This window comes from Falco punctatus (genome assembly GCF_963210335.1).
Source record: "Falco punctatus genome assembly, chromosome: 12".
Lineage (NCBI taxonomy): Eukaryota > Metazoa > Chordata > Aves > Falconiformes > Falconidae > Falco > Falco punctatus.
This window is the reverse complement of record NC_137592.1, coordinates 2,643,868-2,907,499: the sequence shown is the minus strand read 5'-3', so window position 1 is coordinate 2,907,499 and position 263,632 is coordinate 2,643,868. Positions and strand designations below refer to the sequence as shown.

Sequence of the window (263,632 nt, the reverse complement as noted above, 5' to 3'; positions counted from 1 at the left end):
AGGAAATAAACACCTAGGATAAATTTTCTCTTTTTTCCCTAATTAGCTATCATAATTATTTATGTACAATATGAAGTAATAACAATGTTACAGGACAATTACTGAATGATGTGTTCCAATGCATATTGCATAGCTGATAGATTTCCTTTTAGTTAATATACTCTGTGGTTTATCTCAACCCAATTCTACTAAATCAGAAAATTTTCAGAAGGAAACCGCACACATTAGTTCAGCTATCATACGCATCCCATCCTCGGCAGGGGAAGGAGGAGAACCGGTTCTACATTGTTACGATCCACAATTTCCTTCTCGGTGTTGTACCCATTCCCTTGAAACGAGAGAATACTTTGCCTTTAGCACGCTCGAACCTTGCAGGGAACTGAGCTATGTTGGCACAGTCAGCGATGCAGAACCCAGGGGGAAGACCCGAGCATTTAGAAAGCAAACAGCTCTGTGAACATCCTGAAGGCAACCAGGGCTGGCTGGCCTACCTCAGAAGATTTAGGGCACCTGAGGTTCAGAACAACTTTGGGAAGCCTCCCTCACCCGTTCTTACCTCCATCCTGTTATTACATCTGCTAACAGGGAAGTCACAACCAACACAAACAGGGGTCTGCCCGAGACATACCTGAATGTACCTGCTGTCTGCAGAAAAATCCATCTGTACGACAAAACTCGCGATGTCTTTGCAGTAGCCGATTCGGTTTAGGGTTGTACCTTGAGTGAGATCATAAAAATCTACAGTATGTTCTTGTGAGCCCACTGCCAAAAACTTGTTATCTGGGCTGATCCTAGACAACAAAACACAGAACGGGGATATAATTTACTGTTCTGTGCAAGCCAGGTTTTCTTTTGCTTCTCAGGTTAACACAAGAGAACAAATTTCTTTCACTGGAAAACAAGAACCACCTTCCTGGCAGCAGCTAGATTGAATCCAAACCAGACCACGATGCTTAACAGATGAGGAGGGTTGAGGACGTTGTATGTCGTTAACTGATGTTAATATCGCACTTGCACAACGCGCACAGCACAATGTGCAGAGTAACACCAATACTCTGTGAGGAAGCAACAGGTATTGCAATTTTAAAATAAACTGTAAGATTAATTCCCATAATCACAGCTCCACAGCGTGCGAATTACCGGCTATAGTCAAGTGGATATAATGGAATTAATCACAGGAAAACCAAAGGTGTGTGGCATATAAGATACATAACTTTAGGTGTACGTAAAGCCACCAGTCAGCCAGTAACTGCATTTCATGATTTCATGCAGGTTTCAACAAATGCAGAGTTACAGGAAAATCTGAAAATCAACTTGAAACCTGATGGACTTATTCTTGCGTAAGGGCTGCATATTTAGGGAACCTGAACTGAAATCTCACCTGATATCCTGAATTGCAGACTTCCTGTCTCGCTTTTTGCCCCAAACCTTAAGGCTGTTCACAAGCAAAATAACGAATTCTCCATTCTTCATGCCAATGGCAACCATTTCACCATCAGGACTGTACGTGGCACATCTTGCTGGGTGACCTAGGTTCACTTTGTTCAGCAGTTTCTGCATTAATAAAAGCAAATGGCTCACACCTCCTCCTGGAGAACGCTACCAAGCAAATGGAAAGCTTCCAAACACAAAGTATAAAAGTGAGTTCTTAAAAACAAATTGTCTAAAGTTTCCTCTAAATATAAATCTGAAATTTCACATTAAAAAAAAAATCACATCCCACTAGGCATATGTCACAAAACAGACTTCAAAATACTGTAATTCAGATGGGAGTTTCATGTTTGCATCTATCTTGTTGCAGGGTGACTTCAAGTTTTACAGCAGGAAGAATACTGTTTAGCAGAAAAGGCTGAAAAATCCATTTCCCATTTTGTTGGAAAGGTGATTTCGATAGCGTCTACACCTGCTGCTCAGGGTGGGGTTTTTTTCCATTTGATTTGCGATGTTAAAACATACTAGAACGAACCTGCATGTTTACTTATCTGATGATATTTATAATATGTTCATACTTATCCATTCCTGTTAGCTCAGGTAACTACCTTTTGAAAAGGTTTACGTAGGTTAGCATAAGCAGAGACCTTTTTGTTATTTTTAAAAAACATTTTATTGATTTGTTACTTTTTAAAATGGTGGTTGATATACAATTTGAGTTGGAAAAAAAAAATCCTGAACCACACACATGCAACTTGATTGGTTCTAAAGGCAGGCTCTGCAGAAGAGGGGGCCACGCTTGCCATACGGCGGGCTCATTGTCAGGGTCCGCCTATTAGTCGGTGACAGGACAGTCTGTGCCACCCAGTCCGACAGCATGGAATTAAAATGCTTCTTAATCCATGCCAGCCTGTACTTTTAGATCAAAATAAGTGGTACGCAAGAAAAGGCATCCCATCAGCATGAATGCTTTTAAATAACTGCATTTCTTTGCAAATTGCTTGCCTCTGGAAAGAGCAGCTATCCCACCAAGGACTCACCTTTTCACACAGCCACATAGCAGGAAGAAAAAGAACCGTACCAAAACAGCAGAAAACCCCTGCTTGCTTTACGTGGCTGCACAAAGGGGTGTACGTAGCTGGCACATCATTTAGTTGGGAAAATGCATGGTTGTATAAAATGATCATTTTTAATCATACACTTTTAGATTTAGTGCACTCACTTTGTCAGACAGGTCCCAGATTCTCGCTGTCCCATCATTACTTGCCGAGATAAATATGTCTTTTGAGGGGTGAGTTGCTAAGCCCCAGATTTCCCCTTCCATGTGACAGTCAATCAACAAGTTTGAAGCAGCATTTTTTTCTCCTACTTCAAGGATTTCTCCATCTTTTGTTCCCACTAAAATTTTCCCCTATTTGTAGCCAAAAAAAAAAGAATGAGAGAAAGTTTGTCAGTGTAACAGACAGGATCAACGGCAGTAAAATACTGATGTGTTGCAGAAATATCTGTGATAACTCATCTTGATTTATACTGCCTGTTCATGCAGCATCTTAAAAACAGGAGAGTAAATCACTGGCACTTGCACATCTCGCGATCTGATATCATCGTCTGGTGTTACTGTTGAGGGACTGTGGTGGGCTTCTGTCTTGCCATTAAGGATTTTAATTCAGATCAAAATGTTTACATACAAGTTGGCAGAGCACGATTCTCATACCTCTGAGGTAATGAAATATATTTGGGCAATAATAAAAGATCAAAACAGGGATTTAGGCTCAGTTAGACTGTTTAAGAACACCTTGTATCTACCCTAGCCGCACTGTCGCTGACCAAACCACAAGAGCTCTCTTGCCAAATACTTGGAAAAAGCACAAACAGGTACAGTTTGGGACTGGTTCACTGCTCTTTGATTTGAAATATAAACCAACATTCCTCAGTGGCGGTGTCATCAAAGAGCATGTCAAATTCCTGAGACTTGATGTATGAAGGTAAAGAGAGACCGTTTTGTGAAGTGTTGGGTTGGACAGATACCTATCACATGAAGAAACACTCCTGCACCATCACATGCTCCTTTCACAACGCTTGCAAGCACTACTGAAACACATGCAAGAGTGACTTTAGCATGTCAAATTACTCAGTTATTTCTAGTCTTCCGCTTTACCAAAACTTAAAGTCCATCACTAATTCTCAGTGGCAACTTGTTTTATTTGACTTAAAAAAAAAAACCACAACAAAAAACGACCTAGGGTCCATTCCACCTCACCGAAGCACCTTGAGCTGTGCCTACATTTCACGAGAAGCAGCAAGCCTTGTAGAGTAGGTACCCAAGTTCCTTTTGTTTCTTGAAAAGAAAGGCAGGAGACAAGGGCCTGCCCTGGTGAAACATGTTCCGACACTTAGCACTGTCCTTAGAGGCCTTAAAGGTCCTCCCCTCTCCCCGCTGACTGCAGAGAAAGGCAGGCACTAAGCATGAGGAATGCAGATTAAAGCCCGTGGCTGAGCTCAGGGAGACAAGTAAGGAAATGTCACTAGGTGGGCAGGCAAAGGCTCCTTCCATAACTTCACATAACTTTTCTCCCCGGTATTTCCCTTCCAGCCTCCACCAATACAGAGCAATGCGTGCCAAAGCGTAACATCTGCCGCGGCAGCTCACTTACTTTCCCCCTGCAGACGGAGCGCACGCACTCGATGAGCTGGCCTGTCTCGAGCTGAAACGCGCGGCACCGTTTCATCTCTTGATCCCACAGCTTTACAGCTCCCCCTTCTTTAGTGCTGCAAAGAAGCGTGTTGTGTTACCCAGATGTCTCCTCCTGCATAGGCTACAACAAATCCCATATGTAAACCCCATCGGTATTTTTCTAATTAAATAATAAAACATACATCGAATCACTTGCTATTGTATATGGAGACGCGTCACTACTGTGCAACAGAAATCAGATAATAACATTTAAATCATTCTTCATGTTTTAAACAGCGTTGTGCCTCATTTCCAAAACCCAAATTGTTCTCTTCCACTTAATCTCAAATCTCTGCCACCAAGATAAGCTTGGCACATACGTTAATTCTAGGAACTCAAAGAACTTGCTCATCACAGAGTCCCCCCTGGGAGAGGTTGTCTGTAGCTTGACAGAATTAAAAAAATTAAGAAAACCCCACCTATGCCAAGCTGGCGGGAGCCCAGGCAACAAGAAGCTTACACAGGGGTTCCTGTTGATGGCTAATTTGCAGCTCAGTGCGGCCTTTGTGTGTAACGTACGTTACTGTGACCCTCGAGTGCCCTACTTATTAGTCCTTTACTTACTAAGACACCTGGGCATGTTAAGTAAAATTCAGATTGAAACAGCTACAGTACAGATACCATCTGTCCCTGGGAAGTATTGTGGAAGTATTGTGTATGTCTAGAGTATTAGATAAATTGGGGGGCGGGGAACCACCCTAATGTGCAAGAGACAAGAGGTGTGCGCTTTAGGAAGATTCTATGCCTTACGGTCTCTCCTTCCCTCCTGTGACAATGAGTCCATCTCGAAGAGTCGTGTACATTGTGAACACTGGCCCTGTGTGAGCTTTTGCCACAAGTCTAATCAGAAAATGATCCTTCCAGACGTAGACATCTCCATTTATGGCACCAGTAAATGTAAGGTTATTCTGCAAAGAACAGCAACAATCTCTGATGTAATACATATACCTTAGCTTTTTCATTCAGCTTGAATGAAAATGCTTTTAGCTACTGAATTTCCCGAGAAAAGTCAACTATGCAATGAAGGTAGGAATTAAACCCATCTGCATCAAGGGAATGAGTTCAATGAGTTTAATAACTGCACCCTAATGCTGTTTCTAATGCCATCAGAATAGAAAGAAATGTTTAGCACTAAGCAATTCCTGACAACAAAGTCATTTGTTTGGGCACAAGGATGAAGATCTGGGAGCCCGATTTTATACGCTCACATTTCACACATTGGTACTGTTGTTCAGGGTGGATAATGAGGAGCAAGGCGTTTCTTTGAATTGGTGATTTGTATAATATACGATTAACCTTTGCAAAGGTAATTTCTGTAGGGTTTGTGAATGAAGCAGAAATTACTTCAGACCTTGGTATCATGGTAACATTGCTTCTGCACTATTGTCACGTATTAATTTCCTTAACTGTGCAGACTAAAGCATGGTGCTGTTTCCTTAGTGATCATACTGGAGAGTGTTCTATGCTGTCACCGTTAGCTGGATCACTAGCACGTGTCATACCAAGTACTGTTAGCAGGAAAAAAGGTTGCAGAGCCTACACACAAAATAACTATGGCATTTTTCTAACTTAACTAGAACTGGCAAAGTAAAAAAGTAAAAGCCATGGCAGCTGATGCTGTAGGTATGCACAGACATTAAAAAAAAAATACATTCATGACCAGAGAAACTCAACCCAGCTTGGAAAACTTACATAAGGATCTAAAGGTGTACAGGTTTTACATTAAAAGTTTAACTACTAAGCAAGAGCTCCAGGGTCTTGCAGGGTCCACGCTGCACTGGATTTTAACAAAGAAAATTTACACTTGCAGTTTTAATAAAAATGTATCATAAAATTCTGTGGCAAGTAATTTGAACTCACTGCTCCGAAGGCAACAGAAAGCATGGTTTGCATTTTGGCATCTTCCATGGAACCAATGACTCCTTTCTTATAAAGCAAAGCACTGCCAGCTAACGTCCAGAACTTCATGTGTTTTACCCCAACAGATACAAACTGTGTGTCTGAATCTGGGCGGAACTCTACAACAAATATCCTCTCCAGGTGTCCTCCTCTGCTAGCAACTTTAGCCCCTGTTTGGATTAGGAAAGGATAAAACCAGTTAAATTTACCCGCAAAATTAAGCTCTGACACGATTTTATAAAAGAAATTCACCCGGTATTGGATTAGAGAACTGTGCCCCAGATGCTGAAAGCTAACATCATTTTTTGCAAATCCCAACACTATTTAGCGTATCAAACATTTTAATTCATGCAACCTGTAAGGGCTCTGGGTATTCCACTGCATCTGACAGCTTTAGGAAATGCAAATTTATGTCTTCACAGCATGACCCATCTCCTTGGTCAGTGAAGTAGCAACAGAGAAACTGAGTTGCCATCGGGTGAAATGCACAAGGACACATCTAATGAGCTGAGCCACTCCTCCTCCCCACCGTTTCAAAAGATGATAATTATTTTCTGGAAATGACCTCCCAAAGGCCTAGCTACAGTGCAGAATTTCAAGTCTGAGTATTTTAGGAAGAAAACCAAAATACTTTCCTTAATTTGATGGAATTTTATATTAAACAACATTCTTAACTTACTTCTACTTACAATAAACTTATTTTCTTATTCATGTTTTTCTAGTACTTTGCTATCTCCTTTAACTGACTTTGTCTTAGGGAGCCATGATACTCAGACTAAGAACACAAATCTATTTCAAAGACTTGAAAGGGAAAGCAAGCAATTGCACCCAGTTCCGTTAGGCTGAAGGAACATGATTTTTCCAGTCTTACCCTCTTGCCACCGCCACACTGTGATAGTGTGTTCTGGATCAACTCCCACTGAAACCAGAAGTTTGCCAGTTGCGCTGAAGTTAACATAGTTGACCCCTTTGGTATGGAAGCAACGTAGCATTGAAATCGTTTGCTTACTCATAGCATCCCATATATGAATTGTGGGAGTTGTACCTATGTACAAAAAGATGTATTGGAAGAGAATTAATTCAGGATCTGGAAAGTGTCAATGCAAAATGGGCATTTTTCAAGAACATTTAACCTAAACAAACACTTACAAGTTGCGGGGCTTTGTTTTCTTTTAACAGTACTCAAAAAATAAAACAAAAAAATCATAAATGCTTGCAAAACACAGGGGAAATCATTGTATTTCATGAAGTAAGACAAATTCTAAAAGAACAGCATAACATTCGTGAAGAGCCTCATGCAAAAGAAATCGTCTGTAGATGTTTCACTTGTATCCGCGATTCACAGATACGAGGTAACATGAAACTTTTACATAACTCTGCTGACTAAAATTCACAAACAAATCAGCCTTACCTGGAAATTCTGTCATATCACCTGCATTGTGAGAGCAATGGCAAATGAGGAAGCACCAAGGGAAAACAATAGGTGAAATAAGTCATGTTTCTAATGCTGAAGTGCCAGCGTCGGCACCAGAAGGAAAAAAAAATTAAAAATCTGAAAATGGATATGGATTAAATCAACAAAACAAATAAGCAGGAATATTGTTGAACTTTTTTGGGTATATTGGTTTTTATACACAAATCTTGCAACAATATTTAGTACTTTGAGTTTTTAAAATGCTATTTAAAAGAAATGCTGAAGACATGCAGTTTTTAAAAATTAATAAATTAATCTGTAGTTCTACAGAAGAGCAACCAAAAGCAGGAAAACCGATTTCATGGGCACTTAGTGGCAGACTGGGAAAAGGGCCTTGAACAGGCACCTTTTCCGTGTCATAGAAATCAATCAGTATTTGGAATCGGAGCTCTGACAACACGTCCAGATCTTTGTGTTTACTCAACGTTCAGATTGAAATGACAGCGCCCCGTCCAGGCGTTCATCTACTACCACTTTTCTGCCTCTTGTTAAGTCATGGACTCCTTCCAGACTGATGTGAATTAGAATGACACCATTCTTTGTCATGAGGTTAATTACTCCAGTATTGAGCTGGTTTAAGTGGAAGGCAACAGGTCCTTCTCCAGCTTTAGGACAAACAAGCCTGCATTTCCCATCCAATGCTTAGTCCTGCGAAAGGAGTAAACATTGTATGGGAGAGTCCCAACAGGACCCTCCGTGTAAATAATAAACACCTAAACACACACGGCTTCACAACTGGCCCCTGCCATGTGTCACAACTTCTGCTGAGCTTTCACTCCGTTTCCTTTCGTTTCTGTATAGCTCTTGTTCTCCTGCACAGAAAATTCTCATTGCTGTGTTTTCACTGCTAAACAGTGTCTTGGCTACACGAAGGAAAGAGGGCATTCTGTAAATCTTATGCCTACACATCAATGAGATGATTTAGCACAGTTTATCTAAGGTTGCTTTCTGAAATAGGATTATACTGCAATTAACTCTAAAAAAACCCCCTCACAATCAGAGATGACATTGAAACTGCAAGAAATCAAAGGAAAAGTTTGAGGACAGTAACACTGGCATGGCCTGCTACAAATTCCTACACAAGAAAGCCCAAAATAAATCAGCGCCCTTGATAACTTTTGAGTAAAACTTTGTTATACGGAGAGTCACCTACCGATCTGGCTGGTAGCCACAATGTTTTTATACTTCGGGTGCTGATTCACGGTGAGGCAGAGAATGTCATCAGTATGCTCCAGGTAGAAACTCTGACTACCTAATGAAATTCAGACATGTTTTTATTCACAACAGGATCGAAGAAAGAGAACTGGCACTGAAGCAAAGCCTATCCGAGCAGCTTGCTCCTGCTGCCAGGCGGTACTCCCCGGGGATGCTGGGGGCAGGGCCGCAACTACGTCAGCACCTGCTCCGCTCTCACTGCCAGGCACCACGACCGAACGCACTGTGAGCACAACTGTTGATGCACACACACACACACACACACATATATATATAAAGCAATATTTGTTAAAGTAGCTATGTCCAGGGAACCAGGAATCAGCTCAAGAATCATCCTGTAGCCACCTGTACCTGCAAGAAAAAGCAAAGCTGGCAAAGGCAGGGCCCAGGCTCCCCAGCACACGGGAGCAGGCAGTGGGAAACAGCCGAGAGCACAGCCCTGCGACGTCTGTGCTTGGCAGTATCCTCCCAAGGGGAAGGGCCCAAAGAGAACAGCTGGGGGCATCTTCCCAGCCTCCCAGGTCAGAGGCTGTGCGAGGACTGGGGTCCCCACAGGTCACCAGATGTGGCAGCTTTTCTGCCTCCCCGCTTCTTGGCCCTCTGGTTCACTGTGGCACGAAGAGGGAATATAATAAAGCCAAAGTTCCTTTAATTTCTATCTTTGTTTCTCTAGATATGTATGTTGGTGCTACATCCTACAGCCAGATACATTTTTGGCAGTTTTCTTCCTTTTCATTACCCAAAAGGCATGGAATATTTCTACCCCTTCCACAGAGCAATTTGCTCACACTATTGCATCAGAATGCACCCTTCCCTGGAGAACAGCTTCGTGAAAACATCCCAAAGTGAAATGACAGACGTTAGCACTCCTCACATGTCTGCGGGTACTAGGCGTTTCAGCACCCAGGCTCTCCCCCTGAGAACGCCACTCCTGTGCCCTCAGCAGGGATTTTAGACCAGCACAGCTGCGGGACTAGAACTGGGTTTTATTTCGCTTCCTCCCAGAATCTTGTACCTCTTGAAACGAACAGGATGGCTCTACAGGATGACCCCAACAGGAGAAACTGCTGATGTGATACAACAGCCACTTAAAACTTTTTTGCATTATTTATCAAGATGCAAAATGTGAGAAAATTACAGGAATGTTAAAAAATTAGGGCTTTCAATCAGAAATACTGCACTCGTAAAGCATTTTTTATCTCAAAGTATTGTTTCAAGTTGAATTACCAGTAGAAAGATTCTGAACTATGCCTGCTGCAGCTGTGTGGAAAATAATATCAGCACCGTCATTTAGGTAATGAAGGTTGTTGCGACAATCAAATCCTCTGTATCCAAAGACATGGTCTAAAGCCAGCTCCTGGTGAAGTAAAACAGAAGAAAGAATAAGAGTGAAATGAAAGACCAAAAAAGGAAACTACAGAGTTCAGATCACATAAGCACAGTTCTAAACTAATTACACAAGCTACTTGTAGAGGCGCTAGAATAATTAAACAATAATTCATCAGTTATCCCTGTTCTTTTGCTAATTATTGAGGCATGACATTCTCACAGGCTATCTACAATGCTTTTATCGGTTAACTAAGGCACTGCATTTATATTATTATTTCTCTAATAATTCAGCTGGCTGTAAATGTTTGGTTTCTGTAAATTTCCATTCAAAATAGATACAACTTACAAACCAGGCCCAACATTATTAATCTGCCCATCACAGTTTAATAGCTGTATAGGGTATCAGATATTTGCAAATATCTTGACTTCTACTTCAAGAGTCTTCAAAAATCATTCTCACAAACTACCAAACTTTAACAGACCAAATTCTGACCGTCAAGTCCTTATATGAAGCAAGGGCAAGCTATAAGTAACTCTATAATTATAAACATTAATCAGAGGTGTAATTGCAGCTTACAATAAGCAATTGCCAAGAAAATTTCTCCCAGAAAACCAGTGATAGTTAATGGATTGCTGTTAAAGTTGCCTCTACAGCCCAGAAGACAGACTTCATTGATCCATCCCAAACACGATTACAGCTTACTTGGAACAACTCAAGCTACACTGACAGACCAAGTGATTGTTGCAAATGCTCCACACAGATCACGGAACAGTCCTTGTTCAGCTTATTATGGGGAAATTCAATCAAGTTTCTTGGGGGGGGGCCTACAGTTTGAGGAAAAGGTGCATTCCAAAGTAAATAAGCAACGTTGTGCAAACTCCTGCACATGAGTGTGAAAGTGTGGTTTCTGACTGCTCATAACCTTGGGGTTACGCAGTGAGTATGGGCTCTGCCTGCCCTTCAAATCAGGAGACAAATTCTGGGTGTGCAGAGATCTGCTGTTAGAGACAAGCTTTACCACCCTGCATCCCAGGTTCTGTCTGACAGAGGCTGCTGTCTACCATCACCTTCTGGTGCTTGCCACCAGAGCTGAAAGCACTGTCTCGGAATGGCGCTCTATTCTATCTACACGTGACTTTAGCTGCCCTCAAAACACGGATGATTATCACCCAGCACCTATTATTTCTAAAGCAAATGAAGAAGTATTAAGCCTACCTCCACCAGTTTCTTTTTTTTATTGATGTTGTTCTTTTGCAGTTTTTCAGGTTGAGGAGCAGCTCTGCTAACTGGTGGCCTGAAACAAACATTTTAAAAAGAATACAATCAATATGTTTGAAGGCAAGATAAAAATCTTCAAAACCATAGCGTATGTGAACAGAAAATGCCCCACTGCAACTACATGAGCTTAATTCCTAGCTTTTTTAGAGTTGTACAATAAACTGACTAAAATCATACGCATTTCGATGGAAAGAGCAGAAATAACATTGATGTAGATTTTGCGGATAAGTGGCAGAACAGAACGCCTTACATCATTTTTAAAAAAAAACCATAATGACTTCAATCCATGGAAAAATCCTTGAATACTGAATGACAGTAAATTGACGCTTTCAGAAATGATCTAAAACATTTCCTACAGCTAGCAGTTGACCTTTCCCCAACTTGCTGCTTCTGAGAAGCCCCATCAACCTTGACATGATTTATTAAAATCTCCTCAAAATCACATTAAAGATGAAGTGATTAATTTTTAAATGTACAAGTCATTCATCCGTGTGAATTTAACAGAGACTAAGGCCAGCAAAGCATTTTTATATAATTACAGTTGTTAAGAGACAAATGTAGAACAGACTGAAACAAAATGTGACTTGTGCAAATGGGCTTTATGGACAGATACCCTTTACTGCTACTATTGACCCTTCTGAGAGAAAAAGAAGGGGCACAACCCTAGGAGGAGTAGAGGGAGCTCAGTCTCTGGAAGTTCATGACCTTGCAAAAATCAAGCGCCTGCTGCACAGGCTCCCTCCGCGTTAGGTGACCATTGTGTTAGTTTAAGCACAATGATTCTCGCTTTCTGTTAAGGGAAATCCATGAGGGCTAATTGTAACCATGTCAGCAGTGGAACAGCGCCATAAAAATGGCACTGGATTACTGGAGAAATTAGCCCATAGAAATCTGGCCTGGATTCTTAATTACGTTTGATCATCTTTCACTTAGAAAACAGGTCTTGCTAGAAGGCTGGGGCAGAAGTGGTGATGGCAGGAGAATAAAACGAGGTATTATGGTTAAACGCTTGCTCCAAAACATCACTCAGTGGCTGCTGTCAATAACACAAACCCACCCCCACTGCATGCCTTTAAACTCCAGTTGCAGGTTCTGGAGACGGGGTTAAACCAGAGTGGGGCTCTGTAAGTAAAATACCAAAATGCCTGTCCTCAATTTACTTAATAAACACTCAGATTTGGAAAGCATTTCCACAGTTTGAGATTTCAAAAAGTTCGAACCTGATGTACATTACATATATGCTGTGAAAATTAGGTTGTTGATCTCCTTATCCTGTAACTACCGTTAATTTTCATTTTGCAAAAATTAACTGCAGAAGAATGAAATGCCTTTCGCTTAGATGGAGCTGCTTTTTCTGGAACTGTGGTTTTTATGGAAGGTATTAACGGCAACAGTTGACAAAACACACAGCTAGAACACTGCTACACAGCTAGAATACTTATTGCAGGAGTAAGTAGAATGAAGATCTGAGCTTTACAAAATACAGAACAAAGCCGGAGGTAAACAAACTATCCCACTTCTCAAGCAAACAAGCAAACTCACTGAGTACTAGCAAAGGACATTAGCAGGTGGATCTTGCGACATTAAAAGAGAAAAGAGTTACCTTGATCCCCTTGTAAGCAGCAAACAAAGCCAAGTAAGAAACTTAATACAGTTTAGGTGTACTTCTGACCACTTTACTCATGCACAAGCATTTTTAGAGTTGATCAGTCATTCCTTTGTGGCACAAAACATGCTATTCGAGCATGCCAGCATGAACTAAAACAGAAATTAAAGAGTGCACCAGTCTACAATTTGGAATCATCATACTCTGGCAGCCCTGGGTATACTCTGAACTAAAGATCCTACAGGACGGAGGGAAAAAAGGGAAGCTACATCCATGCTTCCTGCACGCTTTATACTGAAGGAGAACGTGATTCCGCACGTTTGTTTATTTGCAGGTGCCTGACAGGGATGGAAACTGGTAGGCACGTGACAGCCTCATAAGCACTGCTGAGAACGCACACAATGGATGCTTGTTTTCTATCCCAGCTCAGCCTGCAATTTAGCCTGGTAATTGTTCGCTGGTAGGCCAGCTCACTTGGGGGACAGCCTGTACTTTTTTGTTCGCAAGGAAACAAGTACCTTTATTCTCTCTGAAAGCGGTCGGTCAAGCCACGTTACATAACCGTCAGCGGTAACTGGACCGCACAGCAGTGCAGTCACCAGGAGAGAAGGGCGGAGGAAATGGTTACAAAACTTAATTATCTTATTTCATTTCAGCCCAGATTTACTAGGGCCTTTAAATCAGCACTTATGAAAAGAATAAATAATTTCCTTGCACGCTTCCTGCTCTTTTTTCTGTTTTAGTGTAATTTTAAAATGGATCATTTTTACACTTTTTACCTAGGAATATCAGTTAGAGTTATGACAAGAGCAAGCCAAACTTTTTTACGAAAGCAAGAGAACACTACTGCTATGACGTGATTGATAATCACTAGACTGTAAGCATGAGATTTAATTTGGAAACATACACATACACACATGTACTTTTATATATATCTATCCACAGTACACACAAACACGAACGTTGTGTGCATTCATATATACATATATACATGTATATATACACAGATGTATGCATTCATTGCCTTATCGTCTTAATAAAACAAATGTAAAGCAGCACTAAATTTTTTACATTTTTAGAAGTCATTTCATTTTGAACAAGTCTGTGACTACACCTGATTTATTTTCATACATATGGCGGCAGTGTCAAGACAAGAAATTTGCTCTGCAGCAAATTACATATATTTACCCTTTTTGACCTCGCAATCTGCATCGTACATTCACCACAAGCTGTGCTTTATCTGTGCTCTGTGTTGTTAGTACTTACTTGACAATTCCCTGCCTCCAAAGGAAAGCAAGTTAAAACATAATACAAGCATTAACGGTTTCTTTCCAGTAATTTATAATAAATGTGCTTATATTACGTTACAGGATGGATGAGTTCCAGGAAAGATAAGACACAGTCAGACATTAGAGGGGTTTCAGTTCTTTAGATACTGTGAATACAGCAAATAAAATTCCTGTTATTAACGATTATTTTGAGGATACACTCACACAAGTATGCACGGCTATAAATCAGTGTGCTAACTCCAGATTTAAACTGACAAAAATCTCACCCACTGTCTTCATGCAGAAATGTAAAGAGATGTGAGTGACAGTTCTTTCACTCTCTCACCAGGTGAGAAGGCCATCCGAAATGGCCAAGACCAGGGAGCAGGAAGAGGAGCCTAAATCGGATGGACTTACCAAGAGCTGGGGGGGGGGGGGGGGGGGGGGGGGGGCAGGGAACGGAGTTCTGGAACAGTGGGCACCCTGAGGGAGAAGAGAGAAGGGATGTCCGAGAACAGGGCCAAAGTGCAGGGGTGGGGGTGGGGAGCAGGGGGATGGTGTTAGTTCCACTTATACTGAAAATAACGGAGAAAAAACAGACCAAAAATGATCTTTACAATAAATTCTAAGGGACAGGGATAACAAACTCATGTTTTTAAAGCACATGGCATAATTGCTTCTCTGGTGAGAGATGTTGTCTGCATCAGTAATAAATTGGCAAGAACACAAATATTCTGTTCTGACACCAACAGGAACAGAATTGGATCTTCAAAAACAACGTTGCATGAAAGCAATAAACAATGAGGTTTGGAGCAGGGACAGATGGACAAAAACATTCTGACACTGAGAAGGTGACGGGCTGGGCCCAGCAGGAATGGGTAGAGAAGAAACCGAAGAGAGTCCAAAAGGGAGACTAACACGTGAATTTAGATGGCTGCTTGCTGGAGAGGGAACATACTTGGATGCTACACAAAAACAAAAAGAAGCAGGACTGCTCCCAGGAAGAGAAAGCAAGATTTGAAGAGAGGTAAGACAATCTACTACTGGTGTCTGGACAACAGAACAAAAAACCCAAGCTTTTTTTTTTTTAAAAGAAAATAATACTGTTCGTTTCAGAAAAAAAAAATGCAAAAGCAGCTTTTAAGAGTGTGCTTCTGCTAGTTGACAGGAGGGGAATTCCCAAGCGCCCTAAAACTGCTGCAAAACTCCAAAAGCTGTAAGAAGTGATTAAAAGATTTTGTGAATTCTAAACCTTTGCATTTTCCCATGCCAACATACATAGGAGTTTTACATATAACTTTTCTGCTGTTACTTTTCCTTTACATTTTGTAGATAACACGAGACAACAAAAAGGAATAGTATTCAATAGGAAAAATAGCCGAGACTGACACAGTGACCAAAGTGCAGCTGAAACAAAACTAGAGGGAAACATTAGTTGTAATGTAAATTATTTTTTAAAAGAGTAGCACTGAAAAACCCTTAGCATGGTTACAGTATTTATAATTTCATATGTATGCTGATGCACTCTTTAAAAAAAAACCAAAAAAAACCCAACAAAAAAAAACCCCAAAGGTATTGCAGAACGTATGGCGGTGATAGCCATTTTTGTGCTTTGCAAGGGAAGCTAGTCATTGCATTCACATGTCATTCTGGTTCAGTCTCCAAATGTGAACCAAGGAGAAAAGCAGCTTAGTAAGACGGGTAATCACTTCTGAATGAAATCTGAAGGCCTTTCTTTTTTAACAAGGTCATTGTTCAAAACATCTTGTAAAGCTGTTAGTTTAAACAGCTATTGTAAACGGCTGGCCCTGCTGTGCAGAGATGGGCCATACGTGCAACACACTGGACAGGCAGGGCTGTTGGGAAGATCCTTCAGTCTTGTTTGCCAAAACCGGCTTCAGGGAACACCCTGCAACAATGTGCTTTAGGCAAAACCCACGTTTCTGCCTGGGCTAAAAAGTTTCAAATACCTCAGGTAAGGAGACTTCGGGAGAACTCTCTCCATACACTCCCAAAGCATCAGAATCAACCCGACTTTAGCATGTTCTGGAAGGTCTCTCTCTTTCCTTAGATGTCTCTTGGGGTGTGTGATCATGTTCGAGAGGAAGAGCCTTTTCCATTTTTTTGTTGTTCCTTACATAAACTCTGATTCCCTGTTTGGAAGCTGTGCTTATTGTACAAGTAAAAATATTTAACCAATAGTATATGGAGAACTTTTGGGCTGGAGGTAAAACATACTAGACAGATCCTTCCCCTGCACAACAAAACCTATCGGAAACAACACCTTTTTGATCCGTCCTGGACTACAACCCACACAACAACTCTCAAACAAAGCTGAATGTTTCGCATCAACCTCAGCACAGAGAGCGCTCAGGTTCTGAGAGAGAAACACTGGTAACACGTCATGTGTCGTGACAGCATTGGCATCCCTCAATTCCACACCTACCAAGTGTCACACAAATGCGAAAGACCTTTGGGCCAGCTCTGTGCTGACCTGTGGGAGAAGTGAGATTGGCTCCGACTGCAGTAGGCTGGCAGGGATTGTAAAAATACCAGGCACAATGTGTTCAAGCCTGGGGACAACTGTGATGAAACCGGTGTGCTGCCAAATCCATTTAGGATGCATTAACTTGACATAATGCTGCTGAGGAGGTATAAGTGAATATTCCAAAGGATGCTACTCATTCTCAAAGAGTGGGTTTTTGCTGAAATAAGCCCAAGTTATTTTCTCCACCCCAGAGATGTGTTTTTCCAGATACATTTTGAGTAGCTCCCACCTACACATCAATACAACACAGATTTACATTCAAAGCTCTTACACTGCACCCACAGCAGTGTGCATGTAAAAGTGCGTGAACAAATTTTGTAACCATATGTCTAATAATTCAGTTTATGATACAAAGGCTTGTACTTGCCACGTGTGGGGGCTATTTTGAAAGCTTATATAATTCAGCTCATATAATTTAAAAAAAATAAATAATCAAGAGAATAATATTTGAAGAGAGAAAATCCAACTTAACCTCCCTTAACTTCTCCTCTTTATCAGAACATATGATTACAAATGACGCGTAATAACACAACTGAGAACAGGCTCTGAGACAGATAACCCACGGAAAGGGAGACAAGCATGTTAAGAAAACAGAAAACTAGACAAACATGCTAATGCTGCTTTTTGTTTTCTACACATTCAACCTGCTTTAAAGGGGTTTCCATCACCAGGTGTATTACAAGAGTTTCCAGTTTACGTAGAATCATGCAAATCAAACTAAATGAAAGCTGCAAACAGGATACATGTTAGTGGTTAATAGAATGCAAAATGCAAACAAATCTTTGCCTTTCATATTAGTAACATTAAGTGTAGTCTTCACGCAAGCTGGTTTTAATTTTATAATATAAATTCTTTGCCAGTTATAACCGGTCCCCGTTCAAAAGTCAGCCTTTTTCTGAAATAAAGCACAATGCCTGTGGAACACGCAGTATAGCTTACAATTGTCCTGGATTGTCTGGGATAGTCCCACCAGTGACCAAGTGGTCCCATGGTGTGGGAGCACTGCTCTTGGAGCTCCCACACCGTGAGACTGCTCCTGCAGCACCTCTCATTGGCACCCCGCTTCGGTACCTTACAGGCAGAGCAACGAAGAGGATGCCAATCAGAGGAGCAAAAAAAGGAAGAGGAAAATAAGGGCAGGTGGGGAGGAAAGGACATGGAAAGGGAAAAGAAGAAAAACAAGAAGGTTGGGGAGAGGAGAGAGAAACAACAATCAATTAATTATCTGAACCGAACGCACTGACAAGTACAACAACAAGACATTTTAAAACTGTTCCTAAGCCTCATCTCTTCTGTTCTTTTTCCATCCTAAAGCTGTAACTGCTGACGGAGACAGTAAACCTTGGGTCCCCCTCAATAATACTAGACCATGACTTATTTCAAATCCTGCAAGTAAAATCTATCATGTAACTTCTATGTTCCTTGGAGGTATTAACGGAATCATCATTTTTTTCATTATGTAAATAAATAAGACAGGAAAAGTACATTTGATAAAGCGCTTTCATTTTCTTTTCTAAGGAAAAAAACCTTAATATTATCCCCAAATTTGTCACATACAAGTTTTTTTGCCCTTTATAATAATGAAATTTCTCTGCCCTGTTTGCTCAGGGGCCCAATACCCTGGGGAAGACCAGTGTAATACAGATTTCCTTTTCACCTTGCTGGATCGCGCTAAGCACAGAGCACGTGCTGGGTAGTACTAGAGGATGCAGAGCAGATAACTGCAGATATCTCAAAGGCAGTTATCTGGTATCGAGTATTACTTCCAGTCTGTCCCCCTACTCTCTCCCATGATGGGGGAGAGAAGGGTGAATTAGTGGCTGATCTCTTTTGACAAAAAGACAGCAGAGTAAGTCTTTGTGTTAATTTTGGGGGAGTCATTGTGAATTGTTGATTCCTTTCCAGAAGGGTGGTGTTTGTTGCAAACTCTCCCCTCATAAGCCGGTGCTGCCTGTATCAGTATTCAGCCACATACTTGCAGTCTTCTCAGGAGACACATCTCAGTTCTTGAGATCAAACTCCTCCTGAATTGTACAACGATTCGTTATTTCTAGAGGGATAATGTACTTCCAGTTTTTCAGATTCACCGCTCTTAATATTACAGAAACATAGAGTCCTGCAAGCTTATTCTAGCAAACACAAATGTTAAAAAGATGGAAATGTAGCTATAATGAAGAGGAAAATAAAACAGCCATCTTCTTGAACCAAAACTGTCTACTAGGTGTCACATAGTACCTTCGAAGCATATTTGTATTATGTAAGGAGGGAAACAACTTGTTCACAGCAACAGTTCACCTTCTAAATATTACTATTTAAAGAAAGAAACATCGTTATCTTGAAGTCCTTGCTCCCAAGAAGAAGCTCAGAGCAACAGCCCTAGCTATTCCTGCCTCTTGCTTGAGCTGGATGCTTATTTTTCTGTTTTTCCTTTTCTTAATTTAAATCTACTTTGTTTAACTCTGGGTTTCTACCCACTATACTTCTGAATATCTCACAATTTTTCCCATCTCAGACATGCAATGAAAATACAGGAAGGGGGATACTTCTCAGATCCTTATTGCATTTTGCAGTGAAAGTGGACCAGCAGTTTTTCAGGACTTGGGATTAACTATCTTAAATGGCCTTCCAGCTTGTAACATATTTTTCAAAATTTAGACAGTATGTTAACAATCTCAGAATATTCCCAGTGTGTAAATCCCGTCAAATGCACAGTCTTTGGGGTCTTCATACAGATATACGGCACAATTAGAAAGACGAAAGATTTGGGATTAGAATATCTTCTCCAGACAATCTTCCCCCTGAAAAGACTACCAGGTTTTCACATGTACCTGCCTGAAAGAGAATGGAATACAGCCTCTTGGTTCCCTTCTTCCTATCTGAAGGGACTGGGAGAGGCTACTTCAGCTGTGCCCTTTACAGAAGCTTTAAAGCTTTGTGAACTGGCTTCAGTATCACTCGTTGCCATCTCACTCAGCTCTGTGCACAGAGAGATTTCAAGACTCCATGTCTTGAAGACCTGCTGATTTAGAACTTAGGTTTTCCTTAACACTGACAGTTGAGTACTTGTAAACTTTCAATTTCATCTGGCTTGATCGACTGTCACTTTGGACCCTTGCAGATGCAAAGAAAAGTCAGCCCAGTGCTTTCAGGAAGCTTTTAGAACATGCTCAGACAAACCCTTCATTAGCTGCTGCATGCCTTTGTATTCTCTGAAAAGATGAGCGTGGCACAGCTATGAAGCCTCCCTCCTAATCCCTATGTCTTACGAGGGAAGCGAGCTTCACCCTGAAGCACTCGTAATAGGGAGTGTCAAGATTCTGCATAAATTGTGCACACATCAGTGCAACTGTGGCCAAAAATTGAAGCCTTTGACAACTGCGGTCGCCAACACATTCATCTCCTCTAACTGCATCCAAAACCCAGTACCTTTCACAGCCTCAGGCTCTATCCCAGCACAACACCCTCAGAAACTGCATTTGCCTGCATTTCACCATATAATTCCTGCTTCTGTTTGACTATAAATTCTGCTAATGTACACCAATCCGATGAAGAAAGGGAAGGGAATTTATCTTTGACTAAGAAGCTATATATGAAAAGTATGGGATCTGTTGACAAATGTAACAGAACAGCAAATTCCAAATACAAAAGATGTGATTATATTGAAGTAGCCCTAGAGGTCATATAAAGAACGTGTAGAATAGCTGTGACTCTTCAGCATAAAAGATGGAAAGGTCAGTACAAGGGTTTATTTTTAAGCTATTTTAAAATGAAATACAAAACTGTTGATTACATAGAGACAGTAAGAAGAAAAAAAGATACAGAGAATGTAAACATTTTCCTTTTTGCTCTCTTCAGTCTAGAGCTTGTTACAGGATAGATTATTCTTTCAGATAGGCTACAGTATGCTATTTTCATTTACAGTCATTACGAAGAGACTACTACAGAAATCGGAGGCAACCTCACTACAGAGGAGGTGCCTACCCATGTAATTAGGTGCACCAGCTATAAACAGAGTGGGTAGTGTGGAAATACTAGAGGAGCTTCCAGCCTCAGTGCTGCTTTGTGGTGCTGGATAGCACAAAGCATGTTTTCCCGGCATTAAGGATGATCAGTGTCGTTGTGACAAATGGGAAGCCTGCTTCGTTTCTCTTCTTACATGCTGCTTTGCAGGTACTGCAGGTTTTGTTTAAAAGGTTGAAAAAAAGCAAACGGCCTGTTTATTTCAGGGGGTGCCTTCCCCCACAGCAACACAGCAGGTTCAGCTGAATCAGCTCATCCAGCGCAGGACTAAGAATGTGGACAGACTCGAGTCAGGAAGCCTGACGTGTATGTGGCAGACTGAGATGCTCCTCTGAGAAGCAGAGTAGTGGCTTGCATCAGACAGCAGGCCCGTGGCCAGGTTTCAGAGAAGAAAAGCTTCCTAGGGACCCAAAGGGACTGCAATGATTTTCATTCCTGGACTGAAAACAGCACTGAAAAGCTGCAGAAGAGGCTGATGCTTATGCTCATATTGTTGGCAATTCACTAGTACAAAACAATTGTAAGCCCAGATTAATTGGTCAATTAAACTCACTGGACAGTTACTTTTGCATCATCAAAGCAGAATAAAGCAGCTGCAGGGTACAAGGGTTGCTGGTGTAAAACATCTGGCCATTGTACCACTGGCACTTGTTATTTCATGTGTAATAATGATTTAGCAGTATTTGCCCAATATAAAATAATATTTTTCCTTTTTTAATTCAATCTCAAAACATTCATGTTTACTAGATAATACACTATGCCTTTTTATAGAAAAATGGAGGAGCAAAGACTTTATAGGAGTAAATGAGAAAATGGAAAGAGATATCTATAAAAGAAGGGGAAAAGAAATGGTTATGGTCCAACATTATATTGAAAAAAATCACTAATCCTCCCGCTGCATGTTTTTGTTAAAATGTTGTGATGAAAAAAAAGGGTGTGTGTGCAACATTATTCTTCTCATTTTTCATACTCAACATTTGTTTTCCTATTCAAATACCAAGTGAAAAAATATTATTACTTGCTGTCCATGATGCTCAGCACTGCTTTCTTTGGGAGCTTTAAAAACATAAGCTAATTTATTTTTCAAAGATTAGGAAGTATTCCTAACTCCATTTTGTATCTTGCAAATCAGGACACCAAGGAGATTTAAAGCCAAAAATCTCAGAAGCTGCCACTTAATCTGTTCAGTGTAATTACGTGTTACGTGTTTGTTCAAAAAACCGCTTATATGATCTCCACTTGCAGCTATGAACACGCAGTTTTTCTGCAAATTCAGCCACGCTCCTCTCAGCTGACAGCAGGAAACGAGGTGGTACTCAGAGCCAGAGGCTGCCTGCAAAATATTCTATCTGCCAGCCAGCACAAGAAGCTCTGTGACAGAAGCAGGAACAAGAAGGCAGCTCTCCACAGGCTCCAGCGCGCTCTCTTCTTGCCACCCCAGCCTCTTCCTACACACAGCACTCTTACCTTTCGCAATACCTGCAGGAGGGATCCTACAGCACAGCACTGCTTACTTCCACACCCGCTGTATTCCCCGAGGACTAGGGATCCTGTTCTCTAACTAGGGCAGAATCCCTGTGGGGACAACACTATGCCATCACACTACTGGTATTGTTACTAGCCATGCGTCCTGGGGAAACTGAGGGGAAACAACTAGGCTTAAATTCTTTCTGTGGGCTAACCCTCAGGAGTCCTTTCTGTCAGTGCCCAACATTGGGCAAAAGCAAGAAAACTCATGATAAAAGAACAACCACCTATAAAAAGAAATTTTATCGAAAGAGACTGCATGGATTCACAGCTGAGTCATCAACTGGACTCGCAGGTGTAGATTTACTGTTCCAGATTACAAAGAGGAACGTATTTCACTGGTTATAGAAACTCCTGTTCTGTCCCAGCAGTCCTGTCCCAGTCAGTTTTCACTCACCCACTCCCCTACGTTTGTGTTTCACTGGACCTCACCCTCTGTGCTTAGCTCTTATCCCTTTTCTTTACTGTCCTCTCCAATAGCGTTTTTCCAGCTTTTTTTGCTTTTTATTTTTTTTTCAGAATAATTCAGCCTAAGGTCCATGTGTGCCGTAGGAAGTTTCAGCTTTAACAGTAACAACCTGACACAATTACAAGCCACTGAAAATCTTTCAACCAAAACATCACCAAAAGCCTTAACTGCAAAGTATTTACAAGCTCACCCAACCACGAATGTCCTGCTGTAGACATACGCACAGCTACACAAGCTAATTAGGAAAGAACATAATTGTTTGTGTGAACAGCAGAAGCGAACTAAACACTCACTGGTGTTTTACTTACCTACATGTGTTTTTCTCTATCACATTAACATGTTGTACCCTGTGAATACCATTTTAAATATTATCTTGTGAATTTTAAAATTCCTGCTTCTTTCTAGGGACTAATTTTAGTTGAATGCAAAGAGATTCAAGAGAATGCAACACACATTTGGAAACGAACGCCTTTGTGTGACATACCTCTCTTCTACTGAAACTTCCTTCAGCTGCTGATGTGGTTTTGTCCCTTCCATCTCTCGGATGCTTACTGCATAAATCTTAGTGGTATAGTCAATTGCTTTTTCTCTTGCAACATCACTATCATAACCTTTGAAAAATAAAACATAAAATAAAACAGACTACCCTTGTTTCATAGTGGAAGAGTAGCAAACAAGATCTGCGCCAATAAAAGGAAGGAAACAAATCCTACTGAGCTCTCCCTACACTGAACATTAGCACATGAAAAGTTTCTTGCCCACTTCATGTTAAACACCTGTGTGAGCCCCTGGGGAATAAAGACTAAATTAAAGATGTATTTTTGGTAATCCTTTTTACCTCCATCTTCTTCTGCATCTGTGTCTGATTCTTCACTATCAACCAGCTTACTCTCCTGAATGCCCAAAAATTCTCTGGTCCAGATCATCAAAGCTGTATCAGCACCACCTACAGTCAGCAGCACAGAATCATTGTGCAACCACCGCACGTTGGTTACCTGTGCGCTGTGACCCACATACTTCTTGAATTTTGCATGTTGGCCCTGCAGCACAAAGAATTCCTGTATTAGCAATCTGACATATTGCGAAGTGTCTTCCTTAGTTCTTTTTCTTTTGCAGTTTCTAGTCTCAGAAATAAATACGCTTATTACCTTCACTGGATACGAAAAAAGCTTCACAAACCCAAAATCATCTCCTGTAGCTAATAGGGTTCCATCTTTTGTAAGACTAGCTGCATTTACAACGGTGACATCACTGTGGATGGGCCAAATTCCTTCACAAGTAGGACCAAGAACACATGTCCAGGTGTCCCACTCAATCTTCTCTATCTGCAACCAAAATTTCCCCAAAAGAAGTCATCTTAATACATACCAAATTCACACTGGTTTCACATGTATATTTTCTGTTTGATACCAGGTTTTTTTCAGTGTTTTTAGAAACTACGTACTGTTTCCAGCTTAATATACAAACTGCATATCCTCATCAAAAGGCTTAAAACTAAACATTCCTGCTTTCCCAAGGCAGAGCATGATTTGAATACAAATCTCCTTAAAAGATTTTTCTGAGGTGCTAAATATTGGCAATTCTGTAGAAGAATCAACATTGTTAAAAGCCGTGTCTAAAGATGGTTTATAACCTGTATGCACACCAATTACACAGAAACCAGGCGATTGGTCAGGAAAGGGGATTATGCGAAATGACTGCTATTAAACAAACAACAAATTCAGATACACAAACAGAAACTTGCAGGTTCTACCACACACAAATGCTAGGAAAGACATTATAAAGAATCATTAAATAATTCTAATTCTAACCACTGTAAATATAGTATTTCAAAAGGAAAAATATACCATTTGAAGACAAAACCATGTTCATTTTCAACAGTCCAGAAAAATAACTTTCACAGTTAAAAAAATGCAGTAAGCAGAATTCGTACCTCAGCAATTCTTATAATATGCCTTTTCCCCCTTGGTGCTTCAAAAAATAGTTGTTCTTTGGCACCAGAATTGACTTGCAGTAACTTTCCTAGATACAAAACAAGAGTTTATTATGAATCTTATTCATTAACATGAATATTATCAACTTTATTTTGATTGAGTGAAGAGATTTCTGGGGATAAGCTAAGAAATTATCCTCCAGAGAGTTATTCATAGCAAAAGTAAAACAGATGCTTAGAATCACTCTCATAAGAATCCTATGCTCCTGATTCACTGCCGAAGTAATATTTTAAATACCATCCAACATCCTTAAAAAGTTACTGTCTTGCAGCAAATCACTTTCTTCTGTTAAGAAGTATTTCGCTTGTGTTTTCATCATCATGATAATGGAAGGCAAAAAAAAAAAAAACCCACCAAAGACCCAAAAAACCTTGTCCTACTCATTTTCATAACTATTTTGTAATGATTTTGCAAGACTGTTTTGCTGAAAGCTAAAAACATTGTAAGCACCTGTCTACTTTGCACTGCCTAACTAGCTTACAGTCCAGCTACACACCAAACTGTCCTTGCACAGGGAGTTTACTACACCCGTACAATGTGATATCATGAATATAATCCTGCATGCAACTGATAGTATATTGGCAAGCATTTGTGAATGATGAAGCAAAAAATGCTTTCAAATTCAGTTTTAGAATATTTCTGATATAAGAAAATTAAGGCATTTTCTGATTTTTTTTCAAATTATAACAACTATAACAGTATAAGAAATACTGCAGGGATTTATTATCATAAATGCAGTTCTACAATAGCTAAACTGCATAACTGCCAGGGAAAGCACCTTTTACTGAGAAATGCTCAATTATATTATCAACCGACATGAACTAGTGCAGTTCCAACATTGCTGTACTTTGGCTGGGCATCTTACCCTTTGTTACATGAGATACGTTCAGGCCGTTGGAATCACTGACCACAAGGTGTGCAATATGGGGCTATATTAATATCACGCCCTTCCCATCTGACCTGCATAACACAAGCTTATACAATTTAGTATATTAATCCTTTACAGCTAGAAGCTCAGTTAGAATTAGTGCAATAAATACCATTAAGAACACAAAGACTTTTCAGTTTTCTTTTATCTGTACATGTAACACATCCCAGAACTGGCTACTACAGATATACGGGTAGTATGCGACAAATTGCTGATATCATGTTTGTAACTATCAGCAGTCAGAATATCAGGACTGGAAGCAGGCACACAGTGCCAGCTCAGTTGCAGCATGGCTTACTGGCTCGAGAACCCAGACCTGGACAGATTCTGAAAGGAGTTCTGTCGATGTCAGTGAGCTCGCACCACATCTTGGGACTAGCACAACAGGGGAAGCAGGGCTCAGACACACAGGTGATTCCACACAAAATCATATTAGGTCTAGGAAGGCTTATTTGCATGAGCTCATTATTGATCCTGCTAGACTTAATTAGTTGTGACAATAAGGCGCTCTAACTTCATTGCAGTGATTGCCAGGCAACGCTCAGCAAAGAAGAAAGGAAATTGGACATAAAAGGTGGAAAAGAAGAATGTGCCGCACACTACAAAACTATAAAAAGCACAGGGCAAAGGAAATCAATGCTATGTTCGTAAGTGACATTTAGTCGTACGTTGTCAGCAGTGAAGTAGCACATACTCTGGTACAAATGCTACAAGGGGGGACGAGTTACACCAACAAACGTAATTGCAATGCACCCATATGGTGCTTGATGCTGAAAAATCACTTGCATTAGTTGTTACAGTGTATCTTAGTAACTGGTACAAGAACATTTTTCTGATATTCTGTTTTATAGTCATTTTAAATCCATATCTCTGCTCAAACATTTTACCTCTCGAGTCCCAGTCAATGTGTGTGATATAGCTAGATGCACCTTTACAAATGCCAACTCTTTTGCTGGTAAGTACATTGTAAATATCTACAAAATTATCATGGGAAGCCACAGCCAGGTACTTTCCTGATTCTGTAAAGAAGAGACACTGAGGTTATTAAAGGTGTACATGTTATAATTATTATTGTTACACATTTTTACTACTGTAGTGCATCCAAATGCACCAGTTAGGGGTGGGCCCCGTTACACTAGGCTGCATACAACCACACAGAAGTGAAAGTATTTAAATGCATGGAGTGCATATAAAGCCAGACTACCTTCTGAACATTCTATCTTTTGTCTAGAGGAGAAAAACAAACTCCTGGATAAACACTCCCCTTCCACCTTATCATGTGATTATACCTCGTGAAAACTTTATATCTGAGATCATTTCCTTTCTGTGGTGGAAAGAGACCATGTCCTCAACAGTGTCAGCATTTACCACCAGAAAACTCCCATCATTCAACCCCACAGCCAAGGCTTTCCCATCAGGAGAAAAGGCACAGCATCGTCCACCTACAAAGGAAAACGGAAAAGAGTATCTTAAGGTTTACAAACTTGGGATTGAGAAAACCATCAATAAACTGCAACTGAAAGGTATGCTTCTAAAATTGATTTTTTTATTCATTAAAACAAATATATTATGTGATAGGAGGGCTATGATCAATGTTTTACTAAATGGGAATGTATAGCCTCTGTATAGGCTCTTCTTGAGTTGACGATGGTGATTTGATCAGTCTTGAAATGGGTTTAGGTGCAAATATCACCTTCCAACTATGTTCTAAATGCACCAATGATAGAACTATAATAAAATAAAATGGGAAAAAACCCTAAACCCCCACAACATACAGAAAGGATAGCCAGATGGATAATTCAACGACTCATTATGGGCAGCATAACTACATGTCTTTCAGGGATACTACACTTAAAGCTTCTTTGTTACATGACTGAATAATGGTTCCTTTCAGGTGGAGCACATTTAAAACAGAGATGTACTACACTTCCTCCACTTACTTATTCCCTTAACATTATTTCTGACCATACTGTCTCATACAGATAATCCTTATCCATCCCCGAGTTCACCTCTCCAAAACATTTGACTCTGTTTTCCCTCAGCCACTTAGAGTTCCTGTGCTTTGGATCTGTCACTGAAAATGAAGCATGTTGAATTTACACCATAAAATTTCCTAAGGATATCAATGAGTAAACAAAATAAGAGTATTTTTGAGAAGGCAGCTTTTCAACATAGCTCACCTAATTTTATAGAGGTGAGGGCACGAAACCTGTTCATTTTCAAAGAAGTTTGTATAACATGTAAAGTTCATATGGCCACTGAAGGCTGATTGTGCTCAACATGTAGAAAATTTTACATTTGTCTTTATAAGGAAACTTCTTAATGTCAGCAAAGAGTACACTGGCCTTAAGTATTCTTAGGAAGGAAAATGATTCTGAGCTCAACTCATTCCCCTTGGAATCAGAGGAAAAGAGATTAAAGTTAATTTTATTACTATTCATTACAACAGATTATAATCCTTTTTCTTTCTACCCTTTTCATTGACTTGACACATGCCAAAGACAATCTACCTCCTATGCTTCCAATTTCTAAATGATTGTCCTCTTCCTACCTAATTAATGCCTGTGATGTGCACCAAAAGCAAAGATGGAACTGTTACAGACATAGAATAGTACCATTACCCTCACAGTGTATGGCCAAATGAGAATTACCTTTTTTGAGTTTCCTCACTGCCAGCATACGGTGCTGGGAAGAAAGTTCCCAGATTCGTAGTGTTTTATCATCACTCACTGTTGCACAGACAGGCAAGAGAGGATGAGCTGCCAAGCCCCAGACTTCTCCTTCCATGTGTCCCTAAAGGAAATAATTTAATATAAAACAATGCACTTGTGTTTATGTAGAATGTTCTAACATTTGCCCTGCCTCCTTTTACAAGTCTTGGGCAATAAGGCTTTCACCATCTCCTCTCAAAAATTTTCCACATTCAGAGTGACCTGAATATCCTGTCTGTTTCAACCTCTGATACCCACCTAAAATACACTCTTCCATAGTCTCCTCCACTACTACTAGCTGTAATTCCAACGTTCTTCCAATACTCTCTCTCTTCCAGACTTCAAATGAACAGGAAATATTTATGCCCCAAATAGGACTGTATCCTGAAATCCTAGCATGGGCTAATCTGTCTTCGAGGTTCATGTAATAAATTTAGATCCTGGAGAACATGTTTGCCCAACATACACTTACTTACTTCTTGTAATCTTTCCTCAGAACTTGGTTTTCAAACCTTTTAATCACTCTTACTGCTTTTTCTAGATTTCCTTCAACTTGCATACAGCTTGCTGGCACTGCATTTCAAGGTTAAATCATTTCTGACTATTCTCAGCCTGGATTTCAGTTTTGTAACTGGTGTTTTTGTTGAGATGGAAAAATACCATAAGAAGAAAAAGGGGAGAAACTGTCATGACACCTTGATTACACCTTATATATTTTCTACTTTGGCTCAAGTTGATGCATGTATGCATGTAATGTAAGTTGGATGACAATTGTAACACTTCTCTTTATCACAAAACTGACAGCAATCAGGTAATTTTAAGGTATTTTTACTACCTTGTAACCTTAGTATTCATGTGAAGGCAACTATATTAGGATGATATTGCCCTTCTAAATTAGGGAATGAGCTAAATAATTTATAAAATAAAACTTTGCACGTTTAGGTTAGTAAGGCTATCGTGTAGGCAATATAAATTTGAAAGATTACTTTATGTGATCAGAACTAACTAGAAAGAAAAATAGCAAAGAAACAGTATTTTTGTAAAAAAGTGTTAATTTAGTCAGTTAAAGCAAACAAAAAGTAAAAACTTGATAAATTGTAACTCAGCAAATGATATATACAATTTTCTACATATAGACATGAGGGTTATTCAGGACACCAAGTCAAAGCAACATCAAATACATCAGTGGATGTAAATATGAAATGTTTTAAACCAAATTTTGCAAAATCCTTTGTCTTGCAAAAGAGGTCTCTTTATGCTTTGCAGCACATGCAATGACAACTGTGTGTCACTGTAGTAAACTGTCATAATTCTAAAGCAGTTTTTCACACGTTAAAGTATAGGATCCTTCAGAATATACTGTATTATTTCAGTAAAAGCAAATAAATGGAAGCACACTGTCAAAACAAAATAAATTGCGTTAGCTCTATGCTTCATTTTTATGTTGGGTCCTAAACTAAAATGTCTGACAAAATCCTAAGAAGTCTCATCAACCTTTGAACTTAATGGACTGTTTGTTTTACCTTCAGGATTCTGTAATGCATGGTGAATCTCAAAGTCATTTACATAAGAAAGAATCAACTTCTGCCTGAGCAAAGAAAGGAATGGTGGCCAACAGGATTAACGAAAACAGAAAGAAAATTGCTAGGAAAATCTTACCGTATCTTGTATTTCTACAGGGAATATTTTGATATGGAAGATACAGTACCTGAACAAGCAGAGTCATAGGACCACTTTTATCAATTTCAAGTATCTCTCCATTTTTAGTTCCCACTAGTATATGTCCATGTCCTAGACTGATGGCTCGAATAGAGGGATTGTCTTCTAAAAGTAAACCTGAAGAATAGAAAGATAGTGATTTTAGGTTTTTATTGTGAAATGAAAATAGAAACCTATAGTTTATACAGCTTATATCACTTATAATTAAAATCTGTTTAAAATCATGAAACATGAGATACACTTGCCTGATCAAACTACTAGAGGTAACTAATAGCTCAAAAGAGGGGAGCTTGTGGTAGTCTATACTGTGGTAAGATAAAGATTGATATTTTACTGCTTCAACAGTGACAGTGTATCAGGGGTTCAGATGCTACAGCAACATGGACGTTAATTCTGTGATCCTCTGTGAATATCACCTTGCAGCCTTCCACACGGATGCCTGGGGAATTTAACAGGCCTTTCCAACTCACAAGGAACCTGGTCTCAGCTTGAGACATTTCTTTTAAAAATCACTTCTTCAGTGAAAACAAAGCCAAGTGTCACAGAATAGAGGAGGAAATAGCAGAACAAACTATAAATGGCAAAGACTCTGTGCAATACAGCACAGAGTATTAAGTAGTATATTCCTGCTCCCTTGGTGTTCTGGTGACATTTGACACCTCTTACTGCCATTTTACCAGCCGTCATGCATACAGTCCTTACTAAAACACACTGAAAAATAATACCTTTAGAACTAGCAGATAGTGCTGCTCTTTTAATAGCGTATGTCTTCAGACACCTTTCAAACATATCATCCCAAAGCGCCACAATTCCATCTTTGCCACCAGTTACAAAACCCTGATCACAATATGAAAACATACACACACGTCAGCATACATATGTTAATATTTAAAAAGACATATCCAAAGGCAGTATAAATTCTTCCCTGCATTTTATTCACATGTCAGATTAAAAATACTAGAGCCTGTACCTATGAAGAAAAAAATATAAGGGGATAAGATTTAGAAAGTTGCTTTTCAAGGGTTATAAAGACTTATAACCATGCAGAGTGTGTACCGTTTTACATAGTAATGCTGGACTGTAACATTTTTATGCATGTGGAAATAAGCTATGGAAAAATACATGCTTCATCCTTAGAAGAGGCAGTAAGTTGGTAGTAACAGACTTTTAAGTTATTCCAAATTCAATGGACTTAATAGATTCTTCAAACTGAGTTCTAATAACACATAGGGACCAATTCTTTGATTTATTCCCTTAGTAGATTCTCTTTATCTGTGCCAAGTGAGTGCAAAAGACAGTGTAAACAACTAACCAACAAAAGCATAAGTGAAGAGGATGTTCAGAACATAAAAGTCCCAAAATCAAATAGAAAAACTGATGGAAAAAGGTAGGAACAATCGATTAGGGCCAGGAAGGATTGAGCCACAGGGATCCTAACTGACCTTGACATATAAAAATTGTAATACTCTTCTTCTCGTGCTCTTCTCTACTTTTAAAATTGAAACAATAATCTCAAAAGGATATTCCATTATCAACATCTTCAAATTGCTGGTGGATTTCAAGTGGCAAAACTTTGCCCCAACCTCGTTTATGTCAGGTCAATAACATATTTTGCCATAGTTTCTTTTAAATATTTATTGATGCAACTGAAGGAAAATACTTTTGATATCCGGAATAATTAACCCAGAAAAAACAATACCTTTGGATATCCAAATCCTTGTTTGCTTAAGATACACGGATAATATTATTGAAAAATCACGTTTCACATTTTGGGAACTGATAATGCAGAAATATTTTTGGGATCAAGTTGAAGAGGCAAAGAATGTTACCTGTTACTCTCCTGTGGTTTAAAAATATGAAAATGACACGCATGAGCACATTGAGAAACAAATTCTGCACATTTACAGGTCAGAAGTCTATTGGCCAGGTAACAAGCACATACAACATGGTGCAGACAAATACATATCTAGAATTCATTAATATTGGTTTTGTGATTTTAATCACATTCAGATTCATCCAGTGCAACTTGTTTTCTGTTATGCCTTTGTTTATTAAAACATCTTCAATGTTAGTGCAATGCAGAACAATATATTGCTTGCAAACATGTACAAAACCTGAGTAACTTCATTAGGAGATATGTTAGTTATACACTTCTAAAATCCATTATTGCAACAAAAGTATTAAAGATGAGTGGATCACCTAAGACGATAAATACCTTATCCAATGCATGCATAGCAAATACAGGTCCATCATGGGCTTTCACTGTCTTAAGCAGCAGAGTATCCTTCCAGATGTAAATGTCTCCAGTAGCAGCACCAGAGAAAACCAGATCTTCTATTCGTCCATACGAAACACTCATCATAGTTTCCAATTTTCCAGTAGTTCCAAATGTTCCCCGTTTTGATGTAAAGCCTCCACCTGCAATATAAATGAAAGTAAGTCTTTTTCTATTTCGGTTTGTAGCCATAGTGCTGTAAAGGACAAATATCTTGACCCCATCATCTCTTGTGATTGCCTAAGACATAAGATACTAGAAATACTGAAAACACAGTGCACAAGGGAAAAACATAATAGAAGAAAGTTTATCTAGTAATGACAGTTTTGAAGCAGTACAGGCTCTACTTTTTTCCGATTGTGATTTCCACGCAAATGATAAATTTTGGTGAGAAATTGTGTAAAAAGACTTAATACAATGGCTGGCAGAGTATTTTTTTGCACAGAACAGTCTGCAAACTGCCTACCAAGCTTCTTCTCTTTAGGGGTGACCACAACTATAAATGAGATGCTAGGGGTTTGTTTTAGTTGTCCACTGGCAACCTGACAATTTGACAGCAGCTTTGGAGAATAAATGCCAGGATTTGCTTCTTTTCTGATTGTCAGAAAACCAAATTGCCTTACTCTGGTTCAGACAGCAGAAGTAGCCATATGTGCCCATAAATTGAGTGCTTATAGACAAAAATACACATACAGTTACAGAATAATATAGGCAGTGCTGTCCTTGCATCATGGCATCACATATTTCATTTTTAACACCAGAATGATGGTCACAATTCCACTGACCAAGTCTTAATCCAAAATATACCAAAGAGACTATTCTTGGAGTAAGATACTGCTTCATGCAAATTCTTGAAATAGAATTTTGCAAACAGCAATGCAAGCCTATTTAATTACTACAAAAATAGCCCAAACATAAAAAATGTAAAAAAAAAATATTAATCTGAGAGCACCTGAAACACTTGAACACTGTAAACTACAGTATAAGTATATGAACTTCTTAAAACTATTTAATTTTGAGTTGCCTTGAGTTCTATATTTAGCTGCCCTTATGCTGCCTACCTTTGCTGAACTTTACACAGATGCTCCTTGAAATCTTTTTACTGAGTACTCATGTAGTATGTATAGGATTAAAAGTCATGAAGAACAAAAAACCCAGTCCTGCATAAAAAATATCCTCAATCAGAAACCAGCTTTGCTGTCTTTCTCAGTTTGACAGAACAGTCTAGACTGAGAGCTACTTTCTATTCTGAACATGTTGCTTATTAGTTTGCAGAATCACGTCCTGTTTATCAATAATGAAAAAAGCATTTTCAATTTTCATTGTTTAGAAAAGGAAACAAAACTCCTGTGTCATACAAAAAATACACACCTTGATATCTTGATTCTTATGATAACATATCGTGATTTTTAGCCCAATGGATAAAACATAAATTACTCTAACTGAACTTCTGCAAAATACCTGATTCTTTATTTCTTTTTTGTTTTGCGCAGGCACATATTTTAAGGTCCATCCTGAAACCTATCTTTCCAGCCTGGCACCTTGAAATATGTTTCCATCTCTGTAAATCATCTCTGATGACTGAAAAACAGCTCTGTCATGAAACTGAAGGGTTGCTGACTTGAAGTGCAGACACTACCATTTTTCGCAGCATGCCAAAGGCACCTAAGATTCTTAGCTACCAGCTGGCATTTTCACAAGGGTCATAATCTGCCTAAGTGAATTATAGGACTGCATGTTTTCTGCGAGCCAAGGAGGCCTGTTCAGGAGAAATCCTTAATAGTATGACTAGAGTTAAAGAACAATTAGTTCAAAATGACTTCTAAAGAGAAAGGAATATTGTGACATTTGCCGATTCAGAGGTAGGTTTTCACCCCTTCGGTATTTTGTTAACTAGAAAATTGCTTTACAAATAAATAAAATTCTTAAACCAAGAACATGATGTTCCAGTATTAAAAATACACAGTCTCAAATAAATTAAATAGAAAATATTCAAGACAGTACCTGTTTGCTGCCAAAATTTGATGTGCTTCATCCCAACTGTGACTAGTTTGTCTACATGATGTGGATTACACTTCACTACAAATATTTTATCTTTATGGCCCCTGCGATAAAAATAAAAATTAAAAAACACAGTAAGGAATGACTTTATTTCAAACTAATTTCTTTTGAATAGGCATTTCATTGTGTCTCAATGAATATATTGCGATATATTGTGAAATATGCAAATACATAAGCAAACATAGTCTTTAACAATGAGAATCTTATCACCATGACTGTCACAGTCTGGGTGCAAATACAACAGCATGGTCCATAACACTAGGAGGATTGGCAGACAAGTCCCAGCATCGTCACCCCATCTAACAAGAAGTTGAGTGCCGTATTTCTAACCCACAAGAGTTTAGCCTTGGGAGTCTGACCCCGCAGGGCTGGCAGAATATATTTGAGCATATGCAGTATAGGAATTAGACTACAGAAACATGGTGAATAAAAATTGTCTCCCACTGAATTTCCGTTCATTTAAGTCATAATGAAGAAGCAGGCAACAAAGGTCAATGCAATTAAGAGAAGTTACAAAGAGCAACATAAATATTTAAATGGATAAGAACTCAATTAATAAATATTTAAAATGCTCTGTCAAGGAACATGAGGGAGTCTTTAACCTACTGTGCTTCAAGAGGAAAAAAATTATAAAATTGTAATTTAGGAAACAGTTCATTCAGCAGCATAGACGCCTTCAAATTCAGTTGTCAGGTAATCAAATTTATTATTGGGAGTATGTATTTATGGGAATGTGTAAGTTTAATTTTCACCATGGCAAAAAATATTCCTAGATGTAAAGTAGAAATTATTTCTATTTCAGTGTTTTATAAAACACCAAAAGAAAAAATCATTAGCTTTTCAATTTTCAGGTTTTGTGCTGTGATAATGTCACAGAATCACAGAATGGTTTGGGTTGGAAGGGACCTTAAAGATCAGCTAGTTCCACCCGCCGCCACGGGCAGAGACCCCTCCCACCAGCCCCATCCAGCCTGGCCTTGGGCACTGCCAGGGATGGGGCACCCACAGCTGCTCCGGGCAGCCTGGGACAGTGCCTCGTCACCCCCACAGTAAAGAATTTCTTCCCAATATCTAAATCTCCCCTCTTCCAGTTTAAAACTGTTACCCCTTGTCCTATATGTCCCTGTAAAAAGCTGCTTTCCATCTTTCTTCTAGGCTCCTTTAGGTACCAGAAATTGCTTTAAGGTCTCCCTGGAGCCCTCTCTTCTCCAGGCTGAACAGCCCCATCTCTCGCAGCCTGTCCTCATAGGCTCCAGCCCTCTGAGCATCAAACTTGCTGAGGGTGCACTTTTGTCTGACAGGTTTAGGAGGTCTGGAAAATCACATGGTTCTGATAACCTCCTTGGATTCAGTATTTTCTTTTGGTGAATCAGTCTAGATGAAAACCAGACCTTTACACCTTTGACATTTGAAGTACATCTTCTTGCGACTCCTTTTTCTCCTGTTCCCCTACTTTGCTATAATGATGCCCAGCCTTTCAGTTCAGGCCAGTTGTACTGCTGCTTCTGGAAAGCAAAATGTACTGCCTCGAGTGCAAAATCAAACTAATTGCATCCCAGTGCAGGTGTCCCTATAAAATGACAAGAGCATGCCTGCATCTGTGATAGGATGAATAGTGCTGACATGAGACTTGGACTGCATGGCCTACTTTGCCACCCCAATGTCCTCTGTGTCCTTGTGTTCTGAGGGACTGGTACAGGATACTCACTCTTACAGAGTAAAGAAAGGAGAAGAGCATGATGTTCGCTGATTTAGATTGTAAATAAATTTGACAAGGCCCTCCTTCAGCTCCCCCAGGGATTGCTGTCCACTAACACAAAGCACAAGGATCAAACAGGACCAGCACTGTATCAGCATATAAGACATAAGAAGCTAGCAAGAGAAGCTCAGATAGATTTTGATTCCAACTGCATACGCTTACTCAGTAAGGATTTTAATGAAACTAGACAGAAGATTGTGAAGCCAAGAATGGGAAACAAGCTGTATAATTTATCTAGGAAGCAATTAAAACAAATAAATATACATATATTCTGAACACTGCAACCAGAAAAGAAAACTGAGAAGTCACGCTGAAATAAATAATCCTAATAAGATTAAGCAAAAATAATATTAACAAAAATATATATAAAAGAACTACAGAATCAGATTAGTCCTTCAGATGAATTCTTCTTGTGGATCTATATGATTAAAAGGAGGTGTCCTATTCGTCTTGTCTCCTAAGGCCACAAAGGTCATGTCTAAAATTTAGATGTAAATCGTCCTGTATTGGCCTTTGTCTCTCTCTTTATATGTCTTACTGTGCTCACCAGAATGAGGGACTTGCCTTTAGGCACTGCTAAAATATAATCAATAATTTAAACTGGAACATTTTAGAATTTAGAAAACATTTAGAACATTTTAGAAGACAAACTATTTCTATGTTCTCTGCAAGGACCCTGCATATTTGCAAAACAAAAATATCAGCAATAATAGTAGATACATTGGGTACATATAGTATTATACGCTGAAAAGAACCTGAGAACTTAATCTTACATCTGTCCTGTGAGCAACATGAGACAGGTAGCCATTACAGCCCATCATTATCTTGTTTTTAAAAGCTCAGAAGGTCTCTATGGGAATATATAAGGTATTTCTCCATGTGTGAGTACGAAGCACAATCTGTCTGGAGACAGTAAAACTAGGATTGCAAAGCAAATGAAAACATCACGTTTTACAACACAGATAACACTGTTGATAAACAAGCCCTACATCACAAATTTTAAACGGGAGTTAAAATCTTGCTGCCTAATAAACTATATGTCTGAGATAAAATTATATAGCTAATATAGATTATGGTACATACATACTAGGATCAAAACATTTATTTCTTCAGTAACGGTACACTACTGACAGATCGTGTGGCCACAAGAAAACCTTATTCCTTCTGAAACTAGTCACCATATAGTAATTAAAGTAAATTATCTTTTACAGGCACTTTTTTGCAGTTACAATTTCTACTGACCGATGCTAGATGTTACATGCTTGCAGGCAGCATATGAAATTAACTCCTTGCCTTTCTGGTACAAATGTCCATGCTTACACAAATTCTATACAATTCTAGTATCTTGACCTCAGAGGTATGTTTGATTTGTCCAAATGTAAGACAGAAACCAAGCTTTCAAAAAGTTTGATACTTCTGACTGTACAACTAGTTTAGTATAAAGAAAATGTTGCAGTTCAATATTTTAGAAGAAATAAAGCAAACACTTAAACCATAATCCATTCCTCTTCCCAGCACTGGTCCCTTCAAGCAATTGCAGAAGCTTCTTCACCGTCGGGTTATTAGCTAAGCCTTCAGTTAGTAACTGCATAGAACAAGTATCTCAGAAAAAGCTGACTCAGAAGAAAGTCAAGATCATATTCATCAAAGAAAAATATACTTGTATTAGAGGGAACTCTTTTTTTCTTTTTAGAAAAGTGATCTGGTTATGTATACTGATGAAACCCAGCATATCATCTTAATACATAAAGGAAAATGTGACCTCTCTGATGACTCTGCCCTGAATCAGGAATAAACTTGGAAGAAAATGTTAACTTGAAAATCATTAAATGAACTGCAATATCAAAGTAGCTATCCTAACAGAAAAGCTAGGGAATTTTTGACAGAAACAGTTCACAGGATTTCCAGACACTAAGCTGTAGATCCCAAGGATTTTAGTCTTGATATATTGCTCTGAAACACCATTCTGTTTTCAGAGAGGTATTCAGGTTTTTTCCTATAAGCAAAGTAATACATGTGGATGATGCTAATCAGAAAAACATAATCACAGGAGACACACTGGAATGTATTCTTACCTGGTTGTTGCTAGCTTTTCTCCTTTTTTCCAATCCCAAAACACAATGGCATGATTATCATCTAGTCCAACAGACACCAAACATTTTCCATCAGCTGTGCAGAAACAATACTTGATGTTAAAGGTGCTAAGTCTTTAGCTGAAAATGTAACATGCAATGAACATAACAAATACACTGTAACCTGAATTTCAAATTATGTATATAATATGTATATATATGAAACAAACAAAAAAAAAAAAAAGAAAAAAAAGAACTAATACTTTGAGAGTTCAGATTCACTGATGGCCTTCAATTCCCAAAGCAGACTGCGTACAGAATTAAACAAACTGAGACAGTCAGCATGTCCAAACTCTTAAGATAACTGGTCTATACCTGCTGAAAGTTTTATCCACAAGTGCAATATTTAGCACCAAAATGAGTACCTATTGGGTGATGACACATCAAACTGGAATCCCTAGATTTCACAGAGCACACTACTAATCCATTACCTAACCAAGGTGATTTTAAATATGGCATCACCCTTATCAGAGACAGAATAGGTTTTTCTGCTCAATTTTTAACTGGATGATTACAAGACAGGTTATTCTTTTCTAGAAAAGGTGTTCTTTTGACTTCATTATCTTCCATTATGTTTGTATGTCTGACCTAATTTAGTTTTTTTAAAATTTGTATTCCTTATCAAACCATTGACCTTTCCCAAAGGCAGACAACAAAACGTTCCTGTGTGTAAGTACAAGGAAGGTAGGTAGGATCAAACAAGACAATGAAAGTCAATTTCATAAAATCCTAGTACTCCAAAATAATTTTATTTGAAATATTTCTGACCAGATGATGCTTTCTTTCTTCTGCTTGAAATGGTGACAAGAATTATTAGTGTATAATGAAATGAGTGGTTAAAAGTTAATAGCCAATGTTATGAAACTATAAATATGATAAGAAACTATAAGGCTAAAATTAATTGCTGGCTATCATCTCTTCTACTGCAGGAAATACACAGAACTACTGATAACAAGAGGAAAAAAACCAAGAACAGAGTATCAGACATACAATACGTACATATCACACACATACAATATCATACACCTAGGCATCGTTGCTATGTGTATAAAATAATGATAAACAAGACCATTGTTAACAAACTTTAGAGACAAACTACTATAATGAAATTTTAAAAAATTTAAAAAACTTAACCACAACTGTTGAAGTACATGACAAGACAATTGAACTTTATAGGCTGTAGCAGGAGCTCACTCCCTAATTTTTTTTTTTAACTGAAGAAAAGTTAAAGCTGGAGGAGGTAGAGCACTGGCGAGATGGTCAAAAGAGTGAATGGAAGCAATGATTTGAGGATGTTACTTCTTGTAAGTTAACAGAGATGGTAAAGACTCTCTGCTTAAGCATATTTGACTTCAAGAATAGTAAGAGTGCCACTGGTATAAATTACTGCATTAGGACTACATCAAAGCTCACAAGGCTGACTAAGCCCTCACAGCGAGATTGGGCTCACAGTATTTAGCAACCGAGTTCTATGAGAAGCAAGTCAAGGAGTAGGGGAATCACAGAAAGAGGGAAAGAGTTCACAGTTGAATGAAATAGGCCTAGATGGAAGGAGCGTAAGTAGGCAGAGTGGAATGAAGTTGAAACACAGGACAGGAAACCAAAACCGAGTTTATTAAAAAAAAATAAAAATAAAGACACAAACAAGGAAACACAAAAAGTTAATGAGACAAGAAAGCAAAGGAGGCAGTAAGAACTATTCTATACCTATACTATTCTATATCTCAGTTTTAGTGAGATAAAATGCTATGGTGATAGCTGATAGGAAAGGTAAACGTGCAGTAATATGTAATATTTAGGAGGTATATTTGTATTTTTTGACGACGATAGTTATTTTTAGGGGTAACTCAATCATGTAAACTGAGCATGGCTGACAAAATTATGTTGGTAAGAATACAATTTAAGCTTTATTCACTTGAAACAGGAGGTTTTCTGCACTAATACGGGCTATACAAGCCGACTCACATCCAAAACTATAGAAGTTAAATTAGCCACCAGAGGGCACAACCAAACATTGCATGAATGAGATTCTAATCTTCAAATCGTAACACCATCAGAATGGTCCTACAAAAGTGATCTAGCTCTGTACACTCTTTTCAGTAATGACCAATAGCAGAGGTGTTAGAAAGTGCAGAAAGAACTGGCAGTATAGTCAGCCACCCAACCCAAAAAGGTTGGGAATTTTGGCTTTCTTTAAGCTGCAAGTAGTGTGACCTGAACCTAATTTAGAAATATCTGTTATTAACACAATGAAAACTCCCTACATAAGACCAAAGTAACACTCTGATCCCATAGTGAGGTGCATATTTGCACACCTGTCTGCTCCTCCCTATGCCAAGAATCTTAACTGAAGCCAGTGAGTAATGCAGCATGTGCATTCTCAGGATCAGGTCCTAAAGCAATGCTGTAATGATGCCCGTGGTTGCTACTTTTAAGAAAAGCTTTAATATTTTTTTACAGATTTGTGTCTTCAGAATAATGTGGCCAGCTTATTCTTTAGGCTTTGATAGAGGTACATGGATTCTAGTACACGTAGAACAGGAATCTAATTTGTGTTTAAAATGTAAACCACAAAGTATTTTCTAAATATATGAACATTTTTTCAGCTAGGGATCTTAATGAGAATTTTTTTTAACAGCTATGCACATGATGTCAATTAGATCATCCTTATAAATTTTCCCTTCTTCTGGTACCGCATCTACTTTCAGAGCTATGTTACATGCCACAGTGGATCAGCAATTTCACATTTGAATTCCAGCTCTTGGATGAACACCAAGGCACCTCTTCTCATAATGGAGTATGACTCAGTTCCACAGACCTTGTGGAAGTAAAACTTCTTTCAAATAATCCTGTCTCATAAATGTGATCTACATCCTAATGAATTCTTACCACATTTCTAGAGAGAATATTAAATAAATTATGTTAAATTGAAAAAATTCAGATTAAGAAAAGGATAGTTCAGCTAAAGTAATCTCATTTTTAAAAAAATATAGAAAAAAGGAGAATGAGTTTGTAAGAATTTTTATAAAGATGCAAAAGTATGTAAGTCACCACCATATGGATGATGTTTTTCAATGCTGAAACAGGGAATACCCATTGAGAACTGGGACAACTTAGGTCGTCCATCCCAGAAAGACAGGAGAAACAGAAGACAACTGTTTGTCGTATCTACTACTTCTGTAAACTCACTGAAAAATGTGGGAATTGTTAGCAAATATGAAGAACTGTATGAGCCCAGAGATCACATTTCCACCTCATTTATACACTTCAAGTCATTATCCTGCCTGCTTTTAAATTATTACATCACCATGTAGATAGCCACCAGAGTCCCAGCTGTACACTTGGTATTATGTATTATGCATCACAAAAATCAATTCTTGATCGATTGACAGAAGGCCATTGACTGACTTCACTACACACACTATTTTTACCAAAAATGTCAGCAGACTTTTATGTAAAATTTGTATTGGTTGTAAAAATGGCTAGCTATTCAAATTCAGATTTCATCATAAGGATTGCTTTTCGATTGATTGTTTACATAAATGCAGGTTATGGCTTACCTGAAAAATCCAGTGCACACACTCCTCTCTGATGCTGGCCTTTGAGCAATGATAAACATTTCAGTGTCTGCGTGTCCCAAACATGGATAGCAGCATCTCTTCCAACCTAAATCAGAGAGTCAGAATATCTGTGCATAGAAGTGCAAAGCACACCAGTACCAGTAATTAGCACTATCGTATCTTCAAAACACTCCAGAGGTAACTGCTTTTCCAACTGCTTTATTTTATCTTTTTCAAGATCTATTTTCTCTTTTAGATCAGTAGATAGTCTCTCAAGCATCAGTATTCAGTATCACATTAATGATATAACTTATCATGATCTATGAATATATATGAATACACTGAATATATCACATTCAGTACCAGGTATCAGTAAAGTGCCCAACATAAAATAGCCTTTATCTGAACAAGGCTTTTGAACACTACTACAGTACAAAATTACTGAGACTGACCGATGAAACCCCAGATCCTCCTAGGATGTAGATAAAATACAGCTCCTGTATTTACAGATGAAAACAGAGGTTCAGAGTGAATGTAAGATTTTTTGCCAGGCCACAGCATAAAATTGGCAGATTTTGTTATACAGGAATGATTTAACAATCACCTCAAATAGTTTCCAGTCCAGTACTCCCCAGCAGTTTGGCAGGGATATGGGAAACAACACACAACTCACCTGTATTTAGGAGGAAACACTATACTACTGAAGGACAAAGAGAACCACATTTTTCCTAACTGTATATTGTAAAGGGATTTTATTTCCACATTTTGCCAAAATCATCACTTCTAAATACCCACCTGTCCAGTAGCAACATAGTCTTTCACTGGGTGAATGCTTAGGCTGAGGATGTCATCATCGTGACCAAGATACAGCCTTTGAGTGTGTTGTTGCCTATTATATACAACAGCTACAGCAGCAATATGATACACTACTTCTCCAGTTTGTGTGTAGAACAAGTTATTTCGACAGTCATAGCCTCTGTAACTGAAGTAAATATAAAACAAGTTATATTCTGTTCCAAAACTATTCTGGTAACTCGTGTAACAAATTGTGCAGACAATTTGTGCATTAACTTGAAAAGAGTATAGCTGTGGTGTCAGCTTTATACCAAAAGTCTCACAGCACACAGGCAGGCTCTTCCCACTAACAGCAGACATTCATGAATCTTCTCATGGTTTACGTTGCACCTAACTCCTAAATTAGTACTATTTTCACAAAAAGAATATATAATTCACATAGAATTGTGTCCAGGTAAGTTTTACATGGAATGGATTTTCAAGCAGAAAGCTATTGGGCATTTTTACAAATCACAACAATCATGATCAGCTTAACAGAGAATCTTTGCTCCAGGAAACATAATGTGTAGGAAACAGCTAGTCAGAAATATAATTTTATAAAATGCTGATGCATTATTTATTATATGGCTACAGTATTATTATTATTATTATTGTTCCTTAACAAATACAACTGAAAAAAGAAAATCTATGTCTGATATTCAAAAAATTGCCCACAGTAATAATGACAAATTATTCTTGGTAAACACTGAAAAATGCTTTGCTAAATGCTCTGATACGAATGGATTAACATTGCTAGGAATTTTCAAAAAAGAACCAGAAAAAACAAGTATTATCTAATATTACTCTACCCATGTATAAACTGCAACTTCAAACTGTCCTCAGGTGCTCGCTCTCTTTTAAGGAAGGGCACAGAATGGTTTTTCTCTTTACTTTGCTGTTTCAGCTGAGGTAGGTCTTCTTTGTAAACCTGAAGAATAATTGTTAAAGTTACTTGCACATCTCCTGTTTTTGAAATATTTGTATATATGAAAGTAACTTTAAGTGTTAAATATATGTTAATGTGATGTTCAGTAGTTACAACATGGAGTATGTCACTATTGCTCCATACAGAACTTCAGTTAATAATGATTTTTTTCCAAACAATAAAGTCCCCTGACATGTGAGTGACCCAGAACATTAGTCTGGAGTAGCACAGAGTGTATTTTTTTCTAGAAGATTCCAGCATCACTTAGTGAAAAGGAATTTCAATATTGACTGGAACTCTTTAAATGTCACTTTAACTTCATATGTGCTTGAGTGTACATACTCTAAACTGGACATAATGAATTAATTCTATCTAGGGATTATATTGAAATATACAGTAACCAACAGCACTTAAGTGATTTGCCAAAGTATCCAGAATCCTGAAGTAGAACTACAGCTCCATAAATAGACTAAAGACATAAAATACTATGTGTTTAAATCTTTCACAAATGCTGAAACTCTGCGGAGCTGCAAAAGATGTTCAAAGCATCTTCAAAGCTGTGGTACCAAACAAAATCCATTATAATGCTGAAATACAGCTTTATTGTTTGGTTTCTGGGTCTATGTTTCTTGGATTTTGCAAAAGGACAATGAAATTGCCATTCCCATGGAAATCTTCTGACTGCAAAGATGGAACACTGGATTTGTTACAAGAAATGTGTTCATATAATGGGCTGAGATTTTGAAATGGTAGGCACACAGAGCATAACATATTGTGTCTGTCACTCATACATATTGCACTTTATGCTGAGTTCTCATCCACTTATTCTTGTTCTTCAGTGAATGCTACCAGTGAAACAGAATATAGAATCATCATTTTCTAATGCATCTCAAAAATCAAAAATCCTCTATACTGCTTCATCCATAAGATTAAAAAAAAAAAAAAACAAACAAAACCCAAACAAACTCAATTACCAAAAAAAGATTAATGTTTTTGTTACCATGTGATTTTTGCAAATTATTTCCTTTAAAAAAATGTAAAATGCAGCTTATGCTTGGGGTTGTCTCACACTTTCTAGATAAGATTCTATTTTAAGTTGCTTCTAGCTTTTTTCATGCATTACCTGCCTGGAATATTGCTGTTTAGATGACTACAACTATTTTTTAACTTTTAGTTTTTAAACCCAGATGTCCTTTTTGACACATAGACAGCATGGAGGATGCTGCTGTCTGATTTGGATACAGATGGAAAATCAGGAGGAGAAGAGCAAGAGGATGGGACAAGCACTCCGGTGAGACTTGGGAGTGAGACAGAGAGGAGGTAGAAAATTTGACAAAACCTCTGTTTCTTTTGGCAAACACAATTGATCTCTGTAATAAAGTAGTAAAATAAGCTGCTGTCAGAAGGACCTATGTCATTTATTGCAGAATCTAGAAGGTAAGGTGAAAAGACGAAGGATGGTCCTTGGCTAAAGCATGGAACATTAGAGGTGCTCCTTCCACATTCTAGAAAGCAGCTCTGTATCAGCCATTGCACCACTCAAACCAGCTCAAAGCAGGCTTATTGCATATTTTTAATGTTTAGTACCAGATCCCAGTTCTGGTCTGAGGAAGTTCTGACCTTTCACAAATGCAGCTGATAAGGTAACAGGACATGGCAACAAGTAATATTCTATTCGCAGTAGCTACAGCTGCTGCAGCAGAATTCTACATTAATGTTTCCTTTCCTACAAAACAAGGATAACAGCACCCTTCCACATCAAACTGTTGCAAAGATCAGTGTTTGCAAAGCATTCAGTATCATGAATGGAGTGGAAAGAACCACGAGGAAAATAATTCTGTCTTCAGAGACATGTTCAAGCAACGTGCAATAAAGATGGCCATGGAACAGCCTGATGAATGAAAAAGGACTGAATAGTTTCTTGTTAGGCAAGAGCTAAATATCCCACACTCCAAATGAAGTAGAAGTCTTGCAGAAATGTGTAATCATAATCCATGCACCCAAAAAGAGTAAAACTGTGTTCTATTATGACATTTTCTAAACGTCATGTAACTTTGTGACTTGAATAATAATAGTGTGGGTGCAAACTGTTATGATGCAGGTTGAGAGAAACTTTGCATCAGGGAGCAGCAAAGTAAAACTGCTTTGTAAAAGAAAAGGAGCCAAGAGCTGAGCATGGTAACAAGGGCAGTCAAGAGAATGCCCTTCCAGAGATGGGTGCAGTCCCACAGTGCCCGAGTGACATGAGCTCAGCAGATTTGGTGACTGTAACCAAGTTCAGGCAACAGTCTTGATCACCAGGCGAGCCCATAGTGACAGCATAAATCAACACTGAAAGCTCAGGGTAAAGAGTGGAATTGCATACTACCATTCCTGAAAAAAATCAATTGATTTCTTTTCTTCTTGCATGGAAGCAATCTATCTTAGTTTATCTCAGAATATAGTTGGAGTGTAAATAGAAAAAAAGATTAAGCATATTAAATGATTATTAAAGACCAGTTTTATTTGGTTCCCATAAACTATGGCAATTTTAATTCTTGAGACATGGTCATCCTCGGCAATAAAAAAGAATCTGTCACAAATAAATGTATTATACAGGCTTCATACTAAGAGTATTCTGCTTTGAATATGCAGAAGTCTTAAAAAAACCTCCATGAGCTGCATTCCACAAATCGGGATTCTGAATTTGAGAAGACTGAAAAGTCTTTTCAAGCACCTACCTGGGAATGGGAATAGCAATAGCAATAAGCTCTCACAAATTCTTTTTTAATTTTGTGCTTTTTAAGATATATTCTTTATTCTAACATATAGTAGTATATATACCAATGTTTTTTCTCCAAACCCTTTTAAATTCTCATCTCCAGCTAAAGTAAACTTGTTTTTTGTATACTGGTTGCATAATCAGCTGAATACTATCAAAATAATCTTCTCTGAGTAGTCTGATGATGCAAACTTATTTTACTTTACTGAATAGTTACGATAAATTGACAGTGTGTTAATTTTTACTCACCTGTCGATCATAGTTGATTTGAGCTTCCTGCTCAATGTCAGAATCTAACTCTGGCACATCAGATAAATCTGAATCAGATTCCTCACTGTAGGAATCAACGCCACCCTCTGCACACACACACACACAAAAAAAAAACCAAAAACAACAAACAACCAAGAGACTAAACGATATATTGAATGCATCTCATCACAAGAAAATAGTATGTGATACTTTTATATAATTTGGACTATGTGCGACGCAGCATTCAAGAACTTTGGAAGCTTAAGCATCTTGTAAAAATCAGGGGGATGACTTAATTTGTCAGGTTTCACTTCTGTTTCTCCTGTTTCAATCCCTGGGGCAGGAAGGTGGCAGAGGGAAGCAGAATAACTGCGTAGTTACTTGTACATTTCCAGAGAATACTGCTTTCTTAACAGGCTTTGGAGTTAAAACATACAGAAATGGTAAATAAAAAACTTTCAGTGTGATCACAGCCTGTGTTTAAAAAGATTTGCTGTAACAGATATTTTACCAAGTTGTGTGGGAATGGCATGAAGTTTCGCCCTTTTGCTGAAGGGAATCCAGTTTTTAGCAACTACCACTATGTAGCTCACACGGCTTTTGTAGACTATTGTAAGTATGATGAATATAACAAGTAAAAAGTTCTAAAGTACAATTGCATCAAAAAAATTAAACAATTCAGCATCTGCAGTGAGACTTCTGAATGCAAATTAGATAGCTGATTTTGACAATTCAATCTGATCTAGTAATCTCCCTCTAAATGTCTTTTTCCACATACTTCAATGAATACTACTTGTGTATTCCTAAACAAACGATATTACAGACTGCAGAGGAGTTTTTAATATACCTTGCCTGAAAAAAATGGTTGTCTATGAAAAGTAAAATGTCCCAAACATGCTGAGTAGATGTAATTGCAGGAATTGCAATAAAAATATTTTCTGTCAATTCTGTAAAAGTTTTCCCACCAGTGCTTCATTCTATGTTGGTTTTATTTATAAATACTTCAGAAGAGATCATTTTTACCTTGCGGAGATGTTTCAAGGATGCCATTTGTTATCCCTTCTGGAATAAATCGCCACTGAAAAACAGAGTGATCAGCACCTCCTGTACTTAAAACCCACTGAAAATCATGGGACCAACGGACATTTGTTACATGTGCTGAATGGCCAATGTATTTTCTAAATTTAGCTCCTAAAAAACAAATATAGAGTTGTTGGTATGTAACACTGTAACTATAATGTTAGGCTTTTAATGGAAACACAGTCTAAACACACTTACGAAAACTGAATGCAAAAAAATACTTAAATGTCTCTTGATATTATGATACTAAAATTAATCACAATGTAAAATAAATGGCATAAAATAATATGGATGATATATTCACTTCAGTTTTCAGAAAAGTACTTAAATCCTGAAAGGAAGTACCAGATACACATAGGGTTTGATTTTCACCTTCATAGCCATTCCTGCTAAAGGAATTACACATGTATTATGTATAGTACAATAAACATAAATTAAAATTCACTGTAAGAAAGCATACCAATATGGTACCAAATTAAACACTGAAGATCATGGAAAGCCAAAAGGTTGTTTTATTTAGTTTTGTTGGCTTTATGCATGGTACAGTGCAAATCCTGAGGAAACAACCTATGTTAAAAGCCTACTACAGATACAAAGCAAATAGTTCACACACAGCTACACTGACACGTGCTAACAGACAGTGAAACCCTACTGAAGTTTCTGAAATTGTTACTGGCATAAACATGGACGAATTATAGTAGTGTGTCTGGTGTTGATACAATTTTGATGTGATGTAAAGTCTTACTGAATTAATTTCTGAAAATATAGTATCAGAATAAGCACATGTTAAACCACACATTCTCAACAGTTCTCAAACGAAGCACATATACACTGGCAGGAAATTGCTAGATATATAGAGGGTAAAATGCTCATCTTTATGTCCATTAATACTAATATGAACTGTACACACATCAGTTTGAATTATACACAAGAATCAAAAGCCACCATTAGAAAGCATGATTATCAAGGTATCAAGGTAAATACTGCACTGTTCAGAAATACAAAATACCGCCTTACCTTTCTTTAGGCATGGAAATCTGAATAATTTAATGAGCCCAAAATCATCTCCAGTCACTAGCACTGAGCTGTTGTAATTTCCATCCACAGAGTTGACATCTGTAATATTTGCATATTTCGGCCAAATTCCATTCACTTCAGATCCTATCACACAGGTCCATGAGGCCCAGTGAATTCCTTTTATCTCATCTTTGCTAGTTAGATGCTTCCCAGCTGAAAACACACAAGTGAATAATCCATTTGTTTTTCAGTAAACTCCATTTCTTTTCATCATTTACCTGTGTAATTTTATTGCAAATAGTCTTCTAACCTAAATTAATCAAAAAGATTCACAATTTCCTTTAAATCTGTATAATCTCACATTTGTGATGTTTGAGGTCATCACACATCTTACGAGTTCTAATGCAGCTGCACAGAAACATGCCAAGAACATACAACAATGGAAAAACTTTGTAATTCCACATAACTTATACCAAAGAAATGTCTTCAATCAAAAGTACATCTACATAACATGAGATCCTAGAACACTTTCCAGTGCTATAATAACACAAATTTTAAAACAATGCTACATGTGCTAGAAGGAATTGTTTCGTTCTAATCACATAAAGTCACTCAAATCTGAGTATTTGGTCAGCCAGTCGTACTATGGTACTTTTCATTTACAGAGTCTGCTTTATAGTTGATTGAAGGCTGCCAAACTAGCTCAAATAAGAACAAATCTTATTCCTAAAGCTCTCTTCTGTTCTATGCCAGTTGCTTCTCAATATTAGAAAGCATTCTCAAATAAGAGTAAGAATAAATCAATTATTTATTAAGCTGTTACAGATTAATTAAAAATACTTTTACAGGACAATCATCCTGAAAGGTGATGAGCTGGACTGTGGGCATGTAGTGCAATTGTACTGGGCATAGATCTTAATATATATGGCATATATATAAAGTTGAGGTTGCTACCAACAAATGAAAAATGCACTCTTCCAAATATATAAGGAAAGGTTACACATTTGGTATACATGAATTTGTGGGGTGTTTTTTTAATTTGATGATGTGAATATCAATGTCCCACATTACAAGTGAATGTGATATTTATACTTTCATTCTAAGCCCATTCTATGTTGTTATCACAACCCCATAATTAGAATTCTGAGTTTTGTTGCAATAACAGAAGAGGTACTGAGGTAACATGTATGATGCCATAGAGGCATCTCTAATTTAATTTGAAGTCTTTTGAATTGTCTTCTGCAATTCTGGCTGTGCTACTCGAGTCACAGCCGTTACCAACAGCGTTCTCGATTTCTGCTGCACACTCCCTGCTATGATCCACATATTGGTTGTGGCTTTCAGGGCTTTCACTTGGCCTGTCAAAGTTTAGCACTATCAGTTTGGAATGTTGTTTCTAATAACAAATTTTAACATTAAAACTTCATCAGTTAAATAATTTGACCCAATCATCTCTCCCATTTTAGTTATTATATTCTTAAAAACATTCTAATCACTAATATTGGAATTGTTCATCATTTGAATGAACTACAACAAGGACAGAGGTGCTTTTGGTATTTATCTACAAAGCAAAAATGAGTCAATTTGTTAAAGCTCCTATACAGAAATATGCAATTATGCACAGTAAATGCAGAGGCAGCTTTTACCTAATCAAAGCTGAAGGCGGGTATATTCTGTGAACACTGCTTTTAAAAATGAACAGTAAATATTTATGTAAGTTTCAGCAAAGAAACTCTGCTTGTAAGTGTACTATTTCTATTATACTTTTGTTGTTCTCTGCAACTCCACACTGAAGTTTCCTTGTTCATAACATAAGCCACTTGTAAACTTACACGGCATCTTGTAGAACAGTCTTTCTCCTGCACCATCATTGGTTTGCAAGAATTTACTATCCACAGACCAGTCAATATGAGTAATAAAACTAGAAGATTTGTTGCATTCTCCTATTTTTTTGTATCGCTGAGCAACCGCATAGATATCCACTGGGCCATCATTAGAACCCACAGCAAGGTAAGAGCCATCTGGTGAAAATTTCATTTCATGGATCACTTCTTTTCGGTCTTTAATATGAACTACCTCTGTCATGTCTCTGCAAGAAACAATAGTGAAAACGTGAACTTAAACTTGTGAACACACAATCCACAAATATTTAAGACAATTATGAAAATAGATGCACTGAATTATTTGTACAACAAAAACCAGATTTCACTAAAAACCATTTTTTGCTAAGTTCCTATTGCTTTCTTTGGTTACAAGCACACTTCTAAAGCAAAAGATAGAGATGACTTTAGCTGTCAACGATACTTTTCATTCTATTCACTTAATTCTAGCTGTAATGTTGTTAGCTATCTAATCTAAACCAGACCAGACTTTCTTTGTTACGTTTGTTGGGGGGTTTATTGTTTGTTTTACACAGACAAAGGGAAGAGAGTTCTATCTAAAAAGCAATTACCTTGTCTCTCGCAAGACCATGTTGAAATGGCCTGTGGGAGAGAGATACCTGTTTCTCCACACTGACTCTTGGGGAGACAAGAAAAGTTTAGATTAAAGGCTAACAAGGTGGCTAAAGTTAGATATAACTAATCCCACACACCATGACCAGTCAGCTACAGGTCTTGAGGTTCCAGCACCACCATCATCAAACAGTGGGAAAACAGAGAAGGGATAATACCTTGCATGTGTCTTTGAAAAAAAATTAGAGGCAGCTATATAGTATAGTTTTCAAAAATATATTCAATTCTCCTGTATCAAATTACATTTGATATAACCCCTTTTCCTATCAATCAAGAAACAAAAAACTGCAATGCTAGTGAATGCAGACAAAATTTTTGCAAGTACGTTTCCCAAATTCTTTGGCTATGAGGAAAAAATTAAGACTAAATCAAAAACAAATCTTCTCTTGAGTTGACTGAACAATGAGTCAAGTCTCAGTGCCATTAATTATGTATTTACAAAGACAATCCATACCAGATTATACATTTGTGCTGTAAAGAAATTTTGGGAGGAAGTGTCTTCTGCAGGTGTCATGCTTCTGTTACTATTTTAAGCTTTTTAAGTATTTTTCCTGATCCTTGCTTTAATTAATTATGGCTAGTAGTATCAAATTTATGAAAATACCTAAATTTACTTAAAAAACAATAATTTTTGTTAATATGTCTTAAAAATGCTGATACATAAAACTGTTGCAAGCAGAATCCTGGAAGGAGAATAATCTATAACTGAAGACAAAGATTTCTGGAAAATGCTGATATGATTGGAAAGGTTAATATTGCAGACAATCAGGATCTTAAAAAAGTCTAACAGAATAATTTTGTTAGACACTTCTCTTAAAATGGTGAAACTCCAAAACGTCAATTAACAGGAGAAATTTTGCTGGGAATATTCTTATTTATTCATAGCCATTTTTTCCCTTCAAAATGTATTTTAGAAAAGAAAAATATTCTTAGCTCTGCCTTATTACTGAAAACTAGTAACATAACTATTCCATAGCGGTAAATACTGCTACTGAGAAGAGCAGATAATTCTCCAGATTTTTCCATAGATCCAGATCCTTTATGGCCAAGAAAAATGAGAATAAAGATTCACGTTGCTGAGTGCATGATTGGAAAAAAAATGCCAACAACCAACATTGCCATTGTCCAGTTTTCCTGGATCACAGGCTGTAGATCTGTTACTCTCACAGAAGACCTGTCATGGCCAAGGAACAGGTGGAGAAGCAATTGCATTCAGTGCCTTACACGAGGGTGTTGCCGCTGTCAAGGAATACTGCTGGGCTTATCATTATCAGTCTCCACCAGCTGAATCATGAATAATGTTAGGAATCAGGCCCATTAGCAAAAACAAGATTACTGTGAGACAAAGAAGATTAACTTCTTTAGAAAAACACTGGTCTTTGAAAGGGATTTTAAATTAATATGAACAGACCAGTTTTATTGAAGTCATTAAAGCAGCGCATTACAGGAGATTTCACAGATCTTCTGTTGATGACAGTCTTTTCCCTCCTATCGGCTAGTAGTTCAAAATATTTTAAATATATGCTTACCAAACATATGGAGTAATGTTAAATAAGTGGTAAGCTCTTCCAATTATCAATTAAAATAGCGTATGTGTCTTGAAATCACACTATTTTGTTTGGCTATTTCACTCTATGGCTAATTTTATGTTTTACATGCTTTTGTGTGTCTTCCATAATAGAATTACAGACAGAAAACATCTGCGGTATAAGATGGAGTCATGCAAAAACCCACTTGCCATCTCATATGAAAAGCAGAATTCACGTGTGTCTTGCAAATGCTTGAAAGTCTTTCAATCAGCCATTCTTGTCAATGACAGGAAATGAACCACTTAATCAAGGAGATCCCTCTCAAAACTATGTTGTTATCTCTGTTATGCACATTTCATTTCACAAAATATCTGTATAATTTCTCAATAAAGGAAAAAAGTAAAACTTGAAAATCTTGAATTTTATCTACATTATTACTAAGACATAATATTTGGAATTAAATAAAGCACAGGTTTTCTCCTCATTGCCAAACTACCAACTTTTAAAACACCAAGTGATATTATGGAAACATATGTTCAATTTTTACTCTCTGTTTCTGATAAAATACCCGATGATTTTTTATTTTTATAGGAATAAAAGACTTTATAATATGATCTTGAGTTACTCAGAGAAAAAAACCCCACTAACATGAGAAACTAATGTAAGAATTTTTCGTCTTACCTCACTCGAAGAACAATGAAGGAGCCATCCTTCATTCCAAGCGCTAACTGTGATCCATCAGGACTGAAAGACACACTCCGCACTGCTTCTTCCATGTTACAACGAGCTATCAAGGCATGGTCAGCAAGACTCCACAATCTGCATCAAGGGAAATTGAAAGCAGTAGCAGATTTTTCCTGGCTGTGCAATATTTCAGTATGATCAAGAGAAAAAAAGGAAAAGCCTAACCCAATTGGGAAAGGCCTATTTAAATGCATATCTTAGATTTTATAATGTATTGATTCCTTTCCAACCATGGAACGAAGATAATTTCACTGACTTGAGCTTACAGACTTACACAAAAACTCAAAACTGCTTATTAATCCAGAAGAGAAAGAGGGTGTACAACGACTGCCTGAATCAATACATGAACACAGAATTTCACGACAGTGGCACTGAATGCCTTGGCAAATACTATCAAATGCAGCTTTTGGACACCTTCAAGTGAAGCTCCAGGTTCAAAATTCTTTCAAAAATGAAGGAGTCTCTACTGTCCCCAGTTCTAGCAGGAATGGCACCTCAGGCCTGAACATACATCTGTGATAGCAGAAGAGAAAACAGGGTGAAGCTAAATTACATAATCATTTGGTGTTATCTCCAAACTATATTTGGTATAATAGAACTCCCTTGGATGAATAATAAAAAAATGCAGTTTCTGTAGACAGAAAGGGTCAATGCAGATCAGACTAAAATTTTCACTGAAAGTGAAAGCAATACTCAGAGCATAAACATACCCACTGTGGGGAAAATTTTCTTGTCATAACCCTGAATGAGCTAGTGGACAAAACCACATGCTGATTTGCTCATTTACATAATTTTAAATAAAAAGAATCAGCCAATAAATTATGCCATAAGATAGAGAAATGCAAATAATATACCTATGTCTTTAAGAAGGAATGGAAGGGGTTTCCCAGATCACTACAAACTGGTTAATCAGATCTCATTAGCATGTAAGATTTAGAAAAAAATTTAAAGAAAAGGATAATTAATAAAGTACAGAACAAAATGCATAAAAGACCTCTTGGGTAGAAAAATTAAGTCATCAACACCCAACTATCTTTATTTTGAGGACAGTGTCATAAATTAATGCATTTGTACAAGATTTATAAAATATTCAGTAAAATATTTGAATCGTAGCATATGTGATTATTGGCTAAACTCAAGAAAACGACAATTTGTACAAGAAGTGCAATGTGATACTGAATGAAGTTTTATAGCAAGCTTTACAGAAAGAAACAATTAGGCTGGATGGAAGATACTACTGAGATTTCTAGGTACAAGCTTTGGAATAGTAACATTTAATATTTTCACTAAAGACACTGGCACAAAAGGTGAGAATGCTAATGAGATTTGCTATGGACAGCAAGCTGGGAGGCACTGTGAACCCAGGGATGGATTTATTGTATCAGAAGGAACAGAAGTTTCTTGATGATGAAACAAACAGACATGGAATGAAATTTAACCAAAGCCCTGTTTTCAGAGCCTTATGCCTAGCACTGTGCTGTAAGCTTGAAACACAAGTGGAACCAGCAAAAAGGAGTAAGATCTCACACTACTTTTCAATTATAGAATGACCATCATCCACAAGTGAGCTGCAGACAGGAAAAAGGAAATTTGATCCTAAAATATATCCTGGGTGCTATTCCAGGAGGTACATGAAAACAATAGCACACAACACATAGTGACCTCATCTGGCATGTTCTTTATGAATCACCTCAAGAAATCAGAATAAAAACAGGAACAGATGCAGTGAGGGATTATTAGGATGAATAAGAGAATGAAGATTGTATCACATTAAAGAAGATCAAAAGACTTGAACTTTTATACCTGAGTGAAACAAAGGCTGGGAAGAGATAGCATTGCTTCAAAAAATACATCAGTAGGATAAACGTCAAAGGAGAAAAAGTTATGTTGAAGGAACATGTTGACACTAGAACAAATAGCATAAACAGAACATGAATATCTCCCGAAAAGAAGGAATTTTCTGACACCCCAGCAGTAACATTTAGATACAGTCTTGGAGTAACAGGGGAAAAAAAAAAAAAAGTTTGATGAATTTAGTAAGAGGATTACATTACAGGCTTTGCCTGCCTGCATTGGGAAAGGGTGGTAACCTATGACTTGAGCAATTCTTTTCAAACAGAAACCCTTCAGGCCTTGTGAGGTTAATGTTTATCAGGATCAGTCTAGAATCAACAACCCTGAATGATGCTGATTTCCTCTTAGGCTGAGAGAATTCAGGGATGAGAAAGAACTTGAAAGGCTTTTCTGTGAAAAAAAACTGACAAGTACCATTTCCTCATGAAAAAACAGATGTTTTCAAAGACAAAACAGAAGTAGGATCAGATGCAAGAACCTTAGCAGCCTTGCTAGGAAGAAGCTATGAGCCCAATACAATAAGGAATGAACCAGAAAGAATTTGCAAAGATTTCAAAGGAAACACCAAGATAAAGTATGCCTCCAAAACGTTGCTTCCATGTGAATCACTTTGTCCAACACATTAGAAGCATAATTGCAATAATGGCATTGCAAGTAGAACGATTCAATTTTCTGTAAAAAAAAACAAGCAAAAAAAAACCCCACCAAAAAAGCTTTGCAAATTAATGGAAAGGTAATCCCAAATATTGGCTTTTTAATTTCGAAACAGAAAAAAAAGTATTTTGTACACATTGTCGTGGTTTCAGCTGGGATGGAGATAATTAACTTCTTAGTAGCTAGTACAGAGCTGTGGTTTGGCTCTGATGTGAGAAGAATATTGATAATGCACTGATGTTTTCAGTTGCTGCTAGGTAATGTTTATACTAAGGACTTCTCAGTTCCTCAGGCCTTGCTAGCAAAAAGGCTGGAGGGGCAGAAGGAGCTGGGAGGGGACGCAGCCAGCCCAGGTGACCCAAACATAGCATGGGAGGTCATTCCGGCCCGGGCGGGCAGATCATTGCTTGGGGACTGGCTGGGCGTCGGGGGTGGGCGGCGAGCAGCTGCTTTGTGCACCACGTTGTCTTTCTTCCTCTCCCTCTGGATTTTATTCCTTCCCTCCCGCTTTTCATTATAACTGATATTGTCATAGTTGTTATTATTGTTCTTTCATTTTCTTCTATTTACATTATTAAAGTGTTCTTATCTTAGCCCTTGAGTTTTACACTCCTTTCAAGTCTCCTCCCCACCCCTCTCTGTGAGGGGGCAGTGAGTGAGTGGCTGCGTGGTACTTAATTACCAGCCGGGGTTAAACCACGACACATATACATACAGGCATTTGTTTACACCACTGACAAAATAAAAGCCTGGCTTTGCTTACAAAACCAGAAAAAGTATCTTTTCTGGCAAAATACTTCTGCACACTGTTTTTGGAAAAGCCAGACAAACAAACAATTTCCATATAAAGAGCGTATATATTTCCAAATAAAGCAAAGATGTGTTTCCACCATTCTTTGGCAACTTTCCTATGTGTTTGTTTAAAAAAACACAGATAGGCTCATGCAACATTATTTTATTAGTCAGTATTCTGGTCTTTTCTGTCATATACCTGACAGGTGAGTTTGCTTATTGGAGCACCTACAGATTACAGCCTCCCCAAAGGCTTACTGGTAACCACTTCATTTGCAGGAAAAGCCGTGGCTGATGACAGGAGCTTTACTGCCGCTTTGTTACATTCAGCTGGCACAACAATATTCCACACAAAAATCAGAGATATGAATATTCAAATGTATTCACATAAAACCAGGTTTCTAATCAATCTTCTCATAAATGCAGGAACACAGAAAGAGATCATTCAGGAAGGCAGACAGTGCAGCAGAGATACTCTGCCAGAACAGCAGCTACTTCTGGTCTGGCAGCTAGACTTTCTAGTGTTACATTACAAAAAGACACATGAGGTCCACGGAACAAATGTAATAATTTTGTATGCCTCAGCACTCAGATGAGAACGATGCTTTTTTCCTGTTCCTGTTGTATGAGACAGGAAGCAGGCAGCTTTCCTAGTTGATAGGCTTTTGAAGTTCAAAATGTAGGAAACCTGTATTTGGCTAGAGCCTTCTCTCAGCTGCACTAGGGAAAATCTACAGTAATTCCCCTTAACTCCACAGTGGTCTTTTCATTTAGAATCTCACTTAGACATGAGTATATAACCTGGGCCACTAAATACTTTTATTTGTAAAACAATTTATATAGCCATTCTTTTCAAAATAATGTGATAACCAAATACTAATAAAAATTATACAATGAACAGCAATACAGAAACATTCCTGTCAATGCAGCTTTATTATTTGGAAAAAAAAATTGTAAGAAAACATTTTTGTGTACTTCTTTATTTTAATGAAAATATTTATATATTTCACTGGAATTCCCTGCATGAAGCCATAGTTTAAAAAAAAATACCACTGTCTGAATTAGAATTCAAATCCCACTTTCTCTAGTGCCTAAACACCTAAATGGATGTGTAATGTAGTGCAGTAAAATACCTGCAATGTTAACAAACACACATTTTATAGAACGGCAGTGTTCAAAGGCATCAGTAATATAATAATAACTAAACAATAATAATAATCATAAGAGCACCACTAATTAAGGCTTTATGTGCCCAAAGAGCATGCTTGCAGTGTCTTGCATAGAGGGGCAGGGGCACAAGTTTGTTCACACACACTTTCAGTAGCAGTACGTTATCCAGCACCAAGCCAGAGCTGAATTACCATGCTAACCAAGAGTCCAAGACAATAAATCCAAAGTCTTAGCATGGCTTATTAGCTTGAGGGCAGTACAATGCTAATCCCAGCTTTGCAGCTCTTGTTTCTGAACGGACTTGCACCCTATCAGAAAGCAGGCAGTGTGAATTTGTGCCTGTCTATAAAACTCTGCAGACAAACCCAAGCAGAAGAGGCTATTCATGCATTTTATAAACTGAAAGAAGTAATACTAATATGTAGGAAATGGGGAGATAACATGACTGCAGTGAACTTAGTACAGTGAACAGACTGCAGTGAACACACTCTGGATTTTAATTATGGTTAAAAAGAGATGAGGGATGGCAGGGACAGGAAACCAGTACAAGTAAAAAGATAGAAAGAAAAGCGAAAAAGAAATACCAACTGACCAGCAAGCTTCATGGCAGAGGTGAATCATAATGTGTAATCTGAAGGAGCATAAATTAGAAGCTGTACGTATGGCAGGAGATTGTTTTTTCCTATTGAAATATGGCTGAGTGGTAGAATCCACATGTACGTCTCTGAAATAAGTTGACCAGTAGCCCGTAAAAAAAGAAAAACTGTTTGGTAACTGCCTGGGGTTGATTTGAAATATGAAAAGCAGTCATCATCCATCTAGCACAGGGCTGGAGAAAAACCTGATGGAGGGACTAGAAATTAGGAGAAACCACTAAGGAGGGCATTAGGGGAATCAGAGCTTGGGAAGCCAAGCTGTGATGAACCCCACTGTATGCGCTGTGCTGCAAGGGCTTCAGGACAAGAGCAGAACCACAATTTGATGAAAGACTCCAGAGGCTGCCATAATAAAGCCAGGTCTCCCCAAAATTTCTCCAGTCCCCCTGTGTAGCTTTGGCAGTCAGGAAAATCTCACTCTCTTTAGTCACAGGTAAACAGTAAGTCACAATGGGTAGTGTCCACGCCCAGTTGAGACACCACACAACGGCTGCATGGGTATGGGAGTACTTCCACTACAATGAGAATCTTAGCTTAACTTCTAACCTTTACAGTAAAGCCTTACTAAGCATATTAAAAATGCTGAGGTTTTTTTTCAGAGGCTTATCACTTTGCCAAATTTTAACAGGGACAGGAAAAGGGACATCCTTGACTTTGCAACAATTCCCACAAATGTGTACAAAATTTCAAATCTCTGCTACAAAGCCTTGAGGCAGATCTGTTTCACTGGGGTACACCAGCCCATTTTCATTAATCTCATTTTCTGGCATTTTAACTGAATTGGTTTTAGATCAGATTTTCTAAATACTCGAGGCTGAGGCAGACACCTGCTGTGTAAAACACCGGTCAAAGATATTCAGGTTTTAGCTTTGTTGCATATTATTAACAGAAGAGAAGTATGAGGTGACCATTCTCCATTTAGATACCTACACCTGCTGTTCAGAACAGTAATGAATTGGTACATGAAGCAGAGTACATAAATCCAACTCGTTTTGAACACAAATTCTGAATACTTTTTGCATGATGTGTAGAGCCCAAATATGAGGGCTGACAAGAAAAAGCAAAGCTGCTAAGAATAAGGGGGGTGGGGGTGGGTGCAAGGGGTGGAGTCATAACGTAGGGCCATAGAATGAATAAATTACAAATTAATGTGTACATGAAAGAATAGATAAAAAATAAATAAGATCTAGCCTTACCGTACAGATCGATCATCACTGCCTGTGACTGCTAAAGGCTTCTTTGGATGGACCGCCAGGGCCCAGAGCTCCCCTTCACAATGGCCCTGCATAATCAGCATGGGTTTATCTCTCTCTCTTACTAGCACCTCAAATATTTCACTGTCCTGTGTCCCTGCTAAAAGTCTGTCCGCTTTCCAACAGACACTTCGGATGGATAAACCTGACAGGGGACAGAATAATCTTAGATTAATGGAAATGACAAGACAAAGTGATAGCACAATGAAGATCATTAAGACTTCAAGAGTTAATTTGCAACAACTGTTATGTTTTGACACTGAAGTCCTACGATACATGACAGCTGATTAAAATCTCAAAACAATTCTGTTACATTATCTCCACCTGACAAAGAGAGAAAGCTCAATCCTGCGAAAATGCTGAGTGTCTAATACTGCTGCTGCCAGTTTCTCAATGGATCAAGCTCTTACGCTTTGTGCACACCTTGGGAACTGAATTCAAAAAAACAATTAATTTCACATGATTTTAAAAAAATTTTAGATTAGACAAGTTTCCTGTGACTGAAGTTGGTTTTATTCCTTTTTATCAGTACTTTTCTTATTTGCACATTTAAATAAAATGTTGAATAAAATTTGAATGGTGAACTTAAATGGTTTGTGCCGACGTTACCATGCTTCCCCATTTTAGCCCCAAAAGATTATTGAAAAACACCAACAAACCATGAACAAAAAATCCTCCAAAAACCCCATACCAACAGAATCTTGCTTTGCATAACTTTTAGAGAACTTGACCTTATTCCACAAATCTGATCCTAACTTAGCAGCTGGAATTTTACTACCCACAATCTTAAAAATACCCTCTTAGGTGGCTGAGCAATTTGATAGCATTCTCTAGTGAACTGCCTGCAGCATTTGTATTTTCCGTTCCAGTATATGGAAATCAAAGTTTGAATAATGGGTCTAGATGCTGTGAGATGTGAATGAGTAAAAAAATCCATTTGTCGCATAGTCATTGTCAACCACTTCATCATTTCAACATCTTTTGGCACCAAATACATAATGCAATTAACTACTGGTCACATAAATAAAATACATTGTAGGCGTTTTGTGTCATCTCTTGAGAAGGGCAAATTAATTTTCATTTATTGTCTTGTCCATTCCCTGTACTTTTTACTTTTGATAATGCCGTTTTGTGACTTAGCTAAATTAAAACTGAAGTTATGACTTACATCTTCTTGGTACACACCAAAGGCCACACAATAAATGATGTTCAGATGTTAAGTGGAAAATGGATACTGTTAAGTTTTAGAATACAAAGTACATCTTTTGATGTGGGAAAGGTAATGTTTTCTGTGAGGTACTGCACATAAAGAAAGATTATGTATTAGATTTTTTTGCTAATATACATATATATTTAAATACAAAACCCAAGCCCATGATCAGATTGTTACTGGTGATGCATCTCACTTAACAGGTGTTTAGTACCCTTCAATACAGGATGACTGGTATATAAGAGGGTGGGGAAAAAGTCTTCCTGGCACCCTAGAAAGATGTTTTAAGTTTCAAAGCTGATGCCTTTGCAAACTGCTTTGGGAAAGGTAATTGGAAAGGAGGGACAGAAGGTCATAGGTAAGCAGTTAAGGCTACCACCATTGCCTGAAGTTACATATGTGCTTAAACTAATCAGTGCCATTGACATAACTGAAAACAGAAACAGAATTTCCACAGTCTGTTAGTAGCAAGCAATAAATGGAAGTGATCATCAGTGGGTGACATGTTAGACAGAAACAGCAGAAAAGGACAGACATAACAGAAACATTGCAGGCAAGAGTTCTATCACACTGAAAGAACAGAGAGAGAAGAAACCCTGAAATAGGAAAAAGGTAAAGATTTTAAAAAATTACAGTGACAAGGTGTAAGTGTATGCTTGGCTATTATGACCTGCAGTCATCCTCAAGGCACTAATTTTTTATAGTTGTAGTCTGATCAGCAGTCCCGCCACACTTTTCACAGATACACCATTATGTCATTTTACTTAGTCTCAATGATTATGCTCATGGGAACACCATCTTTGCCTAAGCTTTGATAAATTTTGCTTAAGTCAGTTTCTTGCCATTAAACCAGGCAATGTTTTTATTTTAACAAACAAACGTAAACCTGAATAAATACTTCGAAGACAACATTTGGACAGTGTTCTAGTTTTAGTTTTTAGAAATCAATTAATGTATCAATATTGAACAAACTGTTATCACCTACATACAAGTCTAAATGGCAACTCAATTCACTTTCTGGAAATGAAATTTTCTACTACTTTCCCTGAGTAAGAAGATAGCAAAAACCTCTACTGACTGTCTCTCAGCCATATCGCTGTTGTTACAGTGCCTGGTTCTACTCAGCTGCTCTCATCTATATGTTCTATATCCTGTAGCACTGAAGAGATGGTAGAAATAATGGCATCAAGTTAGAATCACTCCATCGCGTGTCTAATGAGAATTCACCTTCAATAAGCCCTTCCTTGATTTCACTTCCATCAAGACCAAAATTTCTTAGGCAACCTGCAGGATAGCTAGGTGCTTTCTGCAGATAACGTGCAGGAAGAAGATACCTTATGAATACATTACAGCTCTGTAATGTAAGTTATAATTTTGAAGTAATAACTTGCCACAGAAGATAACTACAGTCAATTAAAAGTAACTGAAGTTAGCTAAAGTCTGTTTTGCCTTCAGTGTTGACACATCCCAGGCAGCAGTGAGAGGAAAAAAAAAAAAAAAAAGCTTCTACTCTGGTCTCACAAATGCGTGGGATAAATCTCCCTCCCAGAATCACTTCACAAAGAACCAAGGAAGTTGAAGATGCGTGTTTCACTGGTGAGCACTGCTTTCTCTGTGTCACCCTTCCCATTTACTTTGACTTTTATTAGGAACAGATGGCCTGCAAGACTGGTATCAGCCAGAATGACCTGTCTAACCCAGGTATACAAGCTTATTTCTCCACAGTTTTAGAAAGTATTTCTAAATTTATCAAAACTGCTGTAAATGGTCATAAAGTACTGCTATTGTTTTCTAGAAATGAATGTTAAACATTATGATCCTGGCTGCAAAAAACTACATAAAGACAGAACAGGAGAGCAAAGGGACTCCTGGTTGGGTATCTGACTTTCTTGAGGGCTAAATTCCATGAGTTTACACTACAGTAAGCACTTTGGAGCAGTGTTCATCTAAGGCTGCTGGCAGTTTGCTTGTTGGATGAACCTAGATATTGCAAACCTATGCATTTTACAAGTATTAGAATCATCAGCTCACCTGGTTTAAGATGAAAAATAAACATAACTAGCTCATTACTAGATCACAGGCCAAAATATCCAGAACTGAGAAAGAAATTTTTTTCCTTCTTAGTGGCCTCTTGACTATTTCAATGGCAATTTTAGTATGAAGACTAGGTCTGAAAACATAAGCCAAGAAGCAGGGGAAATTAACGCTAACCATTACAAAGTTGGCTGCCAAAAGCGTATAAAGCTTGCTTCAAACCAGCCAACAGACTGCTATACTCTCAATCCAAATGCAAGAGTAGAATTCCCAGAAGACTAAGGTCTTGATAAAGCATGCATTATGATCTATGGAGGTTATAAGTGCTCTGAGAGTCTAATCATTAAATGAAATGATGACTAAGCTCATAGGAAGCATATGATGGTCAAGAATTTAATAACATTCTCTCTATTAAGTATGCCAGGTGCTACCATTCCAAACGAACCTAATAGAGCGCTAAGATGGTCAGCATCTTTGAATATCAGATTCCAGAAATCTCAATTAGTTAAACAAATTGCAATTAATTAAGTTAAAGGTTGGCCAACTTCATTCTCCTATTGTTTTGTGATTAATTAGTTTTACTTATCTTCTTTTATTTGCATGGTGGGGAGCTGCAACTATAAGCATCCCTCTGTTTATAGTACGAAACATGGAAACCCCTTCTCTTCAGGCTACATCATTGTCAGAGAAAAAAGGGGAATACAGATCTCAAAAGTAAATACAGTCATTAAGTAAGAAAATCAGCAGTATGCAGATACATTAATGCTTCAGATTAAATTGTGTCATAATCCATTATCTAGATGTGTGAAAAACCATTAAAGTAATAGCTCATTACCTTTGTATCCTTGTTCAGTCTCCCTGAGATCAATTTTAGTAATTGGTTTGAATTCAGTGTCCCATAACCGAATGCAACCATCTCTCCCTCCAGTGGCAAAACCTTCCTCACAAGCATACATACTAAAAATTCCAGCCTGTTAACCAACAGTATAACAAGTTTTAAAGTTCTTTACAATTGATTTAAACACACAAACCAAATGTTTTTGAACAGACTCTTGTTAAAGGCTAGAAACTGCTAGGCAGCAAAATGTTGTCCATCCAGAAAGCAAACCAGCAAACACAGGGGGATACTTTTATTTCAAGTGCTCCCACTTCAGTGATTTATGTAGAAATTTTTGTACAAATAGCAGTGATATAGCCTATTTGCAGAACTTTAAATTTAGTTTAGTTAATACTATTATAAGGACTGTTAAATAAATAATGGAACACTTAAAATAAATAGCTACCCAGAATAAACAAAAACAAGCAAACAAGCAATACAAATATTCTTACAGGTGCAGAGACGATTGAGACATTCTTTCATGAATTCAGACATCATTGGAATCTGACAGGAACTGAAAGAGTGTCAATTCATTCTCTTTGTTGAAAGACAAGTTTCTATTACAGTTTGAACTCCTTCTTCATTTTTGAAAACGCCTCATTATGATGAGTATGCTGTACTACACTGGAATAGCTCATGGAATGCCTGCTGATTCAGTATTTTATTAGGAACATTTCTCAGGTACGAGACATGTCGAACTGCATGGAAATTAATACAATGAACAACTGTTTTCAAAATGGCCTTGTTCATTGTCTTAATAAATGAACATTTCTAATAATCAATTACATGGAGATTAGGAATTGGGCAAGCGAATGCACATTAGCTATGCAAACCCCATAATTTCTAATGATGAAACAGAACACATTATATAGAAAGAGATTGTATTTAATCATTCTAATGAATCTAAATAAAATCCTGCAAACAGAATCCTGCAAACATACTACCGGGGTTTACCGTTTGCCAAAGATATTCCCACGTTATTGCAGTTGCACATAACCACAACCTGGCAAGCACACAGTAGTTCTGCAGGTAAGGTGTCCCACTGACTTCAGTCTGACTGCTTTCACAAACTAGGGATTATATCTATAAATAACAATTAGTCTCCTGAACACTTAGATCTAATTTGAAGAGCTACTATGAATCTTGATTCACTATCAACGTAACTAATTTGGGAAGATCAGAAAAAAACCCTGTTGTTTGCAGTGCTATTTCTAGAAAGGTTCTAGAAGAAAACTATAGCAACAACTGTTAGATTTCATATCACTCCTAAGGAAAATACACTTGTTTCCTTTTGTTCAGCCCCCGCCCCCCCTTGCTAGAATGCCATTAGCCACAATCATATTCAAAATTGGAGTAGTTCTCAAATACATTTGAAACTAGTAAAAAAACCCCATCCTACTGTGCCTTTACTGCAGCAACAACAGAGATACACATTTATTAGACTGGTTAGAAATCGATCCAATGCACTCCCCCTTCTCTCTGTCATTGTAAGTGCTCCAAACTGGGAGGGGTGGTGGTGGTGGTGTTACGAAGCCAACTGGAGTAAACTGTCTTTGGAATATATCTGGAGTGCAATTCACAGATTAAACAGGTTTACTCCACATTGAAGCTTTTATGAGGAGTCAGTCTTCTTTGTTGGGAATTTTAGTGATAAAATTCTATTTAAAATAAGATGATTTCATTACCAACTATTTTAAAGTAAACTGATCATAACTGAAGCTACTCAATCTGTGAAACTTTAGATTTAGACAGGTCACTTTAGTCTGCTTGGTTAAATCAATGCTATAAATATCAGCAGTCCTGTCAGTATCAGTTCAGCAGCTAGCATCTGTTGACAACATGTAAACAAATCTAAGATTACATATAAGTTCTTAATTGATAAACAGTCTTAGACATTCTTCTGACCTGAAACAGAAGAACATCTCTGTAGCTAAGCCTTCAAGAAGTTTTTCAATTCAACAAAAAGTTAATTTCAGAAATTGACATTAAAACCATAACTTACACTATGTGCTCCTTGAATTGTGCGGACTAAGTTTAGCCCTTTCCAAACATAGATGTCTCCATTTAAAGCACCAGAGTACGTGATATCTTCTTTTGCACATGCTAAACAAAGTATAGTTTGGAGATCTCCTGTTTTACCAAATATTCCTCTCTTTGCTGTCAGTGCATTTCCACACAATGTCCAAAACTGTGAAATGTAAACGGCATATTAGGAAAAATTTCTGCACAATTTCTGTTTTTTTCATATTAGTATGCAGATCTCACAGATGTACATCTTTACAGAGCAGTATCTGGACACACATGCTCCTGGTAGTCCTACCAGGCTGCCCATTACTCCAAAACTGCCCACTTAACCAAGGAAACCCCGAGGTAAACGCAGTAAGTCTAAGAATAAACCAAAATGAGCAAATTGTTTGAGAAAGTGAGGCACAGTTCTGACTCGCTATTGCTACACTACCCCTTCTCATTATCTCACTATCTTTTATGGTGTTTTCTCAGTGATATCTGTCAGTATGAATGCACACCTTTTAAAGCCAGGAACATCTCAATTTTCTTGCCTGCAAAACTTAAAATACAGGTGTAGTTCTGAAGTAATAAGATACTTTATCTTACAGAATTTATGTGCCTGGAGTAGACATCTCTGCCCTTTTCCAGTGTACTGAGAGATATACATCCCTCAAATATAGTTACATTTACTGAGTAACCATCTACTGGATGGAGACTGCAAATGCTTGTATAAGAAACAACTCTCAAACTATGAGAGTAATAGGTTCTCTAAGTCTACACAGACACAGTAACATTCTGCAAAAAAAGAATGTAAGACTGACTGGGGAAGAGAAAAAAAGTCAAGACAATACAAAGTTTGTCTTGGAAGGCTGCCTGTAGTGGTGGGCTAGAAATACCATACTATTTCTTTTAGAATCAGAGTGCCTTTTTAAAAAATAAACATTAATTCTATCAAGCAGAGAGGATAGTTCATGTACTCAGCTCCCTCTCAAGGACCAGACTTTCCTGGGAAGGCAAAAAGCATTTCAATTAGATTTGTAAGAGAAGTGCTGAAATATTCAGGCCTGCCAGCACTAGGACGTTCTGAACACACGCAGGAACAGAACAGTAAATCTACGTGGTGTAGTACAGTCCTGAATGGACTTGCCAGCTCAGGTCTTTATTAGTCAAGGCATCTATGCCCTGTGGTCTGTTGTGCACTGCAGAGATACTGTCAGAGACTGGACAGGAATTTTGAAATGTCTAACATAGATGCATAATGTCTATCTCATTCCTGCTTTATATGCCTACATCTTTTCATGGCTATAAGCTGAATTCTTAGGTCTTCCTCTCTGTACTCACTCCTATGAAATTCCTATAAAGCTGAATTCCAGCAAATCCTTGGATCAAGACTTTTTATTTCAGATCCTTCTGTACTTCTAATTCAATTAAATTTTCCCTTTGCCTCTTAAGACAGTTTATGAGAAGACAGTGGGAATACTTCCCCAGGGCTTTCATCCTGTGAGTAAAACATATACTCGCCTCACTTCTGGTTAGCTGTAGAAGGGCAAGAGAGCGGGTAGCAGTGTTAGGAAACGGGCGGAGGGAGGATCCTGAGGTCAGTGTGAGATTCCTCAGCTCCTAGGCTTTACCACAGCTTCTAATGTCTGCTCAGCCAAATAAGCCAACAGACCTGTAACACTAAAGGAATAAATGGCACTATTCCCAAGCATTAGTTCCAATTCTCACAGTCATACAATTACTTTTGAGCTGTTCTTTTGCTTTGTTGCAAGTTAATTACCACATGTCCACAGCCTTACAACAAATGGCAAGTATACAGACTGCTGTTTGAGCATCACTGGAGGGGAACTGGAGAGGATTCATTTCCCCTCCTCACTATTTTTTTTTCTTTTCTTTTCTTTTGGCATGCCTCTATATGTATTTACTTTGCCTGGTATTATGCATGTGCAGGGTAATTATGGCCATTTTAAACAGAATACAGGTGCCAAACAATGACAGGTTTGGGAAAACAGCTTGCAGAATACAACAGATGGTATCATTGCTGTCAAAACCACCCACAGTTTGAAAGCAGCGGTGGTTTTAAGGGCACAAGCTTCTCAGTAACCAGAACTAGAGATATTAACGGGTTTCCTAAACTTCTAGTTAAAGCTCTTCCCACCCCAGTCATGTGAAATAATTGCCATCTGTTAGGAATGCTTTTGATGAGACACAAGAAAACTAGAAACCTGCAAGGAATATTGGCAAACAGAAGGATTACTTTCTAAGCTTTTCACAGACATGAGAATGTTGTGTCCTAAACTATAGTATATATTAATTTTCATATTTAAAACAACTCCAGAAAAGGTGACTTAGAAGGAGCAAATAGTGGGGCACTAGAGTTTTCATCTGTTCATCTCTGCAGGTCTTGCATACCTTCTCTTTGGTACTGCTACAAATGCTGGTAGCATGATAGGCCAAATAGCAAGCAGTTCATTTAATTCATTCTTTTAACTTAGTTCCTCCTATACCTGTTCAGTAACTGAGAGAAATCACTAACAGCTGAGACAATTTTGAGACAATTTAGGTGGAATGGAGAAAGCAGAAAACCCCCAAATTACAAGTATATAATGATGAAAACTGTACCAATGATCTTCCTTCCTTGCTTGTTAAGTGGATCTGTGCCTCAGTCACTGCTGAATGTCTAAATAGGCTTCAAACAAAAAGTTTTGCTAAAATGTTTATAGAGTAAAGAAAGAAAAATATATATCATCTTATATTTAAAGCCTACATCATGTAAGAGGACAATTTTATTTCATGATATTTATTTACTTTTTAACAAGTAAGCAATAAAAACTATTTACCTTTATGTGTTTTACTCCACAGCTGACAATTCTATTTGGTTGATAATGGTCCCAGGAAATATCAAATATCTGTTAAGAAATACAACAAGCTGATTTATACATTAATTGCATTTCAGGTCAGTTAGCTTCCACCAATTTTAGGCATCATCTCTGTTGCAAAGTACTACTAAAAAGGAAAGAATGCTATTTAGGTAAATTTGGAACTCTTTGTAAACAAAGATGAAGGTGAATATGCAGGCTTCCTCACACAGTTCTGTCAACACACCTCATTCCTGCCTTCACACTTCCAATCTATCCCAGCTCCAAGGTGTTACTGAATAAATGGTACTTACTGTCTCACATAAAATGGGAATTATAGTGTAATATAACGTTCTTCACATTTAGGGATGAAAGATCAGTATATTTATCTTTACTCATTATTTTAGGTAAAAGGTACAGTGTCTAATTTAACATGATTATGGAAGACCACGGTGACAAAATGAGTGAATATAGTTCATCTGACCTAATCTACAGAGTTAAAATTGAATTTTTCATTTTGATTAATGTTACATTTACATTTTTAATAGTACACATCAAAAAATGAAGTATCAGATCCTGCGTAGCTTACCAGAACAAACTTACAGTCTATTCTATGCCTATGGGATTATGCCAAATGAAGAATATTGTATAAAGATTGGAAACAAAAAAAGTTTGTAATTTGGCCCAGATTTTCAACAATATGTCATTTTTAGACTTTTTACCCCCGGCATTCAGCTTTTCAACACCCAAGCTGAAAAACAGTGAGGTTACCACAACCATAAATTACTTCAGGAAATGTATGTCTGTAGAGAAAGACAATGGGACATTTTGCTTCTGATATACTTAACAGCTAGCTTACCCATCGTTCATTTTATACATGAGGAAGCAACGCCTTCCTGCAAACTACTTGTTTTCTTTATAAAGATATTATCATCAGGATTTACAATAGTTCAAGTATATTTTGTCTAAATCTTGTTAGAACACAGAAGATACTTCAACTCCAGAAATGCTTTATGATGCTTGCATGCTAAATCATCAGAATTTGTGCCCTAATTAGATATGCATTCTTTCCCACTCCCTCTTCAGTGCAAAATCTCCTTTTTCTGGTTGTGAAACTCTACTGGGACTAAGATCTTAGTACTTCTTGCCTGTCCTGGAGTCTTCCGCTAATTCAGAACCTGATCTTGTACCTACTGAGGTCAGTAGCAAAACTTCCACTGATGTAACTTGGAAGTGAATCAGTTCTGAAAGAGAAATTCGAATAAGGACAAAGATTCTGTTCTGTTGTGAACACTGTAAGTAAAAATTAACTACCAGATTGATTGAGATGACACAGAAGATGCAAATAGACTGCATGTACGCACAAACTGTAAAGAAGGGTTTAGTCTGTTGCTTTGCATATATAAATACTCCATCACATGTAGTAAAACATTATGCTATTTCAATATTATAACATTCTAACATGCTATAATATCATAATATGGATAAAAGAAAAATTGTCAGAACATGTCCTTAATTTATTTTAATGTTTGCATCCTAGTGCTTATATATATTGGGGAGGTATTCCACTTGTGCTAAACCTGTTAAACATTTCCTAATCCTGAATAATATTCCAAACTCAAACTTGTTCAGTTCTCCTATTTATTGAGTTTATGATCCTTTACCTGAAGTTAATAGATATAAAAGGAATATTTATCCTAATTGTGTTTCTTCTACAGGTAACTCTCTTAAGCAAAATAAAAGAGAGAATTAAACTTTCCCTCGGGATAAACTGTCTTTTTGACATATTCAGAAGGAACATTATCTGTGTCCATTGATATAGCATTTCACAGCTCATGTAAAGAGCACTAAATCGTCCTAATCAGTGTGCAATTACAAAGTACTTCCTCCCTAGGCTTACTAGTCAGCTCAAAGATCCATCATGCGCCTCAGTTACTAACACAGTGCTGCATGCTATGTCTGGCATAATGAGAATAAATAAATACCTTGTTCAGTATTTTAAAAGCCAGGTAGAATGATCAAAATTATCTTTGCATTAACCTAATGCAAACAAAATATTTTAATAAAACTTTTGCAACTCCCAGAAAAAATTCAGTAAATCCTTGATACAATTACCCTGTCTGAATGGCCTGTGGCTGTTGCCAGTAGTTTTCCTCTCTTCCAGTCCCAAATACACACTGTATTTTTGGCATCCAGTCCCACTGAAGCTAAACGCTAAGGAAAAAAAATAGTAATCCAGTTAACAGAAAACCATCTCCAAAATCACTTTACTGTATTTCAGATTATTAGGTGTACAAACTGATTTTCCCACATGTGACTTGGGTTTGAACTACATCGCAAAGGCACCATCATGATACTCGCGCTTAACATTTACTCCCTGTAGAAAGTACTGAAATGTCTCATCTTTTCTAAAAAATCAGATCATTGATTTCAGGTTACCAATGTTTCAAGTACAATCCTTATAATGAAATACTTGAAGTGTTTGTTTCAGGTACACACCATTCTAGCATTTGATTTATTAATCTCACAATAAAAGTGAAGGGGAAATAGAAGCCCTCTTATTTCCAAATACAATTTTGTTCATTATGCTCATTTTGTTGACCTTTAGAATCAGAACTGGATATACTTTTAATAGTTGCCTTTTACATAGCTTAGTATATCAAACCAATTAAAATAACTTAAATTATTAATTAACCACCAAATTAACTAAAATTATTGAAATTATTAATTAATCATCAATTAAGATAACTAATAATTCTAACACTTATAAATCTCAATAATGCAAGAAAGAAAAAGGATAAAAGAAAATGGAAGGGAAAATCTGCAACATACCCAGATGACCAACGGTTATTATGAAGGTTGTAGACTTTTTCCCTTCCAGTGACTGCACTAATTATGTCCAACTTTATATTATTTTCAGGACTTCTTATTAGGTGAGAAAGCTTTGACTGCAGATCAGAGATGTTACAACTGGGTGTTGTGATCTGTACCAAAGACCAAGCTAGTGCCAAATGTACATAACTGCAAGTGTACATAATGGATGTGATACCAATGCATGTGGATAGGGGTATGTAATGGATATGTCCAACATGCATTAGCTAAAAGGAATATGCCTGAGTAACTTGCACCTTGGGAAGAGGCGAGGCTGTTTTCATGGGAAACAATCTTGCAGCTCAGTAACATGACTTCTTAAAAACAGCCAGATCTGTTGTGTCCATACTGCCTATCCCTTGTTCTCATTGTCCTGTCTAATAACTTCTTATCATAAGGAATTAACAGTCCAACTGAAACTTCTATGCATTTTGCTCTGTTATAGGAAAGCCTGCACTTCAAGAACATGCAATAAATGAAACCTTTCTATTTGCCTCAAAGATCAGCAGATGAACCATCTGGTCCAAAGGGACATACGCTTCAGAGATCAGATTGACCAGATCCTTTCCCTCAAGATTTGCTTCAAGAACATGACTTGCAAAGTGAATCTCTTCAACTGGATTTCCTTGAACTAAATGTCCGCTATTTTTTGGCTCAAATTTTCAATAGGCAAATTGTTTACAGTCTAGAGATGTCTATGATAATCCAAAAGACTGAGCTGGCAAAGAAAACAAGCGTAATTACCAGCGATTCCTCTGAAATGCTATATTAGAAAAAATACTAATTGCAGTAAGGCTATCAACTACTGTACAACTGAGAGAATAAATCATTATTCATAAAGAAACAGAAGGTTCTGGTTTTCATTCTGTAGCAAAATAATTCAGAGACCAGGTACTCCATGCCTTTCCACACCATTTTAAAGTGTAAAAACATAGTGTTCGTCTTCCTTCTTAGGCCAGCCACTACACCAAAAGGCTCTGGTTTAAATGCAGTAGGCCCACATGCATCCTTCACTGCCTTCTTAACAGTTACAGTTCCTTTATTTCAGAGCAATGAAATGTATCTTTTTTGACTGGTTTCATGGGAGTTGACAACATGCGTTATGCCTAATATAATACCTGAACTCTGCCTAGTGAATAATGCATAACCCAACCAATATCTTACCAGCAAATGTACTAAGCAACATGGTATTAATGAAAAGAAAAAAATAAAACCCAAAACCCCACCAAACCAACAAAAAACCCCAAAAACCTAATTACAGATTCATGCCACAGATTTCTCTGAGCCCAGCCTACTTTTATGTTGTCATTCATTGAAATAAAAATACTCAAGGTCTTGTAAAACCAAACTGCGTGAGAATCTACTGCAGGAACTTGCAAGACATCAAATAATTGGAAGATTTGATTATGATACATTAACGCAAAATCTGCCCGAAGACTCACCATATGTGAGTTTTTGAAATGGCAGATAAAGGTAGGTTCAAAATCTGGAGTTCTATCTCAGATGTGTACTGAATATCTACATTTAACCAAAGATAACATGCTTGATTATCAGATGTGTGGTCATGAAGGAAAAAGAAAATCAAATATGGGAAAGAAACCTGCTCCTGCCAGTTACCAACACAGAAACATTTACTTTCAGAAAAGACTGTTGTAGCAGAAGTCTTACTTGTCCTTGAGCAATCTACACCTAGCCAGGGGCTTGGATGTACTGATCAAAACACAGGATATTTTTCATGGAACCTTCACCGATTCCAACTTTTTCTCACCTCTTTTATACTCTCCCTCTTCACCATGGAAACCATGGCAGTACTTACAGTATCTTTTAGATTCATAATGTGAACAACAGCAGATCTGAACTGTAACTACCAGTCAGGAAATTACCATTAGTTGGGTAGATGGACAGTGAAAGTACTAGGGGAAATTAGGAAATATTTTATATTTTCTTTTAACATAGGTCTACTGAGGAAGATCTCCTGCTGGCAGAAAAGTGATAAACGCAGAATTTCCTTTTTGGTTGGAACACCCTTTTAAGTCCTCCTTCTGGAAGAGAAGTTGACAGAATTATGTTTAGAGTATTCACAGAACTACCAGAAGAAAATATCTGCCAAGTAGTTTACGCACATAATTAAACAATTATTTTTAAATCTACACAGATTTAGAAGATTGGCTAAAGAAGCTTACTGCTACCTAATGCCAAATTTGGAAGTGTATGTATGTATTATGGCAGTGCCCTCCTCACTTCATTTTTTTTAAAAAAAGTATTATTTTTAGAAAGCACACAAAAGGGCTCATCTAGAATAACTCAGACCAGAAATTGAACTGTGCAGTATTGGTGAAATACTTCAATATAAAAGACATCAGCCTTGTAGGTAATTCTGTGAAGGGTAGGTATTAGTAATTTAAGGAGAAACTGCAATTAATTCCCGATTCAACAAAAGATGTTTTTAATCATAGGCAAACTGACAGCTATTCGTTAAACATTTGACCAAAGTGCAGCTTGCCTCCCATCAAATGTCACCTCCTGACCATACAAAAAAAGCGCCCCCCCCCAAAAAAAAAGTATTTTCAAATAGCAACAGTTCTGCAAGATATTCAGCTCCCATCAGTACTTTTAAAATACAGTAATAATTACACGTAACGTACAAAATGGAAAATTTACTCAAAATATATCTGTTTCCAAATGTAAAGCCATATTGAAGGTACATAAAATAAAGGAAGCATATAAGCTATCCCTTCATTTAAGCTGCATATTGATCTTCTTCATATAGTATAAAAAAATAACAAACCCTGTTTACTCTCCGCTAGCCAGTTTGTGGTAAATTATGCCAGGCAAGCACCGCAGAAACTACTATGCTGTCTCCAGGCAGGGTCAGCTGAAGTCCAGCAGGGAGTAATATTTCAGAACTAATTCATTTGAATGCCTGAAACAGACACCCTAGAGTTTCTGGTACAAGCATAGCTAATTAACTTGGCTAAAATATAGACGCAGTGTCACTATTTTGAGATCCACACAAAGTCCACATTCTGGAGCTGTGTGGTGCTCAACACAGCAGCTACCCTTGGAACTAGAAGCTGTGCACAGCAGTGGGAGGAAGCCCAGCTGACCATAGGGATCCAGCTCAGGTAGAGAAGCAGAATTATCTGGGCTTTTCCTCAGTCCACTTTTATTTAGAAAGTGGACAGCTGACAGAGGTAGCAGAGAAAAGAATACATTCCTTATTGCATCTATACCTTACATGACTTGAATTTATTTGTGGTTTGGGACTAAAATACCAATCTTTCTTGGATATTAATAGATAATCAATATGAAATAAAGATATGCATTAGAAGGAAAGGTGTAAGCAATGTATGGAGTCTGTTTTGCCCTGTCACAAGATGCCAGCTCTCTTGGGTGTGCTGACTAAATAAACTGGAACTGCTAGCAGCTCTGAATTCCAAATACTCAACGTCTTTCTACCATGCCCTTTGATTTTGGCTCAGCACAGCAGCTTCTTCTGCAAAGCCAGAAAGAGCAGCAAAAAGCCAAGATACATTATCCATATTTATGTTTTCCAGCATTGGTCTTGCTCCAGATATAAAAGCGTCCCATGCAAATTTTTATTTCCCGAACAAACCGCAACTTCTCCAGCATTTCCAGAAACAGAACGTTACTGTTCTGCAAGGTCAACACCACAGAAAGTTCAGTTTTAAATTACAGCACAGCACCCAGCAGGATTTTCAGAAGAGCCTCCACCTTTAATTCATACAGACCAGGCTCTTTTGTGAGGCTTTATTCCCATTAGGTGCTTAAATAAGTTTATCTACCAGTCTTACAAAGTTCAGAATAACCAAAAAATGTAAAAACAGGTATTTCTGAACATGCAATATCTTAAAAAATATAATAGCATTAGAAATTTTGTTCTGTTGATTTGAAAGTTTTCTCATCAGATTTTTTTATTCCACAATTCCCAGAAACACCTTTTTCTTTAATTATAATTGGCACAGGAGATTTCAGAGGAAATGGCTTTACTTTTAAGAAAACTGGAGGAAGATATTTGAAAACTGGGCTTAAAATAGAAAGCTAGTTCCAATTTTTAATGGGGAAATGCCATCCATACTGCTGTTCAGTAATTCAAGTTACCCAATGCTTTTTAAAGGCGTTCAAGGCAATTGCTCATGTTGGTGTCCTTCATTTCAGACTAATCTTTAAACTGAAAATACACAAGATAATGCCCCCCCCCCCCCCCAAGTACTTTTGTTTCCTGTGAGAATACATTTTATGCATTGCACAGCCAGTTCTGTTCTCTGAAAGAGTAAAAAGTGAAAGCACTGTGGGACCAGTGGAAGAGTAGCTAGGCACATGATAATACACTTCTCAATAGACAGCTAACCATCTAGCACGGCTGTTCTGAGAAAACCATCTAAAGGCAGTTCCACCCTATTGGGATGTAAATCTGAGGTACACAAGCAAATACAAAAAACAATCAGGATCTGTGCAAGAATCCAGGTATCAGCTAATCTAAGCATTCCAAAAAATACTTCAGCAACGATCTATAAAGTATGACCACAGCATTACAGCAGAAAGCTCATTTGGATATCAATAACAACAAAATTGCACAGATAAGTATCTATAAAACTATGAATGTGAAATATTTCTCAGGTTTATGTGAATCGTAGCTCTATTGTCCTCCTACTTCACTCACAACTGAATGCTTTAAACAGTTTGCCTCTGTGTGTGTGTATGTGTGTGGAAATCAACGTGCTTAGCTGTGAATAGCCCACCATTTACTTATATTTTCAATTTTGTCTCAAAATATCATATAATCTAATCACATTGTACAAAGGCACACACTCTGTGTCCTAACCCCATTATTCAATTAAATTGACCGCACACCCCAGCCAACGAGCTCTCCTAGCAGTGAGATCGCTGGAGCTCCTCTGCCAAAAAAGCTGCAGGATTGTGAGAACTTTGCCAGGAACTAATCTCTTTGTACAGGTGACAAGTATGTGGTGGAGGTATTACATTTGAGCCAGAGGGCCGTTTCTTCTCTGGATATTTGTCCAGCACCCAATCCCTCTACATCATGATTTTTGCCTCAGAAATATCATCTTTGAAGGAGTTATGTTTACACTCCTTGCATTAAAAAATTAATTGTAATAGGACTTTCAGTGCTACAGCCATACAGCTACCTAAACATAAAATACTTTAATGGGCATATCTTCTAGAATCAGAAATCAAACTAAATTCAAAGAGAAATAAGATTTCACGGAGAAATTTCACAGAGAAATAAGATATACAAACCTGGCCATCTGAATCGAAAGCTAAGCAGGCAACTCCATGTGTATGTGCATCCTTAAGAACAGACACAGTCTGTACACGGTAGGAATCCCAGATGCAAATGTAAGGGTCCTTCCCAACCTGCCCTGTAGCTACTAAAGTTTTATCCGGGTGAACTGCAAGGCTGAAATAGAACACAGTTAGTTATAATACACTTTCTGGATCAGTAAAGTAGTATAAAATGTAAAAATCAGATTAAAAAGTAATATTATTTTTAATTATCAAAAACTATGAGCTCCTTTTGATTTATTGAAATGATCACACCGACTGTCTTCAAAACTCATTTTATCCCATTATTTACCTAATATGTTTTACGTAGACCAACATGACTAGTGCTGAATACAATTTATCACATAATAATATTTTAACTAGAAAACTTAAGGAAAACATAACCAGAATTTTTTTGAATACTTTTGACTGATAAGCTGAATGAACACACAGGCTTTTATCTTAGTCTTTCATAGCTTTATGAAGTCAGTGGATCATTTTGTACAATTTATTCCCCTTTCACACATCAGCTCAAATATTCTGAAATATGGACCAGTGGCTGTTTAATGAATATTTTTCACTATGCAAAACACATGCAAGAAATGCTCTTATCTTTACATGTTTAAAGGTAGTAGCCTCAGAAGAGACAGAGAAATAAATTTTTTCTCCTACATTTGAAGAACAATGATCTGTATTTTAAGATCTACTTGAAGTTACTGCTGTCTACGGAGAGATAAAATTTACTGTAACCATTAGTTTACCTCATTTTCTCTAACAACCAATTAGAAACAGTACTTTGCACAAGAACTTTCACATCAAGCACTATTTCCACTACTTAAATCCAAGAAAAGTGCCAATGTTTCAGAAACTGTTTCCTGGTTTTCAGTGATTAACTCCACTACCATTCAGAAGACTTGTTTTGGCCAACTCTTTCTTATACATTTATTAAACATATTAAACACTCAACTTTTTTATTCTGTGTAGTATTTGTACAGAGATCTGTTACTGCAAGCTGCACTCTAATGCTGGCTCTATTAGCAGAAGCAAACTAGATTTCTGTTCACAATCTCTCATACATGAAAATCTCCACAGGCAGCCCACACTATCCTCTCTCACCCCTGCCTAAGTATGAACACTAGTATTGACTTCCATTTTGTTGTGTTGGGAATATTTCTCTTAGATTACATACATTTTCTGGAACCGAGCAGTAGCATCATTAAAAAAAAAATAAATTCCATTTTGCTCATCACACATACCAGATTTTCACTGTAACACAAAAGACGAAAGGCCACCAATTAGCAAACCTCATTGCACATTAACATGAGGAATGCAGGCTATCAGTAGTGACACAGTACCAGAAGCTGTTGTTTGCAATTATTCTGAGCTATTATGAAGCTACTCTTCAACCCTTGAGGTATTCTCTTTGCCAAAACCCAGGGGATCTAGTTTGAAAAAATCTAACTTGGGGATTTTATTAATAAAAAACCCTCCCTAAAGTAATATGAATACAAAGACAGTTTCACACTATTATCCAGGAAACAAATTTGAACAATGTCTGAGTACGTGAGCTACAGATGGAATAAGGAAAAATATCCTATTAATAAACTGACATTCAACAGATTGCTTAGGGAAGCTGAATACGTCTTCTATCCCAGGAGTAGATAATTCTAATTATTAAGAAGAATTCATCAAAAAAGTTAAGGAAGTGTCACAAACATAGGTACTCAGTTTTTCATGTTAAAGAACAATTCATGCAAAAAGAACAATTTCAGCACAATGCCCAGTGAAATTGTCTTATCTGCTCCTGCACTTGTGCATTCCTCCTTTCCTTTATAGGATTGGATTCTACATTACAACTGCGTGTCAACTAGTTCACCTCAATTCTAAACCTATAAGGGGAATAAAGGATGACTCCACCATACTTAAGCTGTGATACCTACAATTAAGTCAGAATACTTTTCCTCAATGCTAAGAACCAGATGGAAAAGATTAATTGGGCTCATCTATCGCACTGCTAGAACAGAACTGCAGCTTAATTACATCTACCACTGTTTTGCACAGTTCAGTTTTCACATACTAGAACTTCCTATTTTATGTTTTGTATTTCCATTCCAGGATACAATGTTAAAAACAAGAACACATTTCCTACAACGTAAATACACCTGTACTTAATGTATCTGTTATTTCTTTTATCGTTTTTGATGCATGAAGTCAACTAGTGGGGGAACTAAAATTAGGAACTAATATCAATTTTTGGCACCTAAATAAGAAGTCTGATTTTTCAGAACCGCTAAGGACATTCATCTCTTGCTAACAGCCTTTACAATGCACTATAACTGCCTACGTTCAGTCTGGCTGTTAGATAACCAAGCATTTATTTTTGGCAGACAGAACAGTGGGTTACAGAGTAAGGAAAAGGAGTCCAATTTCAAGAACAAATCTTGGTGATGATTTGAAACCCGTATATGATTTAAGTATCTGTTGTGTGTTAAAATATAAAAAGTATATGTACACCTATAAAATATATCCTGCTGCATGGGTCACTTCCTGTCTTCGGACCGTAAGATTTCCTGCTGGCACAGGTTTTGGGACCTTCCCTGCCTTTTAAAATTAATATGAACTTCAATGCTTGTGTTTTGAACTGTTAGGTGCATTTATTCAACCTTTCTAAGCAAACATCCTATCCTGTATCTATACCATTTATAATGATACCACATCACCATTTGTGCCACGGGAAGATACTGAAATACTATGGTATTAGTGCAGTATGAACAGATTATTAGAAAAGATTAAGCATTAAAACAACATAAATTTATGATATAGAAAAATATTATTAGGGAATTACTTCCTGTTCTTCCCAACAGGAAGATCATCTAGAAACAAAAGTATTTATCATGCAACCAGACATTCTTCTGCAAGTCACAGGCAACAGGTCCGCAGATTAGCTGTTCAAGATGCATTATTGTACAACAGAGCTGTTCGACTAAACTGAATGCCTGGACCACTGAAGACTTAACACCTCTGAGTAAGCTATGAATTTCTTCACTCCCACACCCCCTACCACACAATGGTACCTCCCCGTGCCTGTACTCCCTTGCTTGCTCATCCGCTAGCGTCTGCCCAGTCTTCTCAGGGTATGTACATTTGCAGACCTGTTCTCAGCTTAGAGAATACCTAACAGTTCCAATAGCCAATAACAAAAATAAATAAAATGGGAAAATAAAATCAAGACTTACACCTTAAAATCAGCATTTCTCTTAAATGTAATTTGCGTAGTTCTTGTGCTTTTCCCATAAGCAAACCACAAATTACACTAGCAAAGGGTTTACTGTCAATGAGCATTGAGAGAAGGGCTGCTCCAAGGGGAAAGAAGCAGAAAACCAAGGGCAGCCTTGCTGACCAGGATGTAGTCCCACAAGCTCTAAGCAGGAAGGGCAGAAGAAATTTCACAAGAAACTTTGTCCCTGCTTTCCAGGTTTGTGGGAAAAGGAAGCGGATGCTCTCTTGCTAAAGAGTTGGGGTGGAAACAAGAGAGGATAAAAGTAGCAGCAGTTGCTGCTGGCACTGCTGGCTGGTAGTGGCAGCCACTTCCCCATAGACTCGACCCTCTCTCTGTGGCAACAGTTAACAGGAGCAGATGCACATGTAGAATAAGAAGCAGAGATAACTGCTTTGGAAATGTATGTTCCCTTCCTTCCAGGGAAGGTTAAAGCAAGCAAGGGGATTCCTGGCAGTCTGCTCTTCTGGGCAGCTGAATGCTTTTGTGTATGCATAAAGCTAACTGTGAATACCAAAGCCACTCTGATATGTTTGCAAAAAATGTCTTTTAAGTACCTTGATAGGCACTTCTCTTAAGCCAACAATCCATTTAAGATGAACCAATAAACTTTAAGTAATATTTTAACATTACACTTCATTAATAAAAAGCTCTGTTAGGAAGAAGAGATTTCAGGGAACATTTCCTTTTCCTTCCCGTCCAAGATCAACAATCATGAATCCAGCATCCAAGGCTGGAACCCTGTTAATTTAGGATAATTAAAGATGCCAGTCGTGTTCCAGCAGGGTCTGATGAAATGCTTTATAAAAGTCATTAGTGGATCCATCTGGTCTGGGGGCCCTGCCAGATGGTAAACTCTTACTACCTCCGCAATTTCTGTTGCAATAACATTCCGCTCCAAGATTTTCTTTCTCTTTTATAACCACATGAGAACTTCAAGGCACTGAAAGTGTTTGTTTCTTGTCTATAAGTCTTTTTTCTGCAACAGGTTCTATACGCTTATGTATATATAATACAGATTTAAAGTTTAAAACAGACGGAGCTAAGTAGAAAAGTTTAGATATGGAATGCAAGCTACTTCAAATAGTTGAATATTACATTGAATATTAAATTGTAATTTCTGTATTTAATTTGTTCCCAAACTGTGGATAAAACAACTTTTTCTTCATAAAGCACACAGTCAAGGAACCAGAGAATTACAGATGGTAGAAAGAATAGATGACTGGGAAGAACAAAAAAGGGATGAGGGAACAGATGACGGTTGAGGAAGAGAAGTTTCAAGGAGATAAGAGAAGGCTCAGGGTGGATTTAATGACAGTCTTCCAGAACATCAAAAGCAGTTACAGGGAAGGTGGAGTACCCTTTTCACAAGGATGCACGGTGAGATGACAAAAGGTAAGAGACACAAGTTGCTTCATGGGAAATTCTGTCTGGATACAAGAAAAGCATTCTTTGCCACAAGAAGAATTGAAGATTGGAATAGTTTGCCCAGAGAAGTGGCACAATCTCCCCCATTGGAACAGATTCAAGACTTACTTGGCTTGACAGGACCCTGGATAACCTAATCTAAGGCTGTGCTCTCAAGAGAAAGGTGGTCTGGATGATCTCCAGAGGCCCCTTCCAAACTAAACTTTTCTATGATTCCAAATTTTGAGTGTGTAATTTTTCATGGTTTGTTTTGTATTAATGAATGCTGTATTAAATTGAATCTTTTTATAACCATCCTATTAACTATCCTTTGGTGAGCATAAATCAAGCAAATACACTTTTCATACAAACTAAACCTAGGTTTCCAGAATGCCCCACTTGACAAACAAGAACTGCTTTTTGAAAGAGGAAGCAAACCCCTGGAGTTCTGGATCCAGTCAATGCAGACCGTTATTGACAATCACCGCGTTAGATGGACTTGTATCCATCTCTTGACAATGCAAGTCATTCCCAGTGCTAGGGCTGTTGTGCACCCTAAAGCTGCGCGCCAATTTGATGCTGTTCTAAAATAACTCTAGATAGTTAGAAACAGATAAATTATTCCCTACTTCAAATCCATCCTGTTTTAAATTTGGGATAACTTTCATGTTTAGACAAACTTTTACAGAATTATGCCGTTTTATGTAACACAGTGCTATACAATGATAATGAAGACTTGGGGAGAAATGTGAGGTAAATTTAAAATCAAATTCCATAGCAATTTAGATACTGTCTGTATATGTTAATTTTCTTCAGAAATTAATGGAAGAATTAATGCTTTCTTGCTCAAAACCTGCTACAAACCCTACTGTTTTGCAGAACAAACATAGCAGTCTTTCCTCAGAATTTAGGCCAAACTTGTAGCGAAGTACTCGGGGCACTGACTGCACTGTGCTTGAATGACGGACAGATAAATAACACAACTATGATTTACTTTTCTCTGCAGCAAAAAAATATCTCTGAAGAAAGAATATTTCCAAGAAGCTCCAAACTTGCCCCTTAACAGGCCATTACGTGCCAGTAGGTATTTTCTACTTTGCTGCCTCCTTCAGCTCCGCACTTAGTTCTCAGTGCAGAAAGAAGTGACACTTTCAAGATCCTGAGAGACCAGCAGGCACGTCTGAAGACCAGGGAACTTTTCAGCTACATTTCACTGCTCATGCGGTGCTAAGGACAGAGCTGTCTTCACATGTCAGCAAAGAACACAAACGCTCTTTCAGGAATTCCTCATTTCACAGAACAAAATTAATTTCTTTCCTCAGCTGTTGGGGCCAAAGGGAAGACTGTAATGCACTGTACAGACAGAGCGTATTACGAGCAAAGTAAGGCAAGACGCAGCCTGATCCCCATTTCTGAATATAACACAAAACATAACGAAGCCTAATGAAAAGGAGCAATGGAATAAAGATCAGCAGTTAAATGGAAGCAAATGTGGGGGCCTGCAGAAGCAAGGGAACAATAGAAAGGAAAGGGGAGTGAGGAAAAGGGAAGTGGAACAAGGCAAGAACAAAGCAACCTGCACAAACCCCACTAGATCATGCTGTAAAAACAAAAAGGAGTGTTGACAAGAAAACTCCAGGAATTTGACAGGCTTATTCTGAATATCATCTCCTCCCAGATTACTTCTGAAACATAAACACCACAACTATTATTTGAGGAAAATCAGTCTCTTAATAATGAAAGTGATGGCTACTCATGCACATACACAGCTCCCAAATTTTGCTCTTCCAGTGCAAGGCAGTGACCCTGACATGCAGTAAAGAGCTGGCGGGCAGACCACACACCAGGATAACCAATTATATCTGGCACGTTCCATAGTGCAGGTGACAGGCTATGCGAGTGCACTGCAGGTCTCACTGCCAGAACAGACAACAGTGACCTGGTAGCTCTGATGCACACAGAGACTGTGTGTGTATAACAGTTAACGCACACACCCATACAAATGACTGACTTTTTACACATGTGAACATATAGCTGCAATAACACTTTTAAATTTACAAAATATTGCCACACACTTGTTGCAAACAACTCAAGTACAGAACATGTTTGTCCTGAAAAAATAAGAATATAAATATTGATGGAAACACCACTGGGTAAGGGCAATGACAAAATCTTAGTTTACTGGCTTGATTTTCATACGGTAATATCTTGCTTTTATATATATATATATATGTCACAGAACAGCATATGGCTACAGAAATATGTTTTTAAGATCATCTGGCAAGTAAGGCACTTTTTAGGTCTACGTTCTTACTAACTATTCCACTACTTGCTTTTCCCTTCCATCTTCCCTGTGTAGGAAGAAGAGTGATACAGCTAGGGGTTCGAGCACTTATTTGTCATTCTGCACTGGCTTCCTACCTAGAACAAGTCATTACAGGCTAACTTTCTCAGCAGCAATTTCTGAATTTGGTGGCCTGCCTCAGACAGCTACCATCTGTTTGTCAGAGGAAGTAAACACCTACAGTTCTGAATGAAGTCAATGCAGACTGTGATTGAAAATCACTGGTTTAGGCTTGGTGCTCACAACTGGTCTTGGTCACAAACTGAGTCTTAAGTTTAATCATTTATGAGGTGGATGTTCGGCTCAGCTGGGCTTGATGCAGGTCTTTGAAGCACACACAGTAATAGCTGTTGTTATGCTAAAGTATAATAGTTGTTGTTATGCTAAAGTGTACTTACAGTGTCCTGGAAATGCAAGGGGCATTTTGACAAGGATTTTATTTCTGTTTTCCAGAACTCACGTCGGGGGGGAGCAAAATGGTGACAAAAGCATGCAAAGTTATAACCATACCTGCCACTCTAAAATTACTCCTCTTTGTCTTTGGGGAAATTACTGCTGAGCTGCTCCCTGTGCCAGTGTTTCTTATTCAAGCCTACGGAGTTATTCCACCACATTTCAATAACGTTTGTTCAGCTGCTCAGTGCTTATTAGAAGTCTTGACAGATCAGGCCCAAAAGGCTGTGTAAGCAACCTAGCAGAACATGGAATTTGTGATTGCACTGCAGAGCTACAAAGGGTCACAGTGTCAGTCCAGATTTAAAGACTAAATTGCTTTTCATCAAATGATTAAGATTTCCCCAACAACAGAAGGGAAAAGAAGCAAGAGAAAACAAACTCTTTAAAATGTAATGTTTTGAGCAGAACTATTCTGCGCTGTAATTAAGGCCAGCTCCAATTTACACTCATGCACCTGTACACAGAGGAAAATTGGGCAGGTTCAATAAAAGGGAATGGCACTGCAGCACAGTGGTTCCTCATCACACATGGCTGCAGTAACACAAAGGTCACACGGTTCTCTAAGGACATATTTTTCTCATGCATATTTACATCACATATATCTCATGTATGTTCTGCAACTCTAAGCTTCTGCCAGTGAAAAGGAGTCCTAGATTTTATCCAACGCCCATTTAGTGACATTGAAAGCTAAGTATAAACAACAGTTGATGTCTTCATGTGGTTTTTGAGCAACAAGTGATCAGAAAAATAGACAGTATTTCATATTAGCTGCACTGCACCAAACAGAACCCACTGTGCAATTCTGAAATTAAACTACCATATAGCAGTTTTCCCCTTCAGCTTTCACTGAGTGCACAGAGTTTCCATTTGAGTCCAATCATATTTGCATTCACAATGCTGATTGCAGCATGCTGCAACATGTGAAAATAACCCCCAAAATGACACAACTATGACATTCCCAGAACTTTTCATATGTCGCATGGTGTGAGAATTTTTTCAAGACAGACCTAAAGCTATAAAGCTATACTGGAAAGAGAGGGCCTTGGCCCATGCTGAGAGAAGTATGGAGATACTGCTAAACAAACATGAGCTGGAAAAAGTTGCATTGATGTGCGAGGTTTAGCCAGAACAGCTATAGTACTTTTTCTGGTCTGAAATAAAACTTACTGGGGTTTTTGGTTGTTGGTTGTTTTTCGTTTGTTTTTTTTTTTTTTTTGGTGTAGAAACAGAGCAGGAAACTACCAAAGCCATAAATTAGAAAGGAGAGGGAACAGGCTTTTCAGATACCTAAAGAATTTCTGGATAACCTCTTCCTGCATGGCCTCATTCTTTGCTCTGCTTGAAAATTATAGGTATGTAAGTCTGAAAATCATAGCAATCACTAAAAAATGGTGACAAGACTGTAAAGACTTTGGCCAAAGAATGAGTAAATAAATACCCAAGACAGATATATGTGGCACTTCTTGACTTAAGCATTGTGATTTGACAAAATCAGTAAGACAGAGCTGAATCAAATCAATTGTAAAGAAAAACATGCTACAATTGGAGACCAAAAATGGAGGGTCAGGAGAGAGGGAAGACTTTCAGTTCAGCATTTCATTTGCCCCCTACCCTATTTGGTTCAATTTTTATGATAGTTAAATGGACAATGTATAATGTTTTGCAATAAAATGCGTAGTAAAACATCAAGTAGATATTTGGTCTATGATGTTGAGATAAAAACAGTAACATAAATGATATCAGGTTAACTCAATGATTTTTCAATACATGAAAAACTAATTACACACAGCTGTAAATTTAGTATTGCTCAACAGAAACTAGAAAAAGTTTCATGTTCATCTGGTATAAAGAATTTTAAAGCCACTCTGAACACTGTGGTTGAAAATGCAATTTACACATCAGATAAAATTTTTAAGTTAAGAAATCACAGCCACTGTCACATGCTGTAGCCTCCTTTATTTCCTGTGTTCACCCTATTTCAGTCTGACTGTGTTGAAATACCAGATTCAAAGTGCAGTCAAAACAGATGACATGAACTGTGCACTGCTACTAGTAATCAAACTCCTTATTTTTCTGATTTCATCACACTCTAGGGCTGAAACAACTGGACTGAACGGAGCTGTGCCTTTTCTCCCAAATGTGACCATAATTCAGGCAAAAAGATTAAGCCAGCAGCTCTAAAACTGGTGGTCACAATGAACAGCAAATATCTGTGTGATAAATAATTGCCCACAGAATGATGATGTCAATCAAGTTGTACTAGTGCTGCTGCAGATGGGTCCTATTCCTGACAGCACTGCTGAAGGTATTCCTTCCAGAGGCTAATTCAGTAATTAACTGCTTTGGGATTTCCTGGGTCTACTCTGTTTTTTGTATAGCTAACAACCCGCAGTGAATATAGGTGTTAAGTATGCAGATCACCCAAGACACAATCCAAGTCAAAATGTTTGCAGAAACACCTGAGAAAAAGGAGAGAGGAAACAGAAAGAAAATCATGGAAAAAGGACAGATAAATAGATATAGCTAACAAAAGGAGGAATCAAGATGGACTTACAAAATCAATAAAATATAGAAGACTATATAAAAACTAAAAATATAAAATATATTGAAATTAAATATAAATACATAAAATATAAAAATCTGTAACAGACTATAAAAATATAAAAATCTTTTTTAAAGGATATAAAAATAAATACAAAAAGCCCAGAGAACAACAGTCAAGGAGAAATAGGAAATACTGTTGAGACCACAGAAAAAAACAGCCAGTGTCATAACTTTTCTGGATCACTCCCACTTTAATTTTAAGAGATTTCACCTCATCATCCCATCTCACCCTGAGCATTCACATCTATGACAATCTGTATGATCTGACAAAACTCATAGGCTCCTGCTAAAAAAATCACATGGGATAACAATATTGTTTGTATAGGTTTGCCTTTAACTGATAAGCAGAACTGGGAAACTGTTCTTACCTGAAGTACAATGAACGCATGGTGTTACAGATGCATCCTGCTTAGGCATTCTTCTAACAATAACGCTGTCATACAACATTTTGAGTTTAAGCACTTTAATGGAAAGAAGTAGAGAACAGCAAGAGCTTGATTCAATAATATATCAAACGAATGCACGCAGAGCTGCATTCAGTCAGTCAGAAGCAGATGATGATTCTTTTTACACAGAATGTCTACAGATGTCTACAGAAATGATAAATGTGGTGACACTAAACGTGGCTGGAGAAAAAAGATTAATTTTTAGGTGCCCTGAACTATGGGGAGTTTTCAGTGCTACTAAGAATGGATTTTCTTCCTTTCAACACTGCCAGCTGACATTTCTTGGCCTTGCATTTCTGTGAGATGGTAAGACTAGAAATTTTGTTACTTTTCAAAAATATAGCACTGTACTCTGGATCATCAGATCACAGTGAGGGAGATAAAAATTTTTCCTGTGGTGATTAGATTTAAGTTTACTTTTGTACTTTCTGAATGACAACTATCCATATTCTGCAGCCAGTTATCCCTCCATAAGCTAAGCGACCTCTAGGTATAATGAAGAGCAGAATCTTGCACAGTACACAGGAACTGGAAGTATCTACATTAGCCAACTGCTGCAAAAAGCAGCTAATCTTTGTTGATCATGCTGTAGTAGAAACTTCTGTTTTTTCAAGTTCAGCAGGTGAAGTAGAGGTGAAAGACACAGCTGAGAAAAATGTGTGCTTAACTGCTTTAGAAAATCCTCAAGGGCAGAATATAAAGACATTAGAAAAAGCTAAAATTCAAGTCCACATAAATTTGATATCACAGAATTCATTCTACAGTCAAGGTCTTTTCCCCACTGGAATCTCTAGCACCTGAGACACAGACATTACACACTAAGCATAGTTAAGGTGTTCACTTTGCCAAGTGGAGGTTTTCCGATGTCTAGGTAAAGCAAGATAATTTTGAAGTCTTACACTGAAATAAAAACCTTATTAATCAAAAGTAATCAAAGGATACAATTTCAACAGAAATCTGGCTCATAGCACTGCCTGCAGTAATCAAAAATGTTTCCAAAGCTCAGTTGCTCAAACTGAAGCATGGTATGTGTTTTGCTTCACCTGTGAAAATATGCCTACATATGGCCAACTCACATGTCTTAGAAAATCACCATCAAGACATCTATTTGCTAGTGGAATTCTCTGAAGATCTCAGACACAGGCACCAAGATTTCAGCTGTGATTGCTCCATCTCTGACTGTTACACTAGATGCAGGAACTGGGAACAGGGAGACTGGAGGTGAAAATGTCTTAAGACATTAGAGTTCTTGAATCTAGCAACAACAGAAATCTGTGGGACTACCAAGGTCCATTTCTTCTCAGAAACTGGAAGTGAACTCAAAATTTCTCCGGCTCCACATTACAGCTGCCAACTAGATGGAAGTTTACTAGCACAGGGTTTATCTCACCTCCTTCTAGCTGTTCATCACAGAGAGGCACTGTGAAGGTTAAAGGACTGTGAAAGCCTATGTAAAAGATAACAAAACAGATGTACAGTTAGCTTAGTGCCTCCCTCTTCATCACAGTAATAAAGGAAGCAGCCTTTCTTCCTGAAGGCAGTACTTATAAATATATCCACTACAAACAAGGGCAGATACCAAATATATCTGTAAAGTTATTTCTTCACAAACTGAAGGTAAATGGTGATTTTATTTAGGCCATATAACCTGTGGCCTTTGTCAATCTGAGAACCGTAACTCAAAGTATTTCAATAAACTGACATTTTTCCAAATTTACTTAAAAATCAGACTCTGCCAAGTTTTTCTTAGTTATATTTTAGGCTGCTGGCTAACAGAAACAAACCTAACACTGACATATTTCACTGAGACACACATTTCCTATTAAAACAACTAAAAATACCGTAAGAACTAGATAAACATATTGAAAGCCCTTAAAAATCTTGCTTCACTCAACATGTACAAACATTGATTTTATCTTTACAGAAATCACTAAGATAGTATGAAAATATTACCCTTTGCCATAGCAGTATAAAACCCAAAACTATGTGATTTAAACAAATTTATCTCACACCTATATCTGGTGAAAGACAGAAATTCACTTATGTCATTTTTAAAACTGAACTGTATAGAAAAATTATAATCAGGAAGGTAGTTTTCTTTTCATTTTCTTATGTCTTTCCTGATTCATTGATCATTTTTATGTGTTAGAATAATTCTATGATGCTTAATATTCAAATAAACTTTGTATGGTTACTAAAAAAAATGTTAATTATTCCACTTCTAATTTGTTTTTAACCCTTAGTATTTTCTTTTGATAGTATTATTTCCTTTAAGTCATTTACTGCCATGTTATGTAAGTACTTTTCATGCTTTTCTAAAAAAAGAGAGAAACCAAGGAGAAAAAGTAAATGGCTTTACTAGTTACTCAGTACGTCAAGTTCACTGCAGACAGGTGGTCCATACAAAAGCAGACTGCCTGAGGAGCTAGAAAGTCCATTAGAAAGTCAATTATATTATTCCATCAACCCACTGTCTAACCAAGGAAAAGAAAGAAGCAGCTTCAGCTGTAAATGTTTATACTAATTACACAAATCAAAGTAAAATCTTTCTTTGCTATTGCCTTTTGGAATCCCACAGAAGACTGTATAAGCTCTAACAATGTTTTTTGTTTTCCAGGGTAATGTGGGCATGAGCAGTGCTTTCAGATGAAACACTACAGTTCAGCAGATCTAGAAAATCAAATTACTTCTTAGACTTCTATGATATAAAAGTTTATCCTTGAGATTATAATTCCAAAAATCAGGAGTTAATACTAACATAAATATAGTATTTTAACAATATTCAGGAAGAACATGTGATAACTGTTTGAAAGCATATCAGGACTATGTATATGTGCATAATAACATATACAACATAAAGAGTACGCACACGCAAGTCACTATGCAGTCTGTATCTAAGAAAGCCCATTGTATGTAGTCTGGGTACTGTATAAAAGACATCCCTTGTCTCTGCCACCAAGATTCACCAGCTCCTCTGCTACAGATGACAGCAGAATCTACTTCTCCCAAATGTCTCTGACCTAACACAGGGAGGCACCATAAATTAGTATTGCTAAAAGCAATAGAGATGAGGAGTAAGAAAGTTCAAAAAGGCTCAAGCTGTCTACCTTAATGACAATTAAAATTCTCTAAATTCTTATATCATGTGGACAGCCTCATACTTTACCAGAACAAATCAAAGAACTGAATGAGAGTGACTAGTACCTCTTCTCAAGAAACAAAGCAAATCTATTATTTGGCACTGGATTCATAAATGTGGAATTCCATAAAGGAGAAGGATATACCAGGTATAAGTTGTCTTAATACATCCCAAGCTTCATATGCAACACTAGAAAAACTATATACAGATTTCATTCTTCATTAGCTTCAGAACAGAAACGTATGACAGCAAATACAACTTCTACAAATGAAATAAATCGAAAAGCTGTTTTACCAATAACTGTTTATACAATCATAACTTTTTACATGCATATTAAAATCTAATTTAAGATTTTAATACAATAAATCCACCTAATTCAAATTACTGCATCTACAGGGTCTACGGGATATATCATAGATACAGCATACTCAGGGTATAGCTTTCAAAATGTTGTGTGGCAAAACAGCTTCTGAGCTGATTTGGGTATTCATGTGTTGTGTTCTCAGTATAGGCAAATAGATCAAATGGGAAGCAGATGTATTTTAAGCAATGGTACATTGGAGGAATTCCCAGATTCGCCACTGAAAGAATAATAAAACTAAGGATAAGTTTGCCCTTTTTGAGTTCCGTGCTAGTGGTACCTAAGCTAGCTAGTTTAAAATATCTCCAGGAACATTATACTCTGCAGTAGTAATATACTTGCAGTTCAGCCAAAAATACAGCCATGAATATTTTCTGATTACATTTGTATTTTTGAAAGCAAAAGATTAATACATCTGACTGATGTACGACACATTATCCACATTCTTCTCTTTCTGGTAAAAATATCAGACTAGTTGAGAAACAACTAGATTTTTAATATGTTAATTTGTTCAATACATTTTGCATAAACTTGATTTCATTTTTATATTATGCAGGCAGCTGGAATAAGTAAAAAAAGATCTGTAATCAACTCAGAATTTTAAAAAAATTGTAAGCCAAAGTTTTATTTCATATTCATGATTAAAATATTAAAATTATATACTTTGGGTTTTATGATCTCATAGCAAAGTCATAAATAAATCTAGAAACGTTTGCATTTTTACTTTGGAAATGAGCTTCACAACCTGACTGGAACACACCTTTTAAAAAAAAAAAAAGTTTTGTGTCTTTTTTTTCACATAGCATTAGATAAATATATATTTTTTATTTAATTCAAAAATGACTGAAATGATTGTATTTAAGTCTAATAATACTAAAATTATCCTATTTGGCTGAAAATATGGCTCACTGGACCTTTTTTTAAAACAAATTTTAAACTATACATGGTGGCCTAACAACATAAAAACAAGGAGGTGCTCCACATTTAAGATAAAGATTTGAAACTAAAAGCAAAAAACAGACGAGCAATAGCACTATGTATCAAATGCTAATACATGGGATTCTGCTAAGCAAATCCCTGAAAAGGCCCAAGTCTGCTCTCCTGAAATCTGGTTTTGTGATCTTGCTTAATTTCCTCACTGCTGTCTTTCAGGATCCTGAATACCTTGGTGGTTGCTGCAGCCAAGTCTGCTCCTGACCTTGACATCCCTGACCAGTTCTTGTTTGTAAATATGAGGTCCAACAGGATGTCACCCCTTGTTGGCTTCTTGACCACAACAAAATAAATCTGTAATTTGGTTATATTATAAGCATCAAGAACAAACCTAAATAACCCTTCTGGTGCAGTTCAACAATATTAAACAAAAAAACCCAAACCTGAAGATTGCCATACATTTTTCCAACAATTCCTCATTTAAAAACCATCGTCATATCTATATAGTAGTCTTAGAAAGAGGCCCCTTTTAAGTTTTCCTTTAATCTCTTTACAGATAATGCACGCATTTGAGTCACAGTTCCTCCTAGCCAGATGGAAATAGCTTGTTACATACAAAGATAATCTCTTTTAGGTTTCATTTGAGTATTTTGAAAACAATCCTCAAAAGAAACAAGGTCTCTTCTTCAGGAGAAACACTTCTATTGATGAACAAGGTAAACATGTCACTAGTTTCTGGTGCACAACTGAATGTAAGCAACATACACTGAAACTGCAAGAGACTATGGACATGTACAGAAAATAAAAATATTAACAAACAGGGAATATGTGCCATTATTTCTGTGTTTTACACTAGCCTGGATAGCTTGGACAGAACGGTTCAGCCACTGAAGTGTGGGAGAGATTAATACCAAAAGTTTCTGCAACACTCTTCTGGGAAAGCCATCCTTCCTGGAAATCTGCATAACGGTACTGCAGGCAATTTTCAGGGATACATGCAATTCTGTTATGTTCGTATGAGGGCAAAGAAGAGAAAAAGATTACACTTTGATGGGCTTTATTTTACTTACTTCTACAAATGCGAAAATATCTAGATGTGTAGCACAATCCTGAGAGCTTCTACAAGTGACCAAGTTTTAATTGTCAGTTCTGTACCCAACTTGGCTTGTTGTACCTCCAGGACCTCTAGTACTGCAGCCTGATGGAAGTCTGCTACCACCCTAGCATTCCACCAAGAAAGGGTCTTCAATAGGAATTTCCTGATTTACTTTTATTATTCAGAGCTGGATATTTAATCGCCAAGCCCTCAGCGTAAACCGTGTTAATAGCTATGTCTATACTAGCAAATAAACCACTGCCAGAACATGGATTCAGCACTGACCTGCTGTGATCTGTGTCACTGAAACTGCAGCAGTTTTGGCCCATGGCATTTAGTGCTTTCCCATACAATGCCTGAACAAGGTTTGGAAGAAAAAACGTGGCACGGACATTTCCTGTGATCTGGTTGCTGTCACCTCTTTCGAGGAAGCAAACCAGGCTAGTGTGTGGATGCAAGCTGTACCATGCTATTTGTTCTCAAGGCTGGAGAACCAAACGCCTCATCTCTTTTTTACAAGCGGTCAGCTGCCCCTTGACCCAACAGCACTCTCTTGTGTTAGGAAAATTACAAACAACGGACCCTCATCTTAGAGAAAGAAATAGATCCTGATTTACACAGCTAAGAGTTAACTCTCACAGATCTGGTGAAACAATGCAGATTTGTAACAAATTATTGTTTACCCAAGGGGTATCATCTTATGTTGACTAGAAGGAACTATAACGTAAATATTTAGATTAACACAGAAGAGTGAAAATAGATATTTATTTTTTTTTTTAAAAAAAAGGATGTAATCTTGCAAGCTGAACAGAACTAAAAGAAAACACAGCAAGGAAACTTTCCACATACTTGTCAAAGAATGTCTCTGAGTTAGTGTAGAGAAGAGAGACCTTTAGCCAGCCTTTAGGGAGGTGACTTCGGTCATCAGTCAAAGCAGATTGTTGCAGCTGTGTGGGAGTTTAATTGATAACTATGAAGTCATCTCCCTAAAGGCTAGCCAGAAGCGCTCATTTTTATTCACTGTCACAAAGTTTTATTCACAAAGTTAAGCTTTCTTTTTACAACAATGTAAGAAGTATAATAAATTTGAGAAAAAAAGGGAAAAAATATTAAATCAAGGGAAGCATACTTTAAAATATAAATGAAGACTAATCAAGAAAAATAAAGATTACATATCTAACAAGAAAATTATGTTCAAAACTTATGATATGCTGCCAAGTTTTTCTATGAACTAAATATGTCAGGGCTTTTTTACTGGTTTCTAAAACAGCTGATCAAAGACACATGCTAAAATTTTCAAAATAAGATTGGTAAAATATGTTGGCATATTGTATGAACAATTGAGTCTGGGAAGTCCCACACCCGTGAGCAATCCAAGAACAAAATAGGAGAGAGATAAATGTACTTCAGTTACAGTTCCATCGACGCTATTCTACATGGGGTGGTGGATGCCAAGGGAAACAGGAAACTTGTTCTACCTAACTGACTCAATGGAGACAGAAGAAACACTGAAGTACAACATGTTAGAATGAGTATGCTAACATTCCCACAGGAATAATTAGTACAGAAGATAACTGGAAATGGCACGTGAAACACCATGATCTGTCTTCAGAAAGAAATGAAGAGCTAAAAATCCCCATGATCTTCTGAGCAGAATGTAATCGCTTAGGCTCTTGCCTTAAAATTATGTTGAAATAGAGTGAAGCTCTTCTATCTGTGATTTAGAGAGTATGTATGCTATTACCAATAAACTAGATTTGGACACGTCATTATAAAAGCCAGTAGATCAATCCACAAAGAACTAATATGGTTGTGACTATCACTTTTTTTGGTGCCTATCACTTTTTTTTTTTTTTTAAATTTCTATCACATACCACAACCAAAAAAACCCCCTGTCACACTGCAGGAGCTTATTTTTCACTGGTAACGTTTCCTAGGAGCCTAAAATTCTGTCACAACTCAGAAAAGTCTCAGATTTGCCAGGATTGAACATCTCTATTTAGTTCCAACTGCTTAAAAATTCCAGGTTGAAGTCCAGTACATTCCTGAATTGAATGAAGGGACAGCATCACTACTACCACAAGGACAGAAGTGTCTAGAAGTTAAAGGAGTAATCTGGGGCAGCCACAATCACTATGATTTCATTGTCAAGAGTTCTAACACTATTGATCTGAAATGACGGTGAAATGGACTTTTTGGAAAGCTGAAGGGAAGCTCATTCCCTAATTTGTTGCTGTATGAACACACATCTTTCTGGGAGAGACATATTCCTGTTTACCCAGGGGTAACTCATAATTGCATAGACTGTGGCCATGATCAGCTCAGTTGTCCATAAATCCAAAGCACAGATGATGCTGTAACATGGAAGAAAGGTGTGGGGCTTTTTGTAATATTGAACATTTATGTAAAACATTTAGTCAGCAATTCATTTGAAAAGCAAATATGTATATTTTACATATTTATGTATTATATAAATCTACATAATTATATAATCATTCCACATATATATATACACACACACACACTCTACAGATATTTGTGTGTGCATATACGTATTAAAAATACTTAAAAACCAGAACGCAATCCTGACAAAAGATTGAGGGGGATCGGTACACAGAAACTATAGTGCAAGTGATGGTAATCTGTGACAGCTGCAGAAAATGCTCCATTTCAAGGGGGTGAGGCTGATTAAATAGTTGTATCTGTTAGGGAGGAAGAAGGCAAAAAAAAAAAATCTGTGCAGAGCACTTAACTGTCACCATGTATAAAGTAATTCATAACAAACTAAATGATGAGGTAAAAGAACATTTAGCTCTAGGCAGTAGGGCATCTCATAGATTCAAAATGAAAAATAATGGATACCACGGGGAAAGCGTGAAATGCAATACACTATGAACAGAGCACATTCAGAATACTTCCATCAAATAACTATTTAATACAGCAAGAAACACAGCACTTTCTAAAGAGCTGTCTTATTTAACAGCAGTGTACTCATATTTGATTTCATCTGTCCTCTATTGAAAAACAAAATACCATGGTTAGTCCTAATTTAAATTATTTTATGACCCATCACCAGGTCTAACAGTTAACTGAAATATAATTGTAAAATTATACTGATGTAGACACAAGTGTCAAAACGTTCCTTGCTCAGATAAATGGACACTGTTTTCTCAGCTCTCTTACAGAAAAATTGTATCTCACATGATGCCAACTTGCAGAGAAAAATAGTATCTGTTCAGGTTGAAAATATTCTTAGATAGGCATTTACAAAAATAAACAGCTGTCACTCATCTTCTAGGTAGATCTAAGATCTCCTTACATGACTAGTCACACTCATGTATTCACCAGATTTTGTAAAGTAAATCTCCTCTTACCCAAAATCTAGTATGCTGATTTCACTTGTTTTGAACTTGGTTTAACCAGTGTACTCTAAGAACAGCAGAGATCACATGCAGATAGAGTCAGCGCTATCATTGCTAGCAAACAGAGGAAGAGCTATATAACATATAGACAGCTAAACAGAAGTATTTACACACACCAGGACTTCCACCATCTCTCGCAGTTGTTATGTTTATCACTGTCACACTCTAATTTGAATGACATTTCAGGCTGATGATTTAAAAGAGAAGAGCTTCACCATCAATATTAAAATCATGCAATTAAGAGCTAAGTTCAATGTCAATTGAACTACAGAAATTTTTATTGAAAGTTTCAGCAGAGTTACATTAGTAAACCATAAAGATTTTTGGTTTGAAAAAGGGTAAAGATTTTTAGATTACTTGTGTTGGTATTTTACAGTTAAAGATCTACATCCTAGTTTCCATCATAGCATACAAATAACTCCTGGAAATTCAAGTATTTTCTAGGAATTGAAGACTAATTTACTTCCAAACTTTTAAAATGATCCATCTGTGTTAACAGAGCAATTCATATGTTGGCACATAGGGTGGTGCCCACAGAGCCATCACAATAGCTGAAAAGCAAACTACATCTGTGGCAACTCTACAGAATGGTAAGAGAAGTAGCCAAAAAATGAAGAGGGAGTTTGGAAATTTAGCATGTTCTTTGAATCAGGTAACTTCTCTTCTGTGCTGGCTACAAAATGGATAGTTGGGAAAAAAAGTATGAAGGGAAATTACTCAGTACCTCTATTTAAGGTTATTTTAGGCAACAAACTTGGTAGAGGTTTGAATTGCCTGACTGGAAACAGTCCTCCTTTGACAACCAAATAAACTTGGGCTCCTGACTCAAGTAGCACCTAAGCTAAATAACTGAAAGAAACTACGTAAATACTTGACACGCTCTTCAAAGCCCTCAGGCTACACGCACAATCTGACGTGATACTGACTTATCTTGAGTTAAGCAATGTTGGCAGGATTGCTATGATTTGTTATAAAATGCAAATACAGTAAGTTTCAAATAAAAAGTAATGCCATGTAGTTAATTTAGGCTTTACATACGTAGATAAAATTTTCAATATTAAATATCTGAGGAACCAGGGTATCACTGGAAGTGTTCACTAACCTCCATGTTCTGGTGAATGACTGATCATACATTTTGAAGATATACACAAACCACTTCAGCTTATTTTTTCTTCAGTAGGAGCGGCTACACTAGGGACCCTCATAATACAAGACACCCTATTATTCAGAACACATGCATCTTTTTATACAATATACAGTTACTAATTATCCATATAGTTATTAATTTTATCTGTGTCTTATTGGATGTGCAGCCAGCCACAGATACAAATATGAAAGAGCAGGTATTGTAAAGTTATTACACTACCAAAATCCATTAAGTTCTGTATTTGACAGAGATTACAGTTATCCAAATATTTTAAATTATTATTATTCTTTTTCGAGTCTGGTACTAGGAGTTAAAAAGTCATAATATTTGTTTGGCTTTTTTTTTTACATAAGCACTATGACTCATTCTCTTGCCTATTATTGTTTCTCTTGACTTCTTAGCAAACTATTCAAAGCAGAGATTCTGAATCTGGAGTTCTGCTTTCTGTGAAATCTCAGAGAGCAGACCTCATCAGAGACCTTTTTGCTGTATTTTTGGTTCAGGGCTGCAGGGGAGACTAAATAGTTTCATGCAATTATGTAGCTGCCTGGCAGCATGTAGTTTCAGGCAGTTATAATCCGGTTTACTGCTTGTCATTTTCTAATACTCTGTTTTTTCTCTAGCTTATGGCATCATGGATGTTACAGCGTTTTTTGCCTTCTACATTACAGTAGGAGAGAAAGCAGGCTTCATGCCACAACTGTCAGGCTCATCTGAAGAACTAAATTCATCTTCCTCTTCATATCCTATTTTCTATTTACTTCTGCCTCTGTAGACAAAGCATTACACTCTCCCCTTACACGGAGAAAGTGGGTTTTGCTAATAACTCATATGATACTCAGAAGCTAAAACTGAACAGACTATTTGAGCATGAACCCAATTTAAGATTAAAGGAATGCAGTTTCAATGAAACAAGCTAATCAACTGCATTCAGTTTGGCTTAGCAGACATCCAGATTTAACCATATGATGGCAGACCGCCAGGTGTGTGAAATAACAATGGACTTAATTGTGGGCAGACAAAGAAACAGGTCTTCATTACTGATTTAAGATACTAGTTAGAGCTAGTTCAGAGCTTTGAAAAATACAAGCTCTTAAAGATTTCATGTGTCCTTCTATACAGTTCAGATATCTACTTACTCTTCTGTCCTCTTACAGGTTTCCTGAGCAAAACAACTTCTCTTAATCAAGGAATTTTGAGAATTAAACTGCATTCATGCTAGTTACCTATTGCAAAAAGATATATCATACCTGATTCTTCAGTATAAGCCTAAGCAAAAAAATACAGTGGACTCTCCAAAAACATATCCCATTCCTGGCATTTATTGTTAATGTGAGCCACGCATTTTCTGTATAATTATATTATTATTTATAATTTCTCCAGTAATTCATTAATCTATACTGCAATAAAAAAAATTGAAAATACACACTGACATTGTTGGTTTGGTGCAAGAGTCGAAAACTGTAGGAGGCTGTTGCCATACGTGCTTTTGAAGTTCTACTATTCTAGAATTCTTCTCTACATCTGCAGAGCAGGCAATAAAACAATAGGTCATATTTTGCTAAAAGCCTTTAAAGGTACCAACATTTATCAACTTCTGTATTTTCTTGCTACATGAAGAGAGGAATTATTTTCTATAGCTTCTATTATAATGATACTGCTGGCTGCTTGTAACAACTCCTTATTGCCCCCTTCCTAGCTGTGTAATACAGCGGTGATGCCTTGGAGGTGAGTAGCCAAGAACTGGTAGGAGACCTACACTAGCATAGCTAGCGCTATGCACTCCACTCACTCTGCAAACATAACTAAAATGATACGATATTCTTTCATGCTGTATTTTATTTCTCTCTCGAAGAAATTAATCTCCTTACAAGGAGCGAAGCAATATAACTTAGAAATCTGAAAATCTGATAGAAACCTAGAGAAAAGTAAATGTGAAAACAAAAAATGCAAATGCCTCAAAACCTCAAAACTCTTAAGTTCTTAGCTCAGTTCTATCTCAAAGGAAGAAATCACTTTATATCTATTCCTTAAGATAGTAATTATTTATAAAACTGCACTTCTTTTTGATAGAACTATTTGCGTTTTGCCAGAGAAGACCTGAATTTATGAAAAGTAATTTTAAAAAGGATATAAGAAAACTTAAAAGGATAAAAGAATAATTTTTAAAAGGCAGTAAGTAATTTTAGGCTGCCATACAGACTAGGACATCAATCATACAAGAAATGTTTTGGTATCAAAAGTGATTTCGTTGGCAATTCATCATCATCTAAAATATAATTAATTGAAGCAGTATGGTACAAGAGCAGCTAAGAAGCTTGCAATCTATAAGCTATAGGAATACCAGAATAGTCCAAAACCTGTATACTAGTGATATAAGGCTGTGATATAAAGTGAATAGGGATACAAATATGCTGCTCAATTAAACAGAATGCAACTGTGGTATTTCAGTGCCTCTACTCCTTCCAATAATTAAAATCTCCCTTTTGGTTGGCTGGGTAAAATTCCAGACACAGCCCGATACATTTTGGTCACAGCAAAAAATAAAACCCCACATGTTTTCATCCTATTTGATCTTTGGATAGAATTCGAGGGATTTAATTAAATGCAAATTTCATTAAAATGCTAGTATCTGGAGTTCATCATCTCCAAATTCTTTAACACCCCAAGTTTTTTTAGAACAATGTTTACACTCTGTGTGCGTGCACATGCATGCATGCTTTATTACTGTCTTTTAATCTTGTCTTTCCCTTTACAGGGATTTATGATGCAGATCCCTGAACATTTTCTCATCTTAGCTCTATTTCTGAATTACTAATTTCACTGAACCAGAAATATGACCATGCAGGGAAATTAAAAAAAAACAAAACCAAACAACTACCACTTAGCCAAATGAACTCAGGATTACTATCCTTAGTTTAGAAAGGTGTATGTACATTTTAAAGATGTAATGATATTTTACCTTTGCAAGGAATGAAGTACCTTCGCTGATCCATTGTATAAGTTTAAATTAGAGGCTATGGAGGATATTGGATGGATTAATCTAGTTATCAGCATTCAATGGCTATAGTTATATAGTGGATTAAACTCTATTACCGTTTTTCATCTATTTCTCAAAACACATTTCACAGCAGAAATGTAAAAGCTTTCACCCTTTTAGCTGGATCCAAAGTAATGGTTTACGACCATTAATAAATGCATACATCTTACACACTAGTTGTCCTCACTAGTCACAGGTTACAAAATAATATATTTTTAAATGTGGCAATTACAGAGAAATCAGCTTTTCCAGACCTCTATCACCGGAAGAAGTCTAGTCTAAAATACTTTGCAGCTACTGCCTCCGTCTCAAACATCAGCTTTCACTGTCACTGTCTTGACTGCACCAACCTCCCACCAAGACAAAAAGATTTGCAAGACCAAACCTGTAAACAGCAAGCCTATTTACACAGATCTGTCACATGGCCTACACAGCTTGTTTTAAAGTTTCTAGTTTGAAATGAAAGTAATCAGCACCTGCACACCTGCTTCTTAGAACTCTTCTGAACTGTGAACAATGCACCAGCAAAAATTTTGTTACTGGGTAGATTAAGGAAGTTTCACTTGGAACAAAGCAATAGTTGTATATTCTTTGATTCAGAGAAAGTCATGGGATCGGTGTGCTGTTCAGGAGGTAACAACACGCAGAACCTAATTATGGCTAACACGAGCCTTAGTCCAAAACCACTTTGTTGTCCTTTACCTTAATCATCAACACTTTTTTATGAATGCAGCAGGCTACCAGTACCTATTACATGCAATCATAGACTATCTCGAGTTGGAAGGGACCCATAAGGATAATCAAGTCCAACTCCTTACTGGCTATTAGGCCAACTTAACACTGTCCGGAGGTACAGTTCACAAGTTGATGCATAGGAAATGGATACAAACTGCTCAATAACCACTTTATTACCGGCCTATTCACTTAATAATCTTAACTATCCTCCTCAGTGCTGCTAGCCCATTTTCCATTTATCCCAAGGTCACTTACGTAGTGGTCACATCTCAAAAAATACATCACACAGACTGCTTCCCCCCCCCCCCCCCCATTTGCTCCCAAAGAACTTAAGCCTACTCCAGCAACACCATGACCCATTTCTTGAACTATCATTGCAAAACTTTCTAGAGTATATACAAAGGAGAAAGGAGGAATCCAAAAGCTCTAGTAGCTAATGTCAGGCTCCAGCAATGTTCACAAAAGCCAGCTCTAGTCTAGCAAGCCTTAGCATCCCCCAGCTTCTTTGGCAGAGAGAAGGAGGCTCCTCTGAAGTGGATGGAAGAGAGATGAGCCTAACACAGATGTGCAGATTTCTTAAAAAAGGTGTTCTATCTCCACTTCATAGAAGAGAAATAAAGAGCATTAGCTCTTTGATTTAAATCTAGTCCTTGCTAAAGTTTCCAGTCACAATATGAAGTATCAAATTTTCATTTGAAATTAATCGGAAACATTTATTTTGAGATCTGTGATACAATTTATATTCAAAATTCTATGTTCAAAAGAGTCTCATATCCAAAAGAATCCCCCCCCCAATTGTAATTACATTCTGAATAGCATGACATGTGGTATAGAAACCAATTCATTAAATGAAGACGTGTGGGAAATAAAGAGGAGGAAAGTGCCATGCACCTAAAAAACAGTGACAATGCACAAAAGACAGTGGCATTTCTTTTTAACACCATTATTTAGCAACATTAACCACTCAAAAATCTTACTTAGTGTCAAAGAGCAGAGTTTCATATCCTGAGCCCATGTCCAATAATCTCAATCTTCTAAAAATATCCAGGAAGGCTCTGCGCAAGCTTTTGGATAAGCAACTTTTCTATCATTATCAATGTCATGTCTATGTTAAACTTTAGTGCACAATCCCTTTCTATTTCTTTCAGGTGGCTCTATCCAAAGAGATGCATCTAGCAAATTTCCTGAAACAGCATTACCTGAACAAGTTCTGGTAAAACCTTTTGTGAAAACATACCACTTAAGGAAGACATGTATCTATTACTAGGTAATAAAGTTCTCTGGAGTACATTTCTTTTTAAAATGTTTAATGAATTATTACTTGTTTACCCAATTAATGATACTTACCTGCCAGACCTATGGTGTTACATTAAACTAGCATGCTTCTAAGAAGAGAAAGCAATATTCCTGTTTTTGATTTTAGTGGGCTACCTGCTTTAAGCACCTTTTGCAAAATGCAGTTTTCCACAACCACATAGCTCAGGGGCAATTCTTTAAAAACTGTTTCCTGGATTAAGACGTAAAATAGCCACTACAGGCCAAAACTAGGGTATGTCTTTAAGATTAGTCCGATAGAAGTAATTCTGGGTTAGATCCTCATTTGTACAACACCATTACATTCTTATGTCACAGATCAGGACTACAGGTGCTGGAACGCACTTACATAGCCAACCCTAAGGCAACCACACTGAAGGTGTCAGCTGCACAGACACAGGGAAAACACAGGTACAGTCTTACGGTTTAGTGCAAGACCACCTCCAGATGCTTAACGAAACAGCCAAGAGAACTCTCTGGCAAAAGACATTGACAGTATTTACCTCTTGGGAAAGAGGGATTGCATTATAAGCAGTCTTACAAGGAATATAGCACAGAGCTGCCCATCCTTAAGGCAGCTTGTCAAACTGCGATGGTTGTATCTAATTCCCAGATGTAATCAAGTCTCTTCTATCTGACAAGCAAAAGTTTTAAAATGGCTCTTTCAACAAGAGACAGTTTTCCTAAAGGCTCAATACAATATCCTTTTAGACATCTGTGGCCTCCTCCTCTTGTCAGGTATTTTTAAAAAAATGCAAACCTCAAAGTAGTGGAGCCAGTCCACACGCAGTAGTCACTGGACCTGCGTAAGACCTTGGATCAGGAGCATAATTGCACATTTCAAACTTGTTTTACAGCTGCTAATAGAAAGAGTAGCTTCATTGAACAGCATTTCAATGAATGTTTTAAAAAAAAAAAGTATCATTTCTAAACATCTCGGAATCCTAGAGGGATCAGGTTTCTGCTATAGACCTACTGCTAAAATCTTGTTTAAATGCAGCCACACTAATACATACTCAAGACCAGTGTAAACAGGACCAAAGAGCTGGCCCTGTTAGTGCAACTTGTCACATATATATCATCATCCTTCTTATATTCTGACAGATAAAAGGCCAAAAAGAAAGCTCAACTTCTACTTAATCATAGATACCAGCATTTGAAGAACTAAGCCAGAAGTTCCTTGAGACGCTTTATGAATAGTATTCAAAAAATAAAGATATGAAAGAAAAAATGAAGGAAATTTAACATGTTTTCTCATCAGACAGAAGCTGGCAGTGACTAACCTTTTGTTAAACACAGCTTAAGATAGAAGGAAGTATGGTCTGATTAGTCAGGGCGACAGGAAAAAATACTCTAACCTTAATTGCAAGTAAAGCTGTAATAAACTGAAGGGATATTTTAGTGTTTCTCTCTTTTTACTATAGTTAACTTAAATAATTTCTAGAATTAACAGCATTACTTTAAAAAAAAAAAAAAGAGCGGGGAAAATATTATACTGTATCCTGAACTCTTCAGTTCAGCTTATCTTGCCCTAAACTGTTATAGATACTTGCAATTAATATTTGCAAGTAATGCTACTACTAAAGACAGTACAAGAGTAAATGACACTTGCAATTTTTATCCCTGCATATGGAAGACAATTTCTGAAGATGAGGAAGCAGATGTTTTGCATAAATACACGTCCAATTTTGATGTAGATGCATCAATATTAGTATGCCTATACATCAACTATATTACTAGTCTGTAACTTTCATGTAGGATTATTGCTTGAATGTGCAGGTCTGCTAAAAATAATGAAGGTGCTCAAAATTCCCGGTAAAAATTCAGTAACACCTTTTGTAACAAGGAGTGTCAAGCAACCAAAATTAAGGGGTTGCTATATCTCTCTCGGAGTATAGTTTATTTCATATTCTATTTTAATACCATAGTTCCAGTGTATTCCAATCCATCTGTCACAAAACAAAGAACAGGCTTCAGTGCCAGCATCAAGAGAAATTATATCAATAAGATACAGCATACCAAAGTTCATTATACTGTTAGGCTGTTTAAAGAAACTTGATACATTTTATATTAAAACCACATTAGTACACACAAAATACCTCAAGAATTCTGAAATCTGAATGCGGATAGCAACACAACACACCAACATTTGGAATCAACACGTCCATCTCTGACTGTGGAGTTGAGTCACTACGCTGTAAGTGGGACTGCACCGGTAAGCACAAAAAGCTCAGGAGGTTGCAAAAGCCAGTGTACAACCCACTATATACATCACCACTATGCAGCATCACGCAAACAGCAACACCTCCTTGCTTCGTTTGAGTAATACACCATCATTAAGTTGCTCTTAACAACTTTCACAATTTTGTTCAGAACGGAACATAGAAGTGAGGTGAAAACTAAACCAGTAACTTTTCTTTCCAGCATATTTGCATAATGCCTATAACCCTTTCCCTGCACTACCAATGACCCCAGCCAAAAGCGCTGTGATGTTCTTCCCTGGGTGCACCCAATGCCACTGTCCCCGAAAACACAGCAGGGTTCAACGGTGTCTCCTTTAGAGATCCCATGGGTTGGTTCATCGCGTCAGTCTTCAAGACAGACATAAACATATGGTTTATACTTGGCCTTAAGTTCAGGCCTACCTAAAGCTTTGGAGGTCTCATTCCAAGTCCATTATAAATACCACCTCTAAAGAACAATTCAACATGTGTTAAGACAGAAACTCTGGACAACTAAATGTCCTTGGGGCGGAAATGCATGTCATGAAAAACAAGCTGCTATTCCAAAGAAGAGACTTTAAGCAGGGAAAAAAAGTAGGCATTTTTGCTGTTCACCAAGGTTCCTAAAAGCCTGAGCAGTAGGCAAGTGAGCAGAAAACTTCTGAAGACCTTAACACCCCTCCTGCTTTTGCAGAGGAACATTCAAACCCTTGGAGCTGTAGAAAGCACATAGATACCAGTCACAAGCCTAGTACTAAAGTCATGGAGGATACTTCATAGAATATTTATGGTACCTGAAAACAGTGCTAGCAGTTTGTCCTTCTACAGAGATGTTTCAGAAGTACTCCTACAAATATTGCTGCAGTTCTTCTTATCCAAGACTTTTTTAAAAAAATAAGTAACAGCCTCCACAAACTGAAAACCCTGTTTCTATTCCTAAATATACTACAGCAAAAGAGCTTTCTTCTGCAATGCAGTACAAAACCAAAACACTCTCTCTTCTAGTTTCACCAAAGGAAGTGCAGCCCTTGTGTCCTTGAGGAAAAGCCCAAAGCATGGCCTACAGCAACTTGCACCTCCTCATCTGAAAAATCCTAGTTGCCGGTCTGCATGGTGAATATGTTGGAAGGATGTTTGCAGCCCCTACCAGACACAACTTTTTCTTGAGATACCCAGTTATGAACAAGTTATTACAGGCAAAAGTATGAATTTTTGATCCTAATTGCTGAAATACACAATAGTATTTTTCCATTAAGTGTTAAAAGAGAGATATGATTCTTCCTGCAAAATCCTAATCAAGACTTGGAAGAAACTGCGTGTCTGGAAATTGCCTAGGTAAATCTATCTGACATCCGTTTAGTCAGTAAGAAAGATACAAATAATAGTTCATAGAGGTTGATCTCTTCTGTCCTACAAGATACATTTTATAAACTTCTGTAAAAATTACAATTTGTATACTTTTGCAGGAATTTTTATAGTAGAAAATGGTAATATAAAACTAACCTCTAAGTTCCCCCCACCCCCATACTTCTAATTAAAAAGATAATTTGATTATTCATATCAAAATGTTTTCCATGAGTTTTCATCCTGTTGAAACAGCAATTATACACCACTACCTGATAAAATTAAAATAAAAACCACAAAGACTTGCAGATAGTTAATGCAGAGCAAATGTGTAAAAAAAAAAAAAAAAAAGTTTAATTTTTTTAAGATACTGTAAGCAGTGAAGGGGCAGGGGTAAGGTGAAATAATGCGACAGAGAAATCTCTAACTGCAAAATACCAATATAAGACTAACACATACGAAAACGCTGATATTTAGTAAGCTGGATACTCAGTTCTGCGTGTTAATGAGTTTATTCATGGAAATCCAATAAGAAATTTAATATATTATCTGACACAGACTTAACCACTTGTCTTTTTCAGCTGTGAAAAGCTAAAATCATAATAAAGATCCAAACATTTTCTACAGGGCAATGCAAGTGCTTCCTGTTTTGTTGGACATGCTTATTTCTTTTCCATTTTGAAAATGAGTTAAATCAATTTGATTATTTGAATGTTCAAAATTCTAATTGTGATTTTTAATAATAAACATCTTTTCAGTTGTCCAAACAAGCAAGCGAGCTGTGACTGGACAAGCAATAGATCTTACTTATTCTTCTGCTACCATACCTGACCCATCCCCTACCACTGGGATGCATGTGGACTGGTCTGCTGAAATACTGCAGTTAAAGGACAGCTGTTCTCCCAGACATATTGCTGCAAACGCCTGCTGAGTTTCTCTACACTTTTAACTCATCTATGCATTTTTAAAATAACGTTCAATAAGATACTCTAACTATATATTCCAACATGTCTGATGCATTAATATGGATATTTAAGAAACAAATATTTATAGCTGCTCATGCCCCAGAAAAGACTTAAAATCTAAATGCAGCACAGCAATGAGGCAGAGCAAAAAGTGGCCACCAGAATTTCATGAAATAAATGGCATTTTCCCCTGTTTTTCTTTTGAGATGGAAAGCAAAAGAAGCAATAAGCTGATTAGATGAGTTTTTATGGGGGATTAATTTCTCAAATATGAAACTCTTAACAACCTACTGTCTCAAACCAGTTCCCAAAGCACCTTAGTGTACGTGGATCTCACATTCTGCTTCGCCCTAGCTGTTCCAAAGTCCTTTCAAGTTTTAATGGCTTTGCACAGGAACTTGCATAGCATTCACATAAGAAACAGGTCTGGAATTTCTGTTGTTGAAAATCTCCGACTGCTTCATTGCTATTTTGCTATCTTTTAGGTCACTACATTTCAGAAGTCCTGTACGTCCACCTTCTGTGAAGGTTTAGCACAAGCCACAAGCAGTACAGTCTTCCATGCACTTAGAACCACAGCAACTTGAGCTTCGTTCTGTAGCAAACAAGTGCTGTCATTTACCATCCAAGTGGTGGCAACTAAACATAAATTCAAAGTATTTTAGATCCCTTCAAGTAAGCACGACCCTATAACCAGAAATATTATAATACACAATTCTAAGTAAAAATATTAAAGTATAGTTTAGATATTTTAACTCTGAGGTTTTGATTTGCATACCTCTGCCATCAATTTACTTACTCCAAAATTTAATTTACTACAGCCAACAACATATGACATTGCTTCAAGCATCGTATTTCTTTTTTCCGAGCTGCAGAAAGTCAGGAAAACGTGCAGTCATGTTCCAATATGCATCCTGTCTCCTGAAACAATCGCTCCAAAGAACAAACCAGGCCTCTAGTCACTCTCACAGCCCAGTAAATCTAATCACCACTGGCACATCCACATTTTTAATCTCAATCTGTCAGCACAGTGGAACATCCCCCCCCCAGCATACTTACAGCAGTATTCCGATAAATCCGACATTGCTATTACATTGTAAGCAGCCTTAGATAAACAACATGCTTTGGTATCCACAGATAAGAGGATGGCTTTCCAGGTACCATGCCCAGGCAGCAAACACTGCAGAGAGATCTGAGAAAGGGAACGGTCTCTTGTGGCGCTCTGCCTCACCAGTGACTTGCCTGAAGGCAACTGGAATGCAAAATGTGCTTCCGTAAGTGTGTAACACTACAACAGATAACAGAAGAAACTGAGGTAGGTGAAGTCTTCAATATGCTGTCAAAGGTGTTCTCTCAGTAAGTTTCGACATATTCAGGAATACTGATCAATACTGCAAAATTTCTTAGAACTACAAGAACAGGGTCATATGACATAACTTTATTATAACACCACTGGAAAATTTTCTCACAGTTAGGAACCTCTGTTTGCAAACGAATTCTGTAAAAATAAATAAAATCAACTGTATTTTGAATTATACTGGAAAGTGTATCAGCTGGTTATATTTTTATTTTTGCTGTTCTCCATGGCAAGATTTTTTGGCTTTCACATGCAGAAATTGTAGAAAAATTAGAGGAAAGAACTGCCTCTATTCAATGTTTCATCAAGATTAAAAAAGAGGAGTGATCTAAATGCTTGCTGCTATAGAAGTAATACTATAGAAGTAAGAAAACCTTCTGTTCTTTTGAAAGTGTTCAATTACTGTCAAAACTAACGATCCAGTCTTGCAAGTGGTAATGCTAAACATAGATCCTACACTTGCATGAATTCCATTGAAGGTGGTGACACTGCATGAATTGCAAGATTCTCATTAATACATCAACCTAACAGCCATTATGATGAGCTGCTGCAAAAGGCCATTTTTAAATTACTCAAGAAGGAAACAATCCCCATATGGTAATATTACAGCTTCTGATACCTAATCCTGCCAAGCACGAATGACTGAATTCAGTGAAAATCAGTTACATGCACAACGATATGGCTACATGACACTTTCCACATTAAAATGTGGCAATAGCTGTGCTTTTACCTAGCTATTACACGTTAGCTATGATGCTTCAGCTAGATCACCTTTCCAGAACAATCAAATGTAGAACTACCGTGCAAGACACTTCACGATTGCTTTGTAGCCTGTAACACAGACTGTCGGGTAAACTGTAGGGCTCACAGCTCAGAGAAAGGAGGAAGCATTCTGACCATCACCACCCCAGAGCTGCTAGGCTGCACTCAAGAATCAAAGATTTTCACTCAAAAATTTTTATTTTTTTTTTTTTTAAAGAGGAAGGGAGAAGAACAGGGTGTATTTCATGATCTGATTATAAAGTAAACTTCATAAATGACATGACTTTTTATTCTCTAAACAAAATGCATTGGCAGACTTCAGAGACTGGAGCCAACTCTATTCATTTCAACTACGTGTTGATCCAAAGTAAGGACATAAATGACAGTACTTGTTAATCAATAGCATGAACTAAGTAACATGCAAAAAGAACTGTATTATATGGCTGGAAATAACAAAAGAGTCACAGAACACTTTAGGTTGAAGGAGAACTCTGGAGGATAGCCAGTACAACCCCTCCACAAAGCAGGGCTCACTTCAAAGCTAATTTGGGTAGTTCAGTACCTCATCTCATCCTGAAGTTAAAAGGAGGAAGAACTTGGAAGCACAACACCTTGCAGTGGCTTTGCACAGAAAACAGATGCTTCAGAGCTCGCCTGTTCGTACTCTGAACCTCCACCTTATTAGCTGAGTGCATAGGTCAAATTCTTTATACAAACAGAACTTGGTTTTCAAATACAAATTTTGGGAAAAAAAATGGTATTTCTCCATTAATCCCATACATTCTGGTCTACCTTAGGCCAAACTAAATTATGTCCAACTGCATTATCTTGATACAAAAACAAGAGGCAGAACTATTTATCTTGTGAAAACACATTAAACATCTGACCTTTTCACCAAGGACAAATATCCACTTTCATGATTCTAATAAATACTTCAAGGTAATACACAGGTTCTCAGCTCTCTGAATTATGGGTTCATCTAGGGTTTTTTTCCACAAAATAGTATTCACTGAAACCTTTCAACACAGAAATGGCTAATGGCAGTCCTCAGAAGGGAAGATCTTCCCACTTCAAGGTCTTCCAGTCTTCATGATTTTGCGGTATTTTGCAAAATCTGCAAGGTTTCTTTTTTTAAATGATGTTTCAAATCTCTTTAGAAATTACAACATGTTGGACTGCGAATGTAAGCCCTGCTGTTTAGAAGCTGGTCTTAGGCAAGCAAATACCAACAAAACCAGAAAAATTGAATAAGTACATTCATCCCATTCATCTCAATTGGATGAGAGTTGTGAAGCCGAAAATATGAGAATTTAAATTCCTGCATTTATTAGCCGTACCACATAACCACACAAGGAACCATCTACTTAAAAGTGCTTACAGTGATGGGATATCGCATCAATAAGGACTGCAAAGTGCATCAACAGCAAAGGAGGCAACCATTACCAGGTGCAAACAATAGAATATTCTAGCAGTATTTTGGAGATTCTCTACTTCCTTAAATCCCATGCGACAGCAACATTTCTCAGCCACTAAAAGGTGAAATTAACTGTTATTTGGGTCCTGCTCATGCTCTCTGGACCCAAATGTTTCATCCTTTATAGAAACTACAGTTGTCCTACAGAATTTTGATCTCATTGCATATCAGAAACCAAACTCATCTTTCCAAAGCATTAGTTGGACATACAGCGAGTCCCTCAAAACACCTCCTAGTCTGAAGAGGTGGTTGCTAGTTTTCTATAAAGAGAACAGGCATAGGCAGTATCGAAGTACAAATATCAGAATCTGATATTCTTTCTATTCCCATGGTACATTCTAAATGTGACGCTGCCAAAAGCAGTCACCTAATATGAGATGTCCTAAAATAAACAGCTAAAATACTCATTCTTCTCTGAAGGTCTGGAGCAGCCGAGTGTCTATATAAACAGCCTTTTGGAACTGATAATACCTTTGAAACCAGAACAAACTTTTACAAACATCCACCATACTTCATAAAATGCTACTGCTTTAATACATTATAAAGAGAAGAATGCTATGAGGATACACAGCAGCCACAAGATCTCACTAGGAAAAGTGGATGGTTTTCTGTAAACAAGGTTCCAGAATGATTACATGACAGTTATGTGATTTTGCTACTGAGTGTCAAAACTCTGACTTCAGCAGATGTTTCCACAGTACTACCGCACCACGAGTCACCTGGGACTATTCTGGTTTCACATCATCAGGAAAACACTTCATTCATGCTGAATTAGGTGAATAGGGAGGGCAGCAGTTAGCTATGCTCAAAGGAGTATCATTACCACACAACATCCTTTATAAGGATTTTCTAGGTCAGATTTCTGTCATAAAGTAGTAGATACAACATTCATTTTCTATTTTACTGATGTAAATTTCTGTATTTTGGACGGATGTGTTAAAAGGCTACCTTTTTACTCTGTAGCCACATTTTTACTGTGTTGTTTTGTGAGATGCAACAAAAGTAGTATTTCTGTAGGACAACATCATCAATTAAATCCACTTCTTGGGCAGAATTTAAGAGAAAGAGACAAAGAACCGGTCAGACCAGGAGCAAGACCTGGGCATCTGTAGCCATCTTGCACCAGCACGCTTGGGAGTTTTTGGCTGCAGTACAAAAAGCTAAACTTGATTTTGATTTAAATTTTCCAGATTTTATAGATATATAAATATATAAAATATATAATAATAAAAAATATTAGTTTGACCTGTGTGCCAAATTATTGGCACACTTGTGCTGGGGTTTGCTGAGTGTAAGGTGAGCTACACCTGCCTTCTGTAAGACATCAGAATTAGTAAGCCAGGGTCCCAGCTGTGGAAAGGTCAAGGTGCAGGATCCACAATTTTGCAGCACTGTTGCACGAAGACCTTTCCAGTGCATTTCCATACTGAAACAAAGTGCTTTCCTTTTGGTGCAGCGCCATAGAAAACCTTATCTTCTCTCTTAGTGCAACATTTTGAAGCTTTGCTACAAAGATGATGATGATCAACAGTATCTAGAAATTCAGCTTTCACAGACCCTGCTGCTAACAAATCTGAGCTGCTTTGAAACGACAGGTACAAGCTGAGCTGTATGCAGCAAGGAGGGGGTATTCTGCCAGCCCTACATTCTCCTCCCTTCCCTTTAAACCCCACCCCACCCCACCAGCAGAAAAGTCAGCCCCCTTACCTGATAATATCATCGTTGTGCCCGAGGAAGAATTTCTGGCTGTGCTCTCTGGTGTTGTAAACCACGCCGACTCCAGCCACGAAGTAAACCACCTCTTTGCCTGCCGTGTAGTACAGGTTGTTGCGGCACTGGTGACCCCTGTACCCGTAAACCCACTCCAGACGGAGCTGGCATCTAGGAGCTGTCCGATCCGCCATGATAACCAATCCCCTCTCCCCACAAGCACACACAAAACCTAGCGCTGCCCCTCCTCCCCTTAACTCCTTCCCCCTCCAGGGTTTTCCCCTCTCAAACGTTAGCGATCCCTGCCCAGCTGAGAAGCTTCAGGTGGCACCTCCGAGCGACGATCTGAAGTGGAAAACGCATTCGCGGATCAGGTCTGCCGCCGCCGCTGCTCTCGCCGCTGCGCTGCCACCATAATCTGCTGCTGCTGCTGCTGCTGCTGCTGCCCAGGACGAGCAGCTGCCGTTTCCCCGCCGCTGCGCGACCCAGGCAACTTCTTGGGGGAGAAGGGAGATCACAAAAACACACCTACATCAGCAGCAGACAGGGCTTTTTCTTTCCGAAGGCAAAGTAACTTCTGTGCGTCACCACCACCACCACCTGCCAAAGGCTCTCTGCTGCATCTCCCGTATTGCACCTTCTTGGCTTCCTGCAAAAAGCTTCCTGGGAGCTCTCCTTTTTAAGATAGCTATCTTTGGGTCAAAACTGAAAGACAGAAAACACAAAACCCGTGGTTTTGAATTGCAGAATGCATGTGTATTTCAAATGCAAAGGGACTACTCGGGGGGGGGGGGGGGGGGGGGAGCACTGTTTGATCCATGCTGTGGCAGTTCTGAGTGGTCTAGGGTCTTTCAAGCCTTTCCAGCAGGATCCAATGCTCTGAGTCCTCGTATGAGATAATATGAGAAGAGATGATTCATATAGAACATCCAACATAAACATGGTGATATTACCCCACCTTTCCTTATCCCCCAGCAACCCAACACTTCCTTCTTTTGGAGTCTACAGCAACTAGGTGATTAAAACAATATTGCATTTCCCATTTTTCGGTTACAAACCGCTCTAATTTGCCACGAAGCAGCGGGGGCTTGTGTTTTTATTTACCGTCATCCTTTGGAATATTACCAAGGAAAACGTTTCCTTTCCTGTCTTCTGCTTTTTCTAAAGCAAGATTTGTATTGTCATTATCAGCTGGGTGAGGTTGCTGCATGTTGTTTGTGATAAGGCATCCGCTGCTTTATAGTATCACTCAACAAGAAACCAATCCCAACCCTCCAGAAACTCGGCCACAACCACAGGGAACAGAATGCTAAAATCAGAGGAGCAAAACCGAAGGCTCATTCATACAGCACAGCGCCAGGGAGAAGGGAAGAATCAACTGCCCGCTAGCAGGCTAACCCCTTTACCTTTCCCCACACAACTTGCCTCACGTTCCCTATCTGCCCAAACCGAAGAGCAGCGTGTCGATAGCGGCTGACAGAAACGGCCACAGCGCCGGCAGCGCTCCCCGGGACGCAGGCAACATAACCCGCAAGCGGCACCACCTGCCCCGGGTGAATTGCGCTCCACACCTGGGGCAAACCTTACGGTGAAACCTGGCATCACACCCAAAGCCACAGCCTCCACGAGGGTATCGCCTCTCACGGCCCCCGGCCCCTACCGCTCGCCAGCCGACGCAGCAACGTCCCCGCCCGGGGCGGGCGACCGGGCCACCCCCGGCGCCTCGGGGCCGGACGCCGCCGGGAGGGGGGCGGCGCGCGAGGGGCGGGAGCGCGCCTCCGCCTCGGCGAGCTGGAGCCCGGCGGGGCGGGCAGCGGCGGCTCCCCCGCCGCCCGACGACAGCCGCCCCTTCCCCGTGCGCACCGGAGGCGGCGGCGCCACAGGCCGGCGCTCCCTCAGCGCGATGAGCGGCAGCGGCGGGGCTCGGCCGCGGCGGGGCTCGGCCGCGGCGCCTCACGGCGGCGCCAGCGCGAGGGCGCTGACTACGACTCCCAGGGCGCCGCGCGGCGAGGCGGCGGGCGGTGGCTCTGGCGGGACGGCTCTGGCGGCGGGACGGCTCTGCCGCGGCGGGCGGTCGCCCTGGCGGCGGGCGGTGGCTCTGGCGGGACGGCTCTGGCGGCGGGACGGCTCTGCCGCGGCGGGCGGTCGCCCTGGCGGCGGGCGGTGGCTCTGGCGGGACGGCTCTGCCGCGGCGGCCCGGCTGCAACGGGAGCGGCGCGAGCCCTTCCCGCCCGCCGCCCGCCACGCGCGGCCGCCCGCGCGCCGCCGTTCCCGCCGTGCCGAGCGCGCGTCCTGCGGCGGGGGCTGCTCGTGTGCAGTCATGCGTGGGGTTACCTCGCGCAGGCACTTCCACCGGCAAGCCGAAGAGGAGCGGCAGGCGCTGAACACACCTGCCCCCAGCCCTTCCCTCAGAAGTCGTGCTGCGTATTTACACGGGCCATATGCAAATTCACACGAGAAATCTCCTCTTTCTGCTTTTCTTGTTGCAATTGTATCCAAAAGTCTCACAAGAGCTTAGGAAAACGAAGGTACAACAAAATGAGTCCATCCTTTCTTTGCAGTCCACATGTTGCTGCATTCACTTGATTTTCCAGCAGGTCGCTGGGCAAATCGCAGCAGTCACGCAGCCACATACACACCTTGCTCTGTGCGCTCCTGGACTGCCAGCGCGGCGATCCTTGCGGCCCAGCTCACAATCCATTACTGCAAAAGCCCTTTTCAAACAGAACGATAACACAGAAAACAGCAAATACATTTACATTTGTGTGCTGATCTCTGCCATTTCAAATCTGTTGGGACAGGTCTTTGATCTTTCATTCATTTCCCTTTGGTAATATGCCAGGTCCTCGGGACAGGCATGCCTGTATAAAAAGACCCTCTTCCAGCAGTCCTCGAGGAACCTAGTCGCAAAGACTTTTACAGCTGCTGTTTACCGATGTTAAAAGTCAGTTCTGCACGTAATTGGAATGGTTTTAAGAGCTATTTAAAATATTTCACATTCATAGAGGCTGCAGCAGTTTCCTGAGTGCCTTTATGATTATCTCCCACTCATTTAGAGAAATAAACTTAGACACTGAAAATTACAGTAATGTGCAATTGCCAAATCAACCCTCTGTCTTGCCTTCTTTTTAGAAAATGTATTTAAAATGACAAATATGTATTTAACTTTTATCATAAAGGAACCCTTTAGGGTTTAAGATACTTCTTTTCTTACAGATTCATTCTTGGAAGAACCTTGTGATGCCCCGGACCACACAAGGGTGCTGGTTTGGGCTGGGATACAATTCATGTCCTTCACGACAGCGGCTACAGGGCTGTTTTGGATCTGTGCTGGAACAGCGCTGATAACCCAGGGATGTTTCAGTCGCTGCTGGCCAGAATCACACAGAGCCAAGGCCTTTCCTGCCCCTCACCCCACCCCGCCAACACAGAGGCTGGGGGCACACGGAGCTGCGGGGGGCCACGGCCAGCCCCAGCTCCCACAGGGTATCCCACACCGTACAGCCTCACGCTCGGCATGTGAAGCCGGGGGGAGGAGGAAGGGGGGGACATTCGGAGCGATGGCGTTTGCCTTCCCAAGTCCCTGCTACGTGTGATGGAGCCCGGCTGTCCCAGGGATGGCCGAGCACCTGCCTGCCCGTGGGGAGCAGCTTCGCTTGCGTGTGCGGCTTTTGCTTTACTTATTAAGCTGTCCTTATGTCAACCCACGAGCTTTCTCACCTCCACCCTTCCGATCCGCTCCCCACCCCGCTGCAGGGGGGCAAAGCGAGTGGCTGTGTGCGGTTTAGTTGCCAGCTGGGGCTAAACGATGACAAAACCGCTAATAAAACAGAGTTAGCGTTCTGTTGACTTGTAATCTGCTCACCACTCCCCAACAGGTCATGTAACGAACTTGGGTGGTCCCACTGACAACGCTGCCACAGCCATCCACGTGTAGGCAGGTGCTTTTTCTCCTAGAAGAGAAATTTGATATAACCTCTCACATTCTTGTGTGTTTCATAATCTTTGTGTAGCCTCAGAAGGACAGAAGCAAGAACAGCTTTAAAGCAACCATGTGTTGCGTTACCCACTTGTGCTGGAAACCAGCGTAAATTATCTTCATGTAGTTATGGAAAAATTTCAGTCTCATTATTTTGTTTTTGATGGTCTGAAACATCAGAACATGGAAAATTGTTTTGTCGACCAGTGGATGTGGGTATCTAATAAGACTTCCAATGAATTATGAATTCTTCATCCTCTCTCATCTCAGCACTATGTAATGGAATAACCTCCATGTGATCTTAGCCTTCTTTTTACCTTTGCTGTGACACTGAATAACTCTGATTAAAAAATTAATACAGATGAAAAATAGGCTCCTCACCTACTCAACAAGGACAAACAAAAAACTAGTTTCAAGTCTCTGCTTGTACAGCTGCCATCTTGCCATGAGCAGCGGTGGCCAAGCTGAACTTTGTATTTCATCCTTCAGTAAAACTGTGGGTGGTTGATTTTTTTCGGGGGGGGGGAGCCATTTAGCATTGTCAAAGTGTGTGGGGATTAAACAATAGACATGTTTTACTAAAAATATACCCTCTGTTTTCGAAAAATTATGTTATAAATCATTATCATTATTGTAGCAATGAAGTATGCTAGTCGTGATGCAACACTCTGAAAAACCTTAAAACTAAACACATGGAACTCTAAGCTGTTTTTACTTATTTTCCTATAATCTATACTCTCAAGGATTTTGTGACATGGTATTTTTGTATTATTTTCCAATTACAAAACATAAAGGCATTATTGCTTTCCTATTCAGAGCTGTCATGTCGCTAAAAGCACTCCTCGATACTGCAAGCTACCATTCAGCCTCAGAACAGCACCAATATCACCGACACTTTCACATCATCTTTTTAGCGTTAGCACTAGGTATAAATCTAACTGAATGTAATTCTTGAGCTAGAGGCCTAATAACATATGCTTTATTTTAGATTGGCAGCTGCAAAAAACCATAAATGGGGTTCTGGAGTTCTCAGTATCACAAATATGAGGAAGGCTGGGAGGGATGAATACAAACCAAGACAGCGTGAACCTCAGTACAGAAAGGTATTTATGTTTGAAAAAGAGTAGTCTGAATGCACTTCCAATTTAACGTAACTCTTGTAAAAATCACTCTTCAAAATGTATTTAAGAACATAATCAAAAGATAAATAAAAATTTGCAATAGCACCATTTTTCCTCCTCATAGTGGCAAGAAGCCTGTTAGCCTAGCCTAGAACATACATCTCATGACATTTACTGCTTCCTTTGTTTTAAATGCAAAATCCCCTAATATAGCATCTTGCATGAGTAGTACCTGAATGACAGTTACCACAATCGCTCTCTGCTAAAGGGACCATTCACTGCTGCTGGGATTTTTGAGGGCTTTGGGGTTTTTTGTGGTGGTGGTGTTTTGCTGTTGTTTTAAAGCATGCCTTGTACAGAAGATGCCAAAAAGCACCAGATCTCAAATTAACTCCAATTCTCTGTGATATATCCTGCCCACTCTATACATATCTAAGAGCTCTGATTAACAATAAACACTGAGATTTTCCCTCCCAGAAACATCTGTGCTATGTCCTAGATCTTTGCTACAAAAAATACCATTTATAACTCCTATTTTTATGGATGAATGTATAGCAGATGCGCAGAGATGGCATATTAATTGGTATGTCAAAACAGGTACATCTTATTTGAGCTGTAAATATTTAAATTATATAAAATCTATAAGAACCTGGGGGGAGGGATCAGGAGCAGGAACTGTGATCTATTTCTGTTTGTTGCCTGGCATTACATTAATCCAATCCTGATTGATGCCTCTCAGTGATTTTACAATTTAACTACAAAATAAATAACAAGGGAATTGGCTCTGAGCTCTTTCTCTTTGTGGGCAGAAATACTGATTTGCATTGATGAAATGCTAGGATCTGGCCAGAAACAGTGTTAGGAAAAAAAAAAAGAGAAAAGAAAAAAAATGAGTCTTTTCCATCCTCAAATGCAAAGCAAGCTCATTTCTGAAAGATCAGACACAGCAGAGCCTTTCAAATCCTAGCCTGGAGAGAAAGTCCTTCTGACCAGCCATAATACATTTGTTCTGCTGCATGTCTTAAGTGCAGTCCAGGACTGCCACGTACAGCAGATCAATAAAAAACACCTGTCTTAGTCTACCGCGCTCATCCCTGCTCAGAGTCTGCAGGTAGAGTGACAGGGTGGGCCGCAGAGACCGGCCAGCCCCTGCGGCAGCCTGGCTGAGCCCCCCCGAGCCCCCCCCAGCTAACACAGCACCTCCTGCCCAGGGCACCCCAGGCCCAGCAGCAGATCCAGCCTCTGGCAGGCTGCTGCCTGCCTTCATCCAGACCTGCCTATGGGGCTGGCTTTCTGTAGGCTTTTGATGGAGCCTCAGTGACTGACTTAAAATCACTATCACCACCGCAGAGATCTTGATCTTCCCACAGAAACCACGGTCTAATTTTCCCTGCCGCAGCAAGGATGGTGGTGTTCCTCACCTTTCAGTATTCTGGCTGCCATACTTGACTCTGCTTCCTTCCTACGATGATTCATGTGAGATGTGACTAAATCTTGCCACAAGTTTACATAACTCTTTCAAAATCTGACTTTTCCAAGTTAAGAGATCTTTCATCCAAGCTCTTAATTCCCTCCAGTGCACAAATACTACTTGGTGTACTGTGCGGGCGGTAGTGGATCTGCTGCAGCTAAGCATCTCTCTGGACAGGGTGACCTCTCATGGATAATGCCAGCACGCTGTGAACAAGGGAAGTTTTTTCTCAGCTAGCTGTGGGAGTAAAAAAAATAGCTGCATTAATAAGAAACTAGTAACAGAAGTCACGGTAGGCCCAGACAATTGCTACCATTACAGTGCAATGAACCACCACAGCACCTCATCTAACAGTTAAAGATTATTATGGGAAATTCGTTATTTTGATATATGATGTAAATGATACTTCAAACATAGAACACCACATGTAATTGAACTGCATTGTAGATTCGATGTTCACCGTCGCCAGACTAATCAGCACAGCCAGCTTAAGCGGCAAGGGAGGATTTGTTACACACCTATCCACAAAATCCTTCATTTCATGCTTTACAGAATAAATTGGCACTTTATTGCAAAGTAGACTGTTTTAGGTCTCCTGATCCTTTGCTCTGGGACCCTGCTGCAGGTGCGATGACCGAGCACCGGCTCTCCTCTCGGCTGCTCCGCGCTCCATGCACACGCTGCATATGCTGCATTATGACGCACTGCAGATGTGACCACGTGGCCTTGCTGAAGCGACTCCGCTGCCTCGGCTACACCGAGTGACTCAGATGTCAGGTGACAGCACATGCGACTCATCTAGATTTGCTTCGATAGCTTTAGCACGTTATGAGACGCCTCACCCCACTAGGCTGCTGTCAGAGTGCACAGCAACAAAGGCTACAAGCTGAATTAGAGGCGAACCTCCTAACTCCTATGCTTTTTGCGTTTAATTGCTCTGTGTTGTAATACATTTCTCTTCATTCTCACTCGTTGTCCCATGTACTGCAGCATCTACAGTACTGTATCACGGGTTTGGTTTATGCCTCGCCTTACTTGTACTTTAATAATTTTAAATCCTTTGAAACAAAAAACAGCAATCTACCACAATATTCACTGAATTGCTGTCACAAGCCTAGAGAAAACAAGCCCTGGACAACAGGGGATAAATCACAATCAGTAGTAAGGAAGGAATAGAGTCTCAAGCGTGGAATACAGTCTCCTCAATAGGCCCTGCACACCCGTAGCCAGCGGGACAACTCAGATCCCAATGGATTGAGAACACAGTGCTTTCTTACCTGAATTTTGTTCTCCTTGACCTCAAAACATATCTTCTCAATACCAGGACATCAAAAAGCAAGCTGAATCCTTCTTCACTTCTGCAGACCGAGAGCCCCCGCTCCTCCTGTTGTCAGGTGGCCTTGATTGCTCAGTCCACAGGTAGAGCTGTAGCGCTAGAAAGCTGAATTCTGCTTTTTTCAGTAATTTAATTCTTAATGCTAAGTCAGCCATTTAGCACAACCTGATTTTCTGAACAGTTCGGGGTTTTTTTAATGGAAAGGACTAATGTTTGTTTCAACTCATTGTTAATTTAAGCTTCTATATTTATTCAGCCACCTGTGATTAGTTAAGGTAGGGAAAAAAAAACACCAAAAAAAGCAAAACTCTATCATACCTGCAAGTTATTTATGACAAAAGTATATTCTTAGAGACCCTCCACATTTAAAGTCCATTCTCAGTGAACTCAAAAAAGAGAACACTGTGAAGCGAAGCACCATCTAATACAGTATTCCACAAGAACAGAGATTAATTGTATGTTTCTTTTCCTTTACCATTAATCTTCCTTGTACAGAGTACAACCCTACAACAGAACATATTCTTTATGCAGGACAGATGGATTAACAATTTGCATCAGTCTAGAAGAAAACCCTCCCACCCAACACATGCTTAATTCCTACGGCTAATGAGTTTAGAGGTTTTTTTCCCTCTCGTTGCATTTCATTTGTCAGGACCTGGAAAGGACACTTCAGGTGCTGCTCTCTGATAGTCTCTCAACTTAGATGCAATGTGAGGCTCCCATCAAGAGGAAAAAAAGGCAGAGTCTAGACCTGACTAGAGGATGACTCCTCTTCTTCTTAATAATGACAGCCATGTAGCTGAGAAGTGGTTGGCCTTAATGAATTTTCTTTGAAAATTTTAGGGTTCAACTTCTGTATTACATTTGCAACGTATTTCCCAAGGAAATACAAACAACTTAAATATGGGTTAGCTTAAAAGAACAACTAACGAAGGAAACTGCAGTAGAGTGTTAAACTATACTCTAAATCCTCACTCTTCAGCACAGCAGTCAGGAGGAATAGAACATTTCATCTATCAGGGGCTCCAACCATGGTTAGCGGTGCCATTCAGAAAGTCATACAGCCACCTCTGCAACACTTAACTCGGGTGGCAGTGACGCCCGCTCCGATTCCAGTCCCGCTTCCACACGCCCACACCGTCCATCAGCCGTCCTTCTCCCTTCCGAAGCAGAGCAGCCAGGACTGGCTGTGCACACTGACCTGACTTGTCTGACCTGGCTTTGTCTGACGAGGCTCTTCCTGACCCACCAACTCCCTCTGCACGGAAACTGCGCCCTTACGGTCCAAAAGGGAAAACAGGCAAGGCTTACTAGAATCCACTCGTGTTCCTCAGCAACTTGAAATCAGTTCCTAAGCAGAAAGGATTTTTATTCAAATAGTTTTCAGGAACAACTTGAAGCAAGAGGCAAGACAAACAAGAAAAGCAACTCTGAAGGCATGTTCAACCAAGACACTACACACTTAAACAAAACAGGTAACCAAGATCAATCTGTTAAACTACTCATCATAATAGCTTAAATGACGTGACAAATCTGGTAAGGCATCAACATTTTTGTGTACTTTAATCGGCTAAAGAAGAACGTTTCATATTCTCTTCTAATGTTAAACCTCAGCTTTTTATCTTGTATTAAATTTCACATTCACAAGACTAGTGGTGTTATCCTACATTTTACTAATAATTAGACTGTAACAATACAATATTACAGAAGTAAAGACTCATGTGCACAAATATTCCACTGCTTAATAACCAAAAACTTTGGAAAACAAGAACCACCCAGAAAACACAGTACACTCCATGAAAAGAATTAAGACACTGCATTGGTCACATGTTTAGGAAAGTGTCACTTGGAAACACATTAGTTGGCAGTTTATCTGCTTTCCATCTAAAATTATACTTGAGTGTGTTTTAATAATCACAAAAAATTAAAACCCAGGTTCCTCACACTTCAATTGATTTTAAAACTTGTAACAGGTATTAGGGCAGGAATGGAGCTACTCCTCTGTTCCTTTCAGATAGCTCCCTAGAAGGCATTCAAAGCTAAAGAAAATTCAGAGAAGATGCTAGTGTTTGAAACGTTGACAAGGTCAAGGATATAGTGAGCTTTGGAATCCCCTTAGCTGCATTAAATGTATGTCAACACAGAAGTGCAACTGCGGCTGTACCTTAAGAGAGGTATGTTTTTTAAAGAATTAACATTACAAACCCCAGTAAAATTAAACTGGGCAGCACAACAAGACCTCGGTAAATCACAGCGTTCAACTACTGCCTGATTTACTGAGGACTTAAGCACTTGAGCAAAAGGCAGGTAAAAAGCTGGAGAACTACGCTTACTCAAAATAATGTTATTTTGCTGCAAACTAGCGCACTGATATTTACTTCCAGCGGAGACGATGTTCAGGTAAGTTGTTCAATTGCCTTAGCTTATGGCTTAGTCCCATTGATTCTGCTGGATTTATTTCAAACAAAAAATACCTATGTCAAAATATTTGACCAAATAACTGATTTAATTCCTTCCCTCTCTATTCTTTGGCACTTAATTTGGGGGGGCAGGACGAAAGCAAGGGCAAGTGGGGAGTGAAGGGAAAAGGAAAGCTAAGAACAGCAGGAAGAGAGAAAACTATTTCAGCATGAACTTTTGCACAAAAAAGTGGAATTACGTTTGAAGACATTAGTTTCAGCGCACAGGAGAGGTGACATTTTAAAATAACTTTATTTTTGATCCTCTTTCAAAATCAGGGTTTAACATCATCAGAAATGAAATAAGAAACTTAACCAGCATATTTAGTTTTAAAAGCATTTAATGACATAGCATATATTTAACAGATAGGGTAAAAGTCTAGAGGTACAGTTCGATACAACTGAAAGCCAGTTCCAGTACTACTCTTGACTACAGGCCCAGTCATTGAAAGTTCATTCCTATTAAATGTAATTTTTGATTGTGCAGTAAGATGGAAATTTTTCATTACAATAGTTACAGTGACAGAGAAATGCACACTATGTATCAAAGAGCAAGGTAATGTAGCAAAATTATAACACACAGTGCTGCAGCTGACAAGCAAGTAACCATTTGAGTAACATTACTTTTCCAGTAAATGCTTCAGTTCCACTTTTACACTTATCCATGATTTTAAAGGGTTTATTATACATCTAGTCTTATTATACTTTGTACTAGAATTATCTGAAACATACAATATAATGTATTTCAGCAAAAAAAAAAAATTTGAAATTACAGATTATTTAAAACTGTATCAGTCTGCTAATCCACCTTGTACACCAACATTCTTATCTGTCGTACTTGATGCAGAAAAGCTTCAGGTTGTGTTAATAACCAATGCCAGGATATAACTGGTTTGTCTGTAAGTCAATGCATACCTGCACTCTGTTACAGCAAAGATAATACACTATCATTTTAATAAATGTTAGAATTGTAATGGGAGGTTCTACTAGTCAAGACTCAGCATAACAACCTTAAATGGAAGTAAACGTTTTTGAAAATTTGTACATTGTTTTTTGATGTGCACAGTAGATTCGAAAGCACCGCTGCCTTGCATACCAATAGCACTAGGAGTGGGTTATTTTCCAAGACAGCCTCACAAAATTGAGGAACAGTTTAAATATTAAGATCTAATCTACATTAACTTCATTTAAAAAAAAAAAACAAAAACAAAAACAAACCCCCAAAACCTGGTCCTCCCTCTCCTACAGAAGCTGCCCAATGCACCTCATACATTTGTAACTTTAGATTCTTTTTTGTTGGCTTTTTATTTTAAAACGCTCTATAAATAAAAAAATGTCAATCACATTGAGGAACATGAGGCACAGAGAGTAACGTATTGGTTCTGAGCTCGCATGCTGGAATTCCACTGGAACGGTCAGAGAAGTGCAGTGTGTGGAGATGGAGTTCACTTCTTTTTACCAAAAAGGCTGAATCTTTTCTCTTTGTCTTTCTCTTTGTCCTTCTCCCGCTTGCCAGGGCTGGACTCGCTGGTTATTGTGACGCTGGCGGGCAGGGTCTGGGCACGGCTGGAGGCTGGAGTGCTCTGGGTGGTCGGGGACACTTCGATTTTATCAGAAGAGATAGCTGATGTGATGGCCTGAATCCACGTGTTCATCTCCTCCTTCAAGAAGCACCAAAGGCAGAAAGCTGTTACAATCTGCGTGTCACGCGCCCTCTCTAATTCACTCAACATTGTGGAAGGGGAACAGACAGAAGTGGGAAATGAAAGGAAACACCGTCCTAACTCATCATCTGGCACTCCTCTGGTTACGCACCGGCAGAAGGCATCTACTAGAAGCCGCACCTGAAAAGCCCAGCTGCCCAGGTGGTGCCAGTGGGAGCTGCTGAATCTACGCATTATGCACACGTATGCACAAGACTAAAGACCAGGAAATCAAAGCGCACCCCTGAGCTCTTAGCAGCTATTTTTTTCCTGCTGTACCAAAGATCAGATACCACATCTGTAATAAACAATATGAAAAACAAACTTACATCGTCTTTGGCTTGGAAGAGGTATTCGTTGCCATCAGTCAGTCTGTAAAGAAAAACAACCATCACGAATTTAGTTTAGCAGTAGTCACACTGCATCAACTCCTCCTTGTTTAGCTATGGTACGTAATCGGACTGAGACACACGGGACTGCACGGGACAGTCGTAACATCCACACGTGCACCAATACACCCCAACAACTCGTGGTTTGGTATCTTGCACTCAGGCAGACACAGCCACACACCCCACATGTTCGGGTCTCCAGACACGCTTATGACAGTGGATGTGTTCCAGCATGTCAGGAGGCACTGCAGAGGCTGCGATCTTCAGCAGCTGACGATTGCTGTTCCAGTACTTGCTCTTCCAGGCAGATCTTTTGGGTTTTTTTGCAAAAGACAGTGTAAAACTTTATGTAATACTTCAAAAAGACAAAAGCCACAGGCAACACCCAGTTTTCACAGCTTTTGTGGAAACCTAGCAAAATTCTGCAGCTGCTCTGCTGTCATAACTACTGTGGTAGTGACTCTAAGAAACTACACTGTGTATTATCTATGAATAGCTGCCTCCTCACACTGAATGCCACAGTCTCCTTTCTCTTTTCCTTCTGTGCTGATTTGACTCAGATGGCTTAACTGGGATACATTTAACAATGTATGTGAAGATATATATTAACTAAAAAAAAGACTGAACAACACAGGAGGCAGGGTCAGTGGGAGCAGTGTTGCAGGCTTCCTGATCTTTCCCCACAAAAGAAATAATTTTAAAATAATCTCTTTACAAAATGAAACTAAGTATTAAATGGTAAAATACCAGCACAGACAGATACTAAGAAAAATATATTTCCTTCCTTTCTTCTTTAAAAAAATTAAGAAAAATTTTTTCCAGCGTACTCTCCAGCAATCACAACTAGACATTTCTGTGAGAGATGTGCCTGCACACGAGGTCTGTGAAGACCTTAGTCATTGTAGAAGTGAACCTCTCAGATGTTCCACAACGTACCCTCTCTCAGCTGGGAGAGAGAGATTTGCCATGACAAGCTGGTGAACTCTCTGGGGACTCTCCTAATAAGAATGAGTAAAGAAAATATGCTCCATGCCATTACCCGAGAGGCCTGATGCAGGTGACAAGGTACTGTGAAAAGAAAGGCAATTGATTTTTCTGCTTAACTTTGTATTTGGAACAGCATATCTTTACGTTATCAATTCAGAGATGTTTAAAATAGTATAAAGGATGAATCATATAGCTGCAGGCCTGTCCTTCAAGAAAGCTTAATTTCCCTAAATATTTGCTATATATTTCCCTATATATTTGCTATAAAGCAAATTTTCCCAGATATGGATTCTACCATCTCTAGAGGATTCCTCTATCAATATAAAACTACACCCTCCCCCTGCTCCCCAATCTCTATCTTGGAATACACAAACGGATCAGTTCATGAAGTGAGCCTCCTTTGGCAGAATTATTTAGTAGCTGTGTAATAGAAAAAAAAATTAAATGTTGGCACTAAACGATTGATTGGTAAAACACACGCACAATTTTGGAACAAAAAGCCTTTTTTTTTTAACCTCTGAACACAAAGGACTTCACATATTTCAAAATTAAATGGTCTGTAACTAAGCTCTAGACCTGAAAACGTGATACATGTCTTCAGCAGTCTCCTACATTCATAATGAAAAATTAAACAATGGGCTTGATTTTGAAACGAGCAGAACCACGAGCATTCAGCTCTTTTCAATTACTTCCAGAAGGAGCAGCTGAAAACCCAACATTTTTAAATGCAGGATCCTAGCTTTAGGCATACATGTCTAGTCTTGTCCCAGCCATAAATAAAGTGCACTGATTATTTCAAACCTGTTTTGTGCTTGCTACCTTTGATAAATATACCACGTTTCAGTGTTGGGAAGAGCTTGTTCAGAAAAATAGATGCTGCAGTTAATATTCATGATCAGTTCTTAGGCTGGGTCCTCCCTTGAATTCACACAGTGAACATACCCACCAGAGCTTTTACGGATGGCAAAATGTTTCAACAGGTTTACCTTAGCTTGAACACATGCTTTTTCTTTTTATAATCGACCGCTATTTCACAGACTGCTTCTTTCAAGCTGACAGGAATCTCGTTGTGGTAGGGGATGCCAGAAGCAGCAGCTTTCGAATCCTTGTAGAAGCCCATCTCTTGGTTGTTTATGACACAGTACACATTATGCCATGATCTTCAAGACACAGAAAACAACAGAAATATTTATCAACCTAATACTCTTACTTGTGGAACTGGAGAATCCAAACGATTATTTCTATAAGAAGTGGAGGCTCATTCAGTTTGAGGATGTGAATACATCCTACACTGTCCTGTAAGCTGCAGACAGTGAATTCTCGCATATAAGCACAACTTCAAGACAAAAGCACTGACTGTGAGCCAAATGGAACAGAGATTTCCAGCGCTCCACAATAGCACACAAGCATATCCTAACAGTGGGAGGACTGCTTGGCAGACTAGGCAGTTTGCATACGTGGGAGAGAAAATGATTGACCTTTTAATGATGGTGCCTTATTGTATAAGGAATTCTCATTGTGCTGCAAACTATCGAATGGATCAGATGTGAAATCCTTGATTGTTACAAGTAGTCTTACTGGCATTATCAGCCTCATTCTCCAATACAGCTACAAAAGTCAATGATTACTGGAAATAAGGAGTCCCTAGATATTAGTATTGGTGGCTGTCACTACTTCCGAGTAGTCCTCTGGTGTCAACAACCCTAGGTCAAAAAAAATAATCATGGTAGTACTGTACTCATTTGCGACCTACACTCAGCTCTGCCGAGTATGTCAGGTCCTACCAAACCCTTGGGATGTTGGTGGAGCTCACTGACTTGCTAGTCAACATTTTCCTTGTCAGACAAGACATAAATCTGCTTCGCAGAGCTCTCTTGGGTCACAAAGGACCCCAGTCTGCTTTTCCAGTGCAGACAGGAATCTCAGAATTTTGCCTGTTTGAGAACCGCAGGACTGGGTCCTTAGGAATGGAATCAGCTATGGCACACAAATCATCTTCACCTGCATTTCTCTTCTGAACAGATTAGAGAGTAGGTGGGAAGTGCTAATGTGCAAACAGAAAATGTCAGAAAAATATGCACATTTCTATTCTCACACCTACGTGGTTTTCTTTTCTTGTAGTAACATACAACTTGAGAGATCTGGAATCAAATCCCACTACTGCCACAGATTCATCATGTTAAGTGGGAAACTCGCGGCATCTTTACCCCTCAGTTTTCCACCCTCCAAATATGGGTAGCGCTGCATTTTCTACCACGCATCTTTAGATTGCAACTTCATCAAATATACTGTTCAGTCGCGCATATGCAGTTCCTACAACAACAGGAGCATAAGCCTGAAAGGTCTTTAGGAGCTGTGAGAAGACAACAGCAGCAGGGCTAACATTTACTGTCTTATGTCCTGGTGAGTTCGGACGCCGTTATCTGCATTATGCACCGAGTACTTTACCTGCTCGAGGCTTTCTTGCTGTGCGTCTCCCATTCATGTTTGCGATGTAAGAAGCCCTCCATCTGAGCTGAAGGAATCTCCTGTGTTTTGGCTGGTAGGGTAGCAGCAGTCTGGGCCTGGATGGCCGTCTTGGCTTTGCGGTCTGCCGTTGGAGAAGGAACAGGACTAGACTCTTTCGAACTTGTCCTCTGCTCTGCAGCTCCATTGACCATTTCGTTTGTTTCTGCGGTTTCTGCCACCTAGGAACAGTGGAAAAAATGTTCATCTAGAAGCCTCACACCACTGAGTTATCTCGCAGTTAATCTGTTTCCCTGCACAATGTGGCTGTGTATAAACTTTGCCTGGAGAATGACACAGGCCAGTAAGTTCTTTCTCACACTCCATGGAGACACAGAAGGCCAAGGAAATTAGAAGGTATGAATGGATTAGTACCCATTTTATAGGTGGAGAGACAGGAAAATAAGAGCAGCTAAACATCAGTGTGAATTTTACTGTGCTTTGCTCTGCTGGTCAATTCATATTCTTTTATATATCGTTATTCCTAAAATGAGAGCATTCAGTTCCGTTGCCAAGTACTCAAATGTTTGGAACAGTAACAATCACACTTTCTGCAAACCTAGAGGAACAGTAGAAGTTATACACATCAGCCACCTTAAATACATTTATGGCATTACTGGGGTATTACAAGTCCATAAAAGATATTAACTGTGAGTCAGCAGAAAAATATGTCAAAATTGCCCAGGAGCATTTACAAAAATGTGTGCAATTTATTGTTTCTGTAAAAGCTCCTTTCCCGCTTTCCCCATTCCCCTAGTGACACAACAAAATCAAAACATGCAGAAATTAGAAAAGATTACACCATGCATTTCATCTCCACCATCCCAGTTAGGATATTGGATCTTAAAGACAAGGGAAATGAGGTCACGTGTCAATTCATCAAGGTCTTTTTCAGACTTGCGTTATTAGGTGGATTGGATTTTTGTTAAAGGAACTGAAAACCACCACAGTCACACAACATCACACAGCTATTTACCCCCAAACAAAGACAGAACCAAGGCCTTGCCCATCACTTGCTTTGTTGATCGCGTTGCCTGTCGCACTGTGATCGAGATAGCCTAGAGAGCAGCCATGTTTCCAGCAGCTCTGACTGGTCAAGCTGTCGACGTCTTCAGGAGCCATTCATCCAAAAATCATTTAAATTGGAATCCTAATGGCTATAAGCTTTTGAAATGCAGCTTGGTCCCAGTTTTGGTGTGTTTTTTTCTTGTACCATTACTTTGACATGTAGAGCCGTTGGTAGCAGCTCAGGAGTTACACAACCAGTGTGTAGTATTATTATTATTATTAGCAAGTTACTAAAGCTTAGTGCTGCTAATGCTCTAGTAGATTACAAACGTTCTGGACTGGTTTTATGCAGACAAGCAGGTATTTGTGAATGGCACGATAATTAGACATTCCCACTTCTGCACATGGCCTGGACAATTCAAAAGCAGCCGAATTATTATGCAACAAACTAAATTTTGCCACCATTTGCTAGAACTTCTTATACCTGCCAAGTATACGTTATTGTACCTCACACCTTTGTACCTCACACATTGACCTAGGAAGATCTAAGTGTCGACTTGCTATGAATATGGGAAGGATTGGTTAACTGCCTTTAAGCAATCTAAATCTCCAGAGTACAGACACTACACCACTAAAACAGGGAAAGAATCACAGCTCACATTCCAATTCAGTTGTTTTTTCACTCTGTCCCTAAAGACATGTAGCCTTACAGCCTAGTCTGCAAGAGAAAACATCTACGCTGCACTGTTATCCAGTGGAAGTAAAAATCAATGACGCTGCTTCTTCACAATTAGGATAAATCTAAGCCATCAAACCTCACTATTTGTATCCAAATCTCAAAACAGAACAAAAATGTTGCGTTAAAGGGGGGAGAGGGTAAATAAATAGATGAGGCTGAAGATTATCCAAACACTGCCAGCACAGCTACTATAACACAGGTAATGAAATAACCAGTGATTCACCAAAGAAAGCTCAATTAACCAACCACCGCCACTGCTGATCACCAATGGCCAACAGACAGCGTTCAAGGAACAGGAGAGCCCTTGGCAAATCTTTCTGACCAGAGACAGTGCCTGAACCGCCAACTCTGCTTCTCAGCGGCTGGATCCCTGTCTAAGCCACATGAAGCCTTTGTGACCAGCAACCAGGAGTTACAGAGACCTCCGTACCTTATCTCAACAACTTCCATAAACGGCCCAGAACTACCTGTCACCTAAACCGATGCTGAAAGTAGCATGTTTTCTGTAGTGATACCGGAAAGATGTGAAATTACTGGTTTTGGGGTACCTATAACCACTAACCTGAAGCAAAACAGGCCAGTTTCAAAACAGCTGCCACTGCACAGCTTCTAAACGTGCTTTTATGGGAAATAACTCGTAAATCAGTGCTGCAATTTGCAACCCTGTGTTTCTAAAAGATAACTGCCAACTTTAATCACACAATCAGACCTGTAACTTCTACTTAAAACTCAACTCTACTGATTGTAAAAGGGCTACGAAAAGCCTTTCTGATGCTCTTTCAGGTTTTATTTCCTTTTCATGTGTTATCTACAATTAACAGAAAACAAGCAAAATGAATCTGAGTCATCAAAAGCTATGCGAAGAATGTGTCATGAAAATAGAGAAAAAACAGGAGCTAAACAAACTTTAATGGAAACATGCATCGGGCATGCAGAGACAACGCAACGGAGGACAAACATTAATAGCAAACTGTACTGTTACAACAAAACAGTTCTCACGTACATGAATTCAGTTTTCTTAATCGTGACTGAGAGGTTAGTTGCAAATGCTTTAGTGGCTAAAGACTACTCTTGAGATACTTAAATCAGGACTGTAACATGCAACAAGCCAGCTGGTGACAATGACTGGAGACATCCCTTCTATTCTCGTAGTGCATGAAGCAACTTTATATTCAGTTCACCAACTTAAGACTCTGCACCACAGCTTGAATAACAGAGATCTATTTGCCTTTTTCAGATGCAAAGAGATGACAGCCCATATATTGCTCTGGCATAAGTACCACTTCAATGTTTTAAGCCAGTACCATAGGCTGTAATAAATAGGTGAAATCTTACACTTCTTGTGCCTGAAATGATGACCTTAATCGATAACTTAATTCGTTTTTCTTCATCATAGAAGTGTAATTTTTATATGAAAGTGTACTAATACAAGTAAAAAAGTGCACCTATATAAAATGCTTTTACATACTACTTTTTAGCCAGAACACATCTAAAGGCTTCCCAGATGGTGGAGTCTGAAGCTACAGCTATACTGCTCTGAGAACTGTCATACTCTTACAGGCACAGAGAGCCAGCACTGGTGTAGGTAGTCACCAGATCATTTGCATAAATTTGTAACTTTTAAAGGCATTAAGAAGCTATATGTTGTTATCCTGACAAAAGAAAAAAAAACAACACATGCATCATGAAGTGGAAAGACAAGTTACAGCAGCAGTACAATTACTGAAGCACATCCTTTCAATCACCTTTCTCACTTTGCAAGCTCAGCCAATACAGAACAATTCAGCTGCACCGCTCAGCTAGTTGTCAGAAGTCGAAATTCTGATCAACAGCAGCATATCTTGCACCTCAAATCAGAAATAACACAGCTGTGCACATCTGATGTATTGCAACACAAGATTCAATGAACCGAGCTAAAAAGGTCTCGTGAAAGACTGAAGCGCAGATGGCGAAGATTAACATGGAAATGCTTTATGTATCATTGTATTAAAAAAAAAAAAAAAAAAAAAAAAAAAAAGCAGCACATGGGTGACATATAAGGCTGTGGTAACCAACAAGATGATGATGATGATGATCTGGGATGTGCTTGCAGGCCACCTCACGTTCCTTGCCACAACTATATGTAATTCCATAAACATTAGAATGTACAATAGACAGCTCACTTCACAACTTAAAATTACAGATGAGCCAAAAGGCTTTAAATTAAAGAAGGAAAAGGGCAGAACTGCTTAGCATCCTGCAGCATTGACAGAGTCTGTGTGCAGACCCAAAAGTTACTGGGATGGGCTTTTTGAAAGGTAAAGCTTATGCTGAAAGGCATTTCCTCCCCGAGCCCTAGACTGAGGCCGGTGTTTCCTCTGCAGTATGGGTAAGAGCTCGAATCTCCACCACTCTGAGACCACCCGGAGCCCTTCCTGCACTTAGTATCACCTCAGAGAGTGAGGTTCAAAATCGTAAGAAAAAGAAGTGTCATTTTTCTCACCACTGAAAGCATTAATTGAAACAAGTAGGCTTTGCAGGAAGGTTATGGAGAGGTAAGGCAGTTTTCAGCTACTGTGTGGCGTTAACTGTATATACATATTTACTGGTATTTTTATGGCTGCACATTAGGATTATTGGCATGCATCCTGACTCCACTGGGACATCCCCTGTCAAGAAGGAATGAGTAAGGCATGGCCCATTCAGCCTCCATCTATACAAAATAAAGAGCTGGGATCTTAGACCAACGTATTTTATTTAGTTTTTAAAGAAAAGTATCACAGTCTCTCCATAAGGGTCCGCACCCTGCTCTCATTTCTACCACTGTCTCTCTGATATCATAAATCAAATTGCTGTAGGGTGAATTAGACAGGACCAAGGCAAAACGGGGCCCCCAGAATAGCTGTTCAGCAAGATCACAACTCTTCATGAGGACTAAATACCAAGATAAATCTAGATACTAGTTTTTAATGTTTTATTTCACGTTTATTTTTATCTGCAGTCAATGAGTCCATTCTGCATGGAATGTTACACAACTAACCTTAAGGCTTTTATTTGTTGATAGTTACAACTCTCCCCTCCCTCCCAGCCTTTACTGCTGAGCTCACTTGCATGTATTATCTTTGGCCTTGTAAATAACTCACTTGCTAATGCAGCTGATTTAATAATGTTGCCGTGCTGAAACCTGTTAGTATAACTCGATGCGTCATACCTGTCAGATTCTAGTTCTCTTCTTCATTATGATGTAATCTCATTAAATCTCAATTACTCATATAAAGGACGATTTAGCTGGAAAATCTTAATACTATTAGCGACATGAAAAACTCACAGTAAATAACATGAAATAAATGTGTCACCTTAAAGGAACTGAGTGTCAGTGGGGAGATTCAAATAAACAAGGATTAAAGTGAAGCAAATATATCTCCAAGGGGCTGCTAATTAAATAAAAGTCAACTGATGGGAAGGAAGAGAAAAGCAGCAGGGAAATCTGAAGCCAAAAGATTAAACCAGTACCAGTAAACCATACTGAAAAAAGGTGTCTTTTGCTGCAAATGATTCTGTATGTCACAGTCCAGACCACGACCGGTCATTGGCTGTCCGTCTGCTAATAAAGTTTTTGTAGTTTTGGTAGGTTTGGGAGCGGTAACTAACCCGTGGAGATTCCTGGTCTGATGGCAAACCATTTTGGGAAACCTGTTCTCCTTTTGTCCCATCCCTGTTGGGAGAGAAGAAAAAGAAGAGAAATTGTATTAAGTTCCTGAAAGTCACCCAGCTTTTTCACCAAAATGAGATCTTTTGACTGAACACTGCCCACCTCAGAAATTCAAGCAAATTGCTAAAATCCTCAGGCCCAGCTGAATAACCCCAATGTTACATGAGATCAACCCAGACTTTTCTGACAGTTACCTTACAAATAAGCCTACTCCTATCACATAAGTAATTTTATAAATGTTAGTATTCCATGGACATGGCTTGAATTCTACCTGTAACTGATGCTCATCAAAGAAAAAAGCCATGACTGTTCAGAAATCTTAATTCATAACATAGTGGGTGTAAAACCAGCATTCTTACTTTAGGGCCAGGTACACTTCAGCAGTTTTAACACTGCATCGTGATGAATAATTGGAACATTCAACTTGGGAGTGAATTCAGGTGTCTGGAAAAGGTCCTGCCCCCGTAAACCAACAAGTCTTCTAGAAAGGGTCACATTACAAAACCGTACAAGCTCCAGGCTCTCCCTTTACAGTAATTCTTCAGCCCAAGAATTCTGTCTGAAGAAACCACACGAAGCACGCAGCTCAGCTTCCCGCATCCTGGGCTTACCATTGCTGCTGGGAGTCTGCATCCTCTGCAACCTTAGGGCTGGGCTCTGGAGTGGGCGGCTGTCTCTTCCTCTCCTCTTCCTCTTGCTGTCGACGTACTTCCAGAAGTTCCAACTGAGAAATGCAATATTTTTGTGCATTTAAAAGCACTGCACATTTTGCAGGAGCATTTCTAGAACTAAAAGTTACTCTGTACATTTTTCTGAAACATTATGAAAATTAAAGCTAATTGGAATAAAACTTGAAGGCATCAGTCTTTAAAAAATCACGCAAAGTTTGTTGCACTGAATTTGTCAGTAAAGACATACAGTATCAGACCCTTTAACATCAAGTGGAGTGCCCGGGCAGCAGCTCACCACTGTCCAAGTTTCTTTTCTAATTCATCCTATTAGAACAAAAAACACAAACAAGAAAGCAGCCCAAGCTATTAGAATATTGAAAAGTGACATCCTCTTGTCTGCTTGCCACACATAGAAATAGTGCTCCACATCTAAATCCCTGAAATTAACCACCTAAATAAAACCAGCCTGATTTTTGCGGATGCTGAGAAGCATCAAATTCATTTTGTCTGCAGCTGTGACACTCAGTGCGTGTGAAAAATCAAGCCACTTCAATTTTAATGTCTAAAGTAAAATTATTCTCCAAAGATGGTAACATGCTCTCCAAACATTAATTACTGACATGGCAGCTGTGCTCAAAATTTTTGGGGGCCTTTTTTGTCTTCTGCTTATTATGTCTTTCTAGGGGACAATAGAGCATTGTACTGCAGCAGTCAAAACACAACAAACATTTTTGTTGAACTCCCCTCCTCACCACTGTCTCCTCGCACTGTCATCTTTTAACCAAAAGTAATTTCAAGTGTATGGATCTGTGTCTTCTCCACTCAGAATCCCCCTTCCCTTTTAGCAGCACAACCCGTATGGCAGAGGGCTGGAGCAAACTGCTCTGCTCCTGCATTGCCTTCTGGGTCACCATCACTCCTGTGCCTGGACAGCTCTTGCTGACTACCAAGGTCATTTACCATTTAAGTTTTTTCCTTGCAGATTGTTGAGTTCAAACTAACCAGAGAGGGTTTTAGTATTGTTGGAACATGAAACTTCAGACTCTGGGTGATTGGCTAAGGTTGGTCAACAAATGGAGATTAGGCTGGTGATGCTGGGCGTTATTCCGAACAATCAGCTGGCACCAATATGAAGGAGAACGAAGCCAAAACAGGTTATTCTCGCCCATAGCACTCACCGTGGTCAGTCTTTCCAGTGCTGCAAATCTCTCATCCCAAGTAGCTGCAGATTTTTCAAATGCTTCATGCCGCTTAATTAATTTTTCCACTTCATCAACACTTTGACCTATTTCACGACTAGACAGGTAGGGTTCCTGTCCCAGCAGCCAGGCCTCAGCCACACTTGCATCTCTTGAAAACTGGTGTACCTCCAAAACTGAGCAAAGAACGTACAGGTATCAGCACCATTAATGTCAAAAAAGTAAATGTATTTGGCTAAGTATTTTCCTTAACTAAGCTCACTAATCGTTTAAAAGACAGAAAATTACCCTGTTGGCTTGGCTTTGGGGAAAAAGAAAAAGTTAAAGCTCACCCTCACTCCTTCTACAGACTACTTCAATTTGCAAGTCCAGTGTTTCCTTTTTTGTTTCCACTAACTTCAGAGCAGAAAGCCTGTTATCTGCTGGTTTTCTTCCTCAGACTGCCCGGCCTACAGAACAGCTAGACTGTAGGCTGTAGTTCCCTGGGGCAAGCAGTATTTCTGTACTTTGTGTTTGTCTACAGTGCTACAGTCCCAGGTTTCCTTCCTTCTGTCTTCACAGCTGAAAAAAAGCTTCCACTGTTTCTGTGAACAGGATCAAGCAATTTTGAAGAGTAACATGGCACAAACACCCAAACTGAGGGACAACTGCCCATGCTATTGTATTTCTTAAAGCCTGCTGAGGCTCAGAAAAAAACAAAGAATGTATACGTAGCAGCCCAGAACCCCACGAAACAACTACACTGCACTACATGTCTTGAGATCCTGGACAACTGCCTGCTGCAAAGGCCTCAGTCTGTTTACGAGATGTGGATCACCTTGTTAGGAGTATCAGAACTGGGTGGTTGCTGCTGGCATAAAACTTGCAAAACACTGCAACGCTTAAAAGTACACCTTTTGTCAGTAAACTGCTCATCAGCACCCTAGCCTCTCAGATAACACTGGCACGTTACACGTGTGAGGTAGCAGGGCTTTACATCTCCCTATTTTTCAGTAGTGCATCCTTTGCAGATTCACGGTTGGAATGTGACACCTGCAAAATATGGTAGATCTATCTCACCTAGCTCTAAGTTTGATCATATAGACTAAGACCTTTGGTGCAGGTTTCCTGGTTTCAAATTCTCCATTATTTTACAATCAATAGGTGTGAATCTTAAAGCAATTACTGTACAAACACTTTCAAGCACCGTTAATAAAAAGTAAGGAGCTGCAGTTGTCAACGCTCAGAAAGATGCAGTGAAGAGAAAGTTAGACATGGCTCTGCCCAAAAGAAATCCAAGGATGTCCTTACTCAGTCTCAGCCACTCCCATCTGTCTTCCCATTTGTCAATCATTTCTTTTCTCTTTTCTGTCAGCTGCAGCAGCTTCTCCTTGATCTGGATGAAGAGGAGAATGCAGGACTGTTACACAAGCACCAGACAGCAGGCTCACCCGACCACACCGCGTAAGCTGTTACCACCAGCAAAAGGCACTGACAAAATCCATTGTGCTAGATTGTCAGAAAGCGACTTAAAACATGAATACAACAGCTGTTTTTCTTGTCAAAGTATAAATAAATACGACATTTGCATTAAAATATCACATTTGCATAAGCATTCAGTATCTGTTGAGAACTATGGCACCAAGAATATTTGATAAAAAAAGAGTATAATGGACAAATCTAAATGATGCAATCACGCATTTTATCTTCTGCCCTTTTCTAGCTAATAATGCAAAATGTGCTGCTCATGACTTACAAAAAGATTGCAGCTACCTGTGCTAACAACACTGGCATGCCAGCATAAGCCCCTTGTTATTCTCAGGGTGGACACTGGCTAGCAGACCTCCCAGTGCCTGAGGAAATGTTTCTCCAAGGATACTCCACAGCACCGGTGTGTAAGGCAGGCACAGAAGATACCACCTCCCTGAGGGGACAGTACCTTATGACATTTGGTTACTCCCCCTCCACCAAGGGAGGCAGGAGGAAACATGGGTTAAGCCTCTATCCTCTGGCCTAGACAAATCAGAAAGTAAATCAAGGCCTTAAGCACTTGGATACATTTTTCTCTTAACATTGCCTGGATTTACTCCCTGTGAGAGAAACTTTTTCCTGCCCCTTTCCCTAAGCAGGCCTTTTCGTAACATTCCAGTTCCCCTGTGCAGAATTCGGGTTGTCTCCTGGCTACCTCTCCTCTTGTTCAAAGAAGTCACCTTTCCAAACAGCCGTCCACGAGCCTTCTCTCTGCAGAACTGCGTGCAACAGCTTCTTTGCATTTCCTGGACTAAAAATGATACTTTAAATTTAGGTGCCATCTCTGCTACCCAGCATAAATTCACAGAGTTAAATTACACACTAATTCCACAATAACAAATAAGTGCAACAGTCCCTGAAGTCATGCATGTCATTATAAACACGCAGCTTATTAATCTGTAGATTCAACAATGCAAGTTTCTCCAACTGAAACAAAACCTATAGGCCAGCTGCACTGCAGCTGTTACATGTTCAGGAAGCGCAGTACCTCCTCGGATGCGTAGTGTTTTCTTGCCAGAAGAGACTTGCCGAGCTCAATGCAGGTAGTAAAGCTGTCATTTCGGGCATCGATTTCGGCTTTGATACCCTGGTGATTGTTCATTAGTAGTTCAACAGATGAAACATCCCTACAATGACCAATCCATGGTTCAGAAACACATATTCCAGATCTAACGGTTGTTAACATTTCAAAACTAGTAAACTAACCCACAACTGTATGATAAAAAAATTAATTCCTAGATTGTCTTTGTAGTTCAGGAAGCAAGATTGTTAGCAGCCTTTCCGTAGGAAAGGCACCATTCTGGTCTGAATCAGAGATCAAATAAAAACAAGTGTGTGAGAGAATCTCTTTGAACACAATTTAACATTGCAATTACTTCAGTAGCCCGCACAGCCTCTGCTGGGCAACGATGCAGAAAAGCAAGCTGCTACACCACCACTCACTTCTGACTGCCTCTCTCTCAATTTCTGGCTCAGTGATACTGAGTCTTATAGACGTTCACTCAGCTGACCCGCAGCCTTATCTTCTGATGGAGAACAAGATACTTCACATTACCTGGGCTTTTCTTGGGCTTCTATCTGTCGGATAACGTCTTCCATCCAAAGCATGAGATCACGAACCATGCTGAAGAAACGGAATTTGTCTCCCGTATCCACCAGTCTAACCCTGCGGCCCTCGCAGGCATCCAGCAGTGCCTTCCACGCTTCTAGGACCTCGTTTTCCCTCTTTTGGATGTCATCAGCTTTGTCTCCAGCATAGGCAGCCTGAAGGCGTGCAGCATCCTCCTGCAGCTGTCTCACCTGGCACGAGATGTAAGAGAAACACATTAGTTTTTGGATGCTGCAAGTTACAAATATGGTGATATTTTAGCTGCCAATTCATCATCTGAATGGCTTTCTAAGGTCATTGTGAATATATTTGGCCTGTCAATACTAAAAAGGTTTGTTCTGTTACTGTGTCAGTATGTCCCTGTAAGACTATTTCTTAGAGAAGACTGCTGGGTCAAGGGGCCCCCAAAATCGCAAAGATCTGCCGCTGCCTAAACCTCCTGTAAATCTGGGTGCCAATACCAAGTGACTGTTTAAAGTCAGGGCAAAAGGAGACCATTTTCATAATCAAATTTTCTTCCTCTCACAAGTGACAATGTCACTCAGGAACTCCTCTATCAAAACCACTACTCCAGCTAGATGATTTTTCAAAAATCTAGATAATGACTTCAGAGAGAAGAAAATTTGGAAATTCAAAGATCCTTCTACTATTAGAAATCTCTTTTTCTTTCAAACACTGCATCAAATGCTATTTCTTGAGTGTTTCACATCTTTTTCAAGATAGGAAATAGTCTATTAGCTCATCTAATAATTTAATCTTATTTTTAAAACATCAAATTAAACAGCCTTCTAGCTACAGGCACAGAGATCATGCCACTGACATAATGATCCATCTCGGTGCTCTAGCTGTTTCACCCAAAAGCTATCCTAAGTGCTTTCACCACAGCTCTGTGCTATGATTACTTGTTCCTTCATTTAGGTTTTGATTATAATTACCTTTTTGAGAGACTGGGATTGGTGTTTTGTGAATATCTCCCATTTTATGTATTAAATCTACAGCCTCTGAAAGGAAAACACTTGAAAAATCAAATGCTTGCTATATCCCCTTTATTCTAGTGTAAACAAATATGTAAATTGCAACATAATCAAGAACTGGCAGGCAGCTTGGCCATAAAAGCTATCTTTTCTGCCCTACTGGGGATAAATGCAGTCAGTCATAACTCCTCCATTCCTTGAGTAACTTGTTCCCTTCCAAAATTCTCATTCTGGCAGCTGAACATTGTTTTTTGGTTTAGAATCCCTTGTGTGCTGTACAAGTGGCTGTTGCCTTCTATTTAACATACTTTAGCTTCAAAAGATTCAGAATTAGATCAAGTTTGGCTGCTTTTAAAAATCTTAGTCTGGACTATGTACTTTAAATCTCTTCAGCCTGCTGTTAGGAAGCATCATAAAAAACAATATTTAAGTCAGAATGCCCAGATTCATAGCCAAACCAGAAAACCTCTGCGTAGGCCTTCAGGCTTCCCTTGCCTCTCAGAAAGGAAAAATAGAAAGTGCCTGACAGAACAGAGTTTGACAGGGGGTTTTTGTGTGTTTTTTGAAAAAAAAAACCCAAACAAACCAAAAAACGCCATCCAGACTGACACATCCCTTCATATTTACACCTGTCCTCCAAGTATTCTTTGGAATATCATTCCTTCCATGGGACAGGATAGTTGTGTCTTGTTCACCAAGGTGAGCAGGGCGTAAGAAGCAGGGAAATCTAAGGTGGTTTCCAGAACAATTAACATAACACCTAAGAACAACGTTAAGGACAGAAAAATCTGAAACCTGTATTTCCTCTTACCCCTGGTATATTAAAAATTAATTACAGATTTAGTATCTGTTCAGCATCTTTCAGAAACTGACTAAAGAGACAACAAGTTAAAGTCAAATGAACCCTTTTCCCTTCAAATGTGAGCTATTTTCCAATTGTATCAGCCACAGTGTACTGCTGGTGCTGCTGCCTGAGGTAATCAGAAAAAGGTCCTCTGAGGAGCTGAAGTGTTACCCTTGTGCCTCTCCATCCACTCTCCTCCCCTGCACACAGCAAGCTGAGACTGTCTGGAGCTGCTTTACTTTAAGTTGATACAGAAGGTCTCTGCCTTTGCAAATTCTTCTTCAACCAAGGACGGGAAATGGAATAACGTTAAACAATTACCTACATATTCAAAAGTCTGTGTACTTATGGATGTCTATTTTAGATAAACTAATTAACGTAATGCAATGACAGAGAAGCAGAAAGACAGATAAAATGACACAGGTGAAGTTATTCCCACAGAAATACACATAGACAGCAGCTGGCAGCACTCTGTCTCCCAGCCACGGAGGGACCAAGAGCAGGAGCAGAACTCTGCAGCTCCCGTTCCTGTTCGCACAGACAGCACCATTCGCTTGCCACACACCTGGGTGCCGAGCGCCTGGATATCATGCTCAAACGTCGTGTGCATTCTCTGTAGTGTTTCCACTGTGTTTTGGTCTCTACCAAGCTCTTCAGGCAGTTTCTTATGTTTGTCTTGAATACGTCCTAAGATCTCCTTGGCATCATGGTAAAATTTGTGCAGTTCATAAGAGGCTGCTAGAATTTGTGTTCTCGTGTCAATGAGCTCCAGCAGATCAGCCCAGGCCTCATTAAGTCCGTCCTTCCACTCTGCAATTGTCGCAGCATCTGAATGTCCAGAGTTGATGAGTTCATCTGCCATGTGGTTAACGGTATCAACACGCTCCTGTCCAATGTTTCCAGTGTCTCGGGCAAACTCTCGGAATCGCTCCTGCAGCATCTGAAACGCAGAAAACCAAAATCACGCAGAGCTGCAAGTGCAAACTGATCTGAGCAATCCAAGCAAGCCAGCCACCCATTTATATCAACCATCTACTGTGGGCATCATCCAGAAAAGGAAGGTCAACCTGCAGCCACGTCCAAAGAACTTACCGTTACATGTTCATAATCCTGTCCCAGCTCGTGGGATCCTGCCACCACTTCCCTTTCAGCAATCCATTGTTCCAGGTCATCCACCTCGCGGTTGAGCTGGAACAGTCTGTGTCTCTCATCCAGCTTGCCCCGTCTCTCTTCAGCCAGATCCTTCAGGCCTGCATATAGCTTATCCACTTTGGATTGGCGCATGCTGATACGTTCACTGAAAAAAACCAAAGAGCACTGAGTCCTTTTTGTCTTTTATAAATAAAAGTAAATGGGAGAAAGCTACAAGGAATAAAAATCACTTGGGGTATTCAATCCACAGAATGTATGTCTGCTGCATGCATGAATTTGACTCAAATGTACTGGACCAGTCTTCTGCTGGCCCAGTTGACTGCACTAGCTGGAAAACTCTGCCCTGTACGTGTGGCACCCCCTCCAGCGTTAGAAAGTGAAGCTGGGAACAAAGCTCTCCATTTCTTTAACCACAGAGCACACCAGAGTCTTCTCCCAAAATTACAGACAGGATCGGAGCTGCTGAGGCAAGCAGCATTTCATTTTCATTTAAATTCCGTGTCAAAGTTCAGAAGCACTCGTGGGTTGCTTACTCCCTAAATCTCAGTATTTCTAGAAGTGATCAGTATTTCTACTTGCCGTCTCTTTTGCCTACATTTTGTCTGAGCCATGTAGCCAGGTCAAATTGCCTTCCCTCTGCCTTGTAAAGTTGATTATGTTATTCCAGTACTCAGTCAGCTCAGCCAGGAAATTCACTCTCATCAGAAGCTATCGTGACCACAAGAGAGTGCTTTTGAGTTAAATAACAATCTTCCACCAGAGGTAGTGTGCCTTTCCTAAGACAGTCCTATCTGCCCATCTGTGAAGGCAGAGCAGTTCAATACATCAGCCTCACAGTCAAACCAGCCTTGCAATCAAAGCCAACGGAGAATTCTAGTCGCTTAGCTGCAGCTCTTACAGCGAAACAGTTCTTAAGCTTCCTGAATTCTCCCACAGGGAAAGCCATTTATGGAATCTGAGATAAATTTACCCAAACCAAGATGTTAATGTGCTTAAAGCATCGGATTCCAGTCTGATTCTACCAGAATCTCAAAGGGAGGAGGCAGATCTGGGGGAGCACTGCGCTAAGACAGAAGGATAAATGACTGTGACCCTGTGGGCTGGACATAAGCTGAAAGAGTGAACATGGACCCTTGTCTCTCAGGATTGCTGTACCTCTGTACGGTTCAGCAGTGCTGCAGACCTGACACTGCTGGCCTGTATAAAACAGTCAACAGACTTGTACTGAAGGTGTCACTATCCAGAAATTGGCAGCTGTTCAGGACCCTGCCTCTGGCCAAATCAATGCGGTCCAACATGCATCTTGAGCTGAGTAAGGATGAACTCCTCTTCCTCTGTATGCTGTTCTGAGCTACTTACTCTTTGCTGCAGTCTTTGTGTGTCAGAATGACCCAATGAAGGGACCAAGCTACTAAAAGAAATTGTGACCCAATTACATACGGCAGTTAATACCTTTCTGGGTGATTATCTGCCACCAAAGTTCTGCTGGTCTTCGAAAGCTGGTGCACAGTTTCAGCATAGTCTTCTACAGCTTGTTCCAAAATCTGGTGTTTCTTCAGCATGGACACTGCACTCTGTTCATCCTGCAATGGTGACAGAAAATGACAGTCAAGCCCCCCACTCCAGAGGAAGACACCACACAGCAAGTTCAACTCAGTGCGTGAGCAAAAAGTGGCAGCCAGAAACATTTATAAAGAACTGCTCCCAAGTACAGCTTGAAGACAAGTTGTTCTGACAATGGTGTATTAATAGTCGAGTTCACAGCAAATGGTATCCACAGAAAGCAAAATAACAAGTCAAAGAGTGAATGCAACCACCCCTCTGGGATGCAGAACAAAATTACATCAGCTGTGCATTGAGCATGTTGAATTTCCTCTTCTATGAAGCTCTTTGTGTGTTTACACAACACTGGTGATTGTGCAGGGCTCAGAAAAATGGAACAGTTTTAGGCACATCACTTCTCAGACTCTTCAATGACAGATTGGGTCAAACAAAAGAAATCCTGCAGAGCCCATGCCAAAGGATTCTCCCCCAAAGTCCCTGAAGAAATTCCAGTCAAAATTTTCTAGGCGTTGTTATGATTAAGAAAAACAACCCCTGACTCTCAGTGTTAACTGGTATTGTCAATAAGCCTTTTCATTAAAATATTTTGCATGATGAACTATTTGAATTAATACTCCCTTCTGTCTGCATAGCTTAGATATAAAGAAGAAAATAAACCCTTTTTAACTGAAGAATGAACACCCAGAGAATGTGTTATACTGATACAAAACAAAACAAAGAGTTGTATTTTATCTGGGCAACGAACACAGTGCATTTATGTAAATCACAAGTAAGATACAGCACTCTAACACCGCCTTGAAAAACAGGAGTTCTCGTACTCTTTGGTATGGTCTGATGCTGTTCTGATTTGATGTCACTGGGAATAAAAGCTGATGACTACTGGCACCAACTGACTGACCACCAGGCCCCGTTTCACAGACCCATGTGTTGTGTTGCCCCCAGTGATTCAAAACTAACAGAATCCTCGACCTAACAGGACTGTGTTGGTAACTCTGACCTTACAGCGAAGGCAGGCACACAGTTGCCATCCACAGTCTGAGGATGCTTCGCTGACTCAGTACAGCAAGGCCTATCCCCCCACTATCAGAGATGCCACAACAGATAGAAGAGATGATCTTGAGGTTCCACAAGAGAATTAGATTTGTTTGTGTTACCATTACATTAGCGACATCACAAATTATGTCACCTGCCCCCTCTAGCTAAGCAATTAAAAGCAAAATAGTGTCACTGTGGAGCTGCCCACCTTGGCTTTCTCTTCTGACATCATGTAGAGCTCCTGCTCACTCATCCAGGCCTCAGCCTCAGCGGCATCAAAATAATACTGCTGTGCTCTGTGAGACTCCTCTAGGCGCTTGTGGCGTTTCTCCGTCTCCTCAATTAGGAGGTTCCACAGCTGCTGCAAGTCTGCAAGTCTCTGCTGAATTGCTTCAGCATTAGGGCTACTCTCTGTGATGATGTTTTGACTCCTCTCAAAAATATCATCGATACGAGGCTGGTGTCCCTGGATTTCTTTCTGAAGGGTCTACACAGGAGAAAAGCAGACTGATGAGACACTGCATCAAACAAAAAAGAAATGGTCGTCAGGGTCTTAACTCCAGAAGGGCAGCAAAACAAATGCCATGAGCTCCCATGGACAAACTGGAGCTGTGCCCTCCCTGAGCATGCCACTGCCCAGTGATCACATCATCGCACCCACCGTTTTACCCCAAGCTGTTCCTTCCTGAATTAGTCAAAGAAATAACAGTTATGAGCTCTAACAGCAACCACTTACCTGATTTTTCTTTATTAGTAGCTGCACAGTCTGGAGGTTGTGTCCATGATCAGTAGATGTAGCTATAGGCATCCTCTCTCCAACCCACAACTGAAGTAAAAGAAGAAGAGCACACATGATTTCAAGCAACGCCAGATACAGTTTGGGCAGCAGAGAGAGGCTGGTGCACGCAAGATGCAAAAGCAGCATCACTCAAACATGCTATTGAAAGCCATGATCAAAGGGTTTCTTCCTGTGATAGCTCTGCAATAGGTGTGACATTTTCCTATTGCCTGGGGAATAGGATTTCTTTTATACTCACAATCTCATCTTCCACATCGCGGTTGAACTGGTGGATCTCTTTGGAGGCCAGCAGGTTTGCCTTTCTTTCATTCAAAGGTTCCAACAACTCCAAAAATTTCTTTTCTACAGTAAGGCGTTTGCCATCTACTTCATCTGTACTCTTCCCTTCTTGACTTAAAGCCCTTGCCTGGCTTTGCAGCTCCTCTATTTCCTTCTTACGAACATCCATTTGATTCTCTAACATCTAAACAGAAACATGCCAAAGAGGTCCTGAAAACGGGGGTAAGGCAGCTGATACAACTAGGGTACGTCAGCAGCTTCATAAGAAGGAAGAACAGATGCTAGTCAGTAAGGATTTCCCACATCAATAATTACCATAGCATTCATACTGCAAGAACAGGGCTTGAATACAGATTCACAACTGGGGCCGCCTACTGAGATCCCTCAGTGATGCCTGCTTGTGTACAAGGGGAATTTGGCCAACACAGATGAATTTCTTCTATCAGTCACTCACAAGTTACCCCGAACAACTCTGGAGCACAGCTAACTGCACACAAGAACTTCATTGCTCCCTGCTGCCCTTGCTGCTCCTTGCTGCCCGTACAGCAGGGATCAGGGACCGACCAGCATCGGACAAGTTTGAGTTATAGGCAGGCAGCCACGTACAGGGAGGGAGTGACCAGTGACTGGAGGACTACAGCAGGAGACAGAATAGCGATATTAACGTGGGGAAGAAAGGCAGTACGAGGTAGAGATCGTATCAAGAAATTTACAACTGATTTTCCTTCTGGGTATATTTCTGGTTCTTCTTAAAGACACATGAAATAACAGGAAGACAGAAAAGCAAATAAATTATTTTCTAAACTGAAAGAATCCCCCTTCTATTCCTTTGAGTGCAGGTATCTGCTGTCTGCCCACTCTGCAAACTGGTGGTCCATTTACCTGCTGCTTCTTCAACAGGATGTTGACACTGGTGAGATCTTTTCCGTAGTCATCCGATTGAATTTGACTCTCCAAACCATTCAGCCACTTATCCAAATCAGCACAACTCTGGGTAAAAAGCTCTGCCTTGTTGGCATCAAAGAGACGCTGAGCCTTGGTCTGGGTAGTGGATTCAAGCTCTTCCCACATTTGATGGAGTCCTGTCAGCTTTTCTTTCACTACGGCTTCAGTCTCTGGTTTCTCTGCAATGAGCTGCATTCCCTCCTGCAAAGCAAAGAGCAACAAAATGGAACCTCCCCAGGAGCACTCACAGACTGCTAGTTAAATTATTCTGATTAGGAAGCACTCAGGACTCCTCATCTGCTGGCAGCATCAACCACTCATTTTCTATCTCCAATTATCCAGTGACTCCTTCCAGAACATCAGCTCCCAGGTCTGTCTGTTGCTAGGAAGAGGGTTTCTTGGCAATGGGAAGGTCAAGCAACACCTCCTTTCTCTTCCCCACTACATGTTCCTTTGTGGGAGCTCCTGGGGACACTGCTCAGATAGGAGTGGAGCAGGCCACACGCCTGTGTGACAGCGGAGGAGGGAGCTGCAGCTGAACAAGCTGTGTCCAGCTTCTGTGGGCCACTTCAGTGGGAGAGCGGTGAAAATCCGGTGTAATGCTGGGAGAGGGAGCTCACGGCACCAGACCTGAGCTGTGGGGCTGCAGAGGCCTATGTCGACGGGTTACAGCACTTACCGTGGGTCTAGGCTAGCATCAGAGAGGAACAACCTCCCTTGGGAAGCAGGAACCCTGTACCTAGCACCAGCAGAGCCCTTAGACTCAAGGCGTCTTTTTGCCTTTACAAAGATTCTATTAGTTTTGGCAATATTTTCTTAATTTGAATTATACTTCTACCTCTGCATCTGGGCAATGCTGACAAAAGACAAAACCTTTTCAGATGTGAATGCTACTCACAACCCAGCACATCTAATAGCTGTGACCACTGGTAACATTAACCCAACGATTGCTGGCTGTGCCTCGATATGCAACTTTGGCACTTTGCTGCAATTGATTTTTTTTCAGAGGCTAAGGGTGAGGATGTATTAGCATCACTAAAAAAAGTACTTCCAGTACTAAGAGCAGCCTTCTAATTACACCATTAAAGGGTACTGCTATTTGCAGATCACAGGAAAGCCTCTAATGGGATACAGAGTGCCAAAGTGGGAGAGGAAGCGAGCAATTAAGCTAACTTACGCTGAACAGAAACCCACTGTCAGAGCTACAGACGAGACCTCCTTAGTGTTCCAGAGCTGCACATATGAGAAATGGGGGAAAAAACCAGTACAGCTCATCACAGCATATTAAAGCCTTCAAACTAACTTGATACAGAGCTGTGAATCTTAATTAATCACAAAACTGGCTGTACTTTACCTTATGCACTAATTTTGCATGGGGAAAGGCAGCCCGATTGTAGTCTGGAATGAATGAAAACCAGCATGGAAGGCTAAATTCAGTTACTCACCCACATTCAGTTATTTCCCAGGAAGTACTTCTACTTTATCAGCTCAAATCACACTCACCCCTTTTACCCTTTGGGTATGAAAACTAGGTTATGCCGTCCTCCTAACGGGTAAGAAAGACTACACAAATAATTAGCAACTTAGCCAATAACTATTCTGTGAGAATGTCTTGGATATAAAACATTTAACATCAATGAGGAGTGAAATGGGTTAGATGGAGCCACAATATAATGGATACTTATTCTAAAATAACGAATTCTCCTTTTGCCTTAGCTGGAGAGACAATTCAAGAACCAGTCTGCAGAGGAACAGAATAGTGTGTAACCATCTTCGACAAAGATGAGGGCACTTTTCAGACTTTCTTTAGTTACCTTTTCAATCTTCTCCAGCCATTCTTTGTTGGATGCAAGTTCTGCCATAAACGCCTGATGCTTCAGCCATTTGCTGTGCAGGTTCCTAGCCTCATCATAGGACATATCCTGGGCTGTAAGCATCTTTTCATTGATCCAGAGGGAGAGCTGAAAAGGAAAATACACAGGTGTTTGTGAGAACAGCTGTAGTGTGAAATAATGCGAAGTATCACAATGCCTCCAGATCAAGGATAACGAGATGCCTCTACAGAAGAGTTGTGTGAGATTCAGAGACTGCTTTTACTCAAGGTTCAGTCAAGGATCCACCTCTTTAACAGTAAAATTTAAACATCCATCTCCAATGTATTAATAACCCATGACTCAAGCAGAAAGGAATCAAGTCCATGACGAGCAAAATCAAACACACTGGTTTCACCCAGTTCAACCGCAAGAGAAACAGGTACGTGTGCCTTACACTGTGACCAATAAGTATTTTTGTGCTGCTTTTTCCTTGCAAGATTACTCAATGTGCTACTCAGGACCAGGACTTGAACGTCATCACCACGCCCCTGTGGAGCCGTACTAACTTCCTGAGGACACTGCAGAAGTACGCACTAATGAAGTAGCACGCAAAAGGCAGTCTTCAGAATTAAACAGAGCCCCAAGGTAAATTTTTCAGGGAAACATTGAATGAGAAATTCTGCATTTCTACTCATGTTGAAAGTCTTAAGAATAGAGATGGTTTTATACCATTAATTTACACAGCATTTGCACCTTTTCCCCATAGTCTTTCCTCTATATAGGTATACATAAATAAACTTGTTTATTTGTCCAATCTCCAGTGGGGTTTTGGTACTTGAGGCTTTCCTTTTCACATTATATAAAACTCAAGACTGACTCCATTCTGATTTTCTGCAAATACAAAGGCACTGAGAACAATTTCCAGATCAACACTAGAGAAAATCAATACTTAAAAACATAGCTTATTCACCAAGGGCAAACAGAATGTGAAAATGATCATAGCAGCCAACATCAAATTTCCTCCTAGGGTAACTGTTTTATCTACCCCTTAGGTGTAGATAACAAACCACATTCATAGGAATGTTTATAGAATTCGAAAAAGATTCATTTTCTGCATATTTAGAGTCGCCTACCCAAGTGGAAAATGTCAAAACAAATCTAAGCTTTGTTTCTAGAATGCCACTTCAGCAACACACACCGTACTGCCAAGCCAGCACCCTGACAAGCAGAGTAACAGCACAGGTGAGACTTGCAATTTTCTGCTCTGTGCTCAGGATACAGGGCAAGAAACTCCATTTAGCGGTCACAAGGGAAACCCCAGAGCAATCAGAGAAACTCTTCATCTGATCTTGCTATCAAGTCTGAAGAGAAAAACGCTCATCAATAAAGACTTCTGTAGGCAGTGAAGTTTACAGTTATAACAGGCTGCCGTGCTACTTAACAATCAAAGGATATGTTAAGGATTACTACATAACCCAAAATTAGTGGGTTTACTTCTGCCTTTCCGGGTAGGAGACAGCTGCTATACCCTGCAAATTGCACTGCTTGTCCTTCGTTGTTTGCTTTTACTCAGTCACATCATTAGGTCTTCTGAGGATTTAAAAGTGCTTCCCAAGGAACGGTTCATACTAACAGATGACTGAGATTAACAGGTGAACCGAGACACAGATGATACATGGTTGGTACACAGCCAGTGGCTGTCAGGATGGAACCCTCATTTCTGACTCTCCCAATGCTGGTATGCTCCTTCTGGTAACACAAAGCGCAAATAAAGCATTTAAGGGGTGACTATTAAAATCTAGGTTTTGTACTGCTATAGTCACTGGAAGTCAGTATCTTCAGTGCAGAAAAAAATTATTTAAAAAATAATACAGTAATTTCCTAAAACAGTGCCTCAGAGCGATGCTTGGAGTATTTATTTGTCCAGAAAACCATAAGTCAGTTGTTAACGCCAGCAGAGCTAAGCTGTGACGCTTCCTCCCATCCTCTGCACCTCTGCCATGAATTTTTGGTTCTGCTCTCAGCTCCCAGAAGACTGTTAACATTCTGCAATAAAAGCTAGGCATGAACTAAGAGAAATGCAGAGACAAAACCCTTGTAAATCTGGCAGAGCAACAAGGGAAGGTGAAAGAGCACTGACTGCTGCTGCACTTCCCAGACATTGCAAATACCCAAGTTGACACAGCCTATCTTGCGGTGTAAGGTTCACAGACGTCTGCGCTGCATGACAAAACCTGCCGGCACACTCCACGAACAAGGCAGAAAACTTCTGACGTGTGGAGTCTCGCCAAATGCTTTCACTCTGGCGTCCCTAGAGAAATTAGCCCAGACAGTGCTGAGACTTCTAAGCACTTAGAGGGAAGATCAGCTTTAATCTCTTCGAAGGTGAGCTGTGAAAAAGCAGGAAGTCAAAGGAAACTAAATGGCAAAATTTATCACGTCTCCTCTTCTCAGGATTTTCTGCTGTCACTCTTTATTTCACTCACTCCGCACATTTAACGCACTCATATTTATGAATGCGAGAAACAGACAAAAACCAGAAGCATCCCGGGATCAGCCTGCGACAGTGTATCCGACTGCTAAAAGCAAGCAGATCTGCTGTGCTTTCCCTCGCCTGTGACTGGGAGGACAGGTTTATCATGGCTGAGCTGCTGTTCCAAGCGGGATCCTGCCACCTCCTCGAGCCACCGACCCTGCTCACTGCCTCGCCTGAGCCAGAGGCAGGCAGGGGCGAGGGGCAGGAGGCCACACTCACAACAATGCTTCAGCACCAAGTGACCGATGAGGGAAGTGGCTGTCCTGGGGAAGGAGCACACTGCAGAAAACACTCTTCCTTTCCTCAAGTTACAGACGGACAGGAAGCCACCCCTAAGGCGGCGAGGCAGGAAGGCCAAAGGATTACTGCCAGGTGAAACAGAGACTGGCTCAAATCTTGTTTTCTAACGATTCTCAGCCTCACGGTCATCACTAATGAAAAAGCAAAGGGCGAACTACTTCCTTGGCTCCCTTCCAGCTCACGGGACAGTGGTGCTCCACTGCACAACCCCCCCGGCCCAACACAGGTATCAGTAAGCACTTTGTCATCACCCTAATGCAAATTCCAAGTCTCATTATGGCTGTCTTCTCAGAAAACAAGCATTCGATTATCGTCAAGGCTAATGTCCTCTCAAAAAGGATTGCAGAAATTTGTAACATTTGGGTATTGTAAGTTCTATCTTTGAACCGTACAGTCGAGACATCCACGCTTTAGTGGCTGGAGAGAAACCATTGAGAGGCAAGGCATTCAGGCAGCCAGACACTAGAGCTTTTATGTTTTCCTTTTTCCTTCAATGATACAGGGGGAAAAACCAGATCCTAGGGAACACTGACACAGTGGCTAGAAGAGCTCCAAGAGCCAGGGGAATTTTTGTACCAGAGATGTTACAGAGGAAGGAAGAAGCTGCTGCTAATAACAGCAGAATTTTTGCTAACCTGTCATGTTTTTACTACCAAGGAAGGAGAAATTTAAGCCAAGTTCATGGTTGACTTACACAATGCAGGAAAATAGACTGCATCTAGGCAACCGAGCAGTAAACATCATTTGCCCAGTTTATGACTGTCATTCTCTTAATTTCTTGTACGAAATCTCAGCTGTGGGCAATTCCATTCAGACATACTGCAGTGACTTCCAGTCTCTTGTAGCTGGGTAAGAAGTGCAGCTAATGTAACAACTCTCGAATTTAAACACACAGCTCTGTCACAGTCAGCCCTCTTTGCAGGCTTCAGATAAGGATAGATGGTTTTTAATGCATGTCACAGGCAAGACCCTTCAGTGTCTGTCAGTACTGCATGAAATAACCTGAAATTTACTCGATTAATTCCTCATGCTAGGAACAAGATTATTCCTAACTTTAAAATGTTGCCTTCAGTGTAAACAGACCATGTAAGTCACTAGAAAATCTGGAAAGGATTTCTTGTTTTCAATGTTGTAGTACTGCATTTTTAACACAAGCAAACTATCAGATAAATAACACACTAAAAATGATGCAGTTTAATCCTGCTCCCCTCTTACTCCTAACCTCCTATTCTTCTGACTAACATTTTGTAGAAATCACTTGAAATCTCCTGCACCAGGCTGCACACATATATACAGCTGCAGACAAAGTCCTTAATGAGTTCAGTGCTAATCCCACCACATTCCACATGATTAATTTACACCACAATAGAAAATCTTCACTTATTTTGTCAATTTCCCCTGTCTTCAGCTTAGACGACAAAAAGAAATGCAATTGATTGGGAAAAAAAACCCAAAACTGAATTTTTGCAGATTAATTTTTGCAGGGTTTGGGGTGTGTGTGTATTTAATTGTTTACACTAAATAATACTGCATGACTTGACTGTAAAATGCTGAGTATACCGGTCCCCATAAAATATGGGGTAAGAATGCTCTTCTGCAGGAGGCAGCTTTTAGTGATAAAAGTGAAAGGACGTCATTTACCTCTTGGCAATCCTGAAGAAACTTTTGAAGATCCCTGTTATCTTTCAGTCTCATCAGAAGTTCACTGGCTGCTTCACGATTCTTCCTATGTCTAGTCAAAAAAGCAGAGAAAAAACCCTTGAAATGAGCACTTCATGCAAAACTCTCATCTGTTTGTTTTCTGTAGCCTCTTTGGGATACACATATTGAGTAATTATGTGGTGTGGGTTTTCTATTGCCTTTCCAATGGAGGACATTTTTGAAGCTCAGATATGCATGTGTTATTTAACGTGCTTACTTAAGTTCAGCATCTACTTGTTTTTGTGGCCAGTTAAATACACAGAGAAAATTTTGAAGTCAGTGGGGTTTCACAAGTGTTACGTACAGAGTTTGGCCCAATAATTTCAAGACCACAGGGAAGTTCAGACTGTTTGCCAAAAACCATAAGAAAAATATCTGCAAAATTGCAACAATAAGATCGCATGTGATGTGGCTCTTGCAAAGCGTGTACTTGCTGTAACGCTCTTCGTAATGTACCTCTGCTGTAGCTTAGCACCTCATTCTCCTGAGCAAGGCTGGCGTGGTTTACATAACCTTCCAAATGCTGTACTGAACAAACAGCGCAAGCAACACACAGGTGTGTTTCTGCAAATAGAAGCTTTATGCGCATTGGAACATATTCTCCAAAATGTTTAAGAGCAGACAGAAGAAAAGAAAAGGTTAGTCTAGAAGACTTATTTTTAATTCGTAACTGTTTGCCCCTTGAAGGATGGATGAGTCATGCTGGCAGTCCCAAAGGCCTTGGTGGGTTCTTCAAATGGCACGGTGTCTGAAGAGCAGACTCCCAAGGTATCTCTGAACTTATTTTTAACTGATGTTTAATTTGGAGTAGTTATCCCTGTCCTTCGGTACTTTCATTATTTATGAGGCGATTTAGATGGAGAAGGCAAAGATAATTTTTATTCACTGCTAATTGCGTTAAGATCTATTCAGATTTCACTGTACGGGGTGTTAAAGTGAAATACTGCTGGTGTTTTTAATAACCTGAGATAAATAGAGAGTTGGAAATTCTTTTAAAAGGGTTGCAATTCACAATGTGATCTCACTACACACTGGCAATAGCTAAATAAATCCAAGTTACTGGAAATCTCCAGAGACTCATGATATTCTAGAATGCTATAAATTACACGTTGATGACAAAAACTGGATTAAGACACCACGACTCCTGATCCACAATAAGTTACCAGAGTAAGCTCTCTGGCACAGTTAGAACACACAGAGCACTTAGGGATACGTTTTACGTAAAAGCAATAGGTCTGAAGGCCTTCACAGGACTTCACAGGACTACAAATTGCTTCTCTTTTGTCTCAACAGCTTCCTCTGAATAACCAGGCAAGCACCATCTACATAGCTGTAGGTCAAGAAAACTGATTTACAGATCTGATGGCAAGGAAGACATATGTACCCATCAAAGCAAGAGGCTGGAGTCCAAGCCCCGGTAGTCTTGAAGTTTTGACAGGCGTTATCAGAGGGCACAAAGGAAGGGATGCATAAATTGTGCCTTAGGAAAAATCTCTATAATATAGCTAACATCATTGGGTTTGGTTCCACTCTTCCTTGGCTGGTTTTTATATGCCTGGGCAAACACAGCGCATTACTCAGTTGGCTAAAATGAAGGAAGGGATTGCTTGGGTGATTTTATTACGATGATTTCATAGATTTTAAGGCTAGATTACATTATAGACTCATGCATTCTGGAGAGGACACAAGTTACAAAATTAAAAGGAGACTTTTCATGACACTTATTTGAATACAGTTAAAGAGTAAGCAGAGTTGTTCTTCCATTGTTTAAAAAACTAACAAAAGTATCTCCCAGAGAGTGCTGGAAATACTAACTTCAAGAACTTTGAAGGGAAACCATGCAGGGATATCAAACAGATGATGACACAGCATTTTTCTTTTTTTTTTTTTTTCCCCCTCAGCATAACAAATATGATTTTTGGTACTCAGAGCTATTTAACTGTAACAGGTTGGTCAGCTGTCCGAGATGAACTGGAGTGGGACTGAAAGATGAGTGTTTTCTGACAAAGAACAGGTCTGAACTGTAGTAAGTTTTAAACTGGATACTTGAAGATGTGGTTGTAGTATTTTGAGGATGGACAGTGCTGGAACAGGCAGGAATTCCTGTTATTTTCACAACAGAATTTATGTTATTTTTTATGGGAATAAAGGGCCTTAAAGAAGTCTTTTAGACTGCTCTCCTGCCCCAGACTGTCTGTATCAAAACATTATTAATCCCTTGTTCATGTTTCCCTAAATTCTTCAAAAGCTCCGATGACAGAGTTTTCAGAATTCTCTGTGCGTAACTTCCCCTACCACTAGGAAAGCTTCTCCTGCCCTCTACTACCAGTACGTCAGAAGGGCTTTAGGTAGAATGAACAAGCAGACAGACTGGAGAACAGAACCCTTCATAACACAATTTTTTACCCAGATACTAGAAGAGTGTGGTGTTAAGGAGGCTGCCTGGTCACCCTGCCTCCCTGGCCATGCGTGCAGAGGCCCCAGCTGAGCTAGCCAGGCATGTCAGGGTGGTGGACAGGCTGGACTGCAGCTCTGCTGAAGGCTACAAGCACTTGGCCATGACTGAAGGGTGGAAAGAAGTGCAAACCTTACTGTTTAACTGCTGATTGCAGTTCTAACTATTAAAATCCTACTCTTCTGAGATGCACATGGCAGAGAAGGGCCAGAAACTCTGACCCTGTCACATCTAAGGTTGTCAATGACTGCTTTTTCATTTGCTAAAATAGTTTGTGGAAGAATATCCCACACTTGCACAAAAGAGTTTGCTCTACAGACTCTAATTATTTAGAATGATTTTGAATTCGTATGCCTGTTTACATAAATAATCACATATACGACTTACACCATAGCAGGGCCCAGGCCTGCCTTAAAAGGGGGCTTCCCTATGCATATACTGAAGAGGCAATCTCAGATCCAAAACGTCCAAGCTAAGCCAGATCTACACAGTAAAAGGGGATAGGGAATGTACCAGTCAGTTAAAACGTGGGGGCATCTTCCTTCTGTGGCAACATTACGAAGAATCTAAAACAGGAAAATGATATCTGTTCAGCACAAGAAGGTGTCTGACTCAAATTAATCCAAGGGCAGAGCACCAAGATTTGCCACAGCGTTCCCATGCTGTCTCCCCAGAAGCCCCTGAGAATGCTAACAATGCTGAAAACTGACAAAGTCACTTGTGGTTTAACTGTAAGCCTGTGGGTTTCTAAGTCTGTGCAGGAATAATAAATCTTACATAGCATGAATGCATCTGCCTGCTAAGAATACTGAAATATATGCAAGGCAGTTTTAGCTTCTTTAGTTGTTCCAGCAAACAAGAGGCACTCTCCTTTCTGAATAGGCAAGAACAAAAATTACTTATGTTGCCTGTTGAGCAAGCGTTGCACAAATGCAAAAGCTGATGAAAAACAGACCCAGATCACAATCTGAGTCAGACCTGCCACTGTCTTTAAATCTCACGTGCAGGCATGCAGACTAGGGCAGCCCTCTCACACTCTTCCGAAAGAAAATGGAGGAGACAGCACTTCCCCCAGCTGGCAGAAACAGCAGCAGAAGTCACCAAAGCAGTGAGAGTTGCATGGGGGAGACCAGCTTGTTTCCTAGCTGGAAAAGCTAGCTAGTGGTAAGCTTTATTCAAACCCATCTTCTCCATGTCCTTATTCTCATTTATTCTTCCCTGTGAACTGCGCTAAAAGATGGAAGTGTTTATCTCCTACTGCACAGCTCCACTTTGCTTCTGCCCTCTTCTCTCCTTCCTTAGCCTGATGCCTACCACGTCTATTTAGACGGTAACGGTTTTAAGGCAGGATCTGTCTGCTGTACCAACAGGCAGTAAGGGTCTCCTCTGGAATAGCTTGAAAGCATGACTGTAAAAAACCCACAATTAACAATACTAAAAATCTACAAAGAGCTCCATATGGGAAGTATGGAGCCACGGCACATATTTGTACTTGTTTGTTTTGGTCCTTTGTTATACATCCAGGTGGAGCTTGGTTGGGTAAGCAATTTTTTTTTTGCAAAACCAAAGAGGCTTCCTTTGCTACCACTCCCACTACACCCAGCCCTAAGACTTTGTTCTTGAGGCTTATCAGCCTTACAGACTCAGAGAGCAATCACACGGATTTCCTGAATAGCAGTGCACCGGATGGTTTTTGCAGCACTCTGCATAAATAGCTCTGGAATTGAGGAAATGCGCTGGAAAAAAGCTGGCCCAAAAAAAGTAGTTTCTAGGACTTGCCTGTCATTTAGAGTAGGAACTCCAGCACATGTCCCACAGGCAGGACAGCCCAGCTGGCCGGCTGGAGGGCCACAGGACAATGGGGACACCAAGGAGTAGCTGTACTGGGGGGAAACAGTCACCAGAGCACCACAGCTGGGGCAGCAGGAACCTCTCTGCAGAGCACATGGAGCAGAGGCTGAAGCTGTCTCCCACTCCAGCCACCTCAGAAAGGGCTGCAATAAGCAGCTGACCGTTTGCTACTGTGTCCTTGGGTGTTATCTTTTACTATTCCCACAGTTGCAGAAAGAAGACACCTGACCAGAAGGCCAGGATCAAGTCCTCCTGCTTATGAAGTGGATGGGAAAACTTACACCAGGGGTCATCGAAAGTCAGAGAGGGTAGATAAGGAAAATTAATTTCTTAGCTTTCACCTTGATTGCCTTCATATAATCTCCTCTCCCTGACCTTTGCAGATTATCTTTGGGATCTAAAGAGTCAAACTGGTTAGAGAGAGGATGAAAACGTGAGGTATCCTTGCGGTGAGGTTGTCAGAGGGCTCAGAGGCCCCCAGCCAGCTCTGGCAACAAGAATGCCCACCTTTCTTTAAGTCATGAGCCACAGCTGAAGTGGGTGCATACACAGTGGGGCATGTTTCCCAAAACAGGAAAGGCACATTTTCTGAACTACTTCAGTTTCTCCTTGGAGATAAAGGCATCTGGGGAACTGAGCTTACTGGGTGTGGGAGGATGCAAGTCTGACAGAAGGGTCGTCAGCAACATTTGACATAACAGTTCTGTATGAGCTTACTGCTGTGTTCTGATATCCAATGATTGAAAAGTGCCTTGAAAGACTCCAGTATTATTCAAACCAAAAGCAGAAAGAACCATGAATCATAGTCATCAAGACCAAACATTTGGTTTTCAAAGAAAAAGGAACTCTTAATGTTCTATAGCATCCATGCCACAGCTAAAGAGACAAAGCAAAAGACTAGGATGAAAGGCAGATTTGTACCAGTGTTTCCTAATCTGATTTCAGAAGGGCTGGACAAGTTGGAAAATGCGATCAAAGCCAAGCGGGTGGGGTAGATACCATGCCAATTACACTCTAGAAGAGCCACATTCCTTCCTCAAAGGATGGACAGGAATACATGATTACAAGTAAATCAGCTAGGAGGTAGCAGAGGAAAATAAGACTTGTGGAACCAGATATAGCTAACTGCTACAGCTTCCACTGTAATATAAAATCTGTTAATATGCCAAGAATTACATAGCAACATTCATATAGCCAAATTCTGGGTAGTGAGCTCATTACCTAGTAAGTTGCTAGAAAATGGGGAGAAGTAGTATTTAATTAAGATTAGCCCGGCACATTTTTGAAACATTACCGTTTCTGTTTTTCCACAGGACAAAGAAAACAGTCTGCAACAGACATTTTCTAACATGTTACTTGGCCTTTGGAATTTGGTAAAAGGTCATCTCTCAGAGAACAGGATTAAAGTATGAACAGCTACATTCTGCCATTATTCTGACCTTACCTGTCATCGATAGAGTCCACTTTCTCCTGGATTTTATCAGAGTTAATGTTCCCATCACTAACTAGCCTCCTGCCAGTCTCCACAACTGCATTGATCTTTTCTTCATTGGCATCCATTGTGGTCATGAAATCCTCCTGTTTTTTAATAGCAGCTTCTGCTCCTTCCAAGGTAGTGGGCATTTCCGTATGTGCCAAAACATACTCCTGTGATTAAAGCATAAAGCAGAGAGATAAAAGTATTACACTCAGGCTAGGCTGTCCGCTCCAACAACAGGTGCACCATATATGAAAAGAAATGTCTCCCAAGAACAGTTAGAAGTAAAATACAAAAGACATTATAGTTAAGAAAGGGCAGTTCTCCTGTCAAATGACCTTGTTTGTTAATTGCTTGCAGTATATGGTGCCAACCTGTAGAAATGAAATAAGGTATATCTTGACTACTTGCCTGGTTATTAAGAAACGCTTCTGCTTGCTTGGTATCTCTGAGAAACAGCTGGTAGGCATGAGACTGGGAAAGGAGATTTTGCCTGTTCTCCCACATTTTGTGAAGCTCATTCCATCCAGTGTCTAAAGCCTGTAGGCGCTGGCGCAAGAACATGTACTGAGCATCAGTTTGCCCTTGTGTCACCATCTCACCCATGTCCCTCATTTTCTGATAGTCTTCCTCGTAATTGTTGATTTCATTCTTAATATTCTCATGTTGAGTGAGCAGCTTCTCAGCCTCTGTCAGTGTGTTTGGCATATCTTCGGATGCAATTGCCGTCTGTGTTCTGGACAGCCAAGACTGGAAGTCATCCAGATCTCTCAAGAACTGCTGCAGTTTGCTTGCCTCTCCGAGCGACTCCTCCCTGTTCTTGAGGGTGGTCTTCATTTCTTCCCATACATCGTTGATTTCTGCGAGCCGTGAAAGAATAGCCTGTGCCTGGTCAGGATGCTCTGATTCCAACTTTTCTGCCTCTTTTTGCAGGTCGCTTAGCTTGGCTTCAATGGCTACCAGGTCACGTTCCATGCCTGTCAGCTTCCTCTGCAGGGCCATCACTCCAGCTAGATCATTACCCAGATCTTGTGTGGATTCGATCACTTTGGTCTTTTCCCTGATCCAGGATTTGGTTTCATTACATTCAAGATGGTAGTTCTGGATACTCAGAGCAGAGAGCAAAGCATCCTTCTTCCTATCTACCAGTTCTCTGAATTGGCTCCATCTGAAATTTGTGAGGAGAGAAAAGGAGAGAAATTGAGATTTGCATATAATAAGGAAAAAGGATATGGCAACATTGCTGAGTGAGCAGTTGCTCACATGAGCTTGGTAAGCCATGAAATAACCTATTTGTGTTTTTTCAGTCCTTCTCATATCACCATTAGTTTTAGCAAAACAACCATTAACCAAGCTATGGCATACATTAGAATTTGACATGTACTAGGCAACACCAAGTCCTTAAAAGTATTTTTTCCTCAAATGAAAAATTGCTAGTTACACCTAATTCTCACACTAAATGTACTCTTCTTTGTTTATTTTGGAGCCTAAAAATAAGTGAATTTACAGGAAGTTAGAATGGTTTCTTTTTCATCGTAATAGTCATTACAGTAAATTTCCAGCTCTCAAATCAAGGTACTGATACACTCAGGACCTGACTGAATTCAATAGCAAAAGTCCATATGTGAATCAAATACTTGAAAGACACAGCTCTTTTTCCTTCTGAAACTTTTAAGGCCTACCTTGAAGATACTTCAAGTAAAAGTATCAGAGTATCTTAAAAAAACATAAGAAACACAAGTGACCCCACAGTACTTGTTTCAGCCAGTGCCATGTTTACGAGCATGAGGCCTTCGCCTACCTTGTGTTGAGTTTATCTTGCTGTGCTTTGATCTCCTTCTCACTTGGATGGCCGCTGTGCATGAGCTGTCTAGCGATTTGGTTCACTACTGCAACACGGGATGCCTGATTGTTCATTTCTGGTTCTAAGCTTTCAAATCTGGAAGCAGGGGAAAAAAAAAAAAAATCACACAGGCATTAGAGAACCTGGGCCACAGGCAAGCTGAGAAAGGTAGCGGGCGTAAAAAAAGCTTCCACCCAGTATTCCCCAAAGTTCCTGGTAAGGCATTCTCACCTGTGCTGGATCACTTCCAGGTCCTCCAACTTCTCTGGAATCTGCATATTATTGAGCCACTTCTCCTTTTCGTCAATCCAAAGCTCACAAGCATCTGCCTCACTGAACATCTTATAAAGGGCAAGGGTATCCTGCAAGGCCTGTTTACGCAGCCGTGTGAGCTCAGCAACCTCCTTGTACCTTTCCTCTATTCCAGACAACCTGCCTTGCACATCCAGAGATCCGGCATGTTCCTGTGGTAGAGCCTTTGCTTGCTCATGAAGCGAGTCAATGGTCGGCCGGTAGCTTGCAATCTCTTCAGCCACGTCTTTGTGCTTCTTGACCAAGGACTGGGTGGAATATTCATCATGGCCAACATCATTGCTAGAGACAATTTTGAGGATGTCCAACATCCATGCATCAATGTCATCAGCGTCAGCCTGGAACTGGTGAAGCAGAGAGGCTTCCTCCAGACGCTTCTTCCTAATGGCAGATAACTGTTCCAAGTTAGCCCATTGCTCCCGGATATCCTTAATTCTTTCTCTGATTTTCTCAGACCCAAAATGCTCCTCCGCAATCATGTCTTCACCTTCTTTTATTGCCTGCTGAAAGTGGCCACTACGACCACTCATTTCGTCTTCAAACGCCTTATGTTTACTCAAGAGACGGACGACACTGGTTAGGTCCTTCCCATAGTCATCAGACGACAGGATCTGTTCCTTCTCCCTGATCCAACCCTCTTCTTCAGCCATTTCCCAGAAGAATTTCCAGAGGCGCCGGGACTCCTCCAAGCGGGCCCGGCGCTCAGCTGCGAGCTGGCACAGCTCTTGGTAACAGAACTCCATGTGAGCAACACGGTCCCTGATAACCTGCGGGTCACACGGTTTGTAACCTGTTCAGATAGAGAATGTACGTTACAACTTGGACTGAATCATTTTCACCCCTACAGCTGGAGCATACACAGAGTTCTTAACTCCTGTTTGTTCCATCTGTGAAGTTTATGCAAAAGAATTCATAGTCTCCTGAAAGTGACTGTGAACTCCATACAAGCTCCGCCATACAGTAACACAGATCAGAAAATACTATTCTTTGCATAATGACACAACACCTGCCAACCCCCTCTCCCCCCTGAAAGATATTGATGACTCTCTTCAGTGAAACAAAATTCACTACTCGGATTCACTCACACAACTGCAAAAAATGAACATCGTTTACTCTAGTTAATGACACTGGTTTAGTGGAATTGCTTGTATATAGCATAAATGGCAACAAATATCAGACTGAGTCCAACAGTTTGCATTAGAAACACAGGACAGGGAATTAATAGTGACTGCTATGAAGTTACAGCAGCTGCCGGCTAGAAGCGTGACGTCCCATGCAAACACAATGGCACAATGAATTCCTGAGCAGGTACCGGGACAAATTAATCATTGACACAGTGAATAAAGGACGAACAAATGAAGCTGGATTCTCTGATTCTGAATTTAACCTAACGTGCCTTGCAGAACTAATGAGGCTCTTCTATAACCTCATATGTAATTAAGACAAAAGAAGGACGTGTTGGCTGGTAGTTACCTTCTCCATCAGTGGCAAACTTCTGAGCAGATGCATTGACCCCTCTCACTCTCTCAGCCTGAATCGCAATGTCAGCTTCCACAAGAGCATGTTTCTGCAACAGGTCTTCAACTCCTAACAAATGTTTACCATAGTCTTGAGACAGCAGAAGCACCTGATCAAAATGTAAAAGACAAGTAAACCAGGCTGAAGGCCATAAGCTGTTTGTTTCTTAATGACTCCAGGTAACTGTGCTCTGTTGTTACACTGACTGAAGTCCAGAGAAACACCAGGCCTATATGGGGAGAGATTTCAAATGTATAGAGGCATCGATGATATGAATTTGAGCCAGTATTTTTAAAGTCACTAGCAGCCATAAAAAACATGACTGCTCTTTAATGCAGTTTTAAGTCTAGGATGATGAGAAGCAAAGTTAGCTCAGCAGGACCAATGAAAAGCACTCAGTCCAGGTGCTGTGCGCTGCCACTGAGCTACACACATCTTTCTTTCCTCTGACAGCTTCCAAGTTCTGCTGGCTGATGGTCAAGAACAAAGCCCTGGTTCTTTCCCTTCCCAGATCCCAGGAGAACAGACAGGAAGAAATTCATCCTTTTTAAAGCACAGAGGTGAAGAGGTGACTTGTTCCCCATGTAAATTGTGATGAAGAGAGATTATTTAATCCCTTTCACCAAAATCATCATCCCTACCCAAGCACTGTGACCAAATCCTCTGGCCCTTTTGAGACGTGTGTGAAGCTGAAAAGTGGCCTTTTATAGGAGTGAACTTGTTCTTTTTTCTTACTTGTTTTTAATCTTTCTTTTAAAAAAATCAACATAAGGTATAAGGAATTTGTTCACTGCTCTTGAATGTGGATCTTCTGCATTTGTCCATTAAACCAGACGGGCAAAATGAATCTTAAAAGATTTACAAAAAAGGACATCTACTCCTCTCCAGACGTTTGGTCTGCGCTCTGAAATGGCTAACACTTACCTTCATCTCATCCATCCAGTCCATAATGTACAGCATTTCCTGGAAAATCTTTTGCAGACCAAGATTCATCTCCAGCCGCTGTCTCCGTGCCCTGAGCAACTCCAGGAGATACTCCCATAGGCGTATAACGTTGTCCTTTCTCGCAGTAATGCGTTTGATATCATGGTAATTTTCAGTCTCAAGCTCCTTTGCAACCGCAACCACGGCCTGGACTCGTTCTTCGTATGCTGCAATGTCCGTTTCAATGGCCTCATGCTTCTTTGTTGCAGCCTCTACTGCTGGAAGGTCAAAGCCAAAATTATCCTGTAAAGAAAGAGACGCTTCTTCAGTAATGGCTGCTGAGCAGAAAAGACCTGCTGCTCATGATCTCTGATTGTACAGAATACACTTGTTAGCAAATCTGGGATCTCAAAATGCTCTGAAAAGTCTTCCTCAATAGAATAAGAGACACTTCTGATAACCACTAATAATCACTCAGACAACCACTGATAAAACCAGAGATACTGTTTACTGCCTTTGGGGGAAAAATCATGGTGGCCACCAGGATTAGGCTGGGGCTTTGGATTTCTTTTAAGTTATCTCTATTACCAGAAAATAAAATTAATTCCTCAGCTAATTCCACTGAATTGACCAAAATATTCAGATAAAGAAGATCTTGACTGTGGGTGGCTATTTCCACATCAATATCTTCTGAATACAGACTAATAGATTCAAGGAAGGTATAACCCAAATGCATTAAAGATAGGACATGCAGTAGATATACACTAAATATATATATGCACACACATACAATAAATACAAATATACATAAATTCACTAAAATAGGAGGCACAGGGGAGTAAATGTTCCCTTTGCAAGAACTGTAGCCTATAATTACTCATGGGAACAATTTTAGTCATGCAGACAATTTCTGAAAGCAGCACCTGAGAAACGAGACGTTGATTTTCACTCAGCCAAGTTTCTCTCATAGCTGCCTTGCGATCAAATCTGCGTGCAAGTTGTTCCAGTTTCTCTTGTCTGATGAGCTCATTTCGCAGTGCCAGTTCTCTTTCATGTTCAGCTTTTTCCAGTCTTTCCCAGGCCTGAAGATGTGGAGAAAAAACATGGGTCTTCTAAACACACATTCTTACAGGATTATGATAAATCACATGTTTTTGCATAAAATCAGGACTGAAGTCACTACAGCCAGGTTTCACAGAACCAGCTTATTTATTTATATGCCAATAAATCTGGTTTGCACTGGCTGACCTTACACCTTGTTTACCAATATAAGCGTGTGGCTTCAAATTTGTTCTCAATCCATTCATTCATTTTCTGAGCAAGGAGTATAAGACTTGTTTATGTCAGATGCATTTTCTCAAGTTGATTTGTTTTTTGTCTCCCACAAAGCCTAAGCAAACCACCTGGCTTGAATATTTGATTAATTTAAAAACAAAAAAAATATTTTTTTTCGGTGCTGCTCCCAAATAAGCAGATTCTATCCTCCTCCTTTAGGAAACAAGAATTACAGATTCATGCCCTTCTCACCTCTAAAATCAACATACAACTGTTGTTCTTCATTACATCCACTTTGGAAAAGAAAAAAACTGCAGAATTTGGTTACTTTTGGTGCATACCAGTCCTTTTTTCCCCCAAAGTCAAAAGCTACTCACATGCATGACATCAGTATTACAAAAATAAGAGTCTTAAGAAGCATGCTGAAAGCCAGCTAATCACCTTTCAGATCTTCTTACAGACAACAAAAATACCCACAATTAAACACAAACTACCCTAAATTCTTCTAAATCCTAACAGATAGGAAACTGCCTGAAACCCAAGTATTTCAGGCATTCACAGGCACAGGGGGTTAATGCAAACATGAGAGCTGTGCAGTTTACTACTCTCTAGGATGCAGACCGAGGCCACAGACACCCACGACAGCTGCTCTGGGAATGCCAAGCATGATCAAACACAAACGAGGAAAGCTCACAGTTTTGAGTTGTTTGTTATCCTTGAGAGAGCTTGTCAGCTCTGCTGCTGTTCTGCCAGCTGCACCAGCACAAAAAACGGCTGCATAAACCCCGAGCGGGAACCCACAAGATCAGTCATGGTGCCTCCTTCACTCTCCCACACTGCGGGCAGTGGGATGAGAGGGCTACTGTACCCTAGACATTGTGCTGCTTTCTGTCAATTAACTCTAATAGCCAGGACCGCTGAGGAGCAAGGCAGGGCGACTAGACCCATAACCAGAATGACTGAGCATTTTTCTAGTGCAGAAGATCTGACGGATGCTGAGGATACCCAGGGACTTGGTTCAGAACAGTTAGTGCCACCTGTAAGAAAAGGTCACCCCAACTCACCCACCCCTTATGGTTCCCCACATCAAGGCTGGAGATAGCAAAGATGTTTATTCCCAGCACGCCAAGAGAGAGACTGAAAGAAAACAACAAACCCCTGAGTTGCACAGGAGGAGCTGGCTTAGTTTACCTTGTTAATGTCAGAGATGAGTTTGCCCTCCCTTGGCATGTACACTTTCTGATTGTTTGCTCTCATTTTGCTTTGGATGGTAAAAAGCAGCACTTCTAGGTTTCCTTTTTCTGTAAATCTAAATGAAATTTTGCAAAAGAACAGAGTTACAATAAAGCTTTCATTGCTACTGAAGTATAATAAAGACTTCCTTAAAATATTGACATTATGCATGGAGCATTCAGATAAACACCTTTATCTTGTGTGAAAGCTGGAAGCAACTGAAATAGCCCACACGTCCCCTGGAACCAGTTGGGTCAAACAGCAAATGAAACTTCACAGAAGTCAGCTGTTTGTGTGTTTAGATTTAAATCCCCCCTGGGGGACAGAAGACTGCATTTTTTTTGTTCTACTACGTGTGTTGTCCTAGTTTACTCTATCAACACAAGAAATGGAAGTTTTATTTAAAGCCCACTGTAGTCAATAAACTCTTCCCACTGTTTTCCCTGAGTCGTATGCCTGGGAAATAAACTCCATAGGCATTAGGAAATAGTCTGCAATTCTAGAAGATGTCTGGATACTCCATAATGTTTTAGATTTTGATTATTATCCACTAGAACTTATACTAAAAATAATAAACAGATCTGATATCACAATGTTCAAGAAACTTTCCAGAAATAAGTTGCCCAGTCTTGGCTATATCAGTTTTAGTAAGCATAGCTGTGTTTTACAGAGCCAGACACACTTCCTCTTGATTTTGGATAAGCAGTAAGATTCTTTTAATAGCAGCAATAGTATCGGTATTATACACTGCTAGCAAGCATGACCGGTGACATTACTATGCTAGCATGGTATGCTATTACCACTCGTAAGGCAGGCATCTCAGTGAAGCGGCAGCTTCCAGGACTCTGAGATCCTGCAGGCGACACACTTGTTGTTATCTGCACATTGAATAACCTAAAGCAAACGGGCCCCGAGTAAAAAAAGGATGAGTGCCAATTAGAAATATGATATCTGGGTTTGTTCAGAAAAATAAATTCTTAAGATAAGATTAAAATTACTCGGATGTGTTTGTTTTTAAGAAAATCAATGACTGACTAAACAAAACAAGACCACTGTTGGTTTAAGCTAAGATTAAAATTACTTGGGTGGTTTCTCTACTGTACGGTAAGTGTTGAATGCCTGTAGCTGCTGTTGCACACCAACTAGTGAGTTGGCAAATTTGCGATTGTTGAGAATGATAATGGTTTGCTCAATCCACTCAAGAAGGTCAGAAGCCAGCGATTCGTATTTTTCAATCATTTTCTCCGTTTCAATGGCATTGTCAAGCACCTGCAACAAGCAGCACAACATAACATGAGTAACAAAGGCAGTACTCTTCAGTCATTTAAATCCAACAAGCAACAGAAAAGAAACTGTTGGGAGACTTGACTTATGAATCAGACCACTCACTCCCGAGCGCCACAGGGGCTGGGATCCCTGAGGAATGAGGGCTTTGCATTTTTCAGCAGTGAATTCCCATGATCCCACGGCAATAGGGGGGCAGAGTTGAGGCTTACAAAAGGATTCATGTTCAGTCTGCCAGCTGTAAAGATGGGGGCAACTTTGCCAAAGGGCAGAGAATGACTGCACATTTTTTTAAATGAGGGACTTTTCTGGGCTCCAGAAGAGACAGAGGACCCAGAGGATGAAGAGCAGTTAATGAGAAAGGAAAAGCAAGCAGCAATGATGCCAAATTAACAAGCAAAAATAAAACACTGGCCAAATGTTTTCTAATACAGGCATCTGGAAATTACTCCTCACAGTTGTCTGGAAATATTTAAACACATTCAAGAAAAGAAGTAAAACCTACCATATAGTGGATTCTTAAAAACTAATACCCAAGAGGGGCAAAAAAAAACCACCCCCCAAAAAACCCCTGAAAGATTTCATCTGCTTTATAAAAATTTCTAATTTCAATTTGCAAACCTTTCCAATACGTTTTCCTTCAACAGCTAAAGCCTTCATCTTGGAGAAGTAGTGGTAATATGTCACCACATAGGTGATGATTGACTTTTCATCGGGATGATCAACACTGATATCTGCAAATCAAACAAGAGGTGTCTTAGCACACTGAGGGTGTATGGGTTAAAACCACAAAGCTAATAATGCAACAAGGATGCATTCAGAAGTCAGAGAGATAGGTTCAGTGGCAGTGCAGCTCCTAAGATTTATGTCCTAATCAGAAACAAATTCAACAGCTTTAGATAGGTTCTGGATTACTTGGTGCTGTACAGTATTGAACTCTGTCACTAAGAAGTGCTGCTTTACCCCTTCGCCTTAGTGCAGCCTGTGGTTAAAGCACGTGTCTGTGGGTTAGGGGCCTTTGGGCCTTACAGTCAGACCTTGCCACAGCTCGTGCACGGCCACCTAACTTCTCTAGTGTCTATGTGCGTTGACAGAAGTACTGTTAATTGAGAACTTCAATTCTGTATCAGCATTTGGAAAGAGAAATTCAAACCTAATAGTATGTCTGTCCAGGCAAATCTTCTGAGAGATACAGATGGAAAACAAGTAATTTCCTTTCCTGCAGCAATTCTGAGGCACTGGAAAACAAGCAAGAAGAAACTTGCCCAAACACATAGCCTCTATTTGCCCTGCGACAAGAAAGTTTCTTGTCCTAACACTGTGAGCACGCCTTTCAATTCACGAGCATGTACAGCACTCTCACAAAAGCACAGGCTAAAACTCACTGACAGCCTGTGAAATAAGCTGCTAACTATTTGCTGAAATCCACATTATTCATCTTCCAGCTCACAGAGTGTTTCTCAGAGCAGATCAGAAGGATGTCTCTAACTGGAATGACCTGGTGTATACACAGCCAGTTCAGTGATCTTGTCAGATAGGGGAAAATAAACACAGGATTAAGGGCTCTCTGCTCCTACTGCTCAGTCTTCTGCAGGAGACACCTTGCATTCTCTCCTCCTCTCTCTGGCTGTATCAACCAGGTGAGTCAGCAGCATCCAGCTGCTCTTTAACACAAAAAGCTATCACAAAGCTGAACCTTTTGACAAGGAGGGTGGGAGAAAACAGCCCTGAAGTGCTGAAACTGCAGGAATTCTTACCCTCGGGGTCCAGGAGCTTAGTAAGACCAAGGTGTTGCTCTGCAAGGTTAAAAGCATTCTGCAGATTGTAGTGTGCATTTGATTTCTTCAGCTTGTCAAAATCAATCAGATCAGGCCTAGACAGGATGGAAAATTCTTTAGATTTCTCAAAGCACAGTGCAGGCACCCTCAAGTGAACAAATGAATCAAAATCTGCAATCCTCAGAAAACCTGGCCCCTCGTGCTACCAAGGTTTTGCTCGCCCAGTGATTCTGTGTATTTCAGTGGCAGTATTAAAGGAATGGAGTGATGCCTAGCACGTGCCATGGCAGAACCTAGCCCATGGGACAAAACGGAGGACAGCTTAGTAGCAGTAAAGGTGACCTTGGAGAAGAAAGTAACAAAGTTGCGGTCACACAATCTCTCCTCAGGCCCATGTAAGTGTGCAAGCCATCCCAGTAACTTCACCTGAGCTTACCGACGAGCAGCAACCCCAGCTATGTCAGTCTATTTTGCCATCCCTGTGCAGAGATTTCTTTCCCCGCCAGGCTGCTGTTGTGTGTGGTTCCCCACTCCTGCCCCTGAGTTCTAGGCAACCAGACCCGATCATCGGCCACTCAGTAAAGTGCAGGTTTTCTTCCAACCTGGTCTGTCACAAACCAAAACAATCACGCATATAATTTAATTCTTTTGAAACTAAACGCAACCTGTTTTGACTTGTGATGTGAGAAAACATTGCCCAGATGAGCTCACAGTGACTGCAAGAGCTGTAAAGCTCTATAGCAAGGCAGGTTGCTGTAAAACTCTCAGTAATTCTTCAGCTTCCTCCTCTTCAGATTTTAAAATCAAGCTGCAAGGCAACTGCCAAACCCAGTGCACATTGCAACAGTCCAAGCTTTCAAAATCCATAAAGACATTTACCCACACATACCTGTGCTTATGAATTAGTGCATTGAAAGCCATCCCATCCCTCCAGCTTGTCGTAAAGTTGTGAATGTTGACATTGGGGTAACTGGCAGAACCCAAAACAAAAAGAACACAATCAATATAGCATCCCTGCTGCAGCTCTGCACGCTGTCACTGAAAGCTGGTTGCAGGAGTGCTATGTACACTGCGAACCTAAGGGTGGGAAATTACCATCCTGTGACTGACGATCTATCATCATGACCATTCTCTAGTCACAGACTGACACCAGAGGTAAGTGCATCTCATTTACTCTCATATTGATATTCAATCCAGAGAAAAGCTCTAAACGTCCTTCAAAGTAATTTGAAGCTTGAAGCTACTATTTTATAACTTACTGCCCAACCTGCAGCCTGTGAAGTTTCCCTTCAAATCTAAAGCCTGCTCTTGATTCATCTGCTGGCAAACAATTATTTTCAGGTACTCAAAATACTAAGTTCAAGAGAGAAGCTGCACCAACTGCAGGAACAGAGAGGAGCAAAACCTCTTCTGATGGCTACAGGTACCACGGGAGCAGCGATACATTAAGTTCTCCTTGAAACTGTCTGCTGTCCTCAGGCATCTTCAAGGACTGACTCTCATCACTGTCTGACTTTTAAACAAAGCACATATGATAGCCAGCTTTGTGCCAAAATGGAGAGGCAGATGCAAAATTAATTTGTTCGGTGATCTGGGTATTTGGCAAGTCTCCAAAAATTTCAGGGTGCTCACAAACCACTACCATAGAGTTTTCTTGGAAGAAGATGATGAAGTACCATTAGAACAATGCTGAAGTGCCCCAAGTCATCACAGGGACCTCCAGGTTTCATGGGGGAAACATACTGAATCTCCACAAATGGATATTTAATTATGCAAGAAGGTTACTGTCAGAGAAAGACATTTTGGAAATACTTTCACATATATGGGAAGAGGGAAAAGCCAGTTGCAAACATCTGAGGCATCATTATTTCTTCAGAATAGGATGAAAAAGAGTCAGTATATTACTATATGTTCACGAATTATCAGATTGTTATGTTTATCACACAGCATTAATATAAGAAACTCAGAATTTTCTGACTTGTAAACAACAATTCACCTTTCTTAGTTGAATCCACTTAAGGAGAGATATGTGTTTGCCTATTTGAATTTATTTCAATGAAAACTCAAAATGCTGTAAGAGCCTTAGAAATAATGACTTAATCCACACTCACCCAGCTGTCTTCATCTGGCACCACAAAAGCAAAGCATCTTTAGCAGATTTCTTCTCCTTGTTGTCCTCAGTTTCAACACTGATGTCTTGGATCTAAAATTAACACAGAAGTATTAAGTGTTTCTCTTGAGAAAACACATTGTTTGCCTTTTTTGAAAAGATGAAAGAAATTAGATCAGAATATAAGTAACAAATCTACAATAACAGGCCGGGTGGAAGTAGGTGAACACTCTTCCTCATTTAAGAGCATTCATGTCAAAAGAAACCTTCATCTGCCCTTATTTTACTGGAGGATTACTCTTTGTTTAGTCCATTGACTAAACAGTTTAAACTTCACAAGAAAATTTATCTCCAATTGTCAAGGCAAACCCTGCCCTATACCGCATTATGGTTTCCACCCTGTGAGAAGTCTCCTGCAGGAAGCTGAGAATATCCAGGAGCCGAGGGGTGCAGCACATAGGGGTCCTCCTGAGGGGATCCACAGGCAAAAGCTAAGCAGGAGTTTCATGGGAGCAAACAATTTTTTGTTTGTTGAATTCATGGGAACTTCAAGCTTGGAGAAAATAGTGTTTGCCCTTAGCAGTATAAAAACCATATATTCTCAATTCTAGGCTGTTACCCAGGTTTTTTTAAAAAAGGTTGGGGGAGGGGAAGGAAACCACTTTTTACTTCATATGGACAAATATATCTATTTCATTAATATAGTTCACTGCTTTTTAGAAAGAATATTGTAGCTTCAGCAGAGTTCCACTGCTGTCACTGAAAGTTAGGCAGACACTTTCATTATAGGAAAACAACTATGCAACACCAAAAGTAAGAGAATGTTAAATTTATTAAATATTTATTACTATGTTATTTATTATAAATGATATATTTATTATATAAGTTATTACCCTTTCTGCAAAAAGAATTTCCAGCTTTTTTTTAGCTGAGGGCAAAGACCAACAAGCAATTTGCTGGAAAACAAGAAATCTCAGCCTTTAGCTGGGCCACTAAAACAATTCCTGTGGGCACCCTTAATCCACTTCAGTGCAAAATCAGCCAGGTTATCGATAATCACCACAGAGGTGAAGAGCAGCCAAGGGCAGAATTTCCTCCTAGGTCTACAAGAGCACATAGGTCTATGACTGGAGCTTAGTATTTATTAGCAACTTAAAAATAAAACCATATGACTCTCCACACAGGAAACTCCCATTGGCTGCCACTACAGATCAGCAGCACCATGAAGACTGATTTATCTTCTCCCCTTAGCTCTGGAACATGTCCTGCCAGACACTAAGCACTTTCCACTCCCATCATCTCGGAGGGCCTGGGAGCATTCCACTCTTAAAAAGCACAATGAAGTTTGTTATAAACAAGTATGGAAAACTCAAATGTGTGTATATCTGTGTATGTATACATCTTTACCTGGAATCTCAGGATAATTGTCCAAATAAGGCCAAGTGTCAGCCTGTGATTCCCATCCACTATATCATGAGATCCCATGTTCTCTAGGTGCACTCTTTGCTCCTTCAGGAACTGGAGGGCTTTATCAACGTTCTCCAGGCAATGGATGCGCATCCTTCCTTTGGTTGGTTTAGGCTAGAAGGCAGAAGGGAGAACAGAAACGTGTATTACTGTAGATGGAAGGGAAAAAACCCAGAAAGTTGTTTGCTAACTCTTCAGTCCAGGCAGGTGAGTCCTCACATTGTCAACTCCTGGACAGCAACACTGTATGCATCTGTTCTTCAAATTCAATGAACAAAACCACTCCTTGCACCTTACAGCGCATTTACACACGGACAATGGTAGGATGTGTCAAAACCACGGTGGAAATGCCAACATCCTAGACCGCATACACCAGGCACCCATTTCATTTTCCTTTCAAAGTATTTTGCCTGCTTACTTTCTTCATTTTTTCTGTCTAGTATATCCATTCACTAGCTGGCAGATAAATTATTTTGTTAGGTTCATGCCACACCTATTACATTTTCCCAAGATGCTTTTTTTCTCTAGTACAAGTTCTTCAACACTTAAAAAGAAGATTCTGTAAAGATAAGGATATGCAACAAACAGATAACGGGCATATGGTATATGCACGCAATAGAGGGAACTGGTAATGAATGCTCCAGAGAGCATCTGTAAATATAGATACATACTCTCCAAAAAGGCAGCTCAGATTTGGACTGTTAGCTACTCAATAAAAGTCCCTGAGAAAGAAATGTCATTGGGTTTTTTCAGTCAGCTGAAGTAGGATAAATAGTATGAAAATAACAGAGATTTATTCCAAACAATTTCTTCATAGGAAAAGAGAGTAGAAACAATAATAATAAAAAAAAAAAAGCCACACCAATGTAACACAATTTTATGAAGGCCCAGTGCAAACAAAAAAAGCTGTGAATATATTAACAGCATGTAGAAGTCTACTATAAAATTAAATAAAATTATAGCAACTCTGTTCTGCAGACAAGGACTATAGCTGAATAGCCCGTTCAGTGCGCACTAAGATGTTACCAAAGGTACTCAGCCAAGCTACTAATTGACATAATTCCCTTGTTTTCTGCAGTGAATGTAATTAACTGGCCACGGAAACAGCTCAGTCAAAATCACTGCCTCAGACTGCATTCAAGGGGAAGACTTTCCGCCCCAGCCATATTACGGACCCTAGAAACAGCAGCCTGCGTAACAGTGTATAAATGCTTGCTAGAAAGATGCCCTTCAGGACACATAAACCCCTGAGGTCATTAGTTTCACTTCAGCTTGCAGTTAGCACCGTTCTCCTCCAGAGGCTGGGTAACGATGTGGAGAAAGTCAACCCACCACTCCCCACAAGGGAGAAAATCAGGAACCTGCCACCGCTTCTGGGTATAAAAGTCCCTCCAAAGAGGCACAAATGGCACGTACACCCTATGCACATACGCCCCAAATGCTGCCTGTATCGAGTGAAGAGCCCTAGTGTAGCGTGAGTGGGAGCGAATGAAGTTACATGGTTGGCTGAAACCAGCTGGAGGTCCCTCGCTATCGGTGGGGACAATGCAGGATCCATCCTTTCGCTGGTACCACCAGTCACCCAGAAGTGTGGTAAATTGGACCACAGGTTTAATTTAATCTTGCAATATATGGGTAGGAAGGCTGTTCCCAGGGTGGGAGAGGGAGCAGCCAGCTGCAGGGGAAGGTGGAGGAGCTGCCTGGCCCAGGACAGCTCAGCCCAGCCCATTGCCACACCTGAGAGCCTGAGATCAGCTTTACCAGGTGTGCTCACTTTTATGATGATGATCCCAAAACACAGGACTGACTGTGACTGTGGCCATTTCTAAGCAGCAGTGGCAGACCCGAACCTGCCCCCTTAACGCAGCCCTCCTCACCTACCCGAGCAGTAACCGCGCTGCCTCTAACGCCTCAAGTGACTGGGCAGAAAATGGTTTTTAAAACTTTGTGCTCTCAGAATCTCCACAGCACCAAGGTGACAGAGCTAACACCCTTCACAACAGATGTTTTATGTAGTTCCCGAGCCAGCCCGCTCCCACCCGCATTCTGTACAAAGACGTGCTCCCCGATTAGGAGTCCAGCTTATCGGCAGGAGTTTTTCTCCCACTAACACAATGGCTGTATGTGAAGCAGCAGAGCACACAGAGCAAACCTGAGCAGGACACTGCTCCCTGCAGAGCAGGGGCAGGCTGACATTATTTTTTTAGTGCTCCAGCACGAGGTGTGTTTTCTGGGTCAGAAATTCCCTGTTAGGGCTGTAACAGCTTATTTGCAGTTTCATCTAGGGCTGTTCAAACTGCAATTTATTAACGGTCCGAGAAGGCACTTCAGACTTCTGCACAGACGAGAATGACAGTGCCACCTGGCCAGCCCCACAGGCAGGCCATACAGTCCAACCCACCATTCTGCAACAAAAAGAGGAAGAGGCATCCGAGTCCGGTTTGTACAAGGTGTGGCTGCACCTGCCACTCCCCTGCACAGCCTCAAGACGAGACACAGCGGGACATAACTTTCACGTTTACTGGGCTAACATGGATCCAGATGTTAACCAGAGGGAAAGAAAGCCCAGTGAATCCATCGTTTATTGTATTTATCTAAAATCAGTCTTCACATTATCAGGAAAATTTGTTTTACATCAAAAATCTTCCCTTTTCCAACAGAAAATGCGACAGAACTCACTACAGAGAATATGCTTAAATGGTTTGACATTTGAGCATCCAGGAATTGCAAAGAATTTCCTAATCCTTTATATATAGTTATGGAAGGAACTGAGCTAAATGCTTAATCTTATGCTGAAAATAAATCTGAGCTGTATTTCTCTGTTGGGGAGAAGCTGGTTAACAGTGTGTGCAAAAAAAATCACAACTGTCTTTTCATACTGCATGGATTCTTTTCCACTTCGCTCAGTGCTACTATTGCATGCTATCAATTTCTTTCCAAACAGTGTGCTCTACACAGGACCTCATGTAGTAAGGTCTCAACTAAACACGGATTAAGAATCAAGCGGAGTAAAGACAGGAAGATGTAGATGTTGCTCTCACTGGACGCTCTCATTTTAAGTTTCTCCAACACACCTTCAAGGACTCTGGGTTTTCATCATCAGAAATCACAACAGCTTTTGAAAAATGCAGGGTTTGTTCAAATAAGACTGGAGGTCTAAGAGAGCAAAGAGCAGTCCTGCTTTCCTGATTAGTATCTTAAAACCCAGATTCTGATCCACAGGCATGCGGCTCCAGCTCCAGAATCTGAATCCCAGTTTCAAAAGCAAGAAAACAATTCCTGTTTGTTTTACTGCATCAGTAAACACAGCATATTACAAAAAACATCTAGGCTAGTTTCTGCATTTGTTTATTGCCTTCTTACCAATTGATGTTTCTTGTCTTGATTTCAAGCTCTCTGTATAAGACACTGCCTTTAGATTTGTTTGTGTGTCATGGAGATGGCAGAACCTAATAAATACTAGCTAAAATAGATTTCAAAAGGCTGGAGAACATCAGCAAGTGGATGCTACGTGCCAATCCTCCTGGAATATTTCTGGTGTGTGTAATTGTCTCAAGGTTTAGTGCATTGCGTTATCTGTATCCTTGTTTGCAGAGGAAGGTGTGGTGGAATGTACTGTTCAAACAGAGACTGCTGTCCTCCATCCTGAGATAACGAAGCTACCAAAAGAATTTGTGATGGTGCAGGCAGCTGCCAATGTGATACGCAGATGATGATGCAAGTGCAGACCCAGCATTCTCACCGGGTGGCTCCTGCACCCTCCCCACCCAAGCAGCTGAGTAAGCTCTGTTTGCATTTATCAAAACCAGGAGTGAAAAATGTAAATGAACCACACAGCAAGAGTCACGTGGCTGGTCTGAGCTTCACCGCTACTTAACACTGAAAAGTCAGATCTCGGCAGGCAGATACGAAGATTTAAACAGAGGTGGCACGGTTGCTTTCTGAATCCTCAAATAATGGGGCATGCTGGTCTCGGTTATTCCTGTAGGAATAACATCTGCTACCTGCACTGAACACGTCAAACCGAATACCTCACTGAAGTAAATGATTTGGCATAGAGAGAAACATGTTTTGAGCAAATAGTAGTTGACAAACAGTGAGATTTGTTACCTCCATCCACACAATGCCTTCATCCACACAGGGTACTTCTATGCACGTTAGAGCTTCCTTACCCTCACAGTTGCATTTAGAAAGCTCCCTCTCTTGCCTTACTGTACAGACAATACACTGTGGGCCATATGTTCAATTCATTAACCAGAGTCTTAAGCCATGGAGCTTCCATTAATAGGAGTGCTTGATGACAAGTGATTATACAGTTGCATCCTCTTGTAGCCTTAGGTCTTAGCTAAAGACCCGTATTTATTTGAAAAGATTGCTTTAAATCAGGTAGTTAAGAGCACGGCCATCATTTAAGGAACTGAAGGAAAAACCGATACCCAGCCATTTTCTGACACCCAGCCTTCCTGTCACACAGCAGCATTTTTCACAACAGGGATTTTCTTACTCACCACTCCCTTGTGCTGGTATCAAGGGGGCTCTCTCAGGATACCCAAAAGAAAGTATTTGACCCATTTATTTAAATTCATTTTAGATATTCCCCTAACCAAAGAAAATCCAAGCCTTATCTATCCCAGTAAAATCAATTACATCCAGGGGCATTCCCGAGCAGTGGGGTGCCATGACAGCACAGCTAAAACTGCTGCAATGCTTCTTCCCAGGGCAAGCTTGGCCCTCTCCAACCAGCTGTCCTCCGCAACCCCCAGCACGCTCCGGGGAAGGGAAACGGGATGCTCCAGGCCTCGGGCCGGCGTGCAGCCTGCGCACAGCCCCCTGCGTCCGGCGGCTGTGTTTACTAGCACAGAAATGGGCCAGCTGGCCACAGTGCCCAGGAACGTTCCTCAGCCCATCTAAGTCTCCATTACTGAGATGGTCTAAGGGGCTGGAGAACATTTAGTGCTCTGTGCCTGTCAGATTCAGGAGCAGGGAATGAGCTGCTGGAAGCACTCAGCGTCTCACCAGCAAAGAACCTCTGAAGGAGACTTCCTTTGATTCCTACTGAAACCAACAGGAAGATATTTTAATGGTGTCTCCATCCAATTGAAGCAATAGACGTCTTTTTTTTTTTTTTCCTTTTATATGTAAAAAGCAGCTGAGGGAGCTGGGTTTGTTTAGTCTGGGGGGACCTTATTGTTCTCTAAAACTATGTAAAAGGGGTTTGCAGGCAGGTGGGGTCAGTCCCTTCTCCCAGATCACAAGCGACAGGACAAGAGGGTACAGCCTCAAGTTGCACCAGGGGAGGTTTAGCTCGGGTATCAGGGAAAATGTCTTCACCAAAAGGGTGGTCAAGCATTGGAACAGGCTGCCCGGGGAGGTGGTGGAGTCACCATCTCTGAAGGTGTTTAAAAACACACGTAGATGCGGTGCTTAGTGACATGGTTTAGTGGCGGGCTTGGCCGCGCTGGGCTAACAGTTGGACTTGACAATCTTAAAAGGTCTTGACAGGTCTTAAAAGATTCTATGACAAAGACACATGCAGTGCTCAGTATTCAGTTTTGCTATACTTCAGTTGAGCCAAGGATTCACCAGGATTCACCAGAAAACCACCCAAAACCAAAACAAAACCACACAATAAATATTAATAAACACTTACAAGTCTCTCTCCTGAAAGAACTTCCAGAAGTTTGATGAGCATCCTTCCATCACGAAGGTCAGTGTACAAATCTGTAATTCTGCATGATACGCGTGCCAAATGGGAATTAACCCACTTTGTGAAAGTCTTCTTCTGAACTGCCTCACGTTCATCTGTTAGGAAAACATCACAGTGTTACTCAAAATAAGTCACGGTTTATGTACTTACATGAAAACAACACATTCAAACATGTCTAATATTAAATGAAAGTAAGGTTTGTCTTCTTAGCACAATCATTGAGGAAACTGGGACTTTACACTGAAAATCCATCTTCCTATTTTATGACGTTTTCTAATGTCAGTGGGAATTTTACTGATTTTACCCATTTTACTACCTATGGAATAAATCTGCACTACGGATTGCAGACTTACTTGCTGCTCAGATAAGCAGCTTTCTCAAGGTGTCAAGAGGTCTGTTATAGAGCTACAATGTAAAAGCCCCTTTGGACGGATCAAGCTGTCCAGTAATTTCATTAAGAGTTATCTTCCACCACTGGAAGAACAGGCCAACCTCTGCTCTCAAATAAGCACACAAATCCACAATAGATCCCATAACAGATCCCCTGAAATACTAGAAGCCACTTGGGATTAGGATAGGTACAAAAGAGAGTAGAAACGAAGGCTTCCCATTTACTTTTCCCCCTTCTCATTACAATATTTATTTACAGATTCAACATTTGTAACTGTATTTACACAATGTCAGGATGAACTTTTCCATAACTGCATTTTTTAAGTAGACTTGCATTTATTTAAAGCCATTTAAAAATAGGGTCTCTCCATCTTCCCTTCCCAGAGTCTTTCACAACTGTTTACACATTAAAGTACTGGCTACGAGAGCTCTCTTAATGCACAGGCTCACTACGGTCCACATTAACTCAGAAACTACCTGCCAAGCCGAGAAATCTCAGACAGAAAATATTATACATCTTTGCAGTTAAATTCTTTTGCCAAGAGCTTTGGATGAAACCCTTCCTTTTTAGCAAAAAGTCCTTCCGCTGAGCTGGGAACTACTACAGACCGAATCTGTCAAAACACAGGTGCTCATACTTGGACTCCAAAGTCCATAATTAGACATACAAATGAAAGTGGCCTGCTTTCCCAAGCAGCTGAGCACCTAAGCCTCCCATTGGTCTCTTTAAAGTTGTTGGCACATTTAGAAACAGGACACGAAGACTGGTAAATCCTAAATCAAAATGTAACATGTCCAGTTCTGAAGTCTGAGCACGTTGTTTGAAACGCAGAAACTGTAACGACTGTGTAGATCAATGCAGAGTGTGTATCTGACTACCCAGGGTTTGAGTGGATGCTGTCCATCAAAAGGAAGGATGTCGCCCTTCCTGGCAGTGCAGTGTGGTGGGGCACAATCCCAGTGTGCTCATAACCAGTTAGAGCCTCCACACCTGCAGGACCTTGGGGACAGCAGCAAAAAAGCTGATCTTGGTGACAAGGAATGATAAAGAAGCTGAGGCTGAAGGGGATAGAAAGTTGGGAAACAAGTAAAAAAAAAAAAGATGGTAAGAAAAGAAATCATACAGTGGAATCTCACAAGGAGTGGGAAAGCAGACCAGCACTTTCAGTGACAATTTGCCCAATTGCACAAACCCCACCCTAAGATTTCAGTTCCTCCCATGTACTTCTGAATTTATTCTAGCTACCCATGTGGTAGGATGTGACTAAAGCTAAGGCACTGAAACTATCTCATTTGCATCAGCTTTTACCTATCTCTAAAGGTGTGAAATTCAAAAAATGGGGCTTGGAAAGATGTAAAGGGTGGGTTTTGTGATAGAACATCAATACGCTTTCAATGAACTGACAGTTTGATCAGTCTTGTTTGTCCTCACTCCATACGAAGCAGAGGATTGCTGTGATATAAGAAGCAAACAGGAAATCTGCAATAACTGCAGCTTGCTTTCCAGTGCACCAAGAGGAGCCAACGGCAGTTTTTCAAAAGCAGCAGCACGTGCACCCCCTGGTCACACAAACCTCAGCCCCCACACTGCCCCAGAGCCCGCCAGTGCTACACGATGTATGTGCCCTTTACTGCCGGAACAGCACAGCAGCGCTGGGCTCCACTGTGCTAATAAGCTCCATGCGAACAGGAGAACAGCCAGCTGGTTAGAAAGCCCAAATCTTGTCACAGCAAGGCAATACTAGAAAAATAAGTATTACCTTTGCAGTCAAAAGCTGCAGTGCCTCCTAACCATCTTGCAATTCATACCAGTGGTGTAACAACATAGCTCGTTCCACTTGGATCAAAGCAGAAAAAGTCCAGCTCATCCAACTAGTGGAAATAGTTGTCTATCCAAGTAATGATTTAAATATAGTGTCTACTAACCTTGAATATATATTTTATGGAGTATTTATAGCAAGTTCCTGGGAATGCTGTATCTGCATATCTGCTTGTCTAGTAATACATGCTTTTAGTTGAAGTATTTTTTTGAAATGAGTCACAGAAGAAAAGCCTTGCAATAGCTGGTGCTTTTTAAAGAAAATTCCAACAGAAATTACCACATCTTCATTCACCAGCTTGAACAAGCCCCAGAACAGCTCAGCAAGTTTATTTAGTCTCTGCAGTCTCTATACAGAAGCACAACATTCAGACATGCCTGTGGTTACATTCATCCCAAAGACAAATATGGATGTATAAGATCCTAAAAATAGAGTTGGATATACAAAATATTATGTAAAGCAAAAAAGCTATCAAATATCATAATGAAGTCATCCATTAAAAAATCTTTGGTCAAAAGTTACAGTTATCAACAATCCTTCCAATTTAGGATCATAATAATAGTAATGGGTGGGAAAAAAAAATCCATGTGATCTTAGTAGAAGGAAGGGTCAGTGCCTAATTTTGAACAGATTAAAGATGTAATGCGGGAGATGCAGTGACATGCCAAGTCAGGTTCTGAGAACTTTGGTGCCGTTGTATTAACTGACACCAGCTTAGGATCTTCTGTTGCTGAAAACAAGTCAAAGGAAGTTCAGCAGATCAGCCAGCTCCAGGCAGCCCCTCCAGGAGGGGGAAGATGGGTCCCTCCTGCAGACAGCACCAACACAGCCCAGGGTCACTTTTCCAAAAAGGCTTTCCCACCCCAGCATGACTGGTGACCCTGAAAGAGGACGTGAACATGCCTTCTTCAGGCAGTGGGGTTTCAGGGATAAGCCCTGAGAAAGTTCCAGTGACTCCTTTTCTTCTGAGTGGCCTCAGAATCCTTAAGTGCACTGAATTAACAGTGAGGAAGAGGACGGGAATGGGAGCACAGCCTCCCCATCTACCTGGAGGCCCTCTGTGCTTTGGTAGCTGTTGCTTGGTGCCATTCCACGTGTTTTCTTTACTCTAGCTCAAACGCAGTTGCTGCCTCTCCCCTCAGCCTTCCCGTTTCCTCTGCCCTGCTCTCTGTGGTCCCCAATTTCCTGTTTACGGTGAGAGGTTGAAGGGTTCAGTTGGTTTTTCTGGCTCCTCAACCTCCGCACCCACCCCACGTGGTCTCATCTTTGCTCCTCTCACCTGATCCCCACCCATCCTCTGCAGCGCTGTCCTCCCACCCTGCTCGCCCCACTAAACACAGTGTGAAAATCTCTACTGAGACCGCAGCCGCGATGGTTTCAGCGCTGATTCCGTGTGCTGAGCCTACTGTCAGCTCTTCATACATGTCTGAGCAACTTCACTGCTGCAGCCATTAATGGCTTTTCATTCTCTTCCCATCTCTCCTCCGATGCACAGCAAGAATGGCCAAGAGCAGCGTGATCCCTGGTTGCCCGGGTGCAGCATCCAGCCCCGTGGGAAAACCCTGCAGCACCGCACAAGAGCCAGGCTCCCACCTGCTCACTGCCAGCTTTTGGGGACAACCGGCAACTTATCTCAGAAAAATGCCACCAGAGAGACACAGCAGCTCTTTCAGTCTCCTAATGGGCCGGTCACCCAGGAAGGCCACCCTTTATCACGCACTTGGCACAGGCGAAGCGTGGCTCTCTAATTCCCCACTGACACTATTAGCAATAGAGACAGCAGAAGGGGGAAGGCACAGCCGCTCTTGCCCCCGCACCTATTAACTCCTGTTGTGCTCCCACAACGTGGGAAAGCAAAACAAGCCCGTTTTGAAAGTTGTGTGACTGGGGCTGGTCATGTTAAAACCTCTCCTGATTATTTCTACATGGTGTTTCATAATGACTGGAGGTTTTTGCAACACTTCTACCAACCCTTTCAAACTGATAAGCTGTATTTTTCTGCCCTAGGTTTTCAGGTTAAAGCATGCACAGAATTAAAACCGATGAATTTTGGTTATGTTTCAGAGAAAGAAACGTACATACAGAAAAGCAGTGCTTACCACTCTGACAATTCGGCTAAGCACAGCACACAACTATGACACCTTTAACATGCGGTGCTGTGCAAAAACAGTATGGGCCAGCTGCACCCACGAGTGACGATGCCAGGGATTTAACATCAGTGACAGGCCCTGAAGCACTATTATGATCTCAAGTGATCATTTTGACAAATGTCCTTCATACTTTCAAAAACACAGTTTTAGATGTTGAAGATTAATTAAAACTAGAGGATATGGGTGGAGCTCCAAGTGTCCTACAGCTTGCGAAAACATTTGTTTCCCAAGGGTAAAGAGAAATGCGCAACATGCAGAACATGCACAGCAGGAAAACGGAAGCCGGTCTAACAGCAGTATCGATAATACAGAATCCAACTTATCTTGAAGCAACACTGGGAAGGAAATTTCCTTTATGCGGAAACCCCCATGACAATACGACTAGCATACAGTGGCTCGCAAACTCCAGCTCTGTGATTGTGATAAACCAAGGACTGACTTTGTTTAGGAGTTTAGTAAATAAACTGGAGTTTGTACACTGCAATGCGCCTAAGCCAGGGCTGGATGGGATCACAGGCAGGCATCTAGCCCCTTCCCTGCTGGTGGAGAGTCGCTCATTTCTTCCTCTGCTAATCTGATGAGATAAAAAACCCAACAAACACATAGTCAACCTTCTGAAAGACCAGAGCATCAGTTGCCGAATCCCCAGCGTGGGACAGCAGGAGTGTGGGGGGGTCACATACACCATTCCCCCTTGGTCACACGCTCAACTCCACTGAGTTCACTCCAGTGAACTCAATGGGGCTGTGCCAGAATAATGGTGAATTTGTCTTAATAACTGCCCTGGAAAATGCACAGCTGCAGAGGCTGGCTGAGAGGAACGTGGGCCCCGTGACCCCTTTGCTACTCCCACATGCCAGAAAGCGTTATCAGCCCCAGTCCCTTTGCATGACTGCAGCACTAACTGCTGCTGTGGCAAAGGTTACCTGTGTGGCTGCTTGTTTTCTAAAAACAGCTTGAAGTCAATCTGCTCCCTTCCATACCGGTCAAACCACATTTTCAACAAACTGACCTTGAATCTCTTTCAAACTGAGTGGCAAATATGTTTGGCGCACACTGCTGCCAGCCCAGCGCAGGTAAAACTACTTCAGGCATCCAACAGCTCCTGCCAGCCCAGGACAGCAAACGCCTCTGCACCCAGTCAGATAAACAGCAAAAGGGGGTGCTCTCAGAGGAGCTGAAATGCTACTGAAGAAAACGGAGAAATTAGAGCACAGAAGGCAAGCTGAAAGGAGCACCAAGTGTCTAAGGCTGCTGCTGGGCGCTTAGTATGAGCGCAGCCGCCTTGGGACAGCCCAGCCGTCAGCAGCACTGAAATCCTCCCTGCTGAGCCCAGCGGCGCACAGCTTGCTCTATGCATCACCACTGTTCGTGGATCCCTGTAATACCTCAAGCAAGACAAATTAAGGATGAGTCTTAATCCCTAACTTCAAAAGCTCTGTCTCCGGCAGGTTTACGTCTTTTTTGATTTTGAAAGTAATTTTTCCAGGTTAAAATTATTATTTTTCACTATAGCAAATGCAGCCAGTGTGCACCCTATGTGAAGCATTGCTAAACACACTGACTCAGACAAAGATCAGCTGAGCGTTGCTCCAGGCGCACACCACTTTTGCTGATAACCAATTATGCACAGCTTCCCAGAGCTCCCCAGATCGTAACCTACGTTAACCATGCAAAAAGAAAACAGAGCTTCCTTTCACAGGACGATATTCCCATTTACTGCAAGTTTTCAGGGTGCGGGATATCACTCTACATTTTCTCTTAGATGCAAGGACATGGAGTTAAATAGCCAGTAATATTCACAGCTTCACAAATTCCAGCCATGCCTGGAAGTTTTTCAATTGAGGAAGATGCCTGGCAGAATGGCAGATGAGCTCCTGTGACCAGAATGTGGTGATCTAACAAGATTTTATCAGGAAACAACATGAATGCATGCACTGCGATAATCTTCACCACGTTACAGTAGCAGACAACCAATTCTGAACATGAAATAATTCTAATACAGGTCTAATCTCTGTTGTTTCAGGCAGGCTTGAACACAGACTTATAGAAAATAACTCCCCTATACACAGACCCCTCAGCAGATCAACAGGACCAAGCAAGAGCTCCTTCAGTCACCCTAGAACTGCCTTGAGGAAAAGAACACCACCAGTGGCTCCTGGTCCTTAAATTTCCTGTCCAAACTGAGGGCTGCGTGCTCAGAGGAAGGCTAGGGACTACCGGCAGCCTTGGGCTGCGATCCATGCTGGGGAAGGACGCTGAGGTTGGGGCTTGTGTGCTCCTGAGAGCCTAGCAGGACCCCACACTGGGGCGACAGCCTCGGCTGGGACCCTCCGTAGGACTGCTGGCCTGCAGGGCTGTGGGGCAATGCACATCAGTCAACTGATGCAACGCTAAATATAACCCAAAGGAGGAAAAAAGCACCTCTGTGTATCTGTACTGCATCAGCTGAGGAGAGAAACATCTGCTCGGGTAAACACGAAATTATGGCCTTTTCACATGGTCCCCATACACTCTATATTAGTACACGTGGCAGTAAGAAGCCCAAAAGAACAATGCCTAAGCAATGCCTAAGCATGCACAGTCAGGCACAGAAAGTCTACATTAAAGTGTATCGGAATCGATCAACAGGGAAGAAAATTATGGAAGGAGGAAGGAACACTCACTCAGGAGGACTATTGGGTGTCTCTAGAAAAAAGGAAATAAAACTCATTTCAATATTCAAGTGTCCTATGACTCCCCTTTAGCAGTAAGGCAGTAACACTGAACAGTTGTGCTGCTTTTCTCCAGCTGCAGGTAACGGGTCAGGACTGAAAATGGGGGCTGACGAAAACGGACAAGAAGGAGCTTACTGTAGAAAACACAAGTCTGTAACACACGTGTGCAGAGGTAAGCAACAGCCTAGAATGAAACCTGCAGGAAGTCAAACAAACACACACCTTCGACAAAAAACACAAAACATGTGGGTCCAATGCTTAGAAACAACAGGTGAACTTTAAATAAACAGGCATCTCCATTTTTACTTCAATCTTGCAGACAGTTTAACATAGAAGAATGACTGCAGCTGATGGCTTTGATGCAAGTAGGACGTATTTGTTACGGTTATTTTATGACATGAAGTAATCTGTGGAGTGACTTCCCCATCAAAAACGGTGAGATTATGCCAAAGCTTTTACATGCTCAAACATGACTTGGACAAGAACCTGAATGCGAATGTTAAAGATGACAAAGCAACGAGGCGATTTTGTTCATGCTGTGTTTAGCTGGTGATTTTCATTAGGAGCAAAATCCTTGCTGCTTTCCCGACTCTGCTACACAGACACTATTGTTCAGAAGTCAGGGGTGTGTTTAGCAATCCATTCTCTTTTACTAGGAAGCACCGTCCGGCTTCTAAATCCTATTAAATATCTACCCTTCTCTATTAAACACTACAGCATGTGACTACTTTCACTGCTGAAAATGCTCTGAAAAGAAAAAAGGGAAAGCTACATAATGCAGCATGTGAAAAAACCCAATTCTGCTGCTTTCTCTCTTTGATGTCACTAAACCTCACTCACACAATAAAATGATGCACAGAACAATGCCCGGTAGCCAGCCAAGCATTACGGGGTGTGGAAGGGCAGGTCCCTTCATTGTCTTTATTTTTACACAGAGTTTATAGCAGTTTGGTGTCAGCAATACAAAAATAAACCTCCTGAAAGCCAGCTTCGGATTCATGTAGAAGGATGATTATGTTCATCTGTACAGTCTCCCACAGTAAATAAATGAAACATAAAAGCTATGTGGTTTAACAGATTAAATTGGTGGAAGAACTCAGCCTATTTCTTTTTTTATTATTATTAATTCAGAAGACAGAAGTGACATATATAAGCAGATTTAGAGAACATATGTGCTCAGCACTCCTTACATTGGTGCGAGCTATGTGAACTGCTTGTTTAACTTCAGGAAAACTGGAACACAAATTTGTGTAAATATCTCCCACATATTGACCACCAGCTCCTTGCTATGGAAAACACCGTCACACAGCCCGTTTCATAAACATTAACCATTCAGGTTTTTTTCCCCTGGTACTCTAGGACACCAGCTGACTTCTTGTTCTTTTGTATGAAATGTAAAGCAGCTACAGAAATGCAACCTTTCTAGTGGATTATTAAAATGGTTTAACACTTCTAGGTGCTGCTCTTGAAAACACCTACACCCATCTTCCGCTTTAAATATAACTACTCACGTTGTTGAAGTCCATTATGAGAAGAATGCTCAAGAGGACCAAGGCCTGATCCCCAAAGTGCATTTGGAGAAAGATATTACAAAACCATCCTTACAGCAAAATAGTAAAATTACAGTTGAATAAAAGAATAAATTTATGGCCTAATAAGTGTGCAGTATAGAGTTCAAATGGACCTCCCTTAAAAACCAGCATGAAAACCACCTCAGCGTTGTCAGCATTTAACTTAAAGGACACAAATGCCTTATGGCTGATTTGATGCTAGTGGTTTACACTCACTGCCATTTTTCCCTCTGCGTAAAAGACAAACCACTTGAGTTAAAAGGAGCATGGAAAAAGCATCGGCCTGTCCCAGGACACTGACTGCGAAATTCCCACAGAAGAACAATGAAAACCTGAGGTCACTGCACTATTTCAAGTACACACAATCTTGTGGGGTCTTTGCTGTTTCCTTTAAAAAACATTATGAGCATAATGCAGGGAAGTGCCAGGGGGGTTCTGGGGAGGCAGGGGTGTAGTGCTGTTGTTTTCCATACTTGCCCAAACCACTGTCTGATTGGCAGCATTAGTGAGGGTAAGAGGAAGGCTTGGCACAGGCACTTCTCTACATAAGGTCCGTGTTATTTCTTCCCATTTTCAGCAAACCCAGCAGAATGAAAGATTTTTACAGTGGATTCCCGCTTGTCTATAGGAGAAAAAAACAAGCGTAGGAAGAAGGAGTTGGTTTGGTTTTCTTTTATGACTTCTGTTATTCTCTTTTCCTTTCAGTACTCCTCCCTCTCCTGCAGGTAATGCAACAGTACTCACAAAAGACAACGAGCACTCTGCTATTTCTACAACTCAACTATGTGACCAGACTAGGATCCTCCTTATCTGGGTATTTGGAAATATGAAATTGTAACTGTTAACCAGAGATGAGTCAGTAAGGGATGGGCATCAGGTCTCAGCATTCACTGTGAAGACAGCAGAATGGATGCTGAAATCCATCTTTTACAGAGCAAACCCAGACACTGTGGAGAGAAGCCTAGAGAGGCATGCACCACTCGGGAAGAAGACAACTTGCTGGTGCTGCAAGACTGTGTAATTCTGATGGGGTACCAAGAAGAAAGCTGTTACCATGAGAGTGTTTAGACACTGGATCCCCCACAGGCTGTGGGATCTCCATCCTCAGGGATATTCAAATCTTAACAAACCAAATCCCTAAGCAACCAGATCTAACACTAAAGTTGACTCTGCTTTGAGCCGGTGTGCTGGACCAAATAAACTACTCGTCCAACTCAAAGTATTCTGTGATTCTGTGAATTTTAGCAAGCTTAAACAAGAATAGGACAGAAGACTGAACTGCTAGTATTCCTATGGAAACCCACTGAGGGATTTCAGCGAGCTCTGGGATCTTCTCTTTCATCTCAGGCACAAGTTGAGACATTACATGGAGAGAAAAGTCAAAGCTGTGGTATGTTTTGACCATGCTTCTTTAAAAACTCATTGCAATCAGAAAGAAGAATAGATGAAAGAAATGCCAAACCTTTGTTGGTTTCATGTTTAAATCTAATTTCACTTTAATGACAGAAAAGCATGAGTAGAAAATAAATAAATCTATGATGAATGAATTTAATCCTTTCAAAATATTAAACCTCTGTGCTAAGAGATGTTATCATTATAATTAATTGCTGTTAAATTATAATTTTCATTATCACAGACATTTTAAATGGAAGAACATGTATTTAAACAACCACTGTGTTGATCAGGGATTAATAGCAGTTGATTTCATAGCCTTGATGAACAACATGTTGAGTTCATCCAGTTTCCATGGTTACACAATAATTTACTATTGTTAATTGCACGCTGTATTGTAGAGTCAGATGCACTATGCTGACAGGTTGCCGACTAAAAGCAGAAACACCACAGGTAGGCCAGGCAATGGTTCAGCAAGCCTGAGATCTAAGCTAAATCCCAAAGGTGAAAGCTGAATGAGTAAGAGCAATAAAAATATTGTAGCTTACTATAAAAATTACTTGTATAACTGAAGGAACTATGGCATTTACAACATGCAGTTATTTCTAAGAAGGGGGTTTTAAAAATGCATGAATTTTAACGAGATTCAAAACAAACTGCTAATAAGAAGCATTAGAGCTAAAAAAAATCCCTAATCTTCTCTGGCTCTAATCTGCAAACCCATCATGCAAAGCACCAGCTGAAGTCCTGGAGTTGTCTCTTGAGACTGGCAGAATTGATGCCTCCACCTGTTTGCTTGCTTAAGAAAAGCTCCAGAAAACTGAACCACAATGTAAACTTTAACACACACATTCCTATCAGTCACTCAGTATATTAAAGTTCTTTTTCAAGAAATCCACAGGGCAATTAAAAAAGTAATAAATCTTTCTTTTCATGCCATACCTGTTTTCTAGGGACTTCTGAGGAACAAGTTGCACATACATTCTAATTCCTCACCTCAAAATTTTCCTGCTGGTCTGTTTGATTCCAATCCAAAGGTCATTTACTGATCTGCTTTGTGGGACAATGTGGCATATTTAACCAAAACCATTTTAGCCTTTGGAGTTATGCAAGAGGGGGGAAAAAACGATACCTTTCCAGCACAGTATTTCCTGCCCACGTGGTAACTTTCAAAGCAGTACCAGAAAAAAAAAAACCCTTTGTTTCAAACTCTCAGAGATGTCTCTGAGTTTTAAAAGGTGATGCAAATTTGAAGGAATTAGCTGGGTAAAATTATACTTTCAATGCTTGTATCTTCATCCAGAAACATCACTTGTTTTTCTGGTCTTAGAAGTGGACCTGTGAGTTGTACTGATTGTGCAATGCATTGACTACACAAACTGAAAAGCTCCACGTGGGTACAAAGTTGCAGCTTTTTGTTGAAGTTATCCATGAGAGCTCGCAATAATTTATCTTCACTCTACTTTAATTTTTAGCACACTGAGAAAATTAAGTGCCAGACATCATCAGCTCAGCATAATCAAGATATAAGAACAACCCAAACACTCCTGATTCAAAGTAATTTCACGGATGTCTCCTTAATCACACTGCATGTGGGCTCTATGCTCTGGGCTTTTCCCTCTCTCAAAGTGTGAAAGTGTTGTTTGTTTAAAAAACAGACTATGAAACATGCCAATTAATAAAGGAAACACAGCTTTCAGAAGTTTTTGTACTCTGATTAATGCTCCCAATTATCTGTTAATGTAATATTAATGTCATTAAAAAAATAATTCCAGTATTGATTAAGCACAAAACTACTGCAGATTTGCCTTACATATGCAAATAGGTGCTTTGAACTAAGACCATTTTTGTGTCTATACCCACTTACACACCTTCATAGCCAAATTACAGATACGCATGTGTACACAGGCATAAAAATGCATTTATGGCATCTTACACAGATCGTGTGTGCCTCATTTGTGTTCCTAAAGCCTGAGACATGACAACTCTCTGATTTTCAGGTCTCCAAACCTATGGGCACATTTCAGCCCAAGTCAAATGCACAAGACTAATGCACAGGAAAAAGCTCCGCGAATACACTTATGAATATGAAGTCCACAGTGACTTGCAGCTGGTGCCACGGAAATGTTTTTAAACATGGCAACAGGAGCTAAACCAGAAGGGAGAGATGACTTGTGTAGCACAGAAAACAAAAGGTGTTCTGGCATTAGGTGGTTCACAGACGGACACTTAACAACTGCTAGGAACCAGCTGGGATCAGCCACACTCAGGGAGACTGGAGGAGAGGCACAGGACAGCCCCGTACTCAGCCCACTGAAACGGGTACTGCAGAGACTGCACCACTCTGTCTAGTCATTCTGGTGATTCAGGAAAAATGGGGGAAAAGTCCCCTCTCAGCAGCTGTATTATCCTGCATTGCTTGTCCCACCCCTGCCATACCCAGCCCAGAGACAGCAGCTCTCCTGGAACCAGTGCAGAACTGTGTTTCATCCCTATGGAGGATGCCACTGCCAGGACACACTGCATGGCTAAAGATTTTACATATCAGGTGTCCTTAAGTGTTGTCTGTTCTCCAGGACAACTTGCAACTGCTTTTGTTTAGAAAAAAAAAAAAAAAAAAAAAAAAAGGAGTATCTGCAGTGAGGAACTGGCTGGAACACAGCTGGCCCCAGGCACAGAGAATACATAAGCATCTTTCAAGTGGCAGAGCATTATTAGCATCGACGTGCTGGTAAATATCAGTGCAACTCACCTGTTAGGAGCAAATGTTCCAGTAAGTAAGGATTTATATAATTTATAATTTACTATACCAGGCATCACTCTTAACATATTGATTTTAGGACAGAGACAGAGAGAGAAGCATTTAATAACATGTGAGCAGCAGCGGATTTATGGAGATTTCTGTATCTTGCTCTGTGAACTCCTTCTGTATGGACTAAGGTAATCACGTCCAGATGCAACCAGCACATAATCTGCTATTAGAGGCTGATGGATTAACAGTGCACCTGTGGAAGTGACAGCGGCCAGGACATCACCTAGGGAACAGTCAGGAAATTGTCTACGGGCACTGCCAATTCTCTAAGATTACTTCCTTGAGCTAAAAGTGAAACACAGCTTCCTGTTACCAGGCGAGGCCATGAGGATGAAATGCAACACTCACCCCACAGGGTGAACAAATCCTGTGAAGAGAGAGAGGGAATGGGGAACTCACCTCTGAGAAAGCAAATACAGCAGTTCCCACAGCCACAGCTAAAACAGTGCCTGACACCCTTTCCTTCTCCTTTGGGCCCACAATTAGAGCCTCAATCCAATTAGACATCATCCACTTAACCAAAGACCTGCCATGTACCCCATGGCTTTCATCAGCACCTCCAACTTTGGCGTGCAGGGGCATGGCACAGCCCCCTTGACACAGGGGGCGAGAGTGGGTGTACCCACCTGCACTGTGGGTGCAGACACTGCCATCCCAAGGAACTACTTTTATTTAAACAACATGAGACACAGAGAGGTTAACACAAATTATTGAACTCCCCATGCATGAGAATAACTGAAAGGTCAGAAGTTCAGAATGAAACGAACATCTGATGTTCCTAGACACCTCCCCTATTTATTCAGAGCCTTACTTAACTGCCATTCCATAATAGCTATTACTCATGTTAAATTGTAATGAAAAGCTAGTCACATCCGTGATTTCAGAGCAGTGTCTAATCATTATATTGCCAGACAATTTGGAAAAGCTGAAAAGAAGAACACACCCTGAAAGAAATGGCCACTGCACCACCCAAGTACTCTAGTTTCCCTGGAAATAACTGTGGAAAGATACTAAACTAGATGCAGAATTAATTGTTACCCAAAGTAAAACACAGTTAGTTGACTACAGATGACAGCCATGATTTCACTTTCCTTTTTTCCTGAAAACAAATCACAATCACATCATGTTTTCAAAAACTGGAAACACTGCCTGGACAAAATGAACACTAAGAACTGGACTTTGGGATTTTTTGGAAGGGGAAGGCTGAAGCCAACCATACGGGAACTAAAGAAGAGTCATCATTTGAGAAGAATGAAGGAGCAGGCCTGTAGGTGGGAGAGAAAATCCCACGAGCAAGTCCCTTGGCACTGTATTGCTGCGCAGTTTCATTGCCTTTAATGGGACTGTCTTGGTTTAGATTATCTGAGAAGCGCGATCCGCATATTGGCTGATTTTCTGAAGAGTTTGCCAAGACCTTAAGTTAAATTTCCCTATCTTTTTTAAACCATAGGGGTTTTTTTCCAAGAAAAATCTGGGAAGCTGGCTTTTATTTCATTCAGAGAACCTCTTAAATCTGTCTGTAACAGTACATTGTTTTGTTTAATCTTTGCAGGCATAAGGCCACCCCCCTTGCTTGTGATTACAATGCTGTGGTAATACAGTTAATTTTTGTACCTTGCCACTACACTCTCCTCACTGTCTCTTGGGTATGTAATTCTCTGGCTATTCTGCCTGAAAACTCAGTTCTGATAGAACTAAAACAGACAAGAAAAAAGAAGCCAACCCCCAACAACCAAAACAATCCTCAGAAACATATGCCTGGCCATTCTGACAACAGCCAAGGCAGAGATGTTTGCAGTCTCTGCAAGCCACCAAATCGGATTCCTGTGCAATGCCATTTGGGATGACACTTTTCCTGTTTGCTAACATAGGAAGCATTCAAAACCTGCAAATAAGAAACCAAATTCATGACCTCGTGCCCACTCCACACCCCCAGCCTTAATAGACTGTTATTAAAAGCAGTGCAGGACCGTGCATTCTGATATAATGTCAAACAGAAAACTGACCCTGTTCAATGTACGTTTTGTCATGTACATGTAACTGGGCCTGTGCTTTCAAGGGTTCCAGTTCATACCATTAGGAACAAAACAAACTTGACTGAACATGGAATTACCAGCATTTCCAGTTATCTCATGAAAAGGCCACTTGGCAACGCCAGATCTTTCACAAGACCTTTGAAAAGCCACGAACGCGGCCCCTAGACTGTGCCACAGCAACTGCCTGAGTGTCTGCTTAACTGTACTGTTCCCCTCAAAAACTGAAGGGCCTTTTTCTTTAAGCTTCTCTCCAAGTCAAACAGTGGGGCATTCAGCACGTCTACGAGACTGGTTAATATTAGTTTGGCTACAGTAGTTCTCTTTCAACAAAGGAGGCTCTCAGCCCGGGATACCCTCATTCCAGCAGCAAGTGTACAAGGCCTTTTGTGTTAACGTGGGTTCTCCCAGCCATCGCGACCTTAGGCTCCACATCAAAAGTCACAAGCACGAGTGCTCACCATCCCTCTTGCCTTTTCTCCTCTGAGAGAAGCGCAAGGACTCAGTTATATTCATTTTTAGGAGCAGCAAGCAATTTGAAGCTCACATGCCCTCCTTAATTACATGCAGGCTATCACACAGGACAGTAGAGCCAGAATTACTTTGGGTGCTACTGTGTTCTGTACGTGAATGAAATTACATGCTCAAAGCTGAGTTAAGAGCAAGGCCCTCCTCCCCAAAGCATCGGGTGGGGAGCACACATCATCCTCTGCTTCTGCATGCCAGGCTGCCACCTTTTCCTTGTTGCACTGAATCCCAGAGCTACTGAAATGCAGAGTAATCCATGGGTTTCTTACCTTCCCCATGGTTGACCCTTTACTTTGAGAGGGCTGATTTTGAGTTGGGAGGGGAGTTATTTACCTATTAATTATTAAATAATTTTCATCTTTGGAGTTATGTCACTTCACTTGGACAACACTGGGAAAAGGACCATTACCTGCCAGACACAGCTACAAATTTCCAAACTAAATTCCAGATTCGATTTTTTTGTGGGAAGGGCAAAGCAGATTCTAAACCACCTGACCTTATTCTATCTCCTTCACCACAGCTTTTAAAGTTTACAGAGACTAATTCCCAATATTTGGCTTAACAGTTTTCCCAAACCTGTCTATTCAACAAGATAAATTCATTTTCACATAAGGAAAAAATATGTCATTGTCATACCCTGCTACTTAATACTTCTCAGTTTATTTAAACAGGAACAAAAATACCTTCAGAGCCGTTAGTAACCAAATACTCTTTCAGTGAATTCTTACATGAAATTCAGGCTCCAAGCAGAAGGGGTGTACCTACCAAACCCCACATCCTGCGCTGGGATATCACGGAAGAGTAGTTCAGTACAGAGAATAGGAAATGGGAATTTTGTGAATCATGCTGCATATTCGTGATTTTATTTTCTTCACCATTCCTACGTAGCTTAGGTAGCATTTCATCCACTTTAATAGACAAAGCATGCATCCAACAGAAAACAGAAAGACAAAAGAAACGGAGAAGAGAAAGGAAGAAATCACAAAACAGATTTAAGGAAAAACTCAGGAATGAAAGCCTACCATTGTTCTGGCTTTTTATCACCACTTTCATCTCAGTCCATAGTCTTTTTTTTTTTTATTGCCCCACTCTCCACACAAGTTAATGGCAAAACCCACAATCAATTTGAATAGGGCTCTTGGATAGCAAAAATATTTGGAATAGGAGCCCGTACTCTTTCATGGTTACAACATGCCTACAAAACGTTGGGATGGTCTGTAATGTTTAGCTTATTTGAGACATCCAGTGCAGAAACACAAAAGGGCCAGTTCCTGTCCCAGCACAAACAGCTGCACTTCCACATTTGCAGAGCTATGGGACTGACGCCAGTTAAGAACATCATACAAATCATTTTACTGTTCTAACTCCGGCGACAAATCACCCCAGGGTATTCAAAATACCTTACTGTCTCATGTGAAAATATTTGCTTACAAGCTTAGTTTACTTCACAATTTCAGAGCCACAAAAAGTAACAGAATTGCCCCTTTTTAAACAAAATTCTGCTCCAGATCCTAGAGATCTGTTTTAAAATTAAGCTTCTTAAACACACAGTTAAAAAAATATATATTACAAACAATCTAAACAGAAACTGAAGAAAACAGACTACAAAAAGCCCAAGGCAACAGCTTAGACTTGTAAATTTTATGTTATTTCAGTGAGGAGTCAAATCCAATTTAAATGTTTACTTTCTCAACTGTATCAATACTGATCGGAAAAGTAGAAATACCTTACCCCTGTTCTTTCAACTTGCCTTCTGTACATTCAGAAGTGCCAAAACCTATAACCAGAAAAGTAAATTTCTGGAAATTTTGAAGACGTAAAAGAAATTTCAGAGCTTTTTGCAAGAGAAAGCAGGAATTGGAGACAAGCGTTGCCTTCAGTAGCTATGGGATTATAAAAACCTGGTTTATTCCTCTAACAATGAGAAATGTCTCAGTCATTTAATCTTGAGCCATGGTAACAGTTTATCTAGCAGTAAAGATAGAGTTGCCGTACTGTCCTGGATAGCCCTTCAAAACAGGGAAAATACAAGCTAACTTTATTTCTCACTGTCCATCCTGAAAGAAAGTCTTTCACGAGACCTTTCTGTTAAGTTTTCCTCAAAATCTCGTATTTAGTTTCATGGGGTTCTATTAATTGCAGGATTGGGAAAGAACAGGAGTGAAAGGTTTGAATACTTTAAGTTACTGGGTGTTTAAGTTTATCCTTCATAGACAAAATTATTCCAGAACCTTCTGCAAAACCTTCTTCTATGGGTTTGCTATACATCATTTAAGCAAACATTTAAAAAGCTCAGAGGCAAAGCTAGATAGTTTACATGTATTAAAATTAACAGACAACACACATAGATAGTTTACATGTATTAAAATTAACAGACAACACAGATAGTTTACATGTATTAAAATTAACAGACAACACACATGGTCACTGAAACATGGCTTTCACTTCTGACTGTACTCATGTGATCCGTCCTCGTCCAAAGGAAGGGCATGAAACAAATTCCCCATGCCCTGCTACATGTCATTTCACAATTTCTGCAATGTAACTGTAGGTTTTAGTTCTGGAAAGTGCAGAAATTATAAGGTGGTTCAGAGTAGCCTTGTCTCACTCTGATTCTCTGCATTGGTTCTGAGCTACAAGGGGATGTGCAGAGTTGAAATTTGACCAGTTGGTTTTATAAGTAGACAAGTGATTTGCTACAAATGTCCATTTTAAGGAAGAACCTGGGCATGTTAGTTACAACACTTGCCCAGTCATTTCCTCCAAGTAAACCCCTAAATTAAACACTCAATTAGTTGGCAAGAACGTCTGTATAACCTGCAAATTTGAAATATTTCTAGACAGAGAAGTGTTTCACCAAAATGCCCTAAAGCTGAGTCTAAGATTCAGATAAGTTTGCAGGAATCTTTACATTGCAAAGAACAAAGGCCCAGCTGTCACAGAAATGCACACTTTAGTGGATCTGAGAGGGTGAAGTAAAAAAAGTACCCATGTAAACCAGACATATTTCATCTGGAATGAAATTCAGCCTTCCCTGCATTTCACCTTTAACAGAAATTACCATGACAAGAAGTGCCAGTGACCAATTTGGTAGGCAAAGTAGGATGTCCTTCATTCAGTAATCACTGCCTGTAGCTATGCAGGTCACCGATAGAAAGAGACTGAAATCCTTTAAAAAGTAAATCTTGCAACAGGGAAGACAGCTGTTGAAACTGTCTTTTCAAAGGTCACCCATATAACTTCAGAGGATCCTGGGTGCAGCAGCCTAGCACAAGACAGTAGTTCAGCAACTCCTGCAAACCTGTCAGCTCACAGTGGGAGCGCAATGTTTATCCTTGGGCATAGGCAGGGATGTGGGGATAAAATGTTATGGCAGGAAAAGCTGTGGGGAAGCCCTGCTTCAGATAGAAAAACAAACAGGAAAATGTTCCTGCTGTTCTGCAGCCTGGATGGGAACCAATCTATGCATACAGATCCCAATATTATCGAAGCCGATTATCATTGACCACTTAAAAATAGAAACCATGTGTGTGTCTCTTTATGCCAAACTGGAACCCAGACCAAACCTATTTGGATCACTGCAGATCAAAGGATTACACAGCCAAGGAGCTCCCCTGCTGAAGAGCACTGCTATCAGAGCAAGGGGTTTGCCCCAGACTCCCAAGATACTCACACAATCGCATTATGTTTTCTGGTGCAGGTAGTGCTGTGTAGCTAGTCAGTCTTTCATCTCCATGAAACAGAGTTTGGGGTTGATCTAAAGCTGGCTTGAACAACTGCTGGGAAAGACAGCTCACTTTTCCTAAAGGCTTATTTCAGTGCTCACTACATTAGGTGTCAAGTTTTTCAAACCATACTATTTCTAACATGGCTCAAAAGTAGTAACAAAATAAGGTTCCCACTAAAAATGAACAGTTTCTAAACGGAAAGGCAACATTAAAAAAAACATAAAATCAAAATGCACCACACAGAAGGGTACATCACAAATCTCCTTTGAAAGCTGGCTTTCCTCTGGGGATTTATCAGGAGCACAAATCTAGCTCACCCCCATCCCCCAGGATTTTACATTTGTAATTACCACTGGAAATTTCACACCTAGGGCACAGCATTAGAGCTGAGACCCAACTTTCCAATGACACTGCGGGAGCTAATAAAGTCACCAAGCTACTAAATGCCAGAAATCTTAATAAATACCACTCTGTCCTGTTAATCAGGTGGTAAGAAGGAGCTCATGAGCAGTGATGATCACAGCTTCTCTGGGCTGGTGGCCTCTTCCCTCCACCTTAGCTGTGGAAGGTGATTCAGCTGCAGGGATCTCCTTCCAGACTCCTGGCTTGCATTAACCTCTTCCTGCCAACTCCTACAAACTTGCCAAGCCAATCCACAAGACTGCCTGTTCATGTAGCACAGGTGACAGCCTTGGTTTGCAATTATAACATATATTGTTTGCTTTTCAGTTAGTTCCTCAGCTGAGCTGGACAAATTTTCTCCACTGACGCACCCTGCACAAGCTACATGGCAATGCATTTGCCACAAACAAGTTTTGGGGTCCTGTCTTTACCTGCAGAGAGCTACTCCAGCCCTGCAACAGATCCCTTTCTACTGAGCAAGTGGTCAGGAGAAACAAAACTCCACACCTAGGTTTAAGAAGATAGCAACTGCTGATACTATCTCTCCCTTATCATTCCAGGACTAGGTGAGCAAACATAAGAACTTACTGAAACTTAATAAAGGAAACGGAACTTGCTAAAGCATTTTTCTCCCCACACCTTTGCTGACATTCTCACGAGCACAAGGACTGAGTACGCTAATCATCTTGATTATCATACACAAGACTTCAAGGTTTCTTTTGACACAAAGCCTCAATTCACTCGCAGGCAGCATTGTCTTCTGCCACATCCTGCTTCACTCTGGCCCACGAAGGCAAACAGGAGCTGGGATCTCCTGTGAGGCAGCCCCTTTCCCAGGTGCAAAAGAAGCCAGTCTGGTCCCTTTGGCGCAGTCCCACAACTTGTGCTGGCTTCACACCTCAGTCGGGCAGGGCTGGAAAATCTGCTTTAAACACTCCTCAAGTTGAACAACTTAGTTTCCTTACAATCATCACTTCGAGGCATTTAAAAGAGGTGGAATGTAGGAGTGCCTAGGTGATCACATACGATCTGAACTTGCTTTATCCCTAGCATTTTGGCTCCTCTTCTCATGTGAAGTTGCCAGTGCAAATCTAAGATATTGCCTTGGGAAAGGGGAGATCAGACAGGGTTGTTCTCTGCTCATTGCTGATTCACATTCCTGCTTCGCACAAGGCCTGAGCACTTTCTCTCTTTATTTTAGTCAAAACAATATGCTCCTAAGTGCTTTTTTTGAGGAAAACTCCCAAGCTTTACTAGATCTGAACAGTACCTTGCTAGAAGCTAGTGCAAAGCTGTGGATTCACATGAAAACTCTAGGAACTGTGAAAAATGAGGGGCAAATTCAGTGTGGGAAGAACTTGAGTAGAGGCTACAGTAAGCCTGTATGGTGCTAATACTAGTGGCTGCTCTAGAGAGCCATCCTACCGGAGGCAAGAGGGGTGAAACACAGGTATAAAGGGGCGAAACGCAAAAATAAAAAGGCAGGAAAACTTCAAAAGGTACTTTTTACTACAGACTGAAGGAGGTTTGAAACATACCTGCTCTTACTTGTTTGTACACCTCCACAGTGAAGAAGGCAAAACTGGTGATAAATTTGTAATTTAAAAATATTACATATATTCAGCTTATCCTTGCTAGGTCTGAGTCCAGATGCACTGAGCAATGCCCAGTGCTGCAGAGCTCCCAATGTTTTCACCAGTGCCTTCTAGCAAAAGGACAATAATCAGCTGAAAATTTTACAACTACAAATCAATGGCTTTTTAGATGTTCTACAAAGTGCCATTAATCCAAGGAAAGACATCTGCATTGGCAGAATTAAGCCACCCTCTTTACCGCACACAGTATTTTGTAAGGTCATTTAGCGTTTTGCGGAGTATATAGTGCATAATTTAAAACATTTCCTGTACCTAAGCTCCACCCTGAACAGGATCATTGGCAGAACTTTTTTTCAAGCCTGCCTCCCTTCTCTGCAGTGTAAGTAAATAGCTATGGGATGGTCTACTGCAAGTCCTTCCTTACAATTGCAGGTGAATTCACTGCATTTTCTCTCTTTTGTTAGAGGAAATTGCAGTACATTTAGGGAAAGCATTGCAAGTTTTTTTTTTAAGTCAACACAGTGCATTCCACTGAAGGGAAAACTCACTTTCTGTGCTTTCTACACTGCAGCCTGCTTTCCTCTTTCAACGTGATGTCAACACACAGATAATGGATTCCTGAAGCAGTGACCCTGAAAATGATAAAATCTGCCTTCTTTAGTCTGCTAACTTAACCAGCAAAGAAAGAGGTGTGAGCCACTTTTCTTTTTTCTGTGCCACAAACTTACCTCGTTCTTTTTAAAGCAAGTACTGCAGCTTAAGATCTGACAGATGTCCAAGATAAAGCCTCTAACGTAGTTCCTCGTGCAAGTTCAGAGCCTGGATTTTCCATGCCTTGTCTGAGGAATGTCTATGTTGCCAGTGTTTAAGATGCTGTCATTTTATCTTATTACATCCAGTATGCAGCCATTACTGTGAACCCGTTCACAAGATAAACAAAGTATTATGAATGAAAGATATTTTTTTTCCCTCCCTCTCTAAGCCAACAAATAGGAACATTCTTTGCACTAACCAGGCTCTTCCTCCCTCTCTGACAGGAACCGCAGGACCACACTTGTGGCACAGACCAGAGTAAAATAAGAAACATGCACGGGAGGGCTGGACTTCACTGTACTCAGGCTGCTCTCTGGGATTCTTTAAGGAGTCACACGGATGTAGAGAAGGACATTTGGTTTTGGTTAAGAATTCTTTTTTATTTTGAAACTGCAGTGCTAGAGTTCATTCATCGTTGGGACCAGCCTTACACAGAGAAATGACAGCATGTTTTACCCTGTCTGATTTAGAGAGTTGCTGGGCACAATCCTCCTCCACAGCACTGCTAATAATTTGGGATTCCAGCACAGGTCAGAGGCCTACCCTTCAGAAAGGACACGACCATTCCCCAAAAGAAACCTCGGTTTTCTCACACAGATAGATAATTTAATGGGAAGACATTAAAGGACACTCTCCCTCTCTAAAATGAGAAATATAAATGAGAAATATAAAATTAAGAAAACTGCTAATGTTAAAGTAGGTTCATGCTTTCTCAGAGATCTACAATGTGAGCAAACTAATTTGTTTGGAAATTCTGCAGCTGTTCTTCCTTTGAAGAACTTAAGCCACCCGCCATCACAGGAAGTATGCAGGGAGTTAGAAAAGGCTCACGCTGCAAACTGCACCCAAACAAAGCTAGGATTTTACGACGAATTTTCAGAGTTATGAGTGTATTTTATTTAAGGATAAAATAAACAGAAAGACCACATCCTCCCTCCCCCCCCTTACTGTTCTAAGCGACTTGGGTTAGTCCTCATCTGTAATGCTGAATGGCTCAGAGTGGGACACGCACCCTAATGCTGTGTAAGACTCAGGACACCTTCAGTGAGATAAAAGCCACACGTTTTCCTATAGCACCACGTTTGGCCTCTCTCATTAACACCTTGATGCAATAAGAACAAGCCCAGACTAACATGTTTACAGGGATCATATCATAGCAACAACTACAAAAAAAAAAAAAAAAAAAAGCACGGGCTTACCTTGTAACTGCTTGAATCTTCCTTCTAACTGATTATAGTTATACTGTACTTGAGCTGCATATCCTGGGGACAACGGCCCGGGCATACTGCTTGATTTTTGTAATTCCATTTACAGGTAACACAGGGATATGACGAACTGCAGCATAAAGGAACCACAGGTTTCTCTACCATACATCTGAGTAAATCCCAGCTCCTTCAGTAGTTTGGCTTCGGTCCCTAGAGAAAACGCTCTCACTGAGCCCTAAGTAAATAACAGCTTCGGTTCAAAATCCATCAGTGTGGGTTGGCGGCAAGTTGTCTGTAATGGATTCAAACTTAAAGCACCATGAGGGTTTTTTTTTGGTGGTGGTTTTTTTTTTTTTTCCTCCTCGCTCCACTACAGGCAACTCTCAAGTGCTCAAATCTGGTTTCAAACGCTTGCCTGGCTCTGGCGAATCTAAATCAAAAGCAAGCCTGCGATTCAGCCCAAAGTAAAAGCAGCATGGAGCCACACGCTGCCGTCCCTGCCAGCGCTCCCAGGAGCCGCGCACACCTCAGACCTTTCTGCCGGTTTGTAATATAATCAGCAGCCGCCCGGCTGCGAGCTGATGTCACTTGATTACCATACAGCACCGTGGAGGAAACGAAGGCTGTACCAAGGGCGGCGGGGCGGCGGGGCAGGGGAAGAGCGGAGCCTCATGCAATGCCGCCGCAGGCTCCTCCGCTGGGGCAGGCCGTGCTGCTCCGGGCCCAGGGGCCAGAGGGGCAGCGGGGTCTCCAGCCCGCCGCTCCCGCCGTCCCGCAGCACATGGTGGTACTTTCCCGAGCAAAGCTGGTGGAATTACAATCTTTTGTTAAGAGCCTCATGTAATGGAAAAGTCTCAGATTACTATCACATGAAAAGGAGGGCACTTTATTTATCTGCAAGACTATTCACTTGAAGTAACACGCGCACACAGAAGCACTCATTCAGTATTCAGAAACAGACGAGGAGGGGACACGGAGAGATGTACGCTCCAGCACACTGGGAACAAACGAAAGCTTTGTGAAAAGGTTCTTTAAACAGCCAATTCCTGTCGCTTCGTTTTATGTTACTTGTCGATACCAAGGATTTTGACATCTCCTATGCATGTGGCTCCTTGCCCATTTATCAGTGTGCTGGGTGTTACTGCAAGAGTAATGGTTGTCTGGGCTGTGCACTGGAGGGGGAGGACTGTAAAGTAAGCCCAGATGCCTCACCTCTGACTAGCACCTTAATACCCTGCTGTAATATCAAGGCACACAACAGCAGCAGGGCTAGGTACTGGAAGTCAGTACCTGCAGACAGAGGATGGCAGTTTTCCCTCAGGGGCATGAGCTCCTAGCCCTCACTCGTTCATAAGTGAAATGAAAATGTCAGTTACACATTCATATTCTCAGTATGTACCATTTGCCTGTTCATTTTTAAAACTGCTGTTCACACAAATGTTTTTTTGTCTTGCATTTCCAAATTCCTTTCCAATGGAATCCATGTTCTTTTCTCCTCCCACTCCATCCCCTCATTAAACATTTCAAAATGTTGCCTTTGTTTTGATACTGTTGTTTCACAAGGTTTTAGTCAGATAGGAATTTATGTGAGGACCTTTTCTGTGGGAGAAGTGCAGTCCACTCCCACTGACTTGCTGCAGACCTAGCTCCTGCTAGGCGTCAGGTGGAAATTCAACCAGCTGTGACCAACACGCCGGGGAACAAACTACAGGAAGTCCAACCAGCAACACTTCCAATTTAGGGAGATGTGATGGAAGTCAACACTTCTCAACTGAAGCTGGGGTTTCCAAAAACACACCGACTGTTGAAAATGCCTGGCACATTGCTCCCGAGGTCATAAATACACTTAAAATATTTATGGCTTTTAACTATACTGTTTTACGTAAAGCAACAAGGTAGCCCTAGTCCAGAGTTGCTTGTTACGTTGATTCAGAAGGGCTTTTACTAGTGTATTTCAGTGAACTCCTTCAGATCAATATAGCTGTATTTACACAAGACTTTCAGTACTACAGCAGACCTCAAGTAGAGCCTAAAACGTTTCTGAAAGTTGGCCTTCAACCTTTTCAGCACTACCTACACTTGGCCACTAAAGGCTATTCAGCTGCCCAAGCCAGAGTTTCCAATGTCAGAGATGAAAGCGATTGTCCACAGGGGCTGCTGAACCACCACTGTACAGGGGACCCCATGGTACTGCAGGCTCGTGCCCCGAAAGCATGTTTGTAAGGCAAAAAGGGGATCTGAGGAAGCACCTGCACTTGTCACCGCAGCAGGCAGGATGCTGCTCTCCAGACAACAATGCGCTGATATGACACGGCGAGTCCCTGTTCCTGCTAAACCTTCCCCTGATAATCTTTGTACAGCCAGCTGTCCCCTCCAGCACGCAGGGACCCACACACTGCAGTTGCAGCCATGGGATTTCCAGGCTAGGGTGGGAGGGAAGAAGGGCAACACAGAAATATAAATGGCTCCAAAATGTACACAAACAGAGCTCGGTAAACCAAGCCGTTAATATACAAATGCAAACGCCCCCAAAGCTCAAGGAGCATGTTTTACCCAGCACACAAGTACAGGCTTATTTCCGTCCCAATTTTTTTTTTTTTCCTGCAGCTTTCTACCAACAGCAGCTTTTGCCTGTAATGCCTGACCTATGTTATAATTAAACGAAACCCTTCCCCTCAAGAGCAGGCAGGCAGGCAGCCAGGCCCTACCTGCAGGCATATCAGCTTATTACTGTCCCACCTTGAGCAAACAGGTGTTGCTATGCGAGCTCAGAAGGTAAAACTAAAGTCCAAGTGACTGACAGGAGAGCTGGAGCATTTTTAACACCATGAAGGACATAAATCAGGAGCCAGGAACTTCTCCCCAGCTGAAAGCTTTCCCTACACCTTTGGCAGGCGACAAACTAATGCACGTGGCCATTATTAAAAATATTAAACTGTGAAATACTACAAAAGCAAAACATTAAAAACTAATCATTTGGCTTTGACCCATTTAAAACACAGACTGGCTTTCCCCACCCGGTCATAAAACATTAACACCACATACATGAATTTACACTTTAGATTGTTCAGTGTGGAATAACTGAATCTAGTAAGCTTAAGATTCCCAAGAAATACTGAATAAAAGTTAGGGTTTGAGGATTATTTTTTTTTTCCGTGTCCCCTCTCTGTCCCTCCCAGTTCTGGCCTGCCCAAACTAAATGCTACTTTAAAAAGAGAAGGATTTGCAGCAGGTATGGAGCACTGCAGGCTACGCAGCGAGCAGGGGGTGAGCTAAAGGAAAAGGGAAGAATCAGTGCTTGAACTAAGCTGATTTTGCTCAAGGTCTGAAAAAGAGACACAAGACCCTAGCACAGTGTGGAGAACTCGGCAGCACTGGCTCTGAAATTCTGACCTCATTTTAGCTGCCGTCTAGCTCGGCATTTGGGCTGAACAACAGGTCCCCAAGCAACAGATGTGACAGACTTTGTTAATGATCCTATCAGCTCCTGGGGATGGCCCTGATCGCCAGGTGCTGCTGACTCATCTGCCAAAGCATTACTGCTGCTTTGCTGGGCCTCTGGCGTACATTTCGAAGGCTCCACTTAACAGGTTGGTGGTAATTCTGTAGAAAGAGCAAAGCAAAATGGGGATCTGTCTGTATTTGTGAAACGCTACACCATATGTAGCAGGGCTTCTTAGAAACGGGCATCCTGCCAGTTCGCATTTCTGTTTGAGTCACAACAGTCCTAATACTACATTCGTTTGCTGTTGACTCCAAATTAGTAAACCTAAGACTTGCTTATTGCTGTTATGTTGCAAGGCATCAAATTGATCACATGGCTGTCACATGCACAAAGATGGTTTTTATACCTGGTTTCTACTAATTTTCTTGGTTTCTCTGTAACTGACTGAGCCCTTGACAATACTGACTGGATAATATGTTATGGAGGGGAATTAATGCTGTAAAGCCATAGATCAGATAATTTTTGAGCACTGGTCCAAGTGTAACTGATCAGTTCAACACAGTTTGAAATTCTCCATGGTGTAATTAATCACTGATTACAGCACTGCAGGAAAATAAGGGCCAAATCATACATTAAGTTTAGTATAGCAGGGAAGTAGGGGGTTTTGTTGGGGCTTCCCACCCCCAATTTTGTTCTCACTTTTTTCCCCCCTATAGCTGTGAAATAACTTTTGCTTGCATTCTTTGAGCGGTACCTCTCTCATAGGACTTGACTGGTAACGATGGCTTGCATTGCTTGTGTGCTTGTTAAAAGTAAATAAAAACGCAAATGATTATCCACTTACCAATAATGCAAAGTGTGACTTGGTTGCCATGATCAGAGCTTTGCAAAGCCTCAAGGAGAACAAGAAGTTAATTATAAATGTACAAGTAACATCTGGAGGTTAAGCAGGTGCTTACCCCAGAACAGAAAAATATCTGTCCTGGGATCTGTCTTTACCTGGCTCTGAAAATTGCTGCTAAGTGAACACATTCCTACCACAAAGAAAAAAAAACACGTTTCGAAGGAAGAAACTAACGTTAGATCTAGGAAGAATTACTATCCAAATTCCTAATTATCAATGTATCTAAGATGGAACAAAACTATTCCTTTCCTCAGCCAAAAGAAATCACTTAAGAAAAACTTTAGCACATCCTCAAGAAAAGTATAAGAAAAAAATCCCTCTAAGAAATTTATGGCCAAGGATCCAGCTCATAACTCTCTTGCAGGAAATAACCAGTAGGTGCACAGTGCTAATATTGGTCACACAGCCTCACTAGAATTAGAATAGCTAGACATTCCCCATCGAACCACACTATCTTCCATCAATCAAGTCAACCAGTATTGGCTGGCTTTACTGGGTCAACAATGAAGATAGTAGGTGCAGCGGGCTCCGTGTCCAGAACAGACCCACCCTCAAAACATGTTCAACTTAATGCGTGCATGAAAACCCAAGAAAGCAATACACAAAATGTTCCCTGGGTGCCATAAAACAAATGCATGCTTTGAACTGTTGTGTTCTGAAAGATAGATGTGATTTTACAACTCCACAAAAGACAATTATCCTTCTAATGGGAAGCAGAATGCACACAAGAGCTTACAATAATTACAAGTCTGGTTAAACATCACCCTTGTCTTTCCTCTTTACTCTTACTTGCTTTTGTAAATTCTCTAGTTGGTGACTAACTAGAAAAAAATTACAAGATAAAAAGGATGATTTATTAATGTAAAATACCACAGAAATCACATAACATTTGCTCTTCTCCTGAAAGAGGGTAAAGTTCTTACACATCCCCTCAGCGCCACAGTTAAGAACCGAAAACTCATACTCACATTTGCCTTTCTTGACTTCTCTGCTGCTACTCCCGTCTACACAGTAAACACAGAATGTCTCCCTATATATACAACAGAGTAAGGAAAGACGGAGTTTTCTGTGGATTGTTCTAGAATGTAATAGGAAATAGTTATTTTTATCATATTGGACAATTTGCATAACATTAATCCTGAAGAATTAGCTCTTTTCCCTCCAGTTTGCATCTAAGATGCTGGAACACAGAGAGAAGCAGCCCACACACTAAGCAGAAATTAGCGCGCCAACTTAATTACCTCTTCTGCAGGTATTAGCGGGAACAAGAACCATTCATCTTATAAACCCGCCATTTCCTGCAATACTTGGCAACTGTCTCAGAAGAAGGTGAAATAAATACAAACAAGACAAGAGATCTTCTCCTAAGTAACATTTCCACTTCAGAAAGCATTTCCATTTTTCCTGTTTAAAGGTGATCCTAGGTCAGTGGCAAATACCATGGCATTTGGTCCTCCAAGTCCCTTCCAGCCATATTCTCTGTGACTTACATGGGCTTGAGAAAGCCGACGCAATCAAAAGCAAGGGAAAGAGGCAGATTAAAAAGTAGGAGACAAGGATTTTTAATACAGAATGGTCCGTTCACATGTTTTCCTTTTGCCAAGCCCGGGCTGGCCTTCCAGCTGCTCCGCACCAAGTCCCAGGCACAAACCAGCTCTGGGCTCCAGATAAACCTGTACGTTGTGACGTCCATGACCCAAGCAGCATGAAACCTTTGGGAATCTTTTCACAAACCAGGCCAGAATATCAATTTATTACTGAAACTGGGTCAGGTCCACATGGTTTCAGGTTTCAGTTTACAAAAGTCCCAGATTAACAGGAAAGTTGACATTACTTTTGTAACAGTATGTCCTTGCTAACTGCAACAGTGGAACGCTTGCCAGGGGAGCCACAGAAAAGCACTACACGAGGCACTCATGTTTGGAAGAAATCATGGTTTGCATTGGTTTGTATTCCAGTCCGAACGGGTTCTTCTGAACTGTGCTGCTTCCCATACTCCATGAACTCATCAAAGCAGGGAAGCCATCCCTGAAAAGCTGTAGTAAATATATTCACAGGTTTTGGTCATGGCCTACGAAATGCACTCCATTTGCTCCCTGACTTAGATGAATAACCCTTAAAAATTCTATTAAAATCATGCGTGGCGCACAGGTACACACTAAAAATACTCTCCTCCTGTGAAATTTTTGGCATGAAAACACTTCTTGATTTTCATCCAGAAAATTCTTTATGAGTTTTAATTGTGTTTTTTTAGAAGCCGGAATTTTCATTGCCTCTCCCTCCCTGCTTTCCTCCTCTATCTGAATTGCATCTATGTTTATATGCAGGAAAGAGAGAGTTTCCCACCCTCCTTTTGCTTTTCATCCTTTTGTACTGTTTTCTTCTTTTTTTCCAGTTTGACCACGAACACAGAAGATGCACTGCTGCTACACCATTATCACTCCAGCATGAAAATTCAATCTACTCCTGAGCAAAATGGTAATTGGGTGAAAGCAACAAGCAGAACACACCAATCTTAAAAAACCTCCATAAGCCAGAGTATTTATTTCAACTATTTCCCCTGCTTCACATAGCTAGAACAGAAAGTGTATAAACTGTATTAATGTTCACAAATTGTGACCAGCTGCATTTCCATGTGGTCAGTTTAGGGGAGACGGATGAAAAAATACCTCTCAATTTTGACAGTTCCATAACTGGAGAGGCTTGAGCCCCTAAATTAGAAACTTCTGAAGTTAATTGGGCTCCCTACAGAATTTTAGATCCTCTTATACCTAAGCAACAAAGTTCCAGAAAAGCCAAAACAGTACAGGTTTGCGTTGATCCTGTAGTTCACAGGAAATGAAAGAGAAGGAAAATGTAAGGGGAAAAAAAATAATTTTTGGAAGCTTTTTTATAAAAACAATATACTTAATGCAAAAACATGAGCTGAAAGCCTCATTTTTAAAGCCAACACAAAAGACACATCTCTCTGTTTATTTTCAAAAACCTTCTTTCGTCGAATCTCACCCACAAAATTTCCCCATCTGGGAATTGCCTGTCTCTGCAAAAAAGCTTAGTTATCAGTTGACAAGTACTAACTGTCTCAGACTCATTCCAGAGCAAAACATGTTTCATTTTTATATTACACATAGAAATTATGCACTTAGATGTAGTCAAATACTGTCTACGCTTAACGCCCATCCACCTTAAAGGCTTAGTAACATTTAAAGGAAGCAAAGCTTCAAAAACCAATCATACAACATACAAAGTGGTTGGCAAAAAGTAGCGTTTGCATTGCTTGATAGAAGAGTTCAAAACTGTTACAAAGAATGCTAGAAACTCAAAAAGTGGAACTTGGAAGTGGATTTTCATCACCCTCTCTACTTGTCTGGTCCTCATCCCTGTTCCTGTTCTTTCTGCCTCTACCGCATCAAGACAATTTGTCTCAAGGCAATCTGGGTTTATATCTCTCCAGGATATTACCTCAAGATAAGAATCAAAGCTCTGATCTGAGAGAATGATTTCATCCCTAATCTTTCCCCATTAGAAGTGCTCCAAGGTTAACAGAAATTAGTAAACATTTTTGAATCCTGTATTGAATTTCGCTTTGCAGTATGCTCTGCTAGACATTATTTATACTTCAGGGAGTGCTTTCATGCAGTATCCAAGCAACAAATAGAAGGAAAAACACGAGGCACATTGCAGATTTGGCTGAATAAATAAAATAAATGCAGAAACATCGCTAGTTAGATGCTAAAGACATGAGATGAGAACATTCTCTTCTACATACGCATTTTTTGTGGAAAGACTTTTGGATTACAGGCTCATGACCAGGTTTTGAAATGTATCCACAGCCAAGCTCATCCTTGATAAAAGGCATAATTTAAAACAAAAATAAAATATTGCCATTATTGGCAAGTTTCTATAAACAAGAAATCTTTCCCATTAAGATGAGTCAGCAAAGTATCCAAAATCAACGTCATCAGTTCAACGAAGGGTTTCATAGTTTCTCTGTATTGTGTCCCTAAAACATTGATTCCAACAGCAAAGAACATTATAGTCTCTTCAGTCTTCAGGTTTTGCGTGATGGGCTGCTATGGGTCAGATTTCCAGCTGGTGTAAGTCAGTATGGTCTCACAGAAACCAAGGGAGAATGCCAGCTTACACCAGCTGACAATCTGGCTGGTAGCTCTCCTCCAAAATCATCAGCCTCAGCATGATTTTATCCCAGCTCTACTATTGTGCCTGGCTTAGCTCTCACCGACTATATGGAGGGTACCTCACAGCGAGTATTGTTCCCTTCCTTGAGCAGCTGGTGCAGCCAGAGCATTTTACCCCCCTTCACAAATCCTACCCTGTCCCTCCCTGCTTGAGCTGGTGCAGAACGCTGCATCTCACTCATCTCAGTGTTGCAGGCAGCCAAAAGCACGTCCCTCAGTGCTTTTCCTCTTTACTGATGCCAAAACGAAAAATAAAATAGACAGGAGAGAGCTGTGCTGTGCCAGCCTGGGAATTAAGGCATAGTTCTCACCTAAATCAGTGAAAGAAAGGAAGCACGCTATGAAAGTTAGCGCAGTGCCAACGTATCTAATACCCAGGTATGATAAAGCAGATTTACCTGCTTTCAAGATTATCCTCATGCGTATTTTGTATCCTAAAAGCATATGCATGTATGCACACATGCACACGGAGCCAGCATACATGTATGAATTTTCTATTTTCTTCCTCTCTGTGCAAACGGCTTTTTATATTTAATCACTTCGTAACTACAGTGCAGAATTCTCTTGTACCTTACTTTGCTAAATTACTGAACTGCTGTCCAAGCACAGCGTCAGCCCTTTGTGCATAAAGATTGGCGTATGGCTGGAGCCCTCCACCAGAAACAGATATGGTACCTGTATTCCAGTCCAGAAGCTTAATGTACAGGAATTCAGAGATCGAAAGATCGATCGATACAGGCTTATTTGCTGGCAAGATGCTGGGTTCTCCTGCATACATGTCCAACTCAATATTGCTTAGTCTTGAAAGAATTTAATCAGAGATGTAAAATGACTGCAGCTGTCAGACTTTCCAGAGTAAGGCTGCCAGCAACCGCTCCTATCCTGCTCCCTCTCCAAAGAAGCAAAAAGCCTATTTTTCCAGCTCCACTTGTCCTGCCTGAGCGATGTGTGCCAGATTACAGTTATTCACCAGGATGCAATCACTTTCATGCATCACTCTGTTACTAAGTGATCACAGATACTACCCATGAAGCAGACAAGCGTGCGTGATTCCAGAAAAGTCCTAAGCTACATTCAGCAGTACTTTTTTTCAGCAGTTTTGCTCTATACTCCAGAAGCTACATTAGACCACAGATCTGGTAGCTAATCAGACTACAAAGAATCTGACCTACACCTCCACCACACACTTTGCACACTATTTGTTTTATTCTAAAGAGAGTGAGCAAACCCTGAAACTATGCATAACTGATACGAAAAATCATGTTACCACAGCGATGAGATACAGATGATCTCTGTACCAAATCACATTTTTGATAGGACATCATTGAATACAAGTTGTTCACGCTTACTTGAAAGTTACTTTATGCACCACAGACATACCGTGACACTTTTTTTTGGTCAGTCTACTGATGAACTTGAGAAATAAAAATGCTAAGAACAAAATATAATTTATTGCCTGGTTTTTGCTATTTGCTTTAGAAACGGTTCTCCACCAGCAGCTTTAAAAGCTAACACATTAATCAGCAGTGACAGATGGGCTAAGCTTTTTCTTGTTTTCTGACAAGAGCACAGTGTTCATCAGTAGTTACAGCAAGCACTGCAGGTGACATGCGTAAGTACAGCAGCTTCTCCGCTGCCATGCTCCCTTCCCTTGATGCCCACATGACACAAACACACAGAATGATACTCCTGTTTTTAACACCAGCCTCCTACAGATTCTGGTAAGGCCCTGCAGCTGAGAAGTTGTTGCAGAAGTAAAATCCAGAAGCAAAGCATTGGGTGAGGTCAACGTTTGGAAGAGCTTTTCTTGAAATCATTTAATCAGCTTTTATCTGAGCAAAGTAAGATTTTTCAAAATAAGCCCTTTCATGCTCACCTGACCACGTCTGTATTAGGCCTTCGGCTGCTAAACAAAAACACAGACTAAGAACCAGCACAGCCACACCACTGCTGAGAAGATGCAGCTGCAGTTTCACTGCTATAAGGTTTTTATTTGTTTAGTGCCAAGTGAATTCTTCACATGCCCTTCACACTTGATTTACAAGCATCAACATACTGCTGGGCCCTCTCCCCTTATCCACTTGCTGTTATTAAAATTAGGCTGTTGATTTTTAAGTCCCAGATAGCTCAGTACTGGATATTCATGAAACGTACCTGCAAGAGATTATTCTCAGTATGCTCTTTCAAAGTCAAGGATAAACCATAGGTTTATCTTCTTCAGCTCTAAATCATTGTATTTTGTCCTTTTTTATTGATTTCAGACCCAAAACCTCATTCTGACCACGCAGATTTTTTTGTATCTTTAGTGTGTACTCAGAGGGAAACAGCAGAAACTTTGCTATGAGAGATATACTAGTCAGCAGGGACAAGCAGGTGCACAACACTCAAAGAGTACTACAGGCAGTATCTTACTTTCTGCTTTTTTGGGGGCCTGTTCTGCTGACTTTTTGCACCAGAGCTGTGGGGAGAAATGGCTCAAATACCAAGGCCAAAAGTGCTAACTAGCCCCACATATGGTACTCAGCACTTTCCCATTGCAAGTTTTCTCTGTCTTTTTTTATCCTTAAGAAGCAGCTATTCCACTATATTAAAAAGAAAAAAATTTCAGTAGCGTAACTTCAGTAACAATTTCAATGGTTTTCCCCTTTTGCATCTATGAGAATTTAAGTTACTGGTGTGAATTACAAGCCTGGTTTCAATTTGTGCAATAGGGATGAGTAAGGAAAGCTGCACAGCGAATGCAGTCTCCTTACCTGCGTTCCCCCGTAAGGTTCACAACCACTGTGACATGCAACACTAGCAAGTGTCCCAACATAAGCACAATCATTCAGGTGGAGCTGAAAACAGAATGCACAGCTTCATCTGCCCTGCGCTGAGAAGATACACCTCTTATTTAATAAACTTTGAAACTTTTTAATTCATATGCCAGACAGCTGAGTCACAGACCTTCTGGTCACTTGGGTGAACCCAGAGGACAAAAAAGCAAATACAAATGAGCAGAAAAGCAGGTAACTTTAGCTAAGCGTTTTTTAACACAGAATTAGCTAACTAGAGAAACGGAAAGTTTTGGAGGTGACAATTCTCATGCTACCTGAAAACAGCATCTGAGACAGCAAGCATGGTACATCTGAATGTCACAATCCCAGACTGAACGTGAAAAATTCTGCTGAACAACTGAACTGTTTCTTAAGGCTTTCATAACAGCTCAACGCACCAGGGCGCTGCACAGCAAATCTTGTTAGCTAATGGTCCTTGACAGACGAAATCCAACACTTGAGGATTTGTGAATGAAGTATTTTGCACAAATTTGATATCTTTCTAGCTCCTACAGAGCAGGTAGAATTACCTGGTCTTCCAGCAAGACCTTCCAAAGAACCACAGAGAACAAGGACAGGTGAAAGTTTACTTCCTGCAGTGGGGTGTCTTACTTTACGAAGTAGGGATCAGTTACCTTCTTCTCATATCACTTGCACAGTGAGTTAGCTCAACATGAATGGCAACCAATCTGACTGCATACCCCTTCAAATCTGGATTCTGATTGAAAGCTGAGTTCCCAGACCATTTATTTGTTTTAATCTGAAACAATCCTTCACATTCTGGTCTTCGTGGTATACAGACCGCTTTAGTATTATCACTCACCAGCTGCTGTGATGACAGTAGTGTTTTTCTACTATTATATCATACCTGCTGTAACTGAGCTTTTCTCTCATACGTTGTCTCTTCTGATCACAGACTACTCTGACCACCACCTCATGCTTTGCTGTTTAAATATTTCAACATCTTGATGGATGCCATTACAATTCTTTCTAAAACAGAGTATCAGACTCTGGCTAGAGAACTCACTTCTTGCCTAGTCACTCTCTACCTTTCTTTACCTTAAAGGAGATAAGTCTTATTTCAATTACAGTAAACAAGAATCAACACAAGACGGAAGCTTCACAGAAGAGACACTTCACAACTTGTTGAAGAACGTGGACAGGAGATACTTGCACTAACAGGAAGATTCACAGTGAGTATATAGCCATTAGTCAGGGAGTGTAAAATGCCCACGGCTGTTCTACTTTTGAATGCAACGGGTTGCATCTTATAGATAGGGAATAAAGAACCACTGCCTGGTCTGTTCATTTGGAAACCTTTCATACTAGGACAAGAAGATACTGACGCATGTGCATTGCGGAGTGCAACACATTGATAGTCTTTTGATATATCTTGTCACTTCAATGAAAGGCAGGCATACTGAAAGAGCTGGACATCCACAGGCAGCCTTCAGGTACAACTAACCTAGGACCCTGGGAAAGAAAAATGCTGTTGCCAGGAGGCCTCAGCAAAGAAAAATGCTGTTGTCAGAAGATAGCCAATCCTGGAGATGTGGGAAGAAGCTCGTGCCCACAAAGAGCCAGTGCCCATCTAAGTCAGACTGGAGTGTTATTCAGTAAATCTGGGCCCTGCAGGTGGTACACAACTCCTTCTGCTCCAGCGTGCAGTGAAATACCGGGAGAGAGCAGTGCTGCAACAGAAAGTCAAATTTGTGGGGATTAGAGCCTAGAAGAGCCTCCTGGTATCACCCGATGTGGCTTTGTGTGCATTACCAGCCACAGGCATTTTCACACAGTGATTATCGTGTCTGATCCTGTGACAAGCAGCTGAATTAGAGTACACCTTTCCAGAAAGAGCCTGTCTCGATTTAAAGAGTACGATGGCTGAGATTATTGCTCTCTCAGCTCCAGGCTGCAGCTGTTAAAAAACTGCAAGTGCCTTTCTGGAGAGATGCAAGGAAAGATTGCCCACCAGACAGCATATCCAAAAACATACATTGAAAGGTGCCAGGAGTACCATGGCTCAGCCTTTAACTATAACCTTTGATCTGCAATACAAACAAACCTCTCTTAATTCCTGTCTCCCTGCATGATGATTAGGCTCTCAAGCAGTGCGGCAGCAGTGCAGTACGCTAAGCCAAGTTTTGGCAGCACACAGCATTCTCAACACTAACAGAGAATTACAGATATGAAATATATCAAATTAAAATAACTGAGTAATGCTTATTAAGAACAAAAAATAAATACTCTGGGAAAATGTTTAAATATGCCTCTGAATTGAATCTTCAGCAAAATTATGTGATTTGACATCAGTATTTGTTTTAGGCTATCTAAATAATTCAAGTACTTTCCTTACATTACTTCTCCTTGAAATAAGAGTTTCGTGTTTATTATTCATTACTCAGGTGGGGACCTCTGCTTGCCATAAAACTAAGTGGAACAACCAACTGCAACAAAGGCTAGATCTTGGACCCAAACGCTGCTAATGAGATTTGTATTAAAAGCACTGCCCACCCAAGGAATAGAATATAACCTGCAACCACTAACGTGGCAGGAGTAAAATAGAGTTTCTTCCTCAAACAAGATCAAACTGTAAGAGAACCCAAGTCAAGATTCTTCTTGTGTACCACCAATCTATCACTAGGCTGCTCCCGACCCCACTTAGCACAGCCCCATTACAGGTCAGGCATTTCATCAGTAATTTCAAATGCACACTGTGATGAGAACTGCTGTAATTAGAAGTCTTCTAAAGATAGAAAAATTTAACACACATCTTTCCATGGGCAGTTCCATTAAGTCAATAAGATTACTATCCTCAGTAGGAGATATGTGATCTGCTCTCTGCCCACCTGCGTGAACTACTTTATTTCCCTGTTGCTCAGCTCCAAACCTGATCCTGCCCTGTGCCTGACATGTAAAAGTTTCTGCATCTAATACGCCCCCATGGCCGGCACCAAGAGGCCAAAGGGCACTCTGCGCTCTGGAATCAGTCTCATCAGAATCACAAATGAAACAGATGATACCTCTGTCTCAGTATGGTTAATTTAACAAACCTGCTTCAACACATGATAAGGTGTTGGGTTTAAAACTGTCCTTGTATCTAAAATTTCACTAGCAGAAAATTCAGTACATTTTGAGCTGGTTTCCATGCTTATAGTATGTCCCACGTTACTGAGGCATTTTGTTCAGAGGTCAGGAATGTGGGCATGCTACCATAAGAGTCAGGAAATCATTTACAGAGCGCATAAAAATTTCTTTGCAGGGCAATGCCTCAGAGCTGAGAGGACATGACATAATCTCTTTGCTGCATAAACAAATCTGGTTAATGTACAGCCTTTAATATGCAATAATCAAATGTTAAAAAAAAAAAAAAGGCCCAATCAAATTTAATTTCTCTGCCAATGAGAGTGTAATTCAGCAGAAGACAGCAAGTATTTCAGAAGCTCTGCTTCCTCAGGAAAATTTGCAGTTTCAGCATTATTTACTAAATGACAGCTATACCTACTACATTCCTCCATTTCAGGACAAGTGAGATGTTCTGAACACCTCCAAACGAAGATACTTTGAAGCCTGTCACAGAAACCCAATCAAAACAATTTAAGATTCAGCCAAACAGATTAATATCTGATGAGACTGATGAGGTGAGAAACTGAGTCAGTACAAACTTCTAGGTAATAAAAAAAAGTGCTTGGATTAAATCTCTTCTGTCCTGGATTAAATCTCTTCTGTCCTGTGCTTACAGTGAAGAAGTCTTAACAGCAAACCTGAACAGCCAAGTGTTTGCAAAACGTCAGATATGAACACATCCTGCAAAGCAACATGAGACCATCATGTCCCACTAATGTCAGTGGACAAAACAATCTCAAAACTTGTTCAGGCAAGCTGCACTTGACCTCAGAAGAATTTCCAGCTCTCGTTTACTGACAAGGCACAGGCACTGAAGACAGTGTCCGTACTGTCACATACATACGGCATCAGAGTTTCGCTCATGTGGTCAGTGCTTACCAGCTAGGGCCTTGATGCGGGATCGTTCAAAGAGTCGAGCAGAACTATTTTCATTGTCCCAGTCATCGACATCCCAGCGGTTGTTGACATCGCTGTACTGCTGTTGGATTTCAATATTGTCATAATCTGTTGCTACTGTTGTTGTCATCCTGAGTCTTCTTAACCTATTCTCACCATCAGATTCTTCTTAAAAACCTCTGTAAAAGAAAAAAAACACATAATAATTTAGATAATATACGTATATTGAAACGAAGTGGTAAAATTCAAGCTCAAGACTTCTGGTTTCAAAAACCAATGACTTTTACTTGAAGCCCGGGCACAAGCTCAAGAACAGGTTAGATACCAACCAGTCCTTCAGAAAGCAACTGAATGCTCAAAGTCCTCTTAAAAAGCGAAGCGTCTCACAAAAGCAAGATTTCAAGCCAGCAGCTTTGCTGCATACACATATCCCGAATTGTCATGTCCAGCTCTGCACAAAGCGGAACACATATGAAACGTGCAGTTAAATACTTTCACCACCGTTATTTTCAAAATCAGCCAGTCAGCTTTACAAATCTGTGAATGTAGGCTAAACCATATGGAGCCGTGGATAACTCGGCTACGAAAAACCTGAAGTGCGAAGAAGACCTCAACACCTTTACAAAACGGTGTAAATTCTGATGAAAAAAATGCAAATGCTTAAAAAGTCACATAAGCTTTTGACCAGCAGAAGCCTTTTAACATGTATCTGAAGAAACATTTCTTTCTTCACATGCAAATGCTGACTTTGTGAGCCACCCTGGGAATTTAGTTATGAACTAACCCAGATAAAAACAACTATCTGAGGCATCGCTTTGAACTCTCCCTCGCAACAAAATGGTAGCCCACCAACGCAACTCTTTACACGAGGTTCTCCTCTTTCAGGCAGCCGGATACTGTTAGCATATTCATACCACTTTCTGATTGGAATTTGCATGTACTTATCGGCACTAAATATAAAAGAGCCGAACACCTCCTCTGAGGGAAGAGGAGGGAGGTTATAGACGGCGGCTGCACCGCAGGCCCTGAAGCGAGGGGCACAGCGGCGGGTGCAGCGCCGCCCCCAGCCCGTCCCTCAGCGCCCGCGCTCACACCGGCCCCCACAGCAAACACACGGGCCGCCTTCACAGAAATGTGGTAGTTATTAAAACAATGCGGTTCAATGTTTGGGGAAGGGGGCACGGCCAGGTTCTAGTAGCGGCGGTCACATGACAGGAAGACTCGGGAGCGTGCGTGAGAAAGGTCTCCGGCCGTGTGGCTCCACCTGTGTGCCGGCTCCCGCCGCGGCTCCTGCGCGCCCCCCGCCGCCGCGCCGTGCCACAGGCAGGCAGCCCCGGGGCGCCGGCCGGGCGCTCCCTCACGGACGTCGGCGGCTCCCGCTCCCGCTCCCCCAGCGAGCCGGTGCATCCCCCGCCGCGGCCGAGCCGGCAGCGCCCAGCTCACCTGCCCCCGCCGCCGCGGCCAGCGGGGAGCGCCCAGCCCGCCAGCGGGCCCGCCTCAGGCGGCCACCTGGTGCCACCTGCCGGCGCCGGGCAGCAGGGCCGCCCCCTCGGCCCCGCCGCCCCCTCGGCCCCGCCGCCCCCTCGGCCCCGCCAACGGGAGGCTGCGGCGGCCCTGCCGAGCCACCCTGCGGCCGACACGGCGCCAGCTCACGGGGGAAAACTGGCCTAGGCGCCACCACTGCTCCCGCACTTCAGAGGCATTAACTTCCCAGAGGGGCCTATGATAAAAAGGCTGGGTTGACACGACACCCTCCTGTTCCCCACCGCAGATGAGATTTCTCATCTATCTCCTTCAAAAATAATCCCTCCGTTTCACACTGAAACAGAAAACGGGCTGCACTCGAGGCTCTTACATAAGACACTGCTGCCGAAGCCTGTTTGCGAGCGATTCAACCTTCACAAAAGGTGGGAAGAAATCGCTTTAGCTATGGTAAGCTGCCAACAGACTGAAAGAACACGAAGCAAACTTGCTCTGGGAAAAGCCTTTTGAATGACCCTCCTTTGCTGCAGCCGCCTGGGCTGGCGCTTTCCAGCAGGGAGCCCGGGCGAGGGACAGGCCCTTCCTCTGCCGGCCGCGTTCTGCCGCTGTTGACAGACAAAAGGATGGCGCCCAGGCCAGGACAGGATTAAGTCCCACTCGAAGCCTTTCTGCACAGCATTCACCAGCTGATCCCCATCTAGTATCAAGCTTAGCCAAAAACCTCCCATTGATTCCTGTACACAGGCCGAAATCAGGGTTAATTCCAATTAAATCCGTGGAGCAGCTGTGGTATAAACAACGTGTGGAATCAGACTGTTCTGCAGCATCAGTTTCAACCTTTTCAGCTCTCAGTATTCATCAGTGCCCAATGAGGAGATGATGTGCCACTGCAAGAGCAGCAGTTCAAACCATAAAAATTAAAGCAGTCACCCTAAACCCAGGATGCTGCATCATGTTAATTTAGTATAGACACTACAAGCCATCGATTCCATTTATTTCTGTATCATCTGTGTTTAGATGCACACGTAACTGCATCAGGATCAATTTCAACTATAACTTGTGCTTTATCTCTTCTTTTACCCTTCCTGAGCATCACACAAGCAAAAATCTATCCCACATAAAGCTTAATTGAGCATTAAATGGGCCTGTTATCCCACACCTATAGGGCTAGAAAACTTACATACTTGTTCTGATTCTGTAGAGACACTGAAAATAAAAGCACTGTCTCTTTCACTGGCTGACATCAAGGTCCCTTTTCTGGGATGCAGCTCAATGACACAGGAACAGCAGAGAGAGGTAGCAGACACACACTGCAGTGATAAAAATAAGTACCTTGCAGCAAAGCACTTCTGTGGGGAGGTGAGGATAACAGAGCTGAATTCTAACTGAAATAAGCTGCCCTGCCTTCTTCCAAAGAAAGACCCAGCTACATAATGTGCAACCACCACGCTAAGCCTCTGCTCTGCTGAAAAACAATTTCTCTTAAGACTCCTGCTGCAGCTCTGACCCAGCACAACCCCCTGGAGCCTCCAAGAACAGAGAGGGAAGATAAACACAAGCTCTATCAGAAACCTCCAGTATTCATACTACAGCAATGAGGTGGAGGTCCTGCGGATGGGCTCAGCTACAACAGCAAATCTTATTTCTACGTTACGGATGCCCCTATTTGACAAACAGAAACACCAGTGCCATCTGCAACTGCCCAGAGAGTAATGGGGAAAAATGGTTCAGAATTTTTCTGGAGCTTTTCACTATTAATGACCTCAAGCGTAATCTGTCATCCATAAAATTAGCCCTACATTGAAAGACATACGCTGAAAAAATTCTGCGTGTGTATATACACATACATGTAACATATGTATATTTACATATTTACCTTAAGCCTGACATGTTACTTGCATAATTGCTGCTCAAGATGCAGCATAATTTTATCTGGTCAGACCTCCACTGCAGGATGATTTCAACAAGTACTTTGTGAGTACACATTTGTTTTATTGACTGTGTAGTCAGCACAAAGCAGGAGCCAGTTGTATTGTGTGCCATTAGCTTACTGCAGCACTCTCCACTCATGCGCAAAGCACCCACTAACACCCTTGCAAGAAATCACTATAGAGTATGTAGCCCAAGCAGAAAGCACAGGGTCAGAAGACAGCCTGTGCTCCAGCAGGAACAACCTTTGTAATTTAAACATCCTGGCCTGGCTTTAAGCTGAAAAACCAATCTAATAAAGGAACAATGTTTTCTGTGGAGAGCCAAATGTAACATGAATTTCAGCTGTCATCCTGAGCAGTCTTAATACAGAGGACTCCAAGCCAACCCATTCTCAGGAATTTGATAAACATAAGCACACCAATAACAAGAAAGCATACCATTTTAGAAACGGCAGGTCCCAATGTCATTAGCATTCGCAATTCAGGCACAGGCTCTACGTTACGGGACCTTTATATAGGGCTTAAATATAAAGAACAGGCGTTCAGACTTCTCAGCTAGTCCACATCCCTCTTACATGCAGCACTGGGTGCACCTGGGCCCTGGTAGCCGGCAACTACAGGGATAAGCAACAACACAGGTGAACTAATAAATAGCATGTAACTGCTTCAAGTCCCCAAGGCAGCACAGACCCACCACAATGGGGAAAGAAAGGTTTTGTAAATTTGAAAACTTCTGTCTTGATTGATAAAATGTAACACACTACTGCCTTCTGCAGCTGATAGAACGCTAGAAGACCTCATGAGACTAAAGAGATCAAACCATTTCATTTCAAAGCATTCTTTAAAATATATTGCGTAATTTGAGGGTGGGTGGTGTTTGGCATTATCTTCCAAAAGAAGAAATGGCTCAAAGAAAGAATCAGCTACCAGGAACAGCATTTTCTCAGATGATTTTCAAAGGCAATATCCAGAGGTCAGACCTTTTGTATTTACTTTCATAAATAAACCAGATTCTGGTCTGTTTGTTTCTTAGATAATAGAAAATAAACAGTTTTATTCAGACGATTTGAAGAATGAATTCATTTAAAAAAAATTCATTGGCTACTCTTAAACGCAATAATGTAATTCACTAAACAGACTGAAACTATAATCACTAAAATTCTGCCATAACCACACATCTGGAATTACTTCCTAATTGTTACGTTTATCTTTAAAGTAAACATTATTTTTTCAAGAGTCACTATTCTTCCATGAAGCATTCTAAGCTGCAATTGGTTTCATGTTACTCTTATTATCTAAGCATTGTCAAGAGGTTTTTATGGTGTTATGATTGAAGAAAATGTATTTTGAACAGCAATCCCCAAATGGTCTCATTTCTTATGTAAATAGACTATTCCCTGGCTAACGCACAGTTCAACCTATTGCCATTTTTCTGACAGTTAAGATAAATTGTATATGACTGAATGGCTGAGAGGACAGAAAATGGGACACAGACACTTCCATCTCTGGGTTACTAGACCACACGGGTCCAGAGACAAGTACAAACACAACCACTGTAAGAAAGGGAATGGTTTCTCTCCATTTCCTACATATGAGACATGTACATCAAAGAAACCAAAATTACAAACCGCCTCCTTTCTGGTAGCTCTCTCAGAAACCAAGGCTGAACAAGCACAGAAATAAATTCAATTACCCTTTCTGCGGGACTTCCACCTCCAGATACTTTCACTCCTAGCGTGTACTGCTTCTTTCCTACTGATGACTTGGACCAGGGTAATGAGTCCAGCTCTTTAGCAACGAATTCACTTCAGAGTAATTATTATTACTAAAAGGAGGAAAATCTAGTTACAATGTAACCAAACCGTGCTCATTCTGAGCAATATTCAGTTCCCTCCTAACAGCAGCACAACAGACATTTTTAACATTTTTTAACAGACATTTTTTAAAATGTCGCTTTAAACTCATATTTAAACTGGAGAACGGAAATTCTTCTAAGCTCCCAGCATCCCGCCACATCTTGTCTCCCCATCAGGGTAAGTTTCTCACTTTAGCTTCCACAGAAAGGAAACCAGCCCAACCACAAGTCGATAGGGGCACCTTTAAAGAAACTCTAGACTGTATGCAAAATGACACACATATTCAAACACACCTAAAAATCAAATTCTGCAAGTATTTAAAAAATACTAGTTAGAAACTCAGAGCTCTACATAACACCTGAACTGAAAAATAGAAGTCCTGAGCACAGAGCTTAGAAAGACAGGAAAACTTAACGTGAAGCCTCAGAAGCTGCTTTCCAGCCTGTCCCCAGGCTCAGCCCAGGGCCCATTGCTTCATGCTGTACGAACCCCGACACGCTTTTCAGAGGCAGAAGCTTCCCCTGTCCTCACAGGGCAGCGTGGGCAACACAATCGCTGACATTTTGTCTTGCTTCAGCTGCTAAAACAATTGTAAAATAATAAAGGTACTAATACAGCAAAGCTTTAACTCCCTGGAACTCCAACATCCTTTCTCTTGCATGCAAGGTCTGGCCCCCCACCACATCTTTCCTTCGAGAAGCAGAATCACACTTTCTGCATTTTCCAGCCCAAGAGTACTCCACGTGTTTTGTCTGTTTTCCTGTTTGCTTCCTGAGTCAATCCACTTTCTGGTGCCAGCTCCTCTGGCTGTCCATGCTCAGGATGTGGAGGCTGAGAGCTGAAAGCACCCTGAAAGGTCATAAGAAAAGGGCGGACAGGCTGTGCTACCAGGGAGTCAAACGCCACAATCAGCATGTAGGGCACAGATGCTTCAGGAATGCACAAGCGAAGCGAGACTGAAGCCTCTTTATTCCCAATACAGGCTGGAAAAGTGTGCAAAGGTCATTAAGATCATGCTGCCTGTCCTTCATGAGCAAGGTCTACTTCCCACAGTTCGGATAACCCATCATTTGAAAGCCAGCAACCAGGGAGTTAAGAGTGGTTTACAGGCTCTTATTTTTCTTCTGAGGTCCCCAGGATATCATGCTCTAGCTGGGAGACTGGTACATATTACATAAGCACTGAAACAACTTCAAAAAGTGTTTGCACTCTTCACTGTAAACAAAAATACAACTCACTGTACTGGAAACCCAAGTGTTTTTACAGCAGGGGTGACCGCTGAACACCCGTGACCAACATGTGCAATGCACAGGACAAAGATTGAAACTGGTTCAGCAAATGCAGTGCTTATAACTAAGCACCCAGCATCCCAGCCAAGAGCACAGAGGAACTAATAACAACTGGGAAAAAAAAAGTTATTTAGTAAACCTGAACCACATCTCTGCCTCAAACTTTTCAGTTCCAGCAAGGATCATTAAAACCTTCTAGACTGATTCTCTGCACATTTAAAGCTACAAAATGTCATCCAGTTTCTCATCCATTACCCAGCAAATCTGGATTCCAGCATTTTTTCCTGAAGACTCTAGAGAAAATTAATTGACACGTAGGGTCCAAATTTGTCCTCTGTCATCAGAGGTAGTTTCCACTGAGCTGAGGATGCTACCCATAAAGTGTCAACATTATTTGAAAAGCTTCCTAAAACCAGAAAGGGGGTGGAGGGCTTCATATTTGTTTCATCCGAATCAGACACGTAATAGGAGTTGTGGGGTGAGACTCTCTAGGTTCTTGTAATTCCCTGTGGAGTGTCCCAGATTGGATATTGCCTCTGAACCGTCCGTCCTCTAGAGAACCCCATGCCCCTCCACCAACTACGTGCAAACCATGAAAAGACTAAGCCACAAAAAAACCTGAGACATTTTAGGTAAGAAGTGGTGGGGTTTTGAAACAAGTTAATAAAGAGGAGTACAAAAATCAAGCAGAACTGAACGTTACCACACATAACACTTAAGGGTGGAGTAAGCACCAGATCCCTTCTGGGACTGCCCTTCCTTTTCCCCTCATCATCTGAAGAATGTAAAACACATTTTGTCAAGCTGCTGAGGGAGGTGGGGAGGGCTCTGGTAATCAGCCATCAGCATGCTTCTAGCCAGCAATGTTCTTCCATCTCTGCTGAAAGGGAAAGTCTACGGGGATCCAGAGACTGGATGGTGGCACAGTCTGCACTGAGTTACACAGAGAGGCACGCAACACGCATGAGGATTGTGTTAATAAAACGCCACATACTGTGAATGCTAGTACCAGGCTTAAAGAATACCACCTCCTTACTCAGTTCTTAAGCAAAACACAGAGTACTCTTTCCTCATGGACTCATGGTTCTCCTTCAATGATCACTGCTGGGCAAGGTTTACACAAGCTCAGTCAGGGCTAAAGGCAGTTGAGTTTTGTGAGAGTAAGGATCAGCCCAAGTAAGTACATCACGAGCTAGTCCATGGCTGCTCAAGTGAGACCCATAGATTGAATACAGCTTCACTCCATCTCACAAGCCACCTCTACATCCAGCGTGGCCAAAGGAGATGTGACTCGGCACCCAAAACCTCTTGTCTGGTGGAACATCAACTGGGCATTTTCTAAAACCCGTCATCCTATTTTCTGCTTATAATTAAGTCAATAAAGAAACTCCTACAGATTTCAACTTGTGCAGCTCTCAGTCAATTGCTTTTAAAAACCATTTTCATCACCCTCAGAGTCTTTCCTCAGTCAGTTAAAGGCAGCCTGTTGAACTATCTGGGAGTGTCCTGCTATGCAAACGGCTTAGCTGGAAAAAACCTGGGGGGCCAGCTCATCAGCTGTGCTCTATGGTTTCTCTCCCCACCTCCATTCCTGCATCTATCACTCCTTAACTTCCACATCCCAGTTAACAGATCTCCCACCCACTTTCAGAAAAAGCTGTATTTCTGCGTAGGGTAACCATCCAGAAGGTACCTTTTGCAAAGCCTAGGCCCCATGAAAATATTCAAGTGCCAATTTGTAAGTTTTAAATAAATATGCCAAATCCACTGTTCTAACTTTGCAGACATGTTCTGGTGCTTGGCCATCCAAAAGCAAATGCAGCTGGTCTCTTCAAAACTGAAAAGTGACAAATGAGCAGCAAAATCAGGGACTATATTTTGGACAGTGACTGGAGCAGCAACCTGAATGTTGTTAGGGCTTTACAAGACAAGTAATACGTGCTTGTGCGCCTGTGCGCCCTGATCTGTGGGGTCATCTGTAAGGAACAGTTGGCATGCCAATACTTTTTCTGAGGAATAGGATTGTCAGCGAGCCAAGAGCCCTTCAATTTTACAGCCCATGTACTTACTTCACTATAAAACACTTACAGAGAAAAATTTGACCATGGAATTGCCTGAATTTTTTGATAACTGAACTAACATAACAGGAAAAACCTGCTGATAGCAATAAATTAATATAAAGTGATTAAAAATATGAGTAGGCCGGATTAACAATATGTTCACCATATATAATCCAAAGGGTTATCATAGTTGTAAGTTGAATGAAATCAACAAGAAGAAATCAACTGCAGTTGAAATCAAAAAGGCTCCAGGTCAGCTCAGTCCCTTCTGGAATTACAAGAAGGACCTTGCTTACGTAGGCTCTCACTGTCAAGATAACATTTATTCTGATACACATTTTAGCTCTAGCACAATTCAAAGGTTTCATTGTTTACAACAGAAGAGGCAGAGAAGTGAAAAGATGGCTGTTTCCGTATTATGAATGGACGCCTACCCCGGCAGATTTTATGAGATATGGCATGTAGATAGGATCTTGTTTCAAAGAAGCATTCAGATTTCAAACAACCTTGTAAAGTCTCTGCATTTGAGCCTTCTCAATTCTGATCACGGAGCAAGGCAAAGGTGTGCATTCCAAACATCTCTAAAAAGTCCAACTGAAAGTACTCGTGGATGAGTATGTTGGGTCTTCAAGCTGGTGAAGGATACCTGGGACATCTTTTCCTCATGGTCTGGCAGGAAGGAAAGCTGACATATTTCAATAATTATCAGCAGGCTTCCAAAGCAACTACTAAAAAAATTCCTTCCATAGTCACTGAGAATTTAAAGGACAATATTTAGTATTACCGTGTTCTAGGGGCTATCTGTCGGTTGACCTTCACCAAAAGAACGTGAAAATGTAGGGCAATTGTCTACAGCGGTATTTACCTTTTTCTTCAGTGGAACAAAACAGAAAGTCTTTTCTACTCTTTTTCAAGTGCTCATGCAGAGCAGAGTTCCAATAAAACCCAGCTACCCTCAGAAAGGAGCCTGCCATTTTCTGGTCTCTACTCTCGCATGACCCAGCTTCCGAGAAACAGAGCACTGAGCTTTGGAAACCAGCTGTGTGTCAGTGGAGGCCTGAAAACAGAGACGCGCCCGCTGCCTGAAGCCTCTCAGAGATTTGATTCTTCTTTGGATGAAGGCATCACTGTCTGTGCTCGGAGAACAGCAGAAAAACCTTAATCCCTTGACCTTAGCCATAACCCTAACTCGGCAGGAAGTCCCAGGCAACCTGAATGCCCTCAGCAACCAGCACTGGTTATTTTGACAGTGCTCCAGAACTGGTGCTCCAGCAAGCTGGCAGTGCCAGGCGGTGTCCAGCCCATCGCAGACAGCTGAGAGCCACCATGGAAACAGCCCTGGCTGAAGTACCTAGCTAGCCTGTAACCTACAGTGGAATATTCCTTAGGAAAAAGTGTGCAACTCAAAAACCTCCTGATCATTCAACGAGCGCTGTGGCTGCCTGTGTGTGACCATGTAATTTATGGATAGATACAAGTTTACATCCGTTATATTAATTCAAATGAAGAGAGCTACAGCCAAGCTTCTGGGGATGGAAGAGGGACTAGAGATGTTGCACAACATGTCTTCTTCAATCATAAAGCTGGAGCCGGAGGTTTCTGCCTCGCTCCTCTCTCCTACCAAGAGGGGCTCGTACAGAAGCAACGGCCTTGTATTACATTTGCAACGAGAGGACGAGCATACTCCTCCTCCCGTGGTATCTCTCCGGGAAGCTGAGATGCAATAGCTCTGACCTCCTTACAGGAGGAGGGCTGCCAAGTAAACAGGCCCGAGGATTCAGCCAGCCAGCTGCTGTCTCTCTTGCACTTCTATTTTCCCTCTCCATTTCCACACCCCACCCTTCCTAACCTTATTAATATATCTTCCAACTTCTTTGACAGTTAATAAATGCGCATATGCGACTTTGTGACTGAAACCACTGGAGGTCAGGGGCATGGACCAAAGATACAGCCTGTACAGAGAATACAAAATGCTCTTTTCCAGTGCTGCTGCCCAGCTACTGGAATGCTGAAGTAAAAAGCACAGAATAAAAAAGGGGTGCAGCAAAGAATTACTTTTTGACCTAAGCAACACTTCAAGCACTGAGACCTTTGATGAACTCGAGCAAAACGAGAATGCGACAGGCTCTAACAGCTACTTCAAGCGAGATAAAGACAGACGTCTGTAGGCCCAGGCTGCCACGCTCTAAGGGGTTTGGATGTACATCCAGGCTTACTTGCTGGGGAGAAACAGGGTAACATGCAGGTCCCAGCCCTGCCCAGCCCAGGCAACATACGTTCTACCTGCAGATGAGTAGGAGTGAACCAGAGCCTCTGCCCAGGCTCTGCACCATTTGCCCTCCCCTGGATCCCCGTGAGCTCCCAGTTTTCCTTCCCACAGGGAGGAGGAGGACACAACGCCCACCCGGGTCATGCTGCAACACTGAGTTGAGGCACGGCCAGAACAAGATGCAGCTGTGGGAGGCTGAGCACACTCACAGCTTGGCAATCCAGGTGTGTCTATGAGGGAGAGGACACAAAACCAGGGAGTAACGCCAAGATACACTGCTTTACAGCTAGACAAACCCCCTCTGCACTGGAGCTTTTTGTTTACAGGCAGAGAAAGGCTCCTTTGCTCCCAGCCAAGGAGAAATTCAGGAAAGACGGACTGGGTACAGGCGGCCCCCTCCCTCCTTGGAAGTGCTGGCTGGGGGAGGTCGCCTGATGACAACTTCCAGGGCTGGAAGAATGAGAAGGAGCTGTTTTGGCTTTGCCTCTGAACTGCAGAGCAGCGGTGGGAAACCGCACCCAGGGAGACGCCTAGGGAGAAAAGGATGTTTTGTTGTGTAGGCTTTTGTTCTGGGCTTTGTTTATTAGTGATATTCCACAGCCAGAGCATGGAAGCAATTTAAAGGGCCAGCGTGGAAGAAATAACCTGTTACACAGTCAGCAGGTTTTGAATTAGCAAACAAACAAACAACAAAAAACAGATTCTGGGGGCGTGAATGGGGAAAGATTTGCTAACACACTTTGTAAGGCAACAGCAGGCAACATAGCCGAAGCAACAGCTGGTTTCAGCAGCACAATAAGCTCCAGCACCAGCCCACGAAAGAGCAACCCCAAAGCCCGAACACCCAGCGACTCTCATTAAGAAGACAGCACTAATTACTCCACAGCAATGCTGAGATGATCTATCTGCTCTCATACCTGCACTTCGCCCAGGTACCAGAGATTCCTGAGACCTCCCTAGCTGTGCTTACTCTTTACTTCAACAAGAGATGCTTAATCAGCTCAGTGAGGTCTGGACAAAGAACTGGCCTTAGTGAAGAATTCTTTTTTGGACGGTGTGGTGGTCTCATAGGAGGCTTGTCAAAGACAGCTCTGAACAAGCATTTCCTTCAGATGTTGAAACCCAAGTCACAGCCAAGATCATGCAAAGCTTTGCCTTTCGATGGCCAAACTTAGTGGAGCACTAGAGTATGTTATAAGCACCATATGAATTCTAGCTGTTACTTTTTTAATGAAAATAAAACCAGAATTACTAACAGAATGGGACAACTTTTGCTTTGGTGAGATAATGTGAAGACAGTGCTTGACTGCCGGTTAGGAAACGCCAGCATTTCTTTGAATTCAGAACTGACTGGAAAGTGAACTGAGAAACAGAGCACAGCAGTTTGATATTAAACACCCTACTTGAAAACATGCATATTAAAAATTGTTCTGCAAATTAGCACAAACTGTAACAGTTTCAACACAAGGTGGCCAGCATACCCACCAGTGAAGAGCTGGGAAGAAACAGCAGTGCCCCAGTGCATCTGCACACGAAGCCTCTCAAGCTGACTACACCCTCTGCTCCTCTTCAGTGGAAAGCTATCAGAGTATTGTACCATCTTTAAAGTATTTTCCTCAGAGTTCATGGGGTTTCCTTCTCTCTTTACAAGGAGGCTACAATTTTTTTATCCCAAGACATTGGGATGACAGGTGCCCCCAGCAAGGCCTTGGACTAGGACGGGGCATGCCGACAACACGCGTGCGTCTGCTTCAGCCAGCAGCATCATCCTCACTGCGAACCTCGCAGGCGCAAGCCCTGACGGGTACACACAGAGCCCAGCGGGCACAAACCCGCTGCCTGCAGCTGTTGCAGCACTGAACTCAGGACTTATTTCAAAACTCCACGGTCATTTCCCCTCCAAGAGACAAGGTCCCCTTTGCGCACGTGCATGTTTTTGACTATGCAAAGCCAGACACATTGCTGAAAGCTATTTGAAAAAATGATCCCTCCCCAGCATAAGAGGGAAGTAGCAGCCGTCATACAAGCCAAGCACCAATTTCAGACAGTGTATGGCATGATTCTACCAGGCCAGCAAGATCTCTGGTTCAAGTAACCACACGCTGCTTGAGCAGCTGGTTCCCAAAGAGAAGGAAATGTGGCTCATCCTCCCCAGAGGTAACAAAACATACACCATCCACTCATTAGTCACTTGGCAGAAGAATTAAGAGCACCACATCCAAATGGGTCTCCTCACTTCTACACTAACCTTTAGTGGGTTAGTGGGTACTAACCAGAGGAAGACAACAGGTAAGACTAAGCATACTGCCTGCATTTGCTCACATTGAAGTTTTAAATGGACACCAGCTGTTAATTCCTTTCTACATTCTTCACATTTTTTTGGCCAACTCCCAACAAGACTAACAGAAACCTTTCCCCTTAAACCTTCATCTGATGGATAGATAAAATAGTCAGGCATTTTCAGGCAAGGAGGAGAAATATATATCATTACTGCCTTAATTGAAATGCATGCCTGTAGGTCGTCGGTGCATCCCTGCTCTTTAAAATAGGTTAAAGAGCCTTAATGACATCTAAATTAAGTAAGTTTGTTACTCAAGACATTTGTGACCAAACAATTTGAGATGCATCCTGGGAGGACAAAGCATGCGGGCCAGAATTTAAAACCATGGGAAATAATATGATAGATGTTGAGCAAAAGCCCAGAGAAGCTGGATCTTAAATAACTTGGGTCAATAGTTTAGTTCTTTGATGTTTCAAATATGGTTAAGGTGCTCTGTCTGTGTGTAGGTATTCTAGTGCACATCCTTATATGCTGTTTCATGCGAGAGAGAGATGATATTTATCATTTTATGTATGACAAAGTGATGACTCTTGCCAGGTTTCTCATGTCAGCTTGCTAATGCGTAAGAGTACCACCTTGTAGGCTTCTGCCCTTTCTGTGAAAAGGGCTGGTACTCCTGCGATTACCCAAGTTGCCTCAGCTGCTTTAAAAGGCCTGCCACAATATTCTTCCCCAAAACTTCACATCAGTACTCATACTTACGGACAGCATGAGAAAAGCCTAGTAAATAACTTTGTAAAAAGCTACGGTGTCAGACCAGATCAAAACAACAGAGTTTCACTTGAAAGACCTCGTCAGTCTCAGACCCCACAACCCATTTTTGCCCGTGCGAGCCCCAAGGACTCTGCAAGGCCCTGGCTTTGTGTCAGCCACAGCCTTGCTAGCCCCAAGATGCTACTCCCGGCAAGCACAGCTCCTCCAGCCACGGAAGCTGCACCCCGGGCAGCAGCACAACCCCGGCCAGCCCGGCCCAGCCAGCTCTGCCCCAGCTGACCCCGGCAAGCCTGGACCTTGGCTGGCTGGCTGGCTACACCACCAGCATAAGATGTTTGCCATGCATCAGGGTCAGGAGAAGGGCTCCCCAGCACCCGCTGCTCCCCGGGGCCACGCACGTGGGCTGCCCCAGAAGTGCCCAGAGCAAAAGGTGCCTTCCTCCGAGGTGTGCGTTATTCACAGTTCTAAATACTCTCAAGTAAAACAGGCAAATAAACCAAGTAATGACATTTAGCTCTTTTAAAATAACTAACTACTGTTATTGGCACTTTGTCATAAACAGCTTCTGGCTACATGTAAATACAGCTTCATTTGCATACAGCGGCTCTGCTAGCCCTATATACCCAGGGAATTGAAACTGCTTTGCGGCAACAGAAAAAAATATCAATGATTTGGTCCAAGAGTTTTATGGCTCTTTGCATTGACCTCACAGGGAAAGCACTATTGTCCAAAGTATTTTCACACTAAGGTCTCAAACCCCGTGTTCTGAAGCATTCAGGTAAAAACCACAGGCAAATACATTTTATTTCTTCTGTGATCACTTGGTTTCAACTGGTCACCAGGTGCAAAGCCCAAAACCTGCCTCCAAATCCCACACAGTCACAACAAGCAGCAGCAAAAGCTGAAGAAAAACCCGCATAAAGTAATGGTATGTAAAATATCTGATTATTATTTCATTCTGATTTGAGGGGTTTTGTCTGGGAAGTAGATCCTCAGTTGGCACGTATCCAACCCAACAGCTGCATTGCTTTTCTACTTCCACAAACACTCTAAAAGTTAGCCAAAACCCTGTTTGTGCTGGCAAACACCCAAGACTTTATTATTATGTACTATTAGTTCATAGTGAGAAATGTGCGCTACAGGAAAAAAAAATGTCCTGAGAAGCTAAGTAATTGGGTACAGATGTTGAAGATTTATGAAGTTCTCTCCACTGGATAGTATCTTACATATTGTTTCTATCACCTGTTTGCTTTCTGAGTTTCTAATAAGATAACTATGTGTGCTATCCTTGAAGAACATTCTAGAATTCCTCCTTCAAAACCCACTAACTTTTGATCTCCACTTGTCTTCTCTCAGTAATGATCTCTCTTCATAGTTCCATAAATGCCACTTGATAGCCATTTCATATTTAAATAAGATCTTGGCGGTTGTTTTCATTATCTGGCAACTTTCAAATGCAATCAGACTATTTCATTCTTACTTCACGTCCCAAAACCTAAACCTGACACACCATGCCAAATCCCCAGCATTTAGAAATCATGATAAAATATCTCATCATCCCAAAGACACTGTTCTAAATACCTAACCATTTTCACCTTCCCCCCCCCACCCCTATTTACTGGCAAACATCATCTGTTCAACATCTTTGGGGACCGCTGCTTCCCCAGTACTACACAGATGCCCAAACCTCACTGGGGCCAATGCTCAGGTTCAGCTGCCTACAAAAGCAACCCAGTCCCAGCCAGATTTCTGAACCTTGGTTCATTAAATTTATTCTACAAAATAGTTGGAAGCTGCAAAGTACTGCAGCTGACAGCAAATACTATGAAAGAAAAAACACAAGAAAATCGCTGGCATTTTTCGTAACTGACATGTAATGGTTTTGCCATTTCAAATTACATCAGGAGTGCTTTCTTTCCGCCAGCATAAAATGGCAAAACAAGGTACGTTTGCTTGGTTGTTTTTCCAAGAATTTAAAAAAGAGAATAAATCACTGGAAAAGGTTGCAACTCTGCAAACCAATGCACGTGACCACTGACGTTTCTGCTTAGGCACTACCAAGCAAGCATCATCCAGGCTCCCCCCCCCCCCCTTGCCCAAAACCCCCCTTGACTTGGGCAGATAACCTGACATTTCTCTTCACCTTTCCCACAGGCCACAGCTGCTGATAAACTCTTCCTGAAAAATGATTTCATCCTTTCCGATGATGTGGCTTACACAACACAGATTATATGGAGGTTGTGACCTCATTACAGATTTAGACACTCAGTTCCCATCTGAAAAAAAGTAGATCTGGTAAATTTGGAAGGTTGGAAAAAAGTCTACAGAGGCTAAGTTTTTCCTACAGCTCTGAAACAGACTTTATCAGTCACAATTGTACTTTTGGTTCAAAAGAAGTTTAAAGAAAAATGTTGACAATCCCTGTCTACACAAGCACAGACGACTGCAGGGTTTTCCCATGTTCACCAGCTGGCTGGTGTGACAGATGCCATGATGCCACGTACAGCCACCCCATGTCTACTAAACATGGGCAGAAAGACACTGAAGAGAGCATGCTGGTAGGGTCTGCCGACTCCTTCTACCCCAGGGAATTCAGATGGCAAAAAGCAATAATAAGTAGTGAAGAGTACAGAAAAGTTCCGTTTTACATCATGAAGTGACGGCAAGCCAACATTTGCTGCTTCAGACCCATTCTCTCCACCTCCTTTGCGAATAAATAGAGGAAACGCTTCCAGTACATACTGACTCCATTCCTTGAACGCTTCTTGAGCTGCCTTCTACCATTTCCAACAGATGGACTGCTGGCCTGGAATCCTCAGCCAGTTTGATTTTGTTTCTTTCAAGTGTGTAAGAAGCGGCTCGGATATCGTGGAGAACAGTGCCACTTCCCTAAGAATCTGCACAGACCACCTAAGCCCGCTCCTCTAAATTCCAACCTGAAGTGTGAAGTAGAATTACATTGACTTTATCGGGGGGTGGGGGGGGGGTGTGGCTGTTCTATGGTTTGCTTTTATCATCAGATTTTCATCTGACCAACTGTCTCCAAGGACAAAAATACTGCAGCACAGTCTTTATGGCTAGTAGTACTCAGCTTCACTATAGCTCCGGTTTCTTGATTCACACTCCCTGCATATTCAGGGTTTCCAATGGAAAACCATCTTTTCCCTGAATTTCAGAACACCTTAGCACATTTCATTGTCTTGTGTTATGGAAACATCGGAAGCAATTGCCACAGAGGAAGAAACTGAAAGAGACATATGTCACTTGCTTGGATACTGAACAGATTGGCGATTACATCAATATTATCTTATTTCATGTACCTGCAACAAGAGTAAAAAAATAAGAACAGTAATGTACAGCCAGTCTGTGGGCTGTACAGAGCACTCAGCCACAATAAACCTATTTCTATTCCTTGACTGCCTTGAGATAGATGTGATCAACTGAAGAAGAAAAAAAGAATCCCGGACTATTTCTTGTTGCTTAGGGCAACAGCTTAGGGCCTATCCAGAAAAAGACAATCATCATACCATTTTCTTGAATTAATGGCGAGGAAAAAAAAAAAAAGTTACCATGGATACTAAACGTTAACCCCAAGAAGGATTATATCCCAAAGATACCAGCAGGGAGACGCAGAATCTGGCTAGTTACAAGGCAGAAATAAAGTCCAATGAGTGGAAAGCAAACGCTTCCAGAGCATAGCTCACTGTACTTGACATGATTACATCCCGTGTTTAAAATTGGTATGCGTACCTGAGATAACCCAGGTAGTAACTCACTTTGTCACACAAGACATCCGAGTACAGAATTTGACGCTGCAAATGCAATTTAATAAATTATCCTGTGAAACAGCAGCATTGCCTCTCACATAATTAAAAAAAAAAATAAAAAAATCAAGATAAAGGCTCTGAAATTGTTTAGAAAATAATAATGGCAGGGGTTTTTTCATTTTTCTCTGGGTCTTTTAAGGATAAGACTGAGATGGTTATGAAGGAATACTCGCAGAAAAATAGTAGAAAGTTATTTATATTTTAAAAGTAAAAGCAAAGATTCTCACATATTTAAGATTTACACCTGCAGATTTACAGTATAAAAGAAACACCGTAACAGCCCTGAAGCAATTTAGAAAGTGCTAATCCTGATCATTTTCCACCTAATGACTGTTTACTATACAGCTCTTTTAAAAGCTTGGCAGCTTTCCAAATCTTCTTGGTTTTTTGGTTCTCCTACACATCGCTCTAGACAGCCATCTTAGGTGAAGAACAACCTCCGGAGGAGAACCCTCTCCGCAGTCTTTCCAGGCTCTAAAAGCTTTGTTTCCCGAGGGAAATACTGAGCATTGTTTCACTTTCAATGCAAAAAAAATAAATCTTAAAGCTTTCAAAGAATTGTCAAATAAGAGTACAGAGAAGAGAAGCAGGAAAAAAAACCCACAACCAAACCAAACACAGACCATAAAAGTTCTTTTTTGAAGAATATCAAAACCACCATTGGTTTTACAGTTTTAAAGGCAGTGGGACTAGTTTTACAACTCCTACCAGCAATAGATTTTAACATATTGTACAGATCCACCCCATCACTTGTTTCAAATTACATTCACTGTCATTTGGTGTTTTTTTTAAAAATGGAACCATTATTTGCGATCAAATGTTCTAACTCTCCCCGTTACCAGCCAGCTGTGCTTTGATGTTGGCACTGTAGCTTGCATGCATCTGGAGACAGCCCAACTCTCCTCCTCACCAAAGATGCAACATAACAGTTCATTAGTGAAAGTGCAACACTACTGCAGGCTTCCAGAGACCTCCCAAGTTGTGCTGGCATTGCTCCTTGTAATGCTACCAGATGTCTCCTGGAGCTCTGACCACCGTTTTCTCAGTGGCCCTCCACCCACGACGCAGCATGCAAGAGTCTGCTACCAACAGTAAAAGCGAGAAACGACACATAAAAGCGCACGAAGTGTTTTAACTGAAAAGACCAGGTTGATCCTGCATTGACGGGAAGGATGGGAATGGGCTAAGACAGGCAGACATGGCACCAGATGCTCAGGGGCACCTGCAGCTCACAGAGGAAAGCTCAAATACAGAATGACTTTTACACAGCTGGCCTGAAAATGTAGTGTGTGTAAAGTTTCAGACATTTTGTTACTGATTTGGAATTTTAGACCCTATTAAAAAGCAGTGCAATTTATCCTTCCCTGCCACAACTAAGATGCCTACGTGCGGTAAAGACAGAAATAACAAGGTGATGCAGCAACAGGACCAACTGTTACTCACGTGAGGTGCAGCATGCTCAATACGCTGCAATCCCCGACAAAACAGAGCGCCCCGTCATTAACAGCACGTGACCAAAACCACTGATAGACAGGAACGAACAGGACACACTCCAAGACCCCGAAGTGGGCAAAATCCCTCCTCCCAGCACACCTGTGTTAAAGCTCTCCTTCTCTGGGCATCACAGAAAAAGTGAGATCTAAACTCACAGGTTTGAGCAAGGATGGTAGCTGTTGCAGGAATAAAGCAAAACCACAACCAAGCCAATGCACTGCGATCAATATTTTAAATGAAATCAGTCAAGCCCCTATTCGAATCAGGTCAACAGTAATTAAAGCATCCTTATTTGGAATAATAAAACCAGAAAACGTCTGGATCAGTATATTTCTTGAAGTGAATATATTAATGGGAGTGTTTTTGAAATGCGTGATGCACTACTAAGAGGCTTTAATATAAACCTCAGGATTACACTATGCTAGCTTTTCGCTTATTATACCCTCCACGATAAACCCCTGTGCTGTAAAGACAGCAAGAGGTTAAAACAGACCTACAGTCGTTGCTTCGCCCTTTCTTTTCCTGAGGACGCTGCTGTTAGCTTCCACTTGTGCAACACTTGGTACTATGGCCTGACAGAATGAAGCACTGAAGGCAGAATTTTATATAAAGCGTTTCTACTAGTGATGGCATCAATGTCAACACAACATCCAGAAAGAAGCTTCCTAAGTTCAACAGTGACAGCAAAATTGCCCCCTCTTATTTCCAGAATGATCTGCTTGGTTGACTCCATCTTAACACACTGCCTCACCACACAGTGATTCAGCCATTTTAATGCCTGAACGACTAGAGCTTGCTTTCCCTTCAGGATGGCACTGCACATCAGGCTCAGCTGCCTTGAGAGCAGGAATCTCTCCGCAAAAAGCACATGCAAATGAAGGTTAAAGAAAAAATTAAAAAAAAAAAAAAAGTATAAATGACGCTGGGGAAGGTGGCGAGAGGAAGAGCGCAGTAAGGGACTGAATAAGTGAATATGTGAAATATGAATAAGTGAAAATGCAGAATTTTTAGATTGTCCCTGGCTTCTTTTTCCAAACAGGCATCTCAGGAAAAACTCTGCAATCTGGTTCTCTTGAGAGGGTAATGATGAACACAGGCTGCACCTATGCTGCCTTTAATAATAGCCCCAGAGAGAAAACTCAAGTTCCCAAGCCGTAAGAGTGAGCTGGCACACACCAGAACGGAGGCTGGGTGTGCAGACACTTGTAGGCAATGCAGATGTGGCACAGGAGCACCAGAGCTGGGGTGCAAAGCTGACGGTTTGCCAACACAACCTGCGAGTCACGTAGATGCATGAGTCACACCGCCACCCCGAGCTGCCGAGCATCCCTCCCGCAGGCTTACCCTGCACTGCTCAAGAGCAGGGGGTGCAACCCACTGCGGCAGCAGGAGCAGCCTGCCAGCATGGGGAGGTCTGGCTCGCTCCTACACAGCCCTCAGCAGCGAAGGATTTCTGAACCCTGAAAATTTCGCTATTCTCTGCCTCAAACACAATCACATCCACGTGCAGAAGATGGAGGCAGAAGGCAAATCATCAGACAATGCCACAGCGCGGTATTTATACAACCACATGTTAATGCCCACAGCACACAGAGCCAGCACTGCGCAAATCAGAGCTTCCTTCGCTCCGACAGGAGCTGCCAGTAGAGCTACAGCCACATTAGCGTCCTTTGTAATCCACAAGGACGTATGTCATTGCATCAGTCCAGTTTTGGAAAGATGTCAAAAGAAAAGGTTACCTGCAAAATTCAAGGTTTATTTTTGTCTTACTGCAATACTATTACTTGCACTCCTGCAGCATTGAGAAGGGATGGCTTAGGGCTCACACAGACTGGCAAAATGAAATAGGAACGAAACAGTAAGTTCTTTCAAATACTCATTTCTGACATTCCACAAAACTAATGCAAGTTCCAGGCAAACAGAATGAAGCCTTTCCAGGGTAGCAGTGGATCAACAGAAAACAAGATCTAGGCAATAGATGAATCTACACTATCCATTTTGGTGCTTGCTACCCTGCAAGTGCCTGAAGCACATCCCCTTCATTCAGATATTTCACATTAATATTGTACTCTAACTGCTGAAAAGGTGCTGTAGCGGTAAAAGCACTCTAGCCACCCACGACAAAAAGATGTATGTGCTGACTGCCACGTTCTTGTTTACCAAATAAGTTATAGAACTAGCAGGAAAAACATGTTTATTACCTGAGTTAGAAACAAGAGAAAATTATTCATTGACCAGAAATTTTCACTTAATCTATGCAGAACAGATTGCAGGAGGACAGACCCAAACAAGCCATATTTGACACAGATAGATTAGACAGATGGTACAGTGTGGTGTGGAAGGGGGATTTGTGCTTGCTTGACTTTGACATGGCTGAGTTACTTATTAATTGCAGGCACAGAAGAGTTATGCTGGGTATTTTACAGAGATTTAATGCCAATTAAAACTTCATACCATTCAAAACTATCATGCATTCTGTACAACAAAATAGGGATTGTTTTGCAACTTAATTCTGTTGCATGCTTTTCAGAGCCTATCATGATGTATTTCAATGTAAAATGGATATAGGCAGCATAAATAGTATAGTGCTATACTGTTCCAGAATCTTTTTGCGACCTGTGAATTTATGCAAGAACAGGGAAATTAACTGAGAGATGAATAGAAATCCTGGTTTAAAATAAAACCTCTGAATTCCTGAAGGCTGCTGAAAGCCTCCAACTTCAAAACGAAGGCACTCAGCACAAGAGCCCTCTGTATTCATCTGCTCACTTCACCAGTGGCTGCTATCAGATCCTCTTGGGACCCTGGCAAAGCACAAGATTAAAAGATGTTATTGCAGGGAATACAGGAGGGGGTGATACTCAAAATCACTATCACATTTCTGGGGACTGTCCAATCCCACATTAACGCTGGGAGCCCATACATATGGTGGTAACAGCAACACTGAACACATGACACTGATTTAAAACAGGTCATTTCCCCTGAAGCTTATTATATTTTAGAATAAGCATTTCTGGCACCTACTGTAAACATCACAAGTCACATTCAGCATTGGTGTAACTCCATGGCCTTAAGCATATGCATACCTGGGTGGATTTGCTGTGTTAAGAGAGCTGTAGTGTCGAACGATAGCACCAGATGCAGGAAAGCACGGCACTTCTCCAAACTGGCCAAAGCCAGAACAAAGAGTCGTACGGGTGTGGGTTACAGAGCGGGAGGGGAATCAGGAGAGCAGGAAATTCCAGAGCGCCTCAGACATTCCCTGCACGCCAATGGTTGCCAGCGATCGCCTTACCTCCAAGGCGTACCCAACTAGATACCAGGGCTGTCATTTCATGGCACAAAAATCACTCCTTACTCACAGTCTCCTCCCGATGCCAAACGGTATCACCTCCCACTCCAGCCAGCACGAGGGGAGGGTCTAAGCTCTCACGTACAGGTGCCAGTCAGGAGAAAGACCCAACCGCAGAAAGCTCATTAGCTAACAAGGAGCAGTCATCATTGTCCAAAACGAAGAGTCAATCGTTTAGAGGAGTAAATGAACAAACAAGGTAACTGACTGCAGATTTGCAGAAATGGATACTCACGTTATCATTTTACCCCCACTAGCGTAAAACCTTTCTCTGCTGACTTTTGCCACTGGATGCTAGAAAAGGTCTATGCCTGGTTCGCTCGTTAACAGAAGGCACAACTGCTGGATACCAAGCGCCCCTTTGACACACAGATGCGCGTGCACACGCTCTGAATTGGCAAGGGTACACAGAACAGCATCTGGGGAGAGACAGCGGTTACTGCACAGGGAGCCCAGGAACAGAAACAACAAATTAACCATTTCAACTGATGATTCCAAAATTAGCCCCATAATCACCCCTTTCGCAAAAAAGCTAGCAGAACGTATCAAAAGTAATGCTTTTACCCCCCAAAGTAACAATCTCTGCAAATGCTCTATACACCTCATTTGAGATAAAACAGCACCAAGATTCAAAACCAGAGTAACTTTCTCACCTGCAGCGTAATGCTAGAAGCCTGATTTTTACAGGTGTTAGACACCAACAACTCCCATCGAAATGAATTGGGTCTCCGATGCTCCAAGCCTAAGGCAAAACTGCCATCGCTCCCCTTTCGCAGCCGAGTCTCCAGCACGGGGCTTTCAGGAGCTCTCACCCTGCCGAGGCTTTCTGAAGGCTCGCAGAGTTGGAGCAGGCAGAACGGGGTTGTTACCTTCTCTACAAGGCCAGGTAATTCCCACAAAGATTTTCACCAATAAAAAATGACATCGATCAGTATTTTTCATTTTCTGCGAATCAGATGGAAAAGTGGACACACTCGAAGCCAGGCCACAAAACATCCCCGGGACAAAACATCCCCAGGAGAAGAGGGGCCCCAAGAGAATCAGGTGGTCACAGGGCTGTGCAGGAATTCTCTAGCTCCATGAATGCTGCTAGGGCTTTTTTCTGTCTTTTTTGTTTTGTTTTGTTTTCCTTCCCCCCATTTAGGGCTTTTCCCTCAGATCACATGGCACCTGGCCCAGCGCTTCTCCGGGCAGAGCTCAAGGGCTGGCTGCTGCATCACTTGCTGCTCCGCACCGTTCGGCACCCCAGCACAGAGTAAGAAGGCTGTCCCGTCTGCGTACTGGGAGCTCAAATGTCTACCATAACCCAAACATTTTTACTCTGATTGACAAATGAAGACACAGACAAATTTGCCTTCAGATACCCATATAAAGATTAGGAGAAAAGAGGTTCTGGATCAGCAAAATCTAGGGATATTTTAGAAGCTCTGTAGGAATTACCGCTTGGGACTGCCTGCTCCTTGGGCAGATTTTCTTTCATGAAGGCTAGCACAGCTCCCTCTCCTTCCTCCTATTTGAATCTGCTATTAATTTAATCAAAGGTGGTTTATGAGCAAGTTGAGGAACAAGGAACCTGCAATTTAACCCTACAGAGGACAGCCAGCCACAAGTCTAAACAACATTATATATACATTTTTTTCCTCTCCAGAAAAAACCATCAGCATTCTTATTCACAGAATTTTCAATTTTGCTCACCTTTGCAAAGCTGGTCTTGATGTTCAGCTATTTGAAAAAGTCAAATGTGTTGCAGTCATAAAAATCAAGTTATTTATTGTAAAGGCCATTGTTTCCACCTTTGAAGTACATCTCTGTTAGTCTGGCAAGAATCAGCTTGCCTTAGTTTTTAGGCCACACCAAGTAAGCAGGTATTTTACCAATACTTGTAATTTTATAGAACAAGCGAGGCTATTTCAGAATGGCAAAATGCGCTAGCAAAATGACCGTCACAAGAGCGTTTCATGGCAATCATGTAGATTGCAGTAAGAAAAAATGGGGAGACAGAAAAATAGCTTAGAAGCCACGGCTCAGCTGAAACGCACGCTGTGCAGGAGCCCAGGGAGAGCCTTGTTTCAAACACAGCAGTTTTTCCAAGATGGCTAATGGATCAGTTTGTACGTCTTTGCAGAGCAAGTCTAAGATTTATGTGGAGTCCTTTGGTAGCAGAGCACACATGCTCGCCCAGCCATTTACTGAAACTGCTTTTCTCACTATCATTGAATCACTGAGTCTCAGGAAAGAAGGAATGGGAACCGATCCTAAAATAAGCCTCCCAAGATCTGATTTACGTTGCTAAAAAATTAAGTGCATGTCAATGAAAAACGAGCGCTGAAGCCAAGGTCCTTCAAGCTATTTCAGCTACTTCTACTTTTGTACACACCAAAAGTCATTTAAAAAAATTCAAGACCGCTGCAGAAACTTGGGCAGATACCGGCAAGCTCATGAGACCCACTACTTGCTTGTAGAGACATGTGCCACCACACACTTCTGCAAACAGCATTTAGAAATGAACGTCTAACTGAATGAAACTGAAATAGACAAAAGATGCTGGGGATGTCAGAGAATGGTGAAGCTGGTACATGACAGGAGCCATCAGGATCCATCACTGACAACGGGGACGCGCTATCACATACTCATGGAAATGCACAACCTGCAAAGGTACACCGTCCAGAGCTGACGCTGTTCAGCTGTCGTCGTCTTCCATGATAAATAAAACCTAACACAGAGAAGAATAAGAATAAAGGTATTTGGGAGGCCAGCCCTGCGGTTACAGCCTGTGAGCGTGTTTTGCTCAGATAACACTGCCAGTGTCCAGAATTTAATCTCTTCAGCATGTTGCTGAATTAAAACAATGCACTTAACTGCTTGCCCAAGTAAGCGCTAACATGGCATTAAAAGTACGTCAACATCTTTGTATTTAAAGTGATTAATAGGACTCAAGTAAAGACATCACAAGGGGATACCAACAGCCTGCAAGTCAGTTCTTTGCACGACACACCGCACACAAACCCCTGACATACACTGCACACACATTAGCGTTACCTTCCAAAGTCATGCTAAATTCTACCTTGCTTACTAAAGGCAGAGTAACTAGTAACAGATTCATTTCTGTCTATAGTCAAGGCAAAAAAGCCACCCTGAGCATGAATGTGGGCACAGTGTTAGGTCTCAGGGATCTGAGGCAAACAGACACGCTTAAGTAATACTGGCTCCACTTACATCAACGGGTGATCTGGTCAAGAGAAGAATCACTGGCTAATTTAGAGACCCTGAAGAGCAACCAGAGGCCACTGTAAGCAGGACCAAACTGTGTGGGCTAGGTGTACGAGCCAGCCATGGTTTTTTTCCTGGTGTTTCACCTGTGACTGCAACTCGGCTTGATCACGCCCCTGTGGGCTCACATGCTTTGGGCTTTATTTTGGTTAGAGATCAAGTTTGGTGAGTGTAAAGCTGTGACCAGAGAAGTATGGCTTGGTGCCAGGATAGGTGGGAGAACACAGAGGGACACCTCCCCTTTCTTGGAGCACCTCTAAAGGTGGGAACTCCAAAGCCAGCTGCTGGGGCACAGAGGGAAAGTGCTAGCACTGCTGAAGCACTGCGATTCCCCCGCGATGCAGCCAGACAGACTGACGACACAGAGATTTACCGTGCCTCTTCACTTACCACCGGCAGACAATCTGACAGCACACGTCACCCAGTCCAAAATGGCATTTCTCCTGGGGTAAATCCAGGACAAGCCCGTTACGCCACATGTAATAGCATCAGAGAGCAAAATCATTCCAGTTTTGCCTTGCTGGGATCCACCCAGGCCAAGTATGAGCAAACGCCAGCCAGCGAACACCCACCTCCGTGCCCCAGCAGCACGAAGCGGCAGGGCAGGGGTGTGCTGCACTCGCCGGGGCGTGGGGCCAGGCGGAGGGCTGGGGCGAGCCCTGGACACTCTGGGGCCTGACGCCCAGCCTTGCCGCGGTGAGCTGGCCCCTCTCTGCCTTAGTTTCCCTGTTCCAGAGAAGGTCAGTAACGCCTGGCACACTGGCAAAGCCTTTGTGAAACACAGCTGGGAAATGCACGGCAAGTGCTCCAGCTGGGGACTGTGGGGAGATCTCCTGCTCTGGTCTTCCTCCCCAAGAGGACTGCAGCTTGTAAGGGCTCACCACCAGAGCGATCTTCAGCCAAATGCAACTGGCTCAACCGAAGTCAAATTGATAAATGAAATATTACTGCTGGTCTCCTCCCTACCCATAGAAGCCAGGAGAGAGTACAGAACAGAAAAAAGGATCTCTCTTCACTTTGAACTTCAAAAGCAATTAGAAGAACAGTACTCCCATCACTCACCTGGACCAACAGCATTATGTGGACAAATTATATTTTCTTTTACAGCAGATGACAATTCAACCCCTTATTTTGGCTAAACAGTGTTTGTTGAAAGCTCTTCTGGACTTCATTTCCATGATAAAAGGTGTGCATTGTTTGGCTCCTTTCCTTGCCTCGGAACATCATTAAGATGACATTCAAGCCACATGACAAGTACATTTTCCCCCCCCCATTAAATATACAATGGTCATTGCTGTTTGTTTGTCCTTTATTTCACCCTAGAGGAAATTCTCTTTTCCAATACATCTTTTGTTGATGGCAAGTTTAAGGAAATGATTGTGCTGAAATGGTATTTTATTATTAAACTTTACATTAGTTAATGTACAACAACATTGGGGGGGGGGGGGAAACACCTGCCTTTCATTTGTGCATTCTTATAGCATGTAGGCTGAGAATCAGCACTAAGTGAACACATTTGAACTTGCCAAGCCCTTGATCCTCCCACCAAGCTCAATCATACAGATTGCATCTACCCTTGTAAGTGGCCTCCCAAAAGGCAATTAGTGGCTTGCTACAGTTTTCAGTCCTCCTGCCACAAACAGACAGGGTTGAACCCACAGCCTCCAGAGAGGAGGCAGGTCTTTCATACACCCACTGAAGGAGGGTGCTGCCTCTGCCCAAGCTGCTGTTTCACATCCATTTGCATCAAAGCCAGAATCAGACTTGTCCTGATGAAATTCTGTGAATGCAGTTTTCTATTTTAAAATTGTGTTTTCACGTTTGCATTCCTTCTGGTCCCTCATTTCCTCCAAGTGATTGCAGATACTCTTCACTTTCTTTCGATCCATTTCCTGCTTCTTTATTTCTCCCACTCACTTGTACTCTTTGTTCAACAGTAACAACAGATTAGAGCTGAAGAAACAGGGGTGAAGAAGCCTCGGCTCAAGTCCTACACAGCTCCAGCCTTGGGAGAGAACTTTTGACACACTGAATATCTAACTTCTCTGGTGAAACCAATGAAAGAATTCCTCTATTCACAGCTATTCGAAATGTCATGGAGAAGGCTTAATATTTCAATATTGGAATTGTAATAGCAATTGCAAAAGGAATGGCCTATTTTAAGCAATGCACTGACTTTATGGATGGCTTACAATCATGGCACTGTAATACAGTGAGAGGCAATCAAAGAAGAGACTGTGATACAGTCAATTTTGTGCACAAGGCTTGCACTTTCCATGCCATTTTAGATTCTGCACGGAAACGGAGTTGGGGAGATTTATCGTAGTCTCCAACAGAAACCACCATGCAATGCAGCAAAAGCATAAAATTAGTAATTATGACAGATTCTTAACACATCCAGCTGCTAAAACCAGCCAGGTGTTACCTCAGGCTACAGCTAAAAACAGGGCTCGGAGGTAGGCACATACTGCAGTGTGACTAACTGAGACAATAGCTCCTTTCTTCCTCATCCCTCAACAGTCCTTGAAATTAAGATTTTTAAAAAAAAAAAAAAAAAAAAAAAAAACAACTCAAACTCCACAGCTAAAATCAACTGTAGGCTTGTATAAAAATTCTCTCAGCTGCATTTCTTCTGGTTTTCGTTTGGTTTCTTTTTGCTATGATATTCAAATTACAAAGCCTTCTCCCCCTTTTCGTTGATGCTACAGATAGCCTTTAGCCTTCATTCTAAACCCGGTAACTCTGGAAGAAGCCCAGAAAGTTTTGCTTCTTTGGTTTCTCCCCCCCCCAGGAAAATGCAACTTTTAAAGAACATACTGTCAGACACGATGCTAACGGTAACGATGCTACGGACCACGCAGATCAATCCCACTGTACTTCCTGGCCGGTTTGCATGGCTACCAGGCTGCCAGCGGCAGGAGCCCTTGTTCAGGCCAGAGTGAAATAACTCAGCACCAACAGACCTAGGATAATTCTTCATTGTCAGAGTCCTGGCTCCACGAGCAATAATCAACATCAAAACATGCCAAGTGCCAGTCATCCAAATACAGAGGCTGCATCATTCCCCCAGCACGGCACTTTTTCTGGAAATGGGCTCATCACTCCTTGCTTGTATGAGAAACTCAAGTCCCAGGCAAGACTTACTGGGTCGCTCCACTGATAGAGTATCAGTGCCGCAGAAGCAGGAACCAGCTGTTAACAGAATTACTTCACAGTATTATCATTAAGAACAAAATAGGCTGCAACAAGTTTGGCTGTTAGGCTTTAACCTCTAAGATCACATCTTTTGAAAGCAGCACTAACAGCAGAGCATTTTTCAGATGTAAAAATTAACAGTAGTTATCTTGAACAGATTCCTGGCAAGCAGAGGTTCATACACTTTTCTTCTGCTGTGACCCCCACATTTGTGTGGCTCCAAATATCTGAAAAAAAACATCTGTGACCCTGTTCAAAAGCATCAACGCCTCCCAAACCCACCATAACCCCCTGATTCAGAAACCACCCTGCCAGCAAACAGGGTGCTCTCTCTGGCAAGTCACATCATGTCTCCAAGACAGCTCATTCTCAGAGCAACAGCAAAGCATCTTCTAAGTGATCCTGGGGAACAAATTCCTAAGGTCCAGTATTCAAGGATCACGTACCAGCACAAGAAATGTTTGCATTTAGAACCAAAAAAACAGTAACCATCTAGCCTCTGATTTCTGATACACTCTGAAGTCTTGACTTGAAAACTGTCTGGATCACTGAAGTGAATACTGCAGGTTTTTTCCTGGCACTTATGTCCGAAAGCCAGCAGATCTGGAACTGCTAAAACCACGGTCACTGCAGTTTCAGCACCCACCAATCTTCTGCTTGGCACTTCCCAAAGGCAAACTGTGCCCTTCAGGTTGACTGAGGAAAAGAGTTCCAGTACTCTGAAGATAAATGCCTGCATATTCCAGGCAGTAGTTAATGCAAGTCAAAACCAGAATGGACAGATTTTTTTAAAGGAACAAGAATTTATTGCTCCCGATGAGAACAAGAATGGGAAGTTTTCCTTAATTTTAACAACATAATCAAGGAAGGAGACTATGTATAAAACGTTCCTTCTGCTACTATACACTGAGGCCAACTCAGAGAAAGAGAAATTAAGTGGTACATTTCACCAAAGTTAAATATTTTTCAATATACAGGTAACTTGAGTACTTTCTGTTTTGGGAAAACAAGATTATCAGTTTTTAGGACACTGGAACAAAAAGATGAGTTTGTTACTTGCAAGAGCAATTCAACGAAAATCTTCAGGGACATTCACTGGAACCATACTCCACGTTCCAAAAACTGTGACTAGAGACTTGCTAACATCCCAGCCTCAGCCTGCTGCAGTGCCACTGTTAGCGCCTTGGCACAAACACCTCATTGCTTGAGAAAGCAACCCAGCCAGAGTCAGAAAGGTTGGGATCTCAGCACACTAACACAAAGCACAGACAAAGCATGCTGTGAAGTTAAGCGTGCAAGTCTGTCTCTTGCATGGTCAAGAGGTCCAAGACCCAGATCTTACACAACAAAGAGTAAGTTCACAGCAGGATGGCGTTGCCCACCCCACCCAGCAGGTCCTGAGCTCCTTTGCCAAACCAGACCCATGGTCGTAAGGGTCAGAGGGAAACATGAAAGCTACAATCTAATACCAACACACATGCTCCCTCAAGACCTATCAGGTTTATACTGCAAATACTTCTGACCAGTGTGTGAACCACTGTGAGGCACAAAGCAAATTCAAAATACGGTTTGTTATTATAGTAATATTTGCATAATAATTATTTATATGTATTATAAGCATAAGTATAGTTTCAGGACAGTTAGCTCAAGGTGAATCTCCCATCTCTTTAATCCTTTAATAACATGCTTGGAATGCAGTTTGGAAATTCCCGTCTGATAAAGCAGTCATGCTGCCCGCATAGTGACCATTTCTCAACATTCGTTACTGTCAAGCATTTGTCTTTTAAAACTGCAACGTTTTGATCAATCCACAAAACAGAACATTAAAAATACATACAAAGTTATTTTTGTCCTTATTTTATATATTTACATGCCCTCCTATCTCCCTTCAGAGCATCGAGTGATATTACGGCCAAGCTACTAAATATCAGAAAGGAGATGCATTTATATCAAAAAACACATAAAACTTCTAATGTTAAGATTGCTACAGGCACCAATCTAATCGAGTTTGCTGAAAATTAATTTCAGGCCCAAAGCTCTTCCATGGCTCCTTGGCATCCTGCCACAGCTTATGACAACCAGAAGTAAAAAATGAAAACAGCTGTACTACCGTTAAAGGCACCCTGGGATAACATGGACACACTGCTCTGCAAATTGCCCCTAAGGTGGCATATAGGTTCATCGGCCCACGCCAGGAGTCTGAGGAACTTTGCGACTCTCTGAACTCTCACAGCAAACTGAGCCACTGCAAGCCCAAGTGATTCACATTATTTTCTGCTAGTCAGCGACAGCTGTCGAAACATCTCTAAAATGGTTGGCATGCCCTCCGCAGACTCAGTGCTCCACCTATCACTGGTATGTCCATGTGGTCCTCACCTGTCAGCTCTGCTTCAGCAAACAGATCACCAGGGCTTCACCAGGTTTCTTTTCCACTTGTTTAGAAGAAGATCCCAGTTAAAGCAGTCAAGCTTCTGGTTTACCTCAGCCTATCAGCAATAAATATCTAAACAAGCATCTCCAGATCCTGCTATACCCCTACCGCGTATCTAAACGCTGATCTTTGTACACACGCTCCAGCAGCATAATCTCACTCAGGATTTACTGCCCGATTAGGATTACTTAGACTAAAAACACAGACAAGAGCTATGTGCTCCCTGTCACTCACACCTGCCCACCAAGAGGGCAGCATCCTCCTTCGCTCCTAGAGTTAGTTACCAACATTTTGGTATCTTTCCACGTTTTTTACAATCCTTATGTTTCCCAATGGTTCAGAAATGTAACTCAGCGATGTAAAATTATCTCAGGTATGTTCTTCTGTGTATGCTTATATGAAGACAATTTAAAACCTCAAGCGACAGACTGTGATGATGTAAACCAGCACAGCTTCACATGCTGGGACGTAGAACCTGGTACGATTGGGGATTCAGATCCTCCATTCCTAAGCATCTCAGAGAAAGAAAAAGCATAATACTGTAATAAGAATAAGCATAGGAGGTCCCTCTTTTCTTACTAAACAAAGTGAAGAATACAGTTAGGAGTTTCCTTACTAATCTGGCAGAGAGTATAGATCATTACTACACTATGGTTACTTCGATACTTGTCTGGAATTAAAGAATATCTTCCGTTCTTTGTGGTGTGTGTTTAACTCAAAGTCATCTCATTCTTGTTTGTCTAGCATACAATGGGAACAGATCTCTACAAAAAACCTACTTCTCCCATCTTGCAGCTCCTCAAGGCAGTTTAACTTATTGCTAGCCGTTATTCAAATCTCTTACATAAACTCTGCAATTTCTGGAATTTGTTATGCCTCCTAATACACAGAAACAATCTGAAAGCCTACAAAACCAAAAAAGCCAAAGCTCAGTGAGACTTGATTGCATTGTATTTTTTTTTTTTACTTTACCTCTATTTACCTTTTACCTGAGTTTTATGCAAGCATCACTGCTTGGAGCCAGATCCTGACCAGCAATAAAGCTACTTTACACACTCCAGCGATGGAAAGCTGCAAAGCTGGCTTACCGGGCCAGCTGGGGTCAGGGAATCCCCTCGTGGTGCGGGGCGGGTGTATCTGGTATGCCACATCCTCTCCCAAAACAAACCTTGGAGCATAACCACTGTGCCCCACTTTATCCTGAGCCGGTGCAACAGCCTTCCTTTCTTGATGTGTTGTAAACCAGCATAACATAAATCAGCCTTGCAGCTGCTGCTGCTACTGTACGGCAGGCTGTGCCTCCTCCCCACGCAGAAGCTCAGGGACTGTGGCACAGGGGACATAAAACTGCTCTTCCCCAAGCACAGGCCATATGGACCTAAATACTGGGCCCAGAGATCTCAGTTCTGGCACAGGCGCAATGCAAGTTCCATCTTGTGGTCCCCAAGAGCTCAACTGATCCTGGGCTTGTAGTGCAGACCAGAAGCTGACGGGTATTTTTCCACAAATGAAGTAATCCCTTTGCCTTTCAAAAAGTGCAGCTCATCACTGGTCCTGAAATCCGCATGCACTAAAAGGTCATGACTTACAGTAGCCCACAATTTTTGTTCTGAACCTCATTATTCCATAACATTTCCACTTTTATTTTTCCTTTTACTGAGTTCCTTGACCAGGTCCCCGCAGCAATGCAAACAGGCATCCAGGGAACGGTTATTTCAATCTGTACTTTCCTACAGCAGATTCCCACCAGGGCTAAACAAAACCACCTGCTGACTCACTGTATTACAACCTTGCTCCAAACAATCAGCCACCCCAGCCCCCGCACTTTCCTCACACTATCCCATTTAGAAGCTAACTCATCCTCTTTCCGTAAGAAACTAATTTAGGCATCACAGGTTTTAAGTTTAAATGGCTTATGCCAACGACTAAAGCTGCACAATCAGATTCTTCCGTTGACAAATTTGACGCAGGGACAACAATCAAATTTGTGTATTTTTACCCTTAAATAAAACCATATACGGTCTGCAGTGGTAAGCCGCTGTTCATTTTAATATCCGAATACTGATTGCTTGCAGCCAGTGTCTTGTGCCAAAATCCCATCACCGACAACCAGTCCAGTCATGTCTGAGGCTGCTGAACTCATTTATCTCTACCTTGATGCTTCCAGACAGTTCAAGAGGCATTTGAAGACACTACTACTAACCTACACTCAGATAAAAATCCATCCCATTTCTCATTCAGATAACAATGAATGTTATATAAACAGCTTTCCTTAAGCTGAGATTGTGGGGTTTGGGCTTCACTTGTATGGCTTTAACTTTTCCATTCTCACCTGCAGTCCTATCCTGCCTTCAGCTAAAGACTTGAGGGACCTAAACATTCTTCAGATGCAAACGCAATATATTACAAAAAAAAAAAAAAAAAAAAAAGAAAAATCCTTCTGAACCCTCAGTCAATAATCCATTTTTAGGCAAGACTTTGTGCTAAAATGAGGTAAGTGATAACTTTCCAGATCTCCTGTTATCCAGAGTACTATTTTAGGGAGAGTGTGACTGCATTCACGCTTGTCGCATAGTCCTGCTTCCAATCTCCTGGCAGATCCCCAGCACATTCCAGTATTTAATGCACAACACTTGTTGGGATGCAGTCCCACTTATCTCCCAGACACATTGACTAAGACTTTCCCACCATGAACTGACCCACCCTTTAAGCAGCAAGAGGTCACTTAGTACAATCAGCCTTCAAATGAGAACAACGATCAGGAAAAGGTTCTCTGATGCCAAAAAGTCAGAAAGGATAAAATACAACATGCTCCAGTGTTAGTTTTAACAAAACTTAAAAGACTGCAAGACAGATTTTCAACTGGTGCAAAGCGGCATAGCTCCACCAAAGACAACCAGATTTTCTCAGGCTTAGAATCCTCCTAAAAGTATTTAAAATTACAGTAAGAACATGAAACTAAAAAAGAGGGTAAAAATAAGAAGTTAACCATTAATCCGTTCACCCTTGACTATCTTGAAACTGTAGAGAATTATCCATAATAGTATTACGCCCAGAAAAAAGACCACGGTAATTTAAGTTACAAAAATAAAGCAAATGCGAAACTAACTAGGCTATCTTTACCGGTAATGGACCCTACATGACAGGGAACACCTGTTAAGGTGAACTGCAGCACAGTGCCTTAAAGCCTATTTTTTTCCCCCAGCTCATCACCTCTGAGCCAGGCTGACCAAAGGACCGTTCCAATTTCAAGAGATGCAGACCCTGTATTTTTTGAAAGTTCAGGCGCCCAGAACCAGTGTGTGCTGCTCAGCTCCCTTGCGTTCCTGCTCCGTACAGTTTCGGTGGCCGAGCGGGAAACAAGATGACTAGCTTTCCCGACTTCCTCGCTGGACTCCCACATGATACAGGGTCTAATAAAGGGTGCTCTACTGAACGATCCTCCTCTATCAAAACACCCACTGACTTCCACAAGGCAGATTTAGGCCCAAATTACCCTTCTAGAAGCACCAAGGCCAGTAATTTGCTAGCGAGAGGCAAAAACTGCTTCCTCCAAGCACAGAGCAGAATGGTTAGTTTCATGCTGCATTCCAGTGCTGCTATAAATGTATATGCCAGTAGCATACTGGAGCACATACCCACCAGTGCAGAGCTCTCCATCTGCAGAGACTGGCTACAGATCACCCTTAAACACTTTAATTAAATATTTGTTTACTAAGAGAAAAGTCAGCAAAAGCCGTTGGGAAGAAAAATCTCGTAATTAGTTTAGCTATAGACAAAAGCCAACACTTTCAAATGCAGACGCCCAAACTAAAACCTGTGGGTGTTAAAATAAATTTATCTACATTAGGTTAATTTAGATACAGCAGCAGGCAGCACCTTTTCCCTTCTACACCAAAAAAACCAGAGGAGCTACTTTCTATAATTAGCTGGAGTATTTGTGGTGTCTAGGCACTAAGCAAAACCGATTCAATGAGTGCAAAAAATAAGCATTTGGTCATACTGCACAAAACTAAATTTTCTATTCTGCGTTACTGACTGCAGTAACCACAAACCAACCCCACTGTAACCCAGGCTCTAGAGCTGCCCGGTCAGCCAGCACTCACCATGCCATAAGAAACATTATATACTGACAGCTTTCTTGCCCTTAGAAACACAAGGCTCCCTTTCATCATGTAAAAGTAAGAATCCAAAGCAGATACTCCATGCCATTCTCTAATAAATCAATCGAGAGAACAACAGGATTAATTCAGGATCAAACAGCAGTGACTTACAAAACCAAAAAATGCAGATCCCGATCTCTGCTTGGTGGTAAGGAGTCCCCACAACGCCTTGTAGAAGACCTCAACCACGTACTTGGGACTGTAACACTACTGGAGACCGAATCCCACAGTGAAGACTGAAGACCTCCCAAAGGTGCCTGTTGGTCTGGCTTGGGAGAAATTTCCGCCCGCTGTCAAATTCGACAGTCAGCGTAACCGTGAAACGTCAGGGCCAAGCTTCCGAGAGGAGCCTCCACGTCACCCCAGAGCACCTCCCACCCAGCTCACTGCCTCGTCCCAGCCACCAACGCCCCCAAGAAAGTGGAAAAACAGAAAGTAAAGCTCCACAAAATTTGGGGTGGAGGGTGAGCCTTCCTGACCACTACAGGCACCCAACTGAAGCCCTGAACCATGAGATTTTAGCTCAGTCATTATCTTAATGTGATGCTGTGTTTTAAGAAATCTCAAGGCAAACGTAAAAAAAGAAGTCAGAACGAAAGGTCTGTAGCCCCTATGGACTAAGGCCAGAAAGGATCACAACCACCACTCACTCAACCACTTTCTATAGTGGTACTGCACAGATGAAGCGTAAACGCTGTATTCGTTAAGTTGGCTACTTCAAATATATTAACCAATGTGCCATTCAATCATGTGGGCAACAAAGCCCATTAGGTCTGCGTATCTTCATCTCTGATTACGTCTTCCACCAGCTGAATGAAACCTTTTTAACTAGGTATACAACTTCGGTGTCTTCACAGACCGGACATACCGCACACACCCTCCTATAGACCCATTTACACAGAGGACTAGTGACTGCCCGTCCCTGACCCAAGCCCATCTCAGGCATCATTCCACTCTCACAATCGTGTTGAGTCGTGATTAACAAAACCAAGCCCAGTGGTCACTTCAAAAAAACCTGAGCTGTCAGTCAATCCCTATTCCTTTCTTAAAAATAAACCAAACAAAAAAACCCAACAACCTTGGCTACTTTCTCTTTGCGAGTATTTTTCAATGGCAAGTCCACAGTTACTCCAATTACTTGCAGAAGCATTCTTGTTTCATGTTCTTACAACTAAATTAACTCCAACCAGTATGACTTTAACAGAGAAAGAAAAATGGTTTCCTCTTGTGTACAGCTGTGGGTACTTGAACAAAAATCCAAAAACATCATTCCTGAATGCATTCCACAGATCATGGGCAAATTGCTCAGCAGGTGTAACTTCAGGATCTGGCCATTTCTTCTTAAAAGAGAACAGCCTATGTCTGGAACCCCAGTAAACAGAAAAGTTACTTAATTTGGAACATTTACCTGTGAACAGTTTCATAGCAGCATATTTTTAGACCTATGAACAGAGTATTAGTGGCATACCTCTCCTGTTCCAACGGCATGACTGATGTGACCAGCTAGGCTATTCGTAGTGTCTAACAGGTGTGTGTTAGCATCTGTTGGCACACAATTTTCACACCAAGTGGCTCTTTTGTTCAGTTCTTGCTGCCCTCTGGATGTGAGGGGTTGCTGAATAAATCAGACCAACATATCATTTATTTTTAAAGTTCTAATGCTTAGCACATTCAAAAGATTGCGAAATAAAAATGACTGCACAACAGCATAATATGTATTTCTGGTGGCAGTGGTGACATGCCAAAGACATTTCTGGTGTGCTAAAACAACATGCAGCTTGGAAGAAAGAAAAAAAAAGTCTGTGCAATATATTAAGAGACCAACAAGAGTAAAGTGAAAAGACATGAAAAAGTAAGGACATCCTGAAATTTTCACCCTTCAACAAGAAAAAAAAAAAAAAAAAAACCCAAAAAACTTACAGAGAAGGGGCTGATTAAAATGTTAATGGTGCTGAAACACAACAGCTCAAGATACTCCTCAACCTTAATGTGACCTTGGCCATAGGAAGATGTGTACAGTCCCTGAACACAAAGATTATAGAATTGGTGTATATCTTCTCCCAACCACATACATTTTACCGCAAGTAGAAATAACCCTTTCAGACACACTCCACCCTCCCTAGCCATCCTTCTCAAACAACTGTAAAATTTGTTATGAACACAATCATCAGCAAACAGTACATGCGAAATATTTTTTTCATGCTAAACCGGGCTTTTTAATGAGGAATGGACAGAAAGAAAAAAAAAATGTATCCGAGATTAACAATTATATGAAAGAAAAAAAAAAAAGCTGGACAAAATAGAAAAAAGCTGCCTGCTTAAATATATAGAATCGATCTATATTGCTCTGTTGAAGATGTTAAATGAGTTGAGATCTACTAGGCATAAAAAAATTCCTTACATGTACTATCTCTGTAACCCTTTTTTCATTAAAGGAAAGCAAAACCTCCAAAGGTCCAGCTGTAACTGCTGCAACATTGTATTCATGTTCATTAGAAAAACAAATTCACAACAGATCATTTTAAGAGTAATAATAAAAGTCTGACAAATGAAAACCATATGTAGAAAGGGGAAAAAAAAACAAAAACACACCACACGACCACTGGGGAAAGCAGTCTTCAATGCAGTCTCCGCAGAACACTGATTACACCTCGGTGCCATTTGACGGTGCACACATTTCAGCTCCAACACTCACTTCAGCAGGAGAGCGTTACTCGGTGATAACAAGGTAACTTCTACAGTGTAAATACACTAGAAATCAAGAGAAGGCAACTAGATGTTCACATTTAACATCTCTAGGCCAGATTCCCACTGGTTTAACTTGGGAAAGTTGCCACGAGCTTAAGCAGAGGTAAGGGTCCAACGTACTGGCAAACTCACCAGCTACATCAGTCAGGAACGGGAGCAAGCTCCTACGTCAGAAAAGCCCTGTATGGCTCTACACAGTTTATATCATGGAGCAGACCACTGGCCTGACCTCATCAGAAGGTGTGCACGGTGTGCATCATGCACCACAGAAAATAACCTGCACTGCTCTACTTCACACCCCCTCGTTCAGCTGAGTGTCAAAAAGAACCAGGAGGTTGCTGGTGGCTCCTGGATCAGGCCCAGCTCCCGCAGCCTGAGCACCACAGTTTGCAAAGGTTTTCCTAGAACCATGAAATGGTGAGGAGGAGGCCTGTGGTCAGAGATACCAGCCTGAACCAGATTTAGGAGCTGACTCATGGGTAATGGGCAATGATAAACTATTGTACTGGTTTTTAACTTGTGCCCAGATCAGATGACTAAGGAATTTAGGTGCCTACAGAGACGAACTGTCTAAACAACTTTTGCAGTCTGAACCTTAAACGTCTGCATAAATACACCTTCTCATCTGTGTTCCACAAAATATGTCCATGTACTCCTCGCTAATGAAATACAACGCTTATTTTACAAGTAATCCAACTACGAATATTAAATCCTGTAACTGACCTGCATTAAAACCAAATCCTCAGTCAAGTGACGTAATATGAATGAGCATTACAGGCCCACCCAATAAATGGGGTTTAACTGATTAAATTTTACAAATGTCGAAGGAAAAACAAAACATCTTTCATAAAATGGCTTGGTACGCCTACTTAAAAGGAGCTGTCAGAGAGACCTGCAGCAGCGTTCTGGTCTCCATACATGCAGCATGAGCGTTTTGCCCCCTTCTCTGTTCTGGTTCTGTGTACAGGCAGAATTCAGTAACACACAGTTAATTCCAAAAGCTGCAGGATTCAAGCCACCAGAGATGAAACAGCATCCGTAACGCTTTTTGCCACATAACTGCTGCAAGCTCCTGTTTCACCGAAAAATCTGCATCCTGCTTTAGCGAATATCATTTACTGTACTTAACCTGCATTACAGAAAAACATGAAACAGGCTGCTGTTCTATAACCTGACCTCTTTTTTAATACTAAGTTCATGCTACTGCATGAAGTAACAAAATATTCCCTACCTATTTTATTTATTGCCTGTCTAGCGCTGGTTGTGACACATTAGCGAGCCTGCTAGTGCGTCCCCGTAGCCCTACAACCACTGCTAAGTCATGTAGGCATCACAACAGCCATTTCTGTTTTACTGAGAAACAGCGAGAAAAAAGAATGTCAATAGAGAATAACAATTCTTCAGAAATCGCATCTAGCTGCCATCACCCATCCTTCCTGGCTCTTTATCCCATTCCATTCTCAACTCCTCTCTCTCCCTCCAGAGGCTTCTGAGTATACGCAAGTCCTTCATCCAGCAGAGATTTCCTGCAATGGCCTGAGGAGTCACGGTCTCCCTTGACGCTTTCACATAGCTGGTATCTCTTTGAATAAATTATGCTACATGACCTGCCTCTCTACCCCTTAGACTGGGGAGCATTGTTCCCCAAGATGTCTTTCAGCACAAGAAATTCATAGGGCTGAGTAACAGTGGGGTTTTTTTCTGAACTGGCTAGACAGTTCAATAGCAGGTTTCATAATATTTCTATCCTGTCAATAAAGGTCAAAGGCTGTACTGAATGCTCCAGATCTTGATGGTTCATGTTTATTTCCTTTTACAGTAATCCTGTGTCTGGTTCTGTACATTTAGCATGTATACCTATGGACAATGTCGAGCCAGTACAAGCTAGAAATACAGATCACTACTCACCTTCTTTAAACAAGAACACGATTTTACTCACAATTAAGACAGCAAAATTACAAAGCTGGAGTGAACGACCGAATTTATATTACTGCTCCAAGAGCAAAAGGATCAGCCTTAACAGTGGACCATCTACCTAAAACGTCAGTGCCATGAACGAGGATTTTTCAGAGCTGCTGCAGTCCTACAGTATCTAGCAGGAGTCTGCCATATTTTTTTTTGTTAACTCAGGCCTGCATCCCTCTAACTGCAAGAGCTATCTTAAAGAGATAATGAAACGGGGGCCACGCATCGTGCCTTTCCACCGGCATCGGCTCAAGGAATACAAGAACCTATAAAAGCGGCGGATGAAAGCAATCAAAGCAACGCATCTAATTGCTGCGAAAGGCGACGCCGCTCCGTGCCGGCATTACGCCGAGGTCGCCCAGCACAAAGCCCCGCAGCGGCGAGGACCTGCCCGCCGGTCCCCGGTGCCGGGCCGCCCCCGCGCACCGGCCGCCCGTCCGCCGGCGCCCCGCAGCCGCGCCCGCACCCCCGCGCCCCGAGGAGAAAAAATATCAATATATGTATTAAAAAAAATACTGGAAGGGGAGCGCCGGCGGGCGGCGGGGCGTGCGGCTGCGCGGCAGAGGCGGCCCCGGCGCAGAGGGCGGGCAGGGGCGGCGGCCGCGGCCCCCGGGGAGAGGCCGGGCCGGGCCGGGGCCGCCGCAGGGCGGGGCGGGGCGGCTCCGCGCCCTGACAAGCCGGCCGGGGGCAGCGCCGCGCCGGGGCGCTAGGGAAGGCCGCGCTGCCCCGGGGCCGCCGCCCGCCCCGGCCGAGCGGGAGCAGAGAGGCTGCGGCGGGGCTGCGGGATCCGCCCGCCACCCCCGCGCCGCGCCGGGCCGCCGCGCACACGCACACCCCGCACCCCGGGCAGCGGGGCCGCCCCCGGCCCGGCCGCCCCTACCTCTCTGCGGCGCGGGCGGCGGCTCTGCCTGCTCGGCTCGGCTGGGCTCGGCTGGGCTCTGCTCGGCGCGGAGTGAGCGGCGGCGCCCGCAGCCCCCGCGGCGCTGCGCTGCGCTGCGCTCCGCCCGGCCGGCCGCGGCGGCTGCGAGGGGCGAGGGGCGGGGACAGCGCGGCGGGGCGGGGGCCAGGCCCGGCCCCCCGCCCCCGCGCCCCTGCCCTGCGGAGCCGCCGGCAGCCGCCGCCCTGCGGCGCGGGAACGGGGCCCGGCGGCGGCAGGTGCCCCCGGGCCGGCCCCGCTCCCCCCTCCGCGCTCCCCGCCGTGCGGGCGGGCCCAGCCCCGGGGCGCGCAGGGGGCCGGGGGTCCCGCCTCACCTGGCGCTGCTGGGGGGGCCTCGCCCTGCCGTCACCCCCGGGTCTTCCCCCTCCGTGCGGCGGCCGCCCCGCCGCGCCCCGCTCCCAGCCGCCCGTGGATGGCACCCGCGGCCGCCGCCGGCTCCCGGCGCTCCCTCCCGTTCCTTACATTTATCTGGGCATTGGGTCTCTCCAGAGCTCACGCTCCTCCTCCTCTGACACCCTCTGCTATCGCACAGACAATGTTGGCTCACCCCCAGCATCCATTTCCTCCAGCGCTACCCTCCCGCCGCCCTGCCATTCCTCGCGGAGATCCCAGCCGGGCTCTGCCTTCCTCCCCTGCTCATCCTCTCCCGCTTCGGCCCGGCCACCCTTCCCTGCAAGCAGCCCCTCTCTGCCAGCAGAGCCCAATCCCCCTGCACCCAACCCCAGCCGCCCTTCTGCTGCACTTCCCCCTTCCCCCTTCTCTACACGGAGGTCTGCCCGTTTTTCCAGAGAAAATTGCCATTAGGCCGCCAGCATGGCCTCCTCCTTCCCGCCCGCCTGTCCTCGCCATCCAAACCCAGGGGCAGACATTTCTGCTCCAGGTTTCCTCCGCTAATCCCGGCCCCTCTGCTTGCTTCTGTGTCCGCATCCTCATTCCCTCCCATCTGCTGTCCCTAATGTCTCACTTGCAATATAGCTATGGACAAGCATTATCCACTTTTTAAAAACAAACAACAAACCACAGTTGGTTGCTTTGGCCTCCTCAGTTATAATCCTCTTCTCCTCTGCTCGTCATCCCCGCACTCACTCCTAACACAGGATTTAACCGCTGCCTGCAGTTCTCCTCTGCGCCTGTCTTAAACGCCTTCTTATCTGGCTCCTGCCCCTTCCCACTCAGCTGCTTTGCCAAAGTTCCTAATAGCCACTTCCTGGCATAATCTCTGCAGTATCGCTTCATTTCCATCCTGTCAAAATTATCACCTCTGATATTTTATTTTCCTTCGGTTTCCAAAACCGCTCTCCCAGCATCGCCTCCTTACCACTCCCTTCAGTGTATCCTCCTCATACTCCCAGTTTCCAGTGGGAGTCTGAATGGGACACTTAATCTGTCATTCCCTCTGTACTTCTTGTTAGGCGAACTCATGCCATGAAGAACAGACATGGAATGTACGCATACAGTAACAGCCTGTCTGCAATATACCTTTCTATTTCCAGGCTTCTTATCTTACCCAAATTAAAATCGCATTCTGCCCATTTGGCACCTGCAGGACGGCAGGCTTCAGCACGTACCAAAGAGAGCTCCTAAACCACCACCAAACCAGTCAGTGACTTATCTGCTACCTCCTGCCCTGATCACCGCAGCCGATATCACTGCCCTACTCATCATCCAGGTCCCCAGTCTGGACACCAGCCTTCGCTGGACCTGGCTCATTTCTCTGCACCCAGGCCAGGCCTGGAACGCTGCCCTGCCCTGCCCTATCCAGCCGTGGCCAGGGCTCTCATGCAGATTCTGTCACCTCACTTTTCAGTTCTGGCCGCATCCCTTTCTGTATCCTTTACAGATGCAACTTTGCCTGTCTGAACTCACTCCCAATGCTGCACGTTTCTTCTCCCCATCTGTCTCTTGAAACAAGCCGCCCTCTTCTCCGTATCTTTCCAGTGGGCTTCGCCTCTCAGATCAGGCATACACCAATAATCAGCAATTTCAGCTCTCCCTGTACCTGCTTATATTCAGCACCAGCACCTGCCTTTGACTTGTCCAGGATATGAGACAAGTAACATCAAGCTTTCTTTCATTCCCAAGTCCCTCAGACTTGGGAAAAGTTCCTCAGGCCTTCAAAAAGCCTCTTTAAAATATTCTGTCACCATAAATGCTACAAGAATCTTGACAAGAGTTAAGCATGTGCTTCCATGCGTGTCATCTGCGATGGCTCATACCCAGTTCTTGGGATGCAGGGAAAATAAAACAGCTAAGGGGCCGCCCTGTCCTCCTCCCTCTTTTCTTGCTCCTCTCCTGCACTGGTTCTGGTGGTCCACTAATCCCCCTCCACCATGGTAAAACCTAATTCAGCAACAACAAGAGCACAGTTCTCTGCTGGCTCAGTGAGCTGAACTGGCTTTCAGCAGCAAGCCGTTAGATCAGCTCAGTCCTCTTGCCTAACTGTGCTCCTAGGTGCTAAGATACTCAAAACAGGCCACCTTTGCATTCGTTATTTGTACACCATCTTGCACAATAAGAGCCCATGATTAGGGCTCCCGACAGATACTAGAAGGTACTTGCTTCTACATAATATAAATGGTAAAGAGGTAAAAGAACATTTTTTTAAAATTTAACAATAATGATGCCAAGCAAAACACTTCTTAACTATTACTGTAACAAAGGGCAAGTCAATTGCTTCAATCACTTAAAAAAGTTATATACACAGAGAAAAGAAAAACAAATTATAAACCATTTTCCATCCTTCCTGAACTCCCCCCCCCCAGTCAGTGGTACTGAATTTAGCTGGAATACCTGCAAATTAGCTGGAATACCTGCAGGATGAGACTAGTCCCAATCAACAGGCCCACCAAACCTGGCTCAAATAACATGAGAAGTTCTACACAGTTTCTTTTTTATGCGCACTATAGGTTAAAATATTTTACAAAACAATTTCTGGTTGCCCAGCTCAATTTTCCTCTTTGAAAAAGCTGTGAACAACAAAATTTGGCTGTGAGCAATAAAAACTAGCAAGTGCCTAAGTATATGCATTCTCTCACATTTCAGGCTCTGAAGGGTAAAACTTCTCAGATTTTGATCCAGCATAAACGTTGCTTTTACTTTAACCATCAGTAACAGGAAATCAGAGAACTTTGTGTGTGTGTGTGTATATATACATATAAAAATAATTATTCAATTGCATGGATGTTAAGAAACATCAGGGGAAAAGATCATCCTTCACTCAACTATTAATCTCTCTCAAGCAAATCGACAAGAAAAAAAGATTGTAATATCCTTTGTGAGCAGGAGCATCCACCATATTTTAAGATTCTGTCTGTCTTAACCCACATAGCTCAAAGATGGGTGGGCCATTGATTATCACGGAAATAACTGGGTAGGAATGAATGCCTGAAGAAGCAAGAACCAGAATAGCAGGGGCATTGTGGGCTCCAACCAGTTATCCCAGTTACCGACAGTCATTTTCTTCTTTTTAAAGAGCCCACATTTTGTAAAGGATGGGGCAGGTACCAATGTTTTGCCACTGACAGTTAAGAACAGCATTTCCAGGTATGACAGAGAGGATACTATTTTCATTTCAAAAAATTACTGCAAATATTTGTTAGTATTTTCAGCATCAACCTTCAGCTTGCAGAGTCAGAGCGCCAAAACCTACAACTCTGTGACAATTAAGCCGGGAATACATACAAGTTAAAATACCAGCACTTCCTAAATACCAGCAAGTAAACCCAGCTAGACAAACAGGTTGTTCACACTCATGGCCACGTTCCCACTCCTTTAATCAAACTGAAAGAAGCAGAATGCATGGCTGTATTAGAAACTGTTGTTAAATGAAATGGAAAGAGTCAGCCAAGCAATGTTGAGCAAAGTCACTCCGCTCCTGCCCATTACTTTGTAGTTAGCTTAGGCTTGGAAGGCCAAGGTTTTTCCTCTCGTACATTTTGTCCACGCTGCCATGGATTTCTTACAACTGAAGAAATATTTAATCTTTTTTTCCTTTGGAAAAATCTATTAAGCCACTGTGCTCAATAATACTCTCTGGTCCTCATCACACAGAAATATACCCATACATGTATTAACACCTTCCTCAACAGGCAAACACTATGTAGGTGTGTAAAGGTAAACATATTCCAAAATTTCTGAAAGATAATTTTAAAATAAATTATAGTTTGAAAAAACAAATGCATTGTTCAAAACAAAATGAAATCATTCAGCGTAGACTTTTACTCTTTTCAGGATCTAGGGCATTTCGGTCATCTTTGTGTGAACTGAAATTGCAGGAGGGTATTTCCAAGCAGAAACAGAAGCAGTATATCTAGATTAGATATTGAGTCACAATTGTTAAGGCAATACTAAAACTAGAAAAATTCCATTTAAGGATGGTGGCAATTTCCAAAAACACAGAAGAAATGCACACAAAGAAATCTGTGCTGCAATAAAAAAGTTCCTAGCTATACCATTAAAATGAAAAAGCATCATGTTATCAGAATGTTCCAGTTACACAGGTTCACAGCATGCCTGAGATGGGAGATACATTCCTCCCACCAGATACAGCTTTCCTCCACCCATAACACCTACTTTTAAACACACAGGGATGCTGAAAGGCAGAGATCTGGTCTACTGCTTTGTCTCACAGCAGACTTGGCCAAGATCTTGAGAGGAAAATCAAAGATGGGCAGTAGTCTGCCTAAAGGAAAAATTCCTACCTTCCTGACTGTGTGCACAACTTGTCTGGAAGCACAACAGCTTCTCTACCACAAACATCTCTTCTTCACATCACTCTTGTTTCTTCTCATCATCTTGGGAACACCCAGCTCTGTGCTACACCCTTACCTTCAACAACACCTTGTAGCAATGCATTTCCTGTGATCTATTTACAAGCGTATTTCTGTTTCCCAACAGCCACTGCAAACAGAAATGTGTTAGAGCCTCACTCCTTGGCTCCTCTTCTCTCTACAAGCAGGCCACGAAGCTGAAAAGCCCAGAATTCTGCACCAGGAATTAAACATGCTTCCAGGGTTATCTCCATGCACGGTACTCTGCGCTAACCTAGCCATGGCTAAGAAAGGTGTGCGTGACAGAGGCAGGGTCTCTGCTGGTAAGTAACAGACAGCAGGAACGCGGATGCCTGTAGCAGCTTTACTCTCAGGTAGGGTATTGGAGGTCTAGGAATACTCTCTCGCTAAGAAAGTCCTATTTGTCCCTATTAACCTAAATGCTCCCCAAACACCTCTAGTACTTTGTGCCTACCCCATCCCCACAGTATTCATTCTTAGCCATTTTCCCCACCATCAGCTCCTGTGAGCTTAGGGCCTGCTTCTCTGTGTGCCCAACATACCGAACCCGGGAGAACGACTGAAACATAGGGCACTTACAGAAGCCTTTGCCTTGGCCTTAGCCAGTTGCCGTCTCATCTCCTTCCCACGCCACCAGAGTCAGCAGTGGAAATCCTGACAGTGTGAAGATGCCTTTCCTGCTCTGCGTGCCAACATCACGGCAATCTTCAGCGTCCGGGAGGAGTCCTGGCAGCA

The 263,632-nt window shown here is 41.0% G+C and overlaps 2 protein-coding genes across 16 annotated transcripts in view; both read right to left on the bottom strand.

Annotated features, from left to right (window-relative positions):
• EML6 (EMAP like 6) overlaps nucleotides 1–114,345 on the bottom strand; it is a 120,385-nt gene extending 6,040 nt beyond the window's left edge. Inside the window, exons 1-39 of one of the 11 annotated variants that reach the window (XM_080408055.1) lie at nucleotides 112,686–113,485; nucleotides 77,110–77,269; nucleotides 71,071–71,169; nucleotides 68,938–69,006; nucleotides 66,093–66,278; nucleotides 64,049–64,184; nucleotides 59,913–60,114; nucleotides 53,528–53,665; nucleotides 50,637–50,893; nucleotides 48,805–49,017; nucleotides 47,731–47,898; nucleotides 46,708–46,814; nucleotides 43,582–43,700; nucleotides 42,734–42,920; nucleotides 41,939–42,044; nucleotides 38,322–38,415; nucleotides 34,431–34,531; nucleotides 32,367–32,569; nucleotides 30,877–30,988; nucleotides 30,141–30,268; nucleotides 28,373–28,514; nucleotides 27,011–27,163; nucleotides 26,609–26,740; nucleotides 24,733–24,821; nucleotides 23,948–24,124; nucleotides 23,638–23,839; nucleotides 23,284–23,410; nucleotides 17,723–17,854; nucleotides 11,299–11,377; nucleotides 9,981–10,110; nucleotides 8,692–8,790; nucleotides 7,476–7,496; nucleotides 6,936–7,109; nucleotides 6,026–6,234; nucleotides 4,916–5,073; nucleotides 4,086–4,200; nucleotides 2,654–2,842; nucleotides 1,382–1,554; nucleotides 574–791 (exon numbers count right to left, since the gene is read on the bottom strand). In XM_080408055.1, coding sequence (XP_080264181.1) covers nucleotides 574–791; nucleotides 1,382–1,554; nucleotides 2,654–2,842; nucleotides 4,086–4,200; nucleotides 4,916–5,073; nucleotides 6,026–6,234; nucleotides 6,936–7,109; nucleotides 7,476–7,496; nucleotides 8,692–8,790; nucleotides 9,981–10,110; nucleotides 11,299–11,377; nucleotides 17,723–17,854; nucleotides 23,284–23,410; nucleotides 23,638–23,839; nucleotides 23,948–24,124; nucleotides 24,733–24,821; nucleotides 26,609–26,740; nucleotides 27,011–27,163; nucleotides 28,373–28,514; nucleotides 30,141–30,268; nucleotides 30,877–30,988; nucleotides 32,367–32,569; nucleotides 34,431–34,531; nucleotides 38,322–38,415; nucleotides 41,939–42,044; nucleotides 42,734–42,920; nucleotides 43,582–43,700; nucleotides 46,708–46,814; nucleotides 47,731–47,898; nucleotides 48,805–49,017; nucleotides 50,637–50,893; nucleotides 53,528–53,665; nucleotides 59,913–60,114; nucleotides 64,049–64,184; nucleotides 66,093–66,278; nucleotides 68,938–69,006; nucleotides 71,071–71,169; nucleotides 77,110–77,269; nucleotides 112,686–112,882 — 5,701 coding nt within the window. In that variant the 5' untranslated portion in view covers nucleotides 112,883–113,485. Of the gene's footprint in view, nucleotides 1–6; nucleotides 792–1,381; nucleotides 1,555–2,653; nucleotides 2,843–4,085; nucleotides 4,201–4,915; nucleotides 5,074–6,025; nucleotides 6,235–6,935; nucleotides 7,110–7,475; nucleotides 7,497–8,691; nucleotides 8,791–9,980; nucleotides 10,111–11,285; nucleotides 14,249–17,722; nucleotides 17,855–23,250; nucleotides 23,411–23,637; nucleotides 24,125–24,732; nucleotides 24,822–26,608; nucleotides 26,741–27,010; nucleotides 27,164–28,372; nucleotides 28,515–30,140; nucleotides 30,269–30,876; nucleotides 30,989–32,366; nucleotides 32,570–34,430; nucleotides 34,532–38,321; nucleotides 38,416–41,938; nucleotides 42,045–42,733; nucleotides 42,921–43,581; nucleotides 43,701–46,707; nucleotides 46,815–47,730; nucleotides 47,899–48,804; nucleotides 49,018–50,636; nucleotides 50,894–53,527; nucleotides 53,666–59,912; nucleotides 60,115–64,048; nucleotides 64,185–64,542; nucleotides 66,279–68,937; nucleotides 69,007–71,070; nucleotides 71,170–77,109; nucleotides 77,270–112,685; nucleotides 113,486–114,166 lie in introns of those variants that run through there. The other 10 variants (XM_080408056.1, XM_080408047.1, XM_080408049.1 and 7 more) reach the window with 10 other exon arrangements.
• An 8,943-nt stretch (nucleotides 114,346–123,288) lies between these two features.
• On the bottom strand, nucleotides 123,289–259,246 carry SPTBN1 (spectrin beta, non-erythrocytic 1). Of its 5 annotated transcripts, none has more exons than XM_080408355.1 (36): nucleotides 259,126–259,246; nucleotides 216,766–216,962; nucleotides 178,184–178,335; nucleotides 172,474–172,647; nucleotides 171,068–171,159; nucleotides 169,846–169,926; nucleotides 168,936–169,051; nucleotides 167,800–167,912; nucleotides 166,976–167,163; nucleotides 165,853–165,970; nucleotides 164,310–164,468; nucleotides 163,387–163,689; nucleotides 162,418–162,571; nucleotides 160,864–161,734; nucleotides 160,591–160,728; nucleotides 159,201–159,957; nucleotides 158,757–158,959; nucleotides 152,947–153,037; nucleotides 148,470–148,616; nucleotides 146,593–146,856; nucleotides 145,670–145,894; nucleotides 145,369–145,458; nucleotides 144,841–145,119; nucleotides 143,487–143,617; nucleotides 141,975–142,179; nucleotides 141,448–141,822; nucleotides 139,011–139,255; nucleotides 138,444–138,582; nucleotides 137,237–137,321; nucleotides 135,926–136,122; nucleotides 134,688–134,800; nucleotides 134,016–134,079; nucleotides 128,582–128,820; nucleotides 127,120–127,293; nucleotides 125,087–125,129; nucleotides 123,289–124,715 (listed from the first exon to the last, which is right to left on the bottom strand). In XM_080408355.1, exons 2-36 carry the CDS (start codon nucleotides 216,911–216,913, stop codon nucleotides 124,500–124,502), a joined length of 7,089 nt encoding a protein of 2,362 aa, XP_080264481.1. In that variant the 5' UTR covers nucleotides 216,914–216,962; nucleotides 259,126–259,246; the 3' UTR covers nucleotides 123,289–124,499. The 5 variants fall into 5 exon arrangements, with proteins under 5 accessions (XP_080264481.1, XP_080264480.1, XP_080264479.1 ...); XM_080408354.1 differs by lacking the exon at nucleotides 259,126–259,246 and adding an exon at nucleotides 258,422–258,565; XM_080408353.1 differs by lacking the exon at nucleotides 259,126–259,246 and adding an exon at nucleotides 258,051–258,208.
• Between the last annotated feature and the right edge of the window lie 4,386 nt (nucleotides 259,247–263,632).

Bases quoted from the DNA above. Each gene is read 5' to 3' on its own strand.
- SPTBN1 (XM_080408355.1), bottom strand. From the start codon at position 216,913: ATGACAACAACAGTAGCAACAGATTATGACAATATTGAAATCCAACAG. The intron at 167,913-168,935 runs GTAAGAATTCCT...TTTGATTTGCAG, and splicing joins TAAGCTCCTGGACCCCGAGG to ATATCAGTGTTGATCATCCC. The intron at 148,617-152,946 runs GTAAATGACGTC...TTTCCTTTTCAG, and splicing joins TTCTTCAGGATTGCCAAGAG to CTCTCCCTCTGGATCAATGA.